Below are 258403 nucleotides of genomic sequence, written 5' to 3' on the forward strand. Positions count from 1 at the left end.
CCATGGAAGCACTGTTAAGGCACATGCAACACAAGAAGAAGGTTAAAGACAGCCAGCATGGCTTTGCTAAGGGCAGATCATGCCTGACCAATCTGGTGGCCATCTGCGATGGAGGGATTGAAGCCATCAGCAAGGGGAGACCAACCAAGGTCACGTACCTCGACTTGCTTAAGACTTTTGACGTGGTCCCATGTGACATCCTTATCTCCAAACTGGAGATACATGGGTTTGAAGGGTGGACTGTTTGGGAAATGGCCACACAGCCAGAGAGTTATGGTCAATGGCTCTACGTCCAGAGGGAGATCAGTGATTACTGGTGTCCATCAGGGCTCTGTCCTGGAACCAGTGCTTCTTAAGATCTTTATCAATGCCACCCTCAGCAAGTTTGCAGATGACACAAAGCTGAGGGCTGCAGTTGGCACAACAAAAGGATGGGATTCCATCCAGAGGGACCTGGACAGACTTGGGAAGTGATTCCATAGTTACCTCATGAGATTCAACAAGCCCAAGCGCAAGGTGCTGCACGTGGGTTGGGTCAATGCCAGGCATGAGCCCAGACTGGGAGATGGTCAGAAGGTGGGAGCACCTGTCCTATGAAGATAGGGTGAGAAATCTGGGCTTGTTCAGCCTGAAGAAGAGAAGGCTCCAGGGACACCTCATTGGGGCCTTCCAGTTCTTGAAGGGGGCTTATAAGAAAGAGCGGGAGCCACTTTTTAAGTGGGCAGCCAGTAATAGGATGAGGGTGGAATGGTTTTGAATTAAAAGAGGAGAGATTTAGATTAGATGTTATGAAGAAGTTCTTTACTTGTGAGGGTGATGAGGCACTGAAACAGGTTGTTTAGAGAGGTTGTGGATTCCCCATGCCTGGAAGTATTCAAGGCCAGGCTGGATGGGACTTTGAGCAAGCTGGTCTAGTGGAAGGTGTCCCTGCCTGTGGCAGGAGGGTTGGAATGAGATGATCTTTAAGGAACTTTCCACCCCTAGACTTCATAGGATTCTTGGATTCTATGATCAATGCCTTGAGATACAAGAATTCATGGGATAGTTAAATGCAGGCTACAGGCGAGAGTTGGGCCAGCATCACAGCAATAATCAAAATGCTTACCAAGATCTTTAGTCTGGTTGCAGTGTTTCTGACCAGGGAAACTGGAAGGAGACAAAATTCTACAGGAGAGATCCACGAAAACTGTTTGCAGGTGACTGCACAAAACATTTTCTGGACACACAGAGACGTCTCACCTTAAAAGGGCAATATTTATCTACACTAAACAGTGCATGAAACAGTTCCGGTGCTGATTGCAAGAGATTCTTTATTGGCACCAACACAGAATGGATTACAGAACATGGCAGAGGCCATTTGTGGAGCAGGACAAGAGTGCAGGGCAGGATAGAGATGCACAGATCTGCAGTGCAGCACGGCAGAGAGCTCTCACATTCAGTGGTCCTGTGACACTGGGAAAAAGCAACACAAGCAGAGGCAGAGAACAAGGCCTCACATTTCTTGCTGGGGCTGCCTCTTTTCTCAGCATTGCAGGATCTGCACTCTAACAGCCACAGCTGGGGCGAAGGGGACGCAGGAAGGAAAGCTTGTCATTGAACTTGATTGCCTTGTAATTTGGAAGGTGTTCGTGTTCTCGTGCTATGTACTGAAATCCACTTCCATCACTGTTTTCACACAGCAGCCAGACACCTTTCTGGACTTTGTGGGAAGATGTGCTGTTATTGTCATGTCCCCTAGCCAAGTTGGTTGCTTCTCTTATTATCCTGCTCCTCCCTTGATAATCAGCATGTTCGTAGAGAGTGATCTGGGGGTTGTGCAGATTTTCAGTGATCACCTGCAGAGAGCTGATCCTATCATTCATCTTTTTACCAACAAAGTTGTGATCTCCCTCCTCAAGTACCAGTAACTGTCCTTTATAGTTTTCATGCTGATAAGCCACCCAAGGATGGCCAATTACTCTCACTGAGGAGATGCAATCGTTCCAATCTGCATCTTTTAGATTGGCAATGTTGGTGTGGAATTCTTTGGACAAACCCTGGAAGTTGGCATGCTCATAAACAATGATTTTTCCCATCTCAGCAGGGCTTCTGGGGTTTGGAGTTTCTGCTGTAGGAGTTGGATGGCAGCCTACAGAAAACGAAAACAGAAAACAAGCAATGCTTGTAAGAGGCCTTTACATACCAGACACAAAGTGCTGGAGACCACATGGGACAAAAGGTAAAAAGGAAATGTAAAACAGTTTTAGCAGAGGATAAAAATAGCAGCAGCTGAGCAGGAGGGAGGACATGACAAGAAGTTTCAACTTGGAGGAAAAAAGTAAAATGAGGTTTGTACACCAAAACAGTCCAGTTTCATTTAATATCTTTACATGCAAACAACACCTGAGCATTTTGTTTAACATCTTATTGGAATACCCTAAATATATAAATATAGAAATGAAATAAAATATACAACTAGTGACAAATCTTTCAGTTGATAATTGACGCTGCACTTGAGAAATAGCTTTGGAGTTGGCACTCATGGTTTGGACTAGGCTTCATGAGCCACATAGAATGCAATATAACAGTAGTGAGACAGGCAATTAATTTCTAAAAGAAAGTGCATTCTTCATTTAAAAGAGGGGGAAATAACCTATTTTTTAAAGGCAGAAATGAACTTTAAATTCACTGAAACACCTTCTTTCTCTTTTTATATGGAATTTTACTGAAATCAAGAGATTCCGGCTCTTGACGTACACTGAGAAGCAATCAAGTTGTAAACATCAGCTCTTTAAATCAGACTAAATTTCAGGTTTGAAATGTCTTTTTCTGACATGATTACCAATACACACATCTAATTCCACAGAGTCATCTGAGTTTGGTTAAAAAGCCACAGTGTTTATTAGTACCAGCTGCAGGAATGGTAATGCACAGTCAGTTATGGTAACAGCTCCCTCTCTAAATCATGGAACACCTACTGAGGCAAAGATTTACATTGCAGGGCAAATATATATGGGAGAAAAGAAGCCATTCCTCTAGCTGGTTCTGAGAATGGATGGGAGAAGACAGATATGCGTAGCAAGATTAAAAGGCATACTAATAATGCAAGACATGTGCATCATAATTTAAAAACCTGAATCACTTAAATCTCACTTGAAAAAACCCCATTATGTGATTAAAACCACGTTATTTTTCACGGTTATAAAGCATCTATGGAAGCTGAGGGAACCTGAACTTGGACTGACTGTCCAAGCACTACTGTAATGACTCTCTCCCTGTAGAAAAGTATTAATAACAATCCATTTAATTTTGCTGATGCAACATAAAGATCCCATGACCGAGATACATTTGTAGAATATTTTCATGGTCACCCCTCAGAATCACAAATCACTGGCCCCCTCCACCTTCTCCCTTGGTAAGGTCTGTCTGTCCTGCAGCAGCCATCTCCTCATCCCCTGAAAGATGGGCTCAGTCTCTGCACATGCAGACAGCAGACCCTCACGGATGTGCTGCAGCTCTCACCCAGCACTGAAGCCTCCTTCCCTTCCCCTGCATTGCACAGCAGCTGCCCAAGAAACCCTTCCAGTTCTCCTGCACAAAGTGTGCCTCTCACCTTGATGTCAGCTGCAGGGCTGGGGAGAGCTGAGGGCGATTCCTCCCGTGCAGGGCTGCTGTTTGTGAAGGGCATCTCACCTGCCTCCATTTATAGCTTGCTCAGAAGTCTTGTGCAACACCCCAGTCAGCAGAACTGAGAAATGGCCAATAAGTGAACAAAAATCATTAACTATTTCATTTTAATTTTGATCTTTCTATGAGCAGTCATGTTATTGCTCTGGGTCAAAAGTCTATTGAAGCATAAGCCCTTCATAAAACCCTAGAACTTTGGTTCTTGTTTGTCCTTCTCCTCCAGATGCCAGATGAATTACAGTAATAAAAACGTATCAAAGTACTTTGTGACGCTGAGGCTGTAGAATTTTTCTATCTATTGCAGTTCATGTTTTGTTTACCTTTGAAGTAACTATAATAAATGATGTTAATTTTCCAATGGGCTTTGTTGGGAGATATCCACTTGACAGAGGTGGCATTTAAGTAGGGTTTTATTAAATTCTCTTCCTCCTTCTCACCTACATAGCCATTTGAGCAGCTACAGGGATGCAGAGCTGCTAAAGCAGGGCCAGGAGGCTCTGGCAGAGCTGCAGTGGCAATATCTTTTCTTTTTGTCTCTTTGCAGGTTCACTCTGTAATATATTTTCAGGCAGGTTCATTGGCTAGCATGCCAGAAAGCTGTTCTGGAGCAGGAGAAAGCAATAGGATCTTCATTAGTTCACTTGGGGCACCCCTGCTCTGTCAGGTAGGAAGTAACTGGAGAAGATGGGGAGCTGGGAAGGGAGACGGTTCATCCCTGCAAAACAAGCAGCCTGTACACCAAATCCAGCCAAATCCCCATGCTGTATCTCTTCCACTGGTGCTTGGCTGAGCCCACGGTGTGCCAGATAACAAAACTAAGGCCAGCATAAAAATACTTGAGGCTTTGGGGTTTTTTCCATGTGGTCCATCGTTTTTGCTGCTCTGCAGAGCCTGGAAGCAGAGCAGTTGAAATTTGCATTTTGAGGTTTTGAAGAGAAGCAGGCCCTCACTTTATGGCAACAGCTAGATGAGAAGTCCCTTCTCTAAATAGGCAAATCACGCCTTTAGAGCATGTTTTTGTGTGCTGCAGTGACCTCAGCCTACAGTTCAGTGCTGCTGGAAAGGGGAAAGACCCATTCCACTCCTGAACCATTGTGTCCACTGTCTGGTAAGGGAAGGGAGGAAGAATAAGCACACCAATGTGAGGAATTCTTGAAAGAGGAACTAAAACATCCTAGACTAGAATGGATTTATGCTGCCATTGAACAACATTCATTCTTCTTAGCTTGATAGTATGTTTTACTCATTAAATTATTTAGTTGTGTTTCTGAAAAAAAAAAGAATCATGTGTAATGACATAATTAATCATGAACTAAACAATCCCATCTTTTTCAGCACCTGCAGACTCAGAAAAGCCCTTTGACCAATTATATGGACCATGAAGGCGTCACAAAGACCGAGTCTGAGTGCATCTCAACTCTGGTACAGAGTGATGCAGTCAACCGTGAACTCCTAAGTCCTCCACATACCCCCTGCAGAGCACCAAAGCTGGCAGTGGGACTTTTCAGGACTTCAAGGAAAGTCAAAAGGCTATATATGATGGAATGATATGTGATGGAATCCTTTACCACATTTTTTTGTGCTAAAACAAAAACATGGTAAAGGATCTCTGAACAAATACTCCCAGGTTCACAGAAAGAAATGAGTTCCTGGTTCTAATTGACCATCTGTCCTAGTGTTACTGGATTGAAAACCAAATGGATTTTAATGTCATTAATCTCACCTATATGGTGCTTTATGCACGAGGAAGTAAGTCACTGCACAAAGCAGAACACCACAGGGTGGGGCTGGGGGGTTGATATTGGAAATATTTATGGAGTTTTCTTTGTGGGTTGGGTTTGTTTGCTCTTTTTCCTTATGGATCACAGCATGGTTTGGGTTGAAAGGGACCTTAAAGATCATCCAGTTCTAACTCCCCTGCATGGGCAGGGACACTTTCCACTAGAGCAGGTGCTCAAAGTCCCACCCAACCTGTCCTTGAACTCTTCTAGGGATAGGGAATTCCCAGCTTCTCTGGGCAATGTTCCTGTGCCTCACCACATTCACAGTAAAGAATTGTTCCTAATATCCAATCTAAATCTGTCCTCTTTCAGCTTAAAGTCATTCCCCCTTATCCTCCCACTGTGTGTCCTTGTCAAAAAATCTCTTTCCAGCTCTCTTTAGCCCCCTCAGGTACTAAAAGGCCACACAGTAAGGTCACCCCAAAGCCTTGTCCAGGCTGAACAACCACAACTCAACCTTTCCTCACAGGAGAGGTGCTCCAGCCCTCTGATTGTCTTTATGTCTCTCCTCTGAACTCATTCCAACAGGTCTATGTCCTGGGACTTGTGCTGAGATCCCCATAGCTGGACACAATACTTCAGGTAGAGCAAATTTATGGGAAATTATGTTTCCCAAAATTCCTCTTATCCTGTTCCTGCAGAAACAGCAGTATCTCAAAATCTGAAAAAGAAAGCATGTGACAAAAGTGGAAAGATAAGAGGATGATAAATCCCTGTTCCTCTATTGCCCTCAGCAGACAAAAAGCAATAGAAGGAGCAAGATTAATGATGACACACAGATTCTTTGAAAATGTGCAGTTATGCAAAAAAACACTTAAACAAGTGAAGAATAAAGACTAAAATATTTTTATCTTTTTCATAAAACTGGGGGGGGGGGGGGGGGTTGGGGGGGGGTGTTTCTTTCTTTCTTTCTTTCTTTGTTTAGAGGCTGTTTACTACTAGATTGCAGGGTGATAAAACAATTTCACTTAAAGCTGTGGATGCCACATATGCACCCACTTCACAGTGCTGGAAAAGGTTAAATGGTGGAAAAATCTAATTAACAACAAACTCCTTCACCCACCAGATCCTGTTGTGTTCCTGTCCTACTCTACCACAGCAGATACCTTAGTTTGTATCTCAGTAATTACTCATCTGTTTTTATTCTTTACTTTAAAACAAAAGGATTTTTAAAAAATTAAAATCACACGTGAAGTACACCTCCCCAGTTTCTGTTTGTTATTTTTGTCTGGCAGTTTTCGACTCAAGGCAGCAGAACGCTGGTTCCTTTATTTTGGAGGGTGTTTTGTGGTTGGGGAGGTTGGATTTTTGGGTTTTACACACAGCAGTTGTTAGAGATAGTAATGTAATTCTTCTTCACAAAAATAAAGTTTTTTTCCCTTTTCACTCTCCAGCTTCTGTTTCTCAAGCAAAACAGCCCCCAAAAATGCAATATAGGAACATGCCACCAGACCACAGAGTCCAAAGCTGTGGACAGCCCACACGATAATAAATGCGTTCACTACCAAACACTTCAGGGGGAAAGAAAAGAAAGGTCTCCTTTTTTGCCTAGCCTGTATCTCACACAAACTCCTTTTTTTTTCTTTCCTCTGTTTGCTGCACTTCCCAATTGCTACTCTTCAGTAAAGCAAACTGAACACCACTTTTTCAGCAAAAAGAGAGATGATAGAATCCTATTGGATGAATGCTGCATATTCAGTCACAACACTGGGAGTGAGCTCCACAGAAATTGTGCTGGAAAGAGAGGCAAAAACAGACTAACAAAAGCCTTGTAAGTCCCACTTGACAACACACAGATGTCAGAAAGCAAAGTGAAGATCATTTCTAATTATTATTTCCTTTCCCAAGTCTCCTCTTCCCAGATGAAGGAAAAGGAAACAGGTTGTCTATGAATAACTAGTTAAAAATGTCAGAAACCCAGCTGGGTTGTTTTCTGGGTTTTTTAAATAAACGTACAAATGGTTTTCCGCAGAATAGTTGCTAAGCTGGACTCCACAAAGACCCATGCTCTGTACCAGGGAGAAGCCAGGGGAAGGCATCACAGACCCCCAAGAGGTCCTAGCTTCACAGCACCACGTTTTGCGTCTACAGCTGCACGTTTAGAAAGTTCCTCGAGCATTTTGTTCCTTTCGTGTTTAATTAGCAAGTCGTGCTCCTAAACCCTTTAGCGTCCCGGTCCAAGCACGTGTGCCAGACACGGACCTGCTCTCCACTCAACGCTAGGTGTCACTTCTGCTTCAGAAATGCAACAGAGCAACGGCAACACTACCAAAAAACCCCAACCCACCCGGCACCAGATTTTTCAGGGGATCTCTGTGCCTACAACTCTTCCTAAAGTCGTGGACAGGTACAGAGTTTTAAAATTTTACGTCAAACTACGCATCTAAAAAACATCAGGAAATACCAGACAATGCTTTGCCATAGTCAGCATGGTAGTGACAGAGAAGTTTCTCTTCTCCCTTGGGGGTTCAAAGGAACATTTTCCTACATGAACAAGGGACCACCACCCGGAGAAGCTGCCAGAGCCTGCTCTGACAAAGAGGCCTGTCTGGCGGGCCTGTCTCTGGTGCCGCTTTGCCGCTGCAGGTGGGAGAGCTGCTCTGCTGCTTTCTGTCCTTCCCTGCCTGCCAAAAGATCTCTGAGCATCAGGGGCCGACTCAGAGGAGAGAAAGTGGCAGAGTGTGTGTGGTCCCGGCTCTGAGGCAGGCTAGGGCATGAAGGAAGTACTGGCAAGAGCACAGTAAAAATAGAAAAGATACAGAAGTGTGGGGCACAGAGGTAGGCAAAAAGGTTCCCCCCCGGGGACACGTGGACTGTAGTAGGACCATTTTATTTGCTATGTCTCACAGGACCTGAAGTAGGAGACCACGAAGGAAGAGACAGCAGGCTTAAAAAACAAAATAAAATATTTTAGGTATTTAAACACAGTTCTCATGTGCATCCACATGACATGGTAAAGACCAAAGGCATCATGTATCTTAAAAATCAGCAAGTCACAGGCAGAGAAAAAATTCACCAAAGGCTCTTAAACAAACATACTGATGCAACTTCTGAGTCAGACAGTATTTCAAACAACAGATTCCTACAGCATATGAGAATTTCTTGCTTGCCTGATGCTCTTTCCATGAAGCCTCACTTCAGGTCACCACCCCTAGAGCATTCCTCTAGAGACAGACTGGTCTGAACACACACCTTCCAGACCAGAAAGACTTCAGCACACACAGGCACAACAGCTAGGAGCCTGGGACCCAAAACCTGAACTCAGGCAGTTGCAACTCAAGAAAACTCAGAATCATAATGAGGCTCAGCAGCTCAAGAGAGGAAACTGCAGTGGTGAAGCAGAATAAACAAGGACAGCACAACCACTTCCTTGACAAGGATGGAAGCTAATGAGGAGCGCTGTGGCTAGAGGTATAAGGACCTGAAAGCACATTTTCATTTCCTGGCTGGTTGCTAAAGTCATCACCAAGAGATTCTGACTTCTTGGAGTCTTAAGCAGCAAATAAATAAAACACCGAAGGAAGAAATACAGCAGAAACATATCAAGACGCATGGGTGGAAAAACATGTACTGAATGACCCTCTTTGACCACTCACTTATGGCCCTATGAAAGGTTAATTTGTGTCCTGTAATGCCCAAGAATTTGGTAAAGGTCATGCTGGGATCTCTTACAAATTTTTAGAGCTGATAGGCCCTGCAACTGTTCTGTGCATTGGGAAAAGCGAAAAAAATTGGAGAGCACAATCATTTATAAGGCCCTTAGCTCCCTGATCTACCACTAGGGTTAGGCCTGTTGTGAGCACGGGGTTGGAACAGGGACATGCAAATATCCATCACTGTCTTTATGTGAATCTAAAATATTTGGGGTACCTGCTACCCACCCCTGCTGTACAACTGGACTTGGTAACAGAAAACATGGATGTGGCTGGAAATGCAAACTAGGATCGTGATACGGACAGAGCACCAGCACAAGCTGGGTTTGGACACCAGAGGCAGGATTGCCAACAGACAAAACTGTGCACTGGAACCAGAATGCCCATCCAATCAGCCAGCTGTTGTTCATTGCATCAACACTCCACTGCCAAAGGCAGCTCTTAACAGGACAGTCAGCCAGGACCTGGACAGAGGCAGTTCAATCTTCACTCAGCTCCCCTGGGAGACAGCCTCAACAAAACGTAGCTGTGAGATGATTTAACAGGGACAGGGGAAGAAAGTGAGAACAATTTCTAGGGAAAGTGAACAAATGGTAACAGCCAACCCACCTGCAGGGACAGGGGGAAATGTGGGATAGGGAAGGACACCAACACAAAGTCAAGAGGCTAAGCAACGTTGCAAGGGAAATTGAGGCAACTAGGAAACCTAGGAGAGGAGAAGCACTAATGAATCTGAGGATGAGAAAAAGGGAAGGCCAAGCAATGGTAATGGGAACATGAACAGAGAGGAATGTGGTGCACCAAAGAGGCAAAGGAAATCAGTGGTGAGAGCAACAGCCGAGAACTGGGGAAGGGAGAACACCGAAACAGCAGGTGAGGCACAGCATGGGCATTAATGTCTTCTTTCACCAAGCAAGAATCTGGCACAGGACTGAGATCAGTAAAAACCAAGACACATCTCTGACCAGCAGTGTGGGTGAGCAGTACACAGAAGCAGTTTCCCTTCCTTTCAGACAGCAAAAGCAGCAAGTTGTTTTGCATGCACTACAGCAATGTCAGAACAGTGCATGTAGGCCTCAGTGCCACAGGGCTGGATGGGAGATACAGGGGAAAATAAAGCTCAGAAAACATACAGCAAATACTACTCTCTGCACACACTTTCTGCTCCAGCCACAAAACGAGCCTGTGAGGTTGAGGTATGAAGAAACAGGTGCTGATGGAAGAGGAAGGGGCAGTGCTTCCTGCTTAAGCCCCCAGCCTTAGCTACCGCAGCAGTCAGATTCCTTACAGAGGTGATAAAATGTAACACAACTTCCCTCAGAGGATGGAAAAAAAGTGCATCACTGACCTCTAAACCTAAGCAAAGAAAAAGAGAGCTTTTGGCACAGGGAAGCTCTTCTGCTGGCTCACTGAACTGAAGCCTAGGGCTACAGCAAAATGAGGTCCTTTAAGCTTCACCTGCATGTGAGCTATCAATAAAGCAAAACCTGGGTCAAAACGGGAGACAGAAACAGAGAGACTCTAATCTATCTTTTGAAAAGCAGTGGGCTTGTACCTTTATTATACAAAATACTTTACAATTAAAAAACAATTTTCCCCAATAGAATCATATACAGATATTTATAATTAACAAGATTCAGTTACACACAAGATGGGGGCTTTTGCACAAAGGAAAACAATGACAGATGAGCAAGAGAAAATTAAGACTTGACCCCTTCCCCCACCGTATTTTGGGAGAGGTTACATTTTAGACTTTTATTCCCATCACTTTCTCTCAAGCCTGAACTCTGGGATCTCCCCTTACCCTGACAGGGTAAGGGCCTCCCCCATGTCCCCAGCATCAGTGCAATACTCTGGTCTTAAAAGGCTCATGAAGAGACACTGAGAAAGTAGCATCTGGCTGTACCATGAAGTTACCAGTGGCCAGAAAAGGGGACTACTGCCCCAGTTTTCCCTAGCAACCCACATATACACACATGCAAGCACATACATGGGGAAGCATGCTCAAACCCCAGAATTTTTCACCCTTTTGGGTGAAAGAGCAATCCCACCCTCCAGAGCAGCCTGAACTCGAGACACACCCTTGCAGGCAGTCTCTGCAGAATGGCTCTCACAGCCAAGGTCTCACAGCCAAGCTGGGCACTACTGCAAATGCAGCCTGGCAAGAGGGCGGGATGCTGCTGTCTTCCTCACTTTGATCATCTGTGAACCAGCAGTGTCAGTCATCATGGAGGTCATGGAGGTGATAACGTGAACCGTTCAGAAATGCTCAGGCCACAACAGACAGGTGGGGGAAGTTGAGCACTTCACCGGGGGGGGTACTTGAAAAAAAAAACCCAGTTGTTTTGCCCTACCAGGGCAAAGATGTGTGTGAACCCTTGTGAACATTTTCTCCCTAAGAAAGGTCACTCACTGCTGGGCTAGGCAACTGCTGCACTCGCAGGGGAGCCTATCCCAGAGTCACTGCTGGAGGCCAAATGCCTGAAGCAGTGTGGGCAGGTCACGGGCATCAGCTGCCCCATACAGGTCACTCTGGCCCAGCATGGAGAGGGCCATGCGCAGGGTGCTCCAGATGTTGTCAGACATAGCTCCTTGTTGCCCCCGCGGACCTCGGCTCTTCTGCTGCATGTGCAAAGCCTCTAAGAAGTGCTCCACAGCCTCGCTGTCAACAGGAGAACACACACATGCTTAGTGGAGAAGATGGTACATCTCATACTCCCCTCCCCATTTGCTTCTAAACTATTTCCCCTCCAGAACAGTTTCCTCCTCTTCACCAGATCCTACCCTGCTCCAGAACCAGAGGTCCCCCTTTTCCCTCTAAAAGAACCCTAGTCCAGATGGCCTCTACTCCACCTGTAACTGCATGACACTTGGCTCTCTGGGCACAGTCCACACACTCACTCTGCTCTCCTGCACCAGGAGAAGGCTGCAGGCAGTGTGGCCCCGCCTTTGTAACCTATGGCCGTCTGTCTCCCACAAGCACACAAACTCGTGGGTCACAGCAGAGCTGCCCATCCTGTGCTCACCGGTGGGCGCCTAAGTTGATGCAGCTGATGCCCAGGTTGTAGCGAGAGCGGATATATCCTGGCTGGAGCTCCAGTGCCCGACGGTACGCGGCCACAGCCTCTTCACTCCGATTGCCATTGGCCAGGGTGGCACCGAGCTTGTTCCACAGAAGGTGGTCCTGGAGGAAGGGGCACAGAGAAAGGGCTGAGATGAATTGGATCTCTTTAAGCTCCAAGCCAACCCTTCCTTCCACATGTCTGTGTTATTCTTCCACTCCAAATATGCACCTCTCGTACATGCAGCACCTCCACCCAAACCTTCACCCATAAATCTCCAAGTACCTCCAGCCCCCCCCCCAAGTCTGCCCCTTTCTTACATTGGGGCGCACACTGAGAGCAGCACTGAAGCAATCCACAGCCTTCTCATACTCGCCACTGAGGTTGAAAAGAACACCCAGGCCACACTGGACATCAGGATCCACAGTTGAAGGGTTGCTGCGCACAGCTGCTAAGAACAGCTCCTTCACCTCCATGAACAGTGAGCTGAAAAAGCACAGGACAGGATATTGGTGTACTGTGGAGAGAGCTGGCCTTGGGTTGCTCACTCTGCTCCTGCCTGGACCAGTCTGAGCCCTCCAAGAAGCCTTTCAGCCAAAGGCTGAAATTTGTAACCATAACTCACTCAGACAGCAGGGAACTTAGGACATGCTTGGAAGGCCCCAGGTTTGTCCCTGAGACACTCTCCTCTGGTTCCTTGTCCAGCAGGTGGGCATAGTCCGGTTTATGGCGCAGCCAGTCCCGCAGGGTCTCACACGCCTGCTTCTGCAGGGACTCGTTGGTGAAGCTGACTGCTAAAGCCATAAGTGCTGTGAGGTTCCCAGGCTGCAGCTCCAGGCACCTGCAGGGCAAGGAATGAGAAGTGAATGCGGTATTAAATCAGTGCAGGAGACACCCAGATAGAGGAGGTGACACAATCGAGACAGAGCACCCTGTGACAGACATATGGTCCTTGTGGCACCATGCACTCCACAAGGAGCCACACTCAGCAGCTCTGCAGCAACACTCACCGTCTGAGGGCACTGATCGCCAAAAGCTCCTGTTCGTTCTCTGCTTGGGTGGTTCCCAGATATTGCCAGGCCTGGGGAAGACATAGATGTACAAAGTCAGACTTATAGAGGAAAAAATCAGCCAATAAGCCACAAACACAGCGATTAAATCCAGTATATTATCCCTCACAGTTTTAGAGTGAGATCAAATAGACCAAAGTATACACATTAGCCACAGGTATAAGTTCCTCTCAAAAGATACACAGATGTCATGGCACATAGGTCCTCAAAGACAATAAAATTGGCATTGGTATAGTGAACAAAAGTGAATGTCTACCTGGAAATCTATCATAAAGCAACTGCTGGTAGTTTTATATTTTTAAATCACAGAATCTCCACTTTTTAACTTCTAACTGTGGTCAAACTGCAGAGGAAGGAGGAAAATGCAGATCTCCTATTTCCCAAGAACAAAATGGCATAGCAGCACTGCTAATAATGAGACCCCCGAGGCAGGCAGCTGTATGTACTTGTGCAGTGGTCCACTAGCAAGTAGTAACCTTGCAGAGTTGACTGTCAGACCTGAAAGTAGAAGCACTGTTATTTTACTGAATTTCCAATCATCATGACACCAGTACATGAAAATGACTTCCACCTCCAAGAAGTTGATATAAGGAATATTTAACTAGGCACTAAATCCAAAGTATCTGCTCACTTTATGTTGTTAACCACACCCCTGGGTCCAAAATAGGCTAGATAGTTGGTGGGACTGTCAGTATGATGTACCTGCTTTGTGAATGTAAGTCAGAAAATGAGGTATACACTGCCTCAAGGAAGGAAATTGTTTCATTAACAAAGACACAGAAACCCTGCACAAGCCACCACAAGCAGAAGGCAATCTACTCTCTTGAATCTCTCATGCCTCACCATACATAGCCAGCTACAATTCAAGCAGAGCTGAGCAGTGGTAACTGCAGTGTTCTGCCAGCAGCAGAGCTGATGAGATTCAAGGTAAAGTTGTGACTTGGACCAAAGCAAACATGACATTTCCTTCAGAGCAATTGTTCACGTCTATTTGATCACTGTACCATTTGTGAAGTCTTGACTTCTCCTGTACTTTTTGCAGTCACAGTAGAAGAATTCAGAATGTTTCCAATACAGCTAGCCAGAACTGGCCCAAGATTTCTTCCCCTAAGGTTTCAACTACCTCTCCATCATGCTCAGCCTGCAGCCCACACTGCCTATGAGAAGAAAGCGACAGTGCTAAGAGATTAACACCACCTTTTGACCACTTTAAAGCTAAAGCAGATCTTCAGACCTTCTGCTTACTTTTCACCTACTACCAGTACCCTAGAAAGTTAGATGCCTATTCCCAGAAGCCAAGAACCTCATTCCAAAATGTCACTCTCATTTCAGTCTAAGGGTAATCAAATTATGTATGTCCAGTCATATATAATTAGCAGGGCTTGAATAAGACACACTGAAAATTCAGCAGCCCTGTATCCCTGAGGCAGGCACTCCAGAAACGGACAACACGGGTGTATTTATGTTCTTGCTGAGAATATCCACGTCCTCTACCCCTGGAAAAAGGCACACTGACTATTCCATTTCCCAATTCATCCTGCAGAAAATGGAGTGATTTATGGAAAAAAGTATTCACTTAGCAAGGAGCTGGAACTCTGTCTTCAGTGTAAAAATCCTTCTTTGGCTCACAACGTCAATTAAGGCTGTGAAAACACCCAAGCCACCTCTCTCAACCCTTTTGGGTCACATCTTCATCTAGCACCTAGATGAAAGACTTAGTCAGAACCACAGTCTAATGAGCTTCTCAGAATTAGAATTTAATAGATATGGAAAGCAGTGACCTGCCATAAGCTTACAATGCCAATAAAGACTTTCACAGAAGCAACTTGAGAGATGAGAACTCCTTGTCTTGGCTCCAGGCACAGTCTCATGTGCTCCAAAGATTTTACACAGCTCTGGGCCACATGACTTTGTGCTTCCTGTAACAGACCTTAAGTCAGAAACCTCTTCGCTCAGAGGCTCCCTGAGGATTCACACGCATCAGCTACAAACTCAGAGCCGCAAAAAAATGAGGTGCTTTCATACACCCTGCACAGGTCCTAACACTGAAGTGAGATTTCTACACCCACCCTGAGAGCTCAGCCCATCATCTCTGCTGCCACTCACCTCCATATGATCTGGCTTCTGTTGCACTGCAGCCTCAAAGAGCAGGACAGCATTGGGGAGATCCCCTTCCTCCAAGCGCTTCCGCCCCTCTTCAAAAGCATCCGGGTGATCCCTCATGGGATTATCTTCCTCAAACTGGTAACCCTAGCAGGGCAGACAGACACACAGGGCCTACAGCTAGGAGACAGGCTTAGGGAGAAGTGCACTCTCTACAGCACAGCACAGTCTAGTCTTGCTGCATCAGGAACACTCCAGCTGCAGACTGGCCAGCATCTAGTCCTCATTGCTATATGGTAGCAGATCAGAGAACAGTGGTGGTTCTTCCTGCCTGCTCTGTGCTGGAGAAATCCCCCAAACCAGGAATAAGTTGCTAGAGAGACAAAACACTTAGTATGGATCTTATTAGCTTGGAGGGGAATGCGGGAGAGGGGCAGGGATGGGGCCAGGGGACACAACACTTGAACTCATTGCATAGAACCCCTGTATTCACTGGTATTTGGTGCTGGACAAGAACCAGACAGCATCTGCAGACAAGCCCGAGTGAAAACAATATTTAACCCCTAGCTGATCTGGGACGAGTGTGTAAGTGACAGCAAAACATCAGTGTGAGAAGGAACCCCAGCAGCATTTAGGATCTGTGGAACTCACAGCGAGGCAAACACACTGCCAGTCTCCCCAAGGCAGCCCATCACAGTGCTAGGGCTGAGACCCTGTTCTCCCCTACCTTGTCGTATGATGAGGAGTTGAGGTCTTCGTATTCAGAGAGCCAAGGGTGAGCCTCTGCATCTCTCTTGGCCATCTCCTCACATTCTGCCTGGAGTTTGTCCCAGAACTCCACATCTGACTGAAGGGAGAACAAAGTGTGACTGGAGTACCTCAGCCATAAACTCAGGCCTATAGACATGCCAGAGAACTCCCTCTTGAATGTTTCCAGCCCTCCTCAGAGCATGCAAAGGAGAGAGGTAACCCTACCATGGGCTCTCAGTTGGCACCCCAGCCCTCCTTCTCAGCCAGCTTTACCTCCACAGCAGCCTTTGCCTGCTCAAATTCCGTATCAAGAGTTGACATGTTCCCAGATCGCGCAAATTGATCCACCCAGGCATCGGATGCCCCCTGGGAGTTTGGAAACAGAAACACACCTTTCTTTTTAGAATTTGGCAACCTCAGGGCACATCCCAAAACAGCAGGAGGGTGTGTGACGACCCTTCCTCCCCATCAGTAAGAACTGATGGCCTATGAAGTGGAAACGAATTCATCTGAGTCTCCTCTTCCTCCCAGATGCTGTGAGAGATGAGAAAACTCCAACTGTCCAAATACATTCCCAGCTTCTGGCTAGACTCTGCTAAGAGCCCAACAGCCCCTCCCTTGTCTCCCTCAGCATTGCTGAGAGCTGGACTTGCCATTTTCCTTTGCTCCCAGACTGTGCACTGTGGCAAAATGCTTTCTTCCTTCAGAGCATACAGGCCTGGGGCTCCTACCTGCTGCTGTATAAACTCAGCTGCCCATTGCTCTGCCTGATCTTGGTCTCTGTGGGTCACCTGATTAGCTTCGATCGATACCCTCCCATCTCCGATCTGGCGGACAAACTTTAGGAACTGCAGCAGAGAAATGAAACAAGGGTGGAGCTGGGCAGATGCTGTGCCCACAAGCCCTCTGCCCATGCCCCCCTCCGTCACTAAGAGGGCTTCTCTCTGCAGAGCGAGCACAAAAGGCCCGGAAAGGTGGGAAGGACTGGACTTCACAAGAGTGGAGATGGATAATATCTAAAGTGTATTGTAGGGTTCAACTCCCAGGAATCAGGGAAGAAATGGAAACATGGGACAACAGGAGGCTTTATTCCTTTACTGTCTTCACCCTTCCCAATTCCCCACACCCCTTATTCACAAGAATATAATTATTACTAATTACATAATTACTAATTCACAGTAATAATTAATCTCAGCCCCAGTCAGATTTCTCACCTCAGTATTCTTGAGTTTCGGATCATCCACTTTAGAGAGGAAATCAGTAACAGTTTTCTTAAGATCATCCTCAGGTTGGTATTCCTCATACCTGTGTTCCAAGGCGGTGAAAAGGGAAAGAGATAGTCTGATACCAGGCAACAGCAAACTCTTTCAGTAACAACAGTCTACACAATGGGCCAGACAAGAGTATTGAGGGACACAAGCCCTCCTCAAAGATTCTGGACTTCTCCTAAGTGATTCAGTAGCACTATCCATCTGCAAAAATTCAAAATTACTACTAAGTTAACTGTGCATGTGACTGACCCAAACAGCAGCAGAATTAAACAATTACAGAGTCAGCACAGTTCTGCAGAGCAGTCTGGATTCCTTGCCAAGCTCACATGCCATCAGACACTGCAAGTTTTAGCCCTACCAGAAACAAGGTCACATATCCAGGAACAAAGAAAGTAGGTCATGCCCACTGAAGAGGAAAACAGTGTCTTGGAAAAGCATCAGCTCTGCAGAGCATTGAGGGCTTACAGCAAAGACACAACTCAATATATCTTGTCTGGTTTACAGCAGGATAGGACCAATTCTAGGTGTTACCACTACATTCAGCCTTGGGAAAGTCTTTGGAACTGGTGGCAATAACTCAGGAATGTCCATTATTTGCAGAAAGCTATCAGAGAAGGCAAGAGCCAGGAGGCTCCAATCCAAATATACAATTTTTTTTTAAGGAAAGATCTAATTATTCTTGTGTGTTTTGTTTCTTTAATCAAAAAACTTCACTGTACTCAACATATACCTACAGAGAGATGATCCATCTTTAATCTACCACAAAAAACACATTAAAATAATATGTAGAAGGCTGAGCCTAGAAATATGTCAAGGAAAGGCTGGAAGCAATTTGTCAGACAGGGAGAATTACATTATGAAAGTTTACAATTAGTAGAGTCCAGTAAAAAGCATCTGTTGCAGAAATAAAGTTCCTGAACTCACTCCTGAAGTTACTTTAAGGAGCTTTGCATTAGGCATGAGATTAAGTTAGCCTACATGATCGAAGTATCTTCCTGGAATGAGAGAAGAGAAAAGCTACACTCTTAAAAACTTCAGTTTGCAAGCATTGTTTCCTCCTCTCTCTGAAACCAAAGGCCTGAGAACACCAGTCTAGGTTAAATGACTCAAAAGCATTCAGGCCACAGCAGATTTCTATCACCTCTCCAAACTTCACCCACCCAAGTGCCTAGCAGCAACAGCTGGTCTTGAGAAGTCAGACTCACCATTTATCTGCCAAAGACTGATCTTCTGATTCCCCAAGCCACAGCTTCTCCTCTGACTGCTCTAGGTACTCTTCTGCCCACTTGGCAGGAGACACAGACAGTGGATCTGCATGGAAGAACGGGGAGAAAAGTAAGACAGGCAGACCACCACACCTTTGTTTATGCTTGCTTCTTCTACCTTTGTTTATTCTGATCTAAAAATCAAGCCTTAGGTTCAGGCAGTGAATTAATACAGATGCCACTGTAGTGACAATAAACTTATGGTTTTCTACTTTAACATCACAACTTATTCATCTGCTCCCTGTGGGATACTATGTAGGTCAAGAAAATTAGCAATGCATTACAAGTCTCTGTCAAAAGCACAGCCTGCAAAGCACTAGGTTTTCATCAGAACTTTCTCACAGACCTTTGTAGATTCTAATTGATAGTCCCAGAACTATAAAGAGTGAAGGTCAAAGAGTGGGAGTACCCAGCTTTCTACACTGGCCACTCCTGGAGAAGAGAATAGCATCAACTTAAATCTTGTCCATAATTTCCAGATTAGGGCATGGATGGTAACAGGACCCTATTCCAGACCCAGTTCTATACACAATGCAGGATGATTTTCCAAATAAAGCTTAACCTTTGGGCCAGAAACACTCACTTTGCACATTTCCAGGCTGTAACATCCCTCTACCTCCATGCAACTGACACAAAATATTTGGCCAAAGCACACTAAAGAGTATTTACTTCTGTACCAAAGGCAAATTTAGCCTTACAAGAGGGAATTAGAAAACATGTAAACAAGAAGCAGCACCAGGCTATCTCCAACTTGCATCAGTTGAATCATAACTTTTATAAGAGCAGTTTAAATAGCATGCTTCTCCTAAATAGTCTAAGTAACCAAAGCTAAAACCAGAAGACCCTTACACCTAAATAAAAGCTTCCACAGCACATTGTTCATAATTTGACTTAACCATAACACCATCACAAAGCAGCTTTCCTACCCTCCACCCCAGTAAAGCTGCTACAGGAAACACTGACTGCTGGGCCCAAAGCAATACTTCAATTTCACATTCAGTAGCTCCTCACTATACACAGGCATGTGACTGGACATATCTTGACAGTAATTCCGAAAAGGACACATCACCTGTCACTTCAGCAATGAACTCCTGTGACCAGTCAGCCTCATTGTAATCTGAAGAGACATCACCAGCATTATCTGCTGCAGCCAAGAATTCCTGGGTCCAGTTTTCAGACAGTGCCAGGGCTGCCACACCTGGAGCTACACGAAGAAAAAAAAACAGAAGTGAGGATTGGAGCACTCAAAGGCACCATTTATATGCTCCAAGCTAGCCCTAATCACCTCTGATCCTCCTCTTTGTTGTAATAAAATCACAGAAATATTTCACTTGGAAGGAGTCTCTGGAGGTTGCTAGAGTTCTCACAGCAGATTAACATGAAAGCTAGAGATGAAGTTGCTCGGGGCATTCATCAGCTAACTTCTGAATTTGTCCATGGCTGGCAATTCCCCAGCCTCCCTAGGCACCTGTTCCAGTACTGAACTACCTCCTCCATGGGAAGAAATGTTTCCACATACCTAGTCAGTTCCCCTTTCCACAAAATGTGTCCATTAGCCCTTATCCTTCTCCTGACTATTGTTGTGAAGATCCTGACCACGGCAGCTGAAGACAGCAGCACGACACTCCACCCCTGCCCCTCAGACTCCTCTTCCCCAGGTTAAAATGTCCAGTTCCCTCAGCCTTAATTCTTACAACATGTATTCCTGTCCCTGAATATCTTACTGATCTCCAATGAACTTGTTCCAGTAGATCAGTGTACTGGGAAGCCCAAATCCAGAAACAATACTCCAGATACAATCTCAGAAGGGCTCAATAGATAGGAACCACCCTGCTAGGAGCTCAACCATAATATCAAGATCTTTTCCAGCTCTCCACCTACTTCAGCTCCCCTCACCTCGCTGAGGGGCCTGTCGGAAGCTTGACTGCTCAATCTCTTGCATCTCAGCCAAGAGGTCATCCATCTTAAAGGTCTGGGGTGCACGGGACAGCAAAGGGGCATTCTGCGTTTGCAGAAACTCTCCAACCAGCTGCCAAAGACAGAGATGGATTACAAACACTGCACAGAAGATGAACAGGCAGAGCCATGGAGGGTGAGAGAAGGGCATGTCCAAAGGAAATATTAGCATCAGGTAAGGGGTAAAATAACAAACTGTGTTGATAAGAAAAGCTTTAAGAAGATTAATCAAAAGCTATAAGGCGATGAACCAATCTGTTCTTACCTCATCTTCGGTGGCTACTCCCAGTGGTTTGGATACCTGCAGGGAATAGTGGGCAATTGCGTCAACATTTTTGATCCCATACCCCTCTCCACACACACTGAGCATGACCCAATTAGATTATATCTTCCTCTTCCTTGAGCTTAGGATGTCAACATTTTCTTGCGTTAGCTGCCTGCTAAAGGAGCAGGAACACTTTGAGGGATCCTGTCCAACCCCATCCCACTACTGTCTGGCTTAGGGCGTGTGACAGCAAGGCACACAGCTCCCCACAGCCACCAACACCCCCTGCATGCCTACAAACATGCCCTCACCCCACAGCCCTGCTTCGGGTGACCCCTGGGCCTTTTTCCGCAAAAAAAAAAAACACAACACGACACCAACTGCACCGCCCTGCTCACCCCCAGCCCGAGCTGACCGACCCCAGTGCCCGGCAGGACCCAGCCCAGCAAGGGGAGCAACACTCACGGCTGCGGCTTCGGGCGCCCCGGGGGGCCAGGCCAGCGGGCCCTGCAGTCCTTCCTGCCGCAGGGCTTTGTCCTGGGTGAAGTGCCCCGCCAGCTTCATCAGGGGGTTGGAGCCCCCGCACTCCGGCTCCACCAGCTCCCTCATGGCCATGGCGCCGGGCAGGGAGGGAGAGAGGGTCGGCGCCGAACCCCGCCGCGCCTGCACCTGGCGCCGGGGCGGCACAGGCAGCGGGTGAGCGCCGGGCGGAGCGACCGCCTGACCCCGACCCGGCTGCCACCCGCCAGCGCCGCCTCCCCCGCGGGCCCGGCCCGGGAGAGGACTGACACCCGCCCGCCGGGACAGCAAGGCCCCGACCCCGAGCTCCGAGCCCCGCGCCCCAGCCCGGCCGTCCCCAGGCCCGCTCTGCCCGGCGCCGCCCGCCCCGCGCCCGCAGCCGGGCCCGCAGGGGCCGCGGGGCTCCCCCGCCCGCTCCGTACCTGGGGCCGCCGGGGCGCGCTCGGCTCGCGCGGCGGGGCGAGGCGGGGCGGGGCCAGCCTTAAAGGGACAGGCTCCGGAGCGCCTTAAAGGGACAGAGTGAGTGCCAGCGCCGCCCGTGCCGCCCGTGCCGCCGCCGGGACCCGTCCCCGGGACCCGTCCGCCCGGGGGCTATACGGCCGCCGGCCTCGCCTCGCACTGCTCCCGCAGCTCCGGAGCCGGCTCCCGAGGGATGTGCCCCTCTGCTGGCCGTGAAACGGTGTGTAGATATATATGGTGCATACTACACACATCTCTTTGTATTCGCGAATATACGTAAATATATACATATGTATATATTCCACGAGATGTGTATGGCATGTAGGTATGAGATATGTATGTATGTGTATCTACGAGATATGTATATGGTATGTACCACATACATCTCGTTGTATTTGTGAGTATACATAAATATATATATTTATCTACATGTATTCAACGAGACGTATGTGGTATATACACATAAATATGTGTAGATGAGCATATACTGTATTAGCACACGTTTGTCCAGCTGATGGACTGATATTTTACTGTCTGCTCTGGGATCACTAAACTGTTGAAGCTGGCAGCCACAGGTTGAAAGTGCACGCATTTAGCTGAAAAGAATGTGATAGCTTCAGATAAGCCATAGAAATGTCAGCTCCTTCTCAGCCTTGATCCTTCCACATCCATGGTTCCAAAGGACAAACCACCTGGAAAATCAGAGCTCATTTGTGTATAGCCTCTAAAAGAATGGGAAAGGCTCAGAGGGGGTTGCATGATGTGTGCTGCCTCCCGTGACATTAGAGTGCTAGAAATAAATTGTTTTCAGAATCAAATCCCATCTTCTCCTTTTCAAAGGAATATGCTCCTCTGCAGAGTCCTCTCCAGATTTGTCAGGTTCACTTCATCTGTCCAAAATGTGACATCTGGTGCGGTTTTAGACACAATTCTTTGACAGTAGATCTTCCTGCCTGCTCTCCTTACAGCTTTGAAATGCATGACATCTACAGCCAGTTCTGTGCTAGCAAGTAGTATTTATTGCTCAACAGGAGTTTCTTTCAAGTTATAAGAATGGGGGCTGGAAATACAACATCCACACCAAACATGTTTGGGGAGCTTTACTTTGGATTGTGTCTTCCTTGGTGCCGTGGACTGCGCACCAATTAGTAGTTGACGTGCATAAGGTGTGCCCTATGTGCAGCTTAACACCACCAAAAAGGAATCTCGTTTGCACACCAACTCTGTCCTGCAGGATAAACCCAAGCCCTGCAAGCAGGGATTACTGGAAGATTCATTGTGAAAGCACACTTCTGGCATCCTGGAAGGTTAAAACAAGACTCACCTGCTATTACCAAATGCCTGCCCTACGTACGCTCAGTGTGATCAAGGGTTAGCAGGAGCACTTGAAGAGAGAGGGATGGAGAAGGCTGTGGGGCAGAATCCCAAATTACTTTCAAGAAGAAGACATGGGCAATGCTGCTCCTAAGTAAAATTAATAGACCCCACAAAGACAGGGAGAAGGGGAGTGTAGGCATTGACATAAGGCATGGACAGAAATCCAAAAGCCATCACAGACTGAGCAGTGATGAAGACATGAAGAAATTTTGATTTATAAACTTTTGCAACAAGGTTTTGGGGTAATCAGCCTATGATACCAGCTTGGCCTTCTGGTTCAGGACAGGGACAGGGAAACACTGCTCTGTACAAAAAGCCTGCCAAGGCTAAGCAGCCCCATAGGGAATGCACCCAGGGTCATCGCTGATGCCTGCAGGGACAAGAAACAGTACAGTAAAATGTATCCTCTCTTGTCTTCCCCTCTTTCTCTTTTCCTGGAGAGACAGTTAGTTTTCCCTGTTCCTGGGCTGCCTGCAGGCTCACCAAGACTCTTGCAAAGCAGCACTCATCATTGAACCAGTTCCAACATTGAGCAATCCTTTGATCTGCTGAAAATGTGGTGGTATCATTTGCACCAGGCTGGAGACAGCCTGTAGGAGGCCTTCAGAAAGCATCTTCTTTAACAAAGTCATAGTTTGCCATTGCTTAAGAGTGAGGCATGGGTGCCCCTTCCACCTGCAGATACAGAAAGAGACCTCACAGAGCAAGATTTTTGAGGTCTTAGACCCAGAGCAAAGGAGACAGAAGGAAAAGCTGGCCCTTTATCCCTTAGAGTCCCCAAAGACTGTGATATAACTGGAAGGACCAGAAGTGGCAGTGGTGGCAGAGCATCCAGGACAACAACAGCTATAGTTGTTGGTGGATAAGTATCCTGCTGAAGCCACAACTATTCGTGTTTGCAGGCAGAAAGAAAAGAGTCTGATCTAAATTCAACAGGCAAAGAAGCAGAGTCAATGGACCTCTGCAAGTGAAGTGTAAATAATTTGGCAACAAGAACTAAAATATCAGAAGCCCCCAATAACTCTTGGAGAGATGAGAGAAGGAAACAATACAGCTCCTGAAAAGGCTTGTCCAGGCTCTGCATCCTTCAGCTGTTCTGAATACCAGTAGTCTGCTGGAGGTCGTGGGCCTGACGGGGACCAGTAAGAAAATGGAGATCTCTGTCTAACTATTCCCCATCATAACTTTGGGAAATTCATTATTTCTTTCCAAGTGCAGAACTTAGCACATGCTTTTATTAAATGGTGTTCTACACTTTCAGGCTATTTCTGCCATTGATCAAGATCATTTGAATATGAATTTTCTCTGCCAAATCCATTGCAACTCCTCTCACGTTAATGTTGTCTGCAAACTTTAATATGCACAATTTTCTAGTCCACTGTATAAATTACTGAGAAAAACACTAATAGCACACTGAAAACAGATCTCTGCGGGAGTCCTTGATACTTCAGACAGACAGTATAGCATCAAAAACTAATCTTAGAATTTTCCAGTCATCATCAGACTCTCCCAACAGTGATTTCAGTAGATCCAGTTTCCCATGTTTCCTAATGTGCTTATTAAACTGTCAGATGAAACAGAGTAAAAATCCTACTGAAGTCAAAATATTTAACATCTGTTGTTACTTCCTTGCCCACAAGGCCTGTTAGTCTGCCATGAAAGATTGCTTTGGCTTGATTTCTTTTTTTTTTTTTTTTTTTTGCAAATGGAAAATGTGAGTTGTCTATGTAATGTTTATTTGTTCCAGTATTCCCAGGGGAAGGCAGTAAAATTATGCTGGTTGGCCAGATTTTTTTTTTTTAATAATAGCCAATGTATTTGGGCTTTTCTAGTCTTCTAAACCTCTCTATTGTCAAGATATCTCAAAGATAATGGCCAGTGGGCCATTCTCTAGTTCTCCAACCATCACAGGATTAAGTTCATCAGCCCTAATTGGTCTGAAAACATTGACTTTGCCTAAGTGCTTAGAAATCTAGAATGACTTTTGCCCCACTTGGAATTGGTGCTATTTAAGATATCCCCCTAGCCACCACCACAGTGAAGGCAAGTGAAAAATGCTTGGAACTTCTAGGTATCTTTAACCAATTACCAGTTTGACCAGACAGCCAGTCTTTTTACTGGTCTTCCCCTCATTGCCCAGGTAGTGACAGGCGCTATTGATGAGCTGAGAGTTCTGTTCTTTTCCATCACAGATAAGGTACTCATTTCCTTTTCAAAGTATCTTTGTACTTAGTTGGACTCAGTTGTCTCCCTTAATTCCTTCTCCTCTAGACTAAACACTGCAGTTTTTTTCAATCCTTCTGCTTGAATGGCCAAGGTAGTTATTTCCCTCTGTGGGTTCACTCCCACATTTTCCTCTGTTGTAGCAGCGTGGTACCCAAAGTGGACACAGTCCTGTGTCACTCAGCGCTGTGAGTGATGTCACAGCAGTACAGAGCTGTTCTGACAGCTTGTTTCATCCGACCTGCAGGCTATCCTCCTAAACACATAAACCGATCTGATGTGTGCCTTTTTGGCAACAGCATCATGTTGATGTACATTCTGCTTTTTTTAAGGAAGATGATATTCAATGAACTCTGACGCCTTCTGAAACTGTGCATTTGCAAAAGCAACAGAGGATCTTTTGCCCCTGAATATTCCCTTTCTCACACTGCTCCTCCGAACTTCAAAGTCATGGGTCTAATTTATTCAGAGGATTGGGGTTTTTCTGTGGGGAACATTGGCCCGTTTTCATAGGAACCCAAACATCCGAGGAAGCATCTGTGGTCCCGTGAGCGAGGACGAGAGTCAGGAACGACTTGCCTCTACTCTTGGACCCATCGCTTTCCCGTGGTGAAAGAAATCAGTTTGCCACCTCTGCCTTGGCTCCCCTACTTGCAAAACAAAGACGAGTTTGTTTAAGTTTGGGGGTCGGTCCGGGGGTCGGTTTGGGGGCTGGGGGCGGGGAGGTGTCGGTTTGTTTCTAGTGAAAGAGCCCGAGGGGCCGGGCCAGCGGAGCTGTGTGCATTAGCACCCGTACACCCGCCCGGAGGAAGCCCCGCTCCCCTCGCAGCGCCCCGCCCGCCCCTCCCGGGCGCCTCCTCCGGCCGGGCGGGGGCCCGTGCGGCGGGGCCGGGCGGCGGCGGGGCCATGTCGCAGCACAGCACGCTGCTCCACCTGCTCGCCGGAGGGTGAGTGGCCCCGGGAGGCGGCGGGGGGCAGGAGGGTGCCCTGGGGCGGGATTCGGGCCGCGGGTCCAGCGGGGAGCCGGGGCAGAGCAGCCCCCGCCCTGCCCCGCCAGTGCCCCGCCGTCCTCGCCCGCGCGGGTCCGGATCGGGCTCGGCGCTACGGAGCAGCGGCGGGGTGAATGTCTGGCTCCGCGGCTAGGCAAGACGGAGAGCCTCCCTGGGGGCACGGGGTTTCATCCAGCCTGAGCTTGCCGGGCACGGGGGACGAGGGAAGCGGGGTGCTGAACGAGAGGGGCCTCCTCAGCGGGGCAAATGGTGGATCATCCATGTGTTCGGGAGGGCGGCCAGCTCTCTCCATCAGCGCGTGGCTGAGATTCCTGTGTGGCTTTTCTGGCTTTAAATAGTGCGGCTGTTTCTGGTGAGTCAGGTGTTTGGATCCCAGCGGTGCCTCTCTGCATTCGAAGCGTGCCCTTGAGCAAGTCATTTCCCACGTGGCGTTTTCCCCTTCCTTTCTTTAAAGTCGCAAAGCAATGAGCTCCAAGTTTATGGTGCCCTAAAGCAGAAGATAATGTGGTCCTCCGGACTTTGCTGAGTAACTGCAGAAGTCCTCTGCTTAGGCAGCCATCTAATCCCTTTCCAAATCCCACCAACCTGCTGGAGTCCGTGTGACAGTGAAGCCTGTGATACAGCATGTACAATAAGGCACATAATTTAATTGCTTTTAATTAGTAAATTTCCAGTTTTCTGCAGCTAATTCAGTTCTTGTGCTATGTCAGTCTTTGCATATGTGTACTTGTCCTCTCTGTTCCCATTTTATTTTGTATATGTTGTTCTCTTTTATTAATGTGTCCTTTGATCTATATAATTGCATCTTAGTCTTCGCCTTTTCCCACCATGGTTCCTGAAAAACTGAGAGTTTGGCTAGTGACAAGAATGTCACCAGTGGGAACTTAGTCTGTGTCCTGTCCTCATCCATTAAGCGATACTCCTGAATTACAGCTAATTAAAACCCTGTGGATAATAACATGAATAAGAGATGAATGAGAAGTTCACTTCATTGCTGCACTGTGTTTAATATTACTGGTTTATGCAATGAAACAAAATAAGGTCTCATTCATGAAGAAACAGTTTATTCACTTTATCTTGCAGTATAAGAACGGGGAACCATCAAAAGAAACTTGTGAGAGGTTTGTTCAAAACTAATGCAAGAACATAGTTCTTACCACACTGTGCAGTTAAACTGTGGGACTCCTGGCCACAGGATAGTAGAGGGTAAAGGCTTCTTATGTGTCCAGGAAGCATTTTAAAAAGATGAATGAAAAAGAATGTGTTGAAGGCTATCAAAAGCAAGGTAACATTTCCAGCTGAGGAAATCCCTGAGCTGAAAACTGTGGGAAGATGGGAGAGTGCTCTGGAGGTATTTCTCCTACTTTTCTGTAGGTGACCTTTATTTGTTCATGTCCTAGGCAGAAGCCTGGTTTAACTGCAGGTTTGTCTAACCCAGCATTGCTATTCTTAAATGACGATCTTCAAGCCAGCTCAATTTTTGGCTAGCCTATGTAAGAGCTAACTTGAATTACCAGTAAACCTTGTCACCTCTGTGCATGTGCTTATACACTTTTTAGATCACTGAAAAAATGTTAACAGTGTCTTTTGTATTTCTCAACTAATCCTCTTTTTCTGTCACCTCAAACTTTCCAGTTTTCCCTTTAAAATGTGAAAGCAAGATCTAGAGGCAAATACCATTTTCTAAGATAAAATTACCCGCCTTCTCCAATTAGCAGTTTTTGCCACGGCTTTGCTCTGGGAGTACATCCTGTACTCGTTTTCAACTGCTGCTCTTCATCCTATTTTGCAGGAATTGCTTTAGTTCCTGCTTCTAGAGTAATGACACACAATTTTCCATTTCTCCTGAAATAGAAGAATTTTGCAGACCTATGTCTTTCATACAGGGTAAGCAGCTGTATCATCATGTAATGCACAGTAATACATCACAGTTGAGATTTCTTCTAGTTTTGAACAACTGGTATGCCTCATTTCCTCAGCTTTAATTAATTGAGGTTCTTTTTTCCTCTTTAGTCTTGCCATTGAGCCATAGTGGCTCAGAGGTCCCCCTTCACCTCAGACTGTCTTTCTGCTGATTAAATGGTCTCCATGATAAGGAGTAACAATTTCTTTAATTGCTATTATTGCTTTTATAATACTTCTGTATTATCTGTATGTGTCAGTAGCTTCAGGAACTTGATCTTAGGAAACTTTTATATATACTGGAAGCCTGGGTTCAAACTCATATCCTGACCATTGCAGGCAGGGACTTCTTGAAGAAATAAGATATTAAGAGAACATTGTATAAACTTTTGCCTCCTTATGCACTATTAGAGAGAAGGATTTTTAGTATACCAAGCAATTGCTTCTCTAAATGTTTTCCTGATGTATTGTTTGCTCAGCTTTTAGATAAGGAGTTGAAACTGCCCTATTCAGACCTTTTAGACCTTGATCTGTCACCACTGTACTCAAATCTCCTCCTGAACTGGAGACTGCACTTCTGGTCAAAAAAACAACAGGCATGTAAGTCTGGAGCCTGTATCAGACAAATTAATAGAATCTGTGGTAAACAACAGGACTGTTGGGCCCCTAAGTGAATCTGGTTTATATGGGAAGAATCAACATGGCCTTTGTAAAAGGAGACCCTGCCTCATTACAACTCATGCAGCTCTGGATTGCTGCATAGGCTGTGTGTTGGTGTCGGTGCTTGATCAGCTTGTTCACCCACAGAACCTGAGCCTGGATGTTCACTGCTCTGCTGTGTGTTGTCTTCTGAGCAGGAGCTAAATTCTGGAGTCATGTCACCAGACTCCCACCACTCATCATATGCCTCCTGAGGGAAATTGCTGCTGATGGACTGCTCTGCAAGTCGTCACCACCACTGTGTACATCTGCCAAGGGCTTGACAAAGCAACATGAGTGTTATGGAATAGCATAGCTAGTTGCTGGCATCATTAGCTGCATAATCTCCTAGCTGCTGTATCTTCAACTCTTGGATGTCAGTCCAATAGGCATCCAAGCCTCTCTTTTTTTTTTTTTTTTTTTTTACTCCCCTTCCTGTTGGCAATGATAATGAAGCCCTAGGAGCAAAGGCTGTGGGAATACTGTGTATGTGCATTGAGCTGTACAGACTTTCTCAAAATAATTCTTCAGAACTCTTGCCATTTGCTGTCCTGCCCTGTCATATGTAAATCTGATGGTACACCTGACTCCTCCCTGATACCTTGTAGTTCTTTGGTTGGCTTTTCTTTCTTTGGAGCAGAGTGAGCTTTTTTTTTAAGCCTCCATCTCTTGTGAAACAGAGCAACTTTGGCTGTAGCAGATGCGAACAATCGTCCATTTGTCAAAGCCTCTTGCATGGCTTACATGCAAATTGATCTCAAAATGGTCTTTCAGGTACTGAGCATCCTCTAGAAGAGCAGAGCTATCAGTCAAAGGATTTAGAGGGGCAGAAGCTGAGAACCAAATGTATCCATTCTGACTTGCCCCTGGGTGGTGAAAAGGAAAAAAGGGGATATGTGTCCTTTCAGCATTCCTGCGGTGTGACGAGACGATTGATGGAGATGGTTCATGAGTTCCAAAAATAGGTTCTACCTGCTGAAGGTCAGGGTCCTCTTACATTAAGCAAGCTGGGCTTGGAGAGAGCCTGGCTGTTGGCAGAAAATACAGATCTTGGTTACAGGGCCTTGCAAATGTGGGTCTGACCTAGTTATGGATTAAAGACACACAGGCAAGCTGAGGGGTGGGAGAGCTCTGTGCTGCCCCTTCGTGAGCCGGTGTGGCTGTGGTGAGGTGTGAGCCACGGTGCCTGGTGATCTCAGCAGAAGGCTTTGCAGTGAGGTTGGGCAGCAGAAATGTTTGCTCTGGGGGACTGCTGAGTCCCCACGGACTTGGGACTCTCTGTCTCAAGTACTGAGTAAGGTTTCAGAGTGAGGCTGCCAGATGATGTCCCAAGCTGAGCTGTTACGTTAATCAGTGTCAGAGCAGGAGATCATGTGTGGCACAGACTGGGGTACCTAACCTCCTCTCCCAGAGGGGAGAAGTTGTGGACAAGCAAGGTCAGAATTATTGCCCTATTATGGCACAGAGGTCATTCTTAAATGTGCTGCTGTGCCCTAGATGTGGTGGCACAGCTGGAGCCATCCTGACCTGCCCCCTGGAAGTGGTGAAGATACGTCTACAGTCATCCCAGCTGGCACTGCGGCCTCTGTGCCTCCCAGAGATACAGCTGCCGGGGATGAGTGTGAGGCTGATGAATCCTACCCCACCATCTCCTGGAGTGCTCCAGTTGCTGAGGTGAGTAGGACATGTCAGAGTGCCTGTTAGCACCAGGCAGGTGATGGTTTGGCTGTCAGGTGGAGGGGGTGAGGGGAGAGAGAAAGAGAATTGAGCTGAGGCTCTGGAAGCCACAAGTGCAATAGAAAGTTTGATCAGAGCACAGGTACATCTGCTTCTCACTGGTGATCTGTGCTCTGCAAGGCAGCTTTGGGGACTGAGAGAAATTTCTCGGCTAGTGGTTTGATCAGACCCAGAGGGACGGCGTAATCAAGAACAGGATGCAATGACTAGTGAAAAGTGTCCCTGCCCACAGCAGGGTAGTTGGAACTAGATGATCTTTAAGGCCCCTTCCAACCTAAGCCATGCTATGATTCTATGACTAAAGGAGAGAGAAGAAGTGGCTGGAGAGGAAATGAGCAGGGCAGAAAAAGAATAATGTGGGAAGTGAGGAGAGGGTGCTACAAGAAATACTGAAGAACAAAGAAGGAGGAGGAACAGGAGAGCCCCCAGCTTAGTTATTCTGCTGATTTCTCTGTTCATGTCCCTCTGTAGGGCCATCCTTGAGAAGGAAGGCGTGCGGTCCTTGTTCCGTGGTCTGGGTCCAAACCTCGCTGGGGTTGCTCCTTCCCGGTGAGTACTGCTCCATGATGGTGCCTCATGTTGTACACTTTTGAAGGGATCTGTGTCATACCTGTTGCTCCACTTTCTGAAAGCAGTTTGGGCATTGCACTCATGTGCCACAGAACCCCTTCATGCAGACATTTTCTGGAGCTTCTGGCCATAGTGTTAAGATGATTGCTGTGGGCCAAGTATAAGTGGTATCTGACAAACCTGTGCTGGGAGTAAGAAAAGTTGGAGCAAGACCCCACAGTAGTGTCTCTGCTCCTCAGAGGGGAGCTGTAACCTCTTCTGTATTTTTTTCCAAGCAGGGCTATATATTTTGCTGCCTATTCTGGTGTTAAGGAGAGGCTTAACACTGTCCTGGTACCAGAGTCCAAGAAAGTACACATATTAGCTGCAGCCTGTGCAGGTGAGCCTTTTCTGTCTCAAATCAAAGCCAAGTGGTCTTTCTGTCTGGAAGTGCCTACGTGTTTCACTCCTCCTCTATTGCTGCTCTGAAGTTTTCTCCCTCCACATCTGGAGAAGTGAGTCTTTGGGTAACCAAAATGTTTTCTCATTCTTCATTCTTCTTAGGCTCATCTCTTGAGGTCTAGTCTTTACCCCTTCAGCTGCTATCAGGAGCTCTATTCTGCTGTGAGAGGGAGAAGGCAGTGTGTAATTTAGACCACTCACAGAACCATTTTTCTTGATATAACCCAGTTCTCTAACAAAATCCTCCACTCTTGCAAAATTAGCCCGCTGTTTCCTGCCTCTTTGTAACACCCGGGCCTGTAGTAGGGTTTTGTTGGAGGCAGAGGAGCTAATCACCACTAGACAAAGGCTAGAACAGGGGAGGAGGAGAATCAAATAGTCTGCCCTAAGTATCTCTTCTCAAGGTCATTCTCAAATTGCAAATGCCTGCAGCGTGCCAAGCAGAGCTCAGAGAGCTGATAGATCAGCACCTCTTCACAAACCGTCAGCATGATCCTGGCGCTCACGGCTGTCTTCCTCTTCTGTTCCCCAGGCATTAGCTCAGCCACACTCACCAACCCCATCTGGTTAGTGAAAACCAGGATGCAGCTGGAAGCGAGGTAAGGCAGCGCAGCAGTGCAGAGCCACTCCGTGTCATATCAGGATTGGTTTGGGGGTGGTGGTGGGCAGGGAGAAGTCTGTGATTTCTCATCAGAACATGGAAAGTCACAGGCTGGGCAAGAGCCTTATGGCTGTGTTCACAACAGCCCTGTACGTCAGGGATGCAGCATGCTGTCCTAACCCTCTCCCTTCTTTACAGGGTGAAGGGGGAGATGGCCAGCAATGCTCTCCAGTGTGCCATGCACGTGTACCACACTGAAGGCCTGCGTGGATTTTACCGTGGGGTCACTGCCTCCTATGCTGGAGTGTCAGAGACCATCATACACTTTGTCATCTATGAAGCACTGAAACAGGAGCTGAGGAACAGCCAGCATTCCCATTCCCCAGCACTCACACTTCCACCAAACAACCACGATTTCTTTGGACTAATGGGCGCTGCTGCTGTCTCCAAAACATGTGCTACATGCATTGCCTATCCACACGGTGAGTGGGTCCACTCTCCTTGCTTCTGTTCCCCTTGAGGGGAGATGCCATGCCTGTAGGATGCATCTGCTAATGTATGGCTTCCTTTCTTGTCTCTCCAGAGGTCATTCGGACACGGTTGCGAGAGGAAGGGTCACGGTACCGTTCCTTTACACAGACTCTGCAGCTCGTGGTCCGTGAGGAGGGACCCTTGGCTTTATACCGGGGGCTCCTGGCGCACCTGATCCGCCAGATCCCAAACGCGGCCATCATGATGGCTACCTATGAAGTCATCGTACATTTGGCCTCCTCCACCTTGTGAGCTGTAGCACTTGGCTGAGGCTGCTGGGGAGGTACAGGGACATTGTGGTCCCGAGACCTGGTCTTTTTCAGTGCTCTGAGAGGTGGTGCTTTCTGTCGCAGGTCGGATCTGGGTCAGGCATTCTCAGGACGCAGCGACTAGTTTGTGCCAAGTTTTTTGCTGAAATGTGCACAATGTAGCCTTTTTTTTCTTTCTGGAGACTTGAATTATTCCAGTGCATCAAGATGTCAGGGCACTGGTTTGACAGTGCCTCTTGTAAATTCCCTTGATGAAACAAGGGTATGGAACTTACTGGGAAGGAGACAAAGCAGAAAGTGTAAGTGTCTTAGCCCCAGCATGTTCACTTCTTTTGGACTGAGTAACAACCATATGTGGGCACAGCTGGGCATGAAGACAGGCTAGAGCTGAGACATCTAAGAGAACTGCAGCAAGCAGAGATCTTGTGCTGCAGCTTTTCATGCCCTCAGAGGGGCTCTTCCACTCTCACCTACTGTACTGCCTTCTTGCCCCTAAGGAGGATTTCTCAACCTTGGCTGCCAAAAAATTGTAGAATTTTCCTTTGGGTCCTTCACATGTTGTAGCCATTTCCCAGGCAGCCGACAGGCCCTGTTTGTCTTGCAGCATCTGAAAAGCCAGACAAGGTAGATCCAGGGAAGAACCACAACCTGCTCTGAAGCACTGTCCTAACAATTCATGCTACTGCTGGGCTCAGAGCCATGCTTTGCTAGTATCTGTTGTGTTTCCATCCCCTCCATTCTCAGCAGAAAGAGGAAGACGTCTCCTTCCCCCAGAAGTGCTGGGGCTGTTCTACAAGCTGGAACCCCTGGTATAAAAAATACTCTATCATACTGATAAAGAAAGCAGAGCAGGTGCAAAGACAGATGAAGCTAAGGAGATTTAGCCTGTTTATTGATACACTAAGTGTATGGAAAGAGCCTTATTTATTTTTTTTCCTGTATTCAAGAATTCAGTTTGCTGCACATGCTACATTTGCCTGTGACAGACTTGAGTGCCTTCTGTTCCTTTGTGGGTTCCTAGCCCCGAGTCCTGGGGAAGGCTACATTGTGTTTACAAAGAGTATTTTGTCTCTCAAAAAGGCAGGGGGTAGGGTTGTGAGTGATGTGTTTTTCTTGTTTCATCACATATGCTAAAAAATGTAACCCTTCCCTGAGATAAGGTAGTAATTTCAGTAAATACATGCTCTGGACAAGCTCCAGTTTCACATTAGAGGCTACACTATTTCTTTGTCTGGTTGTAGTGACAAACTGCAGAAGTCCTGAATGTTTTATTTGAAATCCATTTATTTTAAAATCCACTTTGTTTCCTCATCTTTCTTACCTTCATTCATTTAGTATTAGGAATATTGACAATTTTACAAAGCGACACAAAGCTGCAGTGGTTTGTTGGTTCGATTTTTTTTTTTTTTTTGCATGAAACGAGAATAAACCTCAAATGACAACATTGAAAAAATATACAATATATATATATAATATCTGGGGAGGGGCTGTGAGAAACCCCACTCTGAGCCCTGTGGCTGGCTCTGCCTTTCAGATTTCCATTCTTTCCAACATCTGCATCACAGTTTGAACTGTGCCACTATCATGTGTAAGTGCCCTAACACCTGTGTCTGGAGAGCCAGATGGGGGGGTCAATAATGTGGGGAATGTCCACAACGAGAATGGCAGAAGATGAAGGAACATGAGAGGCAGAAATGGTAAGTGAGGGAGGAGCACATGTGTACACGGTGGGGGAGGAAAGAAGTTGAAAGTAAGACACCTCCTCCTTCCTGCCATATGTTTCGGGGGGATCCACTGGGCGGGTGTTTAAAGCTCCTAGTAGCGGTGAGAGACGTCACTTTTGCCGATGATGTGCCGGTCATTCATGTCACTGCTGTCCGGGGAGTCGGGTGTCTCCGAGTCGGTGCTGTCCTCATCATCCTCCATGCCCTCGCCAGCTCTGCCCTCCACACTTCCTGCTGCCCTCTCCTGACAGCTCTGGTAGGACTGGGGAGGTGAGACATGGGGTAAGGAGAAGGGTCTGACAACCCAGCCGCCCACCCAGCCCTGGCCACAGTGGCAGCTCCTCACCTCCATGGGGTTGACAATGATGGTGAGGGCCGAGTCGTCCCAGAACATGTCGCTCTCTTTGCCTGCAGTGCTGGTGTGCCCCGACTCGGCAGCCCCAGGGACCTCTTGCCCCACTCCCCGCCTGTGCAGGGAGTGGATGCGCAGGATGCCGAGGATCACCATAAGTGCCAGGAAGCCCACACACACCACAATGATGACAGTGGCAGCACTGGGGACCACTTTGAAGAAAGAAAGCGAGAAGTTGTGTCTAGAGTCTGTCACAGAAACATGCAATTCCAACCTGACATGCAGGAACCGAGGTTCCTGGGCAGAGTTCGGGTTTTGGTCTGTGCAGGAACATATCCTGACTTTTCTGTGCCCCTGGGCACAGGCAGTTCCTGTGATGTCAGCCCGGCCTGTAGACTCTGCACATCTTTATCTGCAGAATTCACCAGAGTATGTTGCATAGCATGTATCTGTATCCTGCTCTTAGGAGGGAGAAATGCATGCTGGGGGCAGCCTCTAAGGGCTCGAGGATGATTTTCAGAGGGTGTGATTTCTGTGCAAGCAGTAGAGAAACTAAGAAGCCAAAAGATGTGAATGCTATGATGGACTTCTAATTAGTGCCGTGGCACAAGCCTGGCTTCTCCACAGGAGAAAACCTGAAATTCATCTAAGACCCTTAGCCCAACTCCCACATGTTTGTTTTAGGCCTGTAGACTGAGCTTTAACTCCGCAGACAACCACCTTCCCTGCAAAATATCTCCAGGCCCTCCATGAATTTGTTTATGGTTCTGTTCAGCAGGGACAAGTTTGCTGCTGCCATCAGGCAGAGCTGGGGAAGGGAGAGGCAAAGGCTGGCACATACACAGGCTGCCCCTGCAGTGCCAGCTGCAGGGCTGGACCAGCTTGGGATCAGCTACTGCAGCAAGCTGCAGCAAAAGCTAGCTCACAGGTGCCTTGTTTGTTCCGTACAACAGGGGACCAAAATGTCTGTAACAAGTCCCAGAGCTTTCATAGCCCAGGAAAAACTGATTGGAGTGTGGGCATGCCTGTGGCACAGGGCTACCAGGACAAACAAACATCTCGTCTAGCTTTCAGGCTTCTCTCTCCTCTGTTTTGGGGGCAACAGTTCTCCTCTTGTCTATCATCTCCTGTATTTTCCTGCTTTGCTGACCACCACCTACTCCCATCTCTTTTTTTAGAGCAGTGCCAGTCTTGACTCACTTTTCTCTCCTGCTGTTGAAGCTTCTTTCTGAAATTACACAAGCCCACACAGCACCTTTTCAAGGTGCATGAATGAAGTCAGCTTAGTTATTCTTTTTAGACCCTCTGCAGTGTAGATTTCAGTCTGCTTCTACACCAAGAAAACAATATCCCACAAAAGGAGGATTGTTGCACCATGCTCTAAAATACAGTTTGACAAAGACTGTAGTCCACTGGCTAACGACAAGTGGAACAGGACAGTATGATGAGAACCTGATAATGGGTACAGGGAGCCTGGGAGGAATCCTCTGCTACAAGTTCTGCCAGGGTATCAGAAAGTCAGCATCCTGATCTAAAAGAATAAACCCAAAAGAGTGTTACATACTTGGGCTGTTGTGGGTGCTTGCCAAGCTGTGCCCAGACAGCTCTGCGGGTACATGATGGCCTCGGTGCACAAACTGCTGGGAGCTCAGAATATGGCTGGGATGAGCAGCTCGGTTCATGCTGTGGAGAACATTCACCTGCAGAAAGACCAGAGTGAGGGGACTCAACCCTGTGTCCATGGCACATTCCATGCATTCCCGTGCACCGTGTCCTCTCCGTGCACGAGGAGGAACCTCCGTGTGCATGCATCGGTCTTGTACCTCGACAGTAAACTCATTGCTGGAGTAGCGTCCATTCATCTCCGTGCAGGACAGGTGAAACTTCCTTTCATAGAGGGCAGCACCGTGGTTGATGTGGTAGGAGACCTGGCGGAGGATCTCCTCGTAAACTGCAATGCTCTCCACACCTGAGACAAGGAGAGAGGGGTGGGGTGAGGAAGCTCCAGCTCCAAAGTCACCTGGCATCCTAACCCTGCAGCAACTAGAAGCTACAGAGGGATGCAAGGCAATGCTGGGTTCATGAATTTTGGGAAGGGCTTGGACATGGAGCTGGCTGCTAAGGACCTGATGGAATCCCTGCTTGCATCGCTAAAACAAGTGGAAGGGAAGGAAAGCAACAGCCCTCTTACGTTCTGGAGAGTACAATAGTGTTGTAGCAGTCCAAAATCTGTGGGATATGGTGTCCTCCAGTCGTGTCATGCAAAATGCTACTGATACCTGAGAACACCAAACCTCAAGGAGTACATCAGGAGGAGTGATACAAGCCTGGGTGAGAGCTGACACCATGTCCCAGTACTTTGTGCTGGAGGACAAGCCACCTTCCCAAGGAAACAGTCTGGGACTTCCAAAAGCCAGGAGTTCAAGAAGTGGTTACATCTCAGTGTCACCAAGTACACCAACACATCTCTAACATCAAGTGCTTCTCCCAGTGATGCCTGACAGGCGGTGACAGAAGCATAACTGGATAGCTGTGACCACGGAGAGGACGTACCTGTGATGGTCAGGTAGGCAGAGGTGTTAACGAGCTCCAGGCCCCGCTGCTGCAGCAGTGCCCCATCCAGGAGCAGGTACTCCCTCTCTGGGTCCAAGTCATCTCCTACCAAAGAGATCTCGCAGCCATCCAGGTTGTGCACAATCTCATCTGACATTCGTGTGTCTGTCACTGAGATGCAAACAGAAAGATGATATGGCCAGAAAGCCAGACAGCCATCAGCGAAGGGGAAGGAGTTACTCAGAGGGGTACCTGCTTACCTAAGAGTGCTCACATCATATGTAATTACTTCTCCTTCTCCACCTAGCACTGACCTTAAGTAAAATCACTGTCAGTCTAATTACTTGTTGCGGGATGGTTCTAATGACATTATTTATGCACATAATAAAGTCACTTTATTTTGGAACAACATACTATTATCAGTCTGGTTCATGATAACACATCTTGGCTGTAAGGACTTTGTTGACAATGACAGTGTGCAAATTAGGAGCAACGCTCACACACTCCCAGGCCCTGCATGCTTTTGAAAGCTTTTCCCTGTCTCGCACTGCTGGTTACCATGGTTGAGATCTTATCTTCTTTAAAATAGCAACCACATTCAAAAACTAACTGCTTTCAGCAGGATTGAGAACAATCTGCTCTTAAGTCAAGGAACTCATCATTGTATGAGGAAAGGCAAAGCTTCTAAACAGAAAAGTAGGAGCAAAAATTCCCATTACCAGAGCAGATATGAAAGAAGCGAATGGACACGTAGAGCATAGACTGCAGAGAAATAATCTGAGCATGATGGGAAGAAATTGAAGAACAGGATTCTGTAGGGTGTGAGGAAACTGACTGGGGAATTCACAGGAATAAGTGATGCAGGAAGAGATGGAAGGGAGGAAGAAGTAAGGAATGAGCAGAAGAGAAGGAAGTAGGATGAGACTAAGTAAGTGCAGGAGTAGAGAGAGTAACAGGCAGGACATCCATCCAGCGCTGGATTCAATAAAGGGAAATGTAGGTAAAATGTAAAAGGGATTAGGAATGAGAAGCCTGGGAAAGAATTAGGAGAGAGTGAGGCAAAGGAACTGAGTGGATAGAAAAAGTACAGGGAGGAGCAGAAAGGGATAAGAGCCGATTAGCCTACATATTGACAGACAATGTGCCTTGCTTCTAAATTTGTAAACTCTCTCTTTCGGATGTAATTATAGGGCTCTACTTCCTCTGCAGGACTGCAACTCTTGTAGGTTTTTCCAGCTTGTCTCTTACACATTGCCCTGTACTCCACTCACCGGTACCGTGCCAGTTCTCATCCTTTTTGGCCTCCACCTGGTGAGAAATAGAGCAGGTGATCTGGAGGTTGGGGAACAGGGGAATTCCTTCCGGAGCCTCAAAGTCTGATGCAGGATGAGCAAAGTGGGCATTGCCACTCAGCAGGATCTGGGGGGCATCAGGCTGTAGCACCACAACATAGCCTTCCACATCAGGAATGGAGACACAGGACTCCTCACTGAAACACCTGAAGGAGAGCAGTAGAAAACATCAGTTGGCCCAAGCTTCCAACCACAACATTATAAAAGAACACCTCCTGCCCATTACTTCCAGGGAAGGGAATATCCTTTTTCCGGCAGTCTTCCTCAAGCTCCCCTACAGCCTGCTGTGCAAGGCAGAGATGTGTGGTAGGAGTGACACCACTGGGTTTCCAGTGACTTGGTCACACCAGCAAACACAGTGGTCACACCTCTGTGAGTGGAGGCAGAAGTTCTGCAAAGGCACTAGGAACCAATACTACAGTATCCATTTGGATATTGGATAATTTAACATTTATTTTCAGGAAGACTTTTACCCATTTTGAGACCATCTTAAAACACAATTATTTTAAAATACAATGTGAGTGGGTGTAACTTTAGTCAAAGAAGAGGCAACCCTCTTACTGAACTGAGCCAGAGGTGCTGCTTTTCCCACTCACTTGACAGCAGTGGTGAGCCTGAGTGGCCGGACGCCAGGGGTAGCAAAGCGCAGTGAATTCATGTAAGCCACGTGCTGGATTGCATGGTTGAAGGTTTCCACGTCATCACCCTCCAAGGTGAGCAGGGACTGAGAGGGGTTCACATGAACCTAGAGGTAGAAGAGAAGAAAATACTCAGGTTCCTTGGCAAATGACAGGAGTCCAGGCTGAGAGAGACACAAAGGAGAAAGGTGGGGAGCTGTCTGAGGTGGGGAGCAGGCAAAGTCCTGGGAAGCAAGGCTGGGGAGGAGAGTGGAGGAGACCCATGCAAGCTGGGCAGACGGGCATACCTTCATCCCTTTGCCCAGACTGTCGAAGTCACTGTAATCAAGCCCCTCACGGCAGGCATACAGGCATTCAATAACCTCCCGGCTCTCCAAGCTACCAGGGCGCACAGTGAAGCCAGCCAAGTAACCATGGAAGTAGTGGTGTATCGACAGAGGATCTCCTGAGGGAAACATGGGAGGTGGAGGGTGTGAGAGACATGGCGAGGAAGAGAGCAAAACCACAAAAGCAACAGTGTGAGGGCCACACAGAGGTAAGGGAGGTAGAGGGCAACAGAGAGGGGCACAGGGCATGGAAAAGCCCAGACAACAAAAGCAACAATGTGAAGGTCATACAGATGTTAAGGCAGGTACAGAGGGACAGAGGGTTGCACAGGATATGGAAAAGCAAAGACAACAAGAAGACAGGGGATGCTGAAGCAAGGAGATGACAATTTTTGAAAAAGATGGGGGAAAGCGAGAAAAACAGACCAACAAAAAGACAAGGGCAGTGAACAGTGGGTAGCATAGAGAAGGTTCTGTCAAACTGCTGAATGCCAGATGGAAACAATTTCTTGTCCCCTTCTCACTCTGCTTCCTGTGAGGGCTTGTAAAAGAAACTACACATTCCACAGATCGTTAGGGATGAGGTGACATCTCCTGATGTCTCTAATGGCTATTGTGCTCTTCAGAGACCAGCTTTAATGATCAGGCATGAGGACTCTTTCTCCACATGAAAAGCATACTCCATCACTCAAAGCAGGCTGCAGTCCTTCCATCAGCCTTTTCATGCTCCGGAGGTACCAAGGTATCAAGGATCAATCTGCCAAATAAGGGGTTTCCTCCCAAGGGGGTGGGAGGTGGCAGGACAGAACTGGGGAAGCTGTATGAGGAAGGCACCATGCAAGAAGTGATAGTCATGCACAGTCAAGAGAGGAAGAGACCCATCTTCTTCCTTTTCCCTACCTTGCACAGAATCAGTGGCATTCTCACTTCCTTTGATTTTCTCTCTGTTTTTCTCCTCTGCAAAAGGAGAACATCCGGATGAGCAATAAGGCGTTGGAAGATGGTAGTTACAGGGTCAGGCAAGTATCTATACAAGTGCCTGTATCGGCCAGTCCACAAGCACAACTCTGTGACAAGCAGTGCACCCTTCAGCCCTAGAGGCAGCACATCACAGATGACAGAGGGCAGAGTTCCTCTCATGAAGCGAATGGTGAGACTGTAGGACGAGTAACTGACCTAAGGCAGAAACTATAGTGTTTGGAGTTTTTTAATCCTTTCCCAGTGTTATCTATTTTGGGAATTAGCCATGTTCCCAACAAGCTATGTTCTCAACATCCCTTAGAAACTCAGCTGCAGGAGAGGGTCCCAGGCTGACCAATATTTGCTGTCTGCAAACACCAATCAAGAGAGCACAGAGCTGTGGGAAGATCTCTGATCTCAGAGAAGCAGCAGTACAGCAAATATTTGATCTTGCTAGAAACTTCCACCAGAGCGAAGGCAAGCAGTAGGCGAACTCCTTTAGGTCTGTCCTGCTTCAGTCTTGCAGGAGAACTGAAGGATCTGAGAAATGCAGCCTTGCATCTCCACAGAACAGGTTTTAATCTGGTAGTGGCCTAACTTTGTTCCTAACCTGATTTTTGTCTTTCAACCCAATTCTTGTACAGAAAGATTTGTGACTTCTTCATATAGACCCTCAAGACAGAGAAATCCCCATCAATACAGTCAGCAGCATAAATAGTACTGCCTGCTTTCTGGGGAAGGACTTTGATAGAAATGCCAGTGCCTGAATGAGGTACAGAGTTTCAACTTTCCCCTGCCTGAAAGTTGGTTAGCCATTGCATATTCCGTGGTTTTTGTCCAGGAAGCTGTCAGTGACACTTTTCCCTGAGCTGTTATTACCTTGGTCCACGAGGAAGGAAGGAGCCACACTGGCTTTGGTGCCAAGGAGGCAAGATGGCTGCAGCGTGGTTTGCATCATTTAGTATTGGGTGGTGTTTCTTTCATCTCCTCTGGGTCTCCCTCCACTCCCTCTTTTCCCACATGGGAAGAACATGGTTTGGGGAGTGGGCACTCACCAGTCCAGCAGGCCCCGATCATGATGGAGGGCTCCGGCCGTGGGGGGTGGATGAGGCCGTTGTCGTGGATCAGGGCAGGGTCGTAGGAGACGCCATCCACGTAAAGCGTGACCGTGGGGAACTCCAGGTTGAGGGCGTAATGGTGCCACTCATCATCACAGACCTATGGCAGACAGCAGAGCATGGGATCAGCAAAGGGCAGAAGGAGAAGGGACACGGGGAGGAGGCAAACCCTTCCTCACCTGCTCAAGCTTCCAGAGGAATTTCACAGGCCTTGCACTTTCCAGCAATGGCCAGTAGAGGAAAGAAATCCGGCAGCCATGCACAGCCAGAGAGTAGTGCGAGTAGCCATCCTCTGCCAGGGACAAGCACAGGAGTTACATGAACACTCCAAGCAGTCCCAGTAGCCAGAACCCAGAAGCCCACGCTGCCATGCATGACTGGCACTCAGCATCACGTGCTCACAGGAGGCTTGAGCGCTCCCAGAAAAAGGGACATCTAAAGCTGTGTTCCTAAGGAGGCACCCCTGCCCAAGTCCTGCTTTGGAACACCAGACATTTACCCCTGCAGGGACAATCCCTTCTAAGGAGTTAAGAGGCAGTGGGCAGCAGTGTCACCACCCCAGGAGAAATCTCACCACTCTGCACTGTACTGCAGATCACTGTCTCCTCTTCCCGCCTGCCTTTGCCAGGCACCACGGCATGCTTCATCCACACCGACAGGGTGAAGTGGTCACTCAGCCCCTCGTGGCCATTTGGTCCATTCACCACAGGCACCTGGGCAGCCTGGCTGCCATTGAACCAGTAGATGAGGCTGCTGTCCTGGCTGTAGTGCACCGAGAGCCGCGCCGTCCAGTTTGCTGTGGGGCTAGGCACTGGCAGCAGGTCAATCTCTCCTGAGGCAGCACCTACCAAGAAGGGAAGGAGTCAGGAATGTTGGCATGGGAAAAAAAGGAGCCTGAGAACTGGGGATCAGATGAAATGAGGCACTGGAAGCTTCACTGTAATATCTCGGTGCCCAGGGAGAGGAAGAGTTGCCTAAAGGCCTTCTCCTATCTGGAGAAGGGTGGTGACTTTTTGTTCAGTGCTCAGGGAAGTCCCACAGACTCTGCATACTGGGACAATGCACAGAAATCTCTGCCTTCCCAGCAAGGAAAGCACAAGTAGCTCTTTATAAAACTAGAAAGTTGTGGAAGTGTTCAGTGCCAGGCTGGACGGGACTCTGAGCAACCTGGCCTAGTGGAAGGTGTCCCTGTCTCTGGCAGGGATGTTGGAACTAGAGGATCTTTAAGGTTCCTTCCAGCCCAAACCATTCCACGATTCCATGAGATGTGGGCAGGAACACCCATTGCCCCTCAATGCAACACCCAAGCTCAGTGTCCTCCCACCCCAGTGACCACAGCAGACATGAGGAATGTGTCCCCCAGCACCTCTGCTATGTGAGGCACAGCTACCACTGTGAACCCCTCCAAAGGGAGGGCCAGGGTTCTGTGCCACAATCGCCCTCAGCCCAGGAAAGAACCAATTCACCACAGAGTTTGCGCAGTGACTTCTCGGAGTAGTTATCCCGGTCACAGCCCTTGGCCACGTGGTTTGTCTGCAGCTCCACCGTGGCCTGGATATTCCACAGTGGCTCATCACAGGTCTCCAGGTGAATGGTGGGGAAGAGCGCGAGGCTGCCTGCACCAGGGGTGTACTCAATCCTTTTGTTCCAGCCTAATGGGAAGGAGTGAAGGAGAGGGATTAGGAACTGCCAAGGACCCAGGGCCAGAACACCTGGCATACACACAAGTGGCATCTATGGACTAGTCCAAAATTTTGGCCCTTTCCGCATTGGAAATACAGCTTTACGCAGCTGGCACCAGTGCATGGAAGATTTCCTAAAAGCACAGAGTCCAAGGTCCCAGCTTCTACAGCTAATACTGATGTGTCATCACTCTGTGGTTGGACAGCCTCTTTTATCAGGCAGAGCAGGTATTTAGCTGTGTTGATTTCCCCTTAATTCTAATTGACTAAGGTGAACCTGCACCTTTTCCACCACCACTGGAAAAGCCAAATATCCTCAAGAGCAGCAGCCCCAAAAACAGTCTTTGTTGAATACGGTCTATGAGCCTTATCAAATGCATGGCAGTTCACAGTAATCCAAGGAATGATTTTCCAATGCTAGAATTTACCTTTCAGTGGCTTTGCAACAGACTTAGACATCTGCTGCATCCCCTGATGGGATGGGTTGGTGCCAGAACTGAACCATATATATGGGCATACAGATTTATATGTGTATGCTCATATATACAAACATGCGTGATGAGCAGGACTGAGTAGTAGCTGAGCAAAAGAGAAGGGAAGAGATAACTGTGTTTGGAGGTTTCATACCCTGCCAGCTGGGCTTGCACGTGGGTTTCACTTGGATTTCCACTTCAGCATCATCAGATGCCCTCTTCTTCCCACAGTCATAGGCTGTCACTGTGAATTTGTAGACCCGATCTGCACTGTACTGCAGCTTCTCCGTGTTCTCAATGTTCCCTGGTTTGCAAAACAAAGAGATCAAGGTAGAGGACAAGCAGTCTCCTCAAAGACGTTCCTTCTAAAAATCACTCGTATCTTTGATCAATGACAAAAACAACCAAAAAGGAGTTGAGTCACCCTGCCCAGTGTCACTCCGTAACAAGTTATAGCACCTCACAAAATGGATGCTGCTGCTCTCACCAGCATAGATCAGCAGTGCTGGAAAATTTATATAGCACAGCTCTGCCTTCAAATGGGGCTGGCAGAGAAGGAGCAGAGCAGGAAAACAGGAGTGATGCGCACATGGTGGGTGAGGATTCTTACCGTCATTGTCAATGAGAAAGGGAATATTGGGGGTCAGGATCTCATAGTAGCAGATCTGGCTGTACTGCGGGGAGCAGTCCCCATCGATGGCCTCCACACGCAAGATGCGGTCATACAGCTTTCCCTCCGTCACTGCCACGCGATACAGCTTTTCCACAAAGACAGGAGCAAACTCATTCACATCGTTTACTCGAACGTGCACTGTGGCCCTGATGCAGAGAGACATCAATAAGAACCGATGGGCTGATTAGGAGCCACGCACCACCTAAATCTCAGAGTCAGTCGTTCCTTTAAAGTGCACCACTCTCATTTCCTGCTGCCAAAAGCAAGGACAAGGAAAGACACCTTGATTTCCGTGCAGCAATGCTGTCACACAGGTGCTTGGACAATGGTTTCCAACCACTCAGAAAGAGCAAAAGTAATAACAATGCAATCTGGACCTCCTACCCACATGCAGCACCACTCTTAGAAACTGCTGTCAAACAGCCCTCTTTTCTGTATTCACTCGTGACAGTCAGTGAACATTTCTCTTTGGGTCTTCTTAATACGTTGAGTTACAATATCATGGCTAGAGAATAATACTTCTGGCTAAAGGAAGTGTTTCCACAGCAATTTTCCTTTGCATTTTTGTGACAGATCACATTTTGTAGCAGGCAGCGATGCCTGAACTTACTTGTGTGATTTTTTGGTATTTGCTCCATCAGGTCCCTCTCCACAGTCATAGGCCTGGATGGTGAATGTGTGCTCCTTATGTGCTTCACAATCCACTGGCTCCTTGGCCCGGATCAGCCCCTCTCCTGTAGCTTTGTCCAGGATCACAGCTTCAAAAGGTACCCCTGACCCATGGATCCTGAAGCCACAGATTTCACCTGGTACACACAAAAGCAGAGAAGAAGGGGAGAAAGAAAAGGACTAAGGAAAGCACATTACACCCCTTGCTTTCCTTTCCCATATTTTCTTCCTTTTTAACTCACACTTCCCATTCTCCCTCATTATCATCCTTCATTTTGAGCAGTTTTTGGTTCCCTAGGAGTTCCTCCTGCTATCCCTTACAGCTATTAATGGTGCAGATTGCCATCTACTGGAGACTGCTCCCACGGCAAGGAGTCCTGACCAGCATCACAAAAGATTGGACGTTACAAGGCTCAAGCTACATTTACTAGTGCTACACAGCCACAGTGCTGAAGGAGCACCTTATGTCTCCTCTGCATCCCTCAGGGAGGCAAAACAGGCCATATACTGCAGATAGACAGCCAGAGCATGAAGATCCATGATGTCTCATCCACCCACACACGCAGGATGCGCAGAGTACCGCAGGGAACTGCAGATAGGGTCACCTAAATCCTAAAATTCAGCTCACAGGGACCACATTTACTCTCCCAAAGCTGAGGAAGAATGCGTGGGGGAACTGCAGGCATGGCCTAAGTAAGCACTAAGACTACAACCACTGAAAGCATCGTCTGTTGTTCCAGGGATTTGTGCTCACTGTGAGGGGACGTAGCACTGCCAAGGAAGTGTGCCCTACCAGCTTTCTCCAGGGCTCACAGACACAGCGCTGTGCATGTGATCTTTGGAAATAGCAGAACTGCGTCAAAAAGTAGCTGGCTCCACCCTCAGTTTCTCTCCCTAAGGAAACAGCTCACAGCATCCTAAATCAAGCTGTGCCCAAATTGCCTCCAGACTTCACTAGGGACCTCCTCCGGAACAAGGTTTGGAGGTGATCATTTCCTGAAGAGGGGTAGGATCCAGCACAGGAATGAATGTCACTGTGTCCCTGCCTCTCCATAAGTCTGTCCCTGCCTTCCACCTTTCCCAGAGCAGTTCCCCACCTACCTGCATAGCGCAGTGGGGCATCTTTGTCCAGTGCGAACAGCGGCGGGTTGAGCAGGACGGTGTTGTCATTCTCCATGACGATGCCCTGATACTCAGCTTCAATCCATGGTTTGTGCTTGTTTGCTGAGGCAGGTTTGGGGTAAGGGATGGAGGACAGCAATGTGTTAGTCACCAATTGCAGATTCAGTAGGAAAAAAGAATTTCATCCCCTGGCAAGTAACAACCACCGCTCACCACCTTCTTCTCTAGAAATAAAAATGTCTAAAATAGGCTGGGAGAAAAAAGTTATCTTTATTTAGTTCTACTCATGGGACACCTCATCAGAAACAATGTGTTCCTCCTTGTGTCCTCATTACTATCTTATTAGAAATACGTGGAGAGACATCTGGGTGCCCAGAAAAGCTGGAGCAGTTAAAAAAAAAAGTGAACTCAAGAGGCAGAAGTAGCCTCAGCCTGGAGACAGATTCCAAATGCTAAACCCTTTAGCTCAATGAAGCCATAATGAAAAGATCCAGCCTACATCTTCTCTTGGGGTGTCCCCAGGGGACAAGTCTTGCATGCAGCTGTTATCACTTGTGCCTTGCACCCTCTAGACTAAGGCCCAGCACCTACACACACATGCCCAGGTACACCTTCAGTCAGCCATCCCATGCATGTAACAACCTATTCTGAGAGTCCCTTGCTCCTTCCTTCCCCACTCCATGGTGAGCACCATATTCCTTCGGCCCCTCCTTGCTAATCCCGTTGGCTGGAGCCCAGCCAGGCTTGGCATGGAGGCAGCAGCCAGCAGGAGGCTCTGAAAAATGTCACAGGCCCAGAAATAGCAAATTAATCTTTATCACACAGGCTCCGGGGTAGGGAAAGGGAGAAATAAAGGGGTGAGGGGGAGGGAAGGGGAGGGAAGGGGAGGGGAGGGGAGGGGAGGCAAGGGGAGGTGAGAGAGAAAAAAAATCATTACAAACTACAAACCCCTCCCCCATGCCCACTCCCTGCCAAATGGGCCTCAGAGATTATATTACATGGCCTAGTTACAACCCCCATTCCCAGATAATCCCCCACTCTCCCACCCCCTGGAGACCAAGATTTATTACAACCCAGCAATACTTTGAGCACAGCATGGCTCAGAGCTGGTGGGGAGTAGGATACAGAGCCATTCCCCTCAAGGGCTAATTCCAGTAAGAGCCATTCCAATATGTTAAATCCATCCTCTGCAGCACAGTGTCCTCTGGAAGGCCATACTGGCATGGCCTCATGTGTTGACTCAAAAGGGGCAGCATCCTGTGCAACCAAGCATTTGTGCATTTCAGGGCCAGGGGTTGCTGCCAGGGGTGGCTGGTGGGCCAGCAGGCAGGGTGACAGGTCAGCAAGGGGATGCCCCAGCAGGGCAGAGCAGGCAGAGCCAGCCTGGCATGGCAGCGAAGAGCGTGGGTTGGCACTTCTCCACCACTGTATTGATTGAGATTATAAAGCATTGCGTAGGAAATCCAGAGAAGCATCCATCCTGCTCAGTATGCAGGTGGAATCCTCCCTGTGTGCAAGTGCCCGCGTCTCCCCCGGCCCCTCCATTGTCCCCACCGGATTCCATTCTGTTCTGGCTCTATCCATGCGCCACACCACCGAGGTGGGGATCCAGAGCTATAAATGCCAAATGTGCCCTGTTGCTGGGGTAACAAGCTGATGGTACAGAGATAAATCCTTTGCTGCATCCACCTGCAACTTGGGAATCACCAATCTGATTTCTTGGGAAATGAGTTGTTGGAGAAGAGAAAAACGTTTTAGGAATATTTTTAGGATACAGACTCCTACCAGGATACAGACTCCTACCAGCTTCAACAAAGCTCCCGTCAATTTAATATAATTTGCCAAAGGTGGGTAGATGTTTCCGAGTGCAAATTCACAAAGGAGAGGGAAAATCCAGAGCATGAGGGGCCTTTCCTTGCCACCGGGCCCCATGGAAGCAGAGCAGAACAAATAAATGCCCCAGCCAATGTCAGGGTACACACAGCTCTGCGGTGCATCCGCCCCCATAGCCCTGACTCTTCCAAGGTGTGGAAAGCACCCTAAGGTGTCACATTCCCCAATGACCCCAGAGTCCCTCAAATGTTTACAGATTTTCCCAGCCTGTCAGATCACCAACACACTTACTGCCCTCAGATGAATCTCTCGTGCTTGTCACTACAGCCACAGATCTAGAAACCTACATCTTTCTCCACCACCCTATGTGCTCAATGAACATCTGCATTCCAAACATTACAGCTGTAGCGCTGGGGTGGTTTGGGGGTCTTTTATCTTTATCACATAAAATACACAAAAGCAACCTGCATCATTAACGCAGAACTATACAACAGTTCCTACGGACAGATTGTAGATGGATGAACCAGGACTGGAAGATGGAGATAGGGAACGTGTTTTATGAACTGCAGGGCTCTGTGGAGAAACAACACAATCTCTCTCAGCATGCTAGGGAAGGGATGGGAATGTAAATCCACCCAGTGATAACTAAACAAAAGCAAGACAAGTGGGTGGAAAACGGGAAAACGCGAGGGGATCGCTGAGAGACGAAAGAATGGAGAAAAAAGCGGTGGTAGGGTGACAGATGGACAAAGTAGAGAATGGGGATGGGATGGCATGAGGGCGCCCGAAGGGGCGAAGAAAGCCGGGGCCGCCGGGGACCGCGGAGATGCCCCGACGAAAACGTGCCGGGCGAAGGCGGCGGGCAGCGCGGAGCCGCACCGCCACCGCGGGACCGGACGGACGAGCCGCGGCCGACGTGTCCCTCCAGAGCCCCTCCGCGGGGGCAGCCGGGGGGTCCCAGCGGAGCGCCCGCCGCCGCCCGGGACCGTGCCCGCGGCGCTCCGCCGCTCACCTTTGTTGGAGGCGCTGCCGGGCAGCGCAGCGCAGAGGCAGAGCAGAGGGAGAAGGACGGCGGCGCGGGGCCGAGGGTCGCCCATCGCGGCGGCGGCGGGTCCCGGCAGGACCCACGCCCTCGCTCCCGCGGCGGCGGCGCGCAGGGACGGCGGCACCTCCGGCAGCCGCGCCCCGCCCGGCCCCGCCCCGCACTGCAGCATGACGTCACGGGCCGCGGGGGGCGCAGCCAATGCGCGCGGCCGCCGCGCCAGGTGCTGCGGGGCGGGGATGCGGGATCGGCGTGCGGGATCGGCATGCGGGATCGGCATGCGGGATCGGCATGCGGGCGGGGCGCACCGGCCGCTCCTCGCCTCCCCACTGCGGGCCGGGCAGGGCGCGGAGCGCGGCGACGGCTGCGGGCGCCTGCCCAGGGAAGGGGGGGCTTCAACACCGGGGCGGCTGCCGAGGGACGCGGAGAGTGTGGAGATCGGGGGGATGCGGGGGCGAGGGGCTGCACACCGCACCCGGAACCCGGGCTCGGGCTCGGCAGAGCGGAGCTGCCAGCCTGCCGCCGCCTCTCCTCGACGGCGTGTCCGCGCCGTGGGGGGCGCAGGCCGGGGCACTGCTCCGACGAAGCTCGCAGGCACCAGCGTCACGGTGTGAGGAAGGGCCAGAGAGGGAGGGTTCCTTGGCGCTGGTTGGAAGCCCAGAGTTCAATACGAGCAGCCCCCGAGGAGGGCGGACGGTGAGGAGGTGACACGCCGTCCTTACGTCCTGCCCAGCCGAGGCGGAGATGCCGGAGCAGGGGCCGTCCCGGCCCTTTCCGCGCCCCCCGCCGCGGGGACTCTTACTGCGGCGGGGGGCGCGGGGATCGGGCCGCCCCGCAGCGCTTCCCGCACCGCGGGAGAGCGACCGGCCCGCCCGGCCAGACACTTTGGTCCCCGCTCCGCGCCTGCCCCGCTGCTTGCGCTCTTTCCTCCGCGCCGTCCGCCCCGTCCCTCTGCCCCGGGATGCCTCCCAACCTCACCGGCTATTACCGCTTCGTCTCCCAGGAGAACATGGACAATTACTTGCGGGCTTTAGGTAACGCTCCCTGCTCTCCTTTAGCTCCGTTTTGTGTCTCCAAAAAGTTAGGAGTCGGAAAGGGGAAAGAGGGGGGGAGTTGGGAACTCTATGATCTTTCTGTCTCCTATCATCACTTTGGTGCTGTGGTGGTAGGGGAAAGGAGGTACCATGGTTGATGTTCCCTGGCTAAAAGAGTGGAGGAGCTCTACTGGACGAGGGGCCCAGGTTGTCCACACATCTCCCCTCTCTCTCATCCTCCAGATATCAACGTGGTCTTGCGAAAGCTGGTCTGCCTACTGAAGCCGGACAAAGAGATTATCCACACGGGAGATCACATGGTCATCCGCACCATCACCTCCCTGCGGGACTATGTTATGGATTTTGACGTGGGAGTCCAGTTTGAGGAAGACCTGGGACCCGTGGATGGACGCAAGTGCCAGGTGAGAAACCAAAACAGGGCAGTTTCACAGGGGAGTGGGGCGTGCTAAGAAGTTCAGGGACTTGCTCAGCTTTTGACTCAATAACCAGTTGAGAACCAAGCCTAGAGCTGGCATGCCCCTGCAGGTCCAGGAGTAAGTGGTTCTATGAGTGAATCACTCACTGCAAAGAGAATGAGCAGCAAAGAGCCAGAAACCAGTACTCTGGGAGCAGAGGATATTATCCTCTGGAGCAAAGTCCTGAAAAGATAGAATGTCAGCTCCTTTGGCAGAACTTTGTTGTTGCACTCGGAAGCCAGAGGGTCATTCACCTCCCACAAAGACCATCAGTCCCAAGCAGCCACTAAAGAAACACCAGATTGGGGATTGCATTTGAAATCGTGTCTGAGAGGAACATCCAGTGTCATCGCTGGAAACATGTGTTGCCCTGATCGGCTTGTCTCAGGACCATGTCTTCCCCTCTCCTTTCTTTCAGACAACCGTCTCCTGGGAGGGGGATCAGCTGGTGTGTGAGCAACTAGGAGAGAAGAGGAACCGAGGCTGGAGGCACTGGTTGGAGGGGGACCGGCTGCATCTGGTGAGGAGGGGTCCAGTGCAGCTTGCAAAATCCCGATCACAGCGAGTGGGGGGGACACAATGCAGGTGCTGTGGGCTCTGAGCCCTGCAATTTCCTTCCACCTTCTCTCAGACTTCATCCCCGGCTCTGCGGGGTCAGCCACCGCTTCACACAAACATCCGCCTTCAGGGTTTAAAAGTTAAATAGTTCAACAAAGGCGATGTCCCTTCCCTGCCCGGCAGCCGGACCTTCTGGGGCTTTGGGAGGGTCAGCTGTGCATCAGCGTGTGGCCTGTGAAGGCTCCAGCCAGCAGCGGGAGGGCTGGCAGAACAGGGGAGAGAAACGAGGGGATCCAACCTAAACTCCTCTTTGGCCCCCCTTTTCCCAGCGCATGACTGCTGAAGATGAGGTCTGCGTCCAGGTTTTCCAGAAGGTGAAGTGAGCGCTCCCCGCAGAGATGCCCGGACGGGACCCGCACTCCCCAGTGCCCGAAAGAAAAAGAAACAAGACCCGAGCGAGCCGAGCCGCCCGTAGCAGCGTGTTTTCTTGAGCCTCGCCCACCGGGCCGGCCGGGGGTCACGGCGGGGCCGGGCCGGCGGGGAGCGGGAGGCGGGGAGCGGGGTGGGCCGGGCGGGGAGGGCCGGCGGCGGCGCGGAGGCTCCTTTCAGAATAAGAGCGGGCGGGGAGGAGCGGGGCGGGGGCTGCCCCGCCGCCGGCCCGGCTCCCGCGCTCCTCCTGCCGCCCCCACCGCTGCTGAACCCCGCGATGCCCTCCGGGGATGGGGGGCCAGTGCCCGAGTGGGCAAGGGTAGCTCAGGCTGCCCCTTCTCCTGCAGCCACCAATACCTGCCGTCTTTTCTGCTCCTCTGGGGATGCTACGTTCTTCCCGGGATGCTGGGATCATAGAATCATGGAATGGTTTGGGTTGTAAGGACGTTAAAGATCATTTAGTTCCAGGCCTTCCCTTTCCTTTCCCCCCCCCCCGGCCCGCCCCCCACCATGGAATTCAGGAAGAATTTCTTCAGGGAAAGTGTTTTCAAGCATTGGGATGGGCTGCCCAGGGAGGTGGTGGAGTCACCATCCCGGAGGTGTTCACAAAACGATTGGATGTGGCACTTATTGCCATGGTCTATTTAAAAAGGTTGATGATCAGTCAAAGGTTGGACTTGATGATCTTGGAGGTCTTTTCCAGTCCAAGTGATTCTGTGATTCTGTGATGCATTTCACTTAGATCAGGTTGCTTAAAGCCTCATCCAACCTGACCTTGAACACTTCCAGGGATGGGGCAGCCACAGCTCCTTGGGATCCTCAGGGAGGATGGGTAAAAAGCAGAACTCGTCCTCCAGAGTCTAGGATTCTCATGTGAGGGTGTGAAGTGTGAGGGCTGAAGTAACCAGCCACATGTTCACTGTGTTCCTGAGAAGGTCCCATGGGTGAGGAAGGGTCCGGATCTCTTCCTGGGGTAAGAAACCACAGCCACCACCTCTAGCCCCAGCACTCCTGGCATTCTTGGCATGGTCTCCTCATGACCATCGTAGCTCCACTGGTTCTCAGCTATCTGCAGTCGGAGACCAAGGGGCAGAACCAAAGGAGGTGAGGTCCCCTGAAAAGCCAGACCCCTGCCACAAAGAGAGGTGTTCTTTAATGGTGACACCTGATGGGATGGGCACAAGGCCACAGGCAGTTACTTCTGAAAAATACTTGTGGTTGCCCCCCAACAAAAGGTTGAAGGGGAGGATACACAAAAACATGCAGCTACTGACACCACAGAGAACCAAGAGATTTGCAGATTTTGAAAATATAAGCCCTTGTTTAAGCTGAAAAAATGTTTTTTTTCTGCCAGCAGCTCATTTAAAAATAGTGTTTTCTGGAGAGCTTCTTTTCAGAGAACTGCAAAAATGAGTGCCATGAGAAAGGCACTACTTCAGAACATGTGATAAGCAAAGGGTTGGGGAGCTGCAGCTGTGCCTATAGTGTCAACCTCTGACTCTTTACAGTTGTATCTGAGGACATAGGAGGCAGCAGCACCCTGTCAATATCCATAACCCACAATTTGAGTGCCGCAATCAAACCCAGTGAGCAATCAGAGCCGCACCATCCAGCGTGTCTGCTCTGTGCTGACCTCCTCAACCCATCACTCCTTCTATTATAAGGAACCTCGACATGATCTTTGTTGTATCATGAAGCTGCAAAAGGTAGCGGTCTGACTGACAGCAGCTAGAGCTGGTCCCACTGTTGCCCTCTTCACACTCTTCCATGCCACAAGAACGCCCTCTGAGCTGCTTCTGATGCCCAGCACCAAGCTCGCCTCACCATGTCCAGGTTGGCGTCTTCCAGACTGTGTGATCAACAACTAATCAGCTCGTTCCAGGCCCTGCACCACAAGCTGGTACAAACTCTCCTCTCCTGAGCCTGCATTCCAGCTGGATAGCAGACACTGTTGCCTTCAGGTGATTAGCCAGACTCTCCCACTGGCCTGCCAGCCATCCACATAATTTTCCTGTAAGCCTGTGAGGTGATAGGGCAAGTAGATTGCTTCTGACTCATTGCCAGCCATCACATATCCATGACAGCCTCTCTTTTTGAGGAAGCATCTGATTGTGCCAGAGCCATAGATAAGAATCATACTCACTTGATGTGGTCCACACTAATGGTAATCATAGGGGATAGTACTGGAACCCATTCTAGGGCTTCAGGTAGTAACTACCAGCATTAATAATTCAGTTTTTTTCTTTTGTAATCATGCTATAGGTGTGATGCCTAAGTCAGATGGTGACTTTACCCAGCAGTACTGTATTGCTGAGACACGAGGCTATGGGAAGTGAGGATGACACTGTAAGGCAGAGGGAAGGTGTGATATTGGGAGGTCACAAGTGGGAGGAGGTGTGACGTTGGTGAGTGGCTGCAGAACTGTGTACCCCTCAGGGTATTACACTTGGCTTTACTCCTTGATTTAGAAGACACAGAAACAGGCTGCCAAGATGCTGCTGTTGCTCACCATCTCATACCAGGAAAAAACCCACTCTTAGAGTTCTGAACCATCTTTTGGTCTCTGTCATCCTCTCCCTATCAACCAGAGCTGCCGGAGCGACATGCTTTGTCTGAAAGAGTGCTGAGCCATTGGATAGCACGGGCCTGACTGTGTGAAGGCCAAGCCCAATGGCAGAGTGTCCCAGATGGCTCAAACTTTGGGTACTTTGGGCAGTCAAACCAAGGGGGTTGAAGGTAGAGTGCCCTGGGAAACCAGCTCAGTATTTATAGGTGAGCCTGGGTCTGCAGCCCTGCAGTGCTGTAGGGTAGGTGGTGTAGCTGTAGGAGGCCAAACAGAGGTACTTCTCTGTCCTCCTTGCTTCAGGTTTGAGGATAAAGTGTTCAGCTCCTTCTCTGTGGATGAGAGGCTCTGGTCCACATGTCAGACAATAATTTCACAGCTTCTGAGGCTGTAGAGCAGGTTTCCTTCCAATGACCTCCTGCAAGACACAGTATTCAAAGAAGGGTTCTTGCTCCATGAGAGGATGTTGGCATCTTTGACCATGCTGAAGATCTACAGTTTCTTTACTTTGCTCTGATATTGCCTGGATTTATTGTCTAGACCACTTGTAATGCAGCTGAGGCAAGCAGGCAGCAAACAGGTGATAGTTTAGGCATTCTGTGTTTCTACATGTGTTCCGTGGTCCTACAGGAATTCTTCCCCTAAGAAAAGGTGGGCACATACATCCTTCCAAGGTAAAGCTGGTACCATGGTATTTCCTGGCTCCAGCCTAACGTGAAGAAGAGGATTGCGCAGAGCATCTGAAGGGGAACGCCACCAGTGGGAGCACTGGAGTAGGACTATAGGATGTAGGTGTGTCCCCAGACAACCAACAGCGCTTCTCCAGGCGGAGTACTCTCCTGTTATCCCAGATGATGTTACCGGGACGGGAGAAGGAAACGAAGATACGGGAGATACGCTTTGAAAGTGCCGCAGAACACTCCCAGTAAGTGCTCCCTAGATAGGAGATTGCTTGTCAAGGACACAGTGAAGTTATCCACTTCTTACAAATGATCCCCAGGGGCCTCTGTCTATCCGTGCTTTGCCAGGGAACACTCTTCCCACCAGTGACCTGCTCATAACTGATCTCTCCACGAGAACTGTCCAGTACTTCCCAGCTACTTTCCAGGTGTGGTTTCTGAGTAAGAAACCACTGTAGCATGGCACAGCACAGCAGTGAGCCTGCCCAGTGTGTTCATCACGCAGAGGACATACTTGGACATCAGGAAGTACTGGGATAATGTCCCCTGTTTAATCTTAAATCTGGTATGTGGGGCCATATGGTGTTATTACAGTGGCATTAACTATATGTTTACATGATCTTTTTCAGATCATAATTCAAAGGTGTTTGATGAGAAGGTTCTCTAGTACACTTCCATAAATATCCCAAAGACGCTTCCTTTATTCTTTTTAACACTATTTTCATCTTAATTCAATAAGTTTTTGGAGCTGTGAATTACTTCCTGTGATTTCAATGCAAGACACTTCCTGACCTCTCCAGAGCAACTCATAATTCTAAGGAAAAACACTAAAACGGTGTTTTATCTCTTACACCAAAGCCTGAAAGCCAAGAAATTTTAAACTTCATAAAGTTGGAGACACAAATATATGTCTTGGGCACTATGTTGCTAAAAGCCTGAAAGGGGTTTTTAAGTTGCTATATTTTCTCATTTCGCCATTAAATAGAGGACCTTATCTATCTTGTCTCTCCTAAAAATACTTGCACAAGAAACATCAAGAAGAGTCCTTGAAAAGGGATTTGTTCTCAGAATGCCTTTAATTCTGTTGACTTCTTCATTTTTCTTAATATCTCTTTAACACAAATGCCTGAGGTTTCTTGCTTTCCTTGAAGATGATCCCAGTTCCCATCCCCCCAAAAAATCTCAGAAGTTCTCTTCAGCAGGTCAGAATTGAGAAAACATATCTTTTTTGGCAGCTTGATTTTTAAAAGTTTAAATTAACTTGTGAAGACTATAAATTTTCTCATCATTCTATACCAGAAAACAGCCCAGAAGGATTGGGTGGGGACTTCCTAGGAGGACCTTTTCGGGGGCAACAAACTCGGAGCAGCTTCTGGATTGCAGACCAAACCCTCGGCGGGGTCTCTGGCAATCATTTTCCTGCCTCCTGGGCCAGAGGAGGGAGCTGGGGGCACCCCCGGGGCACCCCCGGGTCCGTGTTCGCGGAGCGGGGCTGCGGCGCTCGGCAGCAGAGGGCAGCAGAGGCGGCGGCGCCGGCGCCTGGCCCCGTGCCAGGCTGTTCGCAGTCCGGCTTTCTATTCCCCGCTCCTGCCTCCCTCGCTCCCTCCTCCTCTTCCTCCCCCCGTCCCGCCCGCCCCTGGCTCCCCGCCGGCCGCCGCTCCGAGCTCCGCCGGGCAGCACGGGCAGGGGCGAGCGCACGGAGATGTGAGTCGGGGCCCTGGGGAGGGACGCGCCGGCACAGCCTGGGGGGGGTCGGTCGGGGGGGGTTAGACCCTTCCTGGGAGGAGAGGAGGTCAACGGGGCCAAGCTGCTGCTCTGGGCAGTGAGCTTGTTTCGGAGGAACACAGAGGGCAAGAGGGGAGATGTGCAGAATGAGAGGGGAAAAAAATGTGAGTGCCAATTTTTGGAGGACAGAGATGGAGACATGACTGGGTAGAGGGCTGCCCAGGAGGCGCTAGCAGGATTGCTCCACAGCAAACCGAGCTTGAGATCTTCAGATCCTCGCCAAGGATCCTAAACTAGTGATAACCCAAAATGACCCACTGGCCCGGGACCAAGGGGGACCAAACTTCTCCTGGCTCTATGAGAATCAGCCCTACAACTTCTGGGAATCTGTAGACCTTACTCAGGGAATTCACCCGTGCTCCTTCGCACTGCTTCCTGGGTTGATTAATTTCTCTGGCCGGGTCACAATGGCCTGCTGGAACCTTGTTAGTGCTGGTGTCTTCACTTCAGCTGCCCTTCTTGTTCCTGAGTGATCCGAGCCAGGAGTTGGTACTGCAACTGTGTAGGCCTTCTGTGTTTGCGGTTTGCTTTAGACAGTCCACAAGTCAGTTGTGAAGTCTCCCCTGACTTTGAATGACCTAATTTTGTGCAATGTCATCGTTTATTTGTCATGTTCACAGGTATGTTCTTTATCTCCCATGGGCCTTCCTCTTTTTTGGGGTGATCGGTTCCAGTCCAGTCCTAAGAAGGTCTCCCCTATTTGGGGAGATCAGATCCCCCAGTTATCCCAAGCCATATCCCAACAATAACATCAGCAGCTGGGATATCCAGGTCCCAAAAGGCTATGTGGTGAAGCTGACCTTCAAATACTTTGACCTGGAGCCATCTGAGTCCTGCTTCTATGACTATGTTAAGGTATGTCCATAGATACGTGGTCCAAGGGGTGCCTGGAGATGGGAATCCAGTGGCCACCACGTGCAATGGCTCTTCATTCAGCAGGCCTCCTCTGATACTTCCCACGAAGGAAAGGGAAGGAGTTAAAGATAGAAATGGGAGGAGCAAGCACTGACAACTCATGGTTGGGTAATATCAATGTGTGGAGCAGACTCAATTTTGGGAGGCTACACTGATTTCACCTTATCTTTGACAGATCAAAGCAGACAAGCAGGACTTGGGCCGATATTGTGGCCGGCTTGGGTCAACCACAGGCAATCACCCTGGAAGAAAGGAGTTTGTGTCTAAGGGGAACAAGATGCACCTAGCATTTCACTCTGATTTCTCCAATGAAGACAATGGCACAGTGATTCCCTACAGGGGCTTCCTGGCATATTACAAAGCTGTGGGTGAGTAGGAAATACCCTCAGCATGGAGAAGTAAAAGCCTGTGTGGCTCCAACCAATTTTCCTCCTTGCCAGGCAGACAAAGAGAAGCTTTAGGCAAGGATGTGGATCTCTAAGTACTTTCAGTCTAGAGCAGGGAGGTTTAACACTTTCCTCCCCTTGCCCCTTCACTTCCTGTGTCTTCAGATCTGGATGAGTGTGACCCTAACAATGCTGCCAAGAACGATGAAAGGCCTCAGTGCCAGCACTTCTGTCACAACTATATGGGTGGCTACTTCTGTTCTTGCCGGATTGGCTACCAGCTTCAGAGTGACCACCACTCCTGCAAAGGTAAAGAGAAATTTTAAAGAATCAGAGGGTTCCAGAGAAGGAACCCTTCATCCAGGAAGGGTGGGAGAAGTGATTTAGGAAGCAGATGACGGGGCTGCAGAAGGCACAGCCCCACGATGTGGCCTCTACTTTCTTCCTCTTCACCAGTGGAGTGCAGCAGTGAGTTGTTCACAGAGGCATCTGGGTATCTGAGCAGCCCTGAGTACCCCCAGCCCTATCCCGAAGACCTCCGGTGTAACTACAGCATCCGTCTGCAGAACGGCCTGTCTATCACCCTCAAGTTCTTGCAACCCTTTGAGATTGATGATCACCAGCAAGTCCAGTGTCCTTATGACCAGCTCAAGGTACTGAGATTAGCAAACTCTCCTCCTAACCCTGCTGCCAGACCCAGACAGGAATCGTGGGGACACCAGATGAGAAGTATGGGATCAATACAAGCAGAATGCCCCAGCACAAACGACTGAGCTTCTGTCTCTCCCTCAGTGCATTTAATTACCACTGTCCTGAGGTCAGAGGCTCTGGGTCATAGGCCCCTGTGAGTGAAGAAAAAAAACCCCATCCTTCTTCCAGTTTAATGTCCCTTTGATTTAAGGGATTCAGGGGTTGACAGCTCTGATTCCCAGATAAGGGAGAAGCAGAGCTTGTGGTAGGTCAGTCTGTTGTTCTGATCTGTCAGTGTAGGCACCAGCAAAGATGGGTCAGACAACAAGCCCTATTCACCATCATAGGCACTCTGGTAAACTTGGTCTGGATGGAAACAGGCATTCTGAGGCAGAGAGGCATGTGTGTTTCTGTCCCTGTGATATATGTTTTCCTCATCAGATCCAAGCACGAGGGAGAGAGATTGGTGAATTCTGTGGCAGGGAACCACCTGGCATCATTGAAACCAACAGCAATGAGGTAGACATACTCTTCCTCACCGATGAGTCGGGGTTCAGCCGTGGCTGGAAGATCCACTACACCTCTGAGAGTAAGAGATTTCTCCCCTAGAGGCTGCTACAGCCTATTGACACTGTTTGCTAATCCCAGCTTAATCTGTCCCACTGTCTAACAGAAATACGGTGCCCACAGCCCATCCCACGGGATCGGTTTACCATCATCAGAGACCTGCAGCCTGTGTATCAGTTTCAGGACTATTTTGTTGTCAGCTGCAAGACTGGGTATAACCTGATGGAGGTGAGATCCTTTCTCCACTCCCTTCAGCCATATTCTAATTTGTCTTCAGTTTGTGTCTTTCACCTTTCAGTAAAACTTCCTTTGGAGATGTCACTCATGGCAACCTCTTGTAATTTCTGTTTCTTCTTTGCTTCTCTCAGCTTTCTTCTCATGGTTTCTCTTTTCCTAGCTCTCTTCCTTATGCAGTTACTCTTTCATGCAGCCCTGGTAGAAGATGAAAGACAAAGATCCCAGGAAAAGCTGGTAAACAAGAAGGCCTCTTTGGAAGGATATGAAATCAGACTCAAAGCAGAAGATGTTACCTGCCTCCCTTGCTATCCTATTGCCAGGGCTGGGTAGCACCTCTGACTTGTCATGGTTTTATAGTTGCTGGCTGCTGGTATCCTGGCCTGCTATGAAGAATGTGTAGCCTGTGGCAAATACAGGATAGAGGGAAGTCAGGAGGAGACAGCAACTGGAAAAGTCTGCACAGGGGCAAATATTGGACAGCAGTGAAAAGATGGGCACATAGAATATTTTAATGTGGGGAAGGAATGAAAGGCTCTGTACAACCGACAGGTGTTTTTCTTTCCCGTGTAGGGTGACCGAAAGCTGGTGTCCTTCACGGCTGTCTGCCAGGCTGATGGCACGTGGCACCAACCTATGCCCCGCTGTGAAAGTGAGTGATCTGAGAACGGGGGTAACATCCCCTGCTGTGGCTTTCCTCCTCCAGAAACATGGGAAGTTCAGCCTCTCTGACTCAGTTTGTTTGTGCCGTACCCTCATGGGTGTGCTGTCTGGAAGGAGCTGTGGAGGTCCACTGTTGCTTCACATTTTTCTGCTTGCAAAAATTCAAATGCTTTTCCTCCCTTACAAAAATGCATAAAATATCACTCAAAAATTGCTATGATGATGCAGCATCTAAAAGCAAAAGATCTTTATCTGGGATCTATTTTGGAGCAATTTCTCTGCCCACTGTCCTAACTGGTCCTTCACATCATGGCCCCAGTGCCCAGACTTGCAGGCAGTCTTTGATTCATGTCTTCTTTTTTTTTCTTTGTGATAGTTGTGAACTGTGGCAGCCCTAAAAACCTGACTAATGGTGTATTCAGCTACGTAAATGAATCTGCAAACAACGAGTACCAGTCAGTGATCTCATACCAGTGCAATGAGCCCTATTACCACATCGTCACTGGAACTGGCGGTGGTGAGTCCTAATCCCACACAGACACTGAAACCTGTGCCTGGAAAGCCCTCTCACGCTTCCAGTTAGAATTGCCTCTTCTCCCCAGGCTTAGGGCTCATGCTTTCCTCCTGTGAAGACTCTCCAATCTTTCCTTGACCTGCAGCATATCTCTGGAGTCTTCTTGTCTCAGCCTATTCCCACTTCATTCCCAGAGTCCATCACATCCCTCTTCCGTGCTCCCCTTAACTTTTGCAGAAGGTCTTATTCTCTCAGCTGTAGTCATGGTTCATTCTTTTCTAGTGGATTTCATTCTTTTCTAGTGGATTTCATTCTTTCACTGAAATTTGAGGCATGGTGTCTGGGAATCACCAAAATTCAAAAAACTCACTGCATCAGTCTGAGCTGCTACACATGCAAATAAATAAACACACACTTCGCTCCACTGTAATGCTGTTTAGCTCTTTGGAATATTGTTCAGCTGCAGAGATATCTAAGAGCCAAATAACATACTTACAGGAAAGTCTATTTTAATGCAGCAGGTCAGAAAAATTAAGTCATCATTCAGAACCGTTCCCATGCCTTCTTTTTACACCCAAGACATTACTTGATGATGCAGGACCTTTGATTCCAAGAACAGCATAAGGAGTTCATGATTTCCTTGCCTCGGCTGTTCATTCAGTCTCTGCTGAAAAAAAGAAAAAAAAAAAGAAAACAAAAGAAAGAAGAAAAAGAAAGAAAGAAAAAAGAAAAAAAAAAAAGTCGATTTCTAATCTGAATCAGTTTCTGGATACAGTCGCCAGCATGGACACACAGCTGTGCTGCATGCTGTAGGGAGGTGACATACTATTACTGAGGCCAGGAGCAAGCAACTAAAGAGTTCTTTAAGTTGGTACTAATGTTCAATTTGATTATTCTTGCATCTGAATTTAACTCCTTCATATAGATTCAGAGCTCAGTCTCATCAGAAAAAATTCAGGAGCAAGTATTCATTCAGTTTCTGCCAAATTCTGGTGGGGAGTCACCATAATTTAGTCAATTTTGAAGAGAACAGCAAACACTTTCTTAGAAGCATTTATTTTAGTGTTAAGAAAAATTGTATAAAAATTATATTTAGTCAGCGGCACAAACTTTCTAAGAAAAGCAAGAATGTTGGAGGTAGTGGAGTTTGTGTTGAGAGGTGACAAGTGAGTTTAGCTGACCTGCAACTTAGACTCAGAAATAGACTCTGAGCATGTACAGTAACTGACTCATCTGGTTCCCATTCCTGGAACAAACCACCCTGTCCTACTCTCTGCAAACTACTGGCACCAGAAGCTTGAATCTAAAATTCATGCTTTTACTACTTCTCTCCCTTCTTGGGGCTAAATAAGGTCAAACAGTGCTCTGTGCACCTGTGGACTCGGTGAAGATAAGACTTCATGCAGATGGCCCTTCAAGCTTTACTTCTCCAGGAACAGTGCCTGAGCTTTACTGCTCCTCTGGAACTGAGGTGCTTCAAGATGCACAGATGGAAACATTCCATACCCTACCACAGGCAGCTTTTCCCAGGAAAGAGAGAGTGCTTTGGGATGGAAGGGCCAAGGAACCTCTTGAAAACATTCTATTCTATTCTATTCTATTCTATTCTATTCTATTCTATTCTATTCTATTCTATTCTATTCTATTCTATTCTATTCTATTCCATTCCATTCCATTCCATTCCATTCCATTCCATTCTTTTTTCCCACCCCATGCCTGAAGGCCTGGGCCTCATTCCCTTCCCTCTCATCCTACAGACAGATTCACTTGTTCTCCTGAGGGAACCTGGCTGGATCAAGATGGCCAGAAGAGAATTCCATCCTGCTTGCCAGGTCAGTAAAAACTCTGACTTTGTCTGGTGTTTACTGACTCATGCTTAAAATCAGTACAAAACTGGGACAACATGGAGGGAGGGGAGTGAGGATAATGGTATCAGTCAGGGGCATCAGGGAAGACTATCCAGAAAGCCAAAATAAAGTGAAATCAAACAGTGACGGTGAGGAAAGACAGAGAAAAGCCAGGGCAACAGAGGGTGTCATGTTCTTGTGTTTCTCCACAGTGTGTGGGAAGCCCATCCATCCTGTTATTGAAGTGCAGCGGATCTTGGGTGGCAAATCAGCAGGGAGAGGCAATTTTCCTTGGCAGGCTCTGACTGGCATCAATGGACGAGGGGGTGGAGCGCTCCTGGGTGACCGCTGGATCCTGACCGCTGCCCACACCATCTTCCCCAAAGGAGGAGTACGGAACAATGTGAGCCTGGAGCAGCTGGCAGAGGAGGCTGACATTTTCCTTGGCCACACCAATGTAGACGAGCTCCACAAGATGGGTAACCACCCTGTACGTAGGATCTTTATCCATCCAGATTACAACCCTAAAGATGAGCACAACTTCAACGGGGACATAGCCCTGCTGGAGCTGAAAAACCCAGTAACCCTGGGCCCTACATTACTGCCCATCTGTCTCCCAGATACTACCAACACCTCATTCTACACACATGGGCACATGGGCTATGTGAGCGGCTTTGGTGTGGATAAAAACCGCATCTCAAGCAATTTGAAGTACGTGAGCTTACCAGCAGTTGCTCGAGAGAAGTGTCAGAGTTGGCTGGACAGTAATAAGAAAGGTATCCCTATGGTTTTCTCTGAGAACATGTTCTGTGCTGGCTTCCTTGAAGGCAAGCAGGATACCTGCCAGGGGGATAGTGGGAGCATCTTCACGGTGTTAGACAGGGAAAGCGGTCACTGGGTGGCCACTGGCATAGTTTCTTGGGGGATCGGCTGTGCCACGGGATATGGCTTCTACACCAAGGTCCTCAACTATGTGGACTGGATCAATGGGATAGTAAAGGAGGACAGGCCCTAGGTACTGCTGTCCTACTAACTGAAGCATCATTGGTAGCACATCGATTTCCAGACACAGCAAATCATATCCAAAGCTTTTGACGATGCCCCAAAGGCTTTTCAAGCACGCAAAGCACGTAACCTTCATGATGAGCACTTCTGAAAGCTGCCATGCTGTTTGATTGCACCATTGGCAGCTTGCGGGACGCCTTTGTGGATGTTCTTCATACAAATCTTATAACCGGATGAAGCCTTAATCATATCAGGAAATCTCATGGCAGCAAACATGTTATGGTTTGAAATGCTGATGATATCATGAGACTACTGCAGTCTCCTTTTGTACTCTATTTTGTGGGAAGGTTGCAGGGAAGAAGACTTCCTTGAAGGATGGGGTGGTTTCTGCTGAGTACAGTGTGCGGAAGCCCATTGGCATCAGTGCGATTCTATGAATATTAAAATATTTGCTGGATAAACCGGGTGGTTTATAGTTTTTTGTCTTTGTTTTTAACCACAACTGAATATTTCTCACCACTAAAAGCAACTTATGGACTTTCTATAGAGATTGCTTTACCTTCCACTAAAATGTTTCCAGTTCTGCAGTGGCCTGTGGCAGTTGCTTATCTGTCCCAAAACTACCATTAGATTACCCTATCTGAAACCCCAGGTGGCTTCAAGGGAGGCAAAAATAACTTGCCTGTGTGATGCCACATTCCAAAAACAGGGAAGACAACAACCAATCTCATGGAGAAGAGAGCCCAGGAACATTTACTGATCAGAATCTGAGGATGGATTTTTTTTTTTTATACTATATGAAATAAAGCTTTAACTGCAGGACAGCAGCTGTAAAATGATGCTGACTCAGAGAAAAGGTGACCTCTCTTGTGTTGTGGGTATTCCCTGGAGCTGTCTTCTTGACTAGATTTTCTACTGCAAAATAACCTACTGTGTTCTTATGAGTCACTGAGAGAAACAAGATGTAAGATCCTTGGTCACTAGTCCAACAATCCAATAATGTTTTGTTTGTTACACAAAACTGAAGGTGCTTGAGCTGAGTGCAGGATTCTGTATGAAATCTCCCAAGAGCTGTACACATCCTCCTCACCGTTTCCTAAACTCTCAGAAAAACTTAGCCTGGAAGAAGATGTCTCTGTCCAATCCACTGCTGACACTGGAGCTAACTTCAGAACTTCAGGGCCTTGCCTGGGCAAGTTATCGAGTGATCTAGGGGCAGAGATTCCCCAGTATGTTGTGGAACTTGTTCCAGTGCTGACCCACATCCTAGGAAAAAGCCCAAGTGGAAATTTAGGTATCTGAATACAGCAGTTAGATCCCCCTCTTAGCTTCCTCCTCTTCAAGCTGAACAAACTCAGTATTTCAGTGAATGCCATCTGTACCTGTTCCCTGATCATCTCAGTGGAAGGATGTCTGTGAGTGATTTAGGACCTTCTGGAGCAGAAAATACCCCTAACACATGTCAAGTAATATTCCTTCCCTAAATCAAGAGAAGGTAGTGTTTTGGGAGAAAAATCAAGCTTTATTTCTTTTCTAACTCAATAAAATTTGAAAAAAAATAAAGCCTGAGGACAGGTGAATGAAATTATTTTGAAGATGTCTGTTCTGCTCAGCTTAATTCAGAAGTGGGAAGTCCTCATTGCTGGTAATGGTTGAGCAGTGAGATGGAACCATCTCTTCTCAGAAGAACTTTATAAAGACTCTTCGATAGAGAGGTGAGGTACTACAGGTTCCAGCTTGACAAAAGCTGGCAGGGTCAGAATTTTATTAGATACTTGATTTAGGGAGTTTCAAGGAGAACTAGGTGCAGAGAGAAAGGCTTTACAGACACAACAGCACATTGCACAAAAGGCAGTTTGGACATTCTTTAATGCTGTTAGATATTCTGAACAGTACGGGAAATACATAAATCAGAAACCAGGCTCTGAACCTTCCCTGGCAACCAACAATTATTCTCTCTTTTCTTCACTGAAATCTCCCTGTCAGGTTTCAATGGGGCATGGCTATTTCTTCTCCAAGTGGGAAAAAACAGGATAGAAAAAAATGAAAGTAAGGAGTCTCTTTACTCAGAATAATGTCTTCCTTTTACTCTACTATGAGTGGAAGAAAGAGAGTTTCCCTTCCCAGACATGATGACAGTGGGAGAAATGGATCCATACTCCTGACTCTCCACTCAGCATAGACACAATGAGTTATATTGTGTTATATATTGCCCATTATATACTCAGAGTGAACAGGGTCATAGCCAGCCCAAACATGCAGCCATCACATTTAGAAAGGGTGACTGTGCTGAAGGGAGAAACAGCTATTTCTGCAAAGCTTCCTCATCCTCGTGCTTGCTCATGGTCTCTCTAATCCAGTCCAAGTAATGCACCACCTTGGTGTAAAGACCAAAGGTGCCACATTTTGGCCCCCAGGAGATCAGCCCTGCGACATAGTACCGGGTGGCATTCAGAGGATCCTGGATGGCATAGGCTCCACCACTGTCCCCCTGACAGCTGTCCTTGCCACCACCAGCACAGATCATATTGTCGGTGAATATGTAGACGACGGAACCATCGTAGCCGTCTGGTTTCACAGATCGGCACTTGTCCATGTTCACCACGGGAATCTGGGCCTTCCAAAGATCAGCAGGGAGTCTTCCTCTCTCTCTCCAGCCCCATCCAGCAATGTAGCCCAGAGTCCCTTCTTGCAGCTCATATTCGGGTGATTTACCAGGAAGACAGATGGGTGAGATGTTCGGACCCATCTTCACAGGATCCCTCAGCTTCAGTAGTGCAATATCATTATCAAAATCAAGCCTGGTTTCTGTGGGCTCCTCCTTCCAACCAGGATGGATGAATGAAGCTTCTGGGATCAGCTTTTCGGCATCCCACTTCAGAGATTCCCTACGAACATCGATTACCCCAGCATACATGGTGGGCTTGTCATATCCATCCAGCACGTGAGCTGCAGTCATCACCCATCTGTCAGAGATGAGCACGCCGCTTGCTCTGGGGTCACTGAAATACACCTGCCAGGGAAAGTTGCCCTTTTCTGCACGGGTGCCTCCAAAAATCCTTCCTGTGTCTCGGATGGGATTACTAGGCACCCCACAGACTAGAAAGAAAAGAAAAAAAGAGGAACCAGATGGGAGAATTAGCAGTTACAAACAGAGGCTTCTTTGGTACTGCTAAAAAGCCCATAGTCCCCTCCTTCCTGTGTCCTCTAAATAATTTTTGAATCTGAGTAACCACATTTATATTGTATGCCACAGAGCTTGCAATTAGTATTTACAGAGAAATCAAAGAAAATTCTAGCAAAACTACTATCAACGCTCAATTTAGACTGAAAATGCTCATTCTCAAATTCACTTTTCTGGAAAGCAGTTCTCACCCTGACAGTGTTAGGTATGTCAAAGCTCACAATTTAATTGCCTTCTAGTTGGCATTTTCCCTTTGCTGAATTATGCTCTTTAGGTGAAGGGATTGTCTTTGAAAAAATACTTGTTTGATTTCTTAGAAATATGACACTGCTCTTTAAATTTTAATTTTTTCTTCTGTGAACTCCAGATAGTCTCAGGTTAAGAGTTCAGGTTTGTCACTGATGTTTTACCATTTTTCCTCTCAATTTTATTAGTACGTAAAATCTTAAGCAGTGGGAGATCTTATCAGAGGATCTTCTGGGTGCAGAGATGCTCCATGCTTTTTGAGTAAAATGCTCGGTAACATTTTGCAGAATGTTAATGCAAAGGACATAAATAAGGCTGGTCATTCTGACGTAGCTAGAAAATTGAGTTCTTACCACATTGCCTTGTTTACGTTGAATCCTTAGTCAGAAAATCAGAGATTAAGAAACTGTACACAGCAGATAGCTTCTAACTTGCATGAAGCAGAATTTGTTAAAGAATTTCACATAATCATAGGAAGATTTAGGCTGGAAGGTACCTCTCAGTGCCTCTAGTTCAACCTGTTCCTCCCTAACTGCTCTCCCCCTTGCCCTCCTAAATCCAAAGCCAGGTTATCCAGGGGTTTTGACAGGTAACTTCTGCTCATCTTTCAGGGTGGTGATTAGCCAGCCTCTCTGGACAGCAGTTCCAGTGCTCTGGGGGAGCATTTTTCCTTAAATACAATCAGAATTTCCTTTGTTGCAACTTGAGCCTGTCATTGCCTTTTACTGCTGTGTCCCACTGAGAAGAATATGGCTCCATATTCTTTGTAGCCTCCTCTCAGGCAGTAAATTCCCTCAGCTTTATCTTACAATTTTCCTTTTCCACTGTGTACTTGTGTAGTCCAAGTCACTGTCTGAGCTGGGACTGAACCCTTAAGAGAGTTGAGTCTCCTCCACCTGGACCTTGTACTTTGCCAGTGAGGATCTGGGGCTTTGAAGGGGTGAACAGGCATCATGTACAACTAGGCCAAGTCATGTTGTCTCCTCTAAGAGGGTAAACAGAACAGTACACAGGTTTTTTAATTCTCCCTATCAGCTGGAAGTTAAGAAAACAAAAAATACAGAGACAAAAGAAGCAGTGTTCTTCATATGCTGCATGCACATACAGTTTTTGGTAGTACCTGGGACACATTTTGGTAGCTTTGTTCCCATCTCTTCATTGACCCATTCTCCACTGGCTGAGCACCGATATATCACTTGGAAAACACAAGAGAAAAAGAGTTCCATAGGGATACAATCAAGATGAACACAGGGTAAATAACACTACTGTATATGATATACCAACCTTCTCCTTTCCAAAGCAAGCACAGCTTAGTAAACATTGCTGTTACCTCCCTACCAGGGTGCTTCTATTCCTTTTTCGGAGAGACCTCATCTAACAGGTCTCTTGAGTCCTTTACTTTTCCACCAGAACTCTGTGCTACATGTGGCAAAAACCTCCATGGTTCACTCGCAAAGGCAAAGGGAGAGACGACTTGCTAATGCATTTAAGGTCAACAGCCCAAGCATTGTTAGAGTGTATTAAACACAGAGGCAACACAAAACTACTGCCTGCAATCCCACACCAGTCTTATGACCTTATGGCCCCATGGCAGTGCCAGAACCATTTCTTAGGCCTTTAACCAAAGGAATATGAGTGTGTAGCAGAGGCAATGCTCACCATCTCCTTTGTTTTCTAGGGTGTAGTAGGGTGCCTCACACTGATAGCGGACAGCAGCTGTGTACAGAGGCTCGTGCAGCTCGGAGACATACGAGGCTTGGGCATTCTCAACAGGAGGGGGATCACCACAGTTCACAGCTGTAGAGAAACAACAAAAAGGATCAAATATAATCAAAGGGACACCCTCACTCAACAATGGGATTATTCTGTATGACAGCGAACCACTCAGCTTCTCTAATCCCTGTACACTCATGGGGGCTCACTTTCTCTGTCCCTTCAGCATGCTCACATCCCAGTCTTTCAGCATCCTCCTAATCTGGAGATATAGTGGATCTAGAGCCTAAACACTCCATTCCAGTTCCCTTCCCACAATACAGACACAGGTCACTTACGAACACATCTCAAATGGGAGTTGCTCCATTCACCATTTTCCTGACAGCCGGAGAGAAAACTCATGATGCTATCTCGTTGCTAGGGAAAAGAGCACATGATCCATGTAAGTCTTTGGACAAGAAATACATCTGACACGTGCTCCAGTGGAGGGGCCTCAAAATATTGCAGTTGCTGGAAGAGGTTTCCTCTTACTACTGCTATGTTGAAAACTTTGAGTTCCCAACAGTATTCAGGACACCTGAAGGGAATGGCCTCAAGATGTCGCTGAACGGGCCAGAGGAGACATATGCTTTTTTATTTCACTTACCCTCACAATTTCGTAGCCTTCCACGCAGGTCACCTTCACAATGTCCTTTAAGATATACCTGTCCTTCTTGGGGTCAAGAACAGAGTTGGGGATAACGCTCATGGGACAGGTTACAGCTATGAAAAGATAGGTGGAAATGAGTGAGCAACTGGTTCAAGATTTATTCTCCTTCCGGCTCCCAACTTCTTTCTCCCCAGGGATTTTTTTCCCCTAGTAAACAGGCATACTCTTACTCAGTACCAACAGCTGTGAACATGTTAACATGCTGTTGTGCCATGAATGTGACCTGGGAAAAGCCCTATCCCTAACTCAGCAGCAGAATGAACACATTTCCAAGCGTTTACTCACGGTCCCCATAGTAGCGTATTTTCCAGCCTTTGTGTTGTGTGCCGTGGTCTGTCTGGAAGATTATGTCAAGAATGTTGTTCCTGGTTTTGATTTCAGGAGGACCTGGGAATTTGTTGCCACAATAGGGACCGAAACGCTGTTTTCCAGAGACAATCTGTGAAAATACCAAGAACAAATGAGAAATGCCAAATGTATTGAGAGAGCTGTTAAAATACACACCCCGTATATACATATTCAAATGTATTCCCACAAATATCAAAAGGCAACATAATTGAAAATAAAGTTAAGCAGTCCCAAAATCTTTGGAATATGAGGAGATTGATGGGAGATTCAGAGCACCCTGACTCCTAAGCTGCACACCTACTGTTAAGCTGTCGTGGCAGGTCCCGTTGGAGTCGGCTGGTTCCACGTCGAAGTCCCCGCTGTGTATGGTCAGCACCACGAAGTAGCCTGGGCTCAGAGCCACTCGGTAGTCACACCGAGAGTTCTCTGGGTACTGGTTGGGATAGTTGGGGCTGGAAATCTCCCCTGTTGGCTCAGTGAAGACATTTCCACTGCAGTTCACTAGGATTAAGTAAGGAACATGGGATTCAGAAAGGAAATGGTCCATGTGTGCAGCTGACAAGCTCTCCTTCTTCCACCACATCCCCAGTCTGCCCAGCTACCTGCAATAACCATGTCACAACATTGCATCTTCCCAAGAAACTGAAGCCAGGGCCAGTCTCTATGCAGTTAGCCAAGGACTTTAACTCCTTTTTACCCTCCACCTGTGATTTAGGCTTCCCTTCGTCATGCTCAGGTCCTCATAATATACTCATTTCAACATGCATTTTTTTGTGATCTTGCAGATTTTTGATTCAAGCCAAGCAAGCCCTTGGTGATTTTTGTGTCTTTATGGAACTTCCCTGATTTGTCAGAGATTTAAAGATTCACAGATAGCAGTATGCCAACAAGGGTTTTCATCGCAGTCTTTAAAGAATGTCTTTTAGTAGTTTCTTAATTCTCTTGACACAGAAATAAAAATAAAATTGTTAAGAATATGTTAATAGAAATTCCCCAAACCACGGTCTACTGCAGTTCAGATTTGCACTGGGATGGGTTTTTTCCCCCAAAATATACCTCTCACAAATGGCTGAGAAGGTTGATAAGGCCTTCCAAGTGCGCTATCTCACTTGGCCTAAACTAACTCCTGCTGTTGACCACAGCTCACGCACATCTCTTACCTCCACATGTTTTGTTATCTTCATAGAGGAAATAATCTGGTGGACAGCTACAGAAGTAACCTCCAATATAGTTATTACAGTAATGACTGCAAGGTTCATCCACAAAATCCATGCACTCATCCACGTCTGCAAGTGTGAAAAGATGAATCAGCCAAATTAGGAGAGGGCCCTGAGGGCAGCAGAAAGTGAAGCAAACACTAGTGGACAATAAGGAAAAGGTATCTCTATGACATTATTTATACTGGCCATACTGGAATGCAGTTCTGTCTGCTGGGATCTCTTTAAATAAGGCATTTCTGTACGGAAAACCCTTCAGTCAGCTTTCCTCCCAGCCTGGACACTACAGAGATTCAGAGGAGGCTGTTTTAACCTTACCCACAGCAATGTAGTAGGCAGCAAAACCAGTGAAACGCTCCTCATTGGAAAAGTCTGATTGGAATGTCATAGTGAGGGTGTTGTAAGGGACATTAAATTCCTCCACAATCCAGGAGCCAGGGGCACGAGGTTTCTTCTGCCCGCAAAGCACACCTTCAACATAGCCACCAGACAGGATCTGCAGAAGGATTCAGACACCTCACCTCGCTACTGCAACATGTGGAATTACCAGCATTTGAGTCTTTTCAGCTTTTAGGTGGTAAGGTGCAGCTGAATGGAGCCCCTGGACAACCAGCTTCATTATATTCATAAGACACATGAGGAGTGTTCATTCCTACTGACTTCCCAACTGTGAAATACTTGTCTTAATTTCTCAGATACAAATTAATCCCCACAGTTTGCTGTTAACATCCTTTCTTCAGGCCCACTTGTACATAAAAAAACAACACTGTGTTTCAAAGCAGCAAAACCAACCATGACAGTCCACAGAGCAGCCTAACAAGCTGATTGGTTTGTAGCAAAAGGATACAGGTTATTACAGAGCACACTCTGTCCCACCTTGGTCCTCCTTGAAGGTGTACTGGTGCTGCACTGGACCTTACTGCCCCATTTCCCACAGAGCTATGGCAGGACAGGATGGTCTTGTTTCTGTCTGTTTGTGTGGAAGTGCTTGATCTTTTGTGCCTTGTGGGACAACATGGAGCGGGACTAGTTTTAAGAAATCCGTGGTGCACAGATCGTAAAAAATTGTGGTGCAACGGACCACAGCACTTTAACTGAGTGGCCACTATCCCTACACAGATGGATTGTTTTTAACCTACATCCCCTCCAATCAGTTTCTGTTTGCAATAAATCATCTATTTTCATCCACTCATCAATTAACTCCAGATGATTTCAGGCACATACAACTATTGCCCTAAGAAAATGGTCATTTTACACCTACACTTCAATGGCTAGGAATATGCCTTGCAATAGGGGGGTGTCTGTGATGGCTAAGAACACATTTCCTAAGAACATAGGAGAAACACGGGATGGGGGGCATAAATGGGACACTCAGTTGGCGACAATGCTCACGTGATTATAAAGCAAACTTGAACTGACTTCATGACTGCTAGTGGAGATACACCCAGTCATCTGGACTTCTTGGAGCTCAGAACAGGAAGGCTGAGCCTAACTCCTCTTCCAGCCCTGAGCTTTGTGCACAGCTTTGTTGTTCTGTGCTCTAACCTGCCTTCTTGAGCTTTCCTCACTCAAGGACATGGACAGTACCTTCACAAAGTCATATTCGCAGTCCTGCGATGGTTCAAGATCCAGATGCGTGAAATAAAGGTGAATACCATATCCCGAAGGGACCTGGATTTCCCAAGTTTTGTTCACATCATTGGGATACCCCTGAGGGTAATTGGGTGACAAGATCTCTCCATACATGGAGGCCGCATCAGCCCAGAGGGGGAGACAGAAGAAGATAAGGAACCTGAGAAAAGGGAAGGGAAGATGACATTACAGGAGGGGTCTCCATTTCCATATGTGCACAGTCCCCAGTGAACAAGCTAGACTTTGGCTGCACGTAGCATGCAGCAGAGTTCCTGGCTCTGGAGTTTTAAGGACCAGTGCTGTGGCTGTGTGGGGCTTGCCTTTCTCTTGTAGCTTTTCACACAGGAGTATAACCTCAGTCGTGCTCTCTGCTTCTCTCAATCCCTGTAAGAGGCGGTAAAGCTGCAGAAGCTGACCACAGGGATTGTAAGTGCTCTTCCCTCCTCGTTGCCCTGTTCTGGAGGCTAGTTGGGCTATTTTCAGGTTTGAAAATCAGTACAGCCTTACATGATCTATAGAACACAATTACTAATAAACCTTGAGATTTAGTAACTCACCACATCTGGAAAACGCAGTTCTTCCTTTCTGAAAACCTTCAGGAACTCGACTTTGGAATTATGATCTGGGACAAAAAACTGTGATTGGTTAATGTTGCTTGTGTGTCTGCATGTCTGCAAAGTAGGTCAAAGATCATAAAACCCCAGCTTGGGGAGACTAGATCAAGATTTTGCCTGACAAGCAAGTTCATATCTCTGTCCCTTCCTGCACAGAGCAAACCCAAGCATCAAGAAGGAAGGCTAAGATCCATACGGACAAAATCTCTGTCTTGGTACTCACCAGTGCTCACACTCTCCTCTTATGAACATCAGTCATAAAAAACCTGGTGCACAGCAAATTAAGACAGAGAACGCGTCCCCCACAGGTAAACAATCCATTCTTCCCAGCGCCTCAAAAATCACGCTCAGACCCTGGGGTTGGGAGCAGCTTGTCCTGACTCTTCTAGCTGTCAGACAACGACGCTGGGGAATATCCTCCTTTCTCATTTCTAATGCCTGCAATATTTACCTTCTCTCCATAGCTCACGTCTGGTTTTCTTCTCTCTCCCCTTCGGCTTTCTTGCTTTCTTTCTTTCTTTCTCTTTTTCTTCCCGTGAACACCCTCCTCCAAACGCACCCAAAGCTGAGGTCTGGGGAAGGGAGCTCTAATTCGCAATATCGCAGCACCCTCTATCTGTGGGATGCTGGCTTTGAAAGCTCCCGGCAGGAAGGGGAATTCCCAGAAAGAGTTACACAATTCTGTTGGCTGGAGTTGCTGTGGGGAGCGCACCGGTCTGGTTGTATTTTCGGGAAATCAGATGACTTTGGGGAAAAGGGAGGGGAATCGAGTTTCCGGCTGCCTTCCCTCTCCTCTTCTTTCCCCTCCCTTTTAAAAGTTGGAAGCAACACCCAAAGGATGTAGAAAAAGGAGAGCCCAATGCTTCTGCATAGAAAACCCTGTTTGATCATCATGTCCAGAGATCACTTTGGTGGAGTTCAGTCCTACTGCAACCTGATGGCCAGAGGGCTGCTCTACTGCTCCTCATCGGATGCTGCAGAGACCCTTTTTCAGGGGAAAAATAAATGAAAAAATAGTGGCATATTCAATGTTGTGCCTCTCTGAGAGGCTACCAGCAGGAGTAGGAGTACATGGTTTTGCTGGGTTCAGTATGGGGACACATTTAAGGCTGGGAACACATAACTATGTTTTTATTTACCAAGTGAGCTTCATGTAAGAAAGAGCATATTCGTCATGTTCGTGTTCACCAGACTTAGTCCTGGAGCAAGATAGACCTAAGGCCCTTGCAGAAAGGAGTTCAAAGACTTACACCAGACAGGACCCTTAGCCCAGCCAGTGCCCACTAGCAAAGACCAAAATACAAGGTGAAATATCTGTCACTAATACTCTAGAAACCCCCTCCTCTTCACAAAACAGCTGCACTGGGACTGGACTATAGATGAAAATCTAATACTCCATACAGCCTCTACCCTTTACAGCCAGCACAGCAGACTCCAGAGCTTGCTTTAGACAGGAAAAAACGTGCTTCAAGTTTCAACAGGCCATAGGCAAAATGCATTAGCAAAGCCCATCTGAAAGAGTCCTTTAAATTGTCAAGGGAGAGAAACACCTCCAGATGACTCATAACTGACTTCATTGTAGTCAGGATAAAGCCTTTGCTTGAAGAACATGCCTAGCCTGTTTTCTCTGTCAAAATGAGAATGGAAAGAGAAAGAAAACAGAGTGTCATCTCACTTCTGATGTATCTTGGGAGCACAGCATGATGTTTGGAGCTGGAATTTTGAGAACCAGGAAAACAGTGATGAAAGATACACAACAAATCACAGGGAGATGCTTTCTCCTCTGAGCTGTGCAATGTAAAAACCCTGACAGTGACTCTTCAAGCCACAATTATATTTTGAAATGGGCATGGTGGAAATAAAATGAGTGTGAACTGATATGTTATGCATGTCATTTTATTGCAAGGGAATTCTATATTTTCATATAAACCTGACTCAACTCGTCTATAGTGGTGGTAGAGGAATGTGTGTATGAATATTAATAATTATTTAGAAATTAATTAAGGAACATTTATTAATAATCACTTAATTTCTCTTAAGAAAAAGATTTCTGAAGATAGTTAAATAAAGAAGTAGCTGCATTTTATCTGGTCACATATCTGCATAATGATAACTATGCAGAAGACTGGTAATATTGATATATATATACACTGAATACATATACAACATTTGATTGCATTTTCTTAAATCTGTATTGTCTTTTCAACTCTTAAGATGAAACAGTTAGGTAATATATTTCACAACTCACTGCAACTATGTCAGATAACAATTTAAAAGAGGCAAAATCATGCTATTAAGGTTAATAAGTGATAACATTAAATTCACCAATGCAATATAATTCTGCTCAGAGGCATGCACATTCTCTAAAATTCCTAAATTACATGACCACATACTACTTTTCCCAAATTGCCTAAGACAACCCTTTTCTTAAAATGACTCAGAGTTGTGCAGCTGTAACCTGTCTGCCAGATGTTACGAAGCGCAGTGGTGTTCCAGGTCTCATAAAATTACCATTTAAAACAGGCTTGACTGGCTTGTCTTCCCTCAGGAAGTTGAGAAAGAAGCTTTTCCCAAGTTCTTAAGAAAAGCCACACACATCTCCATCTGGAAACACTGAGTCAGTGCATTAAAAAAAAGGGCATAAACATCAAAAGAGAAAACAACATTAACTAAGTGAATTGAGGGAATACAAGTAGCAGGGTATAAGGGTATAAGAAGTAAAATCCTTATAAGGATATAAGAAGGAAAATATCCTCAATCTACCGAGACCTTGGCAGTAATTTGCCTGTTTCCCATTCTCCCAATAAGAGGGTTCTGTGGGTTTCTTGCACACTGCACTTCCCACCTCCCTCTCATGACCCAGGCCAGTTTTGCTGCCAGTCATTAAATTGGGAGCCTTTGATAAAACCCAGGAAAACCTGGCAGTGCAGGTGTGTTCTGGCTCAGAACCGTTCAGTACAATTCACGGATTTCCACCTCTGCAAACTGTACCAGGGGCATTTGCACCGGAGCCTGTTCACCTCTTTTATTCCCTCCATCACTGAGTCTCATTGCAAAGCTTCCACTGTCTCCCAGTAAGACCTGGGACTTGGGAATACTCTGCTCAGTGCACTGTACCACACTGAGATGCCTGCTGCCTTCTGACTTCCTTCCCCTACACCCTTGGGTATTTCATCCATTACAGTAAAATATTCCTAAATACTTGGGCTTCCTTTTACTGAATTATGGAATGGTTTGGGTTGGAGGGGACCTTAAAGGTCACCTCATTCCACCCCCCTTGGTACAGGCAGGGACGTCTTCCACTGAACCATGGGGGCTCAGAGCCCCATCCAACCTGTCCTTGAACACTTCCAGGGATGGGGTATCCGCAGCTTCTCTGGGCAACCTGTGCCCGTGCCTTGCCACCCTCACTGTAAAGAATTTTCTCCTAATATCCATTGTAAACCTACTTTTCTTCAGGTTAAGGCCATTCTACCTTGTCCTATCACCACTTGCCCTTATAAGAAGTCCCCCTCCAGCTCTCCTGTAGCCCCTTTAGGCACTGGAAGGTGCTACGATTAGGAAGGACCCTTCTCTTTTTCAGGCTGAGCAGCCCCAGTTCTCTCAGCCTCTAAACCGCCTGGCTGTAAACTGCCGTGGCAACATTCCCGCCGCAGGAAAACCCGCCGGCTCGCCCGGACTGAAGTCCCGGCGGCACCGAGAGGCGGCAGCAGAGACCGGCGGGCCCCGTGGAGTCCCGGCCCCGGGAGTGCCCCGCCCGGCCCCAGAATGGCTATCGGGGATGAGTCCCCGACCCGCCGTGGGTGACACCTCCTGGTCCCGGCACGGCGCGTCCGAGCCCACCCGCCGCGTCCGGGGGCCGCGAACTGCAGCTGCCCCGCTTCGCGGAGCGGGGTGAGCGAACGGAGCCGGCGGTGCCTGAGAAACGGGGTCTGACATCGCACAGGACGAGAGAAGATGGCCTCGAGATGCCAAGGTTTAGGTTGGATATTGGGAGAAATGTCTTCTCCGAAAGAGTGGTCGAGCACTGGAACAGGCTGCCCAGGGAAATGGTGGGATCACCATCCTTGGAAGTGTTCAGAAAATGCGTAGATGTGGTGCTTGGGGAGATGCTTTAGCAGTGAACCTGGCAGTGCTGGGTTAATTGTTGGACTCAATGTTCTTAGAGGCTTTTTCCAGCCCCAGTGATTCTATGATTGATTTGTTCAGTAACCTTCACACTGAAAAGGTGACATGATTTCAAGTACACTATTCCCTTCCCACCTCCAACATCCACCAAATCCCATTTTCTCTGTCTCTCTGGTTTGTCATTCACCCATTTGTGGCTTTTTTTCCCACTGGCTCCAAGGCCACCTATTCACCCCTCTAATGAAAATTTGTTTTCATGTCTTTCCCTGCCTGTTATTCTGAGCAGTCTTTCTTCTCCCTCTATACTCCATCTCTTGCTAATGGTTATTTCTCTCCCCATCCTCTCTGTGCTTTTCCCTTGACATGGTTATGGACAGCAGCAGGCTCCTGTCATATTTAATTTTATTCTGACTCTGGCTTTTCCAGTATTTTCCTCCTCCCCATCAGTGTTCAGCCTGAAGCCCACTGCCCAGATGCCTTGCCCCAAGCAGCCAGCTCCTCTCCCATGGCCATTTCAATCAGGATAGGCTCCTATGCCTGCCTGGGAGAAGAGGCACTAAGGAGGCAGGGCACAACTTTCCTGTTTCAGTTCCTCAGCATACAAGAAATGGTCCTGGAAGGAAAGTCCTGCAGGAGCTCTTGAAGAAGCATCTGGGCTCTTGTGCAGCTGTGGCGTGTGGGAAAGCTGCATGAGCCGCTGGAACACAGTCAATGGAAATGGATTTGCAGAAGCTTCAGCAACTGCATTCCCATCTTGCCACACCGAGCTCATGTGAACATCAAGTTTCACATTAATACCCATGTAATGTTACGAAATCATGGTATATCTAAAGGACAGCAAATCAAGATTTTTGGCTACACCCACTCCTCTCAAGCATAACACTGCCTTGATTATTAAAATAATACTACTGAAAAATACTGGTACACTCATCATGATCTGAGTCTCCAAACTTACTCTCAGAGCTACTGTGCTCTGGCTCCAGCGGCTATCAAGCATTTAATCTAAACAGGTCAAATATAGCAACATTTCAAACAACTGGAAACAGTCTTGCAATGGAAATTGTTAGGCAATCTCAGGGACAGATGCTGCTTCTGAAACTCTTCTCCAACAACAGCAAATTACAGAATTAAGTGGATCATTTCTTGTCAAACATGACTTAAGGAGGGACAGACAGTTGTCATGCTCACGTAGAATTCATTTACTTAGGAAAGTGGCCTAAACACCATAAACACACAATTTAACATGAAAATAAGAGATAGATATTCCTTGAAAAGCCAATCCTTGTACTTTGCAAAATAATTGGCAAATTTGTCCACTAGTTAGGGTGGACAAGTACAGTAAGCTGTTTGTAAAGTCTAACCTGATTGAGTCAGCTATCCAGGAGGGTTTTTAAACCCTTGCTATATATCCTGGCCTGCCACTCTGCACCTTACACTGCCTCTGGAGGACTTTCAGAGGAGAAGGCCAGGATCTCCCCTTCTTCATGCATTTCCTTACTGCCCAGAACAAGAGAGGTGCGACCCAACTGGAGAGGTGTGGTGGATAGGTGGATAGGTGACTAGAGCTTTGATACCGAGAAATCTGGATCTGTTTAGCCTGGAAAAGAGAAGGGCAGGGAGAGGCAAGGTCTTTAGCCTGGTCTCCTAAGTAAATGAGGTCTGTGTGGCCATGCTGCCTGTCAGTCCCTCTCCCAGTCAGATTTGACAAGAAATGGGATCTAATAGGTGGTGGTGCTGCTACTTTAAGAGTGGTGATAAGGAGGATGGACCAGGATAAAGAGGATGATTCAGCACTGGTTCAGGAGCCCAGGAAGGCTGGGAGCTCTCCAACCATGAAAATGTACAGCAATTACCCAGGCAATGCCCTGAGCAAATGCTCCAGCTTTGAGTCCTGCTTGTGAGCTGCAGTTTGGATCAGAGAACTCCAGAGGTCTCTTTTTATGTAAACCTTTGTGCAAGCCTGTGTTTGCCCCTTCATCTGAGTTTGTCCAACCAAGTGATCCAGCAGGGAAATGGTAGTACAAACAAAGGAAGAGGATCACATCCATTGCACCTGAAACTTCAGCTGAGGAGAACTTGGGGTGCACTCATGGACAGCTGCATGAAGGGACACACCTAAGGGAAGGCCATCCATTACGAGGATTCTGTGTGGACCCAGCTGCTGAGTGACTAGAGTCACAGAATCCCAGAATCGTTAGGGTTGGAAGGAACCTCCAGTCACCCAGTCCAACCCCCCTGCCAAGACAGGGTCACCTAGAGCAAGTGGCACAGGAATGCATCCACCTTGTTTTGAATGTCTCCAGAGAGGGAGACTCCACAGCCTCCCTGGGCAGCCTGTTCAGTGCTCTGCCACCCTCAATGTAAAGCAGCTCTTACTCGTGGAGGTGGAACTTCTTGTAGTTTAGTTTATGGCCACTGCTCCTTGCCCTGTTGCTGGACACCACTGATACTGTGCCTGCCACTGTGGCACACAGAGTCGGGTGCCACAGGTGCAGGGCAAAGCACAGGCACTGCCTTAACGCCAGTGTGGGAAGCAGATCCCTTTAGGCCACATGAGCCAAGCACAGGGGTTCTGTCCTCTGGGAGCCAGCGGGACCTGGCAGAATTGGGGAAGCTCAAGCAGCGCCCTGAGCTGAAGGCGAGGCCAAGGCTGGGGCCAAGACCAGGGATGGGGCTGTGGGCAAGGCCACGACTGAGGTCAAGGCGAAAGCCATAGCCAGTACCCAGGGCCCAGACCCAAAGCCAGGAAGCAGAGTTAGACTCAGACTCAGACTTAGACCTAGACCTAGACCCGGACCCGGACCCGGACCCGGACCCAGACCCAGACCCTGGCCGCGGCCGCAGAGCGCGGCCCGAGCGCGGCCCGAGCGCCGCCCGCTCTCGCGCCCTCCCCGCGCGCGCCTCGTGTCCGCGAATAACCCCCGTCCCGCCCCGCCGCTCTCCTGTCCCGCCGCAGCCAATCGGGAGCCGCGCCCCGCCCGGCTCTCCCGGCCCCGCCCCCCGCGGGCCCCCGGCCCCGCCCCCGGCGGCGGCTCCCCCAATCATTGGCCGGCGGGGCCGGCCCGCGGCACCGCCCACTCGCGGGTAACCTTTGCCTTAGTGCGCGCAGGGCCCTGCCCCGCTGCCACCGCTGCCCAATCGCAGGCGCCGCGGGGCGGGGCCGGCCGCGCCGCAGCCAATGGGCGCGCAGGGGGCCGCGCGCGGTGCGGGGGCCGCGGTGGCTGGTGCCGCTGCCGGGTTCGGGGCGCGACCGGCCAGTGGGGCGGCCGGCGGGGAAGATGGCGGTGGCGGGGTCCGGCTGGAGCCTGGCGCGGCTGGCCGAGGCCCTGGGCTCGTCGGAGCAGGCGCTGCGCCTCATCCTGTCCATCCTCATGGGTAAGGCAGGGCGGGGGGGCGACGGGGCTGGCGACCCGGGCGGGGCTCCGCGCCCGCCGTGGGAACGGGCGACCCCTCCGCTCCGCCGCCGTGCCGCGTTGCGCGGGGGGCCGGGGCCGGGCATCGCCTCGCCGGCGCGAAGCCGCACCTGTGCCAGCGCCGCCGCGCCAGGCCACGTGTGCGCGCCGAGCCGGCGGGCGAGATCCCGCCGGCACCGGCACCGCCCGTCCCGCCCGGGCAGCTCGGGAAGTGCCCCGCAGCAGCTGCCCGGGGCGAACTCCCCGCCGTCCCGGTGCAGAGGAGGAGCCCGCTCGGTTTCCCCGCAGGAGGTCGGGGTGCGGTTCTGGCAGGCCGCCTGTGGAAGCGGGGCAAGGAGAAGCCTGGGGTGCCTGCGAAAGACCCCGGTTTGGGTCCGTGTTCTGGGCTCGAGAACTTTGTTTGCGATTGTCCCGTGAGTGCCCGGTGATGCGTGTGTGTCCAGTGCCCCGTGAGCGTGTGTCCGGAGGGATGTCCGCCCGGGAATCTCCACAGCCCCTCACGTGTTGCCCCGTCCGAGTGCAGGGACGTCACTGCCCGGGGACATCACCAGTGTCTGCGGCAGTGGTGGCACTGCGAGGGAGTGGCGTGTCACCACGGGCACTACCAGATGGGGTGAGCTAAACCTTCCAGCTCAGTGCCCGGAGAACTGGGGTGATGTCCTGTGCTCCACCTGCAGCGCGAAGCGTATTGCAAAACACACGGTGCCTGCGCTTATGTAAACATGAGATACTTAAGTCCCATGCGAAATGCTTAAGGCAGGGCTAGAGTTGTGATGTGGGCTGGCGATTGAGGGGGAGGTTTTAGCTCCCAAAACATTAATTCAAGTGTATGTATACATGCTATCTGCCAAAATCTCTGCGGATGCTCAGGGAAACTTTGGATTGTGAAAGCATTTGGTGGTGTAGTCACCTAGCAGAAAAGAAATACAAGCTTTCCTCTGAACCTAAAAGTATATTTGAAGTGATACAGCCACTACTGTGTCATCTGTCAAAATAAAGTTGCATTGGCTAAGTAGAAGTACAATATTTTTAAAGGAAATGCAAGCAAGAAGAACTGTGTCACTTCATAACCATGGTCTGCACCAGACTTATTTCTGCCTGATTTAGTTTATGATGTGTGAGATCAAACTGAGCAAAACATTCTTCCCATGAAGGGTAGATACAGGAGACTTAACTGAATCATTTTGAACTCAATATAGAAGTTAGTTAAACCGAACTTCTGTAAAGCAAAAAAATGAAGTAGTAGGAAACATACAGGACATGCACACAAGCCAGCATTAATTAGTCTAGCAGCTCCCCACTGCTGAACGGGAAAAGTCCTGCTTTCCTTTCTCCCACATCTCTCTCTGGTCCTTTAATTGTGATCTGATTGAATTTACTTGCTTGGCAGAAACCTAAACCAGAAAAAGCAGATTGTTCACTACAAGGTTAGTCACCCAGATCCGCCAAGGGACCAGTCTAACAAGTGCTGATGCAGAAAAAGTCCTAGAAAGCGTGTGTGGAGGCAGACACAGCAGAGAGATGGCTCTGCAGAATGCACCTTGATCATACTCTCTGAGTTGCTTCTTGCTAGCAGTAAGTTGGGACACGACATTGGAAGGGTGTTTCCTACTCAGTGTCTTATGGGTGAACACCACCACTTCTTTGATATGAACAGCAGATAACTATTGTCCTAATGATAAGAGCTGCCTGCTGCAGTCAGTAGATTAAGGAAGCGTGAGACTCCTGTGTGCTGTAACAAATGTTCCATGTGCAGTGTTGACAATAAGCCACGGAGGTACCACAGTGTCCCTGCCCGAGCTAGGCCACTATCTGTTTTGCAAAGTCTCAATGGATCTTTAGAATTTGTATTCAAATTCTGGGGATCAGGTTCTAGAAAACCACTCATGTCTGTCCCCTGCATACCTCAAATGGATATACCAAGCCAGGAGGCTGGAGCTGCACATTTCCCTGTCCTTCCTCCCTAGCTCAGTATCTTCTGATTACATGCAGGAGAAGGCATAACTTCAGACAGAAGGCTTCAGGGCATGCAAAACAGCCTGGCCTGTAGTTTGGCACTCTTGCAGGTCCTGCAGGTTGAACCACTCAGGCAGAGAGGACTGCCCCCAGCTCTCCTGCTTAATGGATGGGTGGTGGTAAAGCATTATACCATTACTTTAAAAGGAAGGGCCAAACACTACTCCAGAGCAACATGAGAGGAGACTGAGAGGAGTTCCTTAGCCCAGCACAAAGAAATGTTCGTTTAATTGCAGCTTAGTTTACAGTCCTTTTAAGCTCATTGGTAATGCAGCTAGTGCCAATGACCACTTCATAGGAATGCATGGGGTATAAATAAAAGGCATTTCTAGAAGCTGGAAGTGGCAGTAGGACAAACAAAGTATGGCTTTTCGTTAACTTCCTACATTTCAGGTGTTTACATAGATTCCGGAAGAGAACTGTTTTTGTTGGCTGCAGCTAATACTGCTGAATTATTTCAGAACGAGGCCATGAGGATGAAGCATGGTTCCAAAGATGGACGAAAAAGTTGTTGCTTATTTCTTCCTCTGTAATGCAGTTTGCCATCTACACTGTGCAGTTTTACTGTGATAACAGTTTCTAGGGTGTCACTTTCAGATCACCACAAACCGGTAAAAACAGTCTTCTGAAAAACAGGAAGAATCACAAAGGACTTTTTGACTTCTTACATTAATTTCTGGAGAAAGCTGAATTATTGTTGAAAAAATAGTCTGAATTTACTATGATTCAGAATAAGTGTTCGCTTAGTAATGATCTGAACTAACCAAAAGAGGTCATTTAAAACTGTTGGCATTCTGACATGACTGAAAAAAAATTAAATACAGGAGAGAACAAGAGAACGAGAAAGGAGGAAGGAAGAACATCCAAGAACTAAAACTGGAGTAGTCCTAAAGAGCACCACGTTGTTTCAGTGAACAAGTAACGGCACATTGCTGAGCAAATTATGGGGATCACAGCTTTGTCTTTAAATCAGAGACAGGTTTATACATGCTGCAGTTTTGAAGCAGAGAATATAACTAGAACAGAGTCCCTTACCCGGATTGTACAAGATGAAAAACTTGCTGCAGACTTCCCCTACATAAAAATTTGCATAGACTGCCTTTGAAGAAATTAGTCTGCAATTCGGCAGCAGTATCAACAGCAGGAATACCTGAAGCACAGTTCTGGACCCTGCCACTATAGAAATTGTGGTATGTCAGTACACTAATGTCTGTCAATCATATGAGAATGTCTTTGAGAGATGAACTCTAGTTTGCATTCTTCAGTAGGTGTAGGGCCTAGCGTTCCCACTGGAGCTGCTCCGGTGGTGTGAAGGAGATAACAGGGTTTCTGTGCTGCTGCTCCTGTCCTCACATGAGAGGGGACAGATTTCTTCCCTGCTGTCACTGCTCAAGGCATAAGCCAGGATACAGGAGGCCTTATGGCACTGTGCGTTTAACACTTTATGTTGCTCGTGTTCCTTGCATGGCTGTACTATCCCATAGAATTAAAGCTATTTATCTGACCATAATATTACACAGTGCCTTGCGAGCTACCTGCATAATATGGAGGGGGGCCAACATGCTATTTACAGCCCTGAGCCAGAAATGACCCTGCTGGTTTGCCCAGACCTGCCAGGAAAAGCATTGGGAAAGTGTTCCCTCATCCACAGACATAGCAGGGACCTGCAGAAAGTAACACATTCTTACTCAATAGGTGCCAGAAACCTATTGCTTCACTCAGAAGTTGTCTTATCTGCTTCTCTTCTACCTCTCATCAATTTTTTTACATGCTCTGCTTCATGCTCCCTGCATCCTGAAGATTTTTGGGCTCAGTGAAATTCTTCCTGTGGTCACCCAAAGCTGCTGGCTTCTCCCAAATCAGGTTCCCAGCTGGTCAGCCAAGCAAGAACCTTATAGCAGGGCCCATGAACAACTGATTCTGGTGGGTAAGAGATGAGAAAAGTGTTAAGAGGCAGCACTGTCCTGTCATAAACCAGCCCTGTCACAGAGAACTCTTGTGCTGCCTTGTTTAAGCTCCTAACTTCAAGTACATCTTTTTCCTTAAATAATAAAAAAATGGAGGGAGTTGTGTAATGCTGCACACTGCCTGTGTCTACATTAGCAAGAAAAATGGTGCAGTAGGAGCGGACCTATAGAGCAGACTTGCCTGTGGGTTTTGAGCATTTACTCTGGATTTGCCTCAGCCAGGTCATACACACTGAGCACCCACTGACTGGGGTGTGTTTTCAGTTCAGTTTCGTGTGAAGAGAGCCCTGTTCACATGCTTTGAGACAGTTCTGTCATGCAAACTAAAATGCCATAAGTGGACTTTCAAAGTAAACTCCTGAGTTTATGCATCCAGTGTTAAACAAGGTGTGGCACTTTTGCAGTGTTAGAAACATAAAGGAATAACTTTGAAGTCAAAATATTAGGTCAGGCTGATATTTTAACACTTTTTTTTTCCTGTTGTCCCCTTCCTTTTAGTTTTAGCATTCTTATAAAAAAATGGAGACAATTGCCCTACTGGATGTTAACAAAGGAGGAGTTAACTGTTCAGCAAAAGGGAGAAGAGGAAAGATAGAGGGACTGGCTTGAAGATGAAACAGAGCTAACACGTATAAAAGGGGAAATAAAGGGAGAAGAGATGAAAAGAATGTTTCTGGAATTCTTATTTGCAGCTTTATCTCTGGAAAAAGAGAGGCATCTTAATCACCCAGTCAGGAAGATGGCAAACCTGACAGCACTGTTTTTGCTTGGGATTAGTAGAACTTTTCTCCAGCCTAATCCACCTTCTTGATGATTTAACTTCTTTTGCTCAATTAGATTGTTGTATCTGTGGACAACCTGGGCTTTGTGCAGTGGCCCATTACTCTCCCAAATGGCTGTGGCCACCAAGCTGAGCTTGTCCTTAACCAGAGATCATCCTCTTGTTCCTGTGAAGTAAAAAAAAATTATTCTCAGTTGCCAAGAGGCAAAACCCAACTGTGTGTGCAGATTGCTTCTCAGCTCCGTGGTGCCTAGGGAAGAATGACTTTGGATCAGAGGTTCCCTGCTGTTTTCTCCAGGAGTATTACAGCTGCTTTCCCACCTTGGTCCACTCTGCTCAGGGAGCTGTGAAAGGGGAGTTTGGCAGAGTGGAGGCTGCTGGGCAGAGCCTCTTGGCAGCAGGGACTCTTGTCCTGTTGCTCTGAATGGCAGAAGCAAAGCAGCGCAGCATCCTGCTGCTGGGCATATCCAAAGGGGACATCAAGCTTGCCAGAAGGCAACCATAACTCCAGAAGCTGCTGTGCTAGTTCAGGCTGCTTCAGGGACATGGTAGTGGGGCAGGAGTACTGGTGTTGTTATCAGTAGAAATTCTTTGTTATTTAATAGATAGTTTAAGAGTGTTCAAAAGGGCACAGGCCACATCAGAATGACCATTGCTACTCGGTATCCACTGCCATTTGGGGATTAAAGTTTGTATCTGCAGTGTGTAAATGGCCCGGCTATAAACCAGATCGTTATCTGGTTTATAGCTAGATAAGCTATAAACTATAACCACAGTTATCTCATGCAGGAAAAACTGTAGGTAATTTGCACTCCAGAGTACAAACAAGTTACTCTGGATATCAGAAGAATTTAGACTAATGTTGTGACTTTTGAGCTGGAACAGCAGCCACGTAGCGCAAGGCCACACTTTAAGCTTGTGATTTCTAGAAACACAGATGCAGTGTGTAATAGTAGCTTTTTATTTGCAAGGGGTTGATAATTCTTTTTCCTTCAGAGCAGGGTTACCCCCAGACTATGACATGATCTCCTGTGTAGAGCTCAAAAGGAACACGGCTGACAAGTGAGACAGGTGTCTGAAAGAGTAGGAACACTAGCTACATTATAGTATTCAGTCATACTTCAATTATTTCTATAGAAATGGATAGAGGGAAAAAAATTGATAGAAATTGACTGTTTTCCAAAATATTAGTGATTTTTGAGAGAGTGGGAGACCCTTTAAAATGTAGGTTTAAAACTATGCATGCTGATGAACAGCAATAAATTGTGCTTTGCCTGCATTTCTGATCTGATTTTTCTCCCCTTTGCTCAGAAGGGGAAAACATTTTTCCACAGTAAACCTCAGATTTTTAACTTTTGATCTAGTCTGATAGTAAAACTTCATATTTTTTTACCACTTTCCATTTCTCAAAGCCAGTCCTTCCTATGTTTATTAAACTTCAGCAGGAAAATTGGCTCATGAACAAAGAATCCCCATTTGTATGTTTCTGCGTAAAAGGCCAGTAGAAAATACTACTTTTTTTTCTTTTTTTCCTAAGTCATGTGAATTGCTCTAATTCTTTGAGTTACTCCCATATCCCCAGAGAGCTCATGAGAGGAACTCTCTTTGCCAATTCCCTCTTTCCCCCTCAGCTGGTGTTCAGGGCAGCAGTGAGGGGGAATGGGACAGAAGTGTGCTGTGTAAAAAGCGTGGAAGAGCGGGAAGGGAGAGGGATGGCTTGGGTAAGGCATTTTGTAGGGGGGTTTGGAGCCACTGTTTGGGAAGGGGAGAGCAGGGCTGAGGGAGGGCAGGAGGGAGGTTGCCAGGCTCTGGGAGCAGAGGGCCATGGTATGTGGGGCTGGCCAGAAAGCAGCCTGTGGCATGGAAACCACTGTGGGACACAAAAGGAGGAAGGAACAGCAACAAGGAGGCAGGGAAAACCAAAAGAGGGGTGGCAGGAGGCTGAGGAAATGGGGAGCAGCAGCTGGGTTTCAGGAGGCAGCAGGTACACATCTGGACACACTAGAACATGGTGCCCTCCAGGATCTAGAAAGGAGCCCAAAAGTCCCCAGCTCCAGGGCTCCCTCCCAAGGGATTTGCAGGGACGGAGAGGACCTTAAAATGGTTCCAGCCTGTTAGCACTGACAGACTGCCAGACATGTACTTTACATAACGTGACAGAGTTTCTCATTTCCGCTCACAGTAGTGACTAGACTTGGCCTTGCTTGTTGGAAGCCTTCCATCCATCATACACTTCTCAGCAGAATGTGCATTTCATCACCTTTTATTACTGCTCCCTATAAAACATGGCCACCTCCTGCCACTACTACTCCATTAGTGCAGGTAGCAGAGCTCTATCCACTGCTCCTGATTTCAGCTAGGATGATAAGTAGTGTGGATGCCAGTATTGTGGTATGTGTTGAATTTCCCCCTTTTTTGAGCAGGGTAAGAGACAGGCTTGCAAAATAAAGCAGTAAAGTTACAAAATGCCAGAATTAAAGTGGCTTCTGCTATCCCAGTCCAGCACCTTGTGCACATGCCTTGAGAAACACTGTATTGCATGCACAGATGTGAGATGGGCAACGCTTCCTGTGCCACTGTGTATTAAGACATATTATATTTACTGTCTAATACATGGCAATGTTGATTGCATGCTTTGTGAACCTCACCTAGACAACAGAACTTAATTGAATTGTGGTGTTCTGTGTGATGCTTCTCACTGTACTACCAGAGTGCTTCACAAATGTTTGCTTCTCACTTGAGCCACAGATGAATAATCTGGAGGCATTCCTAATTTAGACTAGGAGTTACCTCGCAGAAAATGCAAGGAAAAAACCCCTTCCACTTTTCTTAGCTGCTCCATATGAAATGCTTCTGACTGATTTTTTTTTTTCCCAAAAATACTACATGCGTAGTACCAGTGGATTTCAGTTACAGCTTTGTGTACCCAGTACTTCACAAATCAGATGCAAATCTGAAGCTGCTGAGTTAGAAAAGCTAGAGTATCTTACTGGAGGTTACCTGAGGAGTTCTGAAATTAAAGCTGAAAGAACTCATTGAGGTGGGAGTGGGACTTGATTTTTTTGGACACTGTAATGGTATTGACCATAAAGTTTCTCCCTCCCCCCCCCTCCTTTTTTTTTAAATCTAGTTTCTTGCCATATTCATTGTATTTCTCACAGAATTTGGAAATGAATCAGAGGGTGAAGTCTGATTCATGTATTTTAGCATTATCCATCTCATATATTGAATGAGGCCAGAAACTGTAATCCTGTAATTTTTTGCACTTCAATGTCAGTTTTACTGTAATTATGTTCCTGTTAAAAGTATTTTCTTCTGTACAGAATAATTCATCTGGAGTCTGTCTCCCAAGATGCGAACACAGTATCAGGAATTAATACCATGGCCTGGGTTGATTATGTATCGTATAAAGTACATGTTTCTAATGACATGTTCAAGAAGGCTGTAGTTTGGTTCCTGACAAATACTTGTCTAAACTTACTTACAACTCTTCCTTTTTTTTTTCCCCCCTCTACTCAGGATATCCTTTTGCCTTGTTCCAGCGCTATTTCCTCTTCCAGAAGGAGCCCTACCTCGTTCATCTCTACAATGTGTTCACAGGACTCTCAATTGCTTACTTCAATTTTGGTAAGATGAGTTTGGGAAGAGAGAACTGCCTGGCCCAGGGCATGCTGCAATTTGGAAGGACCTATAAATGCAATTTCTATTTCTTATCTCTCTCTTTCTTTTTCCTGCCCACAGGGATGCAGTTTTTTCATTCCCTGATATGTGTCCTAATCCAGTTCCTCATACTGAGACTAATGGGTCGCACAATCACTGCCGTCATCACCACATTCCTCTTTCAGATGGTAAACCCTCTTTCCTACCCCTTGGGTTTGTGGAAGGGAGGCCTCTGTTCAGTTTTGCACTTCAGTAGCAACTGTGGGTGGAAAAGTGGAGGCAGATAAAAACCAGCTGGAGGAATTAGTTTGAATAACTGAAACAATGGTTTCTTTCAGACATACCTTATGGCTGGATATTACTTCACAGCCACAGAGCATTATGACATCAAGTGGACAATGCCACATTGTGTCTTGACACTTAAGTTGATTGGTAAGTGACACCTCTCTTCTCTCTCTTGCACTCTGCAAGCTGTGCCCATCCCAGGGCTTCAAGTCACTGTTTCTCACCTCTAGGTCTGGCCATCGATTACTATGATGGAGGAAAAGATCCGGTGAGTTAGACATCATTTCTCCATCATTCCATGCTGTCCATGCTAGAGATCAGAAAATGAAGTTCAAAGGATGTGAGTTAGCAAGCTGCATTGTTAGGTAAAAGCCACAGCTGAGAGGGGAGCTTCTGTGAGAGTCTGAGGGCACTGAATTCTAGAGTGGAATGAAATCATTTGGAACAGAGACAATAGTGATTAGAGATGGACAGAAGTTGTTTCAGTTATGTCAGAATATTACTCTGCCCCCTTCCAAATTCCCCACCATCTCCTTCCCCCAAATCTGTTGCTTAAGATTCCCAATCCCTGATGCTCTGTGTCTTGTGGGTAGTGTAACTTTAACTTGCAGACTATCAGTATTGGACCTCAGTTCCCATCTTCCTTTCCTTTGATGACTCTTACCATATCCTTGTCAATGGTTGTCCTTTACCATTCGTTAGGACCCCATTTCTAGAGCAGATGGAAAAGAGAAGTTGCACAGCACAGCTTGTGGGAGAGGGCACTACACTTGCTACAGTCTCAATCCTGCTTCAAGTACCTGCATTCCCCATCTCCTCTTTGAGGCCTGACCAAGTCTGTAGCATCCATGGAATCCCTGCTGACTGCAAGAGAATGAGGTCAAGCTGAAACTTCCTAAGCTGAAGCTTGAAGTACTTACAGACAATTTTTGCATCAAGAAGTAGGAATTGTAGCACAATAAGGTCTTGGGAGAGTACCTGAAATTGCAGTCAGGGACTGGAATAGGTCAGATACAGTGCTTCTACTATGCCTACTCTGCTGCCAGGGATGCATGTCAGTAGATCCCTTCCATGTTTGGAGCTTATTTGGGAATAGAGATCTCTGCAAATGGTCTCAACCCTGGATCTTGTTGCTGTTTAGAGGAGGTGGGGATAGAGAGGGCTGGGGAGAGGAATGGATGTGAAGTACAAAGTGTAAAGTTCCGTGTCCATGGGGAGCAAGAACTGAGACCAGTAAGGAGTCAAGCTGAGGACATAACACACCCAGAGCTAGTATGAAACCCCTGGGATGATGTTAATGCCACTCCCTTTGGTGCAGGAGTTCCTGACCCCTGAGCAGCGGCAATTTGCTGTCCGGGGAGTTCCTACCTTGCTGGAGGTCTCAGGATTCTCCTATTTCTATGGTGCCTTCATGGTTGGGCCTCAGTTCTCCATGACAGACTATCAGAAACTGGCAAGGGGTGAGATGACTGACGTTCCAGGCCAGAGACCCAATAGGTAATACAAAGCTGCTTAGCTTCTCCCCTTCCTACGATCCTAGAATGCTGAATCCTCCACGTTCCCTGCAGCAGACTGCCTCCTTACCTGGACACAGAAGTGCTGTGACCACAAGTGATTTATGAGACCAAGCAATCTTTCAAAAGTTGCTCGTCACTCTGCTTAATGTCCCAGCATTGTTCCAGGGCATGAACATCAACAACCATTTGACATCTTTAGCACAGACTCGGTTCCAACCTGGTGATATTTGCATCCCAGCTTCCAAATGGAGGCAGCTGCTGCAGTGGAATGTGGTGACTCCCTATTGTTGTCTCCCCTACCTCCTCCTCTCCACCTGTTTTTAAACCTATGAATTTGATCATCTCTTCCCAAGGCATTTCTTTGACCTTCATATTGTTCTTTCTCAGTTTCGTGCCTGCTCTCAAGCGCCTGAGCCTGGGTCTCTTGTTTCTAGTAACCTACACCTTGTCCAGCCTGTACATCTCTGATGAATACCTCACCTCAGATGACTATATGGTATGTATTCACTTGGCCTTGTGGGGTGTGGAAGAATTCCCCTTCTCTGGGGGGCTCTGGATCTACAAGAGTGGAATTATTTTTTTCTTTCTTTTTTTTATTTTTGCCTCAGTTCAAAAATAAGTTGGCAACTAGTGATAAGCTTTTCCACAGCTGATTTGGCTTTATCACCTGTCCTGTGGATTCCATCTGATGCAGAACAGGAATGTGTTAAGCAGAACTGAAACAAATGAAAACTTTTACAAATAGATAATGGATCTTACATACTACTGTTGGTTTTGGAAACGTAACATATGTGCTTTATGATCTTTTAATGACCTTCCATTTAACCCTTACATGCAAAGAACCTCACTAGAGTAACTTGTAAGGCGCACCAGAATCTTTGAGGTTCTTGGAAAACTTCTAACAAATAATTCCTACCTACAGATTATCAGCATTTCTGTGTAAATTCCACAGTGATTATGCTAATCCTGGAGTATTCCCAAACTCTACCTATTTCAGTACAGCCAGATATTACCAAAGGAAGAAGAATGATGTGTAAGTTTGCAGCTGGCAGCCCAGTCCATATGTCTTAACACATACACATGAGATTATAACAAAAGACAGTGATGAGATCCCACTTACCTTGTGTCATTATGGCCACTCAAGTCCAGGTTTTATTTTTATTCTGTTTCACTCTTATCTCTGCAGGAGAAGCCTTTCTGGTTCCGTTGTGGTTACATATTGATCTGGGGCAAAATAATACTCTACAAATACGTAACTTGCTGGCTCGTTACGGTGAGTCTAGATGTCATTCCAGAAGCAAAAGACAAATGAATAAAGGTCCAAGCCTCTTGGACTTAGCACTAAATGGAAGAAATCCATTGGAGATCAGTGCAGGTCAGTTCAGCTTGCTCCAAGTTAGCAAAGGCTAGCTAACTAAAAGGCAGTTTTTAATCCATTTGTTCCATCTCTAGTGATGCTCTCAACACAGTTAAGTGTCAGCACTTCCTAAGCTCTGCTTCTCCAGCAAAAAAAGGGCAGTATTTTCATCTTACCTTTCTTGTGCATTTTTTGATAGGAAGGTGTCTGCATCCTTGCTGGTCTGGGGTACAATGGCAAAGACCAGAATGGAAAACCTTTGTGGAATGCCTGTGCCAACATGAAGGTCTGGCTGTATGAGACAACACCTTTGTTCACAGGGACCATTGCTTCTTTCAACATCAACACCAATGCTTGGGTGGCCCGGTGAGCAGGACAAAATTCCCCTTCTGTAATGGGTCAGTTCTGTTCTGTCAGCAGAACCAAGACCTTAGGCTGAGCCGGGAGCATTCAAGGAAGAATCTGCCAGTTTTCAGTTTGTGCACCTTCCTCCATGTTTTGCTGCTGTGCCCTTAGAAACAGGTTATTGGGTTACTGGGTTAGAGAGATCTTTTAATCCACCTGGAAGGGCACTTCATTAATAAAGGCAAGCAGCTGATGGCAGCAGAGACTAGAATAGGACTACAGTGAGCCCCTGGGGGTGCCTGCCTGCTCAGCCAGCCACAGAGCTGCTCTGACAGCTGCTTCCTGCATCATGGCTCTTGGTGCTTCCCATGCCAAACTCAGAGGGTTTTGGTTCAGCACTTGCTGGGACACACAGCTAAATTGTATGTAACGACCCCCTTCTTCTCCTTATAGCTGGGATTTCTTTAAGACTGTTCTGATGTAGGTTTTGCCCTGGTCATGCTGTTCCTGTCACCTCAGGGTGCACAGAGGCATTGGATCCCCTGGGCCCTGCATCCCTGACACAGCAGGGGAGGGCAGACAATAACCTGGAAATACTTTGTTCTTTTCTGCTCTAGCTACATCTTCAAGCGCCTGAAGTTCCTGGGCAACAAACTGCTGTCACAGGCACTGGCCCTGTTCTTCCTGGCCATTTGGCACGGGCTGCACTCTGGCTACCTGGTGTGCTTTCAGATGGAGTTGCTCATAGTCATCGTGGAAAGACAGGTGCGCTTTGTCTGACTTACCAGAACGGGGGGAACCTGTGTTAGCCTTTGCCCCTGAGTCTGGAAACTGCCACACTGTAGGATTCACTTGGATTAAATATGGAAAATAACTGCTCACTTTGGAATTGGTTTTCAAGCATGGCAGGGTTTTGTTCTCAAGAGTTCAGTAGGTTGCTGCCTTCTGCATGGGCAAACCATAAATAGATTGCAGAAGCTGACAGGGAGAAAAGTGGAAAAGTTGGCATACAAGCAGAGGGCAGCTGAAGTGCTTGGCAGCTGGAAAGACTGGAGGACAAGCACATGAGCTGAATGCCTCTGTTAATCTCCCAGTACTAAGAGAATAATATCCCTTATTAAAATGTATTTTCTTAATTAAAACTTTGGCTGGGACAGGGTATTTAGCTACTTTTTTTGACTAGCTGCTTACTAAAACACATTTTACACAGCTGTATAGAGAACTTTGGCCCCAGAGCCTGCATATACAGCCACAGGACATCCAACTGTTGAGAATTCTGATTTTTTTTCTTTCAACTAGGTCATGAATCTTGTTCGGGACAGTCCTCTCCTAAGCACGTTGGCCTCCATCACTGTCTTGCGGCCCATCTTCTACGTGCTGCAGCAGACTAATCACTGGATGTTTATGGGTTACTCCCTGGTGCCATTTTGCCTTTTCACCTGGGACAAATGGATGAAGGTACTTAGTAGCCACAAGCAGATGACTCCACATGATCAATCCTGTTCCCTCCATCACCTCTCCTGTGTTCTTGGCTTAGAGCTGGTTGCTGATCCCCAACCTTGCCTTTCTCTTCACAGGTGTACAGGTCTATTTATTTCTGTGGCCACGTGTTGTTCTTCACCTTACTGCTGGTGTTGCCTTACATTCGCCGATTAATTGTGCCACGAAAAGAAAAGCTAAAAAGAGCAGAGTAACAGCCAAAAGGTAAGGCTGGGAGAGACCAGGAGGTGAAGTGGGACAGCAATGCTGCAGCCCAAGGCGAAAGGCAAACATCAAACCAACCAAAGCTAATCTAGGGCTCCTCTGTTTTTCAGATTGTACCACCTGTGCATTCGTAGGAGTTGACTGAACACTCCGGAAGCAAAGCATCACCTGCCAAGTTTGCTGTGTTGAAGTATGACTTTTTTTCAACGCAAGGAGGGGGAAGGAGAAAGCACAGGGTCAGAGACCCGAAAGGAGGGGATCTGAGCGAGCCTCCTTGAGACTCTCCACCTTCTGTCTGTTGCCTTATCTCTGCCGCCCTGCGGCCGGCACTCGTCTCTCCGCTGATACCAGATGATTGTACCACACTCACGGCAGGTGCTGCGTTGGATTGGAGCCACCTTCTGACTTTTCTACGTTTGTCATCTAAGATAAAAATTGCTCCTGGTCTTTTTAACGTCGCCTTCAGCTCCTTTCCTCTTGGGTGCCTCGGTGTGGGAGTGTGAACTGTCACATGCCACCGAGCAAGGCGATTCTACAGGACCGAGTGACACCAGGGTGAGCAGGGCACAGCTAAGAATTCCAGTTCTGTGACAAATTTGGGCCAAGTCCCTGCTATAAGGAGATCCAGCCCGCCCACATATGAAAAATGAGAAAGTAAAATTCACAAGTGCTTTTTAAACAAAAAAGGTACCTTTAATAGGAGGAAAAAGGGTCATTGGGGCAGTCTGTTTAAAGTCTCGTTGCTTCAGAAGCTGCAAGGATGAAGTTGAAGTCTTTTCCAGGAGCCCAAAGTTGCACCAGGTCCACGCCCAAGTTAAAGAGCCTTTCCAGAACGTGAAGTCACTGTACACAAGTCCATCATGACAGCAGTAACAGCAGCAGCTCATACTACTCCCCACACTTCCTCAAAGGCAGTAGTAATTTTAGCACACGTCAGGGCAGCAGAGAGGGGATAGTTGCTGATGGAGACCATCTTTTCTGTATAATCAACATTGACCTGGGAGAAGAGGGGGAGAAAAATAGAAAAAACAAAATAACCAAGTTGCACAAAGTTTTCACTGAGTCCCGTTTCCATTAGTACAGGAAAGACAAGGAGCTACCGGAGAGGGTCCAGCAGAGGCTAGAAAGATGATTAGGACACTGAACCATCTCTCTTATGAGGAGAGACTGGAGGGCCTGTTTCATCTAGGGAAGAGAAGACTGAGGGGGGATCTCATTAACGCTCATAAATATCTCAAGGCTGGGCGCCAAGAGGGCGGTGCCAGGCTCCTTCCTGTGGTGCCCGGCGATAGGGCGAGGAGCAGTGGCCATAAACTAAAGCACACGAAGTTTCACCAAGACAGGAGAAGAACTTCTTTATGATGAGGATGGCAGAACACTGGAATAGGCTTGTCCAGGGAGGTTGTGGGAATGTCTCCCTCTCTGGGAGACATTCAAAATCCACCTGGACATGTTCCTGTGTCACCTTCTCCAGGTGACCCTGCCTTGGCAGGGGTTTGGATTAGATGACCTCCAGAGATCCCTTCCAACCCTAACAACTGCCGAGGCACAGCATTTCTCCAACAGAGAAACTGCTAGCCTTCACTAACGTGCTCTCTGGGCACGGAGAACAGTCCCAAACATTGCAGTTTTGGGCCTTTTTTTGACAAGCCTACAGGGAAAAACAGGGGGCTGGGTGGGGGGGCAAACCAAGCCAAAAAAAGGGCAGATAAAACCTCCATACTCAGAACAAGACTGAAACCTTTTTACAACCCCAGATAAGGCACACACACACTTACCGACCCGTGGGCAAAAGCTCCCACCACAATGACAACTGGCTCCGCTGCAGGAACCAGCTCACGCAGGTCCGACACCTGTGACGCTGCGAAAGAGGTACCAATCTTCATACAGCCCACAGGCAGATGGTCGCTGACTGGGTTTTTAATCACCTACAGAAAGCAGAAAGTTAAAAGGGGTGTAGAGGTAACAGACCTCACATAGCTAGATCCATTGTTTGCTAAAAACAACAAGCAAACAAAAAATTCATCAGCTGGTTGCAGGCTGCATCAGGAGCTCATGAGTGGTGCATCTGGAGCAGTCCGTCCTCATTGTCCATGGTATTTACAAAATACAGTGGCAGTGTCATTCCACAACCAACATTACCTACACAATTCAACATTACAGACTGTCCTCACCCAAAAATCAAATCCTCTTGAGGTACATACCCTGTTTCCCCATCCCCCTGCATTCCCCACCAAGTACATCCAGGTCCTTGAGCAAAACCAATCCCGGATGGGTTGGCCTTTGCTTGAGGCTCAGTCATGGCAGATATGCGCAGGATACAGGTGATGGAGAGGTAGATGAATCTTGGCTGTGGGAAGCAGTAGAACAAGTGGTAGAGCTCCCCATGACCAGCAGTGCAATTTCTGAAAATCAAAAAAGTCCACGAGACCTTCTCCGAGTGCCAGTAGGCAGTGTGGAATAGCCAGGAGAAGCTGAGGCACAGCACTGCTCCCAGGAAGAGCATCCCAAACACCACCTTCTCCTGCAAAGGAGCCATAAAGTACACACTGGGCCACAGCAGGGTCAGGGATCCCCCGGCAGAGGGACAGAACAAACCCCAGCAGGTGTGTCCAGATGTTGTCAGTCTTGGTGTGTATCCAGAATATGCTCTTGAAGCAGGCACAGAAGAAGGGCAAGGAGGACCTTTAGGTATCTTTGCCTCGGCTGGCAAGCAGGCTGCTGTTGGGATTTAAAACCACTCTCCTTTTTTGGGGAATCTGGACTTTCCAAAAGACAGTTACAAAACACATTTAAGCCTTGATCAGTTCTTGATGATTAGTTCTTCTTCACATCTGGGAATCTTGCTGCTGTCTGAGGAGCGGCGCAGTGAGGTCCTGCTCCAGCCCAGCAGCTCCTTGTTCTGGCACGTTCCTTGAGCCAGGTTCATGAGAGCCCTGTGTGGAAAAGGCTGGAAAGGCTGCTCCTTGTCTCTCCCTGCCTGCTGACCCGTGTCCTCAGGCAGATCCACTGGCTAGGGCCAAGCGCTCTCTGCCAAGACGACATCGCCATCACCTTCCTCAGGCTGCTGATTTTCTGGCATTTCCAGCAACAAGGGTAGTTCTTCCACGAATCTGGTATTGTGATAAACCCTTTGTCCCTGTACTTTATCCAGTCTTTCCCTCTGAGACTGCAGAAGCCGTTCAAGTTAATCACACCTTCGTTTCCACCTCTCTCTGCCATTTTAAAAGCTGTACCCAAAAAGTGTCAATGCCCAGGCATGGTAGTCAGGCTCATGGGAGCAAACAGATCCCTCAGCTCCAAAGACAGCAGTGTTTGGGGCTTCTTTCCTACAGCAGCAGCTCCTACAGCACATGCTAGCCACGTAGGATGTGGGAGAGCCCCCCTGAAACCAGGGCCCCCAGCCATGATGTGATGGGGTAGAGTACCAACCACACCCACAACCAGGACCCCCAACCAAAAAAACACCTCCCCCCCGCCAAAAAAAATCCCTCCTACCTCGCTGTTAGAACGTTGCAACATTAGCTGTGAACAGTTACAGAATATTTACCTTCAGCAGTTTCTGAGGCCCATCAGCTGCTCTAACGCTGAGCTTATGCAGCAGCTGAACTAGCAAAGAAAAAACAAGAAAAAAAGCACTTCAGCCGTGTGTTCATTTGCTCGAGGAATCCCATGCTTTGCCTGAGCTGAGGTACACAAAAAGCCCACCTTCAGAGTTCCCATCACAGTCTGAAACAAGTTATTTTGCTGACAGCACAACCTCCTGCAGGCACTCCCCACTGTGCTAAGGAACACACAGCTGGGGAATGCATCCTGGAACATCACAGAAAGAGGCTTTCGCTTCTCTGCTCTTTTCTCACTTTCACATTTTAAGGTTGGTGCCAATTTTTGACTTTTCCCGAAGTTTCTCCAATCCTGACCACCTTCCTGCATTATTCTATAGCTGGTGTAAAGTTTGAATCACTTACCCATAAGACCACAGAACCGATCAAAAGTTCTTGGGATTCTGGTTTGTGGATTGACTTCAATTAGAACATTCTTCTTGGTATGAATATAAACCTGCAGGAGACCAGCCCGATTCAGGGGGCTGTCCATGAGCATCAGGAGACTCTGAAATTGAAAAGCACACGGTACTGGAAACAGAAAGGCACAAGAGAGAGAATTCTAGAGAAAATTGCAGGTTAGCCCCCACAAATGCAGAAGGGACCGATGCTGAGGCTGAAAGCTCATCCAGCATCGGGAGTTCTACTGTAATGGTGAGAAATCAAGCCCAGATCCAAACAGCGAATAAACCTAAAAGCCACAAACGTAGCCAAACTCGTCCCCGAGGCCAAACTCGTCCCCGGGCTCCAGCGGCAGAAGCGGATCCCCACACCCGAGGGACGATTGCCCCGAGCCACCTGCCGGGCTCCCGGGTACCTGGTGGGTGATGTCAGGCCGAACCTCCGCGGGGTCCCGGCCGTTCCGCAGCAGCAGTGCCTTGTGCTTGTCGCAGTTGAGCAGCTCGAATGTTTTCCCCACCTACGGCCAAAGCACGGACAAGTGAGCGGGGAGCGAGGGCATCCGCGGCACGCTCGGACCCGCCCCGACCTTCCCCCCCACCACCTGCACCTTCACGGTCTCCAGACTCGCCCCCTCCAGCACGACCAGGAGCCGCCGCTGCCCGCGGGGCCGCTTGGCCTCCAGCGCACGCCCTTCATCCTCCTCGTCCTCCTCCTGCGCATCCCCACGTGGCCGCCTGGGCGCCGCCATTTTGTCACGCGACCCCGCCGGCCCCGCCCCGGCCCCGCCCTTCCCTCCGCGGCCACCCAAGATGGCGCCGGGGCGCGCCCTCTATCTGGCTCCGGCCGGACCCGCTTCCGGAGCGCCGCGGCCGCCGCGCCGGAAGGCGGGTGCTGGGGGCGGGAAGGGGCAGCGGGGGCGCTCCCGGCGCCGCGGTTTCCCGCCGGAGCGCCGTAGCGGTCGCTCCTTCCGGTGTCCTTCCCGGCGGGGGTGGCGGCGGGGCGGCCATGGCGCAGAACCTGAAGGACCTGGCGGGGCGGCTGCCGACCGGGCCCCGCGGCGTCGGCACCGCGCTCAAGCTGCTGCTGGGCGCCGGCGCCCTGGCCTACGGCGTGCGAGAGTCCGTCTTCATTGGTGAGTGGAGATCCCCCCAACCCCTCGGAGCCTTCGCGCCCGCCGCCCGTGCTGACCGAGCCCCCGCTCTTTCCCCGCAGTGGAGGGCGGCCAGCGCGCCATCTTCTTCAACCGCATCGGCGGCGTGCAGCAAGACACTATACTGGCCGAGGGGCTGCACTTCAGGTAGGGTCCGACCCCCCTGCCCCCGCCCGGTCCCCCCGGCCCGGCGGGGGCCCGCGCCCCTAACGCGCCTCCGCCCCCCGCAGGATCCCCTGGTTCCAGTATCCCATCATCTACGACATCCGAGCGCGGCCGCGGAAAATCTCCTCCCCCACCGGTTCCAAAGGTGAGAGAGAGGGGCCACGAGGTAGGAGGCACGGGACAGGAAGTCGGCTCTAGTGCTGGCGCTCGTCGTACAATTATGAAATGTTAAGGGGTTGGAATAGACCTTAAAGATCGTTTAGTCCCAGCTTCCTGCCACGGATAGTGACATCTTTCACTAGACCAAGTTGCTCAAAGCCCCATCCCACCTGGCCTTGAACAGTTCCAGGGCTGGGGCATCCGCAGCTTCCCTGGGCAGCCTGTTCATGTGTCTCACCACCCTCACACTAAAGGATTCCTTCCTAATTTCCAACCAAACTGTCCCCTTTCCCAGTTTGTGCTCATTATCTTTGTCCCATCGCTCCAGCTGCTGATGAAGAGTCCCTCTGCAGGCTGCCAGCAGCCCCCTGACCCCTCCCTGTCCCCGCAGACCTGCAGATGGTGAACATCTCTCTGCGCGTGCTGACGCGGCCCAACGCGGCCGAGCTGCCCAGCATGTACCAGCGCCTGGGGCTGGACTACGAGGAGCGCGTCCTGCCCTCCATCGTCAACGAGGTGCTCAAGAGCGTCGTGGCCAAGTTCAACGCCTCGCAGCTCATCACACAGAGAGCACAGGTGAGCCCTGCCAGGCTCGGGCTTGGCTTGGCTTGGCTTGGCTTGGCTTGGCTTGCAGATCTGTGGGTGTGGGGAATGCTGTGACAGATGAAGGAAGGATAGCTGTACTCAGCTGGTGGGTAGTGGAAAGCATGTCCCACCTACAGTGTGATTCCAGTGCAGGTGCAAGTACTGTATTGCCAGCTTTTGAGGAGGAAACTGGGTCCATTGGTACACAGAGTGCAAAACTGCACCAAAATGTGACACTAAGGGAGGGAGAGCTGATTTACATCATGGCCCATGGGTGACACTGGAACTGGCTTTAGAAATGTAGATCTCAGAACAGCTGTCAGAGCAACTTAAACAGTTTTGAAAGATCTGAAAAACCATGGGAATGAGCAGTTAACAAAGCACTAATGTGTCAGTGATCAGTGCTACAGAAGGGTAGCAAGTAGTTCTGTTTACACTCAGAGAATGGGTCAGGTTGGAGGGATCACAGTGGGTCCTCTGGTTCAGCCTCCCTGCTCACACAGGGTCATCCCAGAGCACATGGCACAGGATTGCATCCAGATGGTTCTTGGATGTCTCCAGTGAGGGAGACTCCACAACCTCTCTGGGCAGATTGTTACAGTGCTCTGTCACCTACACAATGAAGTTCTTTTTTATATTCAGGTTGAACTTCTGTGTTCCAGTTTCTGCCCATTGCTTCTTGTCCTATTGTTTGGCATCACTGAGAAGAGCCTGGCTCAGTTGTCTTGGCACCTTTCCTGCAGGCACTGATTAGAAAAAGTGTCATCTTGGGGGAGTGTTGCAAAATAGTAGAAATATTTAGCTTAAAAATGCCTGTTTCTGAAAGTTTCTATTTTAATAATTTGATTGCCAGGGATTCTGGGAGTTCTCATCACCTATGGCAGCTGGCACAAAGAGGAGGTGCTGGTCTTGTTTTAAAATGTTTTAGAGGAGGTCCTGCAGGGCCAGGAAGGTGCTGAAGAGAAAAAGTTGTTAGATGAAATACAAAGCATCTCTTAACTAGTTTCTGATCCATGCCAAAAGAAGCAAAGAGAACTGTATATCCAGGTGTTGTTATGAGAAATGATCTGTATCCCGCTGGTCAAGGGCTTCAGGGTTTTGTGCTCATCCACATGGAGTGCACTGGAGGCGTTTGTTGGTCTTCATGTATCTGTGAGGGTTTCAGCTGTATTGGAAGCAAAGGCTGTTAAGCACATGTGATCTCAAATAAGAGTAATTCTTTGATCTCTGAAATTTTTGAACAAACTGAATTGCATTTGCCTTTTTGTCAAGTATCCATCCAGTGCTTGTTATTATAAAGTGATGTGTATTGAAGGGGTTGATAATCAGAAGAAAATTAAGTGACTTTATGCAGTTGTGCTCTCGCAGTTCTCACAGGAAAGGTTTCTGTCATTATTTAGAGTTCTGCTCAGAAACAGCTGCAGTGAAAGTAAAAGCAAATGCTCGACTGGCCAAGCATGTGATACTGTAGCAATAGTTTCTGTTCAAGTCGATATTTGGCCCAGGACTTGTCAGCCTGCCTGAAAAAGGTGCTGGCAAGTAAATGTAGAATAAATCAAAGTATATAACAGCAACACCCACCCAAGGCAGCCAAAAAAAGTGGAGTAGCTACACTAGACAAGTAGCTACTGTAATTAAGAGATGTTATATGGGTTTAAAAAAATTATGTGGTCATTTCTTTTTCTGTGTTGGAATACAGCTATGAAAGCACAGCCTGCAAACAGTGGCAAATCCAAGGTGGAGAAGGAAATGCTTGTTGCCAGAACTGTGGGAACTGTGGAACTAGATGTGGTGGGATGTGAAAGCAAAAGATGCCTTCAAGGTTTTTTACTTTCACAGTGTTACTTGCACAGAACAGTTAAGTGGTAACCTCAGATGAGCTGTAATGGAGTTTTGAAAATGCTCTGTGTGGCTGTGGATATGTTACTCAGAGGTGGTGTTGATGTCCACGGTGCGGAGCTTGGGTTGGGAACGTCTGTCCCGACACTGTGAGGAGCAGTTGTGCTTCGCTTTTGGAGTGTGCAGGAAGTGAGGAACACCCTGTGCCTGGTACTACTCTTGTTGCTGTGTTTGTGTTTCAGGTGTCTCTGCTCATTAGGCGAGAACTGACAGAGAGAGCCAAGGACTTCAGCCTCATCCTGGATGATGTGGCTATCACAGAGCTTAGTTTCAGTCGTGAATACACAGCAGCTGTGGAGGCTAAGCAAGTGGGTGAGTTCCATTGGTGCCTGAAAAGGCTGGATTGCATTTGCCTTTTCACTGAATTATTAAACAAGGAAGTGGAATTTGGGCTAGTGTGTCACTGCTGTGTCACTGTATCAGTACAGGTACAGGGTTACAAATCTCAGCCTCCTTAGTAACAGAGCTGAACAGGTTTATTTTACAAGTGTTACCAGAAAGCCATAGCTAATGGGATAGACCATCAGAGGGACTGAGTTCCCAAGACTAAGATTCCTCTTCAGACTGGGACTCTGTCACTCACCGTGGGGGTTACGTGTGGAGGGTCTGGGTGCTGTGGGTTTTACTTAAGAAAAGGTAAAGTGCTCTCAGATACGTTTTGTGCTTGGATGTGGTCCCAGAGTGTTACCGGTTCTTTGGGAAGCAGAGCCTCCAGGCCTCGGCTCTCAGGTTCCGATGGAAGGCACAGTGTGGTTCCAATGCCTGTGTCCCTTCTCCCTGCAGCCCAGCAGGAGGCACAGCGCGCCCAGTTCCTGGTGGAGAAGGCCAAGCAGGAGCAGAAGCAGAAGATAGTTCAGGCCGAGGGGGAAGCGACAGCTGCCAAGATGATATCCTGCTTCGGGAGACTTTGTGGGATGTGGCTTGTGAGCTTGACAGTCCTGAGAGTGTCACATTGGGCTCATGCTCAGGAGACTGTGATCGGATGATAGCCTCAAGTAGGTCACTGTTCTTTATTCCCCCCCCTTCTCCAGTTGGCTGCAGTGAGGTTTGTCTGAGGCTACAGGTCAGAGCAGAGAAGGCCGTGGGCCTGCGCTCCTTGTTGTAAAGTTTAACTCTTATTGGCTGTGTGTGACCATAATCCATAACGTTCTTCATTTGGGCAGGTGAAAACATGCCTACCCAGAGGCCCGTGTTACTGGGATTGAGGCTGCTTTTCACCCACTAAGATGGTCTTTAATATGGCTTAGGAAGAATTCCTTGAGGGTAAGCGGCTTCTGTTTGCAGGATTTTCCTTAACTTTTGTTCCCTTGTACCTTGGGGAAGCTCTCAGCAGGAATCCAGGCTACATCAAGCTACGTAAGATCCGAGCTGCTCAAAACATCTCAAAAACGGTGAGCACAGAATTCCCTTTGTCCTTTTGCAGTCCTTGTGCTGTCCCCCCAGCCCAGCAGCCACATGATGAATTTAAGGCGAATGTGATCTGCCCTGTCCTGATCTTTGTTCCTGCCCAGCCCTTCTCTGCTCAAGTAGAGCTTAAGACTTAGCAAGGATCTGCAATTAGATGTGAGGCTCAGAGTTCATGCCCTTCATACGACAAGGCCAGATCCACATCAGCTTCCATCACCCACCCTCAGCTGCAGCCACCAAAAGCTTCTGGTTACCTGCAGCTGAGAAAGGGGAACAGCTAAATGTGGGATCAAAAGTCTTTGTGACAGAGAGACAAAATGAGCACTTCTTTAGAAAGTCTGATGGCTCTGGGATGGGAAGTCAGGAAGTTATGGAGTTGTTCTGGGGAATTGTGTTGATTTAACTGAGATCTTAAGTGAAGGAAACAAGAGTACTGTATCTGGAGGGGGAGATGGGTTCCTAGTGCTATTCCTCCATGTGCATTTTCAGTCCTTGGTGCCATGTCTGTAATGGATTTCCTTTTCAGATTGCTGCCTCACAAAACCGTGTGTATCTCACAGCAGATAACTTGGTACTGAACCTGCAGGATGAGGGCTTCACCAGGTAAAGGGGCTGGGTGACTGAGTTTGTCTGCACCCTACCTGGGAAGCTGCTCCCCTCTCTGGAGCTCTCTCAGGATCTTTTTCTGAGAGGAGCCTGGTGCCAGAGGATACAGCCAAGCAGGGAGCAGCCTCTCTTACTGTGGAAATGGGGATTTTTGTTACATCTAATCAATTTACTGTTGTATTTTTTTCTTCTCCACCTTCCACCCCTTACTGCATCTGCTGACACAGAGGAAGGTAAGGCACTGTATATTTTGATCCTTTTGTTAGTACTGGAACCAGGGTGTTGCTGTTTCCTGGTGCCTGGGATGTTTCTGGACTGGGCCTTTTTGGCCCCAGGAAGTTTATTCCAATCTCTACCTCAGTTCCCGTTTGTGATGTGAAACTTGAAGCTCTCCTTGCAGGGACCAGACAAAGACATACATGGAGTATGCAGTAGTTGGAGCTCCATGTGTGCCTCATAAGGAGCCTTGCATCTTCAGTGTTCTCTGATCTATCACATCTACAGGGCATCCTGTGGTTATGGCAAACGGGGCTGTGAGGAGGCAGGCTCGTGGGAATTTGTGTTGGTTTGGGCTGCTGATCTCTAGGGAAGATGCTTTTGTTCTCCAAAAGTTTTCCAGTTCATGCGAGGAAACCCCATTTCCTGCTTTCAGAGCTGTCAGGAGTTCAGAGGCTTTGCCTAATCTGTCCAGTATTTACTGAAAAAGGCAGTGCCAACTGAGCTAACAGAATGCAGCTTAAAAGCTTTGATTTCTCAGAACTGAGAAGGGAAGCTGGTTTCTTTTCTGTGGGAACTTTGATTATAACATCCTCACCTCTGACCAGATTCTGTCATATTTGTTCTAGAAGATTTAAGGAGCTTTGGAAAAAAACCATGCCTAACAGGAAAGATTAATAGGAAGTCCAGATCCTTTGGGTGTGACACCCCATACCTCAGAATCCATACTGGGGGGCTGGTACAGCTTTGCTTGTGCTTTCTGGACTGATGACTCCCTTCTGTCTCCCTTTCAGTGACAGTCTCCTACTCAAAGGGAAGAAGTGAAAGAAGCTGAAGATTCCTAGAACCAGCGTCGCTGACCAGCAGAAGAGAAGAGTGAGGATCTTTGAACTCCCTCCACTAGTATTGTTTGTCCTCACTATGAAGTTTTTAATCCAGTAGCCAGATTTGGTCCCCATGCCCCTGCTCCATCTGCGGTGATTCAGTTGCAGGAATGGGCTGTGCCTCTAGGCAGCTGTTATTCCTTCCTCATCCCACCAGTTAAATTTGGAGAGGGGGCAAAGGGGCTTACTGGTATTAACCCATGTGGATGTAGTAATTTGCCTCTAATCTTCATTAATATTTAGATTTCTGTAGGATGTCAAATTCTTTTTTGGCCAAGTGGGGGAGTTCTTCTGCCATCAGCACCAGGCTTTTTTTTTTTTTTTTTTTTTTTTTTTTTTTTTTTTTTTTTTTTGTAGTAAATTTTGTTTCTCTTTCACTCTTGATCCCAAGAGAACCTGGGACTGAATTCAGGACAATGCCATTCATTGGGTGCCTGTCACTGCTGGAATATCTTACTTGTGTCACTGTCTGCTCAGTGATGCTTTCAAGTATTTGTAAAAATTAAAAAAAAACAAACCAATCAAATTTATATTGTGTCTAAGTGTGCTTAGTGCATGGGGAAAAAAAAGGTTATTTTATGGGAGGTGGAATGAAGATTTTACTTGGTTGAAAATAGAATGAGGATGATAAAAGGAAAGAAACAAAAGAAAGAAGTACACTCGTGGTCACTGGCAGATCATTACAGTGTGGGGAGAGGAGGAGGAGGTTTGGATGCTCATACGGCCGTGGGGGTGACCAGGGCTGGTTCCTCAGCTGCCTGCAAGGGCTACAGATGAGGATAGGTTTACCTGCTTTTCCAGGTCACAGAAGCATCTCTACACTGTGTCCTGACCCCCATTGTTACACCTTGGGCTTTTTCCCCCTCTTTGCTTTCTTGGCTGGAAAGAGGAGGAGAGAGCTTCCTCCACTGACTAAACTCTCCTTTGCTTGGGTTTCAACAGCAAGATCTTGTGTGCTTTACGGGTAGCTTCTTCCCTGTTTCTCTGGGCTGCCCTATACTAAGATTTAGGACTTGGAGGTGTCCCAGGGTCATAGAATCATAGAATATCCTGACTTGGAAGGGACTCACAAGGATCATCAAATCCAGGGCAACCTAGAAGTTAGACCGTAGGTGAGAGCATTATCTAAACACATCTTGGAACAGGGACAGACTCAGGGTCATGACTGCTCCCCTGGGGAGCTTGGCCACCCTGTAACTGAAGACTTTTTTTCTGATATCCAATCTGAACTTCCCCCTCTGTAGCTTTAAGCCATTCCCTTGTGTCCTGTTGCTGGATACCAACGAGAAGAGATCAGCACCTCCCTCTCTGCTGCCTCTGATGAGGAGGTTGTAGGTCAACCCTTGGTCTTCTCTAAGCTGAACTAACTTTGTATCCACAGCTGCTCCTTGTAAGTCACACCTTTCCTTGCACACATTATAATATTTTCATATCCTCCTTGTATTGTGCAGCACCAGGCTGCACACAGTAGTGGTGGTGAGGCTGGACCTGGGTGCAGTGGGACCCTCACTTCTCTGGCCAGTTAACTATTCCATGCCTAGTACACCCCAGCATGACATACCTGGCAGGGCCTGCCGTCACTCAGAATGCCCAGATCCTTTTCTGCAGGGCTGCACCCCATCCTTCAGTCTGTATTTGCATCCAGGATTACAACATTCTGGGTGCAGAATCTGGCATTTGTTCCCGTTAAATTTCACATGGATGAAATTGTGTACACGTCTGCCTGTACGCTGACCGCCGTCCAGAGGGATATGGTGAGACTATCAAAAGCTTTGCCAAAACCAAAAAAACCCCCCACATCTGCCTTCCCTTTGACTACTAGGTGGGTAACCTTGTTGTGAAAGGTCATTAAGTTAGTAAGGCATGACTTTCCCTTCAAGAGCTCGTGCACACTTTGATCAACAACTGCATTGTCTTTCAAGTCTTTTTCTTGATAGCCTCCAGACTAATTTTCTCCACACTATTACCAGACACCAGAGTGAGACTGATTGACCTGTAATTACCAAGGTCTTCTTTCTTGCCCTTCCTGAAAATTGGGACAACATTTGCCAGCTTCCACGTGAACTTCTCCAGATTCCCAAGGCTGTTGATTAATAATTGAGAGAGGTCTCACAGTTACATTGGCCATGTCTTCAGTACCCTGGGAGGAATCCATAGACATGTGCATTCAGTTGCAGCAGCAAATCCTATACAACTTCAAGGTCAACCAGGAGTTTATCACTCCCCCAGCCATGGTCATCCAGCCCAGGGCTCTGGACACCCAAGGGCCCGTCACCAGTGTCAGAGAAAGAAGCAAAGGGAGCATTAAATATCTCTGCTTCATCACTGTTCAGGGATGAGGTGACCCACCTCATCAAGTGACAGACCAGTGTTTCCTTTAGTCTTCCTTCTGCTGTTAACATACTCCAAAATGCCTCGTTACCCACCATAGTACCAGCCAACTTCAGCTCGAGCTTGGGGATATTTTCCCTGGAGTGGCAAAGAGCACGTCTGCCCTCCTGCATAACGTGTCCTTCTTTCCAAGGTCCATACACTTTCTGCTAAGTTGCAGGAGATTCCTGCTCAGCCAAGCCAGCCCTCTGCCTCACTGGCTGGACTTCTGACATGTTGTCACTGCCTGCTCCAGTGCTCTTGGAAGGAAGCCCTTAAAAAGTGAGCAGCTTTCATGTACCCCACTATCCTCAAAAGCAGATTCCTGGGGGACCTTACTAACTGCTTCCCTGATAGCCTAAAGTCTGCTCTCCCCACGTCCAGGGGAGTAGCTTTACTTACCGTTTGCCTCTTATCACCAAGATACTAAACTCAGCTACTTCACGATCACGATGGTCAAGACAGCCACCCAGGAGACCATGTCTATTAACAACCAACCATCTCTTTTGACAAACAACTCCAACTTGAGCTCTCCAGTGAAGAAGAGAGGCCTTTAGGGACTTCTTCCTCTGGTGAAGCAGAGCGCAAGATGTTTAAAGGAACAGATACAAGCTATGGATTCCTGGTTTAAAACTTACTGGCACTCAGAGCCATAACTAATACCCATATGTTTTGACTTTCAGCATCAAGGAAGCACAAATTCTTTGAACCATCTTTGAAAATGCATTCTCAAATAGTCACGCCAAAGTATTTGTATGGAACAGAGCCTATGTAAAGAAGGGTAGACTGCTTATGTCAGTGCTGTATTTCTTGATGTGCAGTCAGGAAAGTTCTTGTTCAGTCTAAATTTTCTGTAGACTGGACATTATGGACACATTAAGCTCAGGGATTTGAACACAAATGAGCTTCTCAGTAACCTGAGCTTGTTCCACAAGATGTCTTCCTTTTCAAGCCTCAGGTAGAGTTTAAGCCAACCCTTGGTCTGCCTTGCTTTAGGCTGTGGCAGCTTTTTAAGAAGGAAGACAATTGGATCCTGTCCTTTGAAGCTACCCAGGAGTCTAAGGCAAAGGTAGGTGTTTCCTTAGACTAGGACTTTAGCCCCTTCCCTGTGGCTTAGGAGAGGGTATCTGGCATCGTTCAGAGGTGAAACACAGTACATGTCCCTCCACCCATTTTTACTTCTGCCCATTGTTTTTCCCACTGCCCCGTTCCTGTTTCTTTCTCTAGTGGCAATGGAATTGCAAAGCCAACTGGGAAGTGCACACACAGGCTGATTGGCTCCCAGGCTAAGGGAAGCTAAAGTCTGGCACATGGAAAGAGGGTCTGCTCACAAAGTGTCTTCTGTCTTCCAAATGCTTCCAACCAAGTTTCTTGCTATAACAAATGACAGCAAGCGGTGTCCTTCCTCCCAATGTACTGTGTATAACTCCTGGTGGGAAGGGGCCTCTGGAGGCCTTTGGTCCAGGCTGTTGCTGGAAGTGGCACTGCTACCAGCAGGAGGTCAGAGCAGCTGTGGCTTAGTCTGTTCATGTATTGAAAACCCACAAGTAAAATTTAGGTGCAAAAGCTGCGTCAGAGTTTGTCACACCTGACTTTCCGTGCTGATGACCACCATTTCTTGAGCCTCACAGCGAGGAGCCACCATAATTGGTCACAGCTTCTGTTCAGAAGCCTGAAGGCAGCAGGAAATCAGAAAAACTAAGCTGGAGCCATCCTTGTAAGTCTTTGCAGGGCTGCAGGTGAAATCAGGAGTACAGCTAGTACTCAGAGAAATTAGGGGAAAAACCTTTTGGGACCTGGTAGTCAAACAAATACAAGTTTATTTACAAACAAAGAAGAAAACATGGCCATCACATCAAATTCTGGTATATTTACAGCATCCAGGTGAAGGATGAAATAGCAAAAGGATAAGAGGGCCAGGCGGTTGGTATTAAAGAAAGAGGAAGTCTCCTGCTGAATTGCAGAGGAGCTGAGCTGAAACAGGCCAAAACCTCCATACTTGAAAAGCTGAGGCTTCAGGGAACACAAACAGGCTAAACTAACTCACAGCAGTGGGCAGAGATGTAGCTCCTGGGATGACCTTCCTTAGCTCTTCCCTGAGAATTCCGCTGAAGCTGGCACAGCAGAGGTGAGTTTCAGCCCCAGTGCTCAGGGAGCAAGGAAAGGAGGGGAGTGACCTTTTCCTGCTAATGGATGATGAGGGGGCAGCAAGAGCCTTTGCTCGCCTGCACAGGCAAGGGACCATGAAGTCGGTCAGCTGAGCTGGAAAGCGCTCTGATTCAGGGCACTGAAAGCTGGCATGGAAGAGAAGGGGAAGGCTTCATTCCAAGAGCAAGGAATGCGAGACAGGCCAGCCAGGATGTGAGCTCCAGTCCTGCACCCCAGGTTCAAAACCCCCTTGGAGCTACCTGCAGTGTATGATTATTTTTTCTTTAGTGAGCCTTTCATCTTCTTCTCTGAGGAGCGCTGTTTCCGCACCTTCTCCTCCTTTTTCCCCAAGTTCTCATACACTGTTGACTCCTCTTTCTGCCTGTAAGACCAGGTAAAAACAAGAGAAAAAGTGGAGAAGAGGAAAAAGCCAGCCAAGCCAGACTTGCCAGAGGCAGGCAGAGCTGAGTCTCTGCTTTAGGTGAGCTCTTACTTGGAGGGTTTCCGTGAAACCTTGGCATGCACGTTCCTCACTGCAGGGGGGTAGGCGATGTTCCCATACTCACACTCATTTGGCTTGCCTTTCTGAAGCTGCAGGAGAGGAAAAACAGGCTTAGAAGAGTGTGGTCTGGGAGATGCATTTGAGGCACCATGGAAGAGTTCTGGCTGTTAAACCCCGCTTTGTTCCAGGATCTCAGTGGAAGTTGGTGGATTGCTGAAGGGCTCAGCACACTGTCCGCCACTGCCAGAGGTGAGCAGCAGCTGCAAATGCAGGAGGCAACAGTGGGGCAACAAATCTCTGGAGGCACTAGAGTGCCTAAAAGTGCCAAATTTCAGCTGAAGAATATTAAAACAGCAGGAGTTAGAGGATGCTGCCAGAGGCTACAAGGAGAGAGAAAAGACACCACTTACCAAATAGCAGGAAAAGATCTTGCAGCTGCAAAACTGTGATGTGAAAGACAAAGCGGAAAGAAGAGGAAAGGAAAGGCTTTGCTTGTCCTAAACTGAGTTTGTAACAAAACAGCACTTGGGGATGTTATTCAGAACATAGTTGAGGTAACTGCATTAAAACTTACTGCTGTCTAACAGTTCAGAAGGGATCGGTTCTTGAGCTGCTAATGAACTTGTCCTCTGAATTTAAAAGTCTTAGAAGAAAGGAACAGGGACTCTGATGTTACTGCACCACTGTAGTCTGTGTAGGTCCCAGTGTTAGCTTAAAGCTTGTGAAAGAGAGCGCTTGGGCTCTGAACCAGCACCATGCAGGGCTTAGGCTCACAGGGCAGTAGAGCCCCTTTCCTCACCTGGATAACTTCCAGCTTTTTCTTGGTTGCCTCTATGAACTGGCAGATGGCCATGTAGATGAACTTGTACTGGGCCTCCGTCTGCACCATCCCAGATCGCTGGGCCCTCACCATCTGGATGGTCTTCTGGATGTCAATGTCACAGTCCAGCCCTAGCAAGGAGCACCAGAAAAACTTACGGACATTTTCACTACCCTCTCCCAGTTCTCTACCAAAAGCAGCCACAGTGGAGATGAGTTAAGAAGTTTCTACCTCCATCTATACTCTTTATTCCTGTATGGACCTCCTACCTCTCCCCCTGCTCAGCATCTTTCAAGTCTGGCCCTGGAGGAAGAGCCAAAGCTCAAGGAAGGCTAAAGCCATATGAAGTGGATATGGTACAGAGATCCAGCAGAACAAACTTCTCAGGGGCATGGCAGGATTTTCTCCCACTGACACCTGATAGTTTTCATCCCTTTGCAGCTGAACTTAAGGGCAAAGCCCTCACGGGTAGTCCAGTTCACTTAGAGATCCTTCGGGGTGCTCTTACCCTTGGTGGAGATTGTTTCCACGATCATATCAATGACAATGATAGTCCCAGTGCGGCCAATCCCAGCACTGCAAGGAGAGGACAAGCAGAGGTCAGAGCAAGACAGCTCCCGAAACAAAATGCTTCTGCTGCTGAAGAAGGATGTGGCTCTCGTAGCAGCTGTTCAGCAGTGCCACAAAAGAGTCACAGATTCAACAGGTAGAGAGTTGGGTTTAAGGGTATCGAAGAGGAAAAAAGCAAATATTGGGACTGGCATATGCTTCACTCACAAGTCCTGGGGTACAGCTGGAAGTAGCAGGACAGACTTTCTGTATCTCACCCTAGATAAGGGATGGAGGATGCTTCAAACTCCAGCCTCTGTACCAACCTGCAGTGTACCAGAATAGGCCCTGCATTGGGGATGCTCTCTTGCTTCTGGTTTATCTGGTCGAGGAAGCTGAGGACTCCTCCTGGCTCACTGGGTACACCGTGGTCAGGCCAGCTCAGGTACTGGTACTGCCAGATCTCACGCACAGCCTTGCCCTGAGAATAGCAAAGCAGCCCCCTGGTAAAACTGCAACCCAGCCCTGTCCCTGGCCTCTGTCCCAGGGAGAGGTGGTTCTGATGCCAGAGAGAATATCTCTGTCTCCTGCACACTTCTTGGTGATTCCACCACTGTGATTCCAGCCCAAACCAGGTGGGAACAGCAGCCCCAAGAACGACAGAACAGCAGCATCATCACAGCACTGAGCAGTTCCCAGGTTTAGGTGTATGGTGGCTGTTAGACCCAGGGGTTGGATGAGAGCCCTTGGTCAGACACACTCACATTATCCTTCGGACACACACAGAGGTGCCGGAGTTTGTACTCGAGCGCATCGTGCTCCCCAGCGTTCTCCACAAGGTAGGGACCGTACTCCTTCGTGCTGCCCAGCTCCGGCCAGTAAGGCACACATTTGTTCTGTGTGGGCAGGGAGGACAGGGTGAGGATGGGCAGAAGGCAGGAGGGAGAGAAGAAGCAGAGTAATGGTTGAAAGGGAAAAGAGATACCTGCGGACTGCTACTTACCCGGCCTTTTTCTACTTCCCGTGTTGTCATCACAATAATGCGTGTGTTCTCCTGCCACACCATTTGCCAGAAGTCATTGACTGTGGCATCCAGGCAGCCCTGGCTGGCGATGTAGGTCTTGGTGCACTCATCTGGGCTGATCAGGGTGTTCTGAGTGCAGACAGGGAAGGGTCAGGAGGGCTGCAGGAGCAGGCAGACCTTCCCCTGCTTTGGGCACACAGCCATCTTTCAAGAGCCTCACCTTGACATAGTTGGCATTGATGTAGTCAGATCCAGGTATATTCGGGTCCCTTCCCTGGAGGATGACTCTGGAGTGATCAACTGGGGGTGCAGTGAAAGGATGAACAGTGCCATGAGATACTCCATGCACAGCCCCACGGAGCTCCCTCACTGCCCTGTGCCACCTCAGTCATGATTCCCAGTGCATGCCCTGTATCCTCAGCTCTCCCTCTCTGGGCTCAGACCAATCTCACTCTGTCCTCCCATCCCTCTGCCTCTGTGACGGATGACATAAGCTAATGAGTCTGATGCAACCCTCCCTCCTTCCTTCAAGGACAGGAAAAGGCTGTGCCTTCCCTCATCAGCTCTTAAAGCCCTAGCATCATACACCTCATAACCTGCTCTGGAGGACAGAGTGGGCTGAGGCAGGGATGGCTCAGACAGCTCTTCATTGCCTCTGTCCATCTGGGTTTTTTTATAGTGGAGAAGCAAGACTCACAGGGCAAGATGTTCTTGTATCGGTTCTTGCTCTTGTTTTCCGGTCTCTGGCCCTCATGACGGTCAAACAGGTGCTTGGCTTCCTGTTTTTGCAGGCTCTGAGGGCAGAAGAAAGAATAGTCATGGCAAGGTCACAATGTATGACGCGGGAGGTGGGCACTAGGAGGCACAGTGGTGGCTCTGATGACACATGGGCATGCTGTGAAGTGAAAACCAAACATAGACTTGAGAAATCCAAGGTTTGTGCCCTTACTGTCTTGGTGACTCATTCTCCCAACCATAAAAAAGCACATTTCTACCTCACTGGGTTCACTTAAAGATGAGACTCACTCCCCAGGGGAACAGGTTCCAAACGGAGACTTCTTTCAGAAATAAATTGACAAGACACACAAGAAGTCTGTGTACAGGAAGAAATCAAGGATGGAGAATGAGGCGGTGCATGCAGAATTCCCAGAAAGCCAAATAATGTCCCCCAGAAGTTTCTTACATCAAATTCCTCCCAGAATCCAGCCTTGGATGTCTCCTCAGACAGACTTGTCTTCTTGTTCAATTCCTGCACTCTGTTCTCAATGTCAGCAGCATTCACCCTCGTAGCATAGTAGGGCTGGGGATGGGAGAACACAACAGGTGAGAGAGAGAGAGAGAGAGAGAGAGAGAGAGAGAGATGCTGCTGGAGAGCAAAGTATCCTCTGTGCACTGTGGAAAAAGTAAGGAAAGGGACATACAGCAGAAAAAAACAGCAAATCAGTGCCTCCAGAGGGCCCCTAAAACCAGGAAACTGGACTTACCTGCTTCAGGTACACAAAGGAACCAGACATCTCCTCAATTCCAATCTTCTTGAAGTGTTCCACCAGATCTGTCAAGCTGTCAAACATTTCAGCACCTCCAACTGTGTAGCGTCCATTCTAAACAGAGGAAGAATGTGTAATGTCTAACTCATAATATTCACAGAATCATGGAATGGTTTGGGTTGGAAGGTATCAGAAAGGGCAGCTACCTCCAACCCCCCTGCCACGGCCAGGGACACCTTCCACTAGAGCAGGTTGCCCAGAGCCCCTTCCAGCCTAGCCTCAAAGACTTCCAGGAATGGGGCATCCACAGTTTCTCTGGGCAACCTGTTCCAGTGCCTCACCAACATCACAGCAAAGTATTTTTTCCTAATATCCAATCTAAACCTGCCCTCTTTCAGTTTTAAGGCATTACCCCTTGCTGTATCACTCCATGCCCTTGTAAAAAGTCCCTCTCCAGCTTCCTCATAAGCCTCTTTTAGGTGCTAGAAGGTGCTTTAAGGTCTCCCCAGAGCTTTCTCCAGGCTGCACAGCCACCAGTCTCTCAGCCTATTCCATAGACAAAGATGGTAGTGCTCAGGAAAAAGGCAATGCTGGGGTGCAGATCCATAGGCACCACCCTGCACCGTCCAGGAAAGCATTTCCTCTGGCAGGGAGGTCAGATGAGTTTGCCCTGAGAACACAGAGTTCATGGCACAGTGCTCTCGGTGTAGTGCTCTCAGTGGATGGAAGCCCAGAGAAGGTGTATTGCCCTTCAATCTCATTTAAGGTCCTTGGAATCTCCTCATCCCACATGAAAGAAATAGGAGAAATTGTGACAGCTATGTTGGTAACATCCATCAGACCACTGCCTCTCCTTTTGCCCTCCCACTGCTCACCTCACACATGATCTTGATGTGTGTGACTTTGAGCCGGGTCCCAGAGGCACCGGTTGCCCCAGCTGGAGCATCAGACCCAGGTTTAGGCTGGTCAGTGAGGACAGACAAGACAAAATCCCCCGGTTTGCTGAGGCTCTCCCGCACCAAGAAGGTCCAAGGGGTGCCTTTGGCCTGGAGAAGTGACTCAGCTGCAGGGCCTGACAAATGCCCATGGTACCACCTAGGAATAAACAAGACAAGGTCAGAAAAGAGGTGGAGATGCAGGAAGTGGATGCCCTTGAGCTGATGAGTGAAGAACAGCAACACTGGGGAAGGGTGAAGGAGAAAGAAAGGAAGGGGGAGACAGAGAGGAAGGAATGAGAGAGGGAAGAAGTAGCAGGATCTTGGGAAAAGCAGATGAGACGGAGGTAGAGAGCTGTCAAGAAGAGGAAGGAGGCAGAGGGGACCTAGGGAGCAGAAGTCTGGTACCAGAGGACACAATGGGAAAGCACCAAGTGTGATCCATTTTGTGACACACACAGGCACAGGTAAGTGACACTTTCTGGCTGGAACACCAGCTGGGAGAGGGTAGTCTGTGTGTTTCAGCACCTCACAGTATTATTGGGATTGTGACCTTACTGCTGCAAGGGGCTCTGGGAACTCAAACACCAGGGAAACAAAAGTAAACCCCGACGGAGACAGAAACTCTCCCATCAGGATTTGGCAGCACCCAGATGGTTGTGTTGAGATCAGATCCATTCAAGAACCATTCCAGCAACTCCTCGCTCTGAAACTCAGTCACCTCTTCACTCAAAGGATAATTCCCATTCTCTGGGCACATCACACTGCAGCAATCACACTGGCCATGGGAGTGAGTGCCAGGAGCTGATCCATGTGCACATTCCTGTCCTCAATGCAAACACTCAGCAGCTCCTTCTCTCCTCCTAGCACAAGGTCAGGAGCATCCCCACGTGACCAAGGTGTTCCCTGCCTTGCCATGAGGCAGTGGGAACAGATTTGCTTCTCACAGAGCAGCTGACAGGGAAGGCCTGGCATGGTATTGGTGAACTTCACATTGTTAGGGGGCTATTTGTTCCCGAGAACTGATATGGAGTTCAGGATGCCACAGCCCAGTCACAGAAGCAGCTGGGGCATCCAGTCATTCTCCTCTGCAAGGGGTTGCTCCACACACAGCAAGAGGTTCACACAGTTACTGGCCTCAGCAAGTAACTTTTGTTGACCCTCACCTCACGTACTGCAAGAAGCAGCTGGTGACTCTCAGAGCATGGCTGTCATTAATTTCTGAACCTCCTCGCAAAGAATTGTTCAGCCACCACGTGCTCAGATGCCACCTTGGGATCGGTTGGCCCCTCCTGCACATCAAAGAGGTCTCCCAGCCTCCCCTCCACTGGTAGGATGGGGTTAATGCGTCCCATTCCTCCCTCCCCCAGCAAAGCCCAGCTCTTCAAAGCCACGTGACGGAAAATCACTTGGGGAGAGAGTGAGAGGAGCTTTCGTAAGAGCCCGGGGTGGGGGGGGGAAGTTTCCAACCGCAGAAGGAAGGGAGGAAACTGCAGGGCCACGATGCAATGGCCTTAACTGGAGAGGACAGCCAGCAGCAGACCCGCCCCCTCTGCAGCCTGATCCGGTACCCTGATGTTTCAGCCAGGATATCTCTGCTCCCTGCCTCCAGGTGCCCAAGGAGGACCTGCCCAAGAAGGACTTGTCCAGTCAGAGCAGGGTGCAACAGCTCCCCCGAGCTGCATCAAAGGGCGTGAAAGCAAAACGCAAGGGCGAAACCACCTGATTTGATTTAGGAACTTGGTGTCAGAGACACATGCAAAGCGGGGACAGGAAGGAGACTAAGCAGGCCAGGAATAGCAGGGGAACATGGTCCTGCTCTCAGCTATGTGAGTCACCCAGGCCTAGAATAACCAGGGAGGTCTGGGGCAAGACTGCGGGCTTCCACACAACATGTCCCCCCTACAGACCACTGCAGACCCACAGCGGACACCACAACCTTTGCTTTTAGAAACAGTATATAAATAGCAAAGGCAACCGGAAACCAGAAGTAAAAATAGAGCCCCGTTAGGTCTGCTGTGATGGATCAAGGTATGCACAGCTATTCCTGGGGACGCTGCCCCCATGGACACATAGGAGGCTAAGAAAGGCAGGAGGCACTTTTTGCAGGATTTGCCCTGGGGATGCAGGCAGGACAAAAAGGAGGCCATGAAATAACTCATCACAGACACAGCAGCTGCCTTGCTGTCCCTGTACCTCTCTGTCGTGGGGTCGGAACAGTTGAGCGGGTATCGCAAGTCGATGATGGTTCCATCTTTGTCCTGCAGCGAGCCCTGTTGCTGTGTGTAGTATTCCACCAGTTCTGACAAGGTGGCAAACTTCTCCCCTCCATAAAGGTCATAGAAATCCCCGGTATTCTGGATGCGGATGTGGGTTACTTGATCACCAACCCTGTGGAATAAAGCACAGGGCAGTCCAATGAGGAGGCTGGAAAAGGGACAGAGAAGTGTCCTGCACTACCTCCCACCATGGAACCAGAGCAAACCATCCCCGTGAAGGGAGATGGCTGGAAAGAGAAGCTCCTTGGGCAACTTGAGGGAGGGTCTAGAAGATGCTGGGAAGCTGAGGTCCTTTTACAGCTTGAGAAGAGCTCAAAGGAATAGAGACAGGATGAAGATGATGCCACAGGACATGTGAGGATCTAGGCAATCTGTGTATGTAACACTGCAAAGACAGAAGCTGGGGTCCAAGTTACTTACCGGACTGAAAGAGAAAAATCCCCCTGATTCTTCCGACTGGGTCTGGCCAGGAAGCTCCCATGGACACCTCGTCCCTTCAGTAAGGCTTCAGCTTCCAGCCCACTCAGGTCACGGTGAAACCACCTAGCAGAGAAGATAAAAGCAAGACCAAATGAATAAAAAAGGCCAGGCACTATTGTGGAGATCCATAGGGTGAAGAATGGTCCCCAGTCAGCATCCCTAGGTGAGAGCCAGCAGCAGCATCCCTTCCTCCCCCAGTCTATGGACGGTTCCCATTAGAGATAAGGCTTCCAGGGCGATCCCTGCCCTGATCCATCCTGCTTCCCTGGTCCCGTTCCCTACACACAGAGACCTCTCACACCCTCTTACCTCACCATTGTGGAGGGAGAAAGAAGAGGTGGCCAAGTGGCTGCCACCAGAACAACTCAAAAAACACAGAGGAAAAATCAGTTTGCGCTGGTAAGGAAAGGGAAGTCGGAGGTCTGTGCTGGGGCACCCAACGCCGAGCTGTTCCTGCGCCTCTTGGGAGCTGGCCATGTATCTCTCCTGGAGTCTACTGTCAGTCCATTCAGACCCTCTCCATCCACCTTTTCCTGGATAGGTGCCTTGATCTCTGGCCCGCTGTGCAGTGCTGCTGGGCACAGGCAGGTGCAAGCCCGTACACAGTGGGGCACGCGCAACTCCGGGAACAGGAAGCGCTCTGAGCCATCCACTCCGCAGCCCCCAGCTGCTTTGCATACACTTCTGCTTCTCCTTTTGTGTCTTTCCTCCCCATACCCCCTATTATTTTTGGGTCCCTGTCTTTAGCACACAAGGGCTGACTCTACGCATGCATCTTGGGCTCTGGCCGTGCTCACAAAACTGAGTTCTGCACGTCCTCTGTTCCCCTTCTTCTCCAAAAGGCCAATGAACAACATGAATGCTCCCAAATGTCCTACACACTCTGTACAGGCACAAGGGGGAATGCGTGTGAATCTAGAGCTGCAGACTTCAAGGTCCAGGCTAGTGCTCTGAGCACAGCAGTGCCTGCCTGAAACCAGCCTGCCATGGGATGGGACTGACACAGGGAATGGTAGCTCAGAAGGGATGGGGAGGGTGAGAGGTGGTGGTGAAGCTGCCCAGAAAGGCAGGCAGAGACCAGGACAAACAGCTACTACTTACAGGGAGCCCACACAGCACTGAGGGAGCTGAGCCGAGGACCTTCAAGATCCCAGCACGGCATACTGAGGCCAAAGCTGACAACCTAGTACAAAAAGAAGGAAAACTAACCATTCCAGTTACCTAGCTGTTTCCAGCTGTGGCCCATGACTGCCCTGCCCACAACACTGGTTTCAAGGTCTGCAGGTCTGGTGAAAGCATGGGAGCTAAGCAGTGGCCTAAGAGTGCAATCCAGCTGGCAAAGGAGCCTGACTTTTCCCTGGGGCCATCTCAGGCAGGGCAGCAGGAACAGCAAGAGCCTTGCTCATTTCAAGTAGCAGTAGCAGCAGCTGCAGACTTCCCCACACACCACCGGACTGGGAAATCCTGCAAAAAGATGAACAGGCTGCTAACTACGACCTAGACAAAAACTCGTGGCCAAGACAGAAACCAGCAACAAAGGGAAGTACAGGAGAGACAAGCGGGAAGCTAAACTTCATTGCTAGAAAGGCAACCCAGGCACCTACAACAGCTTCCTTAGAAATGCTTCTGGTTTTGTGCGCATGGTAAGCCGGCGTGCGGTGAGCTGCAGGGAGCCAGAGGTACTGACTTAGAACTGATATTAAAAACCAAGGAGATTTTAAATGCACTGGACTAATTCAAGGGAACAACTTCTGCACAAAGTTGTAGAAGTTGCACCTGAAAGACGGCACTTAAATCAGAGTCAGTCTAGCAGGAAACAAGTGATGTTTATAGCTAAGTGTCTTGGGGTGACTTTATGATGTGTATCCCATATCGCTGCCCTATGCCCAGAAATTAATTCCTGTGCCTTTCTGTGCCTCTAAACTGAGCCTGAAGGAAAAACTGAGCAAAACTTTTTCAAAGCAGTTTGCAGCTTGTTCAAGGTCACACAGAGATAGTGACTTTTTTTTTCCCAGCTGTGGTGGGGGAGCAAGGAAGCACCCGGCTTGCTGCTCCCCGGTCAGCTTTTGGCCAGTTGTTCAGTTCCTTTTTCTCCAGAGAGAGACTGAGAGTTGAACTTTTATCCGTCCCTGGAATTTCGGATTTTCTCCCTTTTCTGCTGGACTGCTTCAATATCAGAGCACATGGGGAGGACTTTCCACCGGGCACAGAGGGCCTGGCCCTGGCCCAAGCCCCAGCTCCAAGGAGACCAAAGGGAGGACTCCAACACTTTCCCAGGTTTTTTCTTCGCAGCAAAAGATTTTATTATTTAGCATTATTATCCTTTCCCGTGTGTTTGTTAAATAAATAGCTTTTATCTCTTTCCTTTGAGGAGAATTTATTTTTTCCCAAACCTGGTGGGGGAGGGGTGGTGACCTGCCTTCTCTCAGAGGATACATTTCTAAATTTGGCCAAACCAGCACACTGGGAGAAAGGCAGGAACTTCCAGGGATAAGTCCCGAAAGATAATTCCTGATATCAAAAGAATATTAGAGTATGTTGAGTCAATATGAAGCCAAGGCAGACAAAACCCAAAACTTAGGCATCCCTACACCCTACACTGACTGAAGGAGAAAATCTGTCTGAGGAACTGAACATTATCTGGACACAAGAGAACAGGGAAAGAACAAGGTAGCAAAGAGCCCAGACCAGAATAAGAAATGGTGAGAGAGCACTTGTCCCATGTCATCCAGTATCCTCCAGAAGGACAAGCCACAGGGTGCAGTGCAATTTCTTGACAGCATTTTTGTGGACACAAATCCCAGATCACATAATTTACAGGATGAGTTTATGCTTCTGCTTGCTTTCATTTTAGGAAAGGACTGGATGCATGCAGCTGCCCTGGTGTCTTTGATCTGGGCTGCCTAATTAAAAACTACCAGTAAGGGAGGGAAATATCACCATACAGAAGCCATCAGTTGGTATCTTCGAGGTCACTCTCCCAAATGGCTGCAGAATGGAACAGCTGAGCCACTGAATATAATACTATAATTGAGCCACTAAAACATTTTTAAAATATAATTAGGAGGTCAAGAGATTTCAGCAAAGAGACTACTCTTACACTGTTGTTTGGCTTTCAGTACAACCCAGGTGCTAGAAAATCATCTTGGTAAATCCCTTGTGGAACCAGGCCACAGGTAGCGCAGTAACAAATTTACAGGAGAAGATGAATGAAATAGCTAATTAGAGGACACACACATCTGGATTGCTGCAAAAAAAAAAAAAAAGGCACTGAGAAACTGGAAAGAATCCAGCATAATGCCACTAAGGCAGTGAAGAGCCTGGAGCACAGCAGCAAGCAAGCTGGGTTTATTCAGCTTGAAGAAAAGATGCTTAAGGAGGGATTTAACACTTGTCTGAGACTACCTAAAAGGGGCCGTGGGGGTTTAGAGATAATGAGTCAGACTCTTTTTCGTGGGACACAACAAAAGGACAAGAGGCAACAGGCATCACTTGCAGCAAGGGAAATTCTGATTAGGTATCAGGAAAAACTGCACACATGCTCCCCCCCAAGGGTGGTTCAGCACTTGCCACAGGTTCCCAGAGCAGCTGAGGAACCTCCGCCCTGGCAGGTGTCAGGACTCACCTGAACAAGGCCCTGGGCTACCTGAGCTAGTTCTGGGGAGAGCTCTGCTGTGAGCAGGGGGTGGGACTAAGCAATCCAGAGGTCAAAACAGTCATCAAAGGAAGAGCAGAGGGAAAGGCTATGTGTAGAGGAATATTTGCCCTTGTACTTCCTAAGCCTCTATTAACAGCTACTTGTAGAGTTAACCATCAAATCCATAACAAATTTTGCATCCTTTGGCAAGCTACAGAAACACTCCCTCCTTTGATTTGCTTATAACCTTCTCCCTGCCTCTTTTTTATTAACACCTGGTTGCTGTAAAAAAAGGAAAATCAGTGGGTGATTCCTGCTTCTCTCCCCCTGCTCCAAGCTGCTCATGACCTGAAACATCCCTATCCATCCTCAGCTCTTTCCCATGCTGAAGACTGCAGCCCTACTAAGGTGTTCTTTGTACACAGCTATTCTACACCTCTGATCCCCTTTGCTGTCCCTCTCAGAGATATTTCCAATTCTGGTATCTTGTTTTGGAGATAAGAGTGAAGGAGGGCACAGAACTGCAGTGTTCAAAATGCCGGTGAGTCATGGACAGCGATGATTTCTGATCTTCACCACAACCAAGCATTAAGCTAACAATCTCATGGATTTCTATGATCAAAGTCTCATTCCAAAGAGGTTACAATTAGTTCCAAGTCATTGTTTTATATGCAAATTTTAATTTTTTTTTGTATGAACATTGTTTTACAGAAGCCTATATGAAATTTCATCTGCTGTTCTACTGCTCACTCATTCACTGCCGTAAGGTCTTTCCAAAATTATTCACAAGTCAACTCCCACCATATTACCCTGAACAACTTTCTACCATCATCCCATTTTCTCATCTCACCAAGCTGTATTCCCAGGTCACTTGGGAATATACTGAGCAGCGTGTATTTCAGATTAGCCTGTGATCTGACCACTGATTACTTCCCTTCGCTGTAAAAATGGCATGTTAATTCCCACCTACCATTTACTATTTTTTGGTAATTCTTTATCCATTTTTTTTTTTTTTTAATGCTATGACTTCAGCTTCATTTAAAGACTTTGATGAGAAAATCTCGTCAAATTCTTTAAATCCAAGCAAACTGTATTGGCCAGACCTGCCTTATCCACAAACTTGCTAAGTCCCTCAAAACCCTCCAGTTTTACAGGACCAGATGTGCCTTTACAAAAGCAGATGCTGGCTCTTTCTTTAAGTATCACATTCATTTGCTTTCTCCGTTATACTGTGTACCCTCTTGCTCAGATAACGACTTTATTGTTTCATGCTTCCCTCATGTTTGGGGGGAGCTAACTCGGAGCTCTTTACGAGAATGAAAATTGCATTTGTTACTTACTTCAGACAGGTTTTGCTGTTGTCCTAGGTTACAGTGTAAGATGTAACCAATAGTATGTATTCCCTTATCAGCTTCACAAACTATTAAAGCAGGTGGGGCAGTTTGTTATCTCCTACCATGACTCTCCCTTGACAATCCCTCCCGGGGCTATCTCTGTTTAAGGGTCAATCAAGGACACACCGCATGACTCATCCGCGCGCTGTGCGATGCCCCGCCCAGGGGGAGGAGCCAAGCATTCCCAGCTGTTCGGAGCTCCGCTGTAATTCAGTCAGTGCAGAGCGAAGGCTACCTGAGACTTGCCACAGCCAGACGCTCTCCGTTATGCCCTGGGGCTCCAGGACAGTGCTGGACCACTGTAGTTGCCCAAATCCTTACCAGAGAGTAATACCAGCAGGAATCCCATATCCTGACACTCGTGCCACGGCAGTCTCCAGAGCAGAGTGCCCGTTTGGACTGTATACCCTGCTCTTTGTTCCATAAAGCGCTAGAAAGACTGCAGCAAATAAATTTGGACTGTGAGGACTGTATATCCTGCTCTTTGTTCCATAAAGAGCTGGAAAGACTGCAGCAAGACTGCAGCAAATAAAGGAATAACCAGGATTTAAAAGACCAGGCAGCTGACCCGTCTCGCGGCAAAACCTGGATTTGGGGGAAAACCCGGACTGGATTTTTCCCGGAATACGGAATGGGGGAAAACCCGGACTGGACTTTTCCCGGAGTACGGAATGGGGGAAAACCCGGACTGGATTTTTCCCGGAGTACGGAATGGGGGAAAACCCGGACTGGATTTTTCCCGGAATACGGAATGGGGGAAAACCCGGACTGGACTTTTCCCGGAGTACGGAATGGGGGAAAACCCGGACTGGACTTTTTCTGAAGTACGGAATGGGGGAAAACCCGGACTGGATTTTTCCCGGAGTACGGAATGGAGGAAAACCCGGACTGGATTTTTCCCGGAGTACGGAATGGAGGAAAACCCGGACTGGACTTTTCCCGGAGTACGGAATGGGGGAAAACCCGGACTGGATTTTTTCTGAAGTACGGAATGGGGGAAAACCCGGACTGGTTTTTTTCTGAAGTACGGAATGGGGGAAAACCCGGACTGGATTTTTCCCGGAGTACGGAATGGAGGAAAACCCGGACTGGATTTTTCCCGGAGTACGGAATGGAGGAAAACCCGGACTGGATTTTTCCCGGAATACGGAATGGGGGAAAACCCGGACTGGATTTTTCCCGGAGTACGGAATGGAGGAAAACCCGGACTGGACTTTTTCTGAAGTACGGAATGGGGGGAATTCAGACTGGATTTTTTCCAGAGTACGGAATGGGGGGAATTTCAGACAATTCAGAAAAGCTGCAGCTGCAGGGTGGCAGAGGAACTGCAGCAGACTGGGCATCACAAACCCTGCTTGCTCATTATCAAAGTGAGAAGGAGCAACAGTAAGGATCTAAATTAGCACAGCGAGCTCCAATCCTCTGGCTATCTGGCAGCTCCTATTCGAAAGTAGGTTTTTTTCCCTTCTGTGCCAGATTCCTACTGCTGATATTTTTATTTTTCTCACCAATAACTCTTGTTTTCTTGCCCTAACTAGCTGTCCTAGGTTACAAAGGTAACCTAGTATGTATTCTCTTATCAGCTTCACAAGCTGTTAAAACAGTTGGGGCAGTGTTCCTTATCTCCTACCAGGACTCATCCTGGACAACGCCCTCGGGCAATCAAGGACACACGGCATGACTCATCAGCCCATTGTGAGATGCCCCACCCAGGGGAGAGGAGCCAAGCACTCCCACGTGGGTATAATCTGGGGTTTGGAACAGCTCAAGCAGCCCTTACCTACTGTTTTCCCAGAGGACAAGAGCTACCACTGGGCCTTCAGGCGAAGGCCATACCCTCTTCTACAGGATCACTGCTTTAACAGGACCACAAGCTGTTAAAACAGGTGGGGCAGTGTTCCTTACCTTCTACCACGACTCATCCTTGAACACACCCTCGGGCAATCAAGGACACACGGCATGACTCATCAGCCCATTGTGAGATGCCCCACCCAGGGGGGAGGAGCCAAGCATTCCCACGTGGGTATAATCTGGGATCTGGAACAGCTCAAGGAGCCCTTACCTACTGGATTCCCAGAGGACAAGAGCTACCACTGGGCCTTCAGGTGAAGGCCATACCCTTTTCTAAAGGATCACTGCTTTAACAGGACCACTTCATCTGGACTGCTGCCGCCACCCTAACAGGGTGTCAGGTTTTATCCTGACTCTGTCAGTGTTCTTGTACTATTGCATTTATTTAAATTTTCCTATTAAATTATAATTCTGACTTGGAATCACCCACTGGTTTGTTTTCAAACTAGTACACTAACATTCATAGCACTCACCCACGGGATGGCATCAGGGTCTTGTCTCTCAGATCCCCACTGATGGAGGAATGACAGGAGCTGGTGGAGGAAGTACCACAGCCCTCAACCAAGGGGGTCCTACTAAAGAAAATAAAGCAATATTGGAATTACCAAGACAGGATCTTGAGATGGATTTGGGAGAGAGATCAAAGACCTTGATAGAGGAGAGGTGGCTTGGCACCCTCCCGGTAGGGCTGGATGCTCATGGCAGTGAGCGCTGGGGTGCTGGAGCAGCAGCTGGCAGTGCTTGCTAGTGCAGCAGCTCCCGTGACTCACCTATGTCCGATCCGCACAGGCGAAGTCCCAAACCCCGCCTGCTCCCAGGCGGACTAAGAAGAAGGTAGCTCCTGGTCAGGCAACCTCAGGCCTCAAGCCGAGGGCCTAATTTTCACCATTTGCAAAGCACTTCCTGGACTGTAGTTACTGAATAATCAGAGGGGTGGGGGAAGGCCAAGGCCAAGCTCCGAGAGGTAGACAGAGACGGAAGGAACCGACTGCTCTTCCTGCCTCCCATCCACTGAGCTCACGCCCTCACTGGCTACATTCCTGCCTGGTTTGTAACCGAAAGCACAGAAGGCAGAACCTGACGCAGCTCTCTCACACCTGGCTTTGCAGCTCCCTGCTCTCCCAGGCCTGGCTCCTTCACCCCCAGTCCTGTGCCCCTGAGTCAAAGACCTCGATTCTTCCAAGGGCAACAGGCACACAGGGCAGGAGGCTACAAGCAGACATACCTGATGTCCCTCCGAACCACATTGGAAAGAAAACAGTGCAATGGAGCAAGGCTGCACCACTAGGTTGATCCCTCTGCAGTCCGAAAAAATGTGACATAAGAATTTTATGTTGTTTATGTTGCTCTAATGCAGGCTACAGCCAAATGGGGCAAGCCCAGCCCTCCCACGCTCTGCCACTCCCTGATGCATTTTCTCTGCTGCCTTTTTCACTAATGATAATGGGCTGGATTGCACATTCAGCCACAAAACAAGGCAGCCACAAGCACTGGGGGCAGGAGTAAATTAGCACTGACCCTGCTGGGGACAGGGGCCTCAATGGCATTTACAGCACTTGCTGAACAACACTAGATCATTTTGAGGGACACGCATCCCAGTATGCTTCAAACAGCACATCTGAAAATGCTTGCCCTTGTAAAGTACTTAATACCTCTTATTAAAAAAAGTCTCTCTGATATGAAATCCTAGGGCTTCACACCAAGGCTCTGCACAAACCTTTTTACAGAACATGGTACATACTGGGCCCCCCAAAACAGCATGGCAGGTGTCATGCAGAGAGCACTGCTGTACCTGCCTCTGCACCAGGGAGCAGCACTGCTGAGCTCACGGTCATTCATAAAACACAGGCATTTTCAACACACATTTTATTCACGAGCAGACACCCGAGCAGACACGAAGCATCCCATTCCTTCCAGGTAAGCGTCTGCCTTGTTCAAGTGACCCATTCCCAGGGCTGACAGGACTTGCACCGTGGAAGGAGGGCACCAGCCGAATACCGGGAGAACTCCGAGGGCTCAGGAGGCAGCAACTCCGCCGGTGCCGGCCCCGTGCGGCGGCAGCGTCATGGGCGGCAGGAACATGGCCTTGAGCTTGCCCGACATGCTGGCGATCTCCGGGTCCTGCGACTCGTAGGACTTGATCAGCCGGGCGAACTTCAGGACCCCTGCAAGGAAAGGGGGTGGGCGGGATGCCCGGGTGCCCCGGCGGGCTCGGAGCATCCCACCCGGCGGGGGAACAACCCACCTTCGCCGTCGCTGCTGAAGCCGTAGGCCTTGATCACGTCCTGCTGGATCTGGGTTGCCACAGGCAGGAGGAACTGCAGCATCTTGCCCATGTCGTTGCAGGCGTTGTCCCGAGCCTCCTCCATGCGCTGCGCGTTCTCGGGCGCCCCGAACGCCTTGATCACCTCCGCCAGCACCGCTGCGGGACACGGGCACTCAGCCGCCCGCCGTCCTCCCGCACCCAGCCGGGCGACACAGGCACTCTGCCGCCGCCCCCCCCGCGACACCGAGCCCCCCGCACTCACCCTTTGCCTGCTCCGCGCTCAGCGCCGGCGGCACCGGGGGCTGCGCGGAGGCCGCCATGGGGGGCGGCGGGGCGGCCGCGGCTCCGGTCCCGCACCGAGGAGCGGCGGCTCCAGGCCGGCCCGCCGCACGCGCGCCTGCGCCTCCCCGCCCCGCTCTGCCATTACACCGCCGTGTGGGAGCGGCTTCCCGCCAGCGCGGGAAACCTGCTGGACAAATTCTAAAAGAGCTGAAATCACTGCCAGAAACGGCCCCGCCGCGAGAGGGCCCGTCCGAGCCGACTCACCCCGCAGTGAGGGTGAGGGCGACGGCCGCTCTCTCTCCCCGCCCGCCTTCCTGCCGTCTCCCCCGCGGGTCCCCGACCTGCTGCCGCCTGCCCGCCCCACTCCGCCCCGACACCGGCGGCCTCCGGTGCCGCCGAACGGGCCCCGCCGCGCCGCCCGGGCTCTATGCAAATTAACGGTTTCCCATTGGCCCGTAGCGCGCACGCCCCGCCCCTTCCCTCCCCGCGGGAGGCGGGGCTCTGCCCAGCGGCCCCTCCGCGCCTTTCCCGAGGCGGTGCCCACTCCCAGCCCCTCCCAGTCCTCACCGGGAAAGTGTGTTCCTGCCCTTCCCCTCCTCGCCCCAGTGAAAAGAAATGAACACAACGGAGTTCCGTTTCTGGAAGGGTTTTTTTTGTCTTTTTTTTTTTTTTTTTCCTTTTTTAAGAGCTTCATATATATATTTATATATATAAATTATTAGAATGTGTGTCGGGGCTCGGGAGTGCGTGGGGAACGTCGTTTAGGTGGTTCTTTTCTTTTCTTTTCCATAGCTGGGTTGTTGGTTGGTTTTTCCTTTAATGGTTAAGTAAATATATATATATATGGGGGGACCAATCGAGAGATACAACTGTGAAATCAGAACACGCACGCGGGGGCAAGGGAGTCACAAGTTGCTACATAAAACTGCCACGTCTAATAGGATGTGCATGAGTTAAAAGTACATCAATTAGGATGGGTGAGGGGAAAGGGGCAGCCACCATCTTACAGACAGTCCCAGGACGCAGTGTCACCGCTCGGCCACGCCGGCTCTCCCCACAGGGCTCAGAGGGGTCACGGTGGTGATGGCAGTCTCCAAAACAGTCTCCTGGTGCTTTGCACCTCGTGGCCGTGCCCGTTCCCGTCAGCCGGGGAAAGCACAGCCACCGTCCTGCAAACAGTCCTGCGGTGCTTTGCACCCTGATGGCTGGGACTGGACCCTACGCAGGCAGGAGAGGCCGCTCAGGAAGGGGCCTGGAACGCTTTGTTTGTATCTGTAGGGATGTTGGAGAATGGGAAGCTGCTCTGGCTAATCTGAAAAAGTTCCACGTTGCTTTTCTGTATCGCTAAGCAGTATCTTACACCTAAAGGGGGGTGGGGTGTTGAGGAGGCATCTTGAAAAAAGGCTCTTTTGGGTTTGCAGTTGGCTGCACCTCCTCCTTTCAGAAGCAGAAAAGGCAGGAGCATCCTGTACATGAAGTCCTGCAATGCTCTGCACTTTTTATTTAATGCAACTGTTCCCCCAAAACAAAGGATGGAGCTGCTGCCACCCTGAATTCACATCAGTCTTTGTCTTTCTGAGCTCTGTGCAATGCTGATTCTCTTTTCTTCAGAGCTCAGCTGAAATCACGTACCGATCGCTTCAGGTCCATTAGTGGTGTTTCAGTCCCTCCCCATTTTCTCTCCTCCACTTTCTGTTCCCAGAATGCCATCCCATACTCTTTGTCACCTTCTCTTGTACTCTACTGCATGGTGGGATCAGGATGTGTCACTTTGCAGCTTCCCCTCCCCCAGGATTTGGTTGACTGATTGCTCCTCTTGAGAGAAAGACATGATGATGTCACATTGACAGTAGAAGTCCATTTAAAGGGGTTTGTCACTTTCCTTCTTCAGGTGGCTAGGATAAAAAAGAGGAACAAGGTGATAGTGAAAGGGAAAAAGGCAATTTTGTCCCCCTGCCTTTGTTCATCTAGACCCAGACAACACTGCTGGCTTGTGAAGTTTTGCAAGTCCTTGAAGTAGGAGGTACTACTGAAAAGGTGCAACACTGTACCTCTCTCTTTTCCAGAGTGCCTACCCACGCACTTGTGAATATCTTGTCTTGGCAAAACCATCGAACCCTTATAAATGTTTTGGATTTTGGCAGGGGTATTGGTTAGTCATAACTGCATTTATCTCCCCCACTCAGAGGGGAGGAGCTGAGACCTCACCAAGAATGACCTTCCTGCTGGCCAGCCCACAGCTGTTCTCCTTGGCAAAGCATCCCTGCTCTCACTGTGCGCTTGGGCAGAGTCACTCTGCTCCAGGGGCAATGCTTCCCTGTTCCCACTGCCTGTGCCAGCCCCACACCAGGGCTGGGCCTGGAGGTGTTCCTGTGAGGAGAGAGCAGCTCCACGCACCTGTAGTAGTCCTCCTGCGTGGGGAGCGGCACGCCGTGCAGAGGGTGGTGGGCGTGGAGCCACTGCTGCTGCTCCAGAGCCAGGCGCTGCAGCTCAGCCGACTGCGCGTGCATGGCCTGCAGCTGGTGTGCCGCCGACATGGGCGCTGAGAGGGAGCCCGGCAGGTCCCTGTAGGGTGCAGCTGCAGCCAAAGGTGACACCGAGAAGAGACAAGTTAATGCTCTATCCGAGGCCCCACTGCTCAGTCAACACCCTGCTGCACTCCCATTCCCACCCCCTGCCCACGTGCAGGACCTGCTCATCCTGACAGCGTGGGCCTGTCCTACACCATGCCAGAGCTCTGTTCAACAGACCTGCCCCTGCCCCTCGGAACTCTGCTGATGCTTTTTGGAGGAGAACAGCAGTCCCTGTGAATTGCCTTACCAAAGAGCTGGTGGCGCAGCACTTCATTCTCATGTAGAGGGTGAGGCAGGAGAGGGTTGGGGATGGTTCCAGCTGGGTATGGTATCCGGGTGAGGTGTGATCCCGAGGCGAGGGGGTCGATTAGAGGGTGAACGGAGGCTGAGGCTGGGAAGAAAAGATATCACAAGATAATTGTCCCATGCTTTGTAGCAGGTAACACAGAGACAGGCACAAGGCCTCACAAAACAGAGAGAGAGGGTCAGAGCATGTTAGGGATGGAATGATTTCACTGCTAAACACCACAGTGTCATCTCCTTCTGAGTGTTACTCTTTCTGCCAGCATCGAACTTCACGTGAACCAGTCTGGCAGAGCTCTGTCCCTACACTCATCAGGAAGAAATACTGCCCCTGAAAAGTACAGCTCCTTAGAAGTCCAGTAGGGTTCTGCAAGGACCTGCTCTGCAATCCTGTCTGCACCCTATTATCATACCTATCTGTCACCCTGACAGCCAGACAAGTATTCACATGCATACTTGTATTGGGTGCTTTCTTTTCCAGGTCTCATCCAGGACAGATTCTCTTTTTAGTGGTTTGGACTCACAGCCAGAGTAAGGTGCCCAGCCATGGATCATAGGGAAAATGGACATTCATTTGCCTGGTGTCATCTCTGAGCAGTTGCAGCTGCTCAGAGCCAGCATCTGTGACTGACACCAGACCCCACTGACTGCTCACAGCACCTGAGCAGGTGTAACACTTTTTTCCTATTACACTGTAGCTTGGGCTTTGCTTCCCTGAGATTTTCATCCCTAAACCTTTTGCTTTGCTTTCCTGTAGGCTGTGGAAATGGAAGGGACCACCATTCAATTCTGAAAAACAGCAGGCTCCAGTTCCTTACAACTAGTCCACCTCCTTTCCCATCCCATCCCATCCCATCCCATCCCATCCCATCCCATCCCATCCCATCCCATCCCATCCCATCCCATCCCATCCCATCCCATCCCATCCCATCCCATCCCATCCCACTATCTGCAGCAAGAGCCAATGGAACAAACCTGAGAACCAGCATTTCATTAGTCCTAAGGATACTGCCAAAACTGCTCTAGCAGGGCTCCCATTCCCTCTGCAGACCCCAGCCTAAGAAATGCAGTTCACAGCAGCACCACCCAGGCAGTCAGTGGGACTTCAGCACTTGTACTGCAGCCCCAAAGATCCAGAACAAAAGGACACAGTGCAAACAGTTCTGCTGGCCACTGATCAACAGTGTCAATGCCTTTGGTGGGATGGGAGCAAGGGCAAGGAAGAACACCCACAATGTTGGGCTCTTTTGGCTGAAGATCTACGGCCTCAAAGTTTAGTCTTGGAAGCTTTTAGGGTTCCCCAGGGCCAGAGGGAGGGAGCACAATGAAAGCACAGTAGGACAGAAAGCAGGGCTTTGTGCAGGGCACCACCACCATGCGGCCCTTACCTGCGTGTATGGCATCCTGCTGGTGGAGATGGAGGTGGGAGTGGATGTGGGAATGCTGATGATGATGAGGCGTCACATTGAGCATCTGCAGCCGGGCCAGAGGGTCATTGCTGAGAGCAGCCACCCGCTCGGCGTGCTGGCGTTCAGCCGCCAAGCGCTCGGCGTAGGACATGTCGGGACGAAGGGTCGGGCCAGCTGCCAGCGCCAGCCTCTCCCGCTCCAAGTGGCCCAGCCCTGGGTGGAAGGGAAAAGCAGGATGAAGGCCGGGGGCCGTCTGCAGACTCAGCCCGCCGTGGCGTGGGAACGGATCCATGGCAGCAGCTGGCACGGCATGGAGCTGCTCCAACTCGGCTGGTTTGACTTCAAAGCCAGGCTTGAGACGTTCACGCAGGTCCCGGTCCCTCAGGTCTCGCTCGCGGGCCTCCCGCTCCCGCAGCTCCCGCTCCCGCGTGGCTGGATCGCTGCTGTAGATGGCTGGCACATTGTACCCCAGCAGGCCCGGGTCGACGGCGCCCAGGGGCACGTAGAAAGGGTGGTTGCGGTTGCTGGGGGACATGACGTGGGGCCGGGCGTATTCGCTAAGGGTGCGCAGAGCCGGGGTGTCGGGGCCCAGGTATGGGGGAACAGTCGCTACAGCACTGCCCTGCTCGAAGGAGGGGCGGTGGGGAACCGGCCCGAGGGACGAGCACTCGACCGGACGGCCCTCCTGGGCCATCTTCTGCAAAAGAGCAGAGAGACCGGCTTCAGGGTCCCAGCGGGGAGCGGCCGAGGGAGCCCTTGAGCATCCGCCCCGGCTGCGCTGCGGCAGTGGGATCCCCAGACCTACCACACTCCTCTCCAGCTCCCGTTCCTTCTCCCGCTCCCGCTCCTTCTCCCGCTCCCGTTCCCGTTCACGCTCCTTCTCTTCACGGGCCTTCTGCTCAGCCTCTCGACGCACTTTCTCCACCAAGTCTGCCCTTTTCTTGGCCAGCTTGGAGCCATCAAGGGGCACAAAATACAGGTCTGTGCGGGAGCAGGAGTTGAAGCCACGGTCCAGGTGTTTGTTGAATCTGGGGATGAGAGGTGATGCCTATCAGTGCTGACAGGGCTGGTGAGCAGGGAATGTGAAGAGCATCATGAAAAAGGCTGCACCTCAGACTTGGGGTGATTTCCTCTTCCTTGCCCCATATGTCCCTCCCCATCCTGTGGACAAACCAGTCTCCCCTCACCTGGCTGACTGGCTGGCATGGCTCGGCACATCCACCACCTTAGGGGGAGGTGAGGGGCTGCGAGCAGGTGGCACAGGGCTCTCTGGGGGCTCGTACTCCTCCGACGGCTCCTGCTTGATCTGAGCAGCGCTGAGGGGGAGTGGGGGCGGTGGGGGGGCCGGGGCAGCCATGCTCCCTGGCAAGGGAGGTGGGCCAGAGGGGGAGGGTGAGGGGGCTTTGTAGCCCCCTGCCACAGGGGAAGAGGCCACCCGGTAGCCAGGAGGGGTGGCTGCACGGAAAGGGGCAGCTGAGGAAGTGGGGGGCGAGCCCGGCTTGTAAGGGGCTGGGGGCTGGAAGGTAGGGACAGGGGAGGCCGCCCGCTTCCCATATGGGGCCACAGCTGACGGGGGTACCGGGGGTGAGACTGTCTTGTAGGGGGCTGCAGAGGGGGAGGCCATGGTGGCAATGACGGTGGAGAGGGTGGTGGCAGCGGAGGTGACTGGAGGGCCGGCTCCATGGGCAGGGGAGGGGGGTGGCGGCGGGGGGAAGGTGTAGGTGGCAGGACTCTGCCCCGGTGGGTGCGTGCACATGCTGGGGTAGCTTCCCTGGGAAGAGGCAGCAGAGGAGGATGAGGAGGAGGAAGAGGAAGAGGACGAGGAGGAGGAGGAAGAGGGGGCGACGGCTGCAGTGGCGGAGGGAGCCTGGCTGTAGGCAGCCTGGCTGTGCGGAGGGTAGAGGCGCAGCCCGTAGGTGGGATGAGAAGGGTGATGGCTGTTGGACTCCAGGCCGTGGGGGTAGCCCCCGGGGGGCTGGGGAGGAGCTGCGGCTGCTGGGGAGACACCCCCGCTGCTCCCGTGGCCGTGGTGGTGCTGCTGAGGCGGCTGCTGGTGATGGGGGGACTGGCCAGGGAAAGGGGCAGCAGGGTGGGAGCCGGCATTGCCCAGGGGCCGGCTGTAAGGGGGTGGCCCCTGGCTCCAGACGGGCTGAGAGGGCAGGGAGGGCTGGGTGTACTTGGGGGGCTGGCTGGAGACAGAGAGGCCGCTGGGCGGGGGAAAAGAGTGCCCATAGGAAGCACTGTAGCTGGGCAGGGGCTGGCCCGGGGAGGGCTGGGGGTACTGGGCAGAGGAGCTGGAGGGCGGCAGCGGTGGTGGGGCGTAGGGGTAGCGGGAGGGGGCCAGGGCCGGTGCCTTGTCCTGCCCCATGCTGTGGGGCGAGGGCAGGTGGCCGCTCAGGGCCTGCCCCACCATCCCTGGGGAGCTGGAGGCGGCCACTGCGTTGTTGAGGGGGCGCAGGGCCGGCGGGGGAGGCAGGTTGGAGGAGACGTGGGGGAAGGAAGGGGCTGAGGCCGGGGGGGCAGCTGGAGGGTTGGCTGGGGGCGTCTTTTGGGGGGGAAGCCCTCCTCCTACCGACGCCAGTGAGATTGGCGTGGTGGGTGGTGGATTGTGCTTAGCGCTGAGGGTCTGCTCACGAGCCCCTGGTGCTGGGAGCCCTCCCACTCCACTGGCAATTTTGGCCCCAACCTGGACCACATTGGCCGTAGGATAAAGGGGAGTGTGGGAGGAGGAGGAGGATGAAGAGGAGGAAGAGGATGAGGAGGAGGAAGGGGGAGCAGAAGGGGCAGCAACAGCAGAGGAGGAAGAGGAAGAGGAGGAGGAAGGTGTCTGTGGGGCTTGAGCCTGGAAAATGCGGGAGGCCTGGCCCTCCAGCTGGGAATGGTAACTTCCTGCGGGGGGTCCTTGGGGGTGCACCTCGCCTGGGAGCCCAAAGCTGGGTTCTGGTGGGCGGGCCAGGCTGTCGGGAGGGGCAGCTACTGGCGGGCTCTGGGGGAAGAGCGGGGGGTGGTGGTAGGAGTGAGACGGCCCCTGGGACAGCACAGAAGAGGAGTCGGAGTCATTCTCCACGCTCCCAGGGCTGTAGACACTGGGCGAGGTGCTCCTGTTATCCTGGTCAATGTCCCGTGGGTCGCTGCTCATCTCATCATTGAAGCTGTGGCCATCAAGGCTGTCAACATCAGACGGGGATGGAGGACAGGGTAACTCCTGAAGTAGGAAGGAGGAGGAAAGGGGCATTATGAGGCCTCCCAGACCACACGTGACACACTTCAAGTTCCCAGAGAACTTGTTTTCTGACCTTTCTCTGCCAACCCCAGCATTAGAAAACCTCACAGAGGAAAGGAGACATTGTCTGGCAAGGTATAAATTACACCAGTCCTCCTGCCTCCTTTCCAGTGCTCTCAGGTCTCTCATGAGCATTCCATGTTCAGGAAGGAGGTAACAATGGGTACCTTGTGTAAAGAGGCAGTGAGGGAGGGCAGGGAACTGCTACACGCAAGGTTGAGAGGGAACAGATAGAACACCAGTGATGGGCTGTTGGCCAGAACACGGTATCACTGGTGGCATGGAGCAGCACACACCACAGTGGTCCCAGCACAGGCCCCAGACCCAGAATCACTCTTGTTGCCCCTGCAGAGCTCTCCCTGGTCAAGGAGACCAGCTCCCCTCCAGACTCCTCTCACTGTTCAACTCCTTACTTCCAGGAGTTCCCCCTGTGCTTCCCAATCCCTGCTCCTCCCCACCACCTGTTGCCTCAGGCAATATGCATTGGTGATCAAGCAGTCATCATGGGTAAGGGTAATTAACAAGTGCCACTCTAGCAAGGGAGGCTAAGCTGAAAAAATATCACTGTTGAGCTGAACAGACTGTCCATGTGGAGAAATTACAAACGTGCAACCAGGGTGGTTTAATTACAATGACCTTTTAACATGAGAAAGTATCCCCAGGTTTGCAGGCCTTTAAGGCCAGTTCCCTGAACAGAGAGGCACAAGAGATGAGTCTTCTTCCAACCACCAATCCAGCCTGGTGCTGTCAGTGTTTTGGAAAAGCCCTGCCACGACTCTGTGTGTGCATGAGCAGTTTTTGCATGACTGCCACCTGGAACCCACCATGACTTAAGCACCTCCATTTCACACTGCACTGGGGGATCAGAAGAGACTGACTCTGACCCAGCCTGCAGCTGTGCATGGAGCCAGGCTCTTGCCTCTAGGCTGGGAAAGGCAGGGCACATCCCCAGCTCAAAGAGCACAGCAGCCCCCGGAACACAAGGCAAAAGAGACAGAGAGCCTCCATCTGCTCAGTCATCAATCCTGGCAGCATTTTTGTAGCCAGGCAGATGATGTTTAGCTTGGAAGAGCTGCAGTGTAAAACCCAAGGTGTCAGGGCTCCTAAGCAGCAGGAACTTCGAGCTGGGCGGACATGAGTAGCACAGGTAGGGAACTGGAGACTCCTTTGCTCTGGACATGGAACATGCCATAGCAGGGAGCACTCACCTCAGTTTTGGTTTTTTTGGGAGCATTGGTGTCCTCCCCTTCACTCTCTGAGATCTCTTCTGTTCGGCCCTGCTTGCTGCTCTTGGGGGTGCAGGATTCCTCCAAACGGCCTTTCTGCAAGGAGACAAGGAGAACAGGGAGGCGGAGGGTCACGGGGAGATCTCCCAACCAGACAGGCCTTCACAGACTGCAGCAGGTGAGACACAGCCACCATGGCACTTGTGTTGACACTAGCAGAGCAACATGGAGCCAGGATATGGCAAAAATTAGCACTAAAAGGGTCTGGTGAGACTGGACACCAGTTCTTAGGAAAGTGCAAGATGGTGAGGACAAGAGCAGAGGGATTCTGCCCATTTCAGGGAGCTAACCCAGCACGGGTTCCATGGTGGATCTCTTCTGGTCCGTGTCCCTGGATCCTCAAACGGATCCCACCCAGTCTGGGCAGTCCTTGGCCACCCCACACTTACGTTCTAGCTGATACTACCTTTGTCGCTTGTCGGGATTTCTCAGCCTTGCCATCGCTGCTGGAGGTGCTGACGCCACCAGGGGAAGCTCGACCCCGTGACCTGAGCTCCTCTCGGGGCCCCGGAGTCTCTTTCTTCCGTCCACTCCGCATTGACATCTGAGAGAGGGATCACTGCGTTAGTCCTGCTTTGCCTCTCCCACCACTCCTGCCCGGTCCCCACCCTCCCAAAGCCTCCGAACTCCTTGCACTCCACTGTGCCAAACTCATTCCCACTAGCTTTGCAGGGAGCCTCAGTCCCAGCCCACAGCTCCAGCTTGGCTCTCGTGTCCCACCCCCCTCTCCCACCTCACGTACTGAGTCCTTGTTCTGTCGTGTCTTCATTCTTTTGGGTGTGGGACCCCCATTCTCCTTGGCCCGGTTTGATGAAAACATAAATTTTTATGACTCCACAACCCCCTCCGGCTGTTTCCGAGGAAACGGAGATGGGCAGTTCTTCTGGAAGGGGGGCTTACACCAGCCACACAATAAGATCCCACTGAATCCTGAAAGGCAGACAAGCAGATGAGGGGGGAGAAAGACTGAGTGGACTACAGAACATCCTTTCGTGGTTTGCTATGGAAATATGACAAAATTATTATTGTTTCCTTATTTAGAGACTCAAGGATGTCCACCAAGAATGCAATAAACTCTCTCATCAGTGTGGGGAAAGATTTGCCCACTGCCATATCTGATTTCCAACTTCTAGGAGTGATATGTGTGTGATGAGAGGTATTCATTTTTAATGGCTTCAGACTTGAAAGGGGGCAGATGTAGATTAGATATTAGGAAGAAACGCTTTACTGTGAGAGTGATGAGGCTCTGGAACAGGTTGCCCAAAGAAGCTGTGGATACCCCAACCCTGGCAGTGTTCAAGGCCAGGCTGGATGGGGTTTTGAATAAGCTGGCCTTGCAGAAGATGTCCCTGTCCATGGCAGGGGTATTGGAAGTAGATGATCTTTTAAGGTTCCTTCCAATCCAAACTATGGATATAATGCTGCTTTGGAGGGTGCAAGGAGGAATGGTTATCAGGATGTTAACTGTCTTCTGGAATAATTTTAGTATTTTCATTTCCTTGGGAAAAAATACCAGGAAAGTGCTTTAAAATGTTCCCAATGACAATTTTTCTGACTCTGTTAGTCCCTCTTCGCACTTGTTGTCAGTGTACAAGGTTATGCTACCCCTACCTGGCCATATGCTGTCACTCGCTAGCCCCATGTCAGGAGCCCCCGTGGCCTTTGCTGAAGGGCACTGAACAGCCCTGCCCTCTCCAGAGCACATGAACATGCACTCATGCACCACCGTGTTATGCAGGAAATGTGACAAGTCTTGCTCGGGCTGTTCCATGCCCAAGGAACACAAATAGGTGCGAGAAAACACATTTAGCTTTGCTTTTGCACAACACGAACATCATCAGCCCTGTTTAGCCTGGAGAGGCTGCCAGGGTCTCCTTCTCCTCAGCACACTGGATGTTTCTCAGTGTACCAGACCGAGTCATGCCCAGGGATGCAGAGTACATCCTTACACTTTGCAGCAGCTGGAAGATTTCTGAGATCCCTCTGGAACAATTTACAGCTTTGTGCCATGTCCAAAAGCATTTTAGTGTAGATATTTAACACCCTGTTGTATCACACAGTTCCTACTCTGGAGTATGAAAGTACGATGACTGTGTTAGCCTGGGAACTGGAGGAAGTGATTCAGGGATGCTGCTCCTGAAGTTAGCTTGCTTGAATCCAGCAAGTTAGACATCTTTTGCACTGCTCTGCACTGCACACATGTAACCAAAAAGACTCTATGCTTCCCAAGCCTGTCATTTGAGTTGCTATACACAGCCTCTGGAATGGACAATCTCAAAGACAAGGGAATGTGTCCTGTGGAACAGACACCAGGAGAAAAAAGCCCCATCTACTGGGTTTTATTCTCTCATCTGGAAGCACAGAGAAATTTTGTGAATAAGAAGCCTATGCATTTGGGACTCCTGAAGACCATCCCAGACCTGGAAAGATCAGCTTCCAGCCAAGAAGTGCAGGAGCAATCTGGATTACTTCAATTTCTCTGAGAACAGAGCTGAAAGCAGGGATCAGAGCAAAAGCACCCAACAGGAGAACTCTCAGACCTCCTGTGCTGGACTGTGTGGCCCCAGGGTCGCTGCTTTCCACTGCCTTCATCTCCCTGACCATGAAATGGGAATAATGACACCAGCCTGTCTCTCCTGGGGCTCCACATCTTCCCTGACCAATGCTCAGAGAAACCCATCTGGAAGGTACTTAGGAAGAGCAGGGGATTGTTTGTTTTAATTCCATTAATATTTTATTTGACCCTCATCACGAAAGCCCCAGGGGAACTCATCCAGCATTAATTCCCACACACATCAATTCATTAACTGAGACCTCTTCTTTAATAGAAAAATAGCTGATGATGGTTTATAACTTACCTAATGGAGGCAGAGCCCACTCCCAATCCCCACCTGCTGACTTGTTTTACAGCCTCATATTTCTGTCACACTTTGGCCTTTGGCTGCTAATTCAGCCAGTTACACTGATGCTATTCTAGATAAGCATTCAGAATCAACATTTCTTATGTGAAACAACAATTGTAATAAGTAAGGTGATCCTAATTTAACTCAACTTTGACTCACGCCATGGTGGCAGCCTGCAAGTATGAGCTCAGCTCTGAAGGCACAGAAGCAGCAGCAACAGCATGCTACCAATGTCACTGCTCCCTGCATTCCACAGGGATACCACCCACACCTCCCACACCAAAGAAGCCAGAGTGATAACGCAGCTTCAGCTTTCCAGAAACCCTGTAATGACAATTACCATCTTCTTCCCAGAGAAGTCACTCAGGGAAATAACATGCAGCCAACCACAGACTGAAACTTCCCTTTTTGAAAGGGATACCCACTCTGTACTTATTCCAGCTACTGAATATGCAGTAACAAACAAAGCCAGAAAGAAATAGCAGTATTTCAAGAGACATAATCAACCACTGACTGAGGCAGAAGTTTCTGTCACTTAGACAGTGAAGACTTTACTAAAATATGTAAGAGAATTGACGCACACATTATTAGGCTCAGTGTAGCAACTGTTATGGCCAGATGAGAGGATCACAAATCCACCTTCTAATTTTAACATCTGTGAAATAAAAGCTTGGAATGTGAGCCTTGACAATTAGCAAGTTACACCTAGCCCTTCCTATCGCTGAAGATCCCTGCAAATGTCTCTGAAGGGTTCTTAGGGCTCTGTGGATTTGGTTAGGAGGTGAGACGTGACAGGGCTGCTGTGGAAGGGTTAACCTTTCCCTGGCCCTGTGAAGCCCTTTACAGGTTCAGCTGAGTTATGAGGCATTGCGAATCGCTATTTTCTGTTTGTGTTTCATACAACCCAGCTTGGCTTGGCTTATTGCCCAAACCCCTCCATATTCTCCTGTAAGCCCCGGTGAAGTCTCCTGCGAGCAACTCACACTCAACAGGCATTCCCCACATGGCATTCAAAATGGATCCTGCTCCTCCTCCTCCCCAGCTCCAAGCAATTCTCCTTGCCAAAGTCTGGACTGTCCTGCACTGGCAGCCAGAAGCTTATGAGGTCCAGCTTGTCTTCTACTGAATGACACTGATAGGTTCTCTCCTTCCCAGGCTGTCATGTGGAGCAATTCTCCCAGTTAACTAAACTGGAAACAAGTCCATCTCAAATGAGAAGCACTCAGGTTTTACCTCTCTTAGAAAGCAGGCTGAATGTTTGTCCTTGGCTCGGGATGGCATTTAAACATTAGGCTGTGGGTTTGAGGAAATAAACTTTCCTAGATGGCCAGACAAGCAGAGGAAATGGGGACCAAGTTTCTGGGATGGTGCTTGGCGGCTTGGCCAGAACTGTAAATGACGAATGGGTCACGTGCCCAAAGCGCTGCGCTCACTGGGGCTGCACGCACGGGTGCACCCAGCACGTGTCCAGCAGCAGGGAGCCCGTGCCCACTGAGACTGGGAAGACTGGGAGATGCTGCCAAATCCACAGAGAGTTTTGACACTTCAGCTGGTGCTCAAAGGCACAGCAAGCCCCAGGATGGGCAGCCCAAGTCCAGGGCTCCAGTCTGCTTGAGAAGGTCAAATGCCAGTGAAGGTCCAGCTAGCCCTCCCTGGGGCCAGTGCCAGGAGGAGGGAGAGCTGAAGGCTCCCAGAATCTGTGTCATTTAAGAGAAAGAGCCGACATTATCCCGTGTTTGTTTTGTTTGCTATACACAAAGCCATCTTCTGCTAGATGCTAGTCCATGTAAGTTTGGAGTAAGGAGTCAGTGGAATGCCTGCTTTAGCTTATGTACAGATGTTCTGAAGTGCAAACCTCTTGTTTTCTTCAGCTGGGAACTATTTAAAGTACACAGTAACTACTCTTTAAGTCATTTTCTGAAATGCAGGAATCACATCCAAAATCCTACTAGAAATCCAAGGCATTTGGTATGCAAAGACAGGGACTCAGAACTCCGATGTGAGAGTTAAACTGAGTCTGGTTCTCTGCAATTCAATAGCTCTGTGTTCCCATCCTGTTTTTTCTCTTCCCACTTCTACAAAGGGATGGATTAGCACTGGAGGGAGGGAACCAGGGTGGCAAAACGAACACAGCTGCTTTCTAATACATTGCAGATGCTGAAAAGTGTCCTGGAAATAAGCTGGAATGGTAAGTGACGGATCCCTCTCGATGGATAAAGATCACTCAGAAGGGAGTGCCGACCAGAGCACATATATATATATGATGGTCCCAAACATTTTTAATTCCTGTCTCAATCTCCCTCATTTTGTAAAATGAAATATACATTTCAGAAATATAATTCAAAACATTAAGTTTTGTCCCAAATACTGCAATCAGACAACCTGAAGTACAGCATTTCCCAATGACTAATCACCTGATTTCATGCTTGAACCCTGGCATTTTACTATAGGGCATGGTGGAGAAAGGGAGGGAAGGAAGGGGAAGAGCACTGTGTTCAGTGTTGGACAGCAATGAACAATCAGGTCAGGGTTCACGCTGCATGTCACAGTCTTTTGATACATACCTGGAGTGTGACATTACTATGAAAGGGAAAATAACTCTCTGAGCAAAGGGAATAGGATGCCAAAATGGTTGAATACCAAGATGGCAAACATTTGTAGCTAATATTATCTTGGATGTGAATATTGTCATGACTGGCAAATCTTTATTCAGTAAATCTTGTTAAGAAAAAATATATGAAGGTATACAAACGAAAGGTAGTTTTCAAACAAAGGCATTTTTCTGTCTCCTACAAAATAACTACAACACTGGATGGATGTAAGGGCTGTGAACTCAGGCTGGAAAGTGAATTAATCAAGGAATAAGACTCCTGCAGGTCACTCCCATGCAGGTCACTGCACACAGAGACCCCAGAATCAGAGCACACACCTCCCAGTCCTCTGCAGACCCCTCCACAGGGCTTGAAAGAGGCACATCCAACAGGCTGAGACCTGCCTGGCCAGGGAGGTTTGGCAGCACAGTGTTATGTGGCAAACTCAGACAGAAACACCTGCAACACAAGTGAAAACTGTGACTACTGCTCAAAATATAAATCCAGTACGAAAGCAGTGACAGTTGTCAGTTTTTGTTATTTTCTATAAAGACATTGATTTCATATTGGTAGTGTACTGGAATTTCACTGAATTCTTCTATCTTCAAAATATGGCACAGAATGGGTCACTATGAGATGTGTTAAATTTTAACAATAAATGTAAATGTATGCTTTCAGAAACTTCACTCTGTGCCAGAGGGCAAATTACACACACTTCTAATACACAAGCTGAATGGACTCTCTCTATTCAGATCTATCTATGTATATAAGATTCACGGTCCCATCGTAAGAGGTCAGGTTTGAGGCCACCTGAGGAAACTGAACATGCACAAGTCCATGGAACCCAATGAGATGCATCCCAGGGTCTTCAGGGAGTTGGCTGACACAGTGGCCAAACCAGTCTCCACGATATTTGATAACTGGATGGATGGCCCCATCCCAATAGTTACAGTCAACAGTTCAATGTCAAAGTGGAAACCTTGAACCAGTGGTGTCCCCCGAGGATCTGGGACCAATACTTTTTAATATCTTCATCAATGACACAGATGGTGGGATTGAGTGCACCCTCTGCAAGTTTGCAGATGACACCAAGTTGAGTGCTTGACAGGCCGGAGGGAAGGGATGCCATCTAGAGGGACCCAGACAGGACTGAGGAGTGGAACCATGTGAGATGCGTGAAATTCAACAAGGTGAAGTACAGGTCCTGCACATGGGTCAAGGCAATCACCAGGACTGGCTGGGGAATGAACAGGCTGAGAGCAGCCCTGTGGCAAAAATCTTGGGGATACAGGCAGACAAAAAACTGCACGTAGAGCTAACAATGTGCACTTGCAGCCCAGGAAGCCAAACATGTCCTGGGCTGCATCAAAAGCAGCATTGGCAGCAGGACGAGAGAGGGGATTCTGCCCCTTCGCTCCGCTCTGGCAAGACCCCACCTGGAGTTCTGCATCCAGCTCTGGGGTCCCAGCACAGGAAGGACATGGACCTGTTGGAGGGAATCCAGAAGAGGCCATGAAGATGATCAAAGGGATGAAGCACCTCTCCTACAAAGACAGGCTGAGAGAGCTGTGGTTGTTCAGCATGGAGAAGAGAAGGCTCCGGAAAGACCTTCTGGTAGCTTTTAAGCTCAGGGTACTGAAGAGCTCACCAAGCCACTCTGTATGATTTATAATCAACCCTGGTTAACCAGAGAGGTCCCAGGTGACTGGAGGTTAGACAGTGTGATGGCCATCCACAAGAAAGGTCCGAAGGAAGATCCGGGGAACCACAGGCCTGTCAGCTGGACCTCAGTGCCCAAAAAGGTTATAAAACAGATTGACCTGAGTGTGATCATATGGCATGCACAGGACAACCAAGAGATTAGTCCCAGACAGGATGGGTTCATAAAAGGCAGGTCCTGCTGGACCAACCTGATCTTTTATGACCAGCTGACCTACCTAGTGGATTGGGGAAAGGCTCTGGGTGTTGGATCTGCAATAGTGTGGCCAGCAGGACCAGGGCAGTGATTGTCCCCGGTATGTGGCACTGCTGAGGCCACACCTTGAGTGCTGTGTCCAGTTCCGGGCCCCTCAATTCAAGAAGGACATTGAGGTGCTGGAGTGGGCAACAGAGAAGGGCAACAGAGCCTGTGAAGGGTCTGGAGCACAGGTCCTATGAGGAGCTGCTGAGGGAGCTGGGGGTGTTTAACCTAAAAGGAGGCTCAGGGGGAACTTTATCACTCTCTACAATTCCCTGAAAACCCCTTCTCCCAGGCAACAAGTAACAGCATGAGAGGAAATGACCTCAAGCTGTGCCAGGGGAGGTTCAGGATGGACATCAGGAAGAATTTCTTCACTGAAAGGGTGGCTAGCCTTGGAATGGGCTGCCCAGGGAAACAGTGGAATCACCATCCCAGGAATTGTTCAAGAAATGACTGGACATGGCACTCAGTGCTATGGTTTAGTTGACAAGGTGATGTTTGGTCAACAGTTGGACTCGATGATCTTGGAAGCCTTTTCCAGCCTTAATGATTCTGTGATTCTAAGTATGTAAAGGTGGCTTATAATAAAGGTGGAGAGACAGTTTTTACCAGGGCCTGCAGTGACAGGACAAGGGGCAATGGTTTTAAACTGAAGGAGGGCAGGTCTTTACTGGATGTAAAGAAGAAATTCTTTACTATGAAGGTAATGAGACACAGGAGCAGGTTGCCCAGAGAAGCTGTGGATGCCCCAAACCTGGAAGTGTCCAAGGCCAGGTTGCATGGGACCAGGAGCAACCTGGTCTAGTGGAACGTGTCCCTGCCCATGGCAGGGGGGTTGGAACTGGATGATGTTTAAGGCCCCTTTCAACCCACACCAGCCTATCACTGTATAAAATATCCTAAAATGATTCTAAAATAACACCTCCCATGCAAAAAAGAGACTCATCCTGAGGCAACAGCTTCAATCCTTTTCTTGTATGTGTTGACAAATTCACTTGTCAGGCTACCTAGGTGCTCCTTCTCTGCAGTAAAATAATAAATAAAAGTTAAAATGCTCACGCTTCAGGAAAGGGTGCCAATTAAGAATACTAAAAATAAATGTTCAGAGGGCTGGCAGTCTTAGGAGATAAAGCCAGTTTACATTTTATTAAGCCTATATTAATGCTTTGTTTTCTTAATTTTGCACAACCATGAGGAGCAAGAATGTTATTTTGAGTATGAAAGCTCTAATTCTGGAACCTCCATTCAAATAAAAATGTATCTGAGAAAAAAAAAATTCTGATGAGCAGAGTGAAAGAAGAACAGTTAAGAGCTAAAGCAAGGTAATAAATAATACAAACATTCATGCATTTAACAATAGCTTAATTTACAGCATAGAAGAAGAGATTAATTTTTGCAAAAGCAACTGAAATAAAGTTTGATTCACTAAATGAAGGTTAGGTGTACTAAAGAAGGTTATGTTAATCATAAAACAATTCCTGAGGGCACAGTAAAATGACTGTTAAGTATGTAACAGATTTACTTAAAAATCCCAGAAGAATCATTCTATCTCCCCAGAGGAGGGCTTCCAGATCTCTCACAGATACAGGCTGCCAGAGCCCAGTGGTGGATCACAAAACAAAACACACTGGGCTCTACCCTCTGTGATGGGATGGAGGCCTACAGGTGCATGATCCAGAGGAAGGACACATCACACTCCCCATAGTCACTGTTTTACGAGGTGCAGCATCTCCTATATTTGCAACACCTGAGCGCACCTTACCTGTGGAGCTGTTAGGGGCCAAGGGTCTACTGTAATACCTCACGCCCCTCTTTGGATACACAGATTTCCCTTTGCTAAGAATGCAAAGTAAATTACTCAGAGACATCACAGGATGGTTGCCCAGAGACTCAAAGGAGGATGCTAACTGGAAGGGACATACGGACTCTGAGCTGACCAGTACAACTCAAGAGTGATACCCTTTGGATACAAGAGGCACATCCATGAAAATGGAGCCTTGGCATACAGCAGCCATCAAGAAAGTACACTGCATGCTAGAATTTCCTGATCAGAATGTCATTATGCCCCCACACAAACCTATGGCTTTCCCATATCTTGAAATGTGTGTGCTATTCCGCTTCTTCCATAGGAACTAGAAGGGGCAATGAAGAGGCACAACTGAGTGGGTTCGACATCTCTGTCCAGAGAAAACATTATTGAAGTGAGGATGTGGTTGGGGACTGTAAAACCACATATGGAAAATAGAGGTTGGGTAGGAAATAATTTTTCCCTGCCTTTTCCAGTACAAAAACTGATGACCATCAAACAACTCTACACAGAAACATGTTCAAAACCAACTAAAAAGAAAGAATAGTTCTTGCAACAGGGGCTGCAGAATTTCCATTCAAAGGACACCATGGGTGCTAGAAGGTTCTATGTGTTTGATGGGAGACTGGAGAGTTTCATTCAAGAGAGAATCACCGGCACTTCCTGGATAGCTAGAAACCACATCTGGAGATGGCAGGTCCTCCACTGAAAACAGCTGGACGCTGTAGGAGTATCAGAGGAAAATGGGACAGGACTGGATTAGATTAGATTAGATTAGATTAGATTAGATTAGATTAGATTGGAAAAATGACAGTATTATATTAATGGTTGGACTCAATGATCTTGGAGATCTTTTCCAAACTAAATGATTCTATGACTTTGCAGCCACTGACCCTCTGTTTCTAGGGATTCATGACTGACAGCAAAGACAACACGAGAGCCGTGTGTACCAAGGGCAAGCATCTGAATGGGATGAAGGTGGGCAGACACACCCAGAACAAAAGCAGTGAACTGGGGCCAGGGAGATGGGCACAGGAACAATCATACAGCGGACCTGAGACACTGGCAAACTTTAAGTCACTCCTGGGCTTGAGATCACACAGCTGTTCCTTGGTCTACAGGCCTCGCCCTGTGGGACAATCCTACCCTCGCCCCTGGGGCTGAAGGAATGAAAACCCAAAGGTGTGTCCAGGAAGATTTGCCTTGGAATAGATTGCTGGAGGTCTCCACTCAAATGCCCTATTCACAGCAAAGTGCAAAGCTAGATAAGGTTATCACAAGCACCTCAGAGGACTGAGCATCTGCAGCCTCCCTGGAAGCCTGTGCCAGTGCTGAACCATCCTTGGGAGGATGGAGAGCTTTTGTCTTACATACTTCACCAAGTTCATGGTGATTTTAGTCCTTGTGATTTTATGAAATCAGAAAACAGACGTGTATGGCTAAATCAAGGTGTTCCTGGTCATGACACAACGAAGGATTTAGAAGTCACAAGTATTCAAAATTCTCCCTGATCCCAAGAGAATTCAAAGCAGGCAATCTATGCTGAAGTGCTACCATCTCTAGATACATATAACCTGCCTTACCAACCACAGACACGGCCCTCTGCCTCTCAAGTAGGCACCCATTCAAGAGCCCCAAGACTGAGCCCAAACCAGGCTCAGACTGCACCGTCAGGAGAAAAGGCACCAGAGCAAATGAAACCACTGCCTGAGATATTTTTAATGCCTTGGGTAATCTCTGTAAAGGAGCATGTGCCAACCTGTGGGATAAAGCTTGGGGCACAGGTATGACATAAGCATGACCTGTCTCAGTAAAAAGATGTCACGCATGGATCCACTGTCACAAAGGAAGGCCCCACCAGTGAGAGGCAACGGCAGCCAAATGTGGAATATCACTGGTAGCTGGTGAAGACACCAACTGAACAAAGTCTTCAGAAACCTGAATAAAGTGTGCAGGTGAGGCAGGTGGGATGGTAAATGATGGCCTGCAAACTCTGCCACAGACCAGTTGGTGTTACTGCTGCAACGGGGTTGCGCAGACAGACAAGCGTCTTAACTATGCAAGATTTTTACATCAAGAACAGAAGAACGTAGAATGCTTTCAAGAATGAAAATCCAAGGATACACAGAAGATCAGAAAAGACCTTGTAATTAGTGGCTGGAACATGAGTTCTCAGCAGAAGACTTCTAAGAAGGCTTTTCCTGAATGAGTGAAATCCACCAGTGCACGGAGAAAAAGGTATTCTTCAGGAGCAGGAAAAGAGAGGTGATTTTTACCTGACTATACATACGATTGGTGGGGCAATTATGGGAGTAGTACATGCCATTTTTACCTGTGTACTCCAGAAAGGATGCTGACAAATTGAGAAATCTGATAAACTCCTCTCCCTTATAGCCTTAAGCTGAATATATATAGCTTACCTGAGAAAATGTTGAAAGGAGACTTCAAGATGGCCTATGAGCAATACAAAGGGAGAAGATTTCTGACAGCTCTTTAACCTACACAAAAAAGATCCCCACATCCACTGGATCCAGCTAAAGCTAGACAAATCCAACACAGGAATAGTACAAAATTTGAAAAGCAGGATAAATCAATCACTCGAAAAACTTGCAGAGGAATCTAGCGTATCACTGAAAATCTTTTAAGGGTTTTCTTTTATTTTATTGTAGAATAAATACTCTTTACTATTTTCTGCACAGACCAGCCAGTTGATCACAACAGGTTTTTCAATATTAAACTTATTAGTAGTCATAGAAGTTGGCCAAAAGGTGAGGCGGTCTAGCTCTGGGTGAAAATGGACTTTGAAAGCAATGGTCTAGCAATGTATGAGGAAAGCCTAACGGATAACCATGACTGGATAAACCATTCTTCATGGAAGGTGGGCCCTCTTTATGTCTCTGGCAAACTCTGAATAATTCTGAGGTAAATCACTTCATCTGTTGCACTGCCTGGAAGGAAAAAACTAGCAGTATATCCAAAATACTGTGCTATAGATACACTTTATATCCAATGCACTCTGCTATATCTATCAATATAAAATTTAATAACTATATAACATTATATTTTATATAGGACATATTATATTATACCAACTATCATATATATTGTGATATACACACACATATAAATATATATATACACACACAGTGAATCCAATTCGCTGTCCAAACAGATGAAGGTTGCTCAAATGCAACCTTCACTTAAGTGATCTATAGTGCAGAGAGACCTTGTGGAAGAAACAGGCTATCACCAAGTGCATTGAACAGCAGGGAAGTACAAGACTAAAATTTTCCAGCTAAACTATCTGTGATGAAGAATGTCACCAGGGCAAGAGACATGAAGTAAGATTGAGAGCAACCAGCTCCCCCTTCTTCAGCAAAGCCCAGACAGACCATCATTGGCTGAAATTGCTTGGAGAAGATATTGCAGTTAGCCTTTGGTTTGTAGGTGAAAATACTGCCACAACAATCAATCAAACATTGATATTTTTACAGGAGGAGACAACAACAAATCAGTGTTTGCTTCCACAACACACACAGAAAACAGACGGTCAGAAACTTCTGCAGGAGGATTATCAGAGCTGGAAACAAGGCAATGCTTCTGAAGGGATTGCTTCCTCACAAAGCTGACTTCTGTTAAACTTAAAACATGGCCAAATCCTTATCCCCACACATTCAAAGCCCAAACAGCCAACCAGACTAAGGCAGAGAGGTGAAGCTCAAGCCACTTGAACTGGAAACATCCCCTTCTGTTTCATTGCTCTCCATACACATCTCACTGAGGACATGGGCTGTGGGCCCACAACTGCCCAACACGTCACTGGAAGGACAGAAAGATTCTCCAGAGCTCATCTACATGTGACAAAGAGCAGTGGGACATGTACCTGGCCAGCCTGGCAATACATGCTTTGGGCACTGCTGCAGCCTCAAGCAGGTTGGGGAAGGTATGGAGAAGGAGCATCTCATGTTCATGTTAAACCATCCGCTGTGACCAGACTCAAGCAGGGATCACAGGGTTTAATTCTGCAGAGAATACCTATCCTAGGTGTGCTCACTTGGTTAAGAGCATGACTTTTTCAGAGATGCCTCCCCTTTTGAACAGTCGGAACTTGTGCTGCCTTCTCCTTCAGCCTTTAAGAAGTTTGTAAAGCATTGCTATTTTGTACTTCACTAGACACAGTCTTCAGTAAGTACAGATGGAAGAGATTAAGTGATAAACGCAAGAAATATATTTAATACTTTCAAAGCATCTCCTAATGGAGGAAGAATGAGACCAGAAAATCCCATGAAGGCAAGAAAATAGTTTATTTGTCCAAAAGAGAATGGGAGAATGGGAGAAAGAAATGAAGTCAGTAAGATAAAGTCTGACAGAAGAGAAAACCAGGTTCTCAGACAATAAGGCATTACACAAGGAGGAATAATAGAAGATGGATAAACATTCAGGTAGGTATTTAAGGAGGGGCACAGCTGAACATGTGCACAGACCAATTCCAGAGACTGCATTTGCAAACATATTACACCCAGATCTGGTAAATAAATAAACCTTCCCTACACAGCTCTGTATTCCACATGGACTGCTCCTCTCAACTCCACCTCCATCCCCAAGAAAAACAATGATGAACATGAGAGAGCTCCAGGACAAACTGGGAAGGTGTACAAGGAGTGACAGGGGCTGAACTTTGGGAAGAGAAAAACCTGATACATTTCACCCACAAATAAAACAGGGATGGAATATTTCAGTTGGAAAGGACCTACAATGATCATCTAGTCCAACTGGACTAGATGCTCCTCCTCCTCCTCTTGAAGAACAATACAGATCAGGTTGCTTTTAGTACAGCAATCTCACCATGCTATAGAATCATAGTTCCTTGCATGACCATTATCATTTCGGAATACAAGCACACCCAAAAGAAATGGCATCGTAATTCCTTGTTCAGGCAAACCTAAAGATGAGAATGCAAGAACCATTCAGAGGTATCCAAGGGGTACAAAACCCAGGGGAGGAGGTAAATGCTTATGAAGAGAGGTAAAGGCAGGTCACTGCAGCAGGTTAAACCTGTTAATCTAGTTCATTAGGATTCACTGCACATTTAATTTTCAAATGTTTGGAGGGTTTTTATAATTTCCAACAAGAACCATGGTACTACAAGTTCACTCCTTGGCCATGCTGGAAAAGCTCCATCATGAATCGTAACCGGAAAAGTCTGGTTTGAAAGATCAGGTCATTCCTAAGAAGTTGGGGAAATACAAAAATGATTGGTTGTGCCATCACCAGTAACAGACACAAAGTAACACAAAATAACATTAACAACTAGGCCGAGAAACAGGGCAAAAAAGAACGAAAACCATTCCAAATGAACAATTTGATCATTCACATTTACAAGTGTCCCATCCATGGGTAATGACCGTGGAGCTCCAGCCCCTCAGGAATGTGTGTACAGCACAGTCGTGATGCACAACACCCTCGGGCTTAGAAGAAAAGGGAGTCCAGCTTTCAACTCAGACAACTGTGGGATTCTCTAGTGGGAAGTCAAGGCTGCACTCTGCAGCTTTAGGCAGCACACACCTGAAGGGTGTGTAACCATGCTCCAGCACTCAGCTGGACACAAAACGAATGGCATTTCCAACTCCTCCTCTGCTCTCCTGGTACACACCTTAGGATAATGGCCCACTACTTTCTCCTCACTTTTTTTAAGGATGGAAAGCATAGTGGCTCCCATGCAATCCACCCAATACAACCAGAGATAATGATAACAGATTTGGGTGCCGAGCTCGGTAAGGACATGCTGCTCCTCAAGACACAGCCCTGCAAAAAACAGACCCTGCAGACAAAAGCCACACAAATTCTTACGGTAGCCATCCCGGCAAATGAGTAACCGGCTGCGGAACTCAAGGCAGCCACGGCACTGAGGCAAAGGCAGGGAAAGACACTGCCTATGTGGAAAGCAACTTCGGGAACGTACAATAGCTATCAAGGCAGAACTCCACGGCAAGCAAAGGCAGCGTGCAAAGTAATGCCACGGTGACCAAATGGCTGCCACTTCAACAGCACAGCGGCCACTCGGCAAAATACAGCCGGCAATTCGCTGGGCAACAGCAGCCGAGCCGGCCACAGGCCAGCACCAGCCGGCAGGGCAGAACCGCCACCGGCTCCATGGCATAGCCAGAAGGGCAGTGTGGGAAAGCCAGATGCCACTTCTTCAAAAATCCTGAACAGCAAATGGACAACCAGCCGGACACACCGAGGGATCTCGGCCGGTTCAACGGGAGCGCAGCCGCCACCCTGATGCCACCCAGCCGTACGGGGTCTCGCCAGCGCCCCGGTCCCCAAGCGGCACCCTGGCGTGTCAGAGGAGGCGGCAGCGGGAGGGGGAGAATCCCACCCGTGCCCGCTGCAGCCACGGCGGGGGAGCCGATACTCTTCTCGGTGCCCCGATGGAAACGTTATTCCCAGGTCCTCCTGCCCGCTCCCCGGCCGCACCTGGGGAAGCGGGGGACAATACGAGGCCCTCCCCCCGAAGGCAGGCAGGCAGGCAGGCAGGCAGGGCGGGAGCCGGTTCCCCTCCAGCATTGTGCCGCCTTCCTCCCCGCACGGCGCCGGGCCGCAAACTCGCAACTCCCGCCCGCCCGCGGCCCCCCGGCCCCGCGCGCCCCTGCCCCCGCCGAACTTCCCGCCGCAGGGAAGGGGGGCTCCGCGGGCGCTGACGTCACGCCGGGCGCGCGGCGGGGGGTGTCCCCGCCCCGGGACCCCCGCAGCGGGCGCGGAGCCCCCGCGCGACCCCCGCCCCCCGTTCCGGAGGGAAAGCGCCGCGCCGCCGTCCAGCGCAGGCGAGCCCCGGGCGGGCAGCGCCCCCCGGAGATGTCGGAGCGCCCCCAGCCGCGGCCGGGACCCCCGCCCCGCCGAGCCCCCGTGCCCCGCGGCGCTGTCCCGGCTCCTTCCCGGCCCCTCGCCGCATCCACGCCGGGGCAGGGACCGATGGGGACCCTTCTCCAGCGCCGCGGGGGTTAATCGCACTCTCGCCCCTCCTGCCCCCCCCAACTTTGGTGTTTCCCCCCCCCGCGCCGCCTCGCTCCCCATCCCGACAGACGGACCGGAGGGCTAAAATCCACCCGCGAAAGAATGCAGCGAGTGGGCGACAATGACAAGCGGGGCGGGAGCGGCTGGGAGCGGGCGAGGGACTCACCGGCGGCTCCTGAGGGGAGGTCGAATGAAGGGAGGAATGGAGGCGGCGAGGAGCGGGGGGCAGGGATTTAAACGCTGCCCCCCCTTCTTTTTTTTTTTTTTTTTTTTTTCCCCTTTCCTCCCTCCTCCTTTTCCGCGCTCCCTCGTTTCCTCTCGCGGCTCCGGAATAACCGGTCGGTGGCAGGGACAGCGGCTCCGGGAGGGGGGGTGCGGCGGGGAGCGGGGCCCCCCCGCCCCGCGGCTCTGTCGCCCCCTCTCCCGCCGCGCTCAGGCGCCTCCGCCTGCGCCCCGCCGCCCTCCCATCGCTCCCACCGCTGCCCGCCTTAGCCACCTCCCATTTCCGAAGGGCCCAGAACGAGCCCCCTCCCCCGCCCCTCTGCTCCGCGCTCGCCGCCGCCCCTCCCCGCGAAACACCCCACACACACCGCACCCCCCCAACCCACCCGTGGGCAGCGTGGGACGGGGGAGGAGGAGATGCGGGCGCGGGGCGAGCAACCAGCCCGGCTCCCGCACCGGCGGCGGCCGCGCCCCGCACCGCTGGGCCCCCGGCGCCGGCACAAAGGCCGGGCAAAGTGGGGGAGAGAGACCCTGGAGGGGCGTTTTTGGCAGGACGGGCCCGGGGCGCCCGAGGGATGCGGGGGGGTGGCGGCCTGCCGGGGCTGCGGCGGGGCCTCCCGGGGGGCGGGGGCGGCGGCCGCCCGACGGGCGCTCATCGGCGTGCGGCCGCGCGCGCATCCATCCCCCCGATCCCACTTCCCATCCCCCGCCCGGTTGCCAGGCAACGGCACAAAGGGAGCGCGAGCCTCGTGTGGGGGCCGCTCCGCACCGCCCGCACCGGGCTGCGGGCCCCCCCCGGCACACGCACACTCACAGCGCGGCCACGGCAGCGGCGGCGTGCGGGGCCCCCCTGGTCACAGTCACAGCGCGGCCGCGGCGGCGTGCGGGGCCCCCCGGCTCACACACACGCACGGCGCGGCCACGGCAGCGGCGGGATGCGGGATCCGGCTGGCGCGGGCCTCGCCCGAGCGGCGCCACATCGCCCCCCCCTTCCGCCTCCCGTGGCCGCACGGTGCGGGGGAGCGGCGGGGCTCAGCCGTAGAAACGCGAAACATTTCCCCCCGGCTGTTCAGAAACGCCGCTGCCTCCCCTCGCTGGCCAAGTTCATGGCGTCGATGGCCATTTTGGAAAAGCTGCTGTCGGAGGAAAGGCTCTGGGAAGGAAGGGGGGAGCCCGCCGGCTCTGTCACCCGGCCAGCCCGCCAAGGGGCTGATCCAGCTCCAGCCGCTGCCTGCCGCGGCAACACGGCCAGCGAGAGCGCGGGGCTGGGGGCCGAAGAGATGCTACAAGTGCTGCCCCTCCTGCCCCGTTTAGCTGCAGAAGGCACGGCAGTCGAGGGGGCAAACCTGGAGCTGTGTCTCACGGACATGAGCACAGCTGTATGTTTAAATAAGGGTGCATTCGTGTGCAGATGGGCAAATTTCACTCTGATGGCCCTCAAGCATAATCCCAAAATATTTCCTCGGCAGGACCTCTCAGTGAGCAGGCTGGATGGCGTGCTCTCCACGGGCTTTTATTCAGCAATTCTCATTGTCCGTTACATGGCTCCGAGCACTATTTACTGTACGGCGTCCAAATTCGGCGCTGAATACAGATGTATTTGTCTCCTCGTGGGGCTTTCAGCAGTGCTATTCACCCCAATGCTTTAAAAATCATTAATAACAATGTCCCTGCAACACCATTCTAAGCCGATGGCTCCCAGTGCAAGTGTTCCACACCCACTTCCCAGGGGTACTGTGCCATTTCGGGGCCTCACTATTTATCCTGGATGCAGAGTTGCTCATGGTGCCTCTCATTCCCAAGCCAGCCCCACTGGCACAAAGCACCCTGTTGCACAACATCAGCATGCTTCATGTCTCTAGCCCTCATTCATTCTCACATCCACCCTTCTCCCCAGCCTGCCTCTTTGTCCTGGCCATCACTCGGAGCCTCTGCCCTGCCAGCAGTAATCCTGAGGTGCTGTTGTTCCCTAGGACTCTCTGGTTCCCACACCTGGGCGTGGGGGATTGAAAAAGCCGTGGCTAACATTTGCAAAAATACCCACTGGGTTTTGTGTGGTCAGTTCAAAACATTTCAGCGTTTTGTTTTGGAGAGGTGCTGTGTGGAAGAGAACACCCTGTGGATCCCAAGCACAGGGGTAAGCTTTATCTGCTTCACAAAGTGCCTCACCAAGCTGAGCCCCAGACAAGAAGACATAATATTATTATTGCTGTTGAGGTGGTGGTGTTTGCGGTTGTCACGGCTGCCTCAAGCTGTCACCTTTAGGAGTTGACAGCCTTGCATCCCGAGCTCACAGTGTGTGTGACCCTTAGAGGCCAAAGTGATGATTCATGAAGGAAGAAGATCTTGTCAAGATCCTTGTTCTCTGGATGCTAAACAAAATACCCAGATCCCCAAGGTTTGTGGTTTGAGGAAAAGCCTCTGTGGCAGCTACAGTGGTTGGTATTGCAGAGATCTTCTGCATGAGTAACATGTGATACCAAGTTTATTTAACCACAATGTCAAGCCCCAAATGGTTTTCATGTCATCATCTTCCACAATCAGGACAGTTGCTTCAGTTCAAAAACTTGACTTAAATGTTAAATTTATTAGCAATATTTTAGTGTCATTTGTTGTTTCAATAAGTGAAGAGGCAGACACTCCAATACCTTATGAAAATCGTACTAGGTTTTGGTTTATTGCAAGAAGCCAGCCAAAGGTGGCCTGTGGTCTTAGTTTATGAAGAGACATCAGGGTTGATTGAAAAGAGAAGCAGGACCAGGGCAACCATTCCTTTTCCCCACTCATAAATCCTCATAGCCAAATTGCTGCTAGGTCAGACCATACTCTGCTCTGTTTCAGGGTGGAAAGCACAGGTGGAAGATAGACAGGAGTGTCTGTGTGTGCTCGTGCAGTGAGACCAAGGTGGACTGGCTGCAGAACGTGGGAAATGAAATTATTTCACCTTTGAAATCAACAGATTGAAGGCCTTGGGCAAACCAAGAGCATTATTAACTGTGTCTCTTTAGGATGGATATATGACCTGGGGAGTCTGTGAGCCAGCTAGGAGGCTCAGCAAGCAGATACCAAACTTGCTGGGGTGGAGCTGGTCCCCCCTCGGATTAGGGAGACAGGACACGCCGCCCAGAGATCTCTCCAGCCACATCATCCCACTGCTTTCCAGTTCTACCCAGGGACAAACAGCTGCCTGCAAAACAAGAGGCCCTGGCTGGGATGTAGCCTTCTTAGGGAAATACAGCACAAGAGAGGTGCTGATAGTCCTGTGGGGGAGGGAATGAGATAAGTGAGGTGCTGGAGCTCGTGGCATACAAGGGGAGGCCGAAGGAGCTGTTTCTTTCAGCCGGGATTAGAGAACAGTTAGGAGGTAACCAATTACGCTCTTCAGCTTTTTTCTTTTTCTTTGGTGTGGAGGGGTACAGAGAAGTCAGAGCCAAGTTCTTTTGACTGATACACGGTGAAACGCCTGTGAAATTTGCAAGAAGGGAAATTGTGACTAGATAAAGGGAAAACCTCCTTCCTAAAGGTAGTTCAGCGCTGACACAGGTTTCAGTAGGGGCTGGGGAATCTCCTCACCTTGAGATGGTCAAAAAATGCCTGGCCAAGGCCCCACGCAGCCTCATCTACGTCTGGAACTAGCCCTGCTGTTAGCAGGGGTTTGAAGTCTAGACCTCCAAACAACTCATCTCCATCATCCCGTGAAACTCTGACTCTAAAAATACAAAGAGCCCCATCTCCCTTTTGACACACAGCATATAGCAGTCTCCTTGACAGAAGGAATAAGGAAGCAAGTTATAGCTGCTTCCACACTGAGATGTGCAATGCTCTAGGATGCTGATCTCTGCCTAGAGAGAGAGCTTCGTAATGTCCTCCTGACAACCTGTCCAAGCTGTCTGTATTTAGTCTTCCAGCAGCAGAGCCAAATACTCTCCTTTTGATTAAGTTGCTGATCATCTCATAGGAATTACCCAGCACCCAAATTTTTTGACTTCTTGTCAGATGTTCATCAAGACAGTGTCCCTGACAGCCTCCTATATTAAAGATATTGGTTTCCCAAGGCTGGATAACATCCCATTGTTCTTGAGACAGATGAGAACATACTAGAGAAATTCGGTAGCTCTTCATCATTAAGGCTTTTCTCTGCACTCTACAACAAGCCTAATTCAGTGACATCTCCCCTTCCAGCTCATTTATGGGTGCACGCATGTATTTAGAAAAAAAAGAAAAATTCTTCAAGCTCAGGGGGGAGGGGGTGCGGGGGGGAGGGAGCACCTAATGTTATATTGTCCCTTTAACAGTTAAACATTGCTTTGAAGATGTAATCTAAACAGCGTATGATTTGAGAGGTAAAAGAAAGCAAATCCAGCAGACGTTCCCATTCACAGATAGCATCACATTGCCAGCCCATCCCCGTGCTGTTACTCATACTCTGACTGCACTCACATTGCAGCACAGCAATCTGATGGAGACATCAGCTTATACAACAGGAGTCCTCAGGTGCGGGAATAGCCGAGTGCTTGGACATTTCTATCACAACGAAACCACAACCAAATCTCTGCCACTGAGCCAAAGAGAAAGCAACATAAGCATCTTAGGATGCGCTGGCTCAGGACAAGTATTTGCAGTGGCCCAAGCAAACATGCCAGCATCACGTACTCCTTCTGTACATCGTGCCAGCAGTGAGAAACTCTTTTGATTTAGAAAAGGCACCAAGGTGAGGTACTGCTGTGGCGGGATGTGTCCCCATCCCCTCAGGGCTTTCACGATGTGTTCGTAAGCCCTCAGGGCTTTCACACACCTTCCCTGACACAGGGACGTGATGATGCCTCAGAGGCAGAAACCCTTCCCTGACAAATTCTTCCCACGGTGCAGGGACATGTACACCACTGCCCTGCTGTTGCAGCCTTGCTGCATTTAAGTGGGCAACGCCAACTACCTCGGGCACTTAATTGCCTTCCTTGTACAGAAGAAGACAAATGGGAGGGGCGGGGAGGGTGGGGGGGGGGGGGGGGAAGGGGAGATGCTCTTGGGAATATGAAAGGTAACAAAGTTTTTTTTTTTCCAAAAAAACCTGCCCCGATTGCTAAGCGGTAGCCATACTATTCACAAAATCCCAGTATCTAAAACAAAGGAGCAGTGAGGTGTACAACCGGAAAAGACAGCCCACTGCCTGTACCCAAAATGCACATTCCATCAGGAAAACAGCGCCGTCACGCACGCAACCGCTTTTGCGGGAGACGTGACTGTGGGGAAGGGCTGGGGGGGCCCGCAGGACCCCGCGGAGTGCCGGGTGCTGCCGAGGGGGACGCGGAGGCGGGGGAAGATGGAGCAGAGCCTTCCCGGACTACAGCTCCCAGAGAGCACGGGCGAGCGCCGGCCTGCAGCCGGGGCACAAGCTATTCCCTGCCACTGAGATGTGTGTTGTGTGCACTGGTGATGCCCTGGAAACCAATCCTGTCTCTACCCTCGCATTCTCCCTCCCACCCGCTTCTCAGTTCTGGGCATGTGTGCCAAAGTCTTTGTCTTCCTTTCTTGGACTTAGTCCTTAATCTGTGCTATTTAGTAAAGGATCAGCAGTGAAATGCCAGCGTTTTAAAGTTTTGTTGTTGGATTTTAAAGTCTGCGTTACGATATAGTCAAGGGGGCTTGCGACTTACTGAGAAACCTCAGTCTTTACCCTTGTCGTTGCTCATCACAAATGACAAGAGTTAAGCAAGGGTCTGGAAACTTTCTGTCGGGAAGTGGGGCAGGAGCTGAGTGTGCCCAAGAACACAGTAGGGCTACTGACTTGAACATAATGGTGGGCAAGGTAGTTTTATCATTTATTCTCCAGTTGGATTTCTCACAGTAGCACCCCCAGCCTCCCTCCTTCCTTGGAGTCCGTCCAGAACAAAGCTGTTTGTTGAGCAAGTGCTGGGGTTTGCTGGCACCCAGCCTGCTGGGGCACTGGCTGGAGCACGGGCGGCTTTCCCCAAATACTGCTGAGTTGCCCCTGTGAAACCAGATGGAACTGAGAGAGACTAACACCCCACCTACGCCTCTACTCACTGCTCTACTAGCCCCTTTTGGGGGAGGACAATCAGCTTTTTCCCTCTCAAAGACTTGCCATTGCAGTCTACCATCACTTGAGTCCAGCGGACTGGGGGCCCACCCTGAGGTCTTTACATCAGTGGAAGGTACGATTAAAATCCCTGCACAGCAGATGCAACATGGTTTGGTGGAGACGACAGGGGCAAGTCATCCCACATGCCTTCCCTTTGGTGTTTCCCAGCTGGTGGCCATCAGAGCAGTCTGGCTGTGGGACAAAGCTGTGAAAGCAGGTGAGGGTACCTGGGCCTTTTCTTCCCCTTGCCAGTCCCCTCTGCTTTGTTACCTTTCTGTGTGTGCATCTCCTGCTCTGATGGCAAAATGTCCCCATTTCCCAAACACTGGCATCTAGAGATAAACATCAGGCCAAGTCAGGCAACTCAGGTGTGAAATACATTTTAATAGAGTTTAGGGATCTGTAGTTTGTCTGTTGCTCAGCTGAGCATGGGCTGTCCAGAAGGTGAAGCAGACATCGTGGGCAGAGGGGAGGGTGAAGGGGTGCAAGAGGGAAGGGAACAGAGAGAAAAAGGTCACAAGAAGCAAATGAGAGCATGGGTTTGTTCACGGATGTGCTTTAATATATTGCCCCACAGTACTATGTGCTGAGCCAGAGACTGACAGCACACACACACACGCACACACACGCACACCCGGTGTGGGACAGCAGTGCACTTCAACGCTAAGCTGCCGGCAAGCACAGCCCAACACAGCACAGCCCAACACGACACTGCCGGGGCGGAGGCGAGGGACGCGCGGGCCCCACCGGGGCTCGGTGCAGACACACGCCTGGGGCACAGGGACGCCGTAGGCCAGGACACGTACACACACCTACACACATGCACAACGAGAGCGAGCCGCTGGCAACACTCGGCTGGACACAGCTACGGCTGCAGCAGTGTCCGAGCACACCGGCCGACGCACAGATGGTCACCGCACATGCTTCGGCGTACGAGGGAACACACCGGGCAGACGCTCCCGTGGTCTGACACGTGAGCACAGGGGCCCAGGCGTGGCCCTGCACAAACAACAGAGACACACAATGCCTAGATCCAGGAATGCTTATGACCCCACAGCAAGGGACAGGGTGTAGGCCGCTCTCTCATCCTTCACCTGGGTACATCTAGCCGGGGACACCTGAACTCGAGGGGTTTCGAGGTGAGAGGAAACCAGGTGACAGAGTGGGGAGAAAGAGCAAAAAAGGGAGCAGTGGAAGGAAAGGGGGGTTCAGAGTCTGTGAGGTGGGAAAGAGCAGCAGGGTGGCTGTGCCCTGGGGACAATGTTCAAAGAACACTTGGGTTGCGAAAGTTGTGTCCAGCGAAGCGTGCTTCATCGCCAAGCTCTTCCTCAATCCTGCAGGAGAGAGACAGCACACATCAGGCCCTCGTAGTGTGGGAGCATTGGAGGCACCAGGGCACCGGAAAGGCAGCTCATCAGCAGGAAGCTGACGTGTGCCTGAGGAGCTCAGCTCCTGCCAGCTGCTGTGCCTGCAGGGCTGCACCCTCATGCCAAGGAGGAGGAAAAGGGTCTGCGCCAGAGGCCTCCCCGGGATCATACTGTCATCTCTGTGCCTTGTCTTTATAGCATTTCACCCACGAGTCCCGTCTACCCTTGGGCTTTCAGCTTCTCCCACTCAATTAGTCACTCCCCCGTTCTCTCTTCTGCGTTCCCATCCCTGGAGCCCCTTACCTCATGAGCTGGTTGTATTTAGCCAGGCGTTCAGACCTGCAGGGAGCACCCGTCTTTATCTGTAAAGCATTCCCCAAAGCAAACACTGTAAGACACTGTTATGATTTGTACCAGTTTCCCATGGCAGAGCAGGGGATTCTGTTTTGACACCCCTTTGCTTTCCTCCAGGCCTGTGCATGGCCTGGGGTTCACCTACCTGCCCAGTGCACAGTCCTACAACCAGATCAGCAATGAAGGTATCTTCAGTCTCCCCAGATCGGTGGCTCACCATCACACCCCATCCATTCTCCTGGGCCAACTTGCAGCTGCAGGAAGTGAGAAATGCAGTCAGTAGCTCCTACTCCTATAGCCACCACGTGCACAGGGTAAGATCCAGGGACCCTGTGCTCCCACTCCCAGCATCCTACACTCTGGTAGAGACACAAGGCTATTGACCCAGTGCATAGTGTGACACCTTGCTGTGGTTCATCATTCACATGACAACAAGGGCAGTGGGCTGGACTTACGCTTGGATGGCCTCTGTGACAGATCCAATCTGGTTGACTTTGAGCAGGAGGCAGTTGCAGGCTTTCTCCTCAACAGCTCGCTCGATGCGCTTGGGGTTCGTCACTGTCAGGTCATCTCCCACTATCTGAATCCCCACATTAGCAGTGAACTTAGACCAGGCCTCCCAGTCATCTTGGTCAAAGGGATCCTCAATGGAGACCACTGAAAGGACAACAGAAGAGACACGAGTCAAAGCTGCCTCCCTTCCCACCCCAAAAACACGGAGCGTTTGTGCCTGGTCAGTGCACAGCCCCAGTGCTGGTTCCCTACTGCCCTGCACAGCAGCTCACCTGGGTAATCACGTACAAAGCTTTGGTAGAGGTCGCCCAGCTCATCTCCAGAAATGTAGCGGCTTGGGTCATCTGGGGACTTGAAGTCCAGGTCGTATTTGCCATCACGGTAGAACTCGGAGGCTGCCACATCCATACCAATGACAATCTTGTCCGTGTAGCCTGCCTTGTCAATAGCTTCCTTGAGCAGCTCCAGAGCTGAGAGGAGAATTGCAGTCAGGAGAGTCAGCCCATGCAGAGAGCTCTGCCTTTTGGTGGGAGCCTCCCCTGGAGAGGTCCCTAGAGCCACTAAGAGTCTGGTGGTGTGATGGAGAGGTAGAAGGGAGCCCAGAGCCCAGAAACATGCCAAGGAGCTGTAGAGGCTGTGTCCAAAAGGACAAGGAGGAATTAAAATGCAATCCCACAGCTCAAAGACAAGTTTGTGGAAGTCCTTGTAAAAGTGTGCACATGCATAAAAGGTTTGTATGGAGAGGCTGTGACAGATCGAGGCCACCCCAAGGAGAAGGAGCTTAGAAACACTCCCTAATACAGGAGGTCAGTGACACTGAGGCATCATCTTTTGAATCAGTCTGGGGAATGCTGTGAGCTGAGCGTAGGAACCCATAGCATTGCAGGCAGGGGTACCCCATCTCTGTAGGGCTCTCACCTTCGCTATTTTCCAGGATGTTGGGGGCAAAGCCTCCCTCATCACCCACATTGGTAGCATCTTTGCCATACTTCTCCTTGATGACACTCTTGAGGTTGTGATAGACTTCAGCCCCGATGCGCATGGCATCGCGGAAGCTTTCGGCTCCCACAGGCAGGATCATGAACTCCTGCATGGCCAGTTTGTTGCCCGCGTGGGAACCTCCATTGATCACGTTGAAAGCCTGGAAGAGTCCATAAGAGAGTCAGAGCTGAACTGGTCTTGGCACCCCTTAGAGGTGGCTCTCAGATGTGTCACCTTGCCCATTCGTGCCACATCCCACAGGGTAACATAAGCACATTAGGTACAACCATCAGATCAAAGGCACATGAGCCTGGAGTCTTCCTTCCAGTAGTGGCTCAAAGCAGATGGTTGGAAAGGATTTTCCCACCTGTTTCCCTCTCAGAGATCTCCTGAGCTATGTGTGTTTATCTATGCAGTGTTTATCTGTACATGTTTATCAACAATGCTGTAAGTCTCTCTTCCAGGACCTTTTTTCTTGACCCTGAGAAAATTTTAGCATCCACAACATCCTTTGTGAAGGAGTTTCTCAAGGCAGCTTCCCCTATGAAGACCCATATGCCCTTGTTTTGAACTGTGCTCCAGAGGGTTTGCATGATGCTCTCTGGTTCCTGTGCTAAGAATGAGATCTTCAGTCAGCCCCCCACCACAACCTCTGCTGTATCCTCCTCAGGTTCCTTTCTTCCAATTGAAACTTGACAAATCTCAGGCCTTGGTTTGCTCCCCTGACAAGTGCAGTGCACTCAGCTGATGTTTCAGTCCCATATCCCTTCCTTATCTACCTCCTAACACCTTTGAAGTTTCTTTTGGAAACACCACTCTTTCGGAGTTTCTGAAGGCAGATGTCAAGGACAGAGGAGTCTTACTGGCACAGGAAGGATGAGGTCAGAGTTGCCGGCCAGGTCAGCGATGTGCCGGTACAGGGGCACATCCTTCTCCGCAGCTCCCGCCTTGCACACGGCCAGCGAAACTCCCAGGATAGCGTTGGCACCAAACTTGGCTGTGGGCAAAGGAGAAGATTGACTTTTCAGGTGGAAACATCCTGCCCAGTGGGTGCCCTTGCCAGCTCAGGCTTGGGCTCACCACAGCTCTGACAGTGCCCCCTGCTCTAGCCCTGCAGCCTCCCACGCTCATAACTTCCCAGCCAAAAAGAGGGAGGAATTACATTTGTTCTCTGTGCCGTCCATCTCAAGCATCAGATTGTCTATCTTCTCTTGATCCACAACAGAGAGGCCCTGCAAGAAAGAAATAGCTCCTGAGAAGGGGATGATTGGAATAGCTGCTGGCTCTGGTGTGTGGGAAAGCGGGTGTTGATGGAGAAGCTGGGGGGTACAAGGACCTTTTCAGCTTGTGGAGGAACATATACACACAAAGCTCTGGAAACTGATGCCTTGGTATTTAGTCAGGTTAGGTAACCACAATGGTGTTGCTGCAGTGCAGAGTAGATGTACCCACAGTGGAGCCCTGCAGCCCAGGCAAGGCCACGCATTACTGGGGACACAGGACTCCCTCGGGGAATTACCCAGCCTTTTGGCAGCTTCCAGGGAGCTTTGTGGTGCTGTGGCCACACAGAAGCTAGGCAGAACCACAGAACATGTTCAACCTCAAGCAAGCGAATGTAGCCTGGATGGAGCCAATCCCCATGAGGGAGGTGGAGAGCAAGATTAGACCCAACACAGGCAGCCCTCCACCAGGCTGGGTATTTTTCAGGGGTGGAGAGAACTGGGCTCTCGGCCAGAGCCAACCATGGCTACATGGGGTGTAATATGTGGCTTCAGCTCAGCTCTCCTCAAAGCAGGCTCCAGGTCTTCAGGTGTAAACAGGCTGCAGATGTGACACCACTGCTCTGCAAGGCTGTGCCAGACCCTGCACGATACAACCATTGCTCACCACACCAGGATGAGGCCACAGACATGTGGATGTGATTCAGTGCTTGACGGGGAGCACAGCTGAAAGAGGGAGTGAGCTCTACAGGGAGCACCGGGGGGACTAGTTAGGCTGCACAGATACTGCGGTGGACCAGGAAGCGTTAAATCCTTTCCTCCCAGAGAAAAGATTGCTGTGGACACACACAGGCATGGAGGGCAGGAGGGGTGTGCCCAGGTTCACAGAGAGCATCGCTATGTCTGTCAACCCAGTGAGATGAAGAGAGGCAGAGACAGAGATCAGGGGACAGAGACGGACCAGAGTAAGCATTGGACAAGGGAGAACAAAGAGAAATCCTTACAGAGCCCACGAGAGCTGGGGCGACAGTGCTGTTGATATGATCCACGGCCTGCAGGACCCCTAAAGAAGGGAAGAGGCAGAGAAAGAAAGAGAGAGAGAGACAGAGAGTGAGGCAGAGAGGAGTGGAAAGAGGGAGGGAGAGGACTGATAGAGAGACTGAGAGAGGGAGACAGCAAGGGAAGATCGAGGCCTGATCTTTCACTTTACACTAGGTCTGTGCCTCTGTGGTCTCGCTGAGGGCAGTGGGACACGTCCGTGTCACACTGATGGATGGGCAGTACCCTCCAGCAGAGCCCCACCCACAGGCAGCCCCGAGGATGAGCTGTGGAGCAGGCATCTCCCCACCTTTTCCAAGGAAACGTGACTTGTCATTGTCTCGCAGCTCCAGCGCTTCGTAGATACCAGTGGACGCTCCACTGGGGACGGCTGCACGAAACATGCCTGGGAAACAGCAAAACGAGGTGTGAGACAAGCAGAGGGTGAAGAGGAAAAACTCTCATGCACCTGCTTCTGCCCTGCTTTCACAGGGAAGGATGCAGCAGCTGCTTGTGCAAATGGATGGCCCCGCTGGCTGGCTGCTCATGGCTGGTCTTCTCAGAGGTGGAGCACCTCAGTGGCAGAAATAAATGCACCCAGGGCTTCCAGACTGAGGAACCTGGATGACAGGCAACCAGAGATTTCCACTGATCCCAGAATTGTGTATGATGGGTGGAAGTCAGGTTCCTCAGCTCTCCTCCTGGTTCCAGAGGCAGCCTGACTCACAGCCACCCTCAGCTTCCTCCCCCTCAGACTGAGGTTTCTGCCTCACTGAAGAAGGAAGACAACGGTTGGATGCCCGCTCTGGCCTCTCACTGCTCCTCACCCCTCAACCCAAATAGTTCTGGGCCCAGTGCAAATGCAGCTCTTCCAGTTGAGACCCATGCATGGACACACCTGCACAGAGATCTCAGGGACAGAGCTTTACCCCTGCCATGAGCATGGCCATGGATGTGCTACCAAACTTCCACTGTGCCCCAGGACTAAAAGCACAGCTGCAGCAGGGGGATGATGAGAAGGTGCATAAATATTTATGATAAAAAAAACTTCCATCCCTGCTACGAGCAGGTGCATGGCTCAGGTCACATACAGGACAGCCAGCTGTCTTGTCGTGATTTGCCTGGCACATGTGCAGAGTTGCTGAGCACAGGCACAAGCAGAGCCATGAGCAGAGCTTTGGTCTCTGCCTCTTCCCCTGGCTTGTTGTCTGCTGGGGGTTCACCAGTGAGGACCCTCCATGCTCTCGGCATGCCAGGCTGCTGCACAGCACCAGCTCTGCTGCGGTGGGCAGGGCTTTCCCTCCGTCTTTCATCATCCTCAGCCTCATACCTTTGTGTGTGTACAGGTCCACCTCAACAGTGGGGTTCCCACGGGAGTCCAGGATCTCACGGGCATGGATCCTCTCGACTGCCATGGTGAGTCTGTGGAGAGAAGAGGACAGGATATGTTCAGCTCAGAGGCTCCAGGACGTGGTGCTCACCCCTACTATGTCTAGACTGACAGAGAGAAGGAAATTAAAGGAAAAGTGAGCTTAGAAATTTGGGCTAAAACTATTTGCCCCAGGAAATTTAGAAATTCACGCAGACTACAGGAATCTACAAACATTTTCCCAGGAACTGGCTATCTATTTGAATTTACTCTGTCCCTCTGCCGCAGATGACAAACTGGGAGCTCTCTCTGCCTTTCTCCCTGCGTCACAGCAGAGCACCCAATATGAGCCTGGATGGCAGGGATGGGGAGGGTGCCACGGGCAGCAGACAGGGAGGGATCAGCTGGCGCAGCGGGGAGGTGCCCCTGGCTCTGGCGTCAAGGACGGGGCACCGGCTCCTGGCATCTCCTGTCCCCTTGCCGGGAGGCGAGGACAGTGCCTGCCAGGCCAGACAGCAAGCGGCTGCTGCGTCCCTGTGCAGTGAGCAGGGAGCCAGCCGAGCGTGATGGGCAGGGCAGGGGGCAGCCAGTCAGTGGGGACCCCCAGCCCCTCTCCAGCCCACGACAGGGGAGCCATCCCAGCCTGACTGTCCCAGACCCCAGCCATGTCCCCCTGCTGAGCGCCTGCTCAGCCTCTGTGTCCCCCTTGAGCTGCAGGGTCAGGCTGTGCCAGGGTGGCGGGAGCGTGGAGCCTGGCAGCCCAAGGAACCATCTTGCTGAAGGCCACAGTCCCTCAGAGGTGGCAAAGAGGGCTCTGAAGAGAGCGGGGACCTGGCCCAGCTGCCAACCCTTCCCTCTGCTCCTGAAGGGGAAGCAGATGAGACCGGGCTGGATCTCTGTTGGATGAGGAGGGTGAGGAAGCCTAGCATTTTGAGGCATCTGCTTAAACCTGAAGTAGAAAACATGCTGGTGGGTGATGATGGCTGTTTGAAAGAGCTTCTCTTGCTGCAGTTTGCTCTCTAGGGGTTCCAAACCAGCTCATTCCCCCCATGCCACCTTCTCATTCCCCCGGCTGTGGGTCTGTGCAGTGCCAGGGTGCTGCAGTAAGGTGTGTCCCCCCATGCTCCCAACACTGCCAGGTTTTCCTCCCCTGGCTCCCACGGATGATTCCCTCAACCCTGAGCAGGGCTGGCAGAGGCCAGGGTAGTCACACAGCCCCAGCCAGGACCTCCCTGTGGTGTGTGTGAGCAGGGGTACAGCCAGCACAGGGGCAGGGGGAAAATGAGCTTGAAGCAGCACATCACAGTACTGAGGGGAGCTGAGAAGCAGGATGGGGAAGCCAGAGTCAGCGCTTGACCCCACTGCCCAGGGTGGGTGGAAATCACAGGGCTGTGAGGAAATCCTGCTGCTGCTCTGAACTTTCAGCCAGAGCTTCTCGTGTGGGGAGTTTCAGTCAGCGACTCCAGGGTTCTCTGGAGCCTGCACAGGGCCCTCCACCATGTCCATCTGGGCTGGGATCCCCCATCAGCCACTTTGGCAGTGCTCCTGACACCATCTGGCACACGCCACAGGAACTTCCTCCAGAGTCGTGCCGGCGCAGCCAGCCGTGAGCTTCCTTTTGCAGCAGTGTCCTGGCCATGCCTCAACAGCCTCCACTGGGTAGAGAGGGACAGGACCCCGCTTAAAGCCATCTTTGACAGCAGAGCCCTGCCAGATGCTGTGCCTCTCTGCTTATGTGGTCACGTTGCCCCTGGTCACATCCCTGTGGCCACATCCACCTGCCCTTCTTGGAGCCAGCTCCGCGGAAGCCAAATGACAAGCCCAAATCCAGCCTTGCCTGCCCCACCCCATCACTTGCATGATCTCCTCTCCCTTGTAGTCCTTTAAACCCTTTTCTCCACTTGTGTTGCTGCCCCATGTCCCCTGCGTTCGCTCTCTTTTGAACAGAACCACCCTGAAATCCCTGGCATCAGCTGCACTGTCCTGAAAGGAGGTCAGAGGCGGATAAGCTGGGATAAGGGATTGGGATGGAGCCATAGCTGGGAAGCCACAGACCACATCCAGGAAGAGAGAGGAGGCTGTGCAGCCCCCCGTGAACAGGGGCTGGGCAGCATACGCTGCTGCAGTGCCTTCCTGTGGAGCTGGCGCTGGCAGCAATTCCCTGTCCCCGCCAGGCCAGCACGGTGAAGACCTTTCCTCCAAGGCACCGCCACCAGTCCCGTGTGTGCTGCGATTCCCCCGGGCTGGGCACTGCTCCCAGGAAGCCCGCACTGCTGCAGTGTCGTGACTGATGCAGCTATTGCTTGCCTGACTGTCAACTCCTCTCCCGGCTCTCCCCCTCCCCTGTGGTGTGGGGCTGTGCAAATAGGAAAACATCCCCTCTCCTCCCTCCCCCTCCCTGAGCGCCCGTGTTTATGTCAACACCTCGGGAGACCGGGGGGGCTGGTCCGCTTTGAGGCTGGATCCTTTCCCCGGCGGTGCCCAGGCTGAGCGTTGCCTTCTCCCCACTAGCACCCCTCCCCCCGGGAAAGCTCCATCCCGCAGCACCTCCCGACAGTGCCCTTGGGAGCACCACCTATCTTCGTTGGTTGCCCCCGCTCCTGCAATTCCCCGGGTTCACGTCTGAAATGATGACTGCCGGGAGGGGAAAGGGCGGGGGGGCTAGGGAAGGAGGGAGTACCTGAAATTAAAATACGAAAGAAAAGTCAGAAGGATGGGGGTGAGGAGAGAGAGGTGGGAGGAGCAGGGGGAGGAAGTGAGGGGAGTTTAGTTGTTAATGCCGCTCACCGTGTTCCTTCTCCGCAGGGACCCCAAAGTGCGTGTGGGGTGTGGAGGGCACAAGGTGGGCAGCAGAAACATGCATGCGGTGAGGGGGTGCTGGCTGTGCGGAGACACTTACCTTCCTAGGGCAGGGGTGGACGAGAGATTGAGAAAGTGCTGGTAGAAAGGAGAGAGGACGAAGCTGAGGAGGGATGCAGGACCTCAAGGGGAGATGATGTGTCCTCTAAGCCAACGGTGGCGGCAGCAGCAGGATGGAGACGCCCCTGATAGGGCCGGGACAGCAGCATGTGACCCAGAGCTGCGATGAGTCAGGATTTAGCAAAGCTTTGCAAACAGCACGTAGGGGATGGAGAGAGAGAGAGAGGCAGGCAGCAAGGGATAGACGCAGACAGATGAGGGTGAGAGAGCCAGGGAATAGGAGTGGGTGTGCAGGATAAACAATTCCAGTCACTCCAGGCTCATTAATTATTTTTATTCAAATCAGAAAATCTTGCAGGATTTTTGGGAGTCATAAATCGAACCACAGAACCTGTAACTCTCCCCTTTCCCCTCTCAGGCCTACTGAGAATAGAACATATCAGTGCAGTGACTGCAAAAACACTGCAGTGCCTCAGGGCAGCTTCCAGGACCAGGGTGGGTAGCACTCCTTGTTTCTCCAGAGTAAAATGAGGTGAAGCTGGTACCTACAGCTCTTACTTTCCCAGCCTCACATATGGGGAAAGGCATCTCCACATCTTGACAGCCTCTGGGAACAGGTGTTAAAAACGGGCCACTCAGTCACTCAAGAAATTCTTCCATGTCTGGAAGAGTCGCATCATCCCTGAGAGATCCTTCTGTTTCCTGAAGTAGGGAAGAGGAAGAAGTTAATGACTCCATGCCCAATGTCTCTTCCCCTTTCACTGCCCTCTTTTGCTAGTGGGGTCAGGAATGGCAGCAGGGTTGCATGCTGGCCACCACAACCAGGTTGCAAAGCCTGGCCTCTTTTTCAGGCCCTTGTGCCCTTAAGACTGACATCCCTCACCCTTCTCCTCACGTAATACACTGGAGGAGAAGCTTTATCAGCATGTTTGATCCTTTTTCTTTCTCTTCACCTCCTTCTTAATCCCACACCGTGTTGCTCTCACCTTTTTTTTTTCCAGCCTTGTCCGACGGATTTGCTCTGCCTCTTCCCGCTCGTCTTCCTCAATGAATTCCTTGTCGAGGCGTTGCAGCTGTGGCAGCCGGGACAGGATCTCCAGGCGGTAATCGGGTTCTTCAGCACATGGATTGTCCATCAGCACCAGTGCCTGCAGCATGGGGAGAACCCGCAGTTTTTCCACCTCCTGAAAGCTTCTGATCCCATTGCTCCTGAAGAAAAGGAAGCACAGAGAGCAGGGGAAGGAGACCCATGCAAGTAGTGAAATCCCTTTGGAACAGTAAGTGGACAAGACAGACAAAGCAAAACTTAGCAGCATGAGGGACCATAGACCTTAGACCACAGATCTGTCACCTAAGATCCAGTTCTGTCTGCAGCTCCCCAGACTGAGGGACAAAAAGGACATCTCCTCTGGATTCCTCTGTGCTCAGACAGTCCATTGAACCGTGTGACGTCACCTGCGTGGCAAACGCCGAGAACTAAAGGGCATTTGCAGGCAGAACACAGGGAACACGCTTCGAAGGATCCAACTGACTTATGGCAAGGAATGAAAAGCCTGGGGTGGGGTATGAGAATGACTAGAGAGGCAGATATTTTCTGAGAAGCCCAGGAAAGGCCCTGGCTGTTACAATGCCTAGGCAGCTGCTGAGCACCAGTCAAGGATGGTAATATCAACCCATCCCTACCAGGTAGGTCTTCAACTTCCAAAAAAAAACCCCAGAAAATTCTAAAGATCTAAATGTGAGTGCAGTCTGTTAAAGGGATCTCTGTTCCCAACACAGAGCAGGGAGGACCCACCGTAGATTGAGGTACTGCAGGCACTTCATGCTATCAGAGAATCCATCCAGCGCCTCAAGCTTGTTGTCACGCAGGTGCAGAGTCTCCAGCTGCTCTAACTCCTCAAGGCCTTCAAGGCTGCAAATGTTGTTCTGGGCCTGAGCACCAGGGAGGCAGGAAGAGAGAAGGAAAAAGGGGACACACAGGAGAGGGAACAGCAGTTATTTCTGGCCATTAAGGCTCTTTCTACCCTTCAGACTCCCTGCCACTCATAACACAGCCTTCTCTGAAACTAGTTCAGATAGTTCAGGGTCTAAGGGTTCTAAGGATTCAGATTTAAGGACCAAAAGTTTGCTGGAAAAGTGTTTCACAGAGCATCATTGGTATCTGAGACAAAACCACCACAAGTGAATACTCCACTGCCAGCACAGCACCCCTTTCCATGGAAGTGCCAAATCTGGGCCTCAGAGAGCAACAGCATGGAGGGGAAAGCACACCTGAACCTAAAATGAGTGTGTTTAAAGGATGAGTAACCAGCCCCTCTCAGTCCAGGTATCCTCCAGTAGCTGCCTCTCTTACGGGGGAAATCTATGACCAAGAAGTCCCTTCTACCCCTCTGGGCTGTGTCTTCAGGAAGTTTAAAATTCCCCATCACTGAATTTCATTCACTTCACTGGGATGTGGGTTAACGAAGCAGGGAAATACCGAAGCTCTGAATTGCAGGTCTCGTTTCACAGCAGGATTTCGGCTGGAAAAGACCACTAGAGGTCTCCTGCCCAAGCGAGGGCTCCCAGCAGTGCCAGCACCTACGCTCTGCTCTGGCAGGCTGCTCACCGCCTTGTGCGGCCAAGTTTGGAGCGTCCCTGGTAGTTATCGTCTCCCCGCCACGTTCTCCAGCCTGGAGCTGAGCAGGGCTTCCCTTGCCGATGTGGCTCGGGGCTGCAGTCGTTAAGGATGCTGCGACCTGAATGAAAAACGGGGTGAGAGGTGCTGTTGTGCTCTCTCCCTCAGAGGTACCCAAGCAATGATGTGGGCAATACCTGAGGCTAAAAAAGGGGCACAGGCTGAACTGGTGGGATAGGAGAGCATTTTATGGCTGAGTCATTCAGGAGAAGAACATTTTGTAGAAAAGGAGGATTTTAATAGAAAACTGGACAAAGGAGAATCTGGACCAGCTGGGCCAGGTAAAAGGAGCAACGCCAGGACAAGAAGAGGAAAATTGTGTATTTAGTGAAAGCCATGTGAGCAGATTTAGCAGTCAGGAATGATTAGGACATTGTACCTCAGAGAAAATCGTGAGCTGGTGTGGGTGGGGAGCTCACTGATCACTGGTTTATAAAAGGAATAGTAACCTCCCATCACTCTCACTTTCTTCATCACTTCAGTGTGAATAGTTTTACCAGCTCTGGCCTTGCAAGCACTAGCAGGACAACGCAGAATGGATATTTTTCAGACTTGTTTCATTTATCCCCTAAATCAAACAACATTCTGTCTGACATGCCATCACTCTCCCTTAGATACCAGTTCTTCACCCAGATGTGATGCCCCTGTTCCTTAGGGGAAGTTACCATATGTTGCCCATGATTTCCTCTCTCCTTCCTGCACACTCCACCTTTCTCTAGTTAGCCTTTGCCACCACTCCTGCACCACAACCAGGAGCTAACATAGCCCTCCTGTGACCTTCAAAGTGATGCAAGTGCCACACGGCACACAGCCAGCTTGTAGTCTTCCTGCTAGTACATACCACTTTTTACATACTAAATTTCATCTGCAGCTATGTCACACATTAACCAAATGTGGTTCAATTCCTTAAATTGAACGCTTTGTCTTGAGCCCTGTCCTTGAGGTATCAGCTGCACCTACCCAAGGCTGAAGTAAAACCAAAGTCTTGGCACAGAAACCAAAGCATTACTGGGAGAGATTTCCCTGCAAAATGATTTAATGAGCAGGTGGACATGGGAGACAAATTCAAGCCCCAAAGATTCTCGAGAGTCAGTTGTTCTAGTTTTAATAATCACCCCTTGCAATTTTCCCATTTCACATGGGCAGCTCAGAAACCCCTCAGTCATGCCAGGAACCTTTCCTCAATAGAGATGCCCTGTTTGCTTCCCCACAATAACTCACTAAGTTATGGGTATGCTTTGAAATGCTGTTTTGTATCTAGTGACTTTTCCACTTCATCCATTCTTGGAGCATCTCTAGAAATGAAATCCCAGTTTTCCACCAGAAAATTACAGGCAATCTCAGCTAGCAATCTCCTCAGTGTTTTCTGCCAGGGAATCTTGATGAAAAGAAGCCACATAATTTTTCAAAGCCTTTCTCATATTTAATTGCTTTTCAAGAGGTAGTGACTCAGGACATCTGTTTAGTCTTTGCAAGCTGTAGCATAGTGTGATGCATGGGGCTAAGCCATACATACTCTCTTCGCTTGCATCTCTAGGAGTAAATGCTTCCTTGAAGCAATTGTTTATGGTATTAAGAAACTGCTTCTCCTATCTTAGTTGCACTGCATATTGAATCAATTTCTTTTTTGGCAGCTGTAGGTGTGAATCATATAATTGTGCTGGCTTTAAACCAGTATTTGATTAGGCTCATCAGAGAGGAGAAAGAGATATCGCCTCCCTTTGTGACCCAAAGAGCAAAGCTGTTGCTTTGCCCAGTGACCTCCAGTGGCCCCAGAGCACACGGAATACAAGCTTGCCTAGCACTGCCTGAAGGGGAAACTGCCCTCCTTGGAGGAGGCTGTGAGGGAAGAACCCGATGCACTGAACATCGACTCCTCTGTGATTTGTGGTTCGTGGCCACTCCCTTTGTGCTATCTGGGCTGCAGGTGCCGGGCTCTGCAGCAGCTCTGTTCCACTCCCCAGGATGGCTGATCCCTTACCAGATAGAGCTTCTTGAGCTTGGAAACACTGAGTCCTGCTGTGGTCTTTATACTGTTTCCTCGCAGCTCCAGGACTTGCAGGCTGGACAACTGGTCGTGACTCAGGCCCAGCACTGTCTGGATTTTATTTTCTGAGTGCCAGAGGAAGAAGAAACAACAAAGTTAATCCCACCTTTCAAAGAGAGTGTCCCCACAAGAATGAAGAGAGGTGGTCTGTATCACCTTTCAGGCTGAGGTTGGCTAGGAGGGGATGAGCAATGCCCTCCAAATCCTTGATGTGGTTGCGATCGAAGCTGATGACCTGGAGGTAGGGCAGCTCCTGCATGCTGGCACTGGTGAGCAGATTCCCATCCACCTTCAGCCAAAGCAGCTGGGTTAGGCTGCTCAGTGGGGACAAATCTCGCAGCTTGTTCTTTGACAAATCCACATACCGCAGGTGAATGAAGTGTTTGAGGAGGCTGATGTCTGTCAGGCCCCTGAGGGAGGGAGAATGTGAACAAAATACCTCTCATATTTCCCCACTAGCAGCTTTTGGGTTGCTCCTTGCCACTACTTTAGGGAGAGCAACCTTCTCTCCCACTTCCCTGCTGTCCTAGAAAGCCTTGCTAAGAGAAGGAAGAAAAAGGTGATAGTGACAGGCCAGTCTGTAAACAAGGATGAATGGTAAGATGGGACCTGCTTTCCTGGCAGAGGGAGTACTTATTCCCACTGAATTGTATCTGTCAGGACAGGGCACAACCAGAGCAAAAGGTAAGTGTTGGGGAGGGGTCTGTTAGCCAGTAGTGTCAACACCAAGGACTGTGTGGAAGGACTTTCCTAGTGGAAAAAATGGTAATTGAGATACCCTGTGAGGCTGCTGAAAGAAACAGTCCTACTGGGGCCTTCGTTAGGTCCAGGGTTATGTGGGTGTGCTGGGGAGACTGAGGCTCCAAGATCAAATGTCCCAAGGCCATTGTGGCACTGTATTTAGAGCTGCCTGCCTTAAAGGTTAGCAGTTAGCAGGACAGATGTCAATGGATATTTCTTGAAGTGCCTGTAGGGAGGCCACTCTGTTCAGGTCCCCCTGTGAGAACACAGTCCAGAGCGATGGGCAGGTTGCCCTCAGCCTTGGGGGACACTGATGTTCCCAGTGGTGCGTCTGGCCGCGGTGGAGGCAGTGCCCAGCCCAGGGCTGAGGATAGAGGCTATGCTGAGGCTGAGGCTATGCTGAGGCTATGCTGAGGCACAGACGGGAATCCAGGTGGTCAGAGAGCAGGGCCTGGATACGCTCCTACCCCACGTGGCCGGTCACCAGCTTGCGCCACAGCAGCTCCACGGCCACGGAGAAAGGGGCTTCTGCCGCGTCAGGCATTGCACTCACTTGTCTTTGGCTTCAAACTTCACATAGGCGTGGGCCAGCCCGTCGCCGGTCTTACTGAGGAGAGAGAGGCCCTCCTTGACGACTTCCTCCGTCAGGGGACGGGGACCCGGCTCCTGGGAGAGAAGGAGAGAGCACAACGCCAGCGCTGGCGCAACCGCAGCCAGGCGGTGCTGAGGGCCTCCCCCTCACCTCTTCTTCTTCCTCCTCCCTCTCCTCATCCTCCTCCTTCTCCTTCTCCTCCTCCCCTTCCAGCTCCTCGTCCTCCATCCTCCCGGGGCAGGCCGCGCTTGCCGCTTCCCGCGGCGGCAGCTCGCCGAGGCCCGGCCGCTGCCATGGGAACGGGGGCGGGCCCGCCTGCCCGGGCGCGGCGCGGAGCCACGGCCGGGACGGGCCCGCCGCTCTCCCCGGCAGCGCGACCCCGCGGCCCGGAGAGCTCCGAGCGTCACCACAAGCCCTTTGCGATACCACTCCACCTTCTCAGCTGGGTGACACCTGCATTTGTTAGCGTATCCAGAGGACCGAAGGATTATTTCGGTGGGAAGGGACCTGTGTGCGCGCCCCAGCTCAAAACGGGGCCGGTTCAAAGTCAGGCTGGGCTGCACAGGGTGGTGGTCAGTCGGGCGGTGAATGCTTAATTAACCCCCAATTTACCCTCTGGTGAATGTTTAGTTAACATGTTGAGCAGGGTCAGCCTTGGGCTCTGCATGAAGCCTCCCCGAACACGACCACCTGGATGCCAGGAGGGGGTTTTTGGGGCACACTGCTCCAGCCCTCTCCTCCGGGCTGTGGAGCCGGGAAAGGCTGAGGCTGCCCGTGCCCAGCCGATGTCAACAGCATCGGGTGTTTACCAGCTGGGAAGGCTACTCAGAGCTGATGGTCACCAGTGATCTGCAGTTAATACAAAGTCCAAGGCTCTGCTGCCTTTCCCTCCAGTGCACTTTGCTCCTTTGTAGTGCCTGGGTAACATTAGTGTTAGATAAGCTGGTCCAAGCAGAGCTGGACACACAACCATCAGCCATCACCCCTCCTGCAAAGCATCCCTGTGCTCATGGCTGCACAGCAAGCTGCCATCTGTGTCCCCTGCCTTGTCCTGCTGGACTCCCAGTGCCGACCTCTTCTCCTGTACTACACATCTGAATTCACTCCCTGCTCATTATCACACAACCACAGAATGGTTTGGATTGGAAGGAACCTCAAAGATCATCTCCTTTCAACCCCCTGCCATCCCCCACCAGATCAGGTTGCTGAGGGCTCCACCCGACCTGGCCTTGAACACCTTCCGGATGGGGCAGCCACAACTCCTCCGGCAACCTGTTCCAGTGCCTCACCACCCTCAGAGTAAAGAATTAATCTGCATATGAACACTTCCTTTCCTGCCTTGCTTCCTGCCTAAACATCCCCTAATTACAGAAGGAAACCCAAATCTTTAAGCTAGAGAAATTTTATTTAGATTATATATATCCCAAAGCTGATTATACTGATAATTAAGGAGGTTATGTGCTAAAAGCTGTCTCGCACACCCACACAGGAGCACAGGGCGATGATGGCAGGATGGGGAGCCCAAGCAGCACCTGCCAGGCTGCTTCCAGGCCCATCCCAGGAGCCATCAGCCCACTGAAGGCCCATTTCGAGGGGCACAGAGGCACAGTGGCAGGTGGGAACCCAAATTAAGGACTCAGAGAAAGGAACACCCTGTCCAGCCCCCTCCCAGGGGAGCCTCAGCCCCAGAGCACCTTTAGGACTGGGGGTGTCACTGAGTTCAGGGGTGTGGGACACAGGATAGGATGCAGGGGAAGAGCATTGGGGAATTGCACTGGACTCATCAAGGAGTGTTTAGAGCAGGAACCAAAGGCAGGAAAGGGAGGGATCTAGGTGATTTATAGGGAAACAAATGTGGGATACAGGAATAAAAAGGGCCAGCCACATGTAAATGGTTTGTGATGGTTTGTCCATGTCCTGCCCCTGATCAGTGCAGCCTGACCCGTCTTCTCATTAAACTTTCACACTTTGCCCTGGGTGAGGAACTTGTGGCCAGAGGACCACAGGGAGTTGGCTACTGGGGGGCTGGAGAGGTTGGGATCGAGGGGCAGCTACTGGGCAGTGCCTGAGCCCAGCTGCTGGAAGGAGACACACTGTACACATGTGTGAAAACTTCTGTAAATACACAGATGCTCACCAGTGCTCCTCCATCCTGCTCAGCTGGAGCAGGGGGTGGGATGAGGCTGCCAGTGCTGTGTGGGAGCGCTCTGTGTGCATGGATGTGTAAGCTGTGTGGCCAGCCATAGCTATGTTTAAGTGCAATATATTCAGTCACAGAATATTCTGAGTTTAGAGGGACACCTTTAAAGGTGATCACACAAGGATCCTTAGGTCTGACATGCATGAGTGGTGCCTACTGGGAATATAAGCTCAGCCTGGCTATTGTTTGGGGCTGAGAATACGGAGCCATCGCAGCCTCTCTCAGGCGGTCACATCTGGCACAATGCATTTTTCTCCAACAGCAACCTGTTTAAGATCCAACCACTACAGTTTGCTGTGAGGATCTGGCAGTATTTCCACTCCACAGAGCTGCAGTCCTGCCAGAAAGCAGAAAAAGAGAAGAGAAACAACACTCCTGCTGATATAGAAATGATTTTCCATGAGTTTATTCCTCATTAAATGAATGCTTTCATGCCCCTGCATTCTCTCAAAGCAGCAAGATCAATGCCCAGCTCCCATCTGGTTTTTTTTATGTAGGTCACTCTCCTGGGCTCTTGTGCTGTGGGCAGGGCTGGGCAGGAGCTGACAGCAGAGCTGCAGCCAGTGGCCCATCCCTAAACGGTTCTACCCAGCCCCTGCAGCCTCAGGGCCCTTGTGTGCCCCTGCTGCATCACTGCTGCTCTGGTCATTATGACCCGATGGCCCCAAACTACAGCCATGGCCCAGCAGCCTCTCAGAAATGTGCTCTGGTTGTAGAAAACAGTGCTCCTTTTTTTTTTTTTTTTTTGCCTTTGAATTATCCTCCTTCTTTCCACATCACTCCACACCCATACAGAGCTGGGAGCCGCCACCTCCTTGCTGCTGTCAGGCTCTTCCCTCTCAGACCACCTGATATTCTAGGAAGGAGATCCCTCCCATCCAGCTGGGCAGCAGGAAACTCCCCCAACAGTAGCAGGGCAGGCATCCTTGCAGCATCAGGCTTTTTCCTCCTTGCTCCTCAGCTCCTGCCCCTCATCCCTCAGGTGATGCTGGCACTAGCAACTGCAACACTGCCCATAGGCTCCCAAGGATGTATGCCTCACAGCTAAGCTCCTCCTTGTGAGGCACTTCTTTTTCACCACCCTCAGTACTACCAAAAAAAATCAGCAGCTGGAAACTAACATCAAGTCTTGCTTCCTCGCCCACCAGCACATGGCTGAAAGCAGGCAGCAAGCACTGCCCCAACACAGGGCCTAAATAAAATCTTTCCCTGCACAGAGACGGAGCTGCTCCACTCCATGTATAATGAGCCAAGTCAGTTACCAGTCCTTACAGGCAAAGAGCAGGGATGAGCACATTACTGAGCCTGCCAGGGAAGACTGGTGGAACAGCCAGGTGCTCCAGCAACTACTGGAATAGTGACACAGGTGGAAAAGACATAGTCAAATCACCACTGAAGCTCTTCTTTCCAAAGAAGAGCTGTTAGATGACAGAAGTAAAATGCAGATTGAACCTGTGCCATGCCTACTGGGGCAATGGTGGGCTCCCGGGGAAAAGCCCACAAAACCCTCTCTGCAACCAGTCACCTCCAAAGGCAGTAAGTTCTCTACACTGCTTGTCCCCAAAATGCTTCCAAATAAGATCCAGGACACGCCTTTGCTTTTTCTTTTTCATTTATTGTTCAGTACGGGACACAGGTGAGGTAAGACATCTCACAAGGGTCTAAGCTGACAGGCTCCTTGCTGATGGAGCTGAAGGATGCAAGAGACTGTGGTTCCTTTTTCCTTCCTGCAGCACCAGCAGCCCCCTCTCCCTGCAGGGGAAAGGGAGAGATACTGGCCAGGTGGGCTGTGGGCTCTTAACAGGTCAACGGGAAACTGAGAATTCAGCTCAGAGAGGAGACTGTCAAGACTCTGCTGAGACAGGCTCCTGCTAACAGGACTCCAACGTGGTGGGGGTGGTTAGCAGAACATCTAGAACAATGACTGTGGAGGGGGAAAGCCTCAAGGGAGGCCTCCGTACTGAGACATGTGCAATGAAAGGTCCCTTCTTGCTTCCATTTCTTAACCACAAGGGACGGCTCCTCACGGGGTGCTTCAGTGTTTGGCATTGATAATATCCACAAACTCTGGCTTGAGAGACGCTCCACCAACAAGGAAGCCATCCACATCATGCTGAGAGGCCAGCTCCTTACAGTTGCTGCCAGTGACAGAACCTAAGGAGGGAGCAGTGTTTTAAGGTCAGATGTACCAGCTCTAAGAAAACAGGGCCAGGGCAAAGGCAAGACCAGCAAGGTACCAGCCACCTCTTGCAGACAGCAAGACTGTCTCCCACGTATCCAAAAAAGCTACCCAAACAAGCTAGAAGGTGATTGTTCATGCTCCGAAAGTCAAGAGTACCCTTGCCAGGCAGAGAATCAGGTACAACTGCAGCAACAGGTATTGAAACTAAGCACTTCCTGCCCTGGAAAGTCTCTTCAGACTCACCTCCATAGATAATCCTAGTTGACTGAGCAACAGCATCGGACACGTGGCTTTTCAGCCACCCCCGCAGCTTCTCGTGAACTTCCTGAGCCTGCAACAGAACACAAGAGTGCCACTGAGGCCTGAGCCACTCTGCACACAATTCCCTTCCAAAGACAAGGGAACACTCAGATATTCTCTAAGTCACTAAGAATCTCCAGGAGATTCTCAGTAAGATTCAGGAAGGTTTCCTGAGGGGGAAGGGTCAGTTGGCCATTTAGTCAGCCACTCCCCACTCATACCTGTTGGGGAGTTGCAGTTTTACCGGTTCCAATAGCCCAGACTGGCTCATAGGCCAGAACCACTTTACTCCAGTCCTTCACGTTATCTAGGGAGGAGGGAGAAGGTACAGGTGAGCACAGCACCCCCATGCTGGGAAGAGCAGAGGTGGAAAACTGCTAAAAAAACCCAAACCAGCAATTTCTTTTTCCTCTTACCAGCAATAGCCTTGGTCTGTTCAAAAACCACTTTCTCTGTTATGCCAGCTTCTCTCTCATCCAGCTTCTCTCCAATGCAGGCAATGACTCCAAGGCCCTCAGCCAGAGCATGAGCCACCTTCTGCCCAATCAGCTGGGAATGGAAAAGAAACAAGGCAGCCAATAAAACAGGTCTACAGGAGCAGGCCTGGTTTAATTGCTCACTTTTCCAGTCTTTGCAGACCCATCTGAGCCGGACCGTGTCTCCATTCTATGAGGCCACTCACCTCATCAGACTCTCCAAAAACATGCCTTCGCTCTGAGTGGCCCAGGATCACCCATGCAGCTCCAATATCTTTGATCATTGCTGGGCTGGGGAGAAAGGAGATGACTCACTGAAGGAAATTCACATCCCAGAGGCACCCTGACTTCACTCTCTCTGTGGCTCACCTGATCTCTCCTGTGAAAGCACCCTTTGGTACCTTGTAACAGTTCTGTGCTGCAACTCCAATCTTTGCATCGAGCTTCTGACGGGCAAAGTCAAGGTAGATGGCGGGGGCTCCACAAACCACCTCTGCAAGCAAAGCACATAGTTACCCCTGAAACAGGGAAAAGGGCAGAAACTGTACCCAGCCACTGATGCCAAATCCCAGCCCCAAGAGGTCATCCCTCCCTCCTGGGAAGGCATGGCCTGCCTCTCCTCACTGACATTTGGGGGACCCGACAGCCACAGGACAATCCCTGCTATCTGATGACTCAACAGCAGAGAGGAAAGCCCTTTTCAGGGGGCTGGACAGGCAATACCAAGCCGACGGCCAGGTCACAGGGGTCCCTTGGAAAGTGTCCAGATAAAACACCGAATTAGAATCCCACCCTGCAGCCTCGGCCAGGCCGGGCCGAACCGGGGAGAGCCGCACCGGGTTGCACCCGGGGTTGTAAGCGGGCACGGCGGCGGGGCAGGGGCAGCAGGCGGGCCAGGGGCAGCGCAGCTCGGCTGCAGCGCGGTGCTCCGAGACCCCCGCTCCCGGGGCGTGCGGGCCAGGCCGAGGGGCGGCGCGGGCCCCCGGGACTGCGGGCCGCCCGCTCCCGCGGGGTCTCCGGGGATCGGCCGGGGGCGCCCGGGGGTCGGCCGCACGTGTCCGCCGGGCCCAAGGGAACCCGGATCCGGTTTCGCGGGTATATTTAGCGCCGCTGCCGCGGGGTTATATTTAGGCCCCCGCCGCCCTCTGACATTTGCCGCTCCCCCGCCCGGGCCCGGGCCCGGGCCCCGGCTCCTCAGGGCCGTGCGGGACGTGCGCTACGTGCGGGCCGCGCCCTCACCGGTGTCGGCGGAGAGCTTGGCGCTGTTCAGCGTGTGGATGAGCTCGCCCAAGCTCTTCTTGTCGCCGTTCATCTTCCAGTTGCCCCCCACGAAGAACTTCCTGGGCGCCATGGCGGGAACGAGCGGGAGCGGGGCCGGCACCGGAGGAGACGCGAAGGTCAACGGCGGCGACGGCGCGTGCGGCGACCGGCGCCTTCTTATAGCCCGGCGCGCGCGAGGCCCCGCCCCAGCGGCCCCGCCCCCGAGCCGCGCCCCGCCCCCAGCCCCGCCCGCGCTCTCCGCCAGCCAGGCGGGGGTCACACAGGAGCCAGGGGGGTATTTCGACTTTTATTTTGTCCCTCGTGTATTTTGGCATGTGAAGGGCACACAAGGGGAAGCGCTGCTCGTGGCCCGCCTTGCTGCCCGCCCCACGCCCCCGCCCGGCAGGGCGGGCAGGAGGAACCCCCCCTATTCACAAGCCACACGTACACACAAGCCCCCTCCTCTCCTTCCGGACAGCAAGGAGGTGGCATCATCCCACCAAGCAGCGAAGCACTAGGGCTGTGTGTCACGGGGGTGAGGACAGTGAGGACATTTCCTACAGAAACAGATATTCCCAACCCCCCCGAAACCCCTTCACTCATGTCCACAGGGGCTCCAGCCCCCAGTCAATTAGTCAGTGAACTCTTGTCTCCCCCTGTGTCTCCACAGAGAGGCCGTGAAGGGACGACTAGGGAAAGAGGAGCGGGGAAGAGGACCCTGCTCCCACCCTCACTGCCCCCACCCCTTTCCCCCCCACACTTTCAGCCCACTCTCCCCCCACCACACACAGCAAGAGGATGTTCTAGCTGGGAATCCGCTGATAGAAGTAGATGTAGCCCAGGTCCTTGGGGGGCTTCTCAGAAGCACAGACTTTCTGGTCGTTGTAGATCACCCACCTGCAACAGGCACAAGAGGAGCTCAGGAATGCCATTCTGTGGTTGACACAACTGGATTCCACTCACCTGGTCTCAACCCCAACCCCTCAAGACCTCTGAAGAAACAGGGGAGGATGGGGATTTAAAGCAGTACCTCAGTTCCCTTACACTGTGGAAATCCTTACCTGCCATCTTTCTTGATGTGACAAACATAATGTCCACACATAGTTGAAGTGCCCATGTGGCTGATGAAGGCAAACAGCTGATATTCTTAAAAGAAGGAATGAAGAGAGGATTGTCATGGAAAGAGGAAAGATGTCTTACTCCCTAACATCCTGTGCAAGGCCCTCTCTAGAGAAGGATCCCTGAAGGAAGCTCTGCTGGGTCATAATTTACAACTGCATCCCCATCAAATGTGACTGAGTGATCCTAAGGCCAAACACAGAGGGAAATGGGAGATGGTAACTTCCATTTAGCCTTCTCTCTTCCAGCTTTTTATTTGGACCATGGGTGCTGGATGGGTAAAGCAGGGATTCTTGTGCCTATGGCACCCAGCAGCCAAGCACCACGGGCACCAATTCTGTACACAGACTGCAACTGGTTTTTCAGCAGGAACCAAAAGGGCAAAAAAGCCTCCCAGAACCACTGGATAAAAGAAGCACAGCCCCTTCCTGTCCTTCACCTGATGCCACTTCCCCTGCCTCTCTCTTACTGGCTTCCCGATAGTCCTCATCCAGCCTGAAGGGTTGAGACTACTTTGCCATTCCTTCCCTCTTCCTCCTTGCTTCCACCTCTACAACCAGATCAGCTCTGTGATAGCTGCTGCTGCTGCTAAAACCTGGAGTACCGCATGGATCCGGAATAACAGTGTCATGCTGAGTTTGCACCCCAAAATCCACGTTCCTATGGCTTGGAACTCACTTCCAGGCCCATCGCGCACTTTGGGACCCACGGGGATGGATTCAGAGATGGACTCGGCCGCCGAGCGCCCCTCTGAGATATCCATAGCAGCTTCTGCATCGAGGTCATCGATGTGACTAAAGATCCAATCCACAGCACGTTCCAGACTGTTGTTCTGGAAGGAAGAAGAGAAGACAGTGAACTTGAGAATCCCTGCTCCTGAGAAAATCCTTGCACTCTGATATCACCCGTGCCTCTCACCGTGGCCCTAAGTGCTTTCATAGCCTGGTCCCGGGAGAAGCCCATGGAGACAATGGTGGCTACACTGTCTTCTGAAGGAGGGTCTGGGCAGGCAATAGTTGACCCTGGTCCACTGGATCCAGGGAGAACTAATGGGTTAGCAAAGTCTGCAGCAGGAAACAGAACACAGCTCAGAGTAGTTAGATGTCTCCAAGAGGGCACAGTCCAAGTCCAAACTACTTCAGTTTTCCACTGTGGTAGCAGGACACAAGCACAACAGCCCAGGAGCAGTAAGCTTCACCATGGCCTCATACCTGGATCGTCCATATGTGACATGACCCAGTTCATGGCCGCCTCAACCCCACTATTCCCTGTGTAGTACACGGCTTTGCGGCAGGCATCCATGGGAAAGCCCATTTCCACTAGCTGGATAATCACCGACTCATCCAGCATGGGTGCTGTGGGAAGACAGAAGTTAGAGCCACCCACTCCCACCCATCTCTGCTGGCTCCATTTTGTCTAGTGTCACACAGCCTCCAAAGCCACCACACAAAGTTCCATCTCTCTGCTTTTCTCAGCCACCTTTCTTCTTCAGAAGAGCAGTCTCACACACAGGCAAAGAACAAAACAATTCAACTCATGAACTCTTCCCTAGGCTCTGAAACTGACCTCCCACTGCAGTTTGTGAAAATTAAATATCCCTACCAATTAAATCCTGTATAAATCCCAGCTCTGCCTCCTCTAAACGCACCGGACATGCCACCCCCCCATCTTGCACAGAACAGGAATCAACAAACCCCCTTGCATAACACCCTTGCATAACAGGGATGCAAGGGAGGCAGCTGGCAATCGCTGACAAAAGGACAGGGAAAGTCTGAGCAAGTGGGAAACTGCTAGCATGGGACACAAGGCAAGGAGAGCAAGGAAATGAGTCAGGCATCAGGAAGAGAGGAGGAGAATCACTAACATGTCGGAGAGGAGAAGTGAGGGGAGCAGAAGGAGTCGTCGTCCTCGTTGCCATAGAACCCCAGGCTACCTTTGGGCTCATCTGGTGTCACCAGTGGGGGTGCGATGTCTGGCATTTCTTCTTCTCCATCCTGCAGCCCCATTCCCTGCAGTGCAGAGATATCCAGCTCCTCTGGCATTTCAATGGAAACATCTGCAAGATATAGTCTTGCTCAGCCTCCATATAGGGGCAGATGCAAAGGACTCGGCTGGGAGATCTAGAAGGGTAAGTCCCTGGGAATGCCTGCGGCAACTTTTGGGATAGTTACTTTCCTCTTGGTGGTAATGACCACAATATCTGCATGTGACTCCCAGTACCTATATGCTCTGTACTTCTCATCCTCCTTACCAAGCTTTTTGGGAACCCAGTCCAGACCGAAAGTGAACTTCTTGATCTGGATGACCAGATAATCTGGGAAAGAGGCGAACCGTGTCGTTCTGAAAGAGACACATAATAGTTTTAAATGCTTTGTCAGCAAAGATTGAGGGTCTCTAACTGAATCAAGAAAACAGTTGAGTAGGGCAGAGCCATGTCCTGAGCAGGCTGGGGGATACACCAGTCTGTGCAGCTCTTCTGTGCTGAGCTTAAAGCTCCTCAAACACAGAACCATGTCTAAGGCAGAAGCCTTGACGAGATGGACTGCAAATCTTGGGGAGGAGAAAAAATAGTACATATTCTCTACCTTCCAATCATGTATTTTACAAGCCTGGTCAGATTGTGTTTAATTAAAAGTCTAACCCTTAAGGAATGATGTGGAAGTAACACCTTTTATTAGACCAACAGATATACCTGCAGGAACTGAGAAGCTTTCAAGCACAAGAGCACTTCTTTGGATATGAAACAGAAGCAGTGAATTTGAAGTTAACTGAATTTAGTTAAACATTATTCAGTTAGACAATTTGAGAGAGAAAGTGTCTGGAATCTGTGAAACAGAGGGCAATGTTTGTGAAGGGAGAAGCACCTGTGAGACATACTCATTACCAGGTGATAATTGCAACATGATGTAGAACTAAATTAAGCAACAGTAAAGTGTTTGAATACAACTCAGTAAAAATTAAAACAAAATGTTACTTTTCAATGTGATGTTTGTTTCTAATAGCTATTGCTTAATAATGGAATATTTGTTAGAAAAAAACTTTCAACTCTTTGAGGACTTTCATTGCAAAAGAAAACTCAGTAGCATCGCAGCAGAAAGCTGCTTACATTTGTAACCTTGTCACTGCAACTTTGCACTGTTACACGTGCTACAGGCAGTGAGAAAAATTAAAGCTGTTTTTTAAACCTTGCTACTAGCATTTAAGCTAGCATTCTTTCAAAGAACTCATGCATCTGTTACCTCAGTGTTCTGCTCAAATCTTAACAGTTAAAAACTTAAAGAAATTTTAGAGATGGTGCAAGATCAGTGTCATCATACAGGCAGTACTGATTCCAAAGCTAAATTTTAAATTTACAGTAAAAGCTACTAGTTTTCTTGAATATCTCTGTATTTTCATAGCCCCTCAGCAACTGACATCTGATGGCTCGGATTTCACTAGCACTGCTGTTATGCCCACTGAGGGCAACCACTCCAGCACTGATGGACTGATCCCCTCTCTGCCTCCGTGTTCTATGGACCCAGGGTGTGGAGGACCACAACGCTTCAGTAATGGCTCTTCCCCCCAAGCCACCACGAGAAGTCCCCAGAGATGCAGCTATGGCCAGCTCCCCACAGCTTAGCTGACGCACACTTACTTGAGAGCCACAGACTTGGCCTGCAAGGCTGTGCTCCAGAAATCATCCACCTGCTCTGGAGCTCCATAGGCCTCTAGGCAGGAGCTGAAAGGCACCTTGGCTCGCACCAGCTCAGGCAGTGGCTGCTTCTCCTCCTCTGCCTGCCTCTTCTTCTCCTCATATTCCAGCAGTTCATCTAGAGGACAAAGCAGAGGAGTCAAGGACCACCTCCAGGTACCTACAAAGCGACTGGTGTAAGCTACACCCAGAGGCAGAGCAGGCCTATAGATACATCGAGAATGGAGCACAACTTCCAGAGCACTGTTCTGCTACTGCAGTCACTCCTGTTTTGCTGCTGAATCACAGCCCAGCTTGTGGTGTCCGAGGGAAAGGCTCTAGAGGGACATCACCGTGTCACACCACCTCTGAAGAAATCAGCCCGATCCCACAAAAGCAGGAGGAGGATCTGGCCTCAGAAGTGGCAAAGAAGTCCCTTTCTCACTTAAGGAGTTCTGTAAGAATAGTACAATACACAAACATAGGGTTTGCTACTGTTCTGGTCTTGGCACATTACTGACCTTTGTTGAGTGCAGCATCCATGGGCACAGGCAGCTGCATAATATAGTCCACACGCTGGGTATATTTCACCTTTTCTGTGGCCAGGCACTTCAGCTTCTCCTCCACCAGAAAACGGAAGACCTCATTAGGGTTCTCCGAGCTGCGGCAGTTCCTCTGAAGAAGGAGAGATCAGAAGGACAGATGTAACATCAGAAGGGCAGAAAAAATGATCTGCAGTTACAGTGATGCCACAAAGCACATGGCTGAAGAGTATTCACTTCTATACCCAGTCCCCTGGAACAGACAGCAAATAGGCAACTAAAGCCAGCTTCTGTACTCCAGGAAGCCATGGTATTCCTGTTCCTAAAGAAGAAAGGTTACATCTCCAGCTGTGCCACTCCCAAGAGAGATTTATCCAAGGAATCAGCCCTGAAAACAGGCCCAAGCACCTCTCCTTCTCCACCCTGGCAGGTGCTAGCTGGCCCATTCCTCTGTGCTCTCTCCCTCTCTCTGCTCCAATTGCCAGCTCCTCACCTCCACTCCTCACCCCTTGCTGTGGGAAGAAAACCAAGCTGGACTTCTCCATGATTTGCCAGATAGACTCAACCATTACCTCCACCATGTTGATGAAGTGCAGAAAGAATTCCTGGGCATCTTGCTGTCGGTTAGTAGAAAATTCTGGGTGCCCCTTTCCGATGAGGGACTTAAACATGCGTGGAGCAATGCCATTTTGCATACCCTGCAAATAACAGTGTGGAAGAGGAAGGTAGTCATAATTTGCCAAGCATGTGTCCTGGCATGTACCACTCTACTCTTAGCCATGCTTTTCTTCAGGTGACAGGCCTTGGAACAAGCCCCAGCACAGGTTTTCAGAAAGGGTTCTCCCTCCCTTGCCACGTAGCACCACAATACCTCATGCAACACACACATCAAGAGGATGCCGTATCCAAGCCTCACCTTCTGATCAGGCTGCTGCTCCCCATCTGCAGAAGCTGGCCTTGAATACTCCCCAGAAAGCAGTCCATGGCCCAGTTTGGCTCTGGAACGACAAAGTCACTGTTGGTACCAATGTTTCTTCAGTTTCACATGCTCCAGGAGCTGTATCAACCCATCCAGCTTTAACACTGCCATGGGCTGTCAGTCTCACAGATAACAGCTTTCTCTGCTGCACCAGGCAAGATTATCTTATTGTGGTCTGCTCTCTGGCCCTGAAATCACTGACTTCAAAGTTACCAGGACTTTTGGGTGCCAATCTCAACCACTGCTTGCACACTGAGTAGAACACGAAGGAACAGCTGGTGCTGAGCCACACAGCAGCTGCACAACAGCCAAGCTGAGCTGCAGCCTGACGTGGGGAACGCAGCAATGTCTGACTGTGCAGGAGACAACAGGGCACAGAGAAATTGTCTGAGCCAGAAATAGCACTGCTGTGAGCAGACTGATCACGTTTTCCCAGAGGAAAGACTGACTGCATGAGGCACTTAATGGACATCAGTATGTGCTCAGCAGTTTCCTCCTATGCCCACACCCTCCTGCTATTCCATTTCACCCCAGTCCTTCCCCGTCATTACTGCCATTTGTCTGGAACCAAATCTTACCAATTCCTCCCTCTGCCCAGGCAATAATCTTCCTGGCTGTCTCACCTTAATCCCCTCTCAGTGGGCACCTCACTCTACGCTGCCCAAATTTAGAATCCTCCTGTACCACTGAACTCTCTTTCCACAAATGCCACCCTCCACTCCTCCACCACAAACTTCCACATGCTGCTTTCTTGTTTGAGAGCGGCTGTAGCAATGCAAATCCCTCTCAAATCTTGTGTTCCTCCTTCTGCACATCCTCCTGCACAGTACCTCTTGAGGGAAACCTCTTTAAGCATACATAAATTGTCCACTGAGAATAAAGCTGCCTAAACCTACATATCCCCCTGCTCTTTGCCATCTCCCCTCACTGCAGACAGCAAGTCCCTTTTTGCTGTTATGCAGACAGAAGCTGCCTCCCAGAAATCCCCCCAGTTTAAGAGGCATAGCACACATAATACTTTCAGAGTATAATTTTCATAATACATTTCAGAGCCTCTCATGCACACAGGGTGCACTCTGTCTTCTCCATCTAGGGCATTCAGCTGAACTTCCTCGGCTTAGATCCTTATTGATCACTGAGGGTCAGTGTCTCTGGTGACAGGCAAGGAAATAGAGGTGAGGCTTGAGGGAGAACCCAGGAGCAAAGCAGCACAGAGGGGATGCATCCAGGCAGCCTCAGCCTTCCTTCTCTCACCAAAACTCTACGTACACTTGTGTGCTGAAATCCTGTGTGGGGTCCGAAGGTGCACTTTGGAATATCTTCTCCAGCTTGTCCACATACCTGCAGAGCAAAATGGAGCATACTAAGGGATATGTGGGTTCATCTAGTAAAAATGCAGTTCGGAGCATGATTACTGCAACAGAAGCTCCCAGCTCTAGGAGACCTCTGTACTGATCCCAGACTAATGGAAAGGAGTGATTAAGCTCACTTACTTTCTCTGGAAGTCTGGGATACTGAACAGCACCTGCATCACAGAATTGAGGTAGCAACTGTTGCCCAGGTTACGGATACCAGTGTACCCAGGCCCATAGAGGGGCTTGAGTTGAACGCCAGACTCCTGGATGAGCTCCCACTCCCCAATGCGCTGGTTCATGTCTATTTCCAGTTCTGTCATTGTCTTGTCTGTCTGCAGAGGGAAAGAACAGGAAAATCCTCAAAGAAGACTCAAAGACACATCAGAGGTGTGAAAAGCGCAATGCTGTAGAGAAACAGAGTCGAATCCATTCTGTTTTATTCTATAAGTAGAGGAAGAAGAAACAAGAATTGTTTCTGTATGTGTGAATACCTGGGACAGAAAGAGGAGAGAAAATATGAGAGAAATCTGAACCATTCCCTATAAAGAGGCATGGAAACCACACACTAACAGAAAAAGCTCAGCGCCTGGGAGCCTCCCTGCCCACCGTACTGAGACATAACCCCAGGGAAATAAACCTGAGCGACATGAAAGAAAAGCAAAAAGGGCAATCAAAGAAGAGAGGAAGATGAGACAACTCTCTGTGTAACAAAAAACCCCAGGGTTTCTTGACCAGGAAGGGTTCTGCATAGCCACAGAAAGCTGGAATCCAGCTAAGACACCTCAAAACTCCTTCTCTCTCCCTCTGGGCCTACGGAGGACACCACTTCCTCCTCACCTTCTGCATCTTAAGCATGTCAATTCCAAAGTGTGCCAGGTGTTCTGCCAGGTTGGGATCCAAAACCATGTCATCCTCGTCATAGGAGTAGACATCTGTGCAGGAAAAGAGAAAAAAGAGAAACTTATAATGGCCTGTAATCTCAAATTCACAGCTGGATGAAGAAAGTGCTCAGAACTAGAAGTTTTGACAAAGTGAGCCCTGGGGGTTTCTGCCTTTTCTCAACAGGATAACATGACAGACAGAATATTAAGATTCCTCCTAAATATGTGACACGACAAATTTGTCAGTGATCAGGGTACAGAGGTACACTTATGCCTGGAGTACAGAAAGTGGGTTACTGTGCCATATACTCTCTGCTCAGGATTTGGACACACGATTCTTTGATAAACACCCCAGCACAGAAAATCAGATGGCAACCTGGATAACTATTCTAAAAGCTTCCAACTACAAGGGAGGGGCAGAGGAAGGCAAGGTTTTATCAGCTCGTTCTTTGCCTCACACAAGAAGCAGGTCAGAGTGGGAAAGTTCACAATGGGATGACATTGCATGTTCCAGGTCACAAGATGGCCAGCACCACCCCGATACCTGGAAGAGATCTGTGTCAGCCTGAGTGGTGCCTGGCATCCCTAACCCCAGGAGGATCCCCCTTCTCACCAGCCCCATCAGGAGTAATTGTTCCCAGTTTCACAGCCAGCGGGTAGCCGGTTTCTCGGTAGTGCTCGACGGCGTGGTTGTTGCCACCACTGCCATCAAAGTAGCGCCGACCACAGAGGATGGCTCCGTCGGTCATGTTCAGCCACAGGTTCTCCTTCATGTCACACTTGCTGCACTTCCAGCCACTATTGACAAGGAACAGAGGAAAAGAGATCAGAGTGAAAACCTCTGGGTTCTGCCTCCCAAGCCCTCTCCACTGCTGCCCACTGCAGTATCCATAGTAGAAGCGATTAAGCAATCTCATTCCTCTTTTACTACACAACACTGAGCATCCTGAAATACCTTAGTGTGCCGTCTCCCCGGAATTTACTTTGTCAAGGCACCCTCAGAGACTCACAAAAGAAGTCTCATCTGCTGCTGCGGTCCAGCACAGGAGAAGGGCCTGAGACACAGAGTGACACAGCGAGTTCCAGCACTATGCTCACCACGGTGGGATGCGGACATCGTTCTGAAGCTGGTGCAGGGAAAAAGCGTGCTTGGAAACACGTCGAACCTCCCCATCCCAAGCCTGCACCTCCTGCTTCCGTGAGGCTGAATCTGCTGTCAGGATGGCCTCAATCGCACTGGCAATCTGGAATTAGGACAGCAGGAGAAAACATGAAGGGCTGGCCTCCCACAGTAAGGGCACAAGAAGCTTCCAGTGCCACAACACTCCGCATTTAGGGAAGTCAGCTGAGACTTTCGGGAGCCTCAGTCACAAGCCAGGACTGTAATACAGAGCACTGTGTAAGTGCAGAACAATCCTGATGACTGCTAGCTGAGATTTCCCTGCAGCTCAGCAGGATCCCTTTTATAAGGCAGTTTCCTTCTCTGTAATGGCACATTTCTCCATCAACAGTAAACACAGCCCTCCCCCCGAACATACCCTGTCTTTGACCATGTCTGGTAGTCCCTCCAGCCCATCACGTGGAATATCCAAATGGTCTGGGAAAATTACTATTTTTACATCTTCGTCATACTCAAACTTTTCTTCTGTGATGTCAAATCCACCTTCTACGCCTACAAGAAGAAAAAACATTGTAGTAACTGGTGAAACCAAAGAGCTTGAAAAGCTTCTTTCCCCACAGCTTACATGAAATAAGGCACCATGACTAAGACAAAGATCTAAATCAGTGATCCACAATCTTTCTTCCACTTCTGGATCCCAGAGTTTCTGCTGGCAGTGTGGACTTCACAGGTACAATTATAAGCATAGTGACAATATGTTTATTTTCCCCAGCTATTTTTTCAGATGCTTAAAAACAATCTCCAGACGCTGACTACAACCAGGAAGAAAACCAAACCTGCTCTAGAGAGGCATTGGCCAGAACAGAGCCAAGATAAAGCACTGGTGTTCATCCTTCACCAGAATACTCAAAGCAGTGAATGGAGATGTGCAAGACGAGATCATCTTGCAAGCCAGGGCAAAGGTCAGGTCTACCAGCATCTTTAAGAAGCCTGACTCTCTTTCTTGCCTTTTCCAGAAAGGGTAGTTTAGAGTCCTGCACTCAGGCAAGAAGAACCGGGAGCTCCTCTGGAACCAGAACATCCAGAATTGCAGAAAGGGTCTTAGCAAAGGTACAGTGATAGTAGTTTCTATGCCCACCTAGCTGCGCTGTCCAGAGGTTGCACCAGAAACGGGAGATCCATACATAAAAGGTTATTTGCCAGTTGTAAAATCATCATGGATGCTCACCAAAACATCTGCAGTTTCTGCAGATTCCCTCACCTACAGTTATTGAATTATGTAGGTACTCACAGGAAAACCTTGGCCTTCTCTGTTCTGCAGGCATTCCCAGGCTACATCCCAAAAGGAAACAGGCAGAAGACACATGGCTTATTAGCAGCCTAAACCCCCTGTGCTTTTAAACTGAATTTCCTTTATATCTGGAAAAATTTCATGCTGTGACTGTGATAATCTCTGCAACAAATATCCGAACATCTGCAGCTGCAACAAATCTCTGAAGGGAATAAAAGCTTCTGCTGCTCAGTGCCTCTGCCTCAAGAATCCTGTGTGCAACACAGTTTTGGTAACCACCACTGCATTTCCTTAAAACATTATTGTCAAAAATATCCGGTCCCATGATATCTCCTGCAACTCCCTCCTTAGATACCTACAATTTTTACACTATGCACAAACTGCTATGTATGAACACAATGCTTTTAGAAAACAGTCACCAGCATCATGCAACAGCATACCTAGATAACTCTCTTCTGTGCCTCTTCAGCACAGCCCAGAGACTTCCTGTCACCACTTCAAAGAGTAAAGCAATACACAATCCCCCAGGGCATTACTCAATTCCTGAACCCTAAACAAGCTAAACCAGACTGGTGAGGCCCTCTCAGGTGGTGTGAACCTTCTGAGGCTCCAGATGAGGAAGAGAGTCAATAGCCACCAGCTTGCCCTGAGGTACACTGCTTCCCTTTCCATGGTGGCACCTAAGCACTACACATCACGAAAGTCCATCAACCAACATGCAGGCATAGGAGGCAAGCACTGCAGATCTTTTTTCCTCATTGAGAGGGGAAAGTGAGGTACTGAGAGACCAAGAGCTACATTTTACAGCCAATGACCTTTTGCTCCCAAATCTTTCTAGTACTTTAAAAAAATCTCCCGCGTCAGGATGAGCTATACCACCACAGTTCAGCTAAAATAAAGATTAAAAAAATCTTTTCCTGAACTTAAGACCATTGTCTCACAGGGCTAATACTTTCTTTTATTCTCTCCTGCTCCATTCACACCACTAAGCTGTTATCACAGGCAGATATTTGCTGACCCACTGACAAGACTTGTTGCAAGACCTTTGTAGAACTCAGGACACAGAAATAACTCATAATGCAGACCAGGCCTCATCTCTCCCAAAGCAGCACAATCATACATATACATAGAAGCACTGGCTACCTGAAGAAAGAGAGATTCCACTCTCATTTTTGCTAGAAGTGATCTTTGGGGTGCTATTCAGCTCACCAGCAAAACAGGGAGCAGCTGACAGTCTTAATAGTGGTATTTGTGCTCTGGCAGCAGACAACTCACTGGGCATCTACACCAGGGAAAAAGTGAGCCAAAAGCAAGACATTCACGGTCCAGATTCTGGATTCCCCTCTAGTGGTCAGCTTCCAGCAAGCCAAGAACCTGTTACTGCTACAAATGTTCCTGTCCCTTGCTTTATGTGTCTCCATAATGTCTCAGAAATTACCAGCTGAGACTGCTCCAAATAAGCAGCATCTCCATTGATTGCCATGACAGCTTTCTCAGCTGGTGAAAGACAGTAATGGAACACCAGCCTTGCTCTTCCAAAAAAGGAAGATTTTTAGTATTTTTTATGTTTTAATGCTCATCTGTATTTCCTCCAGTATCAGCCTTATAAGACCTAATGAGCCAAAAATATTAATGCAGCATTTCCCATTAATTTCTTCCCCATCTATATCAATAGCACTAGTTCAATATCTGAGGAGTTTAAAAAACAGTTTATCTGCCAGGAGCTTCAAATTTACTTTTCTCAGACATGTATTTTCTCAAATTTATTTCAGCCCCATGCTGGGCACATTGTGTTTAAGCAACAGTCCCAGTCTGGTTATCCCCACACCAAGCTGAGCCAGGCATGCAGGGTCATGGCAAAGGATAAAAAACATATTTATGCACGGAAAACAAGATGCAGCTTTGGACACAGAACACAACTACCACCTTAATGACTGCTCTACAGAAACTGCTCACCCGAGACACACTGGAAAACACAAAGTCAGAATTTGGCCAGGGATACCAGCCCAGAAGTGTAAAGCAGAGATGAGCCAGGCAGCTCCAGAGGACTGGCTGAACACAAGAACCACACAGTACATAGGTGCTTCCTTACCAATAGCCAAGCGAGTTGGTTTCTTCCTCGGGGGGTCCCCAGCACTGGAGTTCGTGTCTTCTTCCTTCTGTGGTGTTGAGAAGAAATAGGGAAATAAGAGTTAGGGAGACAGGCAAGCCTTAGGGACTGAAATCAAGTTACTATGAAAACAGAAGGAAACCAGGCAGAAACAACGTGGGCAATCCATACAACAACTCAACACAAGCAGAAATGAAGCACTGGTGTCCCTTAATTCACCAGGAAGAACACCATTTGCATCTGAGGAGAGAAAACTCTGTATCTGATGGAATACACAGACACAGCCCAACTCTCAATTACAGAGCAAGTTTGAGTGTATGTGTCTTTCTTTTTTACCGGTTTACGTGTCCTTTTGAGGTGCAGGTAGACCCGCTGGCCTGTTTTCTGATAGTGCTTTTCCACATACTGCTTCCCAAAGCCCAGGAACGTGTTCATGCAGATATACAAGCCGCCATCTGACTCCTGGAAGGAAGGAGGGACAAAACTGAAGGGAGGTGGTAAAGAATGCCATTCCAGCTGCTAGGATAGGCATGGAAGACTAGTCATTATTCATTAAATCATGGAACAGGTCATTCCTACATACCAGCCATGAGCAGCTAGTAAGAAATAGGATGGCAAGCCCCAGCCTGGCTGTCCCAGAAGAACAGGTACTCCTGTCATGATGATGTATTTAAAAAACTATTTGTGTGTTCATTTATGGCATGATGCTACCAAATCAGGAAAGCCTGAGTTTCCACAAGAGTTTAACTTGTAAAAGGCCCTTAGCATGCACAGTTTACAAGTTCAGAGCATGGTACAATCATTGCCAGCAAAACTGTGACACCCTGTCCAAATGTGTGACTCCCAGTGCCACAGGGAATGCTGCCAAGCTACAGTGTGAGGAAGGTTAACAGACCACTGCTTACTTTTGCTGTTGTGTTCAAAAGCCTGTGAGCAGCTTGGAAACAGATACAGAATGTACCCCCATCATCCCACCAGCAGCTGGAAAACACCACACTCATTCAGCAGATACCCTTTTCAAACTGAAGGGGCAGGGGACCCAAATGCAGAGGCTGGAAAGGAGGGAAACCACTAAGAAGCTCTCAGAAGCTGCTGGGACTGAGTCAGAGTGGGCAGTGCGTGGTCAGGCATCACTGTGGAGCTTGGGAAGGGAAAGAGGGCCAGGATGCCATGTGCCACTTCCTCGAAGGACCCGTATCTTCAGCTGCAGCCTATTTCTGCTGGGCTGGGGCTCAGCCCGGACGGGCGCCCGCGAAGAAGCTCAAGGGGGACCTGGCCCTCCCGCTGTCTTCATTTCCCCAGGTCCACTTAGGCCGAGTGGGGGTAGCGCAGGAAGTGCAGGGATGCCAGCGGGGTGGAGACGGCTGGAGAAGGGACCACTGCCATCTTAATGACACAGCACCGCCTCGCCCCCCGCCTGCCCGCCACGCCGCGCGGCGAGGCCGGGGGGGTGGCTCAGACCCGGGCAGGGCGGGACCCCCGGCCCGCCCCCCGCCGCCGAGGGCGGGCCCGGGACGCGCCCGACCTCCCGCCCCCCGCCGGACTACAAGTCCTGGCGAGCACCCGCACGGAAGGTTCGCGCCGGGGGCACTCACTCTCCAGGGGCTGCCGGCGGGCCAGGCCGCCGCTGATCGGGGCGAGTGCCCTGCCCACGCCCGCCCCGGCCCCAGAACTACAGCCCCCAGCGCACCGCAGGCGGGCGGGGAGCGCCGCGGGGCACGCCGGGCGCTGTAGTCCGCGAGGACCTCGCGCGCCGCCCGGGAGCGGCCGCCGCGGCCACCGGGGGACCACAAATCCCGTGAGGCCCCGCGCGGGCAGCGCCCCGGCTGGCGGCGGGGTGGGGGCCGGCCGCGGCGGGAGCAGCCCGGGCGGGCGGGCGGGCCGGCGGTGGGGCGCGCTTACCGGCGTGTCGAAGGAGAAGGCGCACTCGTCCTTGTGGACGCGGTCGCCGGCCTTGGGCACCCGGATGGACGGTAACACCGACAGCAGCGCCTCGCTCAGCTCCGCCATGACAGCGGCTCACCGCGGCACCGCCCACAGCCCCGCCCCGCCCAATCGCAGCCCGGCGCGGTCAGGCGGGTTCTAGCCAATCGGCAGCGAGGCTGGAGGCCGGGCTCGCCGTGCCCACCCGCCGGCTCGCCCAATCGCAGCCGCCCTGCGGCCACCGCGGGAGGCGGTGCCGGGCTCCTCGGCCAATAGTGGCGCAGGGAGGGGCGGGGGGCGGGTCTGCCCCGAAGATAGACAGCGGGGCGAGGCGGGACGTGACGGGCGGGGACTGCGGGGCCGACGAGCTGGGGGGGCGGGGGGACGGGCGCGGCGCCGCGAGCCTCGCCCCCGCAGGGCGACCAATGGGCGGCGGCACCGCCCGGCGCGCGGGAGATTTGAACGGCGCGTCCGGCGGGGCAGGGGCGCAGCGCGGCCGCCGCCGCCATGGGGGCCTCCGGCAGTGCCCCCGCCACCCCGGGCGCGCCCTGCAACAAGCACCTGGCGCACGTCAGCGACCCCCGCTCCCCCACCGCCGGCATCCTGCGCACCCCCATCGAGGTAGGAGCCCTCCCGCCGCCGCTTCCCCCTGTGTGGCTCCGGCCCACCGCCCCCACGGCTGCCCTCTCCGCAGGTGGTGAGCTCCCCGGCGGGCAGCTCGCAGCCCAGCCCCGCCGAACCGCCGGCGGGCACCGGCCAGGAGCGGGACCCACGGTCGCCCACGCCTGGCATCTCCCGCACGCCCATGAGAGCCGTGTCGAGTGGTGAGTGAGGCCGCCGTGGGGCTGGGCGGGTTGAGGGGCTGCCCGACTCAGAGGCTCACCCCGTCCCGCTCCGTTCCCGGCAGACAGCGTGGACCGCCTGGTGAAGCAGCTCAGCGAGGCCTTCAGGGCCGAGGCCGCGGTCCCGGAGCCGGCGCCTCCGGGAGCGGCTGGCCCCGCCGAGGAGCCGGCCCGGCGGAGCTCCCTGCTCGCGGGCGGAGGCGTGGAGAGGCCGCCCTCTCCCAGCACGGCCCGGCCCGGCCGCCCTGCCGGGCACGGCTTCTCCTCGGGTAAGTGCTGGGTGTGGGGGTGACGGGGCTCGCTGTGCCCGGAGAGCTGCGCGGCACGGGCAGTGAGCGAGTCGGGGCTCTCGGCACCCTCTGGTTCGGGTGTCTTCTCCAGGCTTGCTCCCCCGACAGAGCTTGTCCCGATCCCCCAGTTCGGCTGTGTCCCACCGCCCGGAGCTTCTGCAGCCGGGGGAACTGTTGTGTTACCGAACCGATTTCTGTCTAGAGTTGAGAAATTGTTTTCAGCCTGTACAAGGGGTATATGACAACTCTCTTCTCTCTGAGATGGGTTTGTGACTGTGGAGACCTGTTCAGAGGGACCTTACAGTTTCTCCTTGGGAAGAGCTATGGAGCAAGGGTGGGAAGAACATCTCTGTGCTACGGTTGAGTGGTGCTGAGAGACTTAGATACAGACTGTGCTTCAGAGAGCTCTGTGCTGAGCACTGCTCCTAGGAGGAGTGGCTGAGAACTGTAACTGTTTAACCTGCAGAGGAAAATGCTAAGGGGGTATCTTATAAGTACATACAAATACCTGAAGGAAGGGAGACCCACGCTCTTTTCAGTGGTGCCTGGTGATGGGACTAAAGGCAGTTAAGACAGAATGGGACACAGGAAGATCCTGAACATCAGGAAACACATTTTTTCACTGTGAGGGTGACCAAGCACTGGAGCAGGTTGCTCAGAGAGGTTGCAGAATCTCTATCCTTTGAGATATTCAAGAAACACCTGGACACGGTCCTGGACAATGGGCTCTAGGTGGCCTTGCTGGAGTAGGTCCTCTAGAGTTCACTTCTGACATCAACTTTTTTGTGATTCCTTTGCTTCAAAGCCCTTGGGTAAGTCTTTGCTGTACAGGCAAACAAAGATCATAAATGCCAGGAGGATTTTAAAATCCAGGACCTTTGAGCCTTGTCGTGATGCCCTGGTGTGTTTCCTTTTGTCAACTAGTGAGCAAGCCCATAAGACACAAGCCCAACAACAAATTCATGGCAACATCTGGAGGAACTGGCCGCTCTCCCCTCAGCATTCTACGAGATGATAATTCTCCCAGTGCTCCTGCCCCTCGCCAGGTAAAGCTCAATGGGTCATACTGAGGGAGGGAGACTGAGCTGAAAAAAAAAGCCAAATCCTTCAATTTCTGTATCTTGTAGGGTCCCAGTTTAGAATTGTGGCCTCCTAGGCCTGTGGAGACCAATAACTTCACAAATGTTTTTCTGTGGGTCAGTCTTGTCCCTAAATGCCTCCAAGTGTTTAATGTCTGTCTTTGGCCTTACCATGAAATTGCCCATTTCAGTGCTCTCTTCAAGCTGTGGAAGAAAGTCACTCTTGTATGTCGTCACAAGAGAACCCAAGCTGATGGCCTGAAAATAGACTACGTGTTCTGCTGAGAATTACCTAACCTTCAATTAACTTGTGTTTTACACTCTGTGTTTGGGTTTTTTATTTCTCTAGGGCAAGAGGCATGTGTTGGGGGAGAACCCTGGGGAGAAGAAGGAAGTGACAGTGGATCTGAGCAGGAGCCTTAAATCTGGGAACTGTGCTTGGAGTGACTTGAACAAAGAGAACCAACAGTGTCCTTTTGTGGAGAACTAGATGTTTCTTTTTTCAGGATCTTGCTGTAATTTGCTCCTGTGTTTTGAGAGTTTTCTAGTGGGGAGAAATTCTGCAATAGACTGAAACTCTAGAGCAGTAGTCACATTTCTCACCTATCCCTGCTGAGGAAAGGTCTCTCCCTCATCTTCCTAGCTTGTCATGTCTTATGTACAGCACAGACTTTGTCCCTTTTATTGTATATCAGCTGTATTGACTTTTCTGTAGAGTTTTTATCTCTAGTAAATAAATTTGTATTCAACCTTTGATGACTGTATATCCTGATAAGACAGCAGGAGTCCTCTGCTTGCCCAGCACAATATTTTCTTTGGGAAAAGGGTTCAGGAACAAATAGTTCAGCCTTCCCTTAATCTAAAACTGCCCTGGCCCCTGCCTGTAGCATGCTGAAGGGTATGGCCTTGAATCCATGTACAACAGCATGGGCTGGGAAGCTGCAGCTCCCTGCAGGAAACTGATGTATATACAGTGTCACCTCTGGAGTTGTACTGCTCCTACACTGACCTGAAACTGAGTTGTGCAAGGGTCTGTTGTATGGGTGAGATCCAAAATAACATGAGATAGCTAGTACTGCCCATTAATATTGACCTTCTGTTGATAAGTTAGTAAACCTTGTTGATCTCCAGCTCTCCCTAGCAGAGCCTTGGCACTTTCAGGATGTTGCTCTGAGCCAACAAATGGAGTAGGGGCTGAACAAAATGGCTGTGTCCTATAACTGAGCTAAAATATCCAAGATTCGAAAGGATGCACTTTCAGCTTGCTCTCCCAGCTCCAGCCTCTTCTCAACCAAAACATGTGAGGAACACCCTCCCCTGGGGACTGTGAGCTAAAGCAAGGTCTGTGGATGAGGTGTTGACTGGTTGAGACCAGCAGGCAATACTCACAGGAAAGGAGTTATGTTTGCTGTAGCTCATTGCAATGCTGGAAAGAACACAGCCTGCAGTGCTTCTGTGAGCTTTCTTTATTGGCCTGGGCTATGAAGATCTAAACAGACTTGAAAACATGGGCTGATGGCTACTGGATAGATAGGGTCATCACACAATGTAGGAGTGAGGCAAAGAGGGAAGGAACAGCAAGAAGCAGACAATAAATAAGAATAAATATAATATTCCCTGATATCCTGGCAGGTCTGGAGGGCTACCTTTCTGCCATTTATGCATAGATAAGAACTTGAACTAAGAAAAGAATAAATATAGTGCCTGGTATTCTGGCAGGTCTGAAGGCTGCCTTTCCCCCCTTTATGCATAGATAAGACTTGAGCTAAGCGTTCCCCCATGGAACTGAGCCAAATTTACACTAGCTTTTTCTTTGAGCTGGTGCCATAGAAATCTCAGACCCAGCGTGTCTCTGGGGCTGTCTGCACGGATCTAGGACAGCTGCACAGAGGCGTTAGTAGAGTTAAATCAGGGAAGGATCTGAGTGTTGCATGAGGGGTCCTCTGAAGGAGGAGGATGGGTATCAGTGTGGGTACAGGTGTTTGAAGGAAGGTGCAGGGTCTGTGAATTGTACTGTAAGGTCCTGAGACATAAAGACCAGGTCTTCAAGCCTGCACAAGGCTGGAAACTGCCGGGGCTGTTTAGAGGTGGAGAGAAGGGCCAATGTGTGTGCTCCTGCTCCCCAGCTCCCCCTGCTTCTCCTCCCTGCTCTCCTTTTCCTTTCACTCTGTGAGACTCCTACAAGTGACCTGTGTCTAGAGACAAGTGGGAGTGGTAGGTAGGTGTTGTGCTCATCTGATGATGCTGTTTGCATGGGCTCAGGCTGTGGGCCGTGCTTCTGCTGCTCCTCCCCTCTCTGCTGGCGTGCTCAGTTCCAAATCTTGAGGAAGCTGTCCCAGGAGCCAGTGGCAACAGCCATGCCGTCCGCCGTCACCCCCAGGCAGCTCACTCTGTTGTCGTGGCCCGAAAGGATTCCTGTGGTGGGAAAGAAGAGAGGTCAGGGAGTGAAGAGGGGCCAGTGAGAGGTGACAGGGTTGACCCTGCTAAGGGACACACATCACAGGCTGTGCCTACACGCTGTGTCTGGCCCTGTCTGCTCCTGCACAACCTGTTACAGTCACCACATGGCTAATAGGAACAAACATGCAGAACTTCAGTGTGTGGTGTGCAACCACCACCCACAGGCCTGGCCAAAGGGCTCTTGGGAAGGTATGACTGGCTGAATCCTCATACAACTGCTTTCATCCTGGAGTGATGGTAGGACTAAGGTAGGAGGGGGTGCTTAATAAGGCTGAGAAACAGCAATGCTGTTTGTGGGCTGTGTTTCATGACTTTTCAGAGGATAGGGGCCAGAATGTTGCATGTTCTGTGTATAAGCATCACAGAGTACCCAAGGATGTTGGATGGAAGCCCAGGTGCACACTTGGCTTGGTGCCTGGCCACCAAGTGGCACTGTGAGTACCTGGAACTGGCAAATGGCAGGCTAGGAGACAGTAGGATATTCTGTTGGTGGTTGTGAGCAGTTTTAGCTGATAGGAACCTTCTTGTCCCCCTTGAAACAATGTTGTTTAAAGGCTTGACTTCCTTAACATTAAAAACAGCAGCTCTTCTACGCCAGTGAGAGTTGTCCTAGTTCTGGTGTGCTCCCTAAGTGCGAGGGAGCTTTGTTGGGATTCAGTCAGTATGGCACGTGCTCTGGTTAGATAAAGTGTCTTTTCCTCACCTTGGTAGGGACAGAGGCCCTGCAGGGAGGGAAAGAGGGACCTCACGGAGCCACTCACCCACACGCTCTCCTTTTAGGGAGTCCCAGATGTTGCAGTTGAAGTCATCATACCCAGCAAACAAGAGCCGCCCGCTGCGGGAGAGGGCGATGGAGGTGATTCCGCAGATGATGGTCTCGTGGGAGTACGTGATGAGCTCCTGGTCTGCCCGCAGGTCAAAGAGGCGGCAGGTGGCATCGTCAGAGCCGGTGCAGATGGCTTCTCCGTTAGGGAAGAACTGGGGAGGGCACACACCAGGTTTTAATGAGGTTTTCCTCAGATCCTGGTGGAATTCCTCAACTTGTCACCTCCCTGCTAACCACCAGGAAGCCACAGAGGCAGGAAAACCTGGTGGGACCACACACTGGATCATAAAATTTGAGTCTGCTGAAGGGGGAGACTGATACTTCTCGTGAGGCTTAATAAATCCCTTCCACTCAAAGAAAACAAACGGCCTAAGGGCTAGAGCTGTTGCAAGACATCTCAGTGCTTTATTTTAACTCCAGCTGTTAGGTTGGGCTTTGACAAGTGTCCACCCATTATTCCCCAGCTGAGGTCTAGCATAATTCTGGCTACGAGAGCCTTCCTCTGTCTGATCCTCATATCCCAGCCTTCTCATACATGTTTGTTTCTGGCAGCCTTGCTCTGAGCAGTAAAGAAAGGGTTCCTCGGGAGCAGGTACGGCAGAAAACCATGTGGCTGGCAAAGTAGCCATGGGACAACTGAGAAAGGTTTTACTGAAGTCAGTGGAGGGTGCTCAGAGCAGCAGAGTGCAGGAAGCTGGCAGGCTCATTTGATAAGCTACAAGGATCCCAAGTCCCCACCTCTTCTGTCTGGAGCTGATCTCAGCTGAGTTAGGTATTCCTGCTGCCTCACTTGTGTCTTGGGCCAGGGCTGCTGGAGCATGCCTGAACCACAGTTCCCAGCAGCTGCTGTGAGCAGAGCTGAACCAGCACCTGTGTCAGGGTACTCAGCTCCACAGACCACAGTGTGCTGCTTGTCCAAGACTTTGATGCTTTGGTGCCTGGGAAGACCCCTCCTCCAAACTTCAGTGAACTTGGGCCCTGCCTGCTTCGTCCTGGATCCCGGAGCCAAGGTCTGAGACCCCTGTTATCCTTATGACTGTGACAGCTTCTTTCAACCTTGTTCCAAGGCTGTTTTGGAGCTGTTCCACCCCTCGTTTTCCATGCCTCCCTACCACTGTGCAGCCAGCATACGTACGGAGATGGCGTTGATGTCGGACTCATGCCCTGAGAAGGTCTGACGGCAGGAGCCCTCCCGCACGTCCCACAGTTTGGCAGTAGCATCACAAGCCCCAGAGATGAAGAGTTTGAAGTCAGGGGAGACGGCCAAGCTCATGCAGTCTCCAGTGTGACCAATGAACACAGTCTTCTGCTGCCCTGTCTCAATGTCCCAGAGCGCGCTGCAGGAGGGGAGAGGAGAGGAGAGGAGAGGAGAGGAGAGGAGAGGAGAGGAGAGGAGAGGAGAGAAGGTCTCAGAGCCAGCTCAGGCAGAGAAGGCCTACAGCTGCCCTGAAGAGCTGTCCCACTCGCAGACAAAAGGAGGGAAGCCATGGCTACAGCACGGGAAAATGGGTGAGAGCATCCCTGGAGTCAGCTGTATAAAACAGGAGATATCTTCACAGCTGTTGTTGGGAATACCTTTGCCAAAGCAGAGTTAGACTAAGGCTGGGGGTGTGTGAGGTTTGGCATATTCCCAGAAGTGTAACAGCTGAAGGGAATACTGAGAGACGGTAAGAGAGACACAAACACAAGACAGACATAAAAAACAGCAAACAGCTGAAAAAGGCCTGCTGTGTCCATGCTTGTAAGATGCAAAGCTCTTGTTCAGTGGGATCCCACGCCACAGCTGGGCAAACGAGCCCTGTGTAATCCTGATCTCTGACGGAAATGCCACCTGTCCTTGGTCAAAAGGTTCTTCCAAAGCAGGTGTTGGGATGGGGTGGGGTGAATAAAGATTCAGGACTGTTCAGAGGCACAGCACAGTGAGCCCTGAGAACCAGGAGCCAAAGGATCCAGGCACTGTCTCTGCAGGTGTCCCTTGCACAAAGGGCAAGACTTGAGAACTGGAGAACATATGTGTGCTGCACATAAAATTAAAACACTTTTCCGTCCTGGTATAAATGACACTGTTCTTTGTGAGAACTGACGACATGGTCCCTACTGCTTGACCTGGCCTCAGCTAGGAAAAGAAGCATCTGTTCTGCCAAGGGAGGAAGAAGGGATCAGGCTTCCTAAGGTGCTCCATGTGGCCTCCCCACGTAGGAGCAATTCTTCCTTAGAGAGTGGACTGCTGCAGAGCAGAAGGACTGCACTTGTTGCTGTGCTAAGAGCAGAGGTCATTCCACTAGGATGCAGAAGGGAGCACTCACCATGTGGTATCTCCAGAGCTAGTCACAATATTGTTGTCATCAAGAAATCGGCAACAGGAGAGGTATCCTGGGAAGCAGGAACAAGCAAATATGAGAAAAGGGGCAGGGATAGAAGGGTGAAGTTTGGAAGCAGGGGGCACCCAGTTGCAGGCAGGCAGTGCACACACCTGTATGGGCTGAGAGCTCCCTGCTCACTTTGACGTTGCCTTCACGAGACTTGAGGCTGTAGATGGAGCACATGTTGTCAAGGCCTCCACAGGCCACAAAATTGCCAGAAGGGGCATAGGCACAGGTCATGACCCAGGAGGAACGAAGAGGGATAGCATGAACCTGGGGCGACCAGAAACTTTGTCAAGACTCTTGGCAGCAGAAAGAACAGGTTGAGGGCACCAGCTCTGAGGGGACCCACTCCAGCATCCCAGTTTGCAGCCACCTGACTCCTACCTTGTTAGTTGTGTATGTGTCCCACACGATCAGTTTCCCATCTTGTGAGGCACTGACCATGAGTCTGTGAGAAAGGAACAAGATCATGTTAGTAGCTCTCTTCCCATCAGAGCCTTCCTGCCCATCACACCCACGTGCTGCCCTGCACCAAGCAGATCAGCAGCAGAGCTCTCACTTGGAGTCTGTGGACCAGTGCAAGGCATAGATCTTGGCCAGGTGTCCCCGCAGGGTCCTTCGGGTCCGCATCTGGATTTGTCCGACAGGGTCCACTCCAGACACAATCTGAAGAAAGAGTGGCAGGAGAGCAAGAATTTATCCTGGACTATCAGGAACTTTACTGCTTTCCACATCTCTGCCTCCTAACTCCTTCCTGAGTGGACAAAAGCCCCCTCAGAGTGGTGGTAGCTTGCCCAGCCAGCCCTGTCCCTTACCTGAGCAAGCGTTGTGTCTGCACAGGCTTTCCGGGCATCCTGCAGAAGAGACAAGAGCAGATGAGACATGTGCAGAAGGCAATGCCAAGTGAAACTTGGGGTCGTAGTCTGAGGGCTACTAGAAGTAGGAAATGTGGCTTTGCTTTGTTTGGATTGTGGCCAGCCCAGACGGATCCTGGTCTGTGATTAGGGCACCTAAACAGCAGTCAAATGTCAGGAAGGTGAGCCAAAATTTGCTCAGCGTCCAGTTTGCTATGCTACACCCTTTCCATAGACCCTCCCACCTGACAGACCAGCCGTCTCACAGACAGAGGAGATCCTGGGGCTTCACTACACTCGTGGGACCCCCGTTCCCTCTTCTCTTGCTTCCCCTACCACTCTTCTCCCCACCATGGTGTGAAGATCTCCATTAGTGTTTAAAGGGCTGTGGAGAACTGCAGAGTGCTCCAAGTACGTAGATGGAGAAAGCCCAGCTCCAGTTTGTGGCTGAAGAGGAAGGTCTGGGCATGCAGTGGGGGTGTAGAGATGCTCTCAGCAATTTCATGACTGTTGCATTACCGCAATCTGCTTCTTCAGCTGCTCAGCCTCCTGCTTCATCTGTTCCATTTCCCCCATCTTTCTGACCTAGGGGTGGCTCCTCCACGTGGGGCAGCCTTGGTTCTGGGGAGACAAATCAAACGAGAGAGGTGTGAGTTAGATAGGACACTAATGCTCAGTTATGGAAGTGAAGGTGTCTCTGATAAAGGATTAGTGACCATTTCTTGGCTGAATGCTTGGTAATGTCGTGCTGTATCTGGCCACAGCCCTTAGCATTTGGGAAGATTGTGCTGGGCCTGGTCAAAGGTCCATTTTGTCTTGGATCCTGCTTACACATACACATGCAGAAGCTGAAGAACTCCAGAGCCTCTTGCCGAGATTCTGGCCACACCTGTCCCCTCATTTTTAACCTCTCCATTCCAAGCCCTGGGTCCTCTTCATTGGCTTCTCCCTGTTCATGGCCAAGCTGCCCATCTCAGCTCCAGGAGGAGGTAACTTGATGGGGGGAGCCCATTGGCTATTTCCTACTGTTTGTCCTAGGCAAGGCCTCACCAGGCAGGACCCACCAACTCTCTGACCACCAAGGAAATCTATGGGGCTGTTGAGGTGCTCTCTCAGGGTTCCCTTCTAGTTTCAAAAACCAAACCAACCAACCAACAAATAAACCAAACCAAAATAAAATAAAAAGGAAGGTGGATGCCTAGGGAAGGATCTAAGAACAACATAATAGTGGTACTTCTCCTACTTGCCCAGCCCCAGCTTTTCACTGACGTCCAAAGCGAGAGCAGCATTACTGTATGCAAGTCCTTGATGGACTTTTCTTCTGTGCACTTGTCCCCACCATCTTTGTGCCCATGCCAAGTTTAGCCTCCTCAAGTACCCCATGGCGATGACTTCCACAGCTGGGTGGCAGACTCTGCAAAGAATTTCCTGCTTCTATCACTTCCTGGTGGCACTAGTTCCACTTGACAGTAGCTATATTTTGAGTTGGAAGAATCAGCAGACCAGCAACTGGTCTCTATTCACCTCTGCACCCCTCCATATTTTATACATCTTTGTCATATACCCATCTCTTTTCCAGACTGCAGAGCACACTTAGTCACTCCTCCCCTGTAAGCTGTTATGTCCCATTACTTCTCTTGTTCTGTGAGCTTTTTGCAGTTGTTTACAGAGTAAAGATTATATGGTTTTTGCTGTGAGAGCAGGGAACCAGAACTGTAATCCATATTCAAGATGCAGGTGCACTGTATCATTATACAACATCTCTCTTTTGTTTTCTCTTTCTTGTTATGTGCGCTTAAATCTTCACCAGTGATTCCAGCATCTCCCACTTTTGTAGATAAACGTGATCTTTAATTGCTCCGACATTTCCCCTGGATAGATGTGAGTGTCCAGATATGCTCCAGGTGTTGTCCAAGAAATGTTCCAGCAGCATCTGCAGAATTTCTCCTGGTCCCTGTGGGTCACATCAGCTCTACCTCTGTTGCCTGAAGGCCTCATTTCCTCCGGTCAGCGAGGCTTTGGGTCCTTTCATACCAGGCTTGCTCTCTTGCTGTGGGCAAGCACATCCATCCAGTTCCCAAGTCCCACCTTTGCTTGCTGCTTGAGAGAGAACTTTGAGTTTCCCTTAAGAATTCCTTCCCTTGAATGTCTCCATGGCTTTCCTTTGATCCCCCAGGCACAGTGAGTTTTCGCTTGTTCAAAGATTCCTGAGGCATGGCTTTGAGTGTAAGAAAGAGAAGGAGACACAGGTTTTCCCTAGCTCCTGGGAGGCTATCCCAGCAGGAGGCTATTTCAGGATATATTTTGCAGAGACAGACTTGTGCCTGCTGCCTGCAAGGCTGGATAGAGCCACAGCGCTGCTGACTCTTCCCTGCTCACTGCCCATGCACTGGATGTGGCTGCCAGCCCCAGCAAATGGTGAGGGAGCAGGAGGGCAGCCCGGGGCAGCACTGTCAGGGCCCAGAGGAACATGCCACAGCCATGGCCTGGGGCTGCCAGCCTCAGCTGCACTGAAGGATAGGAACAGACCAGCACCTGAGCTGGGGCCATGCCACTGGCTTCCTCTCTCCTTCCAACGCAGCAGCAATGAGGGGGGCTCCTCCCAGCAAGGCTGCACAGCTGCACCTCACTGAGTGACCCTGGCCATGAAAGCCCTCCTTCATGCCCTTCCCCTCTGGGAAAGGGCTGGCATTCCACTCCACCTCTCAGCTGACTGACAGAATGGGGAGATGCTGGGGAAGGCTTTGTGGCTTTCAGTCAGAAGCTGCACATCCTCCTTATCCTGTGCTGTTTGCCCCTCCGTTTCAGTGTACAGTCAGGCTGCAGGACTCCATCCAGCTCTGGTCACAGCCTACAGCACACCAAGTGGCACACCTGAACTTCCAGCCACCCTGTGCAGCCAACCCTACCATTGCAGCCCACACTTTGTCCTTTCCCAGTGTTCCTTAGGACTGATCCATCAATCCTAAGCACTGGATTTCATTTTTCTGCTAGGTAACCTCTGACTCTCTCCTTCCAGCCTCCTTTGCTTGGTTCCCAAGCTCTTCAGGCTGTTATTTCATACACCCTTGGCTATCTGAGATCATTGCCCACCCGCCTGCCCTAACTTGTCTTTGTAGACTTCTGGTTTTGCCCACCCAGACTTGCGTAGAGATGGGAACCTTGTTCTCCCTTCCTTCCAATTTCTGCTCCAGGTGAAGCTGGCTGTAGGTGTCCTCCTCATTACCCATCAGAGCCCAGTCTTCCTTTCATTGCTCCTGCTTTTTTACCACTCTCTTCCCTTCTCCAGTTGTTTCTCAACTCTGGCACTAGCATGGGAATGCCAATTCACTGCTCTGTGAACATTGCATCACCCTGCACAACCAGATGAGGGGCTTTCGGAGCCATAGGCAGATCAAACGGCAGGGGCAGGATGTCGAGGACGGATAAAAAGGGCTAAATATAGAGAAGGTGCAGCTCAGGATTCTGTCTGAACCTTTAAATCCCTCTGAGGGAACACTCTAAATGAAGTTGGGAATTGTTCTCAGCCTCAGAAGCACAAGGAGCCACAGATGAGCGATAATAATAGCTCCATCTTTGCCTGTCACCTCCATCCGTCACATCCCAGTGCAATTTGTGGAGAGCGAGTTACCCGATCCCCAGCGTAGTGCAGCTGCCTCCCAGGAGGACCAGGGCAGGTGTGCAAAAGAGCAGCTCGTTATGGTCATGTAAATTTAGGGCAGGAAATGGGAGGAACAAAATGGGGGAAGAACAGAAGAAAGGGAAATGGGGTTTCCTCCTTGACCAACAGGACCTTAGGGATACACGTTTCTTGTGGATCTAAGGATCAGCTCACAGTTGCTCATGGCAGGTGCCCAGGATAGTTTTAATGGGAAAGGCTTCTAAATGGTGCACCCGTGGTGCTTTCTGGAAGTAAGGGCTCTTTCCAGTGAATGCTAAGCAGTAGAGGCAACCAAGTCCTTAGGTGCCTTTGAAAAAAGCAATTCACAACCCTCAGCACAGCTACTGACAGGAAGACCTTGGCACCAGCACTGTTCCAGCATTGCGCCTCCTGCAAGCATCACCAAGGAGCAAGCACGGCACAGCCAAACAGAGCCTGGGCTTGGTCAGTTCATGCCAGCCCTGTTCTGAGCTCTGCCTTAGCTGTGCTCATCCAGTTCACAGCTCTTGGCTTTTGAAATCACATTTCATTTCTTCTGCTCTCCAACATGACAGTTCTTTCCCCTCCTGCTTTTTCTAACGAAATTCCTGCTGCAGCACTCCTGTCTTGTGGGCAACCAAACCCATCCTGAGTCCTTCAGTGTCTGCTCATAGCAGATGGAATGCCTCCTACTGTGGTGCAGGACGGAGGGGGATCTGGAATCATTCATCTTCTGCCTTTTGCTGCCCACACCCTGACTTTTCAGAGCAGTGGCCATATCCCTTGCACCATGCCATGGAGGAGGCCCAGCTTGCTCCCTGGGGGCTGTCCCTCTGAGTCACCTGCATCACTCCCTGGGGAGTGGGGATAAGGGTGCAAGTAATGGGTGGGAAAAAGAGGGAAGGTGGACCCTCTTATCTGTTCCTGGGTAGCTTCCCCCACACTGCGGAAGGAGTGGTCGCTCTCTGAAATGTTGGGAGAGGGCTGTGAATGAAAAAGGTGCAAGAAGGACTCAGTATGAATAGGCAGTGTCCCTGGGTCTCTGTAATCCCTGACTAGCTTCCCAGGCTCGCCCTGGTGACCCTGGGCTCCTTGCAGAGCCGGATACAGAGATGATCCCTCTCTCCTGTGATGGAGATCAAAGGTCAGGGTAAAATTACCCTGCTCTGCTCCTTGCTTTCCGAGGGCTCCTTCTCCACCCAGAACAGCAGCCAGCTGCAAAGAGGTGTGCACAGGGCGCACTGGGAGCGCAGGGCTGCGTACCAGCAGTGAGTGCCAGGTCACTCAGGGGAGGTGTCACCCTCCCACTCCAGTCTGGAAACTGGTGAGATTTACCTGCCAAGTGGAGAACAAGGAACCCCATCCCAGTGCAAAGCCCCCTCACCACTATAAAGACACCTCAGTGCTAACCCCAACTCCTTTCCCACTGTGATCTTACCCTCCCTCATCCTCTGATGGGATGAGCCCTTGTTCATCAGGATCCTCCCCTCAGAATCACTCCAAGAAACTCAGCATCCCAAATGCCAGATTCACCAAGGTGACCTCAGGCATCGCAAGGCAGTAAACTTACCGGGACCTGTGGAGCAAGGTGGGTTGCAGTCCCCTCTGGATGGGACCCTCACAGCCTGCTTCCCTTGCCGAGAATGGCTCCTCGCTGCCCAGAAGCTCCTTGTACCTATGCAGTCTCCAGTCAGTCCCGTTCGTCCACCCAGCAAGCCCCTTGCTCCCTCTCTGCTCCTCAGCCTCTCCCAGGACTGATCTCCCCATGGGGAGCTGGAAGGCTGTGGACGGGAGGGGTTGGGGGAGGGCTGATTCCAGGAGCAGCGTCAGGCAAATTAAATCAGACACCAGAGACTTGGGGAAATCGGATTGGGACGTAATGCAAAGCAGGTGGATGGGGAGGGGTGAAAAGAGAGAGTAGCACACTGCTCCTGAAGGGAAAGAAACAATCCTGGGCGGATTTGACTCCCTCTGTTTATATCAGCAACAAACTAATAAAGTGAAGATTAGCCAGAACACGCTAGGATTATCAGCCACCAGGGCAGGGCTTGCTGTACCTCACAGCCACAGGAATTCCTGCTTTCCCAGGGACAGCATGCCACTTGTGTCCTGGGCTGGGTGGAAAGAGGAATGATACCACCACAGAGGGCTTGCAAAGGGAAAACCAATGGCACAGCCACCACACCCACTCTCAGCTGCAAATGGGGCTCTGGATGGGGAAAACAGAACTGGGCATAGGGGCCAGGGGTGGCAAAAGATTTGGTGGCATGCCTTTTGGCAGCCACTTTAGTGGGATGCTGCGAGGGGATTATCTTGGCCTCAATCTCTTTTAATCTCTCCTGCAGCTTTGGCCCAAGCCCGAGATAAATACCTTTTAACGGATCTCATCTGACGTCAGGAGGCCATCAGTCTAATCACCCAGGCCACCTTTGGGCAAAGCAAGCCAGAGATGTGGACACTGGCCCCTCACGCCCCAACATGTCCTCATCAAACAGGAACCACCCAGCACCCCCCCACAAATCATCGGGATGGACCTGTGAGTGCTGGGATATGACAGGCCCCTTGCCAGGGAGAGGGAATTTGAAATGCACACAATCAAAGTTTTTCCTGTGACCCTGGGGAGGACGGGAAGCAAAAAGGGTTGCCAACACAGGTTTCCCCAAGCTTGGTGCTAAGAAGCGTCAGGATTCAGGTTGAGGAAAAGCTTCCCTTTCCATGGAGCAGGGGCCCTGTGCCAACAGTGACAAGAGGATCCACCTACCCACCTCTTACGCCACTGGCCCTGCCTCTACAGATTTCTTCCACTTGAACTGCACTTGGGGGCTCCATGCACAACTCATCAAGGCTTGAGTATGTCATGACCACAGATTGATCTCTTGCTCTAATGCTTCCCAGGAAAAGGGTCACTGCTCTTTTTGATACTCCATATCCACCCCATTCAATTCCTATTTGGCTACAATATAATCCCATCTCGGGACACTAATCCCCTGGGCAGTGACAGCAGATTGTCTATCAGGGTGGAAAATGATAAACAAAATCTCTCTTCTGCTTTCAGGGACAATTTCGTGCATGCAGAGGGGAAAAAGCCAAAACAACAAAAAAAGAGAGGCCTTGCGACAGAAAAATGTGAGTATACAGTGCTTTTTCTGAAAGGCACTCCTCACCCTTTCCATGTTAGCCCGGTCAGAGCTGACTTGCTCTCCCTTATTGGAGATCTCCCTCATACCTGGCATCTGGGCAAGTACTTTGTTATCTTTCACTGAGGGCTCAACCCCCTTCCATCATTTGTTAATTAAATTTAAATCAGAAACAAGAGTGCACGTCTTCCTGGTATACAGACTCAAGCTCCCATTTATATCTGTGTCCAGCATTTGGCTTTTATTCCATATATTCACAGACCCTCATCTTTCCTGTCTCGGGTCACCTGCAAAGTTCTGGACTTTGCAGGTGCTTAGGAAATTCAAAGGCTTTAGTTTTCACTTCCTGAATGTGAGACAGCCCTTGCTGAAAGACTCCAGGCTCCTCCTCCCCCTCTCAGATTTAGCCCTGGATGGCCAAGAAGTTGGCACTGAGAGGAGTGGGGTGAGAAGACCTTGTCTTCTTACTTCTGAGTGAGACAAACACGGTGAGGCAGTGAAGAAAGTTCCTGGTGTCACTGACTTCCACACTGTGCCCTTCTCCCACTTCTCAGCTGCTGGGACACCACAGAGAAGAAAGCTGCACCCTTCCCCATCACTACAGCTCTACCACACTAATACACTGCTCCAGGCCTCCGTGGTCCCGGTCCTCCCGTGACCTGCCAGGCCATGGTGTGTGACAGTCCACAGGGCCTCGTGCCCTCAGAACTCATCTCTGGCCCGTAGCACCTTGGGGTGCTGCTTCCTGTCTGAGCCAGGCTTCTGTCTCTGATCTGCAGGCTTGGTTCCACGGCTTGGAGCACGAGGCTCTGAGGAGGATCTGCTGCTGCGATCAGTTCCCTGATGTTTATCTCCATCAGGCCGGTCCTGCTCCACAGCCCTCTGCTTCATCAGCTCCTCTGCCTTCACCCGTTCCTGCAGCCATGGAGACAGAAACTATGTGAATCCTCCCTGCTGGGATCTCGACCCTGCTCACGGGGGCTGACAAAACACACCCACCCAAATGCCCCAGAGCCCATTTCCTCCTGCAGGACCCACCACCGGCTGGCCCTTGGCCCTTGTCAGAGGGCAACCCCCAGCTACTGCACTAGGCCCTGCCCCAAAGGAAAGCCCAAAAGCTGTTCCTCAGTGGGATTTGATCTCACTTGGAGGTCCTTGTATTTGTTTCTTCAGAGTGGCCCTTCACCTGCTCAGCATGCTCCTGGGAGTGTGTGTACCAGAGGGCAACGGCGCAGCGCCTTCCGCGGCTCACGGCCCACACGCCATGGGGGTTCTCCTTGCCAGAGCTGAAGGCTACCAGCCTCCCACACTTCGGATGCACCTCGGCCTGCCAGGAGAGAGAAAGAAGAGACCATGAAGCCAGCAGACCCCCGCTCCGGAGTCCACAGTCCTACAGAGGTGACAGTGCCTCTGGGAACATGGAAGAGCAGAGAGCTGCTAGGCATCTACAGCCAGTCTAGGAGCAAGGCAGACCTTGGAGAGGGATAGAGAGAATCAATGGGACAACAAAGGTCACAGACACCTGCAGACTGGAAGAGCTTGGGAAACCTCAGCCAGGAAAGAGTCAAACTCTCCTCTGAGATTTGCCTCAATTTGCCTTTAGCTGCCCCTATTTGAATCTGCCACTGCACCAGCACTGGACTGGTTTTGGAGTGGTGGGATCCAATAACCAACCAGTTTCCTCCTGCCCAGACTAAGTCTCGCCCTCAGTCCTCTCTCCCTCTTTTGGCCAGTCCCAGACTTACTGTGACAGTCACAGAGTCCATTTCAGTGAAGAAAAGGCCCCCACCTTGGAAATCATCATTGAGGTAGAGAATGCCACTGTGGACAAACAGAAAAGCACATATGTACAGTGAAGCTTATTCCTCCCAAGTGCTTCCCCACACTCCTTGTCACAGGTTCAAAAAGCGAGCAGACCAGTTAGCAGGAGAATCCATCTTAGGGTGTTAAACCCAGCAGTGCCTAGCTCAGGGGAGTCCCTGAGCTGCAAGCCACAGGAAGCTGGGAGAGTATGCCAGGGAATTAGCTCTACACACTTGTCCCGTTTTGTTTTGGTTTGTTCTTAATCCCCTACAGCATGCATCTGTGGCACTGTTGTGACAATGCCCTGGGCTTGATGGATCTTGTTTCTAACCTGTTGTTTATGTTTCAAGGTTGGGAATAATCCAACGCCTGGAAGAGGAGATTGATCAGCAAAGAAAGCCATGTCTTAACAGCCAAGGAATTTCAGGGTAACATTAGAATGATCAAAAAGAGGCCTGCTGCATGCAGAAAACTGAAACAGGAAACTTCTTTACTAAAGTTATACAAAAAGAGAAATAGTGAGGCCACTGCATAGCACAGGTGAGATCACAGTTAACTAGGTGAAAGAATGGACCACAAACTACCTGAGTTCCTCTTGGTATTCAATTTAAGCTGATAGAAAACACCAGAGGAACAACAGAGGCTCTTAATTACCGGGACTGGGAGGAAGAAATACAAATCAACGCTGTGGTTGCTGAAGCAGTGTTAAGGACATAAGGGCAGTGAGAGGATTACCAGCCCTGAAACCCAGGAAGTTATAGCTCTTCTGCCAGAGGGTTTTAATAAGGCTGTGAAGCCAGGGTGGTGACATGAGTGGAGAAAAGCAAGGATAGCTCTCACACGTCCAAAGGCACAGGAAGATAGGGATAATGGCTGCAGCATAAACAGACCTGTTATCCTGACCTCAATAGTCTGCAGGGCTTTAGACTCCATTTCTGAGAAGGGTAATTGGAGGACAAAAAGTAAATGGAAAATGGTCTTAAAATGTAACATGGGGGTACTAAAAGCAGATTGGGCTACCCACATAACGTTTGAAAAAATAGTGGATTTTCCAAGGAAACACTTGCTCAATCTCAGCAGTTTGGACTCTGGTAAAAGGACTCAGAATGGTGCCATGGGGGAAATTTCTAACTAAAAGAGAAGGTGAAGACAACTGTGAACAGCACACAGGGACCAGCGCACCACTGGCACACAAAGGAGCACCATGCACCCAGAGCAGCATCACTGGGACTCGTGGGCCCCAGGGTCCAATCCTGTTCAATAGCATCATTAATGCCCATAGCACAGATCCACAGAAATGATCCAGGAAGTTTGGAACACAGGGACTTCATTCAAAAGGACACTGTAAGAGCTCAGCCCTTGTGAGCTGGTTGGGCAGTCACAACTCGAACTGCAAGAGGACAGAGATACTCCCAAAAATAGGTCAGTAGCATAGATTCTAGGAAGGTATTTTACCATCCATTCAAGTGGAAGTCAGAGAACCCAAGGATCAGTGAAGTGACAGCCTTTCTCACAGGAGGGACAGAGATCTAACTAGTTACATGACAAAGCCTGGTAACTTTACAATCTGGTTATACCAAGTAAACACCAGTATCCAAAGGGAAACAACTCAATGACACTGGAATTCCCTCTAAGTCCCGTATTCTCATCACAGCTGCTTAGAGATTTCTGCTCTGGATACAGCTACCATTCAAGGAAAAGATAAGTAAAATTTCTGGATGCTCAGGGATGAGATGGCAAGTAGGAGGAATCAGCTGTAGTGAACTGACCTCATCTGGCTGCAGTGTGCAACAACTGGCATCATCATTAAAATATATTTCAGGTTCTTTCACAGAAGAGTAACAAAACTTGCCACAGGCTGGAAAAGACATAAACTCTCACGTGGAATGGAAAAACCCAACACAAAGTATTGGCAGTGAATCTTGAGAGAACAGTCACTGAAGTACACTGACTGCTCAAACAAAAGAAATCCAAGGAGCTTGACTATCCCTCTCCTGCAATTCACAGGAGACTGTAAAAGATGGAACCCGACTACAAGAAACAGCCTGTCAGAAGGGCTGGCAGCTGACTGTAGTACTGTAGCAGACCCACAAAATAACAGTTTGAGATCTTGGTTCTAACTTGTGCAGCCTCCCAGCCTCATTCTGCTCTCTCCTGAAGCTGGCTGTGAGAAGTAAGGAGGGGAAAAGGGCAGGTCTTCCCAGACCAGGGAAGGTGTTTCACAGCTTGTTCTGAAGCCACTGATACAGCCTTCTGCCTAACACTACAGTCCATGATGGCTTTGAGCCAACCATCACCTGGCTTCTATAAGCTAAGCTCATCCTCTGATGGGGCCAGGGAAATCTTCACATGATCTAATGAAGGTGCTCTTACCTGTAGTCCCTGTACACATAGGCAGGAGGTTCTTTCCAGCACTCTTGCCCCTCAGGATCCAAGAGACAATTATCAGCGTGGACAGGATGACTAAGATCCATGCGACCTTCCTGTTCCCCTGAAAAGTTACAGAAAGGAGTATGGGCATTTTTGGTTTCAAGAAAGAATAAAGCAGCGAGAAAGGGGTACAGTGAGATTAAAGGGAGGACAGGGACTAACAGGATGGAAGATTCTTTACCATCTACAGCTGTGCGACACACAAGGTGTGTGAATGAAAAATGGAGTTTCTTTCCAGGAGTAAAATAGGATTCTATGATTTTCCGAGATTTCTCACTAGCCTGCAGAAGCAATCTGGCGTCTCTCCATTCCACGTCCCCATTTTGGGCCAGCTACAAGTGAAAAACAAGTCTGTTACAATACTTACAAAGACACTGTAAGGAATGATACACGTACACAGTACAGAAGAAGAGACATCTGTAAAGTCCTGTGGTCACTCAGGCAAGAAAAGAACACATTTTCTCATTTAAATATGACTCAGGAGTACAACTGCACAGCACAGCAATTATTTCCTTCTACTTGGCCCTTGAAGCCACATCTGGAATGCTGCATCATTTCGGCTCTCCCACTACACAAGGGATACTAGCAGACTAAAGTGAGTCTTGAATGAAGGGTCTTAAGATGGCAGGAGTGTTGGAGCACATGACTTAGAAAAAGAGGCTGAAAGATTTCGCTTTCTTCAGTCTAGAGAAGAGAAGGCCAAAGGAACATCCAAGTACAGTCTCCTGTCACCTAAAAGGGGGTTACAGAGGACATGGAGACAGTGTCCCCTCAGAGAGACACACTGAAAAGAGGCAACAGACAAAAGCTGCAGCAAGGGAAATTTTGCTAGATATAAAGAAAAATTTCACCTTCACAAGACTGGTACAGCACCGACAAAGGTGCCCAGAGAGACTGGAGAATCTCCACCCTTGGAAATGTTCAGGACTTGCCTATGCAAAGAATTGAGGGATTTCATCTAGCTTTGGAATTAGACATGCTGTGAGCTAGAGGTCAGATTAGAGATCTCAAGAGGCTCCTTCTACCTTAATTTATTCTCCAGTTCTAAACTAAGCATGTCTGTAAGGCTACCTCACAGGAACAAGCAGTCCCAAAACCCTGCCTCACAGGAGAGAAAGCACTTGCCAAGCCCTCCACGTACAACATCCCTGAATGTGACTGAGGGGGAAGCAGGTCACAGGAGACCACACATGTTGCAAGGGAGACACCACCCAGAGTGCAATTCACAGAAGAAAATGCTCAGGTGGCAAATTCTCTTTCTGGACAATTAAGAAGGCAGCAGACTCACAGATCCATTTTACCTGCATGGCCTTCAAAACAGTTAACCCTTCAAATCTCTCATGTGGAGTGTGAGGCGACCGTCTTGCCCGGTATCCATCTCCTGCTTCCCCTGCTGCCTGGAATAGAAGGATACAGATGACATGCATGAGGCTTCCACCTCTCCTCCACGGAAACCGTACTGCCCTGCCTGCTGAGGAGGAAAGCACACAAGAGTTCTTACAGGATCCTGGCCTCACCTTTGTCAGTCGGAGAAGGTCCTTACACTCAGACTCCGTCAGCACTCTGTCGAACACAACCCTCTGGGTTCCATTCATCTGCTGGGAATCCATTGTGACAGCAATACCCTCGAAAGGCAAAGGACCTGTTGAGAAGCAAGCACAGATAGGCATGAGCAAGCTTTGGACAAGAATCCCTCAGACACCAACCCCCAGTCTGGATAAGGAAGTGGAGAGACACTATACATTCTCTGAGAAGACAGGACAGTTCCCCAGAAGTGCCCGTTCCTCGCAGACCCCTCACATGCTTCAGGGGAACCAGAGCAGCAGCTGGGGAAGCTGGCCTACAGTGGGTGCTTCAGGAGCCAGCAGAGACTTGGGACTTGCTGGGAGAGCAGCAGGGAGCTGGGGGAAGTTGAGTGCACTGTGGATTGCGGCAGCAGAACAGGTCCAGCCTACTGGAGTGAGGCTCTGGAGAAAAGAAGCAGGTAAACACCTCCATCAACCCTCCTTTCAATCGTCTTTCATCAACATCTTATGCCAGAATTATCTCCGGTGAATCCTTCTACTTTCTTCATCCCCAAAGAGAAAGACTGGATATTAGCTAGTGATTTAGCTTGTTGATCTTTGGCCTTGTTTCCCAGCCCCTCTGACCTCTGGGTGGTGAGGAATGCCAAGGCACTCAGGCCCTCAGAAGGCTCTGCTCTCACATGTGCCACAGTAGAGAACCACTTGGGGTCATTTTAAGCAAAGACTCCAGGAGAGAGCAAGAGGCTCTGTATCCACACGTAAGATTAGGGGACCAGCAAGAACATGAGACTGCACTGCACTCTGTATCATTCAGCCACAAACCCATTGGACTTCTGTTTTTCAGGGAAAGACTAGCCCAAGTTAAATAGTCCGCTTCCAGTTTCCATTTCCCAGCCCCTCCCTCCATGTCCCTTTCAGAAAAATGCTGATTGAAGTTGGGCTGGTGGAGTTGAACCAGGTTTGGTGTAGACATTCCTGGCACACTGAACAGGGATCTGCACGTCCACAGGTTTGTCACATACTCAGGCTGCTCTCAGCTTCTCCAGCCACAGTGCCCTTTGAGTACACATGCCAGAGATGCACACAGCGAGATTTTACAAGATTACACATGCATCAAAGAAGAGGAAAAGAACAGTGAGAAGACTTGCTGAGCCATTCAAGTGAGTCTGCATCTATGCTAGCATTCAAATGTCTGAGGATGGAAGAAAAGACAGCACTTAGCCTGACTAAGCCTGGCTGGCTGCAAGACCTCCTTCAAGCTCTTTTACTCACCCCTCTTCCCCCTCTCTTCCACATCCAGAGTTTCCTGCTTTTGCTTCTCCTGATCCTCTCTCGGGAGCAAGGGAAAAAACAGAGACCAGGGCTGTCAGTACACAGAGCTATGCCTAACCCTCCTCTGTAGTAGCATTTCACATCCTTCCTGTTCCTTTTGTGCCCATTTTTCTACATAACTGTTCCTTGTACCATCCCTACTTATACTGCAGTCCTAGCAGACATGCCCAATCTTACCTGTGTTTCTCCTTTAGGTTTTCAGGAATCAGCTCATCTGGAGTCCAAAGATCCTGTAGGAACAAACACAGGTGGTTCAATACACAACAAACCTTGCACTGCTTCTCCAGTGAGTATCAGACCAGTCATTGTGGCCCACTTCTCAGGACAGACAAATTGAGCCAATGCATATGGTTACAGCACCAATTTCAAACTAACTTCAGTCCTGGAGCAGCAGAAAGGCCTTAAAGGTCCACCTCCTAAGGACTTGGGGATCCCTCTCATTAGCATCTGATCCTTTCTGGATCACGGCCTACTAAAGTGAATTCTGACAACAGTATTCATGAAACCATGGCAGGAAGATTAAGATGATACTGTTACTTACAGGGTCATTAAAAGTTTCTCCTAGATGCTCCACTGCATAATAAATCAACTTCTTCTCCATCAAAGATCTCTGCACATAATGCTGAATACTCTAAGGAAGCAAAGAGACTGTCAACCAACCATCTCACAAAGGACAACCCCATCTCCGTCCAGGGCAGAAACCTGCCCCATCACACTGCTCTGCACAATTAAAGCTTGTTTTTGTCCTGAAGGGACACTGACTGTGATAGACCAGAAGTAAACTCAGGCTCCAGTTTCATCAGTCCTGGGCTTGGGTTTACCTTTTTGTCTCCTGAACTGCAATCCTGTCCTATGGGACAGGGAAGGACCAAGAAGTGCAGAAGTGGAGTTGTAACTACCTGTCTGGCTGTGACAGCTGCGTCCTCTCCCAGTTCCGTGCGATACTGCTTCATTTTCTCCAACGTGGGCTCATCCATCGGATAGAAGAGCAAGTAGGAAGCAGCACATTCAGCAGCTAGTGTCTGGTTCCCAACTTGGGCAGGGACAGAAGAGAAGGGACAGACATGTCTCTGAAAGACTCGAGCAGCGAATGCGTACAGGCCAGCAGCGCCCAGTGTCCCTGTCAGGATCTGGCAGCTGGCCCTACACCAAGTACATATCAACTCCTGCCTCTACCCAGTGATGGGCAGAGAAGACAGAGAATGAACCTGCTAACAGAACTGACCTGCCTTTAATACTTATTGGGAGCTGGTTTAGAAGAAACTGATTAAAAGTAAGCATATTTTGAAAGAGAGATGGTCCCACCTCCCCCATGCAACAGACAAGACGAGGGATCTAGTGGCTTCTTTGAGATAGAATTTTTACCAGTGGTCTGACAGAGGAGATAAGACACAGCTGGGTCACTGTGGGGAAGAGCAGGGGTATGCAGAAGGGATGAGGGCTGAGGGATGTGTGGAAGTCTCAGAGCGACAGGATGATCAGTGTCATAACAGGCCATCAGTTCAGTGAGGGCAGGTAGGGCTGACTCAGAGGGAACACCACTGCTGAGGTGAGATGCACGTGTAGCCTCTAGGTAGGAAATGGGAGCCTGGTCTGGAGCCATGTACTGAAAAGGAGGGTATCAAACACTCAGCAAATAGCTGGAACAAGGTCTTGAAAAAGTGTGCTGGAGGAAAGACACACAGTGTAGAACAGCCTCACATCACAGAACCTGCACAGTGAGACTGGAGAAGACCGCAAAGGACATCTCCAAGGTGGCCACAGGCTTAAACAGAGGTTTTGGGAAGAGTTAGGGGGCAAATAGAAGTAGAGCTCAAGTCAGTGTGCCACTCTTCCCCATGACAAGCTGCCCTCCAGGATCAGAGGCAAAGGGCAAGTGTAGGGGTGCCACAGCATAACCTGCTGGTTTGTGGCTCTGCTCACCTTGGCTGTAGGCAAACTGCAGTAAATCGAGATGAGAGGGTATGAAATCTTCCGTGGCAGAAATTCTCCCTGGCTTTGTAGCAATTTCCAGGACGCACTGCTGCCTGCACTTCAAAACCTGAATATAATGGGCTGCAAGAGAGAGGAGCAAGAAAGGCAGTAGTCCACATTTCTTCCAGACAGCAGTGCTGGGAGATGGGATGTGCCCAGTGTGGGGAGCACAGCCTTCCTACCCAATGCTGTGTGCCTCTAACACTACCTGCAATGGCTTCATACAGGCCAGGCTGCATTTTCTCCTCCTCATCCTCATCCTCCCAAGGCCCTTCACACAGGGCACGACACTCTTCCAGTGCTGACAGGGCCTCTGAGAGTGACTCCTCCAGCCTGGCCACGGCCTGCAGGTACTCATCTGCATCATAGTGCTGCACACCAGTCTCATACGCTTCCTGTGAAGGACAGATCCAGGTCTCTTCATCAGTGTGGGTGAAACCAAAGGATGCCCTGAGACTTCCGAGTCACTCACGGGGTGGTGCCGACATATCGGGGCCTGCCTGCTCATGCAGAATCAACCACACAGTGACAGCAAATCTCAGACTTAAGCCAAGTAACTGTCATCAAAATGTCTCTCTGTCACACTTGCAGTGGTTTGCCCTCACCTTGAAGAGAAGGCTGCAGAGAGATCTTCCTGCAGCCTTTCAGACACAAAGGGGTCTGAGCAAGACTTTTGACCAAGGCCTGTAGTGACAGAACAAGGGGCAATGGTATTAAACTGGAAAAAGGTTTTGACAGAAGATAAAATACTTGTTGGATTGGAGATACTTGTTACGATGACTGCAGTGAGACACTGGAGCAGGTTGCCCAGAGAAGCTGTGGATGTCCCATCCCTCGAAGTGTTCTAAGGCCAGGTTGGATGGGGCTTTGAGCAACCTGATCTAGCGGAATGTGCCCCTGCCTGTGGCAGGGGGCTTGGATTAGGTGATCTTTAAAGGTCCCTTCCAAGCTAAATCTCTCTGTGATTCTGTGTATGGAGGCCCTGTCTCAAGCCATGGCCTTTGTGTGGGAATAGATCAGGGTCCCAGACTGGTCCCTAAGGTGGAATAAGAGCTGCTCATGCATGACTCTGCACTGAGCCCTCACCCAGTGTGGCGTGGCCTCCAGGTCCCGGAAGCTGTCTGACTTCACCCCTGACATACGCCGGTACTTCTCGATGTCCTCCCGCATTTGGAGGTGCTGGGGATTAGCGACGAAGAAGGTGTGAGCGGCAGACACGGCCTGATCCAGCTTCTTCAGCTGTGGAGAAAAGGCAGCAGTGCCTGTCATGCTCCTGCAGGTCTCTGCTGTTCACACCCACCCCTCACCCCAGCTGCTCCCCGGGTTCACAGAATCACAGAATTACAGAATGGGTCAGACTGGAAGAGACCACAGCAGGTCATCTGCTCCAACCTCCCTGCACAAGCAGGGTCGTCCTATAGCACATGGCACCAGATTGCATCCAGATGGTTTTGGAATGTCTCCGGTGACAGAGATTCCACAACTGCTCTGGACAATCTGTTCCAGCGCACAGTCACCCGCACAGTAAAGAAGTTCTTCCTAATATTCAGGCAGAACTTCCTGCGCATCAGTTTCTGCCTGTTGCCTCTTGTAGTGGCTGGCACCAGTGAGAAGAACCTGGCTCCATTCCCTTGGCAACCCCCTTTCAGATATTCATACGCATCGATAAGGTCCCCTCTCGGTTGCCTCTTCTCGAGGCTGAGGGAAAGGCGTCCACACCCCCTCGGCTGCCCGGCGACCCTCCAAGAAAGGGGTGCCACGCCGGCCCCCTGCCGTGCACGACAGCACTCCCGGGGACGCCGCCTCCCACCCGTCTGGGGCCGGTGCCCACCTGGAAGAAGGCCACCTGGAGGTAGTTGTAGGGCTCCCTGCGCTCGAAGTCGCGGCGCACGGCGCGGCTGGCGCGGTGCGCGGAGGGCGCGGGGCGCAGCCGCCGCCCCAGGCAGCGCTGCAGGCACCCTGCGCGCTGCAGCACCGGCCCGAGCAGCGCGGCCTCCCAGCCCCCGGGCCCGCCGGGGAAGGGCTCCTCCCGGGCGCAGGCGGCGCGGCAGGCGCGGCGGGCCGCCCGCAGCCCCGCGTAGCTGTGCAGGGCGCGCTGCAGCAGCTCGGCCGCCCGCGCCCAGTCCCGCGCCAGGTACGCCCGCACGCCGTCCGCGTACAGCAGATCGAACGGCACCAGCCGGCCCGGCGACGTGGCGGCCGCGGCGGCGGCGAGGAGGCTGAGGCACAGCAGCGAGGCCATGGCTCCGCGAGGAGAAGGCGGAGAACAGGAGAAGGGGTCCGGCGCGGGCGGCAGTCCTGGCGGGCCACGGGCTCGGCCCACCCCGGGGGCGGTGCCGGTCCGGGGCCGCGGTGGGCGGGCAGGCTCGGCCCTGGTCCTGCGGCGCCGGCCGGGACCCGCCGCTGCCTCTGGGAGTCCCGGTGCTGCTGCCTCTTGGTCTGACGTGGGCCCTCGTCCGGGCGGCCGCCCCAGCGCGAACCCAGTGGGTCACCCAAACGCCTCCAACGAGGCGTCTCCTAAGGGGTTAATCTGTCAGGAGTCACGTTTGGACACTTCGTACTCCCGTCACATGGAGAACTGCTTTGGGGGTGAAGGGCTACCTATCTCCCACAGCCCCTTTGACACTGCCAAACTTTTGCCCATGGCTGGAACTAGAGCCAGCACCAGCCAGAAGGTCCACCTCCCACACACTACTCTTGCACCTCCCTGCCAAGAGTTGTGTGTGGGGCAGGAGCCCCAGACTCCAGACCTCACCACTCCCGGCTTTGATGGTGTGGGCATTTGGGGGGGTCCTTCTCCCAAAAAACTCTGTCAGCTTTCCTGTTTGGCTGAGGAGTTTGGGCCATCTGAAGTTTCACACCAAGTTTGCACTGGAATCAACAGTTTGCACTGGTGAAATGAGATGTTATGGGTCAGGGTCTTTTTGGAGAGAATGTAATTCTTTCCAAGCCTGGGGTTGCCTCAGAGCAAAACCTTTTGCTGAGCAATGTTAGAAACCCAAGGCCTCTCCTGCTTAGCACCATAAGTCTGAAATGGACAGAAGACCTTTTACCCAGTCTCCCATGACAACTCCTCTGAGGGCATCATTCCCTTTCCTGGGCTGCTAAGCATCTGCTGCCTTTCAGAGGAACTGACAAGAGAGGATGAAGAGGGAGGAAAGGAGCCTCGCACATTCTGCATTTCCCTTCGAGAAGCCTGTGAAGCTTCATTAAACACCGGGCCAGTCATTTTGTTTCTATGGAAACAAAATTATTACTAATATAGTATTTTAAAAACAGACACACGATTGACACTCCAAATATAGAATTTTAATACCATTCTGTGCCTGCCTTGTCTCTTAGGGCAGAGCGGATGCGAGGGTGGAGTTCACAAAGGGACGGGACTGGCAAGGGTGCCAAGTGGCGGTGGCAGCGGCGAATGTGTTTGTAACCTGAGAGCAGGCACAGGCTGTCTGTCCGTCCGTTGTGCTCCCTTCTGCGGATCTGTCCCACTTCTTTTCCCCCCACCAGCATGGGGTGCTGTGTTTCCTGCCTGCTGGCGAGAAAGATGAGAATGGAAATTAGTGATTGGGTCCTGGGACAAAGGGAACGCTTGAAGTTTTATTTAAAAACTGTGATGGCACTGAATGTTTTTGATGCTGTCTCTCATAGTTTGGGGTCCTGGGAGGTCTGTGGCTCGCAGGCCTCAAGGGTCCTTTCACATGGTGCCTGCTCTCCATCCTGCAGATGCCAGACTTCATTACCAACCACAGAGCAGCGCCGTGGCCGGTCGGAATTCTCCTCCTCCCTGCTGCCGAGGGAGAGGCAGCGGTCGCGGCGTGATGCGAGCAGGAGACGGGAATGCCGTGGGCTGCAGGCTGGGGTGGGTTGTGGCGTCTCGTCGATGAACGTGGTGATCTCATCTCGGAAGAAGCAGGCGCTGGAGCTGCAGCCCCGGGGCATCAGCCCCCCCTCCAAAAATTGCCGTAGGGTCGTCAGCTCATCCTCTGGGGACCGCCGGCGGTGCTGGTAGTCATGCAGCTGGGGAGGCAAGAAACCAGGGCCCCCAGGCTTGCGGGGGGTGGAGATGCGGATGTCGTCAGATGAAGACCACTTGTGTAGGAAGGATGGAGCAGAGCGGTGGGCGGAGAAGATGTTAGTCTCATCATGTGACATTCTCCGTGAGATAGGGACCTGGAAAACAGAAGGGGGCAGGTGATGGAAGACTTGAAGAGTCAGAACAGGAAGGGAGTAGCTGAGGTTTTCTCAGAGAGGAGAGTCAAGAGGACACAAAGGCGTGAGAAACTGACAAAGAAGGAAGTGGGTTGTGGGGCTGCCCCTGCTCGGCTCACCTGCAGGTAGTGCACCTTGTCCTGGGGCAACAACATGTGGTGCATGGGCAGCAGCTTGATGTCCCGGGAGTCCCGCTTCGCAGCTGCGGCGCCGTTCGCATCGAATCTCACTTTGCAGATCCTGCCATCACCATAATCATCGCACACACCATCTGTTGGCAAAGACGAGAACGGCAGTCAACACTTTTCAGTCAGAAGAGGAGCATTATCAGGGCACCTGGACGCCATCCTAATGCTTATCTGACTTCTGCTGCCCTACTTGCAGCCCTCAGGGCTCACCTCTGAACAAGGACCTTGTCTTTCTGCTTGCAGCAGCACTAAAGCACCCAGAGACTGCCCTATTTCTATTCTCTTGCCTTTGAATCGCTCAGTGCCAGATCTTGGACCTTTGGATCAGCAAGTCAGGCTGAGGCCCAGCATGTCACTTTGGTTGTGGTTTGGCAGCCACACACAGTGTACCTATGCTTGCAACTAGTGAGGAGGATGTTGCACTAATGCTTCCTGGATGCTAGTCCTAAGGCTGCATGTGAGTGGCAGAGCCTTCTACAGCATAAATTTTCTTGTGGTTGCTGACTCCAAGCTGTAACATGAATCTCACTGAGCCACTCGCAATACCACCACATCCTTTTCCCAAAGACCCCCTCTTTGCTCTGTAGTCTTTTGGGGAGGTGGTTAGTGAAGAAAGGTGAGTGTGGGCTGGTGAGGAGCTTACCATCCTCTGTGTCTTCCTCAGACATGATGGCCACACACTGCTCCCACACGGTGCGGAGATCTGCTCGGTAGCGCTCGCAGGACCAGATGAAAGAGGGGAGCAGCAAGGTCTGCACCATGGAACACCACAGCACAGCCAGGACCATCCACGTGGGGGCCGTATCATAGCGCAGGCTGAAAAAGCTCACGACCTTTAAGGTAAGGAAAAACAATGGCAAGGAGACAAAAGGGGGGAGGGAGAAAGGTAACAGGAATCAATTCTGTAGTAGATCATAATCTGTCTCTAAAGGATTCAACAAGTAATAGCCCTGTGTCCCTTTGAAAAACTGCTCCTGGGGTCTTGCCCCAGGTTTGCTGGACCATATTCCAAGCTGTAATATCTCTAACATGAGACCTGGTGCTAGCATCCCTTCTTCCTGTGCTCGTTACCAGCTGGAGCTAAATAGGTGCTAACAAAGGACACAGCAGCTAGGAAAAAAAAAATCTGTGACTCAGCCTCTCCTCTTTTAAAGGTTCTCTTTGAGAACTTCTGTAGCTCTCCAGTTTTGCAGAGAATCAACCGGCTAGCCAAAACCTGAAATGCTGCCTACAGCCATACAAGCAGAAGGAAAAAGACAACTGGATGCATCAGCTCTTAAAGCTGGTGTATCAGCTCTCCAGAAGCAAACTGGAGAAATAGAAATCTCATTGTTTTTACAAGTAAGTTTGCAGAATAATTTCCTCTCAGCCACCTAAAACTTGCACAGTGGTTTTAGCTGTGCGGTGTGTATTCCCCAGGCTTAGACTTAAGAAAATGCTGCTGCGGAAGGATGAGAGAATTACTGCAATCTTTTTAAAACCGCCGCTCAGAATAACACAGATTCAGATGCGGCAGTTCTGCGGCTGGTGGGACAGGAGAGATTCTCCTCTAAAACTTGAGAGAAAACCAAATCTGTTTTACTTGAAGACTCTGCAGGGAAAGGGAGAACTGGATGCTTACCAAGATAGGCACCCCAGTGAGCGTGTCATACAGGAAGACAATGGCGCTTATGAGGTTGGTCATCTGCAAGGAGGTCTTGGCTGACTCGGAGCCATCCAGTGAAGATCTCCTTTTGCCTCGTACGTCCTCCACCACAATGGCTGGCACATTGAAAGTGGCGTGTGCTGATGAAGAGCAGGATGACGCTTCTTCTGCTCTCTGATGGCGGCACTGCCGGCGTCTCCTGTGTGCCCACAGGGTTTGGTAGAAGGTGATACCCACGCACACCAAGCCCATGACAATTCCTCCGAGCAGCAGGAGGCTAAAGCAGACACCGAAGCCCAGCCCTATTTTGCTGACAATGAACTGGCAGCCACGGGCGTAGTAGCGCTCGCCGTTGTTGTGCCAGCCGATGGAGGGCAGGGTGGAGAGGATGAATGACACCATCCAGATACCCATGACTGCGTGCAGAGCCTGCTTCTTGGCATTGCTCAGGCGGTAGTTGACTGGCCACCTCACCATCCACATCCGGTGGTAGGAGAGGGAGGCCACTGTGAAGCAGGTGGCCAGCGCCAGGGTGTAGTACGTGGAGACAAAGACCTTGCAGATGCTTTCATTCCAGTCATAGTCGGAGGACTCGCGCCGCAGCTGCACCACGGCATAGGTGGTGAGGGGTACCGCTGCCATAAGGATGTGCGTGCCAGCAAGGAAGCATAGCAGCAGCTCCAGAGGCTTGTGTTTCTGTTGTTTGGCTGTGATGCTGAGGATAATCCAAGAGTTGGCCAACAGAGCTAACATCCCACATGCCAGCCACCACAGTGAGTTGTTGTGCAAGGTGGACTCTGATTCAGAATCCCCCATGCTGCCACCCCTGCTAGACTGCACCCTGCCTCTGCTGCTGGGATTTTGTAAGAGGGTGAGTGGGACTCTGCACTGGGGGAGCCACGTCTCTCCTCATCTGCTGCTGCAATGTGAGTTGTTTGCACGCTGGAAGGGTTTCTCAAGGCATTGCCACCAGGTGCCAGGCAGAACAGCCGTCAACTCTGTCTCACTTCCAGTCTTCCCTTTCCCTCCTATTTGATTATATTTCTTCCCCTTGTTCTAACTTTTTCATCTGGTTTTTCCCTTGTTCTCTTTCTTTTTCTTTCTTCCACTTTTTTTCTCGCTCATGAACACTTGCCAGTGCTTCTTCCCTCACACGCTTGGGCTCACTTTTTTTTTTTCCTCCCCATCTATTACATCTCCGTCCTCCACTCTTCCCCCAAATAAAAAGCTCTCCTTACTTCATGTGCCCACCTTCTGACTCAGAGACCACGTTCTGCTGGGACTGGTGAAGGCCACACACAAACAGGGACTTCTAGGGACTCCAAACAGTTTGGCAAAAGTAAGTGCCTGCTGCCCAATGTCCTAGGAAACGAGGAGCTAGGCAAGAGTTTCAGAGATGACAGGAAAAAGAACAAGGGTCCCAAGGAAAAAGCGAGGGTGGCGCATACACTGTGTGTAATTCCTCTCTCACCAATGCCACCGCACTCGTGGCCAGGTAGAGGTTCCTGCCAAGGCTGTCAGGGAGCTATCAACAAAGAGGGAAGGGTGAGAAACAAGATTCAGAGGGCTCCCTACCCAAGACCTCACAGCACCCTCACTACATTGTCCTTTTTGCTGTTCTCTTTTTGCTGGTCTTTAAAGCTTTCCTGCGCAGGGCACAGCTGGCAAACAATAAGGAGATGGCAGGGAGGGGAAGATCCTTTTCAAAGGTTCCCTTGGAGATTCAGGGCATGAGTCTCACTGTAGAAGAGAGAAAAGAGAAAAAGTAATTTAAGATCACTCTGTCTTCCCAGATCTCTCCCTCTCTCGCTCTCTCCTTGCCCACACTAACACCTTGTCATGATTTAGACAGTGTGGAGCATTCCCTGTGTCTTTCAGGGAACAGAAGAGCCAAAATTGCACCAGTCTCTGCACAGCTCAGGCTGGACTCTGGTCCCCACCAACTCAATCCAGTGCTGAGACACACCATGCTCCCTGCCCTTCCAGTCCTAGGCTCCCTACCCAAAGCATTACTAATGCCACTTCTGGCACAGAAGGCCTGATCTGCATCATCCCTTGCCATTCCAGCCCTGCCATCCCCATGCATGTACTGCTATACCCCTTGTTTCAGCTCTACGGCTCCCACAGTCTTTGGACCTCAGCTTCTCTCTGCCAATGATCTGGTTTTTAACCTGCTGTTCCCATCCTGCCCCATCCATGGGTGCATTCCACCATTCTGATAGTGCCCTGCCATTCCACATTCTTGACACACAAGTCTTTCAGTCACATGTTTCTGCAGGAGCAGTTCTGGTCTCCAGAGACCCACCCCCCCAGTCACAAACCCAGGAACAGGACTACTAACCTCTTCCTGAGACTACTTACCTTTGCCTTCCCTGGTCCTACCAGCTCAGACCCCCTTCTCTGTCTTCATCCATAGGGGACACCCAAGCAGTATATTCCAGGAAGGTACAGGCCTGCTCTGTGCCTTGACCAGAGCAGATGTAAACTTAATCTTTATGTGGATGGCTCAGTACCCAAGCCTGAGCTAGTGGCTCAGTTCCCACCCCTCCCTTCTGCTTCTCCGTATTTTATCACCCACTCTGTGACCACCTGAGGCTTTGCCTCCTTTCCTCCCTGCTTGGAGCAGTTTGCCATGACTGGATTGGCGATGCCCCCATTCTGCTCTGTTTCATCATTTTCCCCCCAATACCACCACTCTTGCAGTTAGGCCTGTGGCCTCAGGAGACAGTTACAGAACTACTCGGCTCTGATAATCCCAGGGGAACGAATTTCCTTGCAGCATCTCCTTCTGCCGCCCTTCCCACCCAGCTTGTTCTGGTGGCCCACACTGATCCCTCGATGAGGCTGGAATCCTCCCGCCTCTGCTGGCTTTGGGGCCCAATTCTGCTTCAAGCTGTGGTCCTCCCGCTGGCGGAGACCGGAGTGCCCCAGAGCAAACGCAGGATGCCCAGGTCGGGAAAACCCGTCCTCAACTGGCCATGCTCCCTGGCTGCACCCCACCGCCCATCCCAGCAGCGGGGGAGAGCACAGCAGAGGCTCCCAGGGCTGCTGATGCAGGGGGAGGCGAGGGAGGGGGCTCGGAGGGAAAGGTGACCCAGAACGATTGCAAAGAAGCGCGGAGAAAGCCGGGGAGACGCGGCCGGCCGGGCCGAGGTGCGCCGCTGCCCCGCCGCCCCCTCCCTTCGCCCCCCGCTCGGCAGCCCGGGCACGGCGGGGGTCCGGCCGCCCCGCGCCTCGCCCGGCGGCGGCGGAGCGCAGCGGTGCGGCCGGAGCTGAGCCGGGCTGGGCTGGGCGGGGGCCGCGGAGCCCGCGGGGCGCCCCGGGGCGCGGCCGTGCCCGGCGGCGGCGGCGCCGCCCTGCGCCCGGCGGAGCGGGAGCCGCCGGCGGCGGAGCGGGGGCCGATCGCGGCGGCGGCGGCGGCGGCGGGGGCCGGGGGGACCCATCTTACCTCTCGCCGGAGCAAGCGCTGCCATGGCGACGGGCGCCCCGCGCGGCTGTGCGCGCTTCTGCCCGGCTGTGCCGGCCCCCGGCCCCGGCCGCCGCCGCAGCTCCGGCCGCCGCAGGCAGCCGCCCCGGCCCCGCGCTCCGGCCACCGCCGGGCGGGGCTCGGCGAGGGGCGAGGGGCGGGGAGCGCCGGCGGGGGACGGCGGCGGGAGCACCGCCGGGCCGAGCAGCCAGGGGGCGGGACGGGCGGACGGGCGCGGGAGCCGCCGCCCCGGCACCGGCCCCTCCGCTGCTCCCGACGGGCCGCGGCGACGGGGCGGGCTTGCGCCCGGCCGTGCGCCCGGAGCCGGGCTTGGACATGGCCCGGGCACGGCGGCTCCCCGTCGTGTGCAGCCCCCCTGCCCCACGGGGCGAGACGGGCTGCCCCCGCAGTGCCACTCGCAGGACAAGAAGGTGCCGGGCTCCCTTTCCCAGAGAGAGGGATTTGAGGAGGCACCCAGGCCGTAGGAGATGTGGGGAGAATGGGTGCGAAGTGAGGGGAAAGGCAAAGAGCTGATGCTGCAAAGGGTGCTTGGAGGGCAAGGTGCCCAGGGCATCGGATGCCCAGGGTGCCACAGCTGGCACAGCTGCTGTGGTGGCCTCTTCCATCACCAGCCAGAAACGTGGTCCTACAAACACGGGAAAGGGGGAAGAGAGGACAGGAGCTAGAATGGGAGTAGTGCTCAGAGGAATTTGGTTTGGTTTGGTCATGTCAGAGGGGTAAAGCTCCCCCTCCAGCTGTGTCACCTCAGCGAGGGCAATCCTGGCTAGAGAGTCTTCCCAGGACAATGAACATCTAATTTTCCTGTTACCCGTCTTGCTACTGAAGTGAAGGCACCAACATCTTCCTTGTCCTCATTCATTTTAGGGCCTGCTGTCTGCCAAAATCTCTGTGCTCCTTTCCTCAACCAGAACTGGGATAGGAGTCCATTTTTGTGGACAGTTAGGGTGCAGCTGCACTAGCACCTCCGTTTGGATCAGGAAACATGAGCAATTTAGGTGAAAGGACCTGCAAGATGTGCAGCAAATGTGCTTTGAGCACTACGAGGATTCAGCTTTGCTTTGGGCTAGGGCTAGTCTGAAGTAAGTCCCCAGACATTTACAGTGTGGCCTCAAAGTCTTCATCATCAGCTGTTTCCCTCTACAGATCTGCTCCTGTTGCACCACCACCCTGTTTGCTAAAGTGGACCTAAGGATCCAGGATCTGCTCAGTTTTGTCACCCTGCTGACAGGGCAGATTTCATTTATCATTCTCAGTATTAGCTGAGATGACCCCAAGTGTCTTAGTTATCAAGGAATTTCATCTGAGATTTGTAGGATCAGCAGAGGGAGAGACTCCTGAGGAAGAAAGCTGGAGGTACTGCTGGTTCTTGGGCCCAAGGGCAGTAGTGAAGGCAGTTCCAGAGGTGAAAAAGAGATTTGCATTGCAGTAGCTGTTGTGAGTGGGGCCTCTTTTGGAGACAGTGAGGATAATGAGGAGCCACTAGAATAGATGCAGCTTTGTGTCAGGTAGGTGATAAGAGATATTTTTGAGGAAGACAGGTGGTGACAGTGGTGCCATGCTCTGGCTATTCTTTGGTGTGAGGAACCCCCACAGAGGAACAGTCTTGAGGTGCAAGAGGTGCAACAGCAGGAGCCAAAGATGTGAGAAGGGACAGGTATGGCCTTCCTCTGTCACTTCTCAGCCTGTATCATTTGTGGGAGGTTTATGCCTTGAAGTGAGAAGGTCTGTATCCACAAATGTAAACATCTGTGCAGCTTCAATTGTGTCATTTGTATGACTTGCTTAATGTGATAACTTCCACATCACCATCCTCTTCTGATTCAGAAGTTGAGTCTCCTTAGCATGAGTTGTTAGCCTGCCTGCGTGGGTGAATAAATCCTCGTGTTCTCTCAGGGAAACAGCAAACCAAGCTTCCAGCACTTTCTGTACTGTCTGCCTGCCTGTTCTCCACACAGGAAGGGACAGTCTGCAGCCCAGCATCTATTCATGGCTTAGGCTACACCTGACAGAGATTAGTGAGCAGAGCTGGATGGGGACAGTCCTCCTGTCTCAAGGAGGCTTCTTGTGCTTGCGAATGAGTCTGGGTTATTAGTCTGAATGAAAGCAAAATATGGAGGATTTACTGTGAAGTGGAACAAACTCTGTGGGAAGAAGAGCTTTTACCCTAGGGCTGTCACACTCCCAAGCAGATGCTTGTCCATCCTTCTCATCTAAATGTATTTTAAAGATTTCCAGACACCTGGTTTTACTGTTTTCTATAAGAGGTGGGTTGCAACTGTGTATATGCTGCATATTGACAATGCACATGCAAAGGAGCACCAATACTCAGACCTGGAAATCCTGAAGCCTCACAGTGCAGGGTTCCCTGTGTATCTGGGAAGTCCAGGCTAGAAGTGTGACCCCCCCCCCCGGCCCCAAGACTCATCTCTTAGGAGGATTCACACAGCTGGGAATGATTTTTAATTCCTACAGAGTCAGCCTGTTCTCCGGTACCAGCAACCTGCTGTCTAAAGTCTCAGCTCACTAAAATAGTCTAAGGCATCCAGGCCTGAAGAAACAGTACTGTTACAATGTCGGGATATGAAATGGTTTCTGGAAAAGTTCACTGCATAAAGATCAGTTATTTCTGGACAGCAGCTCTGCAGGTCCAGGGAAATGCACTTCCCAGAGGTGCCTTGGATCCTTAAAGGAACAGAGCTCATTAACCAAGAAACAAACGGCAGAATCCTAAAAGCAGAAGCATTAACACAACAGCCAAATGCACTCCACAGGGTTTGATGGTTTGTAGCTCTTACTCAGGACTTTGATAGCGACCATGGGAGGTTTCATATGTTTCTCACAGATCATGGATGCAATTAAATCCACCCTCAGAGCCCCAACACGGCTTATACAGCCTCCTGTGAGGCTACATTGGTGTGCTTGCAAGCAGGTTTCCTGGCATCCTTCCTGGCTCTCTGAGCAGGGTGTGGTTAATGGCTAACAAGAATCCAGCCAAGCATCTCCCTTCAGTGACAGCGACTGCAATGTAGATTTGTCATATCCAAACCTTAGGTTCTATTTCTAGCACTGTACAGCAAGATTTAGTGCAATTTCTCGGATATTTCATCTGCAAAATGGGCAATTTATAATAGCTCTCATCAGAGGACAGATGACTAGTGCTGGTTATGAGCTACACAGAAATATTAAGGGTTCACAATGTATAAACTAGGATTTGGACTTGTGGATGCCCGTTTAGCACTGAATGTTTTTCCTTACACAGCTGGGCACCTTCAAAAAGAATTTTTTTTCCTCTGTCACATACATAAAGGTTTGTATATGATATTTACCATGAGAAAAGGAATTTCCAGTGTAGCCTTGTCAAATACAGAATGGTTGTGATGCTGCATGCCATTTTGCAGAGGAGTATAAGTCCTCCTGCTTCACCCCATCCCCCTACCCATCCAACATAATGCTTTGTGCGTTCTTCTCTTCTGAGTGTTAGGGACCCCTTTTTCATCCCTCCTGCTCTTGTGGCATCACTGATATCCCAGCACAGTGAATTCCAGTCTGTAAAGGATGTAAAACTGTCATTTCAGAATTTAATTATGCTGCTTTCCAAAATTACCGAACACTTACTTGTTTGTTCTCATACACAGAAAAGATAATTAGGAGCTCTTGAATCATTAGTCTGGGAACCCACAATATCTGGAAGGAGCTGAAATTACTTCATTGCTTTAAATTTGTAACACTGAATTGCAATTTCTGTTTTACCTCTAGTTTCTCTAGGTATGTTTGAGGTTTCCCAAGACCAGAACAATCATTTAATTAAAAAATAGCCCGGGCTTTCAGGAGCACTGCTGAGACGCTGGATGCAGCTGGCCCCTGCCAGGGAAGCTCTCTGGCTCTCCTCATTGTTTCAGGTGGTGTGCTGGCCTCTCTGGAGCCGTGGTCCTCACATAGCCAGCATCACTGTTACTGCTGTTCATCTCCAGAACCTCATCTCCACACAGACAAGCTCAGAGGAGGGACTTCCCAGCACTGGAGCCTGAAGCAGGCACCATGACATGAGCCAGCTGGTGCTGAAGCATTGAGGAGCTCCTTTCTTCCTTTTTGATGCCTTGCCAGAGAGGCAATCTCTGTCACCACCTCTTATTCTGCTGTTCTTTGATTCTCCAAATCTGGAAGTACCTCTAAGACTTGGCCAAGCTGGACAGAAAATGAACAGAAGGAGAGCCAAGGGTTTCTTCAGGAGGGTTGCCAAGGAAGGATGCTGACATGCATGAGGCAAAGGCTGTGGTTTGGAGGTGTTGCTCAGAGGTGAGTGCACTAACAAACCCTGGGCTTCCTTCTAGGAAGCACACACTTGGGAATACTCTCAGAAAGGAACCAGTCCAGAGCTGAGCATCATGAAAGAGTCTGGTACTCCAACTTTACCCTCACCTTTGAAGGGTGGATGGAAGTTACTCTTTCTCTGCAGCTGCATTAGGCTGAATGATGAGCCATTCAAATGGACACTGAATACTGTCCTTCCTCTCCCCTCTCCCCCCGCTTCCCATCCCCAAGATAAAAAGAAATTAGAAGAGTCTGAAGTGCACAGCTTTTCCCTTGTAGACTTTGGGAACATGCAAAGAAACACACAGGGTCATTTGGCTCTGAAGGCTGAGGGATGCGAGTGCTTTGCTGTAGAGCCTGCGGGGAGCATGAGTCACATGGATCGCCTCGGCAGATCCGGGCTGACAGCATCCACCAAATCACTGCCTCACGTTGCACTCAAAGGGCAAAAATAAACTGGGAAGCAGGAGGGGCTTGGGGAGGTAGCACTATGGGACAGGGTTATTTCAGCCCGTGTGTTCCTAGATCAGCAGAACTGGACAGGGCACTGTATCCTCAGCTGTGTCCAACCTCCTCCATCCACTGGAGCAAGGAGGTCTGTGGATCCTGACAGAGGACCATGCACTGGAGGGAGGTCCAAAGGACTGAAGCATGTGCTTTTTCCCTTCTGCAGCCCAGAAACATGGGGACCAGTAGTACCAGAAAGACTGACATAACAGGAAAAATCAGCACTTCACGTATTTTTCCAAACTCATGCTTTCTGTGGTATTTCCACATCACTACACAGAGCTCTTGCTGACATTGTAGTTTTGTAAGTATTGCCGTGTATGCCATCATCTCAGGGCTACTCTGATGAGCTGTCACCACATGATAAAATAAGTCTGTCGCTGTGTTTGCTGCTTTGCAGCATTGTATATTGCTATGGTTTGTGTCATGTAGAGGCATTAATTCCATTGCATAGTGTAAATGCACCATCGTCACACGCTCCCTGAGAAGGAGGACCAGGATACATGGAAGACAGCCTGTAAAGTCCTGGCTTGGGCAAAATGTAACTGCACTCCGTTCCAGCTGAGGACTCATCTACCTCAACATGTTTTGTGCAAGCTTGTTCTTATCTGGTTTGAATCTCTACCTCTGTGCTGCCTTGAAGCCCACACTGAAGCTTTCAGTATTGCACTCAGATGGAAAGCAAAGCCCAACTAGGACTGACTCTGTGGACGACTTTTCTCTCAATCAGGGCAGTCCGTGCATCTAGGGAACAAAGGAGGTCGTCATATGAAAAGACACAGACAGGAGTGCTGCCAAAAAAAAAGAGATTTATAAGATTGGGGCCTGCAGTGCTTGCAGGTGAGCTTCAAGTAGAGTAGGGCAGGGTCACAACTTTTGAGATCAGGAGACCCACTGAGGAACTGTGCAGTGTTGAGGAAGGCCTATCGTTTTTGTTACACTCATCCAGACGGGAGAACTGGAGCTGTGCATCTGTGGATGTGGCTGTGCACTTGCAGGCATCCCAGTGGCACCATCACATCTGCTGCCATGCTAACCAGGCCACCTGGAAACAGACAGAGGGACCTTCTGCACCAGTGTCAGGGGTGGGAGCCTGAGTACTCTTTGCAGGTGGGTCCCAGCTGTGAATGGGGACACAACCTTTCCTCACTTGTGAGGACTCAGTGTGCTTCTTCCAGCCTGTGGAAGAGAGAACTGCCTCCTGGCTTTGACAGATGTCAGGCAGCTCAGGCACCTCCGTGCTCTCCCAGTGCCAGCATTGTCTGCTACCTGTGTATTTCATCCTGGACAGGCCAGGTTTGATGGACCTATGCTGAGAAGAAATTAACTGTATGCTGGCTGAAACTGGGACACCAGGTTTTTAATAAGCCCTATTAGCTTAGTCTTCTATTGTCAGGTTGATTCTTTTCTGAAAAGTCAAGGCTGGCATTTTTTGGTACAGCGATGGTTGGTTCAGCTGCCAGAACCTCAGAGATGGCTGCAGTGCTAAAGGAGATCCCAAGCGATGCTCACCCAGCCTGATTTTTTGTCCCATCCAGGTATCAGGTAGTACAGGATAATCCCTCTTCTCCAGATACCCGTGTGAGTGAAAAAAGGAGCTCATTTGGGTACTCAAGCAGTTATTTAATGTGAAGGGTCTGGACTGCAGAAACAGGGGTAGTTTTTTGTTGAGGGGACTGTGCCAAGCAGTTTGTCATGACCATTACACAGACCACCACTGACTCTGCGCTTGTTTTCCCACATACAGCTCCTAAAATGGACCTGTCCTTAAGCTATGATGATGCCTTGTTTAGCAGATGGATGGGCCACAACTGGCTCCCAAGGTATGCTGGCAGTTCAGGGACAAGACAGGTGCAGGAGGAGCAACTGCATGCACCAGGATATGGACCAAGGCTTTTCCAAAATTAATGTAGTCATGTGCACAGAAGCACAGAAGCACAAGCTATGAGAAGGAAAGGGGTGTTAGTGCGGGCCTTTGTCACTCTTGTTTGAGTGAGGATGATAGTGGAGGAGCAGGCATGACATCAGTGCAGGCCCACACCTGCTGCCACAGCTGCCTGGGGCTGCACCCCATGCCAGGGGTTGTGGGCTGGAAGATTTCCCCCGGCTCACAGGTGGTGTCTGTGCCGTTGTGGCTGCCTGTCTCCTGTCAGTCACTAACAGCGTGATGCTGGCACGACTGACACACAGAAAACCCCTCCTCCAGCACCAGGCATCCCACGGAGGGTCTTCGCCACAGGGAGCCCTCCCCACAGCCCAGTGCCCCTCTGTGCCTGTCCCAAGCAAGGCCAGCACAGACAAACAAACCGGGACTGGAGCCAGTGGCAGCTGTAGGACCTCAAGGCCTTTTTGACCTGCCACTAGCAGACAGTAGAGCAATTTCTATAAACACAAGACTTCTGTGTACATATTTTAACAGCATTTTTCTTTCAGGACGTTCTGTCATCTCTGCAACATGCTTTTAGTTCTATCCTAAGTTTCCTGGGCTTTTCACTCCCTCTTCTCATCTCCTTGAGCCAAAAAAAAAGGGTCATTTTGGTGAGAAACATTTTCAGTGGTTTTCTCAGAAGCATCTGCTCTCTGCACTCTGTGGGATTATGCAGTTCAAGGCTGGTTTGTTCTCCTAGGAAATTACTTTCTCACCCCCTTCCCAAGCTTACCTTCTAGATCAACATTCAGAACTTCTTTGGGCTCTGACTTCCAGAATCTATTGGTATCCTGAACTGCCCTCCCAGTAAAATTAGTTCTGAATTATCCCACTGATTGTCCTGTTTTCACTTGTTTGTTGGCTTGTTATGGGAGAGGTGAAAGCTACAGGCTGAGGGATAGATATGGGGGATCAGATATGTAGGTCTAGGGGTAAATATGTAGGGTTCTGACTGTTCAGGAAAGGCAAATGAGCATGGACAAACAGGTTTTACAGAGAGCAAAGAGCTGGTGCATTAAGGAAGGCTCATGGCAGCCAGGGAGGTTGGAGACAGCATTTCACATCCTAGCAGGAAAGAGAGAAATGTGAATTTGAACCAGACAAGAGTGCCTCAGAAAAAATGTAGTCCAGCTTGCAAAAAATAACTTCCAACCCCAAAGTAATTTATTGTCGCTCAGGCAGATAAAAGAAGCGCATAAAATTGGTTCCACAAGAAGGTCAAATTAAGTGCATGAACAAAATATAAGCATACTATATGTGTGTGTGTGTATATATATATATTCTGTTCAGTGTCTCTCATTATGGAACTGGGGATCAATCTTAACCCTTCAGGGTTTCTTGTCTTGTCCATTGGCTCCGAGCCAGACAACCTCCCTCCATGGCATTAGACTGGGGGCATGGTGAAGGAATAAAGAATTGCATTAAAACAGGAGAAAGGGAGATGGATTCACAGAGCATTATGGGCTGCCAGGTGTTTAGGTACAGGCAGAGACTTCCTCAGTCCTTGTGACACCAGTGCTGCAGTATTAGTTCAGCCGGCTGCAAGAGAAAAGGACTACATGAGTACCACCCCTCACTTTTTTTTGCAGAGAATGACTGCCTGCCTGCCTCTGTAGCTGAGGATGCAAACAGTTACTTGAGCATCCACATGGCTGCAGTTTAGGTTTCAGTTACACTGAGCTGCTTACTTGGCAAAGAGAGTTAAAGAACAACTGTATCAGCACTTGTGCTGCACAGATTCATCTAGATTTTGATGTATCTGTACAGGCTTTGTCCTCTCTTTATGGGGATTATTTTTTAACCTTGATAAAATGTAGGTGAAAACGAGGTGAATTCTTTGACACATGTTATGCTCTTCACCACATACACATCCCAGCTGTGATGCAGTATCTGCCAATAAACATTCTCACTGAATTCTTGGTGACAGTGAAAAAAATTTGGTGAAACTATCACAGTTTGCCAATGTCACCAGTGAAAATGAAGCAGAAGTCCGGTTCTGTACGCAAACATTCATTGAACTTGTTCATGCAATCATTTCTGCTTCCTTTCGCACTCCACTCCAGTGACAGAATGGCTGTCAGTGTTTCCAACAGCTGCTTCTGATGCCTGATACCATATAAGCTTAAAGGCATGGAAAAGGGCAGCTTCTCTGCTGAGAAATCCTTGCTCCCATGAAAAGGGTCATGACACAATGGTGTATTTCACATCACCCAAGGCCTTTAGGAAAGGGTACAAATCACAGTGTTCCATGATTTTTTCTCCTCTTTTGTTACTCCTGGGAGGTTATTGGCAATTTTCACCAACTGCAGTCCAGCACTGCTCTAGCAGAGCTGGAACTAGATTATGGACATCGTGAATTTTTAAAATTTGGGTTTCATCCTTGTGCTTGGTTGTGTGCCTTCCACCTCCACGACCTTGATATCCAGATCTCAGATTCACTGGGAGCCTACCAAAGTGCTTTGGAGCTTTTGCTTGGGTTGGGCTAATATCTCTCAACATTAAGATAATTCGAGTGAAACCACTCTGCTCGAAAGTTTCCCAGCACAGTGCTACCATGGGTTTGGGATTTAACATAGCTCATAACTCTTAAGCAGGATTTAACATGAGTAAGAGCTGAAACTGCTGAAATGCAGCTGTACTGTTTCACCAAATAGGCTCAAGTTCAATTTCTCCCCGCTCAATCATCCAGCTCCTCTCCCTTGAAAACATTCTTTGCCCATTCTGGGTGCCCTCATTGCCACTTACTGTTGACACTGACACGTCTTGTTTTCCAGCAAGTATTGTCTTGCTTGTGCCATCCTTTTTCTCCGTTGCTGCCAGGAGAGAAGGGACAAAGAACAACTGGGTATTTTTATGATACAAATACTTTCCTCTGAAGTGGTAGTAAAGTGCTGTCTGACATCTGCAGACTGCCCATCTCAAAAACTTGCTTTGAGCCTAAAGATCGATACTTTATCTGTTCTGCCCTGCACCCAGACAGGAAATCTGACTCCTCCTGTGGTTTGGAGAGCCAGTACTCTCTGCACCTTTCACAGGGACCATGGCACTCACCATTCTCCTCTGCCAGCTTATACCACTGATGATGCATAGGCACCCAAGGGCAAACACCAATAAACTGCCTGCAACACTTGCTCCAATTATCACATAGCTAATCCAAACAGGAGCTTCCTCTGTGGGAGGAAAAAAGTATTTAGACACAGAAACAAAGAGAATTTTTTAGCTTTAGGGTTGGGGAAGGGATGTGATGCTAATTTCCATACCCACGTGGTAATGAAGGCTGATCTTTCTGTCATTGTCTTCTATGAGGTGACAGCTCCACAGCCCTGCAGCACTTATGTTCACCTCCAACTTTACTTCATGCTGCCTTGAGTTCTTAACATCCATGTTAGTCCCATTCACACGTTCCCAGCGCAAGTAGGCATTGGGTGGGAGTGGACCAGAGACCTGGCAGGTCAGGGTCATATTGGCCCCTCTGGAGAGTGGCCCATCAGGGTTAGCTGAGACTGTAAAGGCAAGGAAAAGACATGTGAATGAGGGGATGGGAATATGGGTCCATCCATGCTCTTGTGGCTTGCAGGTTTCTGCAGCTCCTCTTCTTCATGACCTACTTCTCTTTCTCTCACCTTTCATCACCACCAGCTCTATCTTGCTCTGCACATGCCTTCCTTGGTACTCCAGCTGGCACTGGTACTGTCCAGAATGGTTGAAATATACTTTGGGGAGCTTCACTTCTATGATGATTTCAGCTTTTCTTTCAGGTATCTCAATCAGAAAGTTGCTGCTTTTTTTAGTCTCATGCAGATCTCCTTGTGCTGTGACTTCGAAATCAAGCAGCTCATGAGCATTTGCACCTTCCTGTTGTTTCCAGTTCAGCTGTCCTGCGAAACCTTCTTTCCATTTTATCATCTGGGAGTTCAGATGCCATGACAAGGTGACAGTGCTATCAACAGTTGCGTACTTTCTTTCCAAATCTGGATTCTGAAAACCTGAATTTAGAAGAGACAAGGGATACAGAGGCAGGAATATCCATGGTTATGCTTCCCCATATCTACCCTTGATCCAGAGTGAGGCACACTGCACTCAGTTGAAAAAGGACTTGGAGAAAAGCCACAACATCCTCCAGGAAGGTTAAACAGTTAGTGTCTGAGAAAAAGACAGTAGAAAGATCCAAAGGTCCCAAGCACAGCAGAGCTGAGAAGAACAGACCCCGAGGAAAGGAGAACCTTCTCCTCACTAAGCCTGGAGATGAAAATGAGCACAAGTGCGGAACAGAGCTCAGGCAGCAGAACAATCCCCAAGCTGCATTGTTGGAAGACCTGGAAGACCTGGGGCACCAGTGCTTGGGATGCTGGAGATTAAAAGTTAAACTCATGAGCTGAAGCGAACACTGGTTCCCAAGCCTGTGTGTGAGTTCCATTTTTGTTGTCACATACCTAGTACCTTCACAACAAAGGAGATGTTCTGATTAATCAATGGAGAGTCTGAATGGACCTGACACACCCAGGTCCCACTGTCCATAGCTTCCAGTTTCTTTAAATTCACTATGTATTTTTGACGGGTCTTGCTTTGTAATTCTGGTGTTACTCTGTTGTTGTTACTGTTAAACAATGTGATGTTGAGATTGGGTAGAGGGCTGGATGAATTTTGCATTAAAATCAGTTCAGGGACTTCATTTTGCAGAAAGTGCCCATCCAAAGAGACTGTCACTGCAAGAAGAAAAAAACCACAGACAGTAAGTCAATTCTTCTTCCTCCGAGAGAGGAACAAGTGTTACAGCAAAGAGACCATGGAGACGTTGTGCCCTGGAGATGGAGGAGAAATTAACTGTGATAGCCCAGGACAGAAGAAATGCAGCTGGATAAAGAATCCCAGCAGAGCTGTCTCCCCAAGCTCTATGGTCCCTTCCCCTCCTGATGGCTAAAAGCCCTCCACTCACTTACATTTAAAGATATGCAGTGAGATGCGGACTTCGTGAGAGCCGTATTTACAGGTGTAGATGCCAGCGTCAGAGAGCTTCAAATCCCACACCTTCAGCTGTTTATTTTCCATCTTGATGTCAGCTCGACCAGTAAGGAAAGTTGATTCTTTTGAAAAAAACAGGCTTGGTTAGGAGGGAAGAGGTTTCTCAGCCTTATAGAGGGAGAAGGGGTAACAAATTGCAAGCCTTACTTCTCCAGGCCTTATTCTTTTCCATCCGCCATAGAAGAGTATCATAGTACATCCAGCTCACAACTGCATCCTGAGATAATTTTGAGTCAAGAGGTATGCCTGTGCATTTCAGGGTCACCTCCCCTCCTACAAGCCCAGTCTGGACTTCATTTTGCTGAGCCATACTGGAGATCAGACCTGAAAGTCAATACCCACCCAAAAAAGGCATAAGTTCACTTTCTGAAGGGTGGATCAGTAAACACTTCCCAGCCCTCCAAAAAGATGTTGATATTTCTCCTCCCTTTCCCAGGGAATATTCCCACAGAAATTATCCTCAATTTCTGAATTTGTCACTCTTTTATCTCATCAATCAATCAATCAATCAATCTCTTTTATTACCTGGCTAATGGTTATTCTCTTTCACATATATTCAGAGAAAAGGAAAAATACCAGTAGTTATGGTGGACTGGCCATCATTTGTAATTTTGAAGTGTCAACAATTTTACTGAAACAACCTTTTTCCACTGGACAAGACTTAGTTACTCTATTGGTAGCAAAGGAAGAAGAGCATATGTCAGCCCTTCTTCATTCCCCAACACTTGATGCAGCACTGACAAATTTGCTCACACCTTCTTCCAGTTTTTGCATGGACAAAGACTGAAAACACAGAAAAATGAAGAGATAAAGTAAAAAAGAAAGAAGGCTGACCTAATGTCACGTTCCTGTTCTTGGGATGAGGGCTATGTGACAGTAAAAGAAATAGAATATATAAGGTTGAAGAAATATTAGGAGTGGTTTCTTGGGAGAATCCTTTCCTTTCCTTCACTGTAAAGATGGTTTCTGCAGGAGACCTTAAGAAGGAGATGGAGTTGCCAGAGGTAAGATTGGGAATAACCACAGGGTTGTGGTCTCCTGCCTCACTACTGGTAAGCTCTCAGAGATGCCTAACCTGCAAAACCCCAGGTGACCTGAGTACTAAAGATGTGTAGAAGTGTAAAATGAAAAGTTTGCATGAGTTTAATGTAGGGTTTGCCAGAAGTTACATCCCTCTAAGAGGTAACCTGCAACAGTACCAATGCAGATTTTTTTAATTGCCCATGGGACTACAGAAGTTTATGACTTTGTCCTAAACTGTGAAATTAGAAATGTTATTAATAAGAGTTGGTATCTCTTGCTTTTCATTTGGTTCTAGAGTGCATAAGAGATTTCCAATCTTTCCTCTGTGACCAGAGGAATCAAAGCTCAGCATCTGAGAAGTGCAGGCTTGGCCTTATTCACTGTCTTTCCTTTCTTGGAAAATGAGCACTGAAAAGTCCACCAAAGCTTATAACATTAGCAGTCAAGCTAAGTAAGCCAGTAGCATTGCATTTGTAAGGGCAAATCTGTGATGAGTTTCTGACGATTACATCACAGATGTGGTTATGCATCACAGATATGTTTTTGCCCAGACAGCTGGAGGCAGCGTGGAGGGCAGTTTTCCACTCTGCTTGGTGTGTTTCCTAGTTCTCACAGGACCCTCACTCCTGCATCTCTACAGGGCAGCTCCCCAAACCTGGCAATGCACCCTGGTTTTGGCTGGCAGGCTCAGCAGGCGGGCTGGGGACAACCTGAATCCCAGAGCTAAACTGTGTGAGGAGTCTTACATGGCACATCAGGGAGAGCCTAGAAATATGCCAAACGTTGTGAGGCTTGTGAAAAGGCTGTGAGAACCATGAGGGTTTGCTGAGCCCAGGACTCACCCAGATGCAGAAGCAAGAAGGTGGCAGCCATGCAGCTCACGGCTGTGCTGCACAACTCCATCGCTGTGGGAACGCTCCTCCCGTCTGCGGAGCGCAGGGCTGGAAATGCTGTCACTGCCAAGGGATCTTGTCCTGGAAGACCCAAATGCTCTGTTAATAATGTCTGATTTTCAGACCTCAATGGATGGGACTTGTGTTCCCAGTCAGCTCCCGCCATCCTTCAGTGCAGCAAAATGGAAGCTCATTGGGAAAGTCACCAGAGCCCTTTGTTTCAGCAAAGAATCCATCTGCAGCCTGCCCCTGGAGTTTGGTAATAAACATTTCATTTTACTCATCCCTAGGTTTCTGGCATTCATCAGGCAGCAGCTGTTTATACTGCCAAGAGTTCTGTGCTTTTTTACTTCTCTATGGTGGGTTATCATCACTCTTGCAGAGATTAAAGCTAAACACATACAGGGCTGCATTAGCAAGAGCACAGCCAGCTCTGCTGGAAGTAGAGTGAAGTAATTATTTCTCTCTATTTGGCACACCTGAGGTCTCATCTATGATACAGGGTACAGTTTTGGGCCCCCAGTACAGGGAGGATGCCAACAAACTGTACAGAGTTCAATGGAGGGCTAGTGAGATAGTGAGGAAGTTGGAGCACATGACATACAGGGAGAGGCAGAAAACTGGGTTTGGTAGGAGAAGGGAGCCAAGGTGGGATCTAATTTCAGTTTCCCATTATCTAAAGGATATTACCTAGAAGAATAAGCCACATTCTTCTCAGATGTGCACAGGAGAGGAACAGGAGGCAGTAGCCATATGTTGAGCAGGGAAATGTTGACTAGAGATAAGGAAAACTTTCTTCCCACTGAAGGTGGTTCAGCAATGGAATAGATGCCAAGAGATGCCAGGCAATCTCCACCGTAGGAGACGCTCAGAAGTTACCTTGTCAAGCCCTGAGCAACATGTTGTATTTTTTGATAGGAGAATGGACTGGAGACCTCCCAATATTCCTTGCCATCTAAATATTTCTGTGTGATTTTGTGATTCTATGATTATAGCCATCTTTAGGCTGTTATTAATGTTTTTCTTCAGGTTTGGGTTGGTTTTTTTTTTTTACTTCTTACCTTAAAAATCTCAATAACCAGCAAGTCTGATGTTGGAAAGACCTGCTTGACTTCTTAGGACTATTCAAAGAAAAGTATGGGGAGAAGGGAGGAATGAGGTCCAAAAGAAGAAGTTGCATTAATGGTAGCAAAACCTTAAGTGGGAACTGGAAGCTAATGATCATGTTAAGGTGAGTTATCAAATTAGATGCAGTTTCTGACTGTAGCAGAGACCAGGTGCTGGTGACAGCTGCAGCTGGGTGGGCTGACAGGTGAAGGAGACCGTGACTGCTGGTGCAAGGACACTACAGAGTTCTCCATCCCTAAACCAAGGCAAAAATCACAGAAGGGAAGCCAAGCAGGTTAAATGCTCTGGGGAGTGAGCAAGCCAGTGAGATGACCTCCCTTCTGTGAAAGCAAGCAGTCCCCATGTCAGGAGTGTGACAGACTGAAGGCTGGAGTCATAATGGGATTAAACTCAAAAGAAATGCATGAATAATTTTCTACAATATTTATATGTATGATGTGCAATATTAAGTATAATATATTCTATTGGAGGGTAATTTATATTGATATTAATTGAAATGATCAGAGCATGTGCAGCTATCAAAGAGCAGATGAAAACATCAGCACTACATTTAAATGGAGATCAGGTCAACGTGACATCTGACATCCAGACTGATGTACACACATGCACAGATGAAAAATGTGCGTGCAAGAGCAAGACAGCAGCCATATACACCATCAGAAGAGAAACAGGTGGCAAAGACACAGTCAGAGGAGATTTGTGGCTTCCCTCATACAAAGCAAAAAGCCCATCCCAGGACAGGAAATATTTGCATGAGCTGTTTTCTGTGAAAATTGTAAAACAAAGGAGCCAGTGCATATACGATTGGAGATCAATCCTAACAAGATGCTGAGGCAGTGATGAAGCAGTTTGCTGGGTTAAACTACAGAATAAAGAAAGGGGCACTAACAAGGCATCTGCATGCATCTCACTCTGAAGGAACATCGATAACTGAGAACTGGCACAGGGCCCTGTGTAAGATCCATTCCTGAGGTGACAGGAGAAACCTCATCCCTGCTGTGAAATCTCGCATCACCTGCTCTTGTGGGATGAAGGAGTCAGCCCCCGCTCTAAAGTAATATCTGTGAATTAACAGTTCAGTGATGGGTTTCAAATACTTTAAGTCATTAAACTTTATATAAAACCTGAAGGTAATGGAACAAGTAAAAATTAATGAAATCGCTGAGTCACACCTCATAATTTTGTTTTGACTGGGAATCTCTATTCTCCTGTCATATGGCTTCAGTTTGTTCTTTGCCTTCTTGCTTCCTGGTTCTTGAGCAAAACCACACAAGCAGAGCACCGTGGGACTGGTGAACTGATGACCTTGTGCAGCTTGGTAGATGCAGATTGATGCATCTTTGTTCTTCTGTTTCTTCTCATGGTTTCACAACTTCTGCATTCCCACTTTGTTCACACTAATCTTTGTATTTCTGTGGCAGATCTCCACAGTGCAATGTTACCACCTACATGTTACAAGTCAGTGGGGAAAATGGGTTGCCTTCAACTAGGATTTCTTTTGCACACTTTCCCTCTCTCCCTGTTTATTTCTACTTCTTGTGGTGCATGCCACTTCCTATTTCCCCCTGCCTTTCTATCTGCTTCTGCATCCCTCCAGGCCAGATCACAGGCAGTGCTGCTCCAGAGTTCACAGATCTCAGTGAGCAAGGCTCTGCTGTCTTAACCGAGCAAGCTGCTCTCATTAGCGGATGCTTGTAGCAGACCCACAGCCTCCTTACAGGCAGCCCAGCTGTATCTTACGGTGGTACTCATAAATTAAGTGGTGTCACAGAATGTCCCCAGGCACTGGAACATACTCATCAGTCCTGTTAAATTGCTAGTACATTTCCTGACACATTTTTGGCCGGGGACAACTCTTGCTCTCCCAAGCAACTCTTGGGATGCATTTAGGTGTTAGCATGGGCCAGGGACCTCTCCTATTAGGTGGCTGGCATGTGGCCAGTTCATTTTGGAGGTTAAGTGAGTTTAATAGCCCAGACCATCTCATGCCAGCTGGCCTCTGTGCCAGAAACAGTCCAGGCATACTTGATTTATTAGCACGTCTAGCGACGGAGGAGCAGGGCTCCCTCCCAAGTGAACATTGATTTCCATTTCATTTTAACTTCCCCCTCTTACTGAACTGGTTTAATTTCCTTCTTGACTTATTTTAATGATCCCTGCCTCTCTGAGGGATAGGAAAAGGAGAGCTGAGGTAGTGAGTAGGCTTGCTCCAGAGAATGATGCCTGCAGGACCAAGTCAAGCCTGGAGAACATCTGCTTGAGAGCAGGGCTGGCAGCCCCTCTCTCCCTCCAGCTCCGAACCCCAGTGGGTGATGGCTACAGAGACCTCTCCACAGGCTGGCACTGACATGACACAGGAGGAAACTTAAATTAAAAAAAACCCAACAAATAAAAACTTGGCAACCACTCCTGATGCAAAGCAGGCCGTCTCCCTTTCTCTTTGTGTTCCTGTGCCTCTTTCTTGCAGTGTGGCTTTGTTTTCTCCTCTCGCTCTTGCTTGTGGCTGTGCTTTTGATCTGGCAGCAGCTCGTTCTGCCGGGGTGGGGGGGCCCCCCCAGCCCTCCCCCCACACCAGGGCTCGACACCTCAGCTTCCGCTGTGGCATTTCCCTTTGTGGTGCCTGCTGGGTGAGGGCTCAGGGATGCAGCTGCCTCTTGCCCTGCTCAAGAGTTAGGCTCGGCTGTGGGGCTCTGGGCTAAAGGGGTTCACCTCTCCTCAGTTAAAAAATTTAAAACAAAGCTGACTCAGCTCTTTTACCAAATAGCAGTTTCTTTGAATTTACTTCTTAATGTTAAAGCAAACGTCAGGTGAGCAGCAGGCAGGGTAAGAGACCAAGTGCAATGAAAATAGGCAGCAGAGAGCCAAGTTATGACAGCAGTGAAGGTCATTTTGCAGTATCTACTGATCCCCTGGACTGTCTGACCCTGCTTCCATTTCCTCCTGAGCACCTCTGTCTACTCATCTGAGAGCAGCTACTACCCTCACCAGCAGTTGGAGCTGCTGGGAGAGGGAAGTGCTGGAGCAGGGTCCTTGGGGTCACACAGGTGAAAGCAGCTGAACCTCCCCTAGACATGTCCCACCATCAGGACAAAGCAGAGTGGTGAGGCCTCTGTGTCAGCACCAGCTGAACTCCCTTCAGCCATAAAGAACCCCATGCCCAGTCATATGCCTGGAACCATGTGGAGGCCACAAAAAGTGGCTCCATCTCCACAGCCCAGGCTGCTCCCTTCTGGCCTAGGAGGAAGCCAAGATCTGCCTTTCTAAAGCCACCGGAGGCTGTGACTAATCACGGCACTGTGATGCACTCTGAAATCAGGTCCTCCATCACCCTTCCAAGCCCTGTATGTGCTTGGGACGACATTTGGGTACCATCCCTCCTTCATTTTGCTCTGGTGAATACAGGCTCCCCACATGAGGCTGTGGCAGATCAGGTGGGCACCGTCCCTGGGTGCTCAAGAACCGCTAGAGGGAATGAGGTGGATGCTCAGTTTCGATGAGCCAAGCCCTGCTGTGCTGCAGGTGGCTTTGGCAGACATGTTTGTGAGACACTGGGGAGGACAAAGGAAAGGTCAGGGAGACCTTGTCGCAGCCTTTCTGTACTTAAAGGAATCTCATAATAAAGATGAAGAGCGACTTTTTACATGGACAGATAGTGATAGGAGAAGGGGGAACGGTTTTAAACTAAAAGAGGGTAGGTTTAGATCAAATGTTAGGAAGAAATCTTTTGCTCAGAGAGTGATGAGGCACTGGCACAGGTTGCCCAGAGAAGCTGTGGCTACTCCATCCCTGGAAAGCGTTCAAGGCCAGGTTGGATGAGGGGCTTTGAGTGACCTAGTCTAGTGGAAGGTGTCCCTGCCTGTGGCAGGGTTGTTGGAATGAGATGTTCTTTAAAGGTCCCTTCCAATCCAAACAATTCTGTGATCCTGTGATTCTAACCTGCACCAGGGACTGTTGAGTTCATAGTGGAGAACACTGAGTAGTAACCTGAACTCAACCTTAATGCACCACGTGGAGGACGGAATATCTGAGGTGGCTGATAGAGGTTGCGTACACCACCTGAAAGTTGAAAAATTCAACCAGAAATGAAACTCCTGCTTTCAACAGCGCAGCAGCCCATGAAAGGGGAAAACAAGTCTCTTTTCTGTTGTCCTTAAATTGAAAGGATCCCTCTTTTTCCAAGAAATCCTGCTCACTCAGCCCTGAGCTAATGGATCAGGCTGCATTGGCAGCTAGTGTCAGGCAGTGAGCCAGTCAGCCTGGATTAGCAGAACAGACCCCTCCGGTCTCAGCACGTACAGATGTAAGCAGACATCCTTACTTAGCTAGAGACTGGCATCTTCTTATTTTTGCAGGTTTCTTTTAGAACAAAGTTCCCGTTCCTGGAGGGTACATGGAGAAGGTGATACCAAGTGGCAGCTGGTAGAGGGCTGCTCCCCAATGCATTTGCAGCCCTTGGGGGATATGCAGTCACCAGTGACAGGCCCTCATATAGGACATATTTCCCTATATATGGGTTTAAAGATCCATGACATCCCCAGGCTCTGAGGCAGGTTGAGCTCTTCATAGCTCCCTTTTTTTCTGCCCCTTTCAGAGAAAAATCCAGGAAGACAAAACAGTTTTTGGTTAAAATTAAAAGGCCTCGGAGAATTGCACAGCCAGAAGTATTATCAAGTCAAAGATTTAAGGTGGTTTTGCAACAGACCTTTAAGCGAGGCAAAGCCAAGCCATCTGCGCCGAAACAGCAACTTGAGTGGAGTAATAAAGTTCGTAGCATTCAAAAACCCGAAAACAGGCTGGCGTCTTAGCAAAAGAAAGAGTTTCCTTACCTCTTTTCTCTCAGCCTCTGTGCTTCTGTCTCCTTGTGTTTGTCACCTGCCGTAATTGATCTCACCCAGCTACAGCTGAACCAAAAGAGGAATAAAGTTATTGTTCAGCAAGCAGATGTTTGGTTGGCCTTGATGTCTCCTCCTCTCCAGCTGGAGCGACAGCAAGGTCTTGCTGCCAGCCCAGGTTCTGCTGACATCCGCCGACTTCTCTCGGCAGATGGTGATTTTCCAAAGGCACGTGATTTCGGCTCTGGGTGTGAACAGAAATGGACCTTAGCGGAAGGCGATGTATGGCAGTGGTGGGGAGAATGAGTGTGCAAAACAGAGAGAGCCTATTGGCCATACGGCAGCTGGTGGAGGCCGTGACAGGGCTGAAACTTAGAAATGAATGGTTGGGAGCTGGTTCTGCTCTGCTGAGGAGGAAAGCTCACAAACTAACAGGTTAGCTGGGCAGATCCGGACCCAGCCCGCACCTCCCGCACTCTATAAGAGTAATCTGAGCTCCATTTCCCAGCCGGTCTCCTGCACCACCACTAAGAGGAGGCACCTCTGAGGAGCTGACCCCAGCCCCACTTGTCTGTGCAGTATGTCTGAGGTTTAGGGTGAGATGAGATAATATTTTCTTTATGGCAGTGATGGCTTTACCTTGGCTGTCTGGCAGCACCCACCCAGCTGCTCTCTCATTCCCCCTCCTCAGCAAGGCAGGGGGAGAAGATATAAAAAACCCTCTCAGGTCAGAATAAGGACAGGGAGAGCTCTCCCCAGCATTACCATGGGCAAAACAGACTTAACTTGGGAAATGGTTAATTTAATTTATGGCAAATTAAAAACAAATAAATTGATAAAATCAAGTGATAAATTAAAAAAACAAAAACAAAAACAAAAACAAACCAAAACAAACCAACTGAAAAAGCTTCTCCCACCTCTCTTTTCTTCACAGGCTCCACTTCACAGCTGACTCTTCTGTCCCTCCTTCCTCCCCCAGAGTGTCACAGGGGGACAGGTCATGGGAGTTGTGGTCAATTCATAGCACTCCATCTCTGCTGCTTCTTCCTGTTAATGCTGTTTCACTGTGGCATCCTTCAAGAAATGCTCAGATGTGGGTTCCTCCAATGGACTGCAGCTCTTCATGTTCATCTTGACATTAGAAAGGCTTTTTTTACAGTGAAAACAATCATTCACCAGAACAAGCTCCCCAGGGATGTGGCAGAGTTGCCATTGCTGGAGGCTTTCAAGGTATGACTGGGCAGGGTGCTAGATAACCTCATCTAGGAACCCAGCGCGGCTCCTCCACAGGCACAGCTCCTGCCAGAAAACCTACTGGCTCTCCATGGGCTGCAGGGGAATCTCAGCTCTGGCACCTGGAGCACCTCTTGCCCCTCCTTCTCCCCTGGTCTTGGTGTCTGCAGGGCTGTTTCTCCTACGTATTGTCCTTCCTGTCTCCCACAGCTGCTGCGCACAGGTTTTTACCCTCTGTTAAATACACTGTCACAAAGGTGCCACCAGCATCACTGATGAGCTCAGCCTTGATCTCCAGTGGGTCTGTTTTGGGGATGTCTGGACGTGGCTCTGACTGACATGGGGCCAGCTCCTTCTCACGTCTCAGAATCCACCGATGCAGCCCCTCCAGTACCAAAACCTTTCCCTGCAAACCCAATATAAGGTTACTCATCGGTAACCTGTACCAACCTGTACTGCTACTGAATCTCAGCTGTTTCCCTTCTCTGTAGGGTGGAGGAGGGGGCTTTTGTGGTTTTCCACCCACATTTGGTCTCTCTCTCTCTCTCTGAATCCCAGCCTCAGCCAAGGTGGCGGAAACCCACTGAGCCCCAGACACGGCTGAGATTTCATCTCTGTGCCACCCACTCTTCTCCCTTTGGCAGTGACTTGCCCTTTGTCTGGAGGGTGGGGGTCCAAGATGCCACCAGGCTTTGGGGGGAGCAGGGACAGACAGCCACAGCAGTGAGGTTCGCAATGTGCCACCAGCTGTGACAGGAACAGCGCTGATCCGGCCTCGAGCGCAAGAGCTTCTCCACTGGTTGTGACTTCGGAGAAAAATGAAGATGTCCCATCTCAGACAGGAAGTCACCTGCATGAGACAGGAACTTCCCAGTGTGGGGTGAAAACACTGGGGTGGGATGGGATGGGATGGGATGGGATGGGATGGGATGGGATGGGATGGGATGGGATGGGCACTCTTCCAGTGTCCAGAACTTGTGAAAGCCCTTTTTAGAGACACAGGTCTCCTGCAAGAACCTAATGCATCACATCAGCATCTTCAAAACTCTCTCACGTGTCAAATAGAAATGTCCTTTCTGGTCCCCAGCTGCCAGAGAGGGGCTGTCCTGGGGAAAAAAAAAAGAGTTAAGAAAACTCAGGTTGGGATTTTAAGGCCATGACATCTCAGTGCTTGGGGATCTGGGGCATTGAGCTGATGCTTCAGTTTGCACAGATTCTGGCTTGCATTTTGTCTCCCCAGTACGCTGTAATGCAGAAACATTGGCTTGTTTTTAAACAGTTGGTCTATGTCACTGCAAATATCTACCAGAAATAGCATTCCCTGAAGGGGGAAATTGCAAAATGCACTTGAACTTGCTGCAGAGTTGCAAGGAGAAGCAGGGCTGTGGGTCTGAGGTGAAAAAGCTGCAGGCTTGTCACGTTGTGAGAATGCCTGCTCTGCATCCACTGTCACCCTAGGGTGGGGATCCATCTCTTGGAGCTGCTACAGTTGTGCAGTGAACAGGTACCTCTGGGACCAAGGGTCACAGCGTGCAGTGACGTGTTTGTATCACTTTCATCCAAGCATCTCAAAGCACTTTGCAAGCATTAATTAAACATCAGAATCCAGAAGGGATGAATAATATTAGCCAGTCAGTCTCTCTTCTGAATGTAATATTCCTCATAAATATTTAACTGATTTTTAAGTTCTTTGCACGTCTGGTTCTCACCTCGCTGGGACAGTTGCTGTACTGCACCCCTGGGGAAAGGGGGCTCATCCAGCATCACACACTGACCCTGTGGCACAGCGAGAACAGCCTGAGCACTACACATGGCTCTCCCCCCACAAATCAGTGGCTGTCATGTTTCCCTGCTTTATCCCCTGCAGAGACACTTTGCGCTGTCTCTCTTTGCTGTAATCCCATCTCCAGCAGTATTTTTGCAAGCTGGGGTTGGAGACAAACAGATCCTCTCAGCAGAGAGAAGAAGCTTCCAGGCTGTGCTGGATGATGGTCACAGTCTGCAGAGACACTGAGTCTCTCCAAGGAAGTGAGATAAAGGTAGAAAAGGGTCTCAGAAATCAGATGTTGAGAAAGACCTTTTAACTGGCTTCACTGGAAAGCCAAGGTGCCTCCAGAGATCGTCTCCTTAAAACCAAGTTCCCTGCACATCAGTGGGGGGCTATGACTGTGCCTCTGTAGTCTGACAGGTGAAAGATACCCAGGTATGTTGGAAAATTAGTGATTGCTCAGTGGTGTTGGAGAGAAGGAAGGACAGGTGTTTGACACAGCATAAAAAACAGATCTTCAGGCACCTGACTGTCAGCGGCTTCAAAGGCCAGCAGCGTTCTCTTTGCAACAGAATAGCTGGCACCTGGTGAGCTTCTCAGGGGGCATTTCTGAGGCTAGATGTGGGAGCTAGAAAAAACAAGCTGGCTGCTGAGGGGGCCCAGTGATTTGCCCCAGCACAGCTGTGTTCCTCAGAAAGGGGGAAGGCTGGGGAGAGATACCTCTCTGCAGGCACTTGGAAGCCTGAAGTGGGAAGAAAGGACTCTCTAAGCAGGTATCATAAAGGTTCATTTGCTGATCACAGTGGAAAACCAGGAACCCTCCAGAGATGTTCTTCATGAGCAAGGGATCCACTGTGTTTAGTCAGGAGATGTGGAGTCTGATGGAGGAAGGCTAGCCAGGTGTGCTGGGAAGTCAGGGACTGCTTGGAGGGCACTGGACAGAGGAATCAAGAATCACTACCTATGGAAGTGTGTCACCAGAAGTGACAGGAGCTAAAGCAAGCCTAACCAAAACCAATCCCATGTTAAGGACATGTGTGAAATGCTACAGGCCGGAGAGAGGTGGCTGGGGGAGATTTTAAGGACCTGTATGGGATACATATTGCTTACTATCTCACTATTAATGACCTCGGCAGAAGCAAGGGGGAGAAGCTGGTGACACTAATTGTTTTGATGCCCAGCTGGAGGTGTTTCATCAGCACAGAGGGTCTGGAATATCGCACTGGAAGCAGCTTGGGGGTCAGAGCGTTGCAGCGGGACGCAACACAACGGCCCACGCTTGCTCGGCCGAACGCAAGGGGAGAGCGGGGCCCGGCCGTGCCAGGGGTCACGGGCGAGCTGGGCCCGGCAGCGCGGCGGGCGGACGCGGGCGGCAGCGCGGGGAATCCGCCGCACACGGCACTAGATGGCGGCATTGGCTCGGGACAAGGAGCTGCCACGGACAGCGGAGCCCGGCCGGCCGCCAGAGCTCACGGAATCGCAGAGGTTGGCGTCGGAAGGAACCTTAAAGATCATCCAGTCCAGCATCCTGCCCTGGGCAGGAACACCTTCCAATAGACCACGATCCAACCTGGCCGTGAACACGGCATCCCCGGCTTCTCTGGGCAGCCTATTCCTGCATCTCACCACCCTCACAGTGAGGAGTTTCTTCCTTATATCTAATTCAGGATTTTGAAGGGCTGGGGAGTGCCTGAGCAGAGCCTAACTGAGCTCCTGACAGCCCCCAAGGCTTGTTAGGGAGCTTGCTGGTGTGTCCTCCTTGGTCCAAAACCTGTGTCATTTTCCGTGCAAAAAGGGGGAGTGCTGACCTGGTGACAAGAGAGAAGACACACAGTGCTTGGAAAAGAAGAGGACCATGAGAAACCTCAGTAAGAATGAGAATTACCAAATCCTTGTAAAATCTGCCCTTGTGTGTGACCTGCCGTGTTCCTGGGCACCAGGAGTGTCCTGCATGCTCCCACCATGAGGCCCTGTGAGACCCATCCATTCAGGTGGGAGTGACACCCTTTTCAGATCACGCCATATGACAGCTTCTGGAGGGAGTCACATTGAACTGGCAGGCCAGCGGGATAGAAACCTAGGAGAGAAACTCTTGAGCATGATGGAATCCACAACTATGAAAAGACTGTCCCAGATGCTTTGGAACTTAGTGGGTGCAGTACCCACAACAACAGCATTCCCATAAGGTGCTTGGTTTGACAGTTTTGCCTTTAGAAGGCAAAATGAAAAACCCAATGTATTTTGGGTTTATTCATCGAAGTGTTGAAGAAATACAAGCAGAGTACCAAGTCATGGGGTTTTTTTCAGGATTGGTGCTGATATTGTTCCCATAAATTTGACAAGCAAGTATAAAACTCAGTGTGCCTTAGTATCCTACATAATTCGAGATCTGGTTTTAACTTTTTATTGTTTTTAAAAGGCTGTGCAGAATGCACAAAGACCACAATAGATGTGTTTTTCTTGTTGTTCCTTTGTCAGATTATGCTATTTGCTAGCACTTTGCCTCTCACTGTAAATCCCTCAGAAGTCTGGGATGCAGAACATCTGGACATAGTTATGATTTTTTCTAACGATGCTGATCTTTCTTACTGAAAAAAAATTAGTTCGGGATTAAAGATTTTCTTCCTATTCCTTCTGGAGGAGTCCTACACAAAGGAATTTGCATGCGTAACAATTTCTTTGCATTCCTTAAGCCCTCCTCTCTGCTAAAAGGGAATCCACTGGATTTCCTGTGTTTTTTAAAAAGTTTTCATCCACTGTGCAATGAGTTTTTGTGGCAAGGTCTAGATAGCTGGGGAACTACAGAGTTGGCTTCTGTGAGAAGCTACCAGAAGCTTCCCCTGTGATGGATAAAGCCAGTGCCAGCTGGCTCCAAGACAGACCCATTACTGGCCAAGGCTGAGCCCATGGGTGATGGTGGTAGAGCCTCTGGGATAACACGGTTAAGAGGGATGAAAAAGAAAATTAACAACTGCAGCCAGAGAGAGGAGTGAGTAAATGTGATAGGAATAACCCTGCAGACACCAAGGTCAGTGCAGAAGGAAGGGCAGGAGGTGCTCCAGCCACCAGAGCTGAGATTCCCCTACAGCCCATGGTGCAGCCCATGGTGAGGCAGGATGTCCCCCTGCAGCCCATGGAGGTCCATGGGGGAGCAGAGATCCACCTGCAGCCCGTGGAAGAGCCCCACAGCAGAGCGGGTGAATGCTCAAAGGAAGCTGTGACCCTGTAGGAAGTCCACAATGGAGCAGGGTCCTGGCAGGACCTGTGGCTCTGTGGAGAGAAGCCCACACTGGAGCAGGTTTGCTGGTGGGACTGGTGACCCCGTGGGGGACACCCACTGAGCAGTTTGTGAAGAACTGTGGCTTGTGGGAAGGACTCATGTGGGAGAAGTTGGTGAAGGGCAGTCTCCTGTGGGAAGGACCCCACACTAGAGCAGGGGAGGAGTGTTAGGAGTCCTCCCTCTGAGGAAGGTAGGGCAGAGATAACATGGGATGAACTGACTGCAACCCCCATTCCCTGTCCCCCTGCACTGCTGTGGGGGAGGAGGTAGAGAAAATTTGGAGTGAAATTAAGCCTTGGGAGAATGAAGGGTGGGATGAAGGAGGTCTTTTAAGATTTGAGTTTATTTTCTCAATATCCTGCTTTGATTTGATTAATTGGTAATAAATTCAAATAATTTCCCCATGGCAAGTCTGTTTTGCCTGTGATGATAATCAGTGAGTGATGTCTCCCTGTCCTTATCTGGACCAACAAGCCTCTTGTTATACTTTCTGTCTTCCTTACAGTTAGAGAAAAGAGTGATAGAGTGGCTTTGGTGGTTTGACCCAGCCAGGGTCAACCACCACATTCTGGTATGCTGAAAATATTTATCTGGGTTTTGTACCTGTAGCTGTATCCTTATGGAAAAGCATCAGGTCTCTTTCCTTCATGTGTCATTTGCTCTATTTCCTGTTTCTATTTATTGACTCCACTTGAAACAGATTTCCAGATTTGTTTGCTTATTTGTACAGACTCTTGGTCCTTCCACCTCAACTCTACTGACTTGCCTTGTGCCATCTTGATTTGGAAATATTTTCATATTTCCTAAGAAGGAAAATCTAAACTGCATAAATACTTCCAGGCTTTTGCTCACTGTAACTGCACCATGTCAGGCATCTGCCTGTCATGACAGGCACGGTGAACAGCTGGGTACAAGCTCAGTGTTGTTGAACTTCTGTCAGAGGAGCAGACAAAACATCAAAGGGCTGGGTGGAAGTAATGCAGAGAAAGGCTCTGTGTCTCCATGTAAACCAGCACCGCTCCCCTGCCGGGCTGCTGCCTCCTCTTCCACAGCAAAGGACCCAAGCAGAATTGACCATGCATAGAGATGGTCACTGTCAGATGGAAACTGTCAGAGAGAAAGTCCCAAAATCTGGGATTTGTACCTGAAAGGCAATGAGTCAGGAGGGGATGGGGAAATAACAAAAAAGGGGATGTGATAAAACGTGGTAAAATAATGACCATCCAAGGTATGATAGATCTGTGAGTCCCTCTTTTCCCAGCTTTTGTGACAGGAGAAAAGAAAAGAGATGGTGAAAGTGGAAAGCTTTCAATTCAAAACTGAGAGAGGAACTATTTTCACACAGTGAATAAGCGGATCTGAGGACTGATTGCCAGAGGAAGCCAGAGATTACAAGGAAACAGGGAGGTTTAAAGACAGACCAGGCACAAATCTGAGCAATGAGAGCATCCAGGCTGGTAACAGGTAATGCTGAAAGTGTTACTCACAGAAGGAAAGAGCATCCCATTGTGTGTGAGAAGAGAGAGCAAACCACTGCCAGGCACTGAAAGAATATGATGTGGTCCTGATGAATATTGGATTGCCCCTCAGCCCCACAGGGGTTAACCAACCTCTTCTCTACCTCCAAAGCATCTGGCAGAGAGAGGTGATTGAGCTAGACAGATCACTCCAACCTGAAAAAAAATTGCAGCATTATCATCTGCCTAGGAAGATGCTGGTACCACACTGGA

At 49.9% G+C, this 258403-nt stretch overlaps 22 protein-coding genes and 1 non-coding gene across 33 annotated transcripts; 6 read left to right on the plus strand and 17 right to left on the minus strand.

Annotated features, from left to right (window-relative positions):
• Positions 1-1544: 1544 nt before the first annotated feature.
• LOC138117424 (epidermal differentiation-specific protein-like) lies at positions 1545-2075 on the minus strand. Its single transcript, XM_069027712.1, has one exon. It carries the CDS (start codon positions 2073-2075, stop codon positions 1545-1547), a length of 531 nt encoding a protein of 176 aa, XP_068883813.1.
• Positions 2076-10627: 8552 nt separating this feature from the next.
• On the minus strand, positions 10628-21812 carry PEX5 (peroxisomal biogenesis factor 5). 4 transcript variants are annotated; one of them, XM_069018259.1, is made up of 16 exons: positions 21784-21812; positions 21308-21511; positions 20843-20878; positions 20518-20650; positions 19691-19825; positions 18562-18667; positions 17300-17390; positions 16817-16933; positions 16359-16451; positions 16063-16182; positions 15339-15482; positions 13173-13243; positions 12788-13003; positions 12483-12648; positions 12127-12284; positions 10628-11762 (listed from the first exon to the last, which is right to left on the minus strand). In XM_069018259.1, exons 2-16 carry the CDS (start codon positions 21455-21457, stop codon positions 11561-11563), a joined length of 1938 nt encoding a protein of 645 aa, XP_068874360.1. In that variant the 5' UTR covers positions 21458-21511; positions 21784-21812; the 3' UTR covers positions 10628-11560. The 4 variants fall into 4 exon arrangements, with proteins under 4 accessions (XP_068874360.1, XP_068874351.1, XP_068874368.1 ...); XM_069018250.1 differs by lacking the exon at positions 21784-21812 and having other exon boundaries at positions 21308-21667; XM_069018267.1 differs by lacking the exons at positions 16359-16451; positions 21784-21812 and having other exon boundaries at positions 21308-21668.
• A 4451-nt stretch (positions 21813-26263) lies between these two features.
• Positions 26264-34491, plus strand: LOC138111857 (solute carrier family 25 member 33-like). Its single transcript, XM_069018294.1, has 7 exons — positions 26264-26367; positions 30529-30705; positions 31240-31317; positions 31617-31717; positions 32312-32378; positions 32579-32862; positions 32964-34491. Exons 1-7 carry the CDS (start codon positions 26327-26329, stop codon positions 33161-33163), a joined length of 948 nt encoding a protein of 315 aa, XP_068874395.1. The 5' UTR covers positions 26264-26326; the 3' UTR covers positions 33164-34491.
• A 234-nt stretch (positions 34492-34725) lies between these two features.
• Positions 34726-50016, minus strand: CLSTN3 (calsyntenin 3). The gene is made up of 18 exons (XM_069018282.1): positions 49668-50016; positions 46802-46924; positions 45642-45837; positions 44969-45177; positions 44513-44662; positions 43670-43855; positions 42778-43047; positions 42383-42495; positions 42141-42303; positions 41026-41082; positions 40087-40244; positions 39758-39906; positions 39081-39307; positions 37810-37980; positions 37080-37225; positions 36821-36956; positions 35251-35468; positions 34726-35166 (listed from the first exon to the last, which is right to left on the minus strand). Exons 1-18 carry the CDS (start codon positions 49975-49977, stop codon positions 34996-34998), a joined length of 3153 nt encoding a protein of 1050 aa, XP_068874383.1. The 5' UTR covers positions 49978-50016; the 3' UTR covers positions 34726-34995.
• A 502-nt stretch (positions 50017-50518) lies between these two features.
• Positions 50519-52250, plus strand: RBP5 (retinol binding protein 5). The gene is made up of 4 exons (XM_069031402.1): positions 50519-50731; positions 50975-51153; positions 51626-51727; positions 52095-52250. The coding sequence occupies exons 1-4, from the start codon at positions 50659-50661 to the stop codon at positions 52146-52148; spliced, it is 408 nt and encodes a 135-aa protein (XP_068887503.1). The 5' UTR covers positions 50519-50658; the 3' UTR covers positions 52149-52250.
• A 4820-nt stretch (positions 52251-57070) lies between these two features.
• On the plus strand, positions 57071-64840 carry C1R (complement C1r). The gene is made up of 11 exons (XM_069018300.1): positions 57071-57141; positions 57843-58077; positions 58313-58505; positions 58689-58832; positions 58980-59176; positions 59655-59802; positions 59887-60008; positions 60588-60666; positions 61054-61194; positions 62949-63023; positions 63251-64840. Coding segments are annotated over exons 1-11 (2139 nt in total). The 5' UTR covers positions 57071-57139; the 3' UTR covers positions 64054-64840.
• Positions 64841-65894: 1054 nt separating this feature from the next.
• On the minus strand, positions 65895-74327 carry C1S (complement C1s). Of its 2 annotated transcripts, none has more exons than XM_069018314.1 (12): positions 74158-74327; positions 73650-73714; positions 73048-73252; positions 71779-71956; positions 71404-71529; positions 70545-70744; positions 70181-70334; positions 69833-69948; positions 69525-69603; positions 69133-69270; positions 68594-68668; positions 65895-67142 (listed from the first exon to the last, which is right to left on the minus strand). In XM_069018314.1, the coding sequence occupies exons 2-12, from the start codon at positions 73652-73654 to the stop codon at positions 66349-66351; spliced, it is 2070 nt and encodes a 689-aa protein (XP_068874415.1). In that variant the 5' UTR covers positions 73655-73714; positions 74158-74327; the 3' UTR covers positions 65895-66348. The 2 variants fall into 2 exon arrangements, with proteins under 2 accessions (XP_068874415.1, XP_068874426.1); XM_069018325.1 differs by having other exon boundaries at positions 73650-73727.
• Positions 74328-81012: 6685 nt separating this feature from the next.
• On the plus strand, positions 81013-95333 carry LPCAT3 (lysophosphatidylcholine acyltransferase 3). The gene is given in 14 exon segments (XM_069018339.1): positions 81013-81054; positions 81056-81209; positions 89531-89638; positions 89753-89859; positions 90010-90103; positions 90187-90224; positions 91275-91453; positions 91861-91969; positions 92660-92746; positions 93030-93196; positions 93793-93940; positions 94475-94633; positions 94753-94879; positions 94990-95333. Coding segments are annotated over 13 exon segments (1509 nt in total). The 3' UTR covers positions 94870-94879; positions 94990-95333.
• Positions 95334-95547: 214 nt separating this feature from the next.
• Positions 95548-99659, minus strand: EMG1 (EMG1 N1-specific pseudouridine methyltransferase). Its single transcript, XM_069018351.1, has 6 exons — positions 99491-99659; positions 99299-99400; positions 98848-98989; positions 98430-98488; positions 96658-96807; positions 95548-95876 (listed from the first exon to the last, which is right to left on the minus strand). Exons 1-6 carry the CDS (start codon positions 99629-99631, stop codon positions 95763-95765), a joined length of 708 nt encoding a protein of 235 aa, XP_068874452.1. The 5' UTR covers positions 99632-99659; the 3' UTR covers positions 95548-95762.
• Positions 99660-99835: 176 nt separating this feature from the next.
• On the plus strand, positions 99836-199623 carry PHB2 (prohibitin 2). Its single transcript, XM_069018482.1, has 9 exons — positions 99836-100015; positions 100096-100180; positions 100264-100343; positions 100749-100933; positions 103024-103153; positions 103625-103728; positions 104155-104232; positions 104775-104851; positions 199259-199623. Exons 1-9 carry the CDS (start codon positions 99889-99891, stop codon positions 199290-199292), a joined length of 900 nt encoding a protein of 299 aa, XP_068874583.1. The 5' UTR covers positions 99836-99888; the 3' UTR covers positions 199293-199623.
• Positions 110128-126327, minus strand: PTPN6 (protein tyrosine phosphatase non-receptor type 6). Of its 2 annotated transcripts, XM_069018365.1 has the most exons (16): positions 126201-126327; positions 125904-126005; positions 118489-118611; positions 117986-118180; positions 115730-115949; positions 114852-114968; positions 114551-114667; positions 114065-114161; positions 113588-113667; positions 113347-113496; positions 113108-113239; positions 112670-112824; positions 112303-112370; positions 111774-111925; positions 110966-111063; positions 110128-110854 (listed from the first exon to the last, which is right to left on the minus strand). In XM_069018365.1, exons 2-16 carry the CDS (start codon positions 125915-125917, stop codon positions 110746-110748), a joined length of 1827 nt encoding a protein of 608 aa, XP_068874466.1. In that variant the 5' UTR covers positions 125918-126005; positions 126201-126327; the 3' UTR covers positions 110128-110745. The 2 variants fall into 2 exon arrangements, with proteins under 2 accessions (XP_068874466.1, XP_068874474.1); XM_069018373.1 differs by lacking the exons at positions 125904-126005; positions 126201-126327 and adding an exon at positions 118858-119633.
• On the minus strand, positions 127282-128102 carry C1H12orf57 (chromosome 1 C12orf57 homolog). The gene is made up of 3 exons (XM_069018387.1): positions 127959-128102; positions 127676-127852; positions 127282-127595 (listed from the first exon to the last, which is right to left on the minus strand). The coding sequence occupies exons 1-3, from the start codon at positions 128014-128016 to the stop codon at positions 127447-127449; spliced, it is 384 nt and encodes a 127-aa protein (XP_068874488.1). The 5' UTR covers positions 128017-128102; the 3' UTR covers positions 127282-127446.
• Positions 128137-128197, minus strand: LOC138120285 (U7 small nuclear RNA). The gene has a single exon (XR_011155809.1). It is a non-coding gene; the product is annotated as a U7 small nuclear RNA (small nuclear RNA).
• ATN1 (atrophin 1) lies at positions 129448-153861 on the minus strand. Of its 2 annotated transcripts, none has more exons than XM_069018411.1 (10): positions 153719-153861; positions 137575-137762; positions 137239-137376; positions 136755-136868; positions 133451-135468; positions 133069-133291; positions 132243-132960; positions 130799-130942; positions 130376-130556; positions 129448-129873 (listed from the first exon to the last, which is right to left on the minus strand). In XM_069018411.1, exons 2-10 carry the CDS (start codon positions 137650-137652, stop codon positions 129840-129842), a joined length of 3648 nt encoding a protein of 1215 aa, XP_068874512.1. In that variant the 5' UTR covers positions 137653-137762; positions 153719-153861; the 3' UTR covers positions 129448-129839. The 2 variants fall into 2 exon arrangements, with proteins under 2 accessions (XP_068874512.1, XP_068874502.1); XM_069018401.1 differs by lacking the exon at positions 153719-153861 and adding an exon at positions 153277-153563.
• ENO2 (enolase 2) lies at positions 159811-169260 on the minus strand. The gene is made up of 12 exons (XM_069031416.1): positions 169174-169260; positions 166236-166327; positions 165216-165311; positions 164872-164930; positions 163810-163879; positions 163511-163644; positions 162585-162807; positions 161939-162136; positions 161609-161810; positions 161299-161407; positions 161103-161161; positions 159811-160766 (listed from the first exon to the last, which is right to left on the minus strand). The coding sequence occupies exons 2-12, from the start codon at positions 166318-166320 to the stop codon at positions 160697-160699; spliced, it is 1305 nt and encodes a 434-aa protein (XP_068887517.1). The 5' UTR covers positions 166321-166327; positions 169174-169260; the 3' UTR covers positions 159811-160696.
• On the minus strand, positions 169507-175510 carry LRRC23 (leucine rich repeat containing 23). The gene is made up of 7 exons (XM_069018458.1): positions 175401-175510; positions 175212-175324; positions 174074-174327; positions 173852-173982; positions 170989-171125; positions 170180-170402; positions 169507-169895 (listed from the first exon to the last, which is right to left on the minus strand). Exons 1-7 carry the CDS (start codon positions 175476-175478, stop codon positions 169833-169835), a joined length of 999 nt encoding a protein of 332 aa, XP_068874559.1. The 5' UTR covers positions 175479-175510; the 3' UTR covers positions 169507-169832.
• Positions 179045-181830, minus strand: TPI1 (triosephosphate isomerase 1). Its single transcript, XM_069018423.1, has 7 exons — positions 181648-181830; positions 180778-180901; positions 180615-180699; positions 180349-180481; positions 180154-180239; positions 179876-179963; positions 179045-179604 (listed from the first exon to the last, which is right to left on the minus strand). The coding sequence occupies exons 1-7, from the start codon at positions 181757-181759 to the stop codon at positions 179486-179488; spliced, it is 747 nt and encodes a 248-aa protein (XP_068874524.1). The 5' UTR covers positions 181760-181830; the 3' UTR covers positions 179045-179485.
• Positions 182429-196774, minus strand: USP5 (ubiquitin specific peptidase 5). 2 transcript variants are annotated; one of them, XM_069018446.1, is made up of 20 exons: positions 196638-196774; positions 195072-195197; positions 194718-194784; positions 191753-191886; positions 191313-191458; positions 190828-191012; positions 190171-190265; positions 189472-189665; positions 189248-189319; positions 187916-187997; positions 187572-187697; positions 186979-187132; positions 186422-186596; positions 185039-185127; positions 184721-184843; positions 183999-184142; positions 183706-183851; positions 183466-183619; positions 182730-182814; positions 182429-182565 (listed from the first exon to the last, which is right to left on the minus strand). In XM_069018446.1, exons 1-20 carry the CDS (start codon positions 196743-196745, stop codon positions 182472-182474), a joined length of 2499 nt encoding a protein of 832 aa, XP_068874547.1. In that variant the 5' UTR covers positions 196746-196774; the 3' UTR covers positions 182429-182471. The 2 variants fall into 2 exon arrangements, with proteins under 2 accessions (XP_068874547.1, XP_068874537.1); XM_069018436.1 differs by having other exon boundaries at positions 184652-184843.
• CDCA3 (cell division cycle associated 3) lies at positions 197118-199623 on the plus strand. Its single transcript, XM_069018496.1, has 5 exons — positions 197118-197279; positions 197353-197482; positions 197566-197769; positions 198715-198836; positions 199219-199623. The coding sequence occupies exons 1-5, from the start codon at positions 197166-197168 to the stop codon at positions 199357-199359; spliced, it is 711 nt and encodes a 236-aa protein (XP_068874597.1). The 5' UTR covers positions 197118-197165; the 3' UTR covers positions 199360-199623.
• An 89-nt stretch (positions 199624-199712) lies between these two features.
• Positions 199713-210830, minus strand: GNB3 (G protein subunit beta 3). Its single transcript, XM_069018468.1, has 10 exons — positions 210586-210830; positions 205895-205996; positions 205337-205375; positions 205081-205187; positions 204906-204969; positions 204629-204791; positions 204462-204528; positions 203291-203492; positions 202091-202307; positions 199713-201284 (listed from the first exon to the last, which is right to left on the minus strand). The coding sequence occupies exons 2-10, from the start codon at positions 205949-205951 to the stop codon at positions 201178-201180; spliced, it is 1023 nt and encodes a 340-aa protein (XP_068874569.1). The 5' UTR covers positions 205952-205996; positions 210586-210830; the 3' UTR covers positions 199713-201177.
• A 1554-nt stretch (positions 210831-212384) lies between these two features.
• P3H3 (prolyl 3-hydroxylase 3) lies at positions 212385-223476 on the minus strand. 3 transcript variants are annotated; one of them, XM_069018505.1, is made up of 15 exons: positions 223049-223474; positions 222304-222456; positions 221426-221612; positions 221167-221298; positions 220143-220276; positions 219785-219874; positions 219421-219473; positions 219184-219242; positions 217903-218027; positions 217687-217782; positions 216567-216717; positions 216329-216446; positions 213898-213973; positions 213339-213479; positions 212385-213067 (listed from the first exon to the last, which is right to left on the minus strand). In XM_069018505.1, the coding sequence occupies exons 1-15, from the start codon at positions 223457-223459 to the stop codon at positions 212855-212857; spliced, it is 2139 nt and encodes a 712-aa protein (XP_068874606.1). In that variant the 5' UTR covers positions 223460-223474; the 3' UTR covers positions 212385-212854. The 3 variants fall into 3 exon arrangements, with proteins under 3 accessions (XP_068874606.1, XP_068874623.1, XP_068874615.1); XM_069018522.1 differs by lacking the exons at positions 212385-213067; positions 213898-213973 and having other exon boundaries at positions 213350-213479; positions 223049-223476; XM_069018514.1 differs by lacking the exons at positions 212385-213067; positions 213339-213479; positions 213898-213973 and adding an exon at positions 215434-215813 and having other exon boundaries at positions 223049-223476.
• Positions 223477-224504: 1028 nt separating this feature from the next.
• GPR162 (G protein-coupled receptor 162) lies at positions 224505-230817 on the minus strand. 2 transcript variants are annotated; one of them, XM_069018536.1, is made up of 6 exons: positions 230711-230813; positions 229624-229726; positions 227239-229002; positions 226261-226450; positions 225549-225700; positions 224505-225390 (listed from the first exon to the last, which is right to left on the minus strand). In XM_069018536.1, the coding sequence occupies exons 3-6, from the start codon at positions 228076-228078 to the stop codon at positions 224863-224865; spliced, it is 1710 nt and encodes a 569-aa protein (XP_068874637.1). In that variant the 5' UTR covers positions 228079-229002; positions 229624-229726; positions 230711-230813; the 3' UTR covers positions 224505-224862. The 2 variants fall into 2 exon arrangements, with proteins under 2 accessions (XP_068874637.1, XP_068874644.1); XM_069018543.1 differs by lacking the exon at positions 229624-229726 and having other exon boundaries at positions 230711-230817.
• A 7887-nt stretch (positions 230818-238704) lies between these two features.
• Positions 238705-250425, minus strand: CD4 (CD4 molecule). The gene is made up of 10 exons (XM_069031429.1): positions 250387-250425; positions 244382-244513; positions 242664-242840; positions 242435-242578; positions 241928-242200; positions 241118-241480; positions 240755-240997; positions 240546-240664; positions 240240-240307; positions 238705-239033 (listed from the first exon to the last, which is right to left on the minus strand). The coding sequence occupies exons 2-10, from the start codon at positions 244440-244442 to the stop codon at positions 239021-239023; spliced, it is 1461 nt and encodes a 486-aa protein (XP_068887530.1). The 5' UTR covers positions 244443-244513; positions 250387-250425; the 3' UTR covers positions 238705-239020.
• Between the last annotated feature and the right edge of the window lie 7978 nt (positions 250426-258403).

Source organism: Aphelocoma coerulescens, chromosome 1 (assembly GCF_041296385.1).
Source record: "Aphelocoma coerulescens isolate FSJ_1873_10779 chromosome 1, UR_Acoe_1.0, whole genome shotgun sequence".
NCBI classification, from domain to species: Eukaryota; Metazoa; Chordata; class Aves; order Passeriformes; family Corvidae; genus Aphelocoma; species Aphelocoma coerulescens.

Bases quoted from the DNA above. Each gene is read 5' to 3' on its own strand.
- LOC138117424 (XM_069027712.1), bottom strand. From the start codon at position 2,075: ATGGGAAAAATCATTGTTTATGAGCATGCCAACTTCCAGGGTTTGTCC.
- PEX5 (XM_069018259.1), bottom strand. From the start codon at position 21,457: ATGGCCATGAGGGAGCTGGTGGAGCCGGAGTGCGGGGGCTCCAACCCC. The intron at 20,879-21,307 runs GTGAGTGTTGCT...TATTCCCTGCAG, and splicing joins GGGCGCCCGAAGCCGCAGCC to GTATCCAAACCACTGGGAGT. The intron at 12,649-12,787 runs GTGAGTTATGGT...GTGCTTTTTCAG, and splicing joins CTAAGTTCCCTGCTGTCTGA to CTCACTGTTCATGGAGGTGA.
- LOC138111857 (XM_069018294.1), top strand. From the start codon at position 26,327: ATGTCGCAGCACAGCACGCTGCTCCACCTGCTCGCCGGAGG. The intron at 30,706-31,239 runs GTGAGTAGGACA...GTCCCTCTGTAG, and splicing joins GGAGTGCTCCAGTTGCTGAG to GGCCATCCTTGAGAAGGAAG. The intron at 32,863-32,963 runs GTGAGTGGGTCC...TTGTCTCTCCAG, and splicing joins ATGCATTGCCTATCCACACG to AGGTCATTCGGACACGGTTG.
- CLSTN3 (XM_069018282.1), bottom strand. From the start codon at position 49,977: ATGCCGATCCCGCATGCCGATCCCGCACGCCGATCCCGCATCCCCGCC. The intron at 42,304-42,382 runs GTGAGGAAGGGT...TGTCTGCCATAG, and splicing joins TCCTCTGGAAGCTTGAGCAG to GTCTGTGATGATGAGTGGCA. The intron at 37,226-37,809 runs GTACGTCCTCTC...TCCTTGTCTCAG, and splicing joins TGCCTACCTGACCATCACAG to GTGTGGAGAGCATTGCAGTT.
- RBP5 (XM_069031402.1), top strand. From the start codon at position 50,659: ATGCCTCCCAACCTCACCGGCTATTACCGCTTCGTCTCCCAGGAGAAC. The intron at 50,732-50,974 runs GTAACGCTCCCT...CTCATCCTCCAG, and splicing joins CAATTACTTGCGGGCTTTAG to ATATCAACGTGGTCTTGCGA. The intron at 51,728-52,094 runs GTGAGGAGGGGT...CCCTTTTCCCAG, and splicing joins AGGGGGACCGGCTGCATCTG to CGCATGACTGCTGAAGATGA.
- C1R (XM_069018300.1), top strand. The intron at 59,803-59,886 runs GTAAGAGATTTC...ACTGTCTAACAG, and splicing joins GATCCACTACACCTCTGAGA to AAATACGGTGCCCACAGCCC. The intron at 63,024-63,250 runs GTCAGTAAAAAC...GTTTCTCCACAG, and splicing joins AATTCCATCCTGCTTGCCAG to TGTGTGGGAAGCCCATCCAT.
- C1S (XM_069018314.1), bottom strand. The intron at 70,745-71,403 runs GTAAGAGATGTG...ACTTAATCCTAG, and splicing joins AGATAACAAAACATGTGGAG to TGAACTGCAGTGGAAATGTC. The intron at 69,604-69,832 runs GTAAGTGAAATA...TCTTTTCCCTAG, and splicing joins AAGGCTACGAAATTGTGAGG to CAACGAGATAGCATCATGAG.
- EMG1 (XM_069018351.1), bottom strand. From the start codon at position 99,631: ATGGCGGCGCCCAGGCGGCCACGTGGGGATGCGCAGGAGGAGGACGAG. The intron at 98,990-99,298 runs GTACCCGGGAGC...TTTCAATTTCAG, and splicing joins GGCCTGACATCACCCACCAG to AGTCTCCTGATGCTCATGGA. The intron at 95,877-96,657 runs GTAAGTGTGTGT...CTCTTCTCCCAG, and splicing joins GAGCTTTTGCCCACGGGTCG to GTCAATGTTGATTATACAGA.
- PHB2 (XM_069018482.1), top strand. From the start codon at position 99,889: ATGGCGCAGAACCTGAAGGACCTGGCGGGGCGGCTGCCGACCGGGCCC. The intron at 100,016-100,095 runs GTGAGTGGAGAT...CTTTCCCCGCAG, and splicing joins GCGAGAGTCCGTCTTCATTG to TGGAGGGCGGCCAGCGCGCC. The intron at 100,344-100,748 runs GTGAGAGAGAGG...CTGTCCCCGCAG, and splicing joins CTCCCCCACCGGTTCCAAAG to ACCTGCAGATGGTGAACATC.
- PTPN6 (XM_069018365.1), bottom strand. The intron at 114,162-114,550 runs GTAAGAAACTTC...TTCTGCCCTCAG, and splicing joins GATTCTGGGAGGAATTTGAT to AGCCTGCAAAAACAGGAAGC. The intron at 113,240-113,346 runs GTAAGTAGCAGT...CTGCCCACACAG, and splicing joins GGGAAGTAGAAAAAGGCCGG to AACAAATGTGTGCCTTACTG.
- C1H12orf57 (XM_069018387.1), bottom strand. From the start codon at position 128,016: ATGGCGGCCTCCGCGCAGCCCCCGGTGCCGCCGGCGCTGAGCGCGGAG. The intron at 127,853-127,958 runs GTGAGTGCGGGG...CGTGTCCCGCAG, and splicing joins GAGCGCGGAGCAGGCAAAGG to CGGTGCTGGCGGAGGTGATC. The intron at 127,596-127,675 runs GTGGGTTGTTCC...CTTTCCTTGCAG, and splicing joins CTTCAGCAGCGACGGCGAAG to GGGTCCTGAAGTTCGCCCGG.
- ATN1 (XM_069018411.1), bottom strand. From the start codon at position 137,652: ATGTTTTCATCAAACCGGGCCAAGGAGAATGGGGGTCCCACACCCAAA. The intron at 137,377-137,574 runs GTACGTGAGGTG...TCCCTCTCTCAG, and splicing joins CACGACAGAACAAGGACTCA to ATGTCAATGCGGAGTGGACG. The intron at 133,292-133,450 runs GTGAGGGGAGAC...TCTCATCCCCAG, and splicing joins CATGCCAGCCAGTCAGCCAG to ATTCAACAAACACCTGGACC.
- ENO2 (XM_069031416.1), bottom strand. From the start codon at position 166,320: ATGGCAGTCGAGAGGATCCATGCCCGTGAGATCCTGGACTCCCGTGGG. The intron at 163,645-163,809 runs GTAATTCCTCCC...CTTTGCCCACAG, and splicing joins GGACGGCACAGAGAACAAAT to CCAAGTTTGGTGCCAACGCT. The intron at 161,408-161,608 runs GTAAGTCCAGCC...CACTTCCTGCAG, and splicing joins GTCACAGAGGCCATCCAAGC to CTGCAAGTTGGCCCAGGAGA.
- LRRC23 (XM_069018458.1), bottom strand. From the start codon at position 175,478: ATGGAGGACGAGGAGCTGGAAGGGGAGGAGGAGAAGGAGAAGGAGGAG. The intron at 175,325-175,400 runs GTGAGGGGGAGG...CTTCTCTCCCAG, and splicing joins GGGAGGAGGAAGAAGAAGAG to GAGCCGGGTCCCCGTCCCCT. The intron at 171,126-173,851 runs GTAAGGGATCAG...CCTGGTGCTCAG, and splicing joins AGCTCAAGAAGCTCTATCTG to GCCCAGAACAACATTTGCAG.
- TPI1 (XM_069018423.1), bottom strand. From the start codon at position 181,759: ATGGCGCCCAGGAAGTTCTTCGTGGGGGGCAACTGGAAGATGAACGGC. The intron at 180,902-181,647 runs GTGAGGGCGCGG...CTTTGCTTGCAG, and splicing joins CAAGCTCTCCGCCGACACCG to AGGTGGTTTGTGGAGCCCCC. The intron at 180,700-180,777 runs GTGAGCCACAGA...CTTTCTCCCCAG, and splicing joins GCTTTCACAGGAGAGATCAG to CCCAGCAATGATCAAAGATA.
- USP5 (XM_069018436.1), bottom strand. From the start codon at position 196,745: ATGGCGGAGCTGAGCGAGGCGCTGCTGTCGGTGTTACCGTCCATCCGG. The intron at 191,459-191,752 runs GTATGTTCGGGG...TCCTAATTCCAG, and splicing joins CAGACATGGTCAAAGACAGG to ATTGCCAGTGCGATTGAGGC. The intron at 183,620-183,705 runs GTGAGAGGCACG...TCTTCCTTCCAG, and splicing joins TGAAAGCACTTAGGGCCACG to AACAACAGTCTGGAACGTGC.
- CDCA3 (XM_069018496.1), top strand. From the start codon at position 197,166: ATGGGGGCCTCCGGCAGTGCCCCCGCCACCCCGGGCGCGCCCTGCAAC. The intron at 197,280-197,352 runs GTAGGAGCCCTC...CCCTCTCCGCAG, and splicing joins TCCTGCGCACCCCCATCGAG to GTGGTGAGCTCCCCGGCGGG. The intron at 198,837-199,218 runs GTAAAGCTCAAT...TTATTTCTCTAG, and splicing joins GTGCTCCTGCCCCTCGCCAG to GGCAAGAGGCATGTGTTGGG.
- GNB3 (XM_069018468.1), bottom strand. From the start codon at position 205,951: ATGGGGGAAATGGAACAGATGAAGCAGGAGGCTGAGCAGCTGAAGAAG. The intron at 202,308-203,290 runs GTACGTATGCTG...TGCCCTCCCCAG, and splicing joins CCGACATCAACGCCATCTCC to TTCTTCCCTAACGGAGAAGC. The intron at 201,285-202,090 runs GTGAGTGGCTCC...TTCCCACCACAG, and splicing joins CCTAAAAGGAGAGCGTGTGG to GAATCCTTTCGGGCCACGAC.
- P3H3 (XM_069018505.1), bottom strand. From the start codon at position 223,459: ATGGCCTCGCTGCTGTGCCTCAGCCTCCTCGCCGCCGCCGCGGCCGCC. The intron at 218,028-219,183 runs GTGAGTAAAAGA...GCTTCTCAACAG, and splicing joins GGAAGAGAGGGGGAAGAGGG to GTCCTTTGCCTTTCGAGGGT. The intron at 216,718-217,686 runs GTAAAATGGATC...TTTCACTTGTAG, and splicing joins CTGTTTTGAAGGCCATGCAG to CTGGCCCAAAATGGGGACGT.
- GPR162 (XM_069018543.1), bottom strand. From the start codon at position 228,078: ATGGGGGATTCTGAATCAGAGTCCACCTTGCACAACAACTCACTGTGG. The intron at 226,451-227,238 runs GTAAGCATCCAG...CTTACCTTAAAG, and splicing joins TCACTGGGGTGCCTATCTTG to GTCGTGAGCTTTTTCAGCCT. The intron at 225,391-225,548 runs GTGAGCCGAGCA...TCTGTTTTCCAG, and splicing joins ACAAGGTGCACTACCTGCAG to GTCCCTATCTCACGGAGAAT.
- CD4 (XM_069031429.1), bottom strand. From the start codon at position 244,442: ATGGAGTTGTGCAGCACAGCCGTGAGCTGCATGGCTGCCACCTTCTTG. The intron at 240,665-240,754 runs GTATGGAAATTA...TTCCTCCCACAG, and splicing joins CAGCCTTCATTACCACGTGG to AGGAAGCTCCTGTTTGGATT. The intron at 240,308-240,545 runs GTGAGTGCCATG...CTCTCCTGGCAG, and splicing joins TAAGCTGGCAGAGGAGAATG to CAACGGAGAAAAAGGATGGC.